Here is a 288358-nt window from a genome sequence, read left to right on the forward strand (position 1 = left end):
GAGGTACCATCACTACCAATCTCATAGACACTAAAAGGATAATAGAGGAATATTATAAACAACTCTTATTTCCACAAATTTGATAACTTAGATGAAATGGACCAATTCCTTGTAAGACACAATCTACTAAAACTCACACAAGGAGAAATAATCTGAATAGGTCATCTATTTAGGAAATTGAATCAATAATTAATAATCTTCCAAAATAGAAAGCACCAGGCCCAAACGGTTTCACTGGTGAACTTTACCAAGCATTTAAGGAACAAAAGATACCAGTTCTCTATAATCTGTTACAAAAAAAATAGAAGCAGAGGGAACACTTCCTAGCTTACTCGATGAGGGTAGCGTTACCCTAATACCCAACCAGAAAGGAAAACTACAGACCAACATCTCTCAAGAACATGGTTTCTGTGGGTCAGGAATTCAGGAGCATCTTAGTTAGGTGGAGTCCCTATGAAATTGCAGCCAAAATTTTGGCCAGGCTGAAGGCTTGAAGAGTACTGGAGGATTTACTTCACATGGTGCTGGTTGTTGACAAGAGCTCTCAATTTCTCTCCATGTGGGCTTCTCCACTGCTTGCTTAAGTGTTTTTGTGACAGGAAGGCTGGCTTTCCCCAGAAATGAGTGATCCAAAAGAAAGCAAGGTAGAAGCTGTGATGTCTTTTATGAACTAGCCTCAGAAGTCACATACTATCATTTCTTCCATATCCTATTGATAATACAGGCCAACTCTATTCAATATGAAAGGGGACTAAACCAGGGGCCATCTTAGAGGTTGTTTATGACATCATACAATGGAATGCTTTTTAGCGACGAGAAGAAATTACCTATACGTAACCATATAGATAAACCTCAGAACTTATAATGAAAAAAAAAAAAAGCCAGACACAAGAGTACACACTGTATGCAATTTGTATGATGTTCTAGAACAGGCAAAACTACTTTATGGTTATTACCCCTGGGAAGAGGAAGAATTGACAGGAAACGACACAAGGGGATTTCTGGGGTGATGGAAATGTTCTATATCTTGAAAGGGTGTGCTTCACATGGGTGTATCATTTGTCAAAGTTATACAGTTAAAAATATTTGTGTTCCAATGTAGAAAGACTTACTTCAAAAAATAGAACCATAAGAAAAAAATCAGGTGAAGACTGGGAGTGAGTGGCAGTATAGATGAAACAGGAATGGTAGAATGTCAATAATTGTTGAAGCTGGGAGCTGGATATACCAGGGCTCATTATATTATTCTGTTTACTTTGTACGTGTTTGAAAATCCCAAACTTAGAAGTCGAAAAACTAATACCAAACTGTTTTGTGTAATAAGCTTCCAATTCCTTTGTGTAAAAGTGTATCGCTTCTTTTGTTTTACAGTGCTAATTATAAGAGCATTTGTGTCGTGTGAAGGCTGCATTATGAATTGCACACTAAGTCATCTTAGCAACCCTGATTATAACTGGGAACACAAAAATGTGGTGGTGGGAGGTGGGCAGTGAGAAAAATCTTACAGGAGCACATTTTAACCTGTCATTATGTAAAAATTGGTGAGAGCCATCCAGTTCTTAAGGAAAGTGGGACAGCAAGTATGACACAAAGATGGCTCAAAGACATTTCCTCTCAAGCGAGTTGATGTTTCTCTTCTTCTACCAGATGGAAGCCCAGCAGGGACCATGGTGATCTGGATATTTAGACAGCACCTCCTACTTTTTGTAATAGCTCTTGTCTCTTCCCTCAAAGGCTCTAAAGGTAGGAATGTGGGGGTGGGATATGAGGTGGAAATTAAGTAAAAGAGTAAAGGAATTTGGAAAGTGGACACAGAGGTTATTTTCCATAATCCTATCACTCAAGAATCTAATTTATCATGTGGAAGTACATATGTCTTCTCACAGATGCCAGTGAAATTCCTGCCAGAACAGAAGCTAGAACCCTCTAGTAAGAATGTGTGGTATAACATGGAGATATCGAAAAGCATAGGATATATTCTGGGACTATTAATAGTCCAGATGGCCCAGATGCATGAAGCATGAGTAGGGAAATAACCTTAATAAGTCTAAACAGCATAGGGAGACTTGTACTTACTATTAGGCACCCATTATCTCATTAGGAGAAAAATCATCCCAAAAGTTTAAGAATGAGGTTTTGGTTAATATATTTTAATGTAAAAAAATATACTTTTCTTCTCTCTTGCAAAATGAATTACATGAACCCAGTTCATTCATATAATATTGGGAGTTATCTTTTTCATAGAATAATAACAATAATACCAAATATAAAAGTAGAAGCAACTTGCATTTGCATGGCACTTTAGATGTGTCAACTAGTAATGATAACATTTACAGACCGCATATTATATGCTAGAGACTGTGCTAGGTATGTCAGAAGACTGAACTCATTTGATCCTCACAGCAACAATAGCCCCATTTTATGGATGAAGAATCTGAGACACAGAGAGGTTAAGTAAACAGGGTCATGGAGCTAGTGAGTGGCAGAGCTAGGATTTGAACCCAGACAGTCTAGCTCCAAGCCTGTGCTGCATTATGCTGTCTTTCAAAGCTGACATGGTCTATTAGTTCTGTGGCTGCTGAAAAAATTACCACAAACTTAGTGACTTAAAACAACACAGATTTATTACCTTACGGTTCCGAAGGTCAGAAGTCGTAAAATCAAGGTGTCAGCAGGGCCACCTTCCTTTCTGGAGGCTCTAGGGAAGAACACGTTTCCTTGCCTTTTCCAGCTTCTAGAGGCTGCCCACATTCCTTGGCTTGTGGCCTCCTTCATCCATCTTCAAAACCGGCATCTCTCTGACCCTCCTTCTGTTGTCACATCTCTTTCTCTGATCACAGCCAGGAAAGGTTTTCCACTTTTGAGGAAGCATGTGAGGAGACTGGATCCACCAGGATAATCCAGGATAATCTCCCGACCTCAAGGTTCTTAAGCTTAATCACGTCTGCAAGCCTCCTTTGCCAGGTATGGTTGCCACAAGCTCCAAAGATTGGGACATGGACATCTTCTGGGGACCATTATTCTGCCTACAACACATGATTTCTTCAAAGGCTTTTCACTCACATGACTGATTTGATATCAACAATATGTGAAAATGAAGTATGCCTATTAACCCCATTTTCCATACAGAAAGACTATGTTTTGCCCCAAGGTCATATAGCTAGTATTAGGGCCCTCTACAAATGGATCTCAAACTACCTCTCTAGTCTCATTTCATACAACTTCCCTCTACCTAATCTCTAGTCACAGAGAACTTTTTTTTCCCCTCAAAAATATCACACCCTTTGCAATTCAGTATTTGGATGTGTTGTCATACCCTCTGGGAGGGAGTCCCCACCATCTTGACTTGGCAAACTTTTACTCATCTTGTAATGTCCCACTTAATGTTCTCTGCCAGGTGTTCCCACATCACCCAAGCAGCTAGTGGCAGGGTTCTCACTGCCTTTGTCATACTCTTGCTATACACTAGCCACACATCGTAACATATGTGAACACATGGTGTTAGGATGCAAATGATTCTAACTGCCTGGTTTTGATGGAGATGCTACTATGATTGACATCAGGAGACTAAAGTAAGGATAACACACACACCCTTCCATAGAGAACCTGACAACCTGTTGCATAACTCCTAGACTCCTCAGCCAGACCCAAGTTATAAAATGGGGCCAGAGAAGAGAAAGCTTCTGTGAGGAGAGTAGTGAACAGTTTCTTTAGAGAGAGTGGTAGCCGGGCTGTGAGTCCCCAACCTGGGGACGAAACTTCAAGTGCACCTTTGGAGAGTGTTTCGTTTAGTTGAGAGAGAGAGAGATGGCCCGTGCCTGACTCATGCCTGAGAAAGTTAAAGCCAACATTCATCCTGGGGGCTGACTCCTACCTGTGACTCCAGGGGGCAAGAAAGTGCCTGACTCCTCTTTGATGGTAAAGCCAGAGATTGCACTGAGATTGGCTAGCACTTTCAGAGGTTGTCAAAGCAAGGGATTTTCCCCATGGAGCACATGAAGTTCACCTGGTGAAACCTTATCATGAGGTTGTCTTGAATCCTATCCAATACAGTTACCTGAGAGGTGAGAACACCACAGCGGAAAGAGGCTAGATGTCCAGGAGCTGAGAAGTAACAGTGGTAGTTTGTTAGAATAATGGCCCCCAGTGCATCACATCTGTCACCTTTCTCCTTTACAGTGTGACTCTACTACTCTTTCCACGATGAGGTGGAGTACATTTCCCCACCCCTTGAATCTAAGTAGCCTTTTAACATTTTGGGCCAATAATTGCCGCAGAAATGATATCATGAGACTTCTAAGGCTAGGCCTTGAGAGAACTTGCAGCCCCTACTTTATCCTTCTTGGAACGCCTGTGTCATCAAGAAGCCTACTGGAGGATGACAGATGGGTCACATAAGCCCAGCCAAGAGTCAGCATCAAGGTGTCAGTCGTACACATGAGGCCATCAAAACTAGCCCCCCAGCGGACCTGTCAACTGACTGCAAACATGGGTGAGTGAGCCCAGCTGACATCACGTAAAATCGAATTGCCCAGCTGAGCCCAACCCAAACAGCCAGCCACAAACTGAGAAAATAGTTTTTGCTGTAAGCCACTAAGTTTTGGGGTGGTCTGCGTTAATAGATAACTGATGCAAGCAACCATTTGAACTAGAGATGCATCTGCTGGTGTAAGAACTGTAAAAGAGGGGCTCAGCAGGAAACCTCCAAATAGCCCACAAAAGCACCCCCAAGCCAATACCAATTTTAACCTTCTATACCAGACTCATCCAATATCACCAGCTTTTGCCATCTGCCATGCCTGGAGAGGCAAAAGTATCATTACAGATTTATCTTCTTCCTGCCTCTATCTCCCTTCCCACTTCTACAGCAGTGTCTTAGTCTGTTCCGACTGCTATAACAAAAATACCAGAGACTGGGTGACTTATAAGCAACAGACATTTATTTCTCACAGTTCTGGAGGCTAGAAGTCCAAGATCAGGGTGCTAGCAAGGTCAGATTCTGTGAGGGCCCTCTTCTGGGTTGCAGATGGCCATTTTCTCAAGTGTCCTCACGTGGTGGAGAGGACAAGCGAGCTCTCTGGGGTTTCTTTTATAAAACACTGATCCCATTCATGAGGGCTCCACCTCATGACCTAATCACCTCCCAAAGGCCCCCATCTCCTAACACCATCACGTTGGGGGGTTAGGATTTCAACATATGAATTTGGGGGGCAAACAGTCAACCAGCATCAGCAAAATTTTAGTTTATTGAAAGTCTCAATTCAGCATTTAGAATAGCCAAACCTGGGTTAAAAAACAAAAGCCAACAAAACCCAAATCCCAACCCTCACCCTGGACCTGCTTTAGCTGGAAGCCTGCAGTGGGAAAGGGGAACACGGTTCTTTGCTCTTTCACAGTTCACCTGTTCTCCTACCTGTTTCTAAGAATAAGAAGAAATGTTCATGGCTTGCTGGAGTTTTTATATAAGGTTATGGGAAGTTTAAAGGGCCAGTAGAAGATAAAAATAAAGTCACTTTGAAAAAAATAAAGTCACTTTGAAAAATCACAGACCACATGTCATATTTGTTCAACATGCTAGTTACATACATTTGTCTTCCCCTCTCATCGCACATGGATGGCACAGTCCTTGTTTCATTCATCTTTTTTTTTTTTTTTTTTTGGCGGTACGCGGGCCTCTCACTGTTGTGGCCTCTCCCGTTGCGGAGCACAGGCTCCGGACGTGCAGGCTCAGCGGCCATGGCTCACGGGCCCAGCCGCCCCAACTCCACACTTTTTACAATAATAAATGGCAAGTAATGGGAGAAGTCCAGGATACTACACTTATTCAGGCTTCCACACACATCGGTTTAAATACTTAAAACAGATACAACATTTGGATAATTGGCATGGTGACATTTCTCTGCCACAACTGAGCCATTTAAAACTTTTATTATTTTTAGTCCCTTTACTGATTTAAACAAACAAAATAAAATTTATATCTACCATGCAGGAACTTTCAGTTCAATATATAGGGACATTATAGTTTCACGGCTCAAGTTCCATTCAGCAGAAGAAAAATATGCATAAATTCTATGAGCCTTGTCTTTCACCAAAAAGATATTAGTTGTTACAATGGAGTTCAGAGAGAGGAAAAACGTGGAGTTCCATTGTAATGGAATACAGGAGAAGCTGGCCTTTCTGCTTTGTCATTACAATTACTCTTCTTGGGATGAGACTTGGAATTGCAAATTTAGCTGAATTTACCGAAGTTTTAACTTTAGTAAATGAAATAAAATTCACTGTCTGGGCCAAAAACCCCAAGCAGCTGCTGTTGGGAGCAAGAGGGCGACAAGGACAGAAGAAAACAGATTCACGGCATTGTTATCAAGAATGGGTTTCCCTGCTATGTACTTCACCTCATTCGCTGGGCTGCTGACCACCATGCCAGTGCTTTCATCCAAACCTGCAATGAAAAAGAAGCAAGTGAGGTGGAAAATCCAAATGACTTGAAAAAAAAATTAGCTTTCTCCTCCAAAGGAGATAATCTTTCAAAGATTCTCAGCCATTCGTAAAATGACTTTAGAGGATAATGTATATGATGAGTGATACAGAACCCATGATTACAAAAGGTCTCTTTGAATAAATGGGTTTCAATACACCTCAATGCTGCTCTCTCAGCAATGCTGGAATTCTTTCCAAAGTAGAAGGGAGAAACTGAAAAGCAGAGATGGCATGAAACTGGCAGACAGGGCTTGCCTTCCCAGTGGCTCCCCTCCTAGAACCAACCTGTGAGACTCCTGAGAAGAGGAGCCTCTACAATGGATACCCAGGAGTAGCAAGGTGCCTACACAAAGAAGGCACACAAAGATGAATCTAATCTGCTCCCCAGCCCACATTTTTTTCCCCAACCCACTCAATATGATCAGAAACTTCCCAGTTAGAGCCCAGTTTAGAATAAAACCTAGGCTCTTTACAAAAACGTATAATGGGTGTGTGTGTGTGTGTGTGTGTGCACGTGCGTGTGCATATATGGTTACTAACCCTTTAGTATAAATTAAAATCAGATTGCTTCCTCCTCAGCATCTAGATAAGACTAATGAACCTGAGAGAACAAATGTTCTGATGGTGGAAAGGGGAGTGGAAGGACAAGTCGATTATCTTGGGACATGAAGAGAATTGGGAGCACTGTATTCAGCGAACCATTCTCCAGATGTCTAGCCTCTTCACTGGATGAATCAAAGGAGAAAACGTGGTTGGTTAGAGGGTGGAGCAAATACACACCTAACAGAACATGTCAGTACACTGACATGACAGGAGAGCCTTAGATGCAAAGCACAGAAAATTCTGGAGAAAACGGGCTCTCTCATATATCTTGAGTGGGACTAAAAACTCAGTGGGGAGGATAGCAAACATGATGTCACAGTAGAAAAGTACATCATATGTGTAGAGTCAGATTATTAGAATAATTATTTCTCAAATGGACTCGGAAAATAAATGGAAGGAGGGACATTATAATGATCTGACTCCAAAATTCTGCGCCCGTGGGATTAGGTAAAGTCCCATAAGCAAAAGCATCTATCTCCTGCACTATCCTATCTTCCCTGCATAGCTTCTACTCACTGCTCTGTAGGAGTAATTCTCTTTCAATCAATTTGACACAAAAGAATGAGAAATTCAAAATGGTAGAGACTTTGCTCTTTCATTCTGGGTCCCCCAACAACCTGTGTCTTGGCAATTGTTTTTATTATCACATCTCTTTTTTTTCCTTTTCCATATTTCTTCCCCATTTCTTTCTTTTTTTAAAGATTTATTTATTTATTTATTTTTGGCTGCGTAGGGACTTAGTTGCAGCACGCAGGCTTTTCGTTGTGGTGCGCGGGCTTCTCTCTAGCTGTGGCGTGTGGGTTTTCTCTTCTCTAGTCGTGGCGTGCAGGCTCCAGGGCACTAGAGCTCTGTAGTTTGTGGCACGCACGCGTGCGAGCTCAGCAGTCATGGCACGTGGGCTTAGTTGCCCCACGGCATGTGAGATCTTAGTTCCCTGACCAGGGATTGAACCTGCATCCCCTGCACTGTAAGGCGGATTCTTTACCACTGGACCACCAGGGAAGTCCCTCCATTTTTTTTAAGGACACATTTATTCAGTGTCATGATCAGACTACTGCATTTAACAGTCAACAGCATGGGTGAAAAAAACAACCCTACATTAAAAATCCTTGTTGTAATGCTCTACACTTTCCACAGAAAAGAAACTAAAATAACTTATTATACAATTAGTCAAAAATACAGTCCTCGAATTTTTTGCCCATAAACATGAGTGTTGTCTAAAACATACCTTCTTTGTAGCAGCTAGGCCCTGCCACCAGTGTGCATGGCTGAGTTCCCATTCCTTTAATACACCAATAAGTTACAACAATAAGGTAATGTTCTTACCACTAAATTGCATGGTAGCTCCTAAATACGAATCCACAATTGATCCTAGTAATCCAGCCAGACCCCCAAATGCAATAATTGGCCACTGAGGAGCAGAAATGTCTAAATCATTAACAAAAACCAACTGCGTGAGGAAGTATGCAATGCCCACAAAGGTCCCTCCAAGGAGACTGGAGGCAAGGCCCACCATCGTAACTCCTCCGTTGGTCCCTAAAGAAGAACATGGATAAAATCATCTGGTTAACAATCAGCAAACACATAAAGTCAAAAAAAGCAAAATATTTTGGTACCTATCTAATCAAGACTAATTTAAAGAAAGGGTTCACTTTGATGCAATCCAAAGACCATCCTACTTAGAAAACAGGCTTTTCTCCTCAGTAACTCCTGACATTCTAAGCAGTGATGTGGAATAGTTTAGTAGAGCTAGACTGCCTGGTTTCAATCTTAGTCCTGTCATTTCCAAGTCTGGTTACTGTGGTGAAGTAACTAAGTTACTTAACTAAGTTACCTAACTTCTCTATGCCTTAGTTTACTCATTTGTAAGATGTAAATAATAAAAGGACCAATTCACATGGTTATTAAGAGTAAACAGTAATCCATGGAGAGCAGTTAGAACACTGCTTTGCACATAGTAGGTACTCAAATATGTTAACTGTTATGATGATGATGATGATGATGATGATGAAGGGGAAAAGAAGGAAAATGAGAGGAAGGAGGAGGAGACAATGATAAAGTACTAGTAGCAGTACTAGTAGTAGTAGTAGTTGATAATGATAATGGGGAAATGAGATATACATTGAAGCACTAACCACCTAACAGGCTCCCAAGAAATACTGTATCATTTCCTTCCTTTCCCTTTCCCACTGATAAGCCTGTGGGCCAATCTCTATGTTTCTATATCATTTATCTAGGAATTACTAACACTTCCTGCAAATATTATTTATTATCACCGATTTAATATCCTATAGCGATTTTCCAATTAAGGAGACAAACTGAAATTCTTAAAAGGCTTTTAAATAAGAAACACAATAAATCAAGAGGCTTTTTGTTCATTTTTTTTAACATCCTTATTGTAGTATAATTGCTTTACAATGGTGTGTTAGTTTCTGCTTTATAACAAAGTGAATCAGTTATACATATACATATGTTCCCATATCTCTTCCCTCTTGCGTCTCCCCATTTTTGTTTTTTAAAGAAACTTAAATAAAGACTCACCTACTGGAACTTTCTCCCAGGTTGTTATCAGCCTCGGTGGGCTTTTACTCAGAACAGTGCCAACTTCTGAAGCCCATGTGTCTCCAGCAGAGCAGGCCAGTGCAGCCAAGAGAGACAAACACATCCAAGAAGCAGTGTGCTGCTTGGAAAAATCTATTGGGATTTCCCCAGGGCCATTTTCTATCATGTATAGCAGGGCCAGCTCTGTGGGCACAGCTCCATTACAGAATACCTGAATCCAATTCCTCTGCCCACCTAGGAACAAAACAAGGGAATGAAAAGGACAAAAAATGTTTTCTCCTCAGGAGGAAAATCATGCATTTTTAGGAACTTACATTTCAAAACTTAAAAGAAAAATGACTAAAATTTCAAAAATGACTAAAAGTGGGATGGTAACTTTGCCCACATTCTATATTGTTTTAGAATAATGAATGATAGACTTCAGTATTTCTACAATTCTGCTGTTATTTGCTATTGTGGTAAAGTAATAATAAACTATATCAGGCTACTACTATAGTAATTCTCATAAAATTTACGTTTCAATAGTCTAAACATGTTCTGATTAAAAGCTTATGATATGTTAAGATGAAATAAAAGTTCCTATTTTAAGTAACGTTAAACATAATTCATTCTACCTTCCTTGTATTCTGAATCTAGACGTTTCTTTGTTTCTCCCCTCCATTTAGTGAGTCTTGAGGAAGAAAGAAAAAACATCAGCAAAGAGGTGAAAAAGCTGAAATTTGCAACGGTTAGGATAAATCCAACCACGAGCCCTGAAAGAAACACATATATACACAAAATTACACTTAGTCCATACATTAATGCTGTGAAAAAAAGAATGATTTTTTTCAGTTATTTTCATATTATAACTGGAAATGTTCATTTCCCATACCTTTACATTTTTACCAACTAAGATATTACCAAACAGTATAGGGTCTTTCAAGTTTCTATTTTTTACATTTTCCCCCCATAGCCTGGGATGTTTTTCTACTTTACAAGGAAAATTCAATAAATAGAGCATCCAAGAGTAAATCTGGGAGAGAAAGGTATATAGAAAACAAATTCCGACATGACAGAAGTAAGTCTCCCCTTATTAGTAATTATTTTAAATGTAAATGGGTTAAATGATCCAATCAAAAGATGGAGATTGGCAAAATGTATAAAAATATGTGGTCCAACTATATGCTGTCTACAAGAGACTCACTTTATATCCAAAGACACAAATAGTCTGAAAGTAAAAGGATTGAAAAAGATAATCCATGCAAATAAGTGACCAAAAGAGAGCAGCAGTGGCTATACTAATATCAGACAAGATAGATGAGCTCAAGACAGCATTCTTGTGACATGATCTCCCTCTCTCCCTCTTTTTTTTTTTTTTTAGCATTTCTTTTCTTTTGGGCATAACAAAATGCTCAAGGCTCATCTTAGACCTACCTTGCCCCAGCCCTGGAAGCAGCCGTTTCTCTGAGGAGCTCTGGTTCATTACAGTGGGGAATGGAGGGCAGAGGTCAAAATCTAGGCTTATGGTGTGTTCTAGTATATTTGCTTTTTGTGGACAAAGCAAGTGAATACACACACATACAAATATACACACATGCATATATATGCATGCTTATATATGGGAACATACATATGTATATACACATACACATAAATATTTGGGGAATCACAAGATCACACCCGTAACTCCAGTTCCAATCTATCTCCACAGGTTCTCTCTTGCTTTTCCCCATTCCATATTTGTATGCCTTTTTCTTTAGTTAGAACTCTGGCCTCAAACAACAATGACAATTTCACTCATCTGCTCAATCTCTATTACATCTAAAAAACTGTTTTAGAATTGCTTCACCCATACTACAACAGAAACAAACCTACTAAAAATAGTAATTTGTAATTCTCCCCTTCCTGTAACCCCAGACTGAAGGAATAAAGAATATAGTTAAATACTGGGTCCATAAGTTACTCTTTTTCTTTTTCTCCCTTCAGTGAGCTTATAGTATTCATTTAAAATACAGTTGGGTTCATCTGTTTTAGTTTGCTTTCAGTTTTAGATCCCCCCCCTTCCCAACTTCACTGATATTCTTAAACATGCTTTTAAAAGTCACACTTATACAAAAAGGTATATTTAGAGAGGTGTCACTTCCTCCCATGTCCCTTCTGCCCCTCCCTCTATATTTTGCTCTCTTTCCATTCTTTGTATGTATTCAACATCATTGTTCTCCAGTTTATCATTCCTGTGTTTTCTTTTATGAAGATAAGCAGATATATGCATGTTTTCTTATTTTTCCTTCTTCCTTACACAAAAGGTAGCATTCTCTATATGTGATTTTGAACTTTCAAGCACACTTTTGACAATTTTATCTTCCTTCTTTCAGGGAGAGAATGTGCTAGTCTGCCACTGAGTACTCAGATCAGTGGCACCCAAGAGTGGCAACCATGGGGTTCATGGTTGACAATTTCTGCTCTCTGGAACTCTTAAGATAAATAGATTGAGTTTTGCTATATTAAGATTTATTTTTATTAAATAACACAATAAGCAAAGTTCTACTAAGTAACAGAATAGATATTAAATAATTATTAAATAAGTTACCATGTATTTAATAAATAAGTATTAAATAATAGAACAAGGGACCAGGTTCCTATTTCTGTAGCAATAGGAAATTTTCTATTGGTTAGCTCCATCCTGACTGATTGATCCATCCAGAGATACTCGGTTATTGGCATTTTACTTATGTTTAGTACTTTTTTATTGAGAGTGCAAGAAATCGCTATAATGCTGTATAAAGTAAAATAAAGTGCTTCAGCTCTGGAGCTGAACAGTCTCGAGTTAAAATCTTGACTCTTCCACTTACTTCTGCATGACTAGATGTTACCTAACTTTAAGCCTCAATTTCTCATTGGTGTATTAAGAAGAAGAAGAATTCCTACCTCACTGGCTTGATGTGAAAAGTTAAATGAGATAATTTTTATAATATGCTTATTATAAACCCAGCATGTAAGAGGCCCGTAATAAATGTTATCTAATATCATTGGCAATAATGGCAGTTACAGTGGCAAAACCTCAACAAGAACATCATTATTATTGCAATTGTGTTATTATTATAATAACAAAGATGAATGTTATTATGTTACCCAACCTTTAAGTTTTTTCAATTGTTTTTAAACTTATTACAAAATTACTACATGGGTATTGGAGGGGAAAGCCAAAACATACAGAAGTCAAAGTGCCTCCTTCCCTCACCACCGCCACTCCCATCCCTTCTCTATGGTCAGTCACTGTTAACAATTTGTTCCACAGTCTTAAGCACACCCAAAGTGAGATGGCCCTAAAAAAACCTACACTGATATGCTACAAAAAGGAATCTACATCCTTTTTACTTCAAACACCTCAAAATATCACATGAAGTGATCAGTGTTCAAGTTGATGACAGGTTCGGAATGAGGAAATAAATTGAAGCTAATGTGCTTTGAAGGAATGATTTCTTTTATGTAGTCTAAAAAATATCGTAGAACTTTTTGCATCTCCCAGTTACGACAACTTTTAGATTAGTAACTGCTAACTCCACTTGGTGTCTTTTCCACCTCTTCAACCCACCTCTATCATCTTTAATCGTCCGTGCTAAGGAGTTAATTTGCATAACAATCGGATGCTCCCAAAGACTGTGAAGACTCAAGAATTATGGCTGCCTTCTGAGCTTAAAACAGGTAAATTCTATAACTGGCAGATGCCATCTAGGGAAGTAAAACAACACTGTCTACAAATGTCTTTGATAGTGGGAGTAGAGTTACCCAAAATTCCAACCAAGGGGACCTGGGAATAATATCTGGGAGACAGGAAAGGGAAAGGTAGGACTGGAATTTTATAACTTAATAAACTCAAACCTAATCAATTATATTATAAGTAATTTGCCTAGAGAAAGACTATGGGAATCAAAGGAAGGCTGGTTAGCCCAAAATACTGAATATAAAGGCCAAGAGAACCAGAGGTTGGCAGACGTAAATACTATATAAGGGACAGGACTGTTTGACCTGTGGATTTGCATTACTGACTGTTTCTCAGACTCTGTACTCTGCCAAAGCAACCTTCTCATTACAATCTGACTTCTCAAGTGGTCTGACTGCAAGAACTGGACATGTCTGAACAGTGATGTTTGTATTCCAGTTGGCCCAGCAGTTCTATATTTTATCAGATTAATAAAGTAGCATTCTGGCTCATATATTAGTCTCTTATAACAATGGCAACATAAACCAGTTTTCTTGGCTCTAATCAACTCTGGGTACCTGATAGAATGAGGTTTCTATTTCAAAAGACTGAACGCCAGACCCGAATTATGATAACCAAAGAGGTAAGGCCATCCTTGTGAGAACACACAGAGCACAACCACCGGCCCTTCCTGACAACACCTCATTGGCTGTGCACTTCCATTACACTTACAGCATCTCCTTCTGGGGATTAAATGCCTCAAACCCATCTTACTTATCATCTGTCTCCTCTGACAGTGGGATTTTTATCTATTTTGTTCATTACTAAGTCTTCAGTGCCCAGAACAATGTCTGGCATACAGGGGACCCTTACTAAATATTTGTTGAATGAATGAATAAAAAAAAAATGGGAAACCATTAAGCCTAAGCGTCTTGGCAAGTGAAATTAAATTTAAACTTGTCAAGCCAAGAGACTGATGACAAACTGTCCACACAGACATGTTCAAAGGAACACACTGAAAAACTAGACTAGACAACACTTTCTTGGAGCAAATCACCTGCACAGTGCTTTACAGTTTACAAGTACATTCTCACATAACCCCTCATGTGATCCTCTCCTTATTCTAGAAGCATTCTTTCTCTCAAGGAGACAAGAGCCCTTCACTTCAGTGTCCACCCTAAGCAATGCCTCAACCCCTCCCCTCTTCCTTCAACACTGAGGTATATGTTCCTGTGTCACAGAGGACTCTAAATACCCAGATCCTGAGGAAGTTCTGAAACTCTTCTCAATCCCAAGCACACTAAAGACATGGTATGGCAAACCTTAGTAAAATTCCTATGACTGTAATAGTAGTTGTGGAAGGAAAACAATACTAACATTTATAAAATACATGTTGCTATTTTATGAGTGCCAGGTCCTGTGCTAAGCATTTTACACGTATGACTCCTCATGATAAGTCAATGCTATAGATAATATTATTCCCTCTAATTTGATGGGTGGGAAAATTATAACACAAAGTTTAAGTGACTTGCAGTTATACTTCAGGACAGTATTCCCAAGTACTATGATATACCTTGAATCAACATTACAGTTTTTTGTCCTTAAGGAAAAAAAAAAGCTCCAAACAAAAAAGATACCAAAATTTCACAGAATGCAATGACTAGGAAAAGGGTAGTGGTTTTAAAATCAATCTACATATATTTCCTAAGCACTATTGTAAGAGCATGTAGCGCTATTCAAAAATGCTTAGGACACAGAAGAATATGATACACTCTGTGTCTTTGGGGAGTTTATTGTATAATACTTTATAGTTTAAAAAGATATGTTGTCCCACACGTTATCTTGTTTGAGCCTCACCAATAAGCCCATAAGGACCTATTTCATAGGAGATGAAGAAAGTGAGTCTCTGAGGAGTTACGTGACATGGACAAGTTCACAAAGATGGCAGATGGCAATGCTACAATTCAAATATATATCTTTTAATTCTTTTTTTAAAAGTCTTTACTGAATTTGTTATAATATTGCTTCTGTTTTATGTTTTGGTTTTTTGGCCACAAGGCATGTGGGATCTTAGCTCCCCGACCAGGGATCCAACCTGCTCCCCCTGCACTGGAAGGCGAAGTCTTAACCACGGGAACACCAGGGAAGTCCCTACATCTTCTAATTCTAAATCAAGCCAGGTAGGAGAGGAGTAGAGGCCAAAGGGCCAGGAGGCAGAAAAGGAAATGGTAGTAGGAAAGAAAAAAAAGTGGAGATCAGAAAAGTAAGAGGAGAAACAGGATCATATACAGCATGGAAGCCAAAGGAAGACAGTACTTCAAGAAGAACTTGACGCTTCTTCCCACAGGTCAAGAACAATGAAAACCAAGGCAAGGCTACCTGAGAAAGGACATTTTTAGCAAAGCATAACTCTATATTGTTATATTCAAATAGAGATTGCTCAAATTATTTGTTATAAATGAGTAATTACTTTCAAAGTGCTAACAACAGATTTCTCAATTTCTCAACAGAACTTGAACAATGTATCTCAATTATGAAGAAGGAAAATGAGCATGATTCTGAAGAACTGTGCCTAATAATAAAAAGCACCCTATACATGTTGGCTATGTGCTAGGCTCTGAGCTAAAAACTTTATAGTAATTATCTCACTTAATTCTTACTGCAATCCTAAGAATGAAATCAGGGGTGGATCAAGATTTTGTGGGTCCTGATGCTTATAAATTGGGGGCCCTCTTTTTAAAAAAAAAGCACAAAAATATCTTTTACCTCTGTAAAATTTACAAAACAAGAAGACCATGAGAGCACACTGCTAGGGCTCTTCCTAGAACCTTGAAAGGTACCATCGTAAATGAAATGCCATGAAGTTTAAGCTTTATTACTTTCATGATTTGTCCTTCTCTAGGTTAAATTTTTTTTATGCACAGGAAGCATTTATTTATTTTTTGAAATTTTAAAAAATTGAAGTATAGTTGATTTACAATGTTGTGTTAATTTCTAGGTTAGATATTAAAAACCCATTTCTCTGAAAACTGAGGTACAGAGAGGTTACGTGACTTTTCCAAAGCCATAACTATTACTCAAACTCATCCTGCCTGATTCTAGTGCTTGTTCTTTTACTTATCAGGCTATATTGCCTCCGTGAAGGCCTGCTCTAGTTTATAAAACTTCATGAAACATCTGCTGTATGTGAACACAGAGGGGATAGGGTGTCTCTACAGTGCATTAGGGCTAATGATTATCAGCATTTTGAAGGCTAAGTAGGCAGCTTCAAGACCTGCCAGTTCTAAATAATCCTTATCCTGTAGTGATCTCAGCCTACAGGAAGTATTTGGTGGTGGTGGTGGGGGGGAATCCTCATGTCTTGGGGCTTATAACACTGGTAGGATATGAAAATCCCAAAGTCAGATCAGATCCCATCAATCCCCTCGTTCAAGGCAGGGGGGATTCTAGTTTGGGATAAAATCTTTACTGTGTCCTGATAAGCCCTGTATTATCTGGCCCTTACCCACTTCTTCAACTTTATCTTACTCTACTTTTCCTTTTCTTCCTATTTTCCAGTCAAATGAGCCTTATTCTCACACCTGAACAAGCCAGGCTTGAACATATCAGGGCCTTTCTACTTGTCTGTCAGCGGAACATGCTTCTCTCAGATCTTCTCATTTCTGACTTCTTCAGGTCCCAGTTCAAAGCAACCTCTTTAGAAGAAAGGTTAATCCAGACCCTATCCACAGAAGAATGCCCCACATTCCCCAATATACACACTTTATTATCTTTAATATTTTTCTCATAAACTTTATCGTTATAAAAGTTTTATGTATTTTATTTGTTTATTATCTATCTGTACTAAAGAATAAAAGTTCCATAAAATCTGAAATCAGCTATATCCCCAGTTTCTAGAAGAGTGGCACACAGTAACTGCTCAACAAATATTTGCTAGAAGAATAAATAAATGGCCTGTCCCCATCTCAACTCTGAAGAATGAATCAAGAATACTCAGTTGGGACTACTCTGCTTCAGGCTATTAACAGCAATTTCCAAGTGCTATTCTTCTCAGTGGCTCCTCTATTTTACCTTGAGGAAAAATGTTCCAATGTTTCCGCTAGCAGAAAATTTAAACCAACTCAGGAGCAGTATAACCAAGGTCCTCAAAAGTCTATCCTACTAATCTAGTTGTTATCAATTACAAGGTTCAATTTGTACATCACACTAAAAGGGTATGTTAGTATCTGAAATTTTGACAGAATAGTAAAGTTGAGTAATGCATAACTTTATCATTGTCTAAAATATGCAACATTGTGATTCATAGGCTCATATATTCAGAATTTAGAAAACATGAGTTTAAATTATATAAGCAAGCACTTATTATATGGTTAAACATTCAGAAGAAAAACATACCTCCTAAAGCCCCACTATGATTTAGACTTTTCTTTTTAAAGCCATTAGAGACGATCAAAACGGGAACAAAAACTGAAAACAGCCAACGCCAAGGAGAAATAGGCTGTAAGTTACCTGAAAAATTATAAAGGTAGAGCACAAATTGTATGAAGTCTGCACAGGTTACCTTTGGCTGCAAGTTTTTTTGTTTTTTTTTCGGTACGCGGGCCTCTCACTGTCTTGGCCTCTCCCGTTGCGGAGCACAGGCTCCGGACGCGCAAGCTCAGCGGCTATGGCTCACGGGCCCAGCCACTCCGCGGCATGTGGGATCTTCCCGGACCGGGGCACGAACCAGCGTCCCCTGCATCGGCAGGCGGACTCTCAACCACTACACCACCAGGGAAGCCCAGCTGCAAGTTTTGATAACTGCATTCTGGATTAAAATACTGTGGTAAGTAGAGAAACTGAGATAAAGCCACCAAAGTAAAATATTCATGTTGAGAATTATATATTTTCAGAGAAACAATCTTAGTGCGGAATGACCAAATAAGTCCTGTCCAAGTTTAGAGAACCATTTACAACTATTTATAATAATGGGTATTTGACAGATATTTGGAGATCTGAAATGAAGCTCTGGTTCTTTATTTTTTTGGAAAGGAGGCATGTATTCATTCTCAAGAACTGTATAGAACAAATACCTTTCTTAACAGGATCCAATTATTCCTCTCTCTACCTTTCACAGAGATTTTTTTAAATCCTCCCACAGGCTACACAACTCAGGACGCAAAGGTTAGCAACTGATTTTTCCAAAGGTTGCATCCAGCTCACAGATGTTTTGTTTAGCTAGCATAATTTTTTTCAGTTTGAATCAATATTTAAAGTTTAGGAAATTTCGTATAAAAATCCAGATTCTTGCTTTCTGTTTTTAAAAACTGGAAGTTCAGGCCCACGTGGCAGAATTGACTACAGGTAGAGAAGTCACCTCCTTTAGACAGGTCATGGCTTTCCCATTTAAAGTCCCCGCCATTCCTGACAGACTCTTAAACACCAAGGCTGAGTGATTATAGTAAAGAAAAGTGTGAACTATTGCTTGTGCCCAGGTTTCTATCAAAAATTGGAAAATGCAACACAAAGAGGGTGAAATGTTAAAAAAAAAATTGGGAAAATCCTATTTCTAGAAGTGTAAACTGTTCCCATGTGCTTAATATGCACAGTAAAGCCTTGGAGAGCTTCACTTATCTGCATCAGGTGCCTGGCCCCAAGGGGTCACTTCAATTTACAAATCCTGATTTATTCTATGTAGTTCAAGTCATAGTTAATACTGGCATTAAGGAGAATCTTCTCACATACCTCTCCTACCCGAGCCCTCATCCCCTACTGGGAATCATTATGAACGAACAGCCTTGAAAGCACGTGTAACCTGGAGAACACGCACTCGATTATTCACATGTTTTTTTGCAAAAGGACTAAGGTCTAAAAAGGTAATCATTTATGATAAAACCATTTATAAGCGTTTACTTTCTCACTCTGTTTTTCACTTTTCCTTTGAACTGAACGGTATTGTTTTTATAAAGGGGTACCAATGAAGTTTGTACAAAGGCATACTTATGCTCTAAGGCAGTTTCAAAATCTTAAAGATTTGGGGGCTTCCCTGGTGGCGCAGTGGTTGAGAGTCCACCTGCTGATGCAGGGGATACGGGTTCATGCCCCGGTCCGGGAAGATCCCCCATGCCGCGGAGCAGCTGGGCCCGTGAGCCATGGCCGCTGAGCCTGCGCGTCCGGAGCCTGTGCTCCGCAACGGGAGGGGCCACAACAGTGAGAGGCCCGCGTACCGCAAAAAAGATTTGAGTTCAGAGTACCTCATATTTATGCAAATTGGCTTCAGCCTTTAAAACAAGTCTGTTCTTTTGCAGTGACCAAACAGCAGACAAATCTTCCAAATCTAAACATTGTATCATCATTTTACTTTTTATTTTTTACAGGACACATGAAACTGATAAACTTCCTTACTAATATTCTTATTAAAAGCATCACTAAAATTGCTTTGCAAAATTATGTTTAACCTCACTTATTTTTCACCAAGCTAGATGTAATAATTACATGAAATAAAAGACATTTTGGAACCGGTATAACTAGTATTATGACAAGCAGCATTTACTAAAAGCTTTAAAACGTTCAAGGCACTGCATATTTCCATGTTAGTAAATGCAAATCAGGCCGTGGAAATTAAGTAAACACAACAGTTTATAACCATTCAGAAGATATGAGTTTTGGCGTTCACAATGGTACTTTCTAAATTTCACCGATTAGGTTATAGAAAGACAATTTAGAACATTTATACTCACCATAATAGGTGCTTGCAGTCATAGACATAATCCAGAAAGCTAAAGAAATGCAAATGATCAGACTCAATATAACTATATTAGTTATCATCTCTATGTATTTTTTGTATGTATTGTGGTCAAGATCTGTCATGAAAAATAACAGTATGAACACCTGGGGGGGGGAAATATCTCGCGTTTCTGAGAAAAATAGTCATTTAAGTTGCCAGCAAAACATTCGTGTAGAGGCGAACATAAATGCCAACATCTTCCACCGTCCGAGAAAATAATATAAACCCAAACTATTTCTGGAAACTGGGCTGGTGGGGCGCTGCCGCAGAAGCCTGAGCGAGATTAACGCCTCCCTGCGAGAGCAAACCGCAACCTCTCAGACAGCGGCGGGCTCGCAGACCGCGGACCCTTCACACCTGAACTTCGCAACCCGGAAGGTGAAAGGGAAGAGGAAGCAGCCAATCAGCGGCCCGGGAGGGCGAGCTCCGCCCCCACCGCCCGCCCACGCGCTGACGCTGGGGGTCGGCAAATGCAGAGAGGCGAGGCGCGGTACCGGAATTTGGGGTGTCCCGGTGGCGAGCCCCGAGTGACGGAGTGCGGTCACTCTCGACGGCCGCCCGCGCAGCCCTAGAGGCCGGGTCCAGGCGGCCAGGGCCGAGGACCCTGGAGCTCAGCTCGCTCCTCGCCGCTTGTCAGCGTCCCGTGGCTCGCCTCCTGCGCGCCTGCGCCGCGGCCACCCGTGGGCGTCGCCTCGCTTACGTGAGCGTTTAAAGGGCGGCTCCAAGGTCCAGAGGACCAAGCGAGGACTGCCGTCGGCAGGGCCCTGGTACGTTTGTAATGCTCTTTAGAGTCTGGACCCTTGGAACACCTATAAAAGTCTTGTGTTTGAGGACATACCCAAACGCTGAAAAGTGAAACCACCACCAAGGCAGTAACAGCATAGAGGAATGAAAGCAAGTGAACTTAGACCCAGTAGACCATGTCAAGCATCAGATTCGAATGCTTTTTCGTCTGTGAACAGTTCATGGCATACAATATTATGGACTTCTTTGAGGTGGGGGATATATTGGGCTGTGGAAAGGGAATTTTATGACTGAGAAGATCACTTAAAAACAGCACCTGTAAGGTGCTGGACACTGTTAGCCGCTGGAAATGTAAAGATAGCTCGACATAGTTCCTGCTATTGAATTCTCAAGTAATTATTATGTGGAACATTGTGGAAATTGTTCCCGCACCTCTCCTATTTAAAGTCTGTGCATTCAGTCAATTCACTTAGAAAGCAGAACGGCTTGTCACCTTAAACAAATGAATCTTGTGGCTTATTTCACGTTTTAATTAATTTTTGTTTGCTGGGTTAACAGTAACTAATTGATAATTACATTACATTCTGAACTTTTTCAGTTAATTGCTGACAGTGTAAAAAGAGGAAGCAACTCACTTTCAGACATAGTACCCAAACGTGTTTTAACCTGCTGAAAGTAATTACTTTTTGAAAACTCACACTGTATTATATGCCAAGACTATTTGAAGCCCTTTCCTTTGGTAAGGCATACAATTAATTACCTGAGAACCAAATTTGTGAAGTAGGACTAAACAGTAGTGGACTTCTCTTACTATATGCATATGTAGTCTTTATGCAGAAATTATGTGCCCACTTAAGTTTTATCTGGTTCTGTTCAGCACAGGTAAGTAATTGGATTACCTTAGAAAGCTGACTGGCCCATATTAGTGATACTAGACAATTAGGCATAGTTATTATTAATAAAACCTAATATTTTTGTGGTTTGCATAGTGACCTTGTTTTTGTCTTTGCTTAGACAAAATTATGAACTGGTATTGCTTTTTCCCCCCCCCCTTCACTTTAGTACAGTTACAGGGTTATCTTGCCTGATTTTGGTGTTCTATGAGATTTTTGTGTCTAATAGGAAACCATGGGCTGTGCAGGCCATCTTCTAACAACAATGAAGGCTAGCTTTGTCTGGCTAGTTCCTGAATGTCACGGATGATTTTCTCTCTCATGAATACGTAGCTAAAATTGCATATTAAATAGTAACAGTGTTGGTGACTGACTCTTCAAATGAATATTTCTCTTCCATTTTTTCCCGGTGTCCAATTATTGCTGTCGTTCTTCATAAAACAAGTTATTTGAGCTTAAGGCTGAAACAATTTGGGGGAATTAATGTAGTTAAAATATTCTTTAAAAAGAAACAATGATTTTACAATCTGATAATGTTTAGAGACTTAATCTGAAAACATTTCAACAAAGTCTTTTTCTATTTGCTTTAAAAGCCACTTTCTAGCAACAGAGAATTTTATGGTTAAGCATTTTCTAAACTATATTCCTCAAGATATTGGTAGGTACGCTACCCTCCACCACCACCTCCCCTCCAAAATACCTCTGATCAAATTTAAGGTTCAGAAATTTTGTTTCCTCATAGGACTGTGAGAGTGCACTAAAGGCTCTGAGAAGTTAAGAAACTTTGAACACTTCTGTTAAATCTTTCCAACAGAGTTAATTGTTTTACCACAGATTACTTTCCCTCAGAAAACATTACAGTTTGAGAATTGTTATTGTAATCAGAGCAACAGACTGAAAATTCATTGTTGGAGTAATAATCTTTAAATTTCACAATATAAATACCTATTTATGTTTAAGTGTTCTTTGACATAAACATTTTCTGGGATAGACATTTGATACATAATATCAATTGTACAAATCATCCCAATGGCAAAAAGCACTTACTGATGCTAGGAAAATATCAGTGGGTTCTATGTACAGTCACTTTGAATCTAAGCCAAAGGAGTGATTTAGATTTTGTGAAATCTAAAGAGAAATGTGCTAATATTAGAATGGCTAATATATACATGCCAGACCCCTGAGTCCCAAAAAGAAAAAAACATACATACAAACACACACTGCCTTGAAGGAACACAGAAAATGAAGACAGATGTGTAGACAATAACATTATAATGAGATGATGACTTTATCCAAGTTATGTATAAAACAGGACTCAAGAAGAGAAGCACTTATGTCACTTTGGTACGTTAAGGAAAAGTGTCAGAGAGAGAGAGGGAGCATCAGGGCTAATACTTAAAAGATGACAGGGAGATTGCTAAATGACCAAGCTAAAGTAAGGGCAATATGTAAAGATGTGGTGGTTAAGAGAGTGAAAATAGAAATTCATGAGAATGGAGGATTTAGACATAAAAATGTCTGAAATACTAGCTAAATAATTAAACTGAAAATTCATCTGAGAGATAGGCACTATCTGCTTTCTTGGCATTGAACCCAAAGTTTTTATTTTTTTAAGCTTTTGGAGCACAAATTTTAAAAGCCTAGGCAGCAATTTGAAGACTGGTATGTTGTTTTAGATTCAACTTATTCTGAAAGGGCATTAGGAAGATGGTAGGGGACAGAGAGGGCAGGAATAAACAAATGGAATTTGTTTTTTCCCCCCGTAGACTTGAGGACAGGAACCATTTCCATCTGGTTCATTCTAGTTTGCTTAGTGTCTCTTAGTGAATGTTAAAAGTGTTTTTTAAATTAAAGTACTAAATAATATTTTAATACTTAGAAAAAATTAATAAGAAAAAATCATATCTTATTTCCTTACTATTAAAATAATGCTTTGGTAAGCATATCTACAAATAAATCTCTGTGTGAGCCTCAAATTATTGTCAGGGTAGACAGAACATTTTTATAGCCCTTCATATATCTGGTGTAGATTGTATAACCAGTATTTAAAACAGTGCAAATAAACTATAATGTATGTTTAGATTTAATTTGAGCCATAAAATGAAAATGATAATTCCTCTTCTAGGCTTTACATATCTTTATTTTGCTTACAGTTTGCTTCAATTTAAGGAGGCAGACTTCTACAGAAGTATTTTAGGGGATCAATTTAGGGGATGGATTTCCACATAAATGTTTATGTACATATTTTAGAAATAATAGGCATGACAGTAATTTCCTTGGAAAAGTTTTTAATATCAACATACTCAGAATACATTTTTTGTGAAAACAATATGCAATTGTTTAATATACATTATAAAATCATTAATTTTATGAAGTTTCCAACTGTCTAAATACTAAAACAATCCCATATTCTGACATAAAGAGGAACCACTTTCTATATTATACCAAAATTAAAATTTACCCGTATTCTAACATTGAGAAATGAGATTAGAAAAACCCAACATTATAAAGTCTACCTCGAAGAGATCAACAATGACTTCACAGACTGTCTTTACTGTATATATACACACAATATTTTTTATTTTAGTTTTTTGAGACACATAACCTGTCCTATTTTAATGATTCATATATTTAACAGAAGGTTATAATGTAGAGGTCAGAGAAGAGGATTTGGAGGCTGAAGACCAGTGTTCAATCTAGAACTTCCTAGATTACTGCATTTCTATCCCTTGTGCCAGCTGACACATTATAAATGTCTGAATGAATAAATAAATTACATTAACAAGGATTTCTTCATCTATAAATTGAGATAATACCACCTACCACACAGAATATGTGTGTAGAGCAAGTAAGAGAACTAACTGGTGCCATAGTGCTTTGTTCACCTTAAGACTCTGAGTTAAAATTATTTTTAAAGATTCGTGATAGTAGGGTTTGTTGTTTAGTAAAAACATCAAATGTCAAACTTCAGTCTTGGCTTTGATATAATATTTTACTTACTTATGTTTTCCTTTTAACAAGGTATCATTAACAACAAATTTGTTCAGTGTTCATTTTAATGGGGAAAAAAAGTCTTACAATTCATTAAATAAACACTGTATGTGATTCAGGTCAACACCCATGTCCTTCTAGAAAATCTCCTTTGGTAAGTCATTATAAGAAGAAAATCTGTTTGTTTCAAAAGAAAACTGGTTCATTGTAAAAAGGTCTAAAGTTTACACGTTCTCATTAAATTCCAATTCAAAGCGCTTCACACATACATCTTTCATAGCATTTATCACATTGTATTATGAATAATATTTGTTTCTCGCAAGAGACTTTGAGCAACTTAAGGGCAGAAAATCATGTCATATTCATCTTTATATCAAATCCTAGCCTTTGGCTGGTCCTTTGTAGGGGTTAGTGCCTGGTAGACATAGAATGAATGACAGGCATAAAACAGAGGATATGTGTTGTGTCAAAGCAGAGGACAAGGAACTGTTATAATTTTGATTAGTTTTATGGTCTATGAGCTAAGTGATAAGTTTATCAACAGACTGAAAACAGGATTTTTAAAAGATTCCTTTTACGTTTTTCTCTATGAATAAAAGTAGTTTTAAGGTAGACAGATGTATGTTAAAATAATTTGATGCAGGGAGAGTTTGGAGCATGTTATTGGAACAGTAACATGAAAATGACATGGAAAAACCAGCAAAAATTTTTATTTTAGAATTACTGAGTGGTAGTTTATTCAGTGCTCTCAAATATTAATAAATGAAGTCTAAGTAACTTTGCCAAAAGCTTGTATTTTATAATGCTTTATTTTTGTGATTTAAAAATGTTATATTAAGATATCAGAGTATTATTGTAGATGGGAATCAGCCTGCATTAGTGTTTTGTTTTGTATTGGGGAGGGGCGGTGAACCACGTGAGAGTTTATACTTGGGAAATATAGTTTATGTTTAAATGATTACTTCCCCAACTTATTTTGAGGTATAAAATAGAAATGGTCAGTAAGTGTTTGCTGATGTGTATGTTTGAAACCATATAAAGATAGTTGAAAACATGTAATGACAATTCCAAGGAGCTACATCCAATATTAAAGATAACATGACTTAAAAAAAAAAAAGATAACATGACTAACAAGGTTTACATTATACACAAAAGAATTTTCATAAATATTTATTTTAAGTGCCTGATGATAACTAAAAGAGACGTTTCCTGCCTTTGTGCATCTAGTTGCTTGGGAGGCATTCCTTATTAAAAGAAAGGGTGCTAATAATATAAAAAGACTTTTTGCTAGGATCTCAGCAAATGTTATAAAAAAATTTTTATCACCAAGTAGCCATTACCTTATGGGAAGGATTTACAGTAATATGTGATTATGTATATGCTACTTTCATATGGCGGTGTCAGAAGCTCAAATCAGGCCTGGGTAACCTGATTGTACATTAATAAATTTTTACATGATTTGACCAAAGCTGTTTGAAGGAAAGGGTTCTTATTAAACATTTATCTGGTAAAATAAGGCAAACCCTTTAATTGTTCAAATGGAAACTATAAGAATAGTTCTGGTATTCTATTTTGTAAAATAATTAGCACTTGCATAGCTTTATCAGAGACACATGTATTTTTAAAAAGATCTACATTCTATTTGTTATGCAGTATGGTTGCTCTATTTGACTCTCACTAAAAGAGGAGACAAAAATCAAGCTGATGTGTAAGATAAATTGACTTCATTTTAGGTTATAAGTTGTAAAGATATAATATGGTAAGTACTTTTCTATAATTCAATTCTATTGTGGGTTTATGGAAAAAAAAGAAAGCTTAAGAATTTTGGTATCAACACACATGGGGACAGAGGGAGTATTCCTAACATGGAACTGTGTAGCATGTTTGCCTATTAACATATCAGTTTTGACATAGAATATGTAATATTTTTATTATGAGAATAAATGTGGTATACATTTATCGTTTTGTTTAAAGTAAAAGCTAGATCTCAATCTCTGTTATTTCATAACATACTTTCTTAGAAGGTGAATATAATCAGCTACCTGTTTTTAGTAGTCTGAGTTACTTGGATGATGCAAAGGTACTTCACATTTGAAAATACTATTTTCAAAATATTTTATACAAGCTATTGCAAAAGCTAATTTTGTTATGAGGGAGGCCATGATTAGCTCAGTTTTACTGATAAAAAGATATGAAAAGTTTAAATAAAAGAACTTGCCCTGTACTTCAGGTTTTTTCCTAAAATTTTTCCCAATCACAGTGCCAAAAATAATAATTTAATTAATACAAAATCCAGCAGTTTTAAAGTTTTATTTCATGTTGGTTAACTCCTACTAGGCAAATTACTTAGAATGTAATATCCCAACTTTGGTACAGGAAAAAATTTTTTTATAATATAATTTAAAAACATTACTTGTCATAGACTGTTCTTTAAAAGAAGTTTAAAAAGACAAAAACACAAAACACTTTACAAACATACAATTTCCTAGAAAAAATTTTAAGTACATGATTCTCACATAAGGCACTTCCATTCTCGTTCAAATAAGTTTCATAAGAAGTTCTCCATTTTTTTTGCAACCAAGTCTTCATAAATAAATTATGCAGTAATGTTGTTACTTCAGGTAAAACTTTATTAAATACCCAATTTTGGAATAATTTCCTTAAATATCTTTACCTTTGAACAGAATGAAGTTCAAGCATCAAATCCTAATTGAAGGTACTTTTAGTCTGTTTGCAGTTAGAGAATTGGTAACGTTTTACCTTGTTGATCTTGTTCAAGAATCTTGAAATCTTCCAAAGGAAGACTGTTTAAGGCAGTTGGTAAAATGTGTTCTGATGTGCCCTTAAGTAATATATTATTTGCTTCTAGATTCTTCACCAAGCACGTGGCTTTGATCCATCTTCGAGTTGCTCTGCGTTCCTTCTGTAGGCAAGTTTTCATTTTCCTTCTTAAACTTGCTATTTCCTTTTCCAGTTTAATTATCCTCTTTTTTGCTTCCATAGGGTTCCTAAAGGCATAACTGTGTTCAAGTAGTACTTGCTGACTACTCATGTTTGATTTTAAATTAGGTGGTCCGTTTGGAGTACAACTGTTGTTTTTCTTCAGAAGATTCCTTGACTTGAGTTTCTGAGCAGAATAAAATTAGAGGGTTGAACATAAATTATGGAATATCACAAATAAGTAAATTTTGTTTTGGATAACAGTATTTAAACTGCTCTTTTAAAAACTGATTTTAAAAATTTGATAGGAAACATTAGCAGCCTATCTCATGTAGTCATGGATTCAAGTTTCTCAACTGGTTGAATTAACTCCAGCCACCTATTTCTTTTTGTCTTTTCTCTCCAGAGAGATAAAAGCATTGGTCTGGAAATAGAGAATGGACTTCCTAGGTCTCTTCCAAATTATTGAATATGATTCTGTAGAGACTTAAAAAGATTCTTTGCAATATTCTAAGGCCAGTATAGAATGCATTTAGATATTTGGTTTATTTGTGATACTGATTTGATCTCTTTTTTAGGTAAATACTATCTTCTCAATTTGATTAATATTTCAGACCTGTGGTCCTACTTAATACAAACATATTCCAAAGTATCAAGCTCCTGAATAGATTTACCTATTAATTATGCACAGTTATATCTTATTGATACATTCAAGGTTTTAAAATCTGGCTAGAAACTTTCTTTCCAAATCAGAAACCTGAGGACCCTTTTTTCCCTTTATCTCTTTCATTCAATTAGTCATCAAGTCCTATTAATTCTATCTCCTAAATATCTGTATCACAAATCCTCGCCTCTTCATCATTCTTTTTTTTCACTCTCTTCATTTCTTTTTTTTTTATTTTTTTATTTTTATTTATTTATTTTGCAACACTGTGCAGCATGTGGGATCTTCCCCGACCTGGGATCAAATCCACGCCCCTTGCAGTGGAATCGCAGTGTCTTAACCACTGAACCACCAGGGAAGTCCCTCCTCTCCATCATTCTTAATGCTACTACCCGTATCAAGCCCATATCATTCATGTCTGGCTTGAATATATTAAAAACTTCTTTATTGATCTCTGGCTCATTTTGATCCTCACTAGTCTATTTTCTGCCACACAATAATTTTCTAACAGATTTGATGATTTAATACTGGCTAAATTCTTCTTTGCCTCCCTATTATTTAAAGAAAAAAATATCTTTTTTATATGCCAAAATATCTACATGGCATACTGTACCATTTAGGAACTCACCCCATTCTGCCATTCACCATCTTTTTAAAAAGTAATTAATTAACTTTTGGCTGAGTTGGGTCTTCATTGCTGTGTATGGGCTTTCTCTAGTTGCGGCGAGCGGGGGCTACTCTTTGTTGCGGTGCTCGGGCTTCTCATTGCGGTGGCTTCTCTCGTTGTGGAGCACAGGCTCAAGGCGTGCAGGCTTCAGTAATTGTGGCGCGTGGGCTCTAGAGCGCAGGCTCGGTAGCTGTGGCACATGGGCTTAGTTGCTCCACAGCATGTGGATTCTTCCCAGACCAGGGCTCGACCCGTGTCCCCTGCATTGGCAGGCAGGCGGATTCTTAACCGCTGCACCACCAGGGAAGTGCTGCCATCCACCATCTTAATTTTTACTCCAATAATATTAAACCACTTATAGTTCCCAGATTATTTGATTAATTTCATAGCTTTGTTTTTCATTCAACATTTATTGAAACACAGGAATTCATTTATGAATTCCTGGGGACACAACAGTGAACAAGTAAGATAAATATGGTTCCTGTCTTCATGAAACCTACAACTGGCATTCCTTCTGTCTAGGGGAATTGGCAGGGACTCTTTTTTGATCTGTATATTCCCAGCATCTAACTTGGATTTTGACATAATGTAAAGTTTAGTAAACATCTGTTGAATGAATAAATGATCAAAATGTCAAAAACAAGGTATACTTCAAATTCAATAAATATATGAGTTTGTACTATGTATCAGGCACTATTTGAGGTTCTGAGGATTCAGAAATGAAATGCTTGCCCTCCTGGAGCTTTTCTGATAATTGGTTTACCACAATCTCCTCTCCCTTCTCTTCCATTCAGATAGTAACTCATGTAGATTTACAAATTTAACTGTCAAAAATAACTCAAGAAAAGCAGTGATTTTTCCTCTCTGAGAGGAAAAGATGTCTATCTTCCTTTTCAAAGCTAAACTCTTTATTTTGTTGACATTTCTTTGAGGATTCTTACATGAGGGAAAGGCACTTTTCAATTTCCACTCTGACAACCTCCCTTCTGAACCTTTCAGTGACGCTGTCTTTCTCAGCTAGCTTTTTCCCCTCTGATCAGATCTTCCCTAACTAGATAAAACATTGTTTTAATACATTCATACTATACCTTAAATTTCTCCTTCCTTTTAAATATCACTTGCTAACACTTATTTTCCATTCACTCCTCAACTCATTATCTTTTGTTCTTATCATGCTATTGCAGCTGCGCTGTGCAAAGTCAAGAACCCTCTCCTACGTTCCAAACTCCAAGCTCAAGCCCAGCCGAAATGTCTGAGTTCTATGAGGTTTTCTGTTATGCCTCCCTCTGAACTTACATTCTTTGGTGTAACTCTGGTATTCTTTGGGTGTGCTGCCCTGAAAGCACTTAACACACACTATTTGCATATCATCTTAAAATCAGAGCAGAGCGATGCTGGAGATTTCATTACCATTTCTCAGTTTTACCAATGGGTCAATTATTGATAATAATAAACAATGATGTAAAATTCCAATATAATAAAACAGTTTAGGTTGGGGAAAGAATATTGGAGTCAGGAGTGCTGAGCACTAATTCTAGCCTGCATCTTTACTTCAGTTTTGCAGTTTTCTTGAGGCACAGTATTATATATGAATTTCAATATGTTCTTTTTTTTTTTTTTTTTTGCGGTACGCAGGCCTCTTCTCACTGTTGCGGCCTCTCCCGTTGCGGAGCACAGGCTCCGGACGCGCAGGCTCAGCGGCCATGGCTCACGGGCCTAGCCACTCCGCGGCATGTGGGATCTTCCCAGACCGGGGCACGAACCCGCGTCCCCTGCATCGGCAGGCAGTCTCTCAACCACTGCGCCACCAGGGAAGCCCTCAATATATTCTTAATTGTTCCATGTTACAAACAAAAAGGGATGGATTCTAAAAATGGTTAAAATGGCATAAAAGTAGTATTACTTACCATGGACTTTATGTGGGTACAAAAATCAAAAATGGTTGGAACAGCATCCATTTTAAGTCGTCTAGTTTGTCCTGTTAGGTCAAAACAGGAGGCTTCAAAGTGCTTTGAACAAAGAAAAGTATGTTTTCCTGGCACAAAATTTTTGCGCCTAACCAGGCGAACCCATTCTTTTCTTCTTTTAGGATCCAAAGGAAACCTTTAAAAAAAAAAAAAAAAAGGCAACTCAAATTCCAACTATCACAATTCTGGTTGTACCTCAATGGTTAAAAGAAAATTTGAAAGGTAACAATTTAAAGTGTCTTACATTTACATATAAATTTAACAATTTCCGGTATCCAGATACTGGAACAGAAACCAATTCATGCTCATTTTTATAAGTTGTAAAAAAGTTAACAAAAAACTAACTTAAGTGGTTTAATTTTTCAGGGTTTTAAAAAGAGACCTTTCTTCCCAAACTAGTCCTTAACAAGGGCAGTAAAATAAATAAGACTAAACTGATCTAGATCAAATTTATGTAGATCCATTATAAGCAGGAATAATTTTACAGTGCTTTGATCTGCTGCTCATGTACGTGGTCAAGACAAATCAGATCATCTACAGATTAAATTTTATCAAGACAGATTCTGGTATTCCTTCCTCTGTGTTCATTATGATACTTACTACATTGCTTTGTAATTTTCCATTTTAATAAATTTTCAGTGAAATCAAAGAAGATTATAAGTTTCTCGAGGACATGGATCATTTTATCTTTTTTTTTTTTTTTTTGCAGTACGCGGGCCTCTCACTGTCGTGGTCTCTCCCGTTGCGGAGCACAGGCTCCGGATGCGCAGGCTCAGCGGCCATGGCTCACGGGCCCAGCCGCTCCGCGGCATGTGGGATCTTCCCGGACCGGAGCACGAACCCATGTTCCCTGCATCGGCAGGTGGACTCTCAACCACTGCGCCACCAGGAAAGCCCTCATTTTATCTTTTTATCTAACTTTAACACTTACGTAGTGCCTTGCAAACAGTTGGGACTCAACAAAAATTTGCTTAATTAATATAAATACAGAATATATGAATTTATAATTCACTATATTACTTGCATGAAGTTAAACTGCATATGTTTTTAAAAAATGACCTCTTAAGCTATGTTGTACAGTAGAAGGCATAATTAATTACTACAAAAAGTAAAATGCTGATGACAAGCCCAGCAGGAATGTTTTTCCTTTTATATTTATTTCAGATATAAAATATACTGATATGCACCCAGTGTACACCTGTTAAGGAAGAGAAAAATACAAGGGACTGTCTAAAAATTCGAATGGTAACTGTGTTGACTGACTTGCAAATAGAGGAATCAACATTCACATGTAATAAGTTTGAACTCTTCTTTAGTTTGACTACCTTATCCTTGAAGTATTAATTATGAACTCACTAGTACCTAAAAAGAACCATTAAATTTATGTTAGAAGATCATGTGGCTCAAAAACCCCCAACTGAAGCTTCATTAGGTAACAGCTTTGGCTGTGTCAGATATACTAGTCTTGCTCAAATTACCAGCAGGGAGGGCCACAGAGGTGAAGGCCCAGACTTACTTACTTAGACACCCTGCCATCTCATGTCCCCACCCCCACTGCCCCAAACACACCCTCACCTGGGGATAACATTCGTGTGTCACTCTGCAGTTCACATGTTTTCATATATGTACGTTGTTTTGCATTTCACTAGAAATACAAGTCTCTCTAATGGAGACTTTATCTACTCGGCCTAGCCCTCACCTCTTAATAGTAATGTATTCTCATCTCAAAGCTTTCTGATCACTTTCTCATCTAAGTGATCTGAAAATGTTTCCTGAGGATTAAGCTAAAAATTAAGCTTTAGTTTATAAGCACACTTCTTCTTCTTGGGACTTCAAGCACAAATAAGTACTATCAGCACTATTGTATTAGCATTTGTGTAAGACTCTTCAGATATATGAAGACTTTCTTTCAAATATTACCTTTCACCCCCTCACCTTTTAGCTCGTTTTTAAACTAAAAAAAAGTTTTAAATTATGAAACCAACGTCTCCAATTGGACCTTAACGTGATCAAATTCTACTTCTTTCTTTTAAGACTCAGTTTAGGAATCCTATGTTCCTAACAAGTTTTTTTATGATCAGAAGACTTGGTCAGATGTTCCTATATCATATAGCACTAATATAACTGTATTCTAATAGTTTACTTTTCTATCTCCACCACTAGATCACAGGTTTCTCCTGGTTAGGAGCTGTTTTTTCACTACTTTTTCCTGTTAGTAAGCATTCAATGAACTTTTTGAGTGAATCAATGAATATACAAAGTAATGGAGTTAGTTTGGCATTACTAAATAATCTTGAGATTACCTGTGTTGAAATAAAATAAGAATAATCAACAATTTTATATTTGATTTTAGATAATGTTTTATACAGTATTAACCTTAATCATGTTTTTGCACGTGTTGTTTGGATTTTTCTCAGCAAATTCAAAGGGTGGGAGAAGCAGCCCATAAACTGAATTTAAGTAATAATAAATCATGTAAATATTAATTTTAAAAAATTAACGTGGTGTTAATAGATGGATATATTCTTGTTTACACAATAATAGAACCAGGCTTTCAGAAACATTAGTAGTTTTGGAAAATCACTCAGTATTTTAACAATGCTATTTTGCTTGGGTCTTTAACAGCTGAATGCCTCTTACATTCCAAGCACTGTCCTAGGCACTGAAGACATAGTAGTAAACAAAACTGATCTACCTTTATGATGTCTACCTTCTATGTGGGTATACTGTAATGGGGAAGGTAGAGAATCAAATAGCTTGCTTGATGTAGTAGAAAAGAGTGGCTGAAAATAGTCTCTGTAATCAAACCAGGTATCAATCCCAGCTCCTTCATGTAATAGCTGGGTGACTTTAAGAATGTTGTTTAATCTTTTTAGGCCTCAGTTTCATCATCCATAAAGTGGAGTAATAACGGTACCTAGTGTGGTTCTAGGGATTAAATGAGACATTGTGAGTAAATGCTCAGCCCAATGCATAGTATGTGGTAAATACTAAATAAATGCTGTTTATTATTATTATAAAAGTAATTACAAGTGTCATGAGTTTATAAAAGGGTAAGTACCGGATTGCACGGAACCATAAAACAGGAAGAGCTAATCTCGTCAAGAAGCCTTAAGACAGTACGAATTAGCTAGGGAAATTAGGATGGTAGTAGTGAAGAGTGTTAAAGAGTACCTTGGGGACAGGAAGAGTGTTATGATATGAAACGAAGATGGAGGACTTTCCAAGTTAAAGAGTAATTTTGAACTTTATCCAAAATGGCATTGGTAAGCCATTAAGAGGCCTAATTTAGAGCTGTCAACAGAAAATGTTTTAGCTGGTTGTTAAACACAGCCATTATTAAAAATTAAATTATGTAAGTTTGCATTTAAATAAATTAAAAACAAAGGTAATAAATACTAAAAACCCATCACTTCCTAATTATTTTACTGTTGTCTATACTCTTCAGGTTACTTATGTCTGTTACACCTGTATGGAATAAATGCTATAGAATAGGGTAGTATTGCACGTTTCTTCCCAACTCCATGATCAGTGATGTCATATTGGTAGCTTATAACCAGTTATGGTGGGAGTATTTATATCATGGAAATTGGACAAACATTACAAATCAGGGCTTTCCCCCTTTCCTGGAAATCCTGTTGTTAAAAATTTAGCAACACACTATTGATTATAGACGAGCGGTTAGGAGTGCATGAATGGAAGCAGTGAACCAGTTAAAAGGTTGTTGTAATAATCCAACTGAGAGGGAATGGTGAGAAGTCAAGGGAGGATGACCTCCTAGTTTCTGGGTGGATGGTGTTTCCATTTACTGAGAAAGGGAATATGGGAAGTGGTGTAGGTTAGGGAGAAGGGCAAGTTCAGTAGTACAGTTTTAGTACGCTGAATGTGAGGAACTGAAGAGACCAGGGAAATAACTGAGACACTTTACCGATAGGTCTAAAACTCATTAGAGAGAGTCGGACCAGAGGTATTGATTTGGGAGGCATTAACAGGTAAATGTTAACCAAGACCACAGGAACCATTGCAATCCTTTTGATACGAGTGGGAAGACCTTGGTCAGGGGGTGGAGTGGCAGAGGAGACTGAAGTTAGGCCAAAAAAGTAAGATGAAAATCACAAAATTAGTGTCAAATAATTCAAAGTAGAGAGTATTTCAAGGAGGAAATGATCACATGCCATGAAAAAAGGACGCTGGAGTGACAATTTATGTTAGCAAGAACAGTTTCAAAAGATTATTATTGGCAACACTTAGACTGGAATGGGCTGAGTAAAAGAAAAATGGTGACAGTAAGTTTGGGCAATATAAGCTGTACATGGGGATAAAGAAGTCTACCAATGTCCTAGGAAAGGAGTGAATAGTGTTAATTATGAAATAGGGATTAATTTTATTATAAATAATGTTATTTTAACACCTAAACTTATGGGGTTACACATGAAAATGTTAATTTCATAGCAAACAGTCAAACATGGAGAGGAGGTATGTATGTTAGGGTACCACTGTGCATCTCCTAAACATTCATTATTGGTCCCTTGAATCCTCCTTCCCCCTCATCTTCCAAATCAAATGACCATATATGGTAGTTTCTCCTCAAACATTTCTCAAGCCTGTCCACTTTCCATCTCTACTGTCAGTACCACTGTAGTCTAGGCCACTGGGTGGACTCTCCATTGTTTTACTACAGGTTCCCAACTTTTTTCTGTATCAACGCTCACTTCTCCTAATCTAGTGCTGATTGTGCCAGCAACAGAAGTACATTTAGTTCAGTTGATGCTGTAGCAGGATATCCTTGTGAAACAGCAGGTGCATTAACATTCTGTAATAAGCTCCTTTCTGTCAAATTCATCTCTTGATGATGCTTGACCAGCTCTTTAAGTAACACTGTAATTCTCTGCACTGCAGCCTGAGGGCTTTTTAATATACAAATCTAATCACGCCATTCTTTTTAAGCCCTCCATAGCTTCTCAAGTACTCATTGGATAAAACAGAAAATCCTTTAAGTATCGTACAGGACCAAATCTATGTCATCTTTTGGTCTCGTTTGAAATTTCACATCCTTTGAGAAGTGTTCTTTGACTTTCCAAGGCTAAGTTAGAGACCCTGAAGGTCTCTTCTTTGGCACTTGACCACGATTATTTATGTTGGTCTTTCTCATTCCAACTCCAGGAAGGTTAAGAATTCTCTGGATCACTAGCACCATGTCGGGGAAATAAGAGCTTGGTACACATTTGATGGATGAATGAATAAAGCACTACATTTGCATGAAGTAGATGAAAAACAGAAACACCACAAGGATTTTTTTTTTAAGTGGTAACTTTTAATAAGTGGGTACACTTTGTCATAAGTAGGGAGAAAGGTCAAGGATATCATTTTCTACATTCTAAGATCTTAAGTTGTGAGGTATATAAAATCAGAACTGTTTGTACTTAACTTTTTGAATGCTTCTTTTCTTCAGGCATATGGCAGGCACTTGCAGAGAAGGTAAACATTTACCAAGTACTTATTATGTTTCATGTAGGGTTCAAAGCGCTTTCCAGAGTTCTGATTTGACAGAAATAAAGAATTTTGATTGCTCTTCCAGCAAACGAAGGCAAAACATAACCTGGGTTCTTTTTATAATACTCTGTTCTAGTAAGAATAGAAAGCTTATTTTTTCCACTTTCATTAACATCGCTTAATTCCACGGCTACTTACGATGATGACTCAATTTTTCCGCAGAGTTACTGTGCGTGACTATTTGAAATTTAAATGCTTCCCATGTCAATCCAGCTAGTGAGAATTGACTAATTATACGGGAACACAGCAGGCTTTTTAGGTGATTGCTGACTTGAAAAGGCAGATCTTGCTTCCTCTTATGGCGTCATTAATATCAAAACTTGGTCTAACACATAGGGAGTAAAAGAATAGAAAATTAAGGTATCCTCCTGTCACTTTCTAGAGAAGGAGTAATTACGGAGAGAACTTGGCTCTGTTTTACAAAGTGAGTAAACCTTCCCCGAAGGGAGCGAAAAATTGGACAGATTTGAGAAACACACACAAAGGGCAAAAATGATGCGTCCCTGCTACTAGCTAGCTAGCTAGCGAACTTATAAGAATTAGTAGAATCCTGTTCTTTCCACACAATTGATACCCAGCCTAGGAACTCCCGTTTCCGTCACCCCCACTCCCTGCCCAGGTTACCTGTGGAAGCTGATGTTAATGTGCTTGTTGTAGGTAGTAGCACAACCCGCCGCGGCGCAATTGGTCGGCATTTCCCTTTCGCCCTCATTCGGCGCTGTCTTAAGCCTAATCTGAGGCGCGGGCTGCTACGCTTTCTTCGGGAAGAGACTGGGCAAGCGAGGCTGGGGAAGGGCCCACCCAGCTAAGCTGAGGGAGCTAGGTGGGAAGAAAGGGTGTACGTATGTGTGCGGGGAGGGGGGGGTGTCAGCCTTCCCTTTCTCTTTATTAATATGGCGGACTTGAGCCACAGGAGCCGACAGTCCTGGAGCTCTAATTCCCTTCGTTTGCCTTCACCAACATGGCGGACGCGCCCCGTCCTCTCTCAGGCTCCCAAAAGGGAGTAGGACTACTGCTTCTCTTCAGCAGTTGTCCTCCGAGCAATTAAAAAAAAGACGTGTGTCCCTCCCATCCCCCTGAAACTCTCACGGCCGAGATTAAGAACGGGCCCGCCTACCCCGCCACGCACCCAGAAACCCCAAAGCAGCGTCTGGAGTGGGGACGGGCCTCAGACTGGAAGGACAAACTCTAAGCGAGAGCCAAAAAAAAAGACTACAACTCCCAGTGAGAATCGCGTTGTCCTAATTATTATCGCGTGAACTGGGAGCCTTGTTTCCTGCGTGCGGTAGGAAGTGACGTCACGAGCAGAGCCACTTCCAGAGCTCTCTTCTCGCGAGGAGGAAGAGCCCAGATCGCGGAGGAGCAAGGGGGCGCTAGGGCAGGGAAGTGGGTTGCGACGGTCCGGCGAGAAAGAGCTGGGGTGCGGGGAAGTTGGGGAGCAGAGCCCGCTAGGTGAGCAAGTAGGGTAAGGCCGCACCGACCGGGTCCGTTGAGAAAGAAGGAAACTGAGCAGGAAGGCAGCTGACGGGCGGATCCCCGGACAGAGCGCTAAGGTTGTGTGGAACGCGCTGCTCCCGGGATGGCGACTGCAGATACTCCGGCCCCGGCCTCCAGTGGCCTCTCGCCCAAGGAAGAAGGGGAGCTTGAAGATGGGGAGATCAGCGACGACGATAATAACAGCCAGGTACGGAGCCGGAGCAGCAGCACCAGCAGTGGCGGCGGGCTGTTACCGTACCCGCGGCGAAGGCCTCCTCACCCGGCCCGGGGCGGTGGATCCGGCGGAGGCGGTGGCTCCTCCTCGTCATCGTCCTCTTCTCAGCAGCAGCTGAGGAATTTTTCACGCTCGCGGCACGCGTCGGAGCGGGGCCACCTCAGGGGACACAGCAGCTACCGACCCAAAGAGCCGTTCCGGTCTCACCCGCCCTCCGTGCGGATGCCTTCGAGCTCACTGTCCGAAAGCAGCCCCCGGCCGTCCTTTTGGGAACGGAGCCACATCGCCTTGGACCGTTTCCGTTTTCGAGGCAGGCCTTACCGGGGTGGGAGTCGCTGGAGTCGGGGGCGAGGAGGGGGTGAGCGAGGAGGCAAGCCGGGGGGCAGACCTCCTCTGGGAGGAGGAGCTGGATCCGGATTCGGCAGCAGTCAGAGCTGGCGAGAGCCCTCTCCACCTCGGAAGAGTTGTATCCTTAACGTGGCGGTCTGCCCTGGGTGTGTCACTGAAGTTCCCTTTAGCGTCTTCTCAGATCTGTGAGATGAGTAACTTTTCGGAACCGTCAGAACCGCTTGTTTTCACTGTGTCAGTATACTTAACGTAGGCGGTTCTTTGGTAATCCCCACCCATGTGTCAAACTGTAGCGTTATTTCTTAAAATTGCTTTATTGGGGGTATTGCTTTTTAACATGAACGTGTTATGGATGGGGGCCAAACTGGTGGAATCTGAGACAGTGTAAAATCAGATTTGCAGTATTACATCAGAAGCCCAAGTTTCATTAGCCTTTGTTTTTGCTAGTACAGGAACTTTGTTACGTGAAGTTGCCTTAGATTGTTAGAGGGAGAAAAAAGATACTGGCCATAAAAAGTTTGGGGAATACTGTTGCTTATTTCATATTGCAGTGTCACATTGAAAATTGTGAGGTTTCATCGTTCATAATCCTACTGGTTTTGTTTGTGATTCTGTTTCTACCTTTCTTGATTTACTCTTACACACTGCCGCTTTTTTGAAGTTAAAAAAAAAAAAAAGAACTGGTATCTTTTTCGCCAACTCAAATTCAGAGGTTTGAAATTCACATATCTTTGGGGGAAACTTTACCTTCTTAACTTTTCTATTATGTTCACATTTTGGACATTTTATAACTCTTACTGCTGACAAATGTGGGCTAGATAGAAAATGAAACTTAACAGCATTTTTATTTTAATATATTGGAAACTATGGGGTTTATGGGAAGGTGGAATCTATGGAGAGGTTAAGAAGGAAAATAGCAAAATAATCTGTTTTTTGTCCCCTCTAATCTTATTCATAGTTATCGTAAACATTCCTGAGTTTACTCATCTGAGGGTTTGCCATTTTAAGACGTGTTTGTAGAACTATGTATTAAAAAACTTTTTTTTAATTGAAATATAGTTAATTTACAACGTGTGTTTCAAGTGTACAGAAAAGTGATTCAGTTATATATATATTATAATTTATTGTAGTAATGTAATATATACTTTTTCAGATTTTTTGTAGAACTGTGTCTTGACATATTCCATGATAACTGCATAAAAATAGTTTACTTAGAACATTTATTACTGGTTGTAATTTCCATGGTGTAATGATTTTTTAATATATTCATTATATATGAAACTTACATATAAAGACATTTGTTTGGGAGACACTCAACATTTTTTTCACGGAATACTTAGGACCAAACTGTCTTTCCCAGATGTCGGGATCGGAAGGGGACCAGAAATGTAGGTTTAGGTAAGAAGTAGGAGCTTCTGGTGCTACTGCTCTGAAAAAACTTCTACAATCAAAAGTTGGGTTAGGAGCACTCCAGGATTGTTTCAGAAAAAAAATCATGTAGGTATTTAACTTTTAAAAAGAGGAATGCTCTTTCAATAAAGTTAGAAAACCTCTGCCCAAGATATTTTTTTAACCAGGTATTTGTTAGTTGTCAATTCTGAGCCTAAAAATGGAAAGGCTATTTAAGTACAAATATGTAAATTTTTTAAGAATACGAAGATGTAACTTCTAATTTGTGTTGGAGAGGCAAATGTAAATAATTATAGTTCAGTGTAAAAGGTTCAAATTCAGGTATGTAAAAAGTACTATGGGAGCTTAAAGTTTTTTCTTAGTTTATTTTATATTAGAGAAGGAAGTGGTACGTGGACTTGCCTACCTCCTGCCTTTGCCTTCTTTCTGTCCATTCATTCAATACCTCTACCACATACCTTTATTAATTGTTAATCTTATATGTTCTTTTTAATGAACAGGCACATGATGTTGTGAAACAAGTATGGGAAAATATCCAGTTTGATCTCTGTAGTAACTTATCAGAAATGAGCTCTCTTGCTGTTTTTCTTTTCACAGATGCTGCACTTAAGGATGATTGTTTTGATCTTCTGCTCATTGTTTTCCTTGTGAAGTATCACTAATCCATCCTAGAGGTGGTATTCTTTATAAGAATTTGTGAAGGAAAACATAGCTCCCAGCCACTGTTGTGTAATGTGAGCAAACAAAATTTGTAATACAAAATTTTGTTAATTCAAATTCCTTTAATACCATGATTGTACTAAGTTTAATTCATATTTCCACTGTATGATTGTAATAATGACATTTTACAAATATTGCATTAAGAAAGAAGGATTATTCTGTGACTCACTTCCATAATCTAGAAGTGAGGTAGCATGAATGCAGGTGGGTTTTTGTTTTTTAAAACTTTTTTTGTCTGTAATAATTAAGGTATGCTGGATGCAGCTTTAAAGAAATAGAATAACCATTATTCTATTTAGATTCTATTTAGATTCTATTTTACTTAGATCCATATTCTATTTAGATATTAGATTCTATCAGAATCTAATACACCAAATAGATTCTATTGCAGTAGTTATTTTCATTCTCATTCATTTTTAATTTTCCTTAGTGAGAGACACTTTGTCAATCAATCTTAGCATATATCTCCTTTGGATGGCTGCTGATTTAAACTTTCAAATCTGATCAGAGCTAACATAATGAGTCCAGTGTCTCATCAGTAGAAAGTCATTCCATTTTCACCTGCAATTGTAAAGGTTGAATGGCAGTTCTTTTTTTAAACCAGGTTTCAGTTAGAAATTGCATCTTGACCAATTTCAAATCTTTTAAGTGCTGGTATCATCGTAGCTGTTCTGCATAGACAGAAGTAGGAGATTTCATTTAGCCTTGAAGGAGATTAATTAGTCATAGCTCAGTTGCTTCTCATTTTTCTGTCCTTTAGTTATTTTATTTTTTTGTTAGCGTATTGAATCTTTTCCCTTTGTGAATGTTTCCAAGGACTCTAGTCATATTTTTTTTTTAAGTGACTGTAGCTACATTGGAAAAGTGAGATGTAAATGTAGATAATTACATAGTTTATGTACAGAGAGTATGTAATGGTGGGGTGGGGGAGCAAGTAATTGCCCGACTTCACATAGTGGGTGATATTTGAATTGGGGTCAATTTGAAGAACAGAAGAACCTAGACACAAAGCTATGCATAAATTGTGATAAACATGGAAGAGGTGAGATTGGAAAGGAATCATGAAAGCATTATATGCCATTTTAAGGATTTTGGACTCTATTCTTAGATTAAAACAAGGGATGAGATCTGATCAGATTTGTGTTCTAGAAAGATTAGTCTACCAATAGGATGGAGAATGGCTTGTGGGAGATAGAACCCTAAATGGCTATCACCAGCCAAAACTATGGGAGTGCATTAGAACGCTCAAAATTGACAGAGAGAGACTAAGTAGAGCTCACTGGCGAGCACCATTTTTGCAGTAGTTGGAAGAGAAAGGAGTCCTGAAAACTTACAGGCAAAAAAAAAATAAGGAAACAAAGGGAGAGTAGAGTTATGGAAGCTAAGAGAGAAGTAGTTTACAGTGTTTAGTGCTGCAGAGAAGTCAGGGTGGATAAACTCAGCCAGCAGAAGCCAGATTCCATTTGGTGGAGGAGTAAGACAGGTAATGAGAAACTAGTATTGTTTCAAGAAACTGAGCTCTGAAGAGATCAGAAAAACAGATTTACTAGAACAGTTTTGCTGCAGAACTGTTAAAGATTTTCAGTTGTAGTGCTCATTTAGTTTCTAAAATATTTGGTGGTAATTCCCATTCTTAAATTGGTCATTAGGGAAGTTTAAAAATTTTGGGGGCTTCCCTGGTGGCACAGTGGTTGGGAGTCCGCCTGCCGATGCAGGGGACGCGGGATCGTGCCCCGGTCCGGGAGAATCCAACATGCCGCGGAGCGGCTGGGCCCGTGAGCCGTGGCCGCGGAGCCTGTGCTCCGCGGCGGGAGAGGCCACGACAGTGAGAGGCCTGCGTACCGCAAAAAAAAAAAAAAAAACTTTGTAGATTGCTTTTCCGTTAAGTTGTTACACAGAGAAGAAACAATTTAGGGAACTGTAATGTTATATCGTAGCGAATTTAATGATCTATAAATGACATATTAAAACCACTACTTGTCTTTTGTTAATTTCTAGGCTGGAGAAGTGAGGTGGAACAGTTCTCATATGTATGAATTAATTTGAATAAAAATTGTAGTTTGGAACCTTGTAGCCATTTCCAACCAAGAAGTTAAGTTTTATGTATCACTATGTTAGAGAAGAAAAAAAACCAAAAGTAATTGGTTTTAGATATCCTTTTCTTCAGGGGAAAATTAGAAGATACATTTTGAATACAACTTAAGGTTTTTTTTTATTATTTAACTGCCTTCATTGTCTTAGTTATATATATGTTGGATGTTAGTATACTTGATGAGCTCTGTACTTGTTATCTGTTAGGTTTTTAATACAGTGTTTCTTATTCATAACTTAGTCTTAACTATTGTCAGTGTTAATTTTTTATCTCTTTTTAAAAATTTGAGACATGACAAGAAACTAATTAAAAAGAAGAAACGTTTTCTTCTGATTATCTGAAGTGTAAATTATCCACATCTGTGACAAACCATTCAGTTTCTCCCCTCTTCCTTCAGAAAGGAATCTCTAACATCCAGCTCATTATGGGCTTTCCTGATAACCTGCAGAAGGAAGGATGCTATAACCTAACTAGGTGTAATACCTGTGGATACAACAGGTAATAAGTGACACGAGTGATTTTGTAAGTGGACTATTTATATGCATACTTGTTAATTTTAAAGTATGGGCACATAATGAAAGTGGGCATTAGCAGCACATGTGTTAAATGGCATTTAGTAATTTTAAAATATCAGTTCATCTTCCTTGAAAAACATGAAAAAGGGAGACAATTCATCTATAGTCTAATGTGTTTTTGTTACATTAACTGGAAAATTTTTGGAAACTGGTTTCCTTAATATGCTGTTCAGCTAAAAGTTTTGGAAGATCTCCATCAAGAAAACAGAATTATTCATCAAAAAGTGAAAACTGTGGGGAAGAAACTTTTGAAGATTTACTTTTGAAGTATAAGCAAATACAGTTGGAACTAGAGTGCATCAATAAGGATGAAAAACTAGCTTTGAGTAGCAAAGAGGAGAATGTGCAAGAAGATCCTAAAACACTGAACTTTGAGGACCAAACAAGCACTGATAATGTCAGTATTATAAAGGACTCAAGTAAAGAAGTAGCTCCTGAGGAGAAAACACAGGTCAAAACTTTTCAGGCATTTGAATTAAAACCACTCAGGCAAAAATTGACTTTACCAGGAGATAAGAACCGGTTGAAAAAAGTTAAAGATGGAACAAAACAGCTTTCCCTGAAATCTGACACTACTGAATCTAGTCAAGGTAATGGAATTTAAAATTTCAATTAGTGATGATATGCTTCTTCCTCTAAAGGGGTAACTTGTTATTTTGGTAGTGTACTTCATTGAAATGATTCTGGTGTTTTATCTGTGAATTCTTTTTGCAGATAGTAGATAGTCGTATTGTTGGGTGATGACAAGTTTTGTTTCATTCTGATCTTTCACCACTTTTGGCCTTAAGTGCTGATCAGGACTAATAATACAGTTTTTAACATAAGTGGTAGTGGGCACCTTTGTTCCCTAACTTACAGGGGATACTTTTGCCATTTACTTTTAGATATGATGTTGGCTAAGTTTATTGTAGGAGTCCTTTATTGGGTAAAGGAAGTGTTCACCCCCACCCCAGCCCCCATTCCTTGTTTGAAATTTTCAGCATGAATGGATTTTGAAGTTTATCAAATCTTTTTTCTTCATTTATGGAGAAGAGCATCTAATTTTTCTCCTTTAATTTATTAGTGTAATGGATTATATTAATTGATTTTTGTAGTGTTAAACCACCCTTGTATGATTGGAATAAATCCAGTTAGTTCATGATATATCATTTTTATACATCATGGATTTGGTTTGTTAATTTTTTCTTTTCCTCTTTTTTATGAATGTATGATTTATATACAGTAAAAATTTACCCATTTAACTGTATAGTTCTTTGAGTTTTGACAAATGCAAGCAGTTGGGTAACCATTGCCAGCCATCACTATCATAGAACAGTTTCATTAACTCCCACCGATTCCCTCATGCCACCAACCCTACTTGGTAACCTCTGGTCTGTTTTCTGACCCTATACTTTTGCCTTTTCCAGAATGTCATATAAATGGAGTCTTGTAGAACATTGCCTTTTAACCCTAGCTGCTTTCCCTTAGCATAGTGTATTTGAGATTGATCCATGTGGTTGCTTATGTCAGTAGTTCATTTCTGTTTTATTGCTGAATGCCCCATATGGCTATGCTACAGTTTATCCATTTCCCACTTCAGGGACATTTGGTTCTTCCAGTTTGGGGCAGTTACAAAACCTTCATAGATAAAGGTTTGCTAATGTTTTGTTTAGGATTTTTCACGTAGGTTCATAGTCTGTAGTTTTGTTCCTTCTTTTTCCTTACAAGTTTTAGTATAAGGTTATGATGCTCAGAATGAGTTGGGGAGTGGTTTCCTCTTTGTTCCCTGGGATAGTTTTAAGGTTGGAATCATTCCTGGGATATTTGGTAGATCTTGCTGATAAAATTATCTGGGCCAGGATGGCTTTTTTTCTGGGAAGGTTTTAAACTACTGACTGTTTATGTTTTCTATTTCTGGTTAAGGCAGTTTAGGTAAACTATTTTTCTTGTAATGTGCTCGTTTCCTGTAAGTTGTACAGTTTATACTAAGTTATTCTGAAGAATCTTACATTTTTATTATCCACAGCAGTTATTAATTGTGTCTCCCATCATCTTTTAAAAATTTCCCCAGAAATAAGTCCACAGCTTTTAAAACTCATTAATTTTTAGCCTCTCTACTATTAACATCATTTGGGGCTATGAAACTTCTACTTTAGCTGCATCTCAGTTTGTCATTTGTAAATTTTTTTCATTCAGTTCTAAGTGTTTTCTAATTTTTGTTATTCTTTGGCCTATAGGCTGTTTAGAAGTGTGTTCCAAAACACGTAGGTTTTTTAGGTGTATATTTTGTCATTGAATTCTAAGTCAATCACATTGTCAGAGAATGAGATCTATATAGTAGCAATCTTTTGAAATATTTGTAGAGACTTGCTTTATTGTCTAGTATGTGATTGATTTTCGTAACTGTTGTGTGTTTGAAAGGAATGTTTGGATTGTTAGATCAAGCTTTTTTTTTTTTTTTTTGAGGTATGCGGGCCTCTCACTGTTGTGGCCTCTCCCATTGCGGAGCACAGGCTCCGGACTCGCAGGCTCAGCGGCCATGGCTCACGGGCCCAGCCGTTCCGCGGCATGTGGGATCTTCCCAGACCGGGGCACGAACCTGTGTCCCCTGCATTGGCAGGTGGACTCTCAACCACTGCACCGCCAGGGAAGCCCCTAGATCAAGCTTTTATGTTCACATCTTCCTTCTAAGATATGAACATTTTTTGATCTGCTTGATCTGTCAATTGCTGAGAGGCTTGCTAAAATCTGCCAGTATGGTAGTAGATTTCTAGTTTTCAGTTTTTGCTTTAAATACTTTGAGGCTGGGGAATTGACTTATTATTCTCATTATTATGTAGTGATCTCTATCTCTAGTAATGTTTTTGCCTAAAAGACTATTTTGTCTCATGTTAATAAACACACCATCTTTCTCTTGTTAAGTATATATGCTTTGTATATCACTTTCCATCCTTTCAGTCTTTCTGTATCTTCATGTCCCAAATGTTACTTGTACATTGTATGGAGCTGGATTTCATTTGTAGTTTAACCTGACGATCTTTGTCTTTTAACAAGAACATATAGTTCACATTTTTTCATGATTACTGATATTTGTATTTATTTCCTTTTCTTTTTTTTCTGTCTTGCCTCTTTTGACTTTTTTTTTTAATACAACTTTTTTTTTTTCTTTTACTCGTTTGGAAGTTAGATACAAAGTTTTTGGTCTCATTGATTCCTTTAGGAATTGTAACATGAATTCTTATCAGTGTTTAAAGTTAATCAAGTTATTTACCCTTTCCCTGATATACAAGGACCAGTATTTGCCTACCTTTGCCCATGTATTTAACACTTTCTTGGCTCACTCTTCCTTCTGTGTCTAGAATCACTTATGCTTAAAATACATTTTTAAGAATTTCCTTTAGTTTGTGTCTGCTATATGAAAACCTTATTTCTGTTTATCCTATTTTAAAGACAATTTTCTTAGGTTTAGAATTCTAGATTAGTTAATTATATTCTCAGTATATTGAAGATATTTTCTGGCTTCCATTGTTGATTTTGAAAAGTCAGCTATCAATCTTTTTTTTTTAATAAAACATTTTTAAAAATTTATTTATTTATTTTTGGCTGCATTGGGTCTTCGTTGCTGTGCGCAGGCTTTCTCTAGTTGGCGAGAGGGGGCTACTCTTCGTTGCAGTGCGCGGGCTTCTCCTTGCGGTGGCTTCTCTTGTTGCAGGACACAGGCTCTAGGCGCGCGGGCTTAAGTAGTTGTAGCACGCGGGCTCAGTAGTTGTGGCTTGTGGGCTCTAGAGCGCAGGCTCAGTAGTTGTGGCGCACGGGCTTAGTTGCTCTGTGGCATGTGGGATCTTCCCAGACCAGGGATCGAACCCGTGTCCCCTGCATTGGCAGGGGATTCTTAACCACTCTGCCACCAGGGAAGCCCAACTTCTGTCTTTTCAACTAGACTTCCGGAAAGGCTAATCTACGCTGACTCCTTTCAGTTCACCTGTCATTCCTTCTTAACTCAATGTAGTTTGCTTTTCTGACCCTACCAGAATACTGAAACTACTCATGGCACAGTTACTTTGACCTAATTGCAAAATTCATTTTTCATTTTCATTCCTTTTTTATTTCATTCTTCCATTTATTCAAAATTTAGTTGAGCACTTTATTCCAGCCTCTTGGAAGTACATCAGTGGAAAATAGACAGTCATTTATGCCTTCATGGGCTTGCATTTTAAGAAGAGGAGACAGTAAATATGATGAGTAAATAACAGTTGTAGAGAGAGAAAAAGCATAGCAGTAAGTAAGTTAGGATGGAGATAGTGGGTATAGGCTGCAGTATTAATGGGTGATCAGGAGAGGCCTGAATTTGAAGGTGAGATTTAAACAAAGGCTTTGAAGACGGTGGGGGAATAGCCAAATGGGGGAAATAGGTTTCTAGGCAAAGAGAATAAATAGCTAGAGCATTGATTTTCTAACTGTGGTCCTTGGACCTTCTTTACCTGGGAACTTGATAGAAATGCAAATTCTTAGGCCCTACCCCAGATCTACTAAATTGGAAACTCTGGAAATGGGGCCCAGCAATCTGTATTTAAGAAGCCCTCTTGTTGATTCTGATACTTGATAAAGTTTGAGAATCACTGAACTAGAGTAATGACCCTTAGGCAGAAGGGTACTGGCATATTTGTGGAATAACAGGGAAACCAGTGCCACTAAAGAAGAGAGTGATGGGGAATGAGTAGTGGGAGAGAAGAGGTCAGAGATAACGAGTTGCGACAGATCATGTATTTTGTAAGATGGTTTTTATTGTGAGTGAAATAGGAGCTGTTGCAGGGTTTTGAGCAAAGGATTGGCATAATTTGTTTTAAATTCTCAAAGGATCACTGCTGCTATGTTGAGAGTATCCTGTAGGGAGTAGACACATCTGTTATATTCAGTGATGTTTTTCTCACTAATCCTGAAATTTGGGGATTTCTATGCTACTGTACACATCACTAGTTTCTTGCAACTTTCTGATTTTCCTTTTTTTAAAAAAAAATACTTTTCCTATGTAACTTCTTAACTGTTGATGTCCTCACCGTTCTCTTCTCCTTGGATGTTCTCAGTTATTATGGTTTTAGCTACCACCTATATCCTGACTGTCTCTAGCTCGGGTTAGAATTTCAGGTAATAATTTTAAAAATACTGCATGACTGCACAAGACCAATTTTCATTTCGGAAGTATTGAGTAAGAATTGAAATAGAAATATTTTTATAGAGATCCATGATAGTGGTACGACAGAATGACCAAACTACATGTTTGGTCAATTAAATCATAACCTGCTTTTATTAATCTTTGTGTAAAGTTAGATTTATGGTCTGAAATTTACGGTTTGTGCTTGTTTTTCAGGTGACATTGTGCTCATTAGGTAGCTGCCAGCTTAGTGCATAGTTGCCTCTATGCTCCCTTAAAGGGAGGTGCTGCCATCTTTTATAGATGAAAGAGAGCCTCATCAACTAATAAACTCTCATGACTAATGACTCATAGTATAGGAGAAAAGTTCTTTGTACATTTATTGTGGAAAGTCTGTCTTTATTTTTTTTCCTTGTTCATTTTTGTCTAATAGATATTACTATTCTCTTATTCTTTGAAGTATGGTCAGTTTTGTTATAAGGTGACATGCATTCCTGGAAATCACTACACTGCAGAATTGCACAATAAAAGGCACAGGGCTAGGGGCAAATGGTGTTAGGGAAAACAACACTCAAAAACCTTGTCAGTGGCACATGAAAAAAGATTGGAATCTAATAAAAACGGTAATGCAGGTTTACACATTAAATGGGTAAAAATGCTTGAAATACTACAATAAATATGTCACTTTACCTTGGAAAAGACCTAAAATGTGCTTGTGGAAGTAGATCTGCAGCTTATGAGTTACTGTGAAGTAGAACAAGGAAGGTTATTTGAAATTGGACAGTAAGTTGCAACACCAGATGGGGATGGGTGTGCATATACAGTGAACTGAAGTAGCTGGTAAATTGATCACCATGCGTGGGATTTGTATATTCCTACATGGATCACCTGGGTGCAGCTTTCTGCATTCTCTTAGTGTTTCTTGGACGCAAATTGTACGTAAGCAAATGTGAAATTTGTGTTGTCCTCAGATTATTTTCTAATATATCAATCATGTTGCAACAAATTCATATTTCCAAAACAAGCCTTATGGCAGAACTGACCTAACTCAAAGTTTGGTGATTGCCTTCCATTTACTTTTTCTAGGTACTTGATATAATAATTTTTCTATGTATTGAATAAGTTGCCTATTCTTTTATCAGTAGGTCTTGAGCAATCAAATTAGGATATTTGGAATACTGGTAGTGGTATTATGGAAAAAAAAACTAGGCTTGGAGTTTAGACTTAGTTGAATCCTAGCTTTGCAAATTTATTTGTGTCATCTTAAGAAAAGATTTTCTTAGTTTTTAACTTAATCTGTTTTAGCTATGAAAGTGCCTCTCTCAGTACTATTATATATGTACTGTAACTTTACTGTGTAATTTGTAGAGCTGTCATAGATTAGATAATATATAAATAAGATTTTGTAATAGCTTAATCAGAAATCTGGGCCCAAGGCTAGAATTCTGGAAAATGTGTGGAAGGACTTAATTTGGTTGATACTTAACCTACTTCTGTTGATGCTTTTCTGCATAAATAGAGAACATTTCTTTTTTTTTCTACTTTTTGGCCAAGTCCCGAAGACATTTCTTTAATGAATAAATCCAATACAATCTCTAAATGTTGAATTCATTTCAACTTTTGAGGTCTGAATTAATCATCACATATTCTTTTCTGTGTATTATCTATTCAGTAATGAAGCTTTGTTTCTTGTCTGTCTGCTTTGTAAATTCTGTTCTTATTTGAAATAATTATTTTTAGTTCAGAAGTCATTCTTACCATAGTGCAGTTTTAATTTATAATTTAATATTTTGAATTGTTTTTGCATTATAACTTTCAGAAATGAGACTGATGTGGAAAGTTTGTTCAGATTTTCATTCTCTCTAACAACATTCTTTCCTTTTGGTTGAGAGATTGAGAAAATGAGACCCTTTAATGAGACCGTTTAAAATAAATACTAGTAAATATCATATAGCATTTTAAATTGATTGTGGCAACCTTTTAAAGCATTCAGAATATGCTGTTTTATTTTAAAGGATTAGAAGATAAGGAACAAAATTTAACGAGAAGAATTAGTGCCTCAGATATTCTATCTGAAAAGGTAAGATACTGCTTTGTGAGATTGGATATCTCTGTAAGACTGATTCTTGCACTGCTTTACTCTGTTCTTTTGAAAGGGAAATTCTGTCTTGTTTTTCACTCATTTTTTGTTTTTCAGCATTGCTATACCTTCATTTGGATATAAGCCTTAAAGATAAGAAAATCTGGAGAGACATCTTGGAGTATCTCCACTGGGTTCAATTAGATTACATTTAATTTAATTGAAATGTTATATGTATCTATAGATAATGTTTTTGCTTTTTTGGTTTTTTTTTTTGGTGGTATGCGGGCCTTTCACTGTTGTGGCCCCTCCTGTTGCAGAGCACAGGCTCCGGACGCAGGCTCAGCGGCCATGGCTCACGGGCCCGGGCGCTCTGCGGCATGTGGGATCTTCCCGGACCAGGGCACGAACCCGTGTCCCCTGCATCGGCAGGCAGACTCTCAACCATTGCGCCACCAGGGAAGCCCTGCTTTTTTGGATTTTGAAACTTCTCATTTTCCTCCACAGATTTTCTTTTCCTAATTTTGGGGGATTATGCTGTGTGAGAAAGCTTTGGAGTTAGACAAACCTTGACCTGGTATCCAATTCTAGCTCCTCTTATTAGCTGAGTGATCCTTGTGTATGCTGTTTAGCCTTTGCTTGCCTCTGTTTTCTTTTCTACAAAATGAGTTTAATGTCATCTGTTCTCTGGGTTGTTGTGAGGTTCAGCAGGATAAAGTACAAGAGCATCAGGCACTGTGTTCGACGTGTAATAGGTATTCACTGGCCCAAGCCTTTTGTTTGTTGAATTAGAGATCTGAAATATCTGCAGTTTCTTCTATTAAGATTTCAGTTTTTTATGCTTTTTATGGGTAAACTGAAATGATGCAAAGAGCCTAGAAGCTTTAGGAAAGAGAGGGCCCTGAATTTAAGGATGATAATATAATAGATACACACGCATGTGCACATACACGTGCGTGCATTTATATGTGTATGGTTTTGAATAACTCTGTAAGGTAGGTTGACATCTCTTTTACAGATGAACTAAGATTCATGTGCATAGATTAAGTGACTTGCCTAAAGTTACATAGGACTTAGGCGTCAGAACAAGGAGTTTGAATGAGGCTCAGTGCTCTTGCTGATCAAGTAGCTGCTTTAAGTAGCATATAGTTGAATGACAGAATCAGTGGTCTCTTTCATTCCAGAAGGGTTAGTAGCAAAAGATAATCAAAGACTTTTAAGTCTCAGTGGAACAGTAATGATAGCTTTATTTTACTTAAGCTCTGGATCAGCACTGTCCAATAGAATTTTCTACAATAATGGAAATGTTCTATACCTGCACTCTCCAATATGGTAGCTGTTAGCTACATGTGGCTGTTAAGCGCTTGGAATGTGACTAGTGTGGCTGAGGAAATAAAGTTGTTATTCAATTTTAGCTAAATTTAAATAGCCATACATGGCTTGTTGGTCCCATTTTTGGATAGCATGGCTGTAGGTCTTCAGTACCAAGCAGTAGAATTTGATATGTTTAAGTGACTTGGAGTAAAAAAGACTCATGATAGGGCTTCCCTGGTGGCGCAGTGGTTGAGAGTCCGCCTGCCGATGCAGGGGACACGGGTTCGTGCCCCGGTCCGGGAAGGTCCCACATGCTGCGGAGCCTGCGCGTCCAGAGCCTGTGCTCCGCAACGGGAGAGGCCACAACAGTGAAAGGCCCGTGTACCGCAAAAAAAAAAAAAAAAAAGTGATCTGTTTAAAAAAAAAAAAAAAAAAAAAAAAAGACTCATGATAATTTTTAAGCTCATTTGTTACATATATTTCCCAAAAAAGGAAAGAGTAACTGTATCCTGGCTTGGTTAAACTGAAGTACTGAAATATGTGTTGGTAGTTTAATTAGAGATTTATAATAGTCTATATAAGGTTAAACTACTAGGTAGGATCCACTGGGGTTTTTTTTATGTTTAAGAATTAAATAATTTATTGGATTTTAAAAATGTAATTACAATTCACCTATAAGGGAAAGTTACTAGGTAAGCGGGCCTTAACCTTCTTGAGTCTTAGCCTCTTTTGAGTCGCCCCTCCTTTTCCATATATACACATAAAGGAAAAACACATACAGCTTTGTATTTAACTTCAAGGAATGGGGATGCCAAAGGACTCCTTATCTCTCTCCCACTAAAGTCTCATGGACTCCAATTTAGAACCTCTGCTTAGGTTGCCTGACATTTTCAGTTATATTTTAGCTAAAATGTACAGAATAGAATAATTTTAAAAGTTAACTCAAAAAAAGTGGAGTGAAAAAATTAAGAAGTTGCTTCAATTGAAAAAAAGTTCTCATACATTTGTTCCTAAACTGTTTTCCTGTTTTAGCTTCCCTGAAGAAGTCTTGGGTGTTCAAAATATTTTCAATATTCCGATAAATATCTGTAGCTTTAGAACATGGAATGCTCTAATATAAGCAAATCTTTACATATTTTTTCCTTTAAAACTGATTTAAAGGGGGCTTCCCTGGTGGTGCAGTGGTTGCGAATCTGCCTGCTAATGCAGGGGACACGGGTTCGCGCCCTGGTCTGGGAGGATCCCACATGCTGTGGAGCAACTAGGCCCGTGAGCCACAACTACTGAGCCTGCGAGTCTGGAGCCTGTGCTCCGCAAGAGAGGCTGCGATAGTGAGAGGCCCACGCACCGTGATGAAGAGTGGCCCCTGCTTGCTACAGCTAGAGAAAGCCCTCGCACAGAAACGAAGACCCAACACAGCAAAAATTAATTAATTAATTGATAAACTCCTACCCCCAACATCTTAAAAAAAAAAACACCATGCTTCATCAATGTCTTCTTAAAAAAAAAACTGATTTAAAAATTTATAAAAGATTTATAAAATATATATTTTAAAAAGTTTGCAAATTTGTATCTTGACATTCACTGTGCCTGTTCTGTGTAGTACTTGTAAGGCTAGTACAAGTACACATGATTATGGGACCACTTCGTTCTTCATTCCTTACCTCCCCTGGGTTGATTTCTTCTTGCATTCACTGCCATCAGATTTCTACTCCTGTTTGGGAGGCAGTTAAATGCCAATCTCTAACCCTTAACTTTTTTTTTTCATTATCAGTTGTACTCTCCCCTTCTAACCCTTCACACTTACATATAAACACATACCCTCTACAGATTGATCTTCTGTTTGTATTACAGGGACTGAATTAGAGTATAGGGCTATGGTAAGTTATTCAGTTTCCTTATTTTATTTGTATTAATATTTACCATTTAAGTATTTGCCTTAAAACTAACTAACTGATCTTATAAAAGATTTGACTTGGTAATATGTTTAAAGTCAAATAATAGAATCTTTAAATGGCAACTGTTTCTTTTTTTAAAGAAGCTTGGTGAAGATGAAGAGGAGCTATCTGAATTGCAGCTTCGTCTTTTGGCTCTTCAGTCAGCCAGTAAAAAATGGCAACAAAAAGAACAGCAGGTGATGAAAGAAAGCAAAGAAAAGCTGACTAAGATGAAAACTGTACAGCAGAAAGTTAAAACCAGTACAAAAACACATTCGGCCAAAAAAGTTAGCACTACAGGTGATCATTTCTGTTAAATTCTTTTAATTGATTTCCTATATCAGTATGGTTTTTAGATTTTAATTCAGAAAGTTTTGAGCTGAGAATTATATTCTGACTAAAGTATAATCGTATATAAATGAACTTAGAGGAGCAGCTGTATATATGACTTAATAATGAAAAAAAATGTTAAAGCTCTTATTTTCTTTTATCTTCTAGAAAATTCTAACTCTAATAGATACTGATGTTTCTATATTTTTTATTTAAAGCTAAACAAGCATTGAGGAAGCAGCAAACAAAGGCATGGAAGAAACTACAACAACAAAAAGAACAGGAAAGACAGAAAGAAGAGGATCAACGGAAACAAGCTGAAGAAGAAGAGAGAAGGAAAAGAGAAGAAGAAATCAGAAAAATTCGAGATCTCTCAAATCAGGAAGAGCAATACAATCGATTCATGAAATTGGTTGGTGGAAAGAGGCGATCAAGGAGTAAAGTAAGGAGTTCAAAAATACAAAATCAAAATATTACTCAAATTTAACTGTCCTTATAGTCTTATTTCATAAATTCAGTCAACTAAGAAAAAGTATTACATTCTTTTGTTTGATAGAGCTCATTATATAAATAACTCTTGGGAAGAAGGGAAGGTAGGTTATAATTGAGAATGAGTCGTTTTTATAGTTATAGATATTAGAAATAAAAGAAATGAAAGGCTAATATAATATTATGGTTAGAAAAGCTTCCTTTTGACTTTTTTGTCATTTTCTGTTTAGAAGAAAGTAGCATTACTGAGTTGTAGTGAGGACTTATTCTTAAAATGACTGTTCCCTATTAGTTTTCCATTTTTTAGTAATGTAGAATTAGAAATGTGTCATGATTAATTGATATGGACTTTTTTTTTTTTTTTTTGGCGGTACGCAGGCCTCTCCTGTCGCGGAGCACAGGCTCCGGACGTGCAGGCTCAGTGGCCATGGCTCACGGGCCCAGCCACTCCGTGGCATGTGGGATCTTCCCGGACCAGGGCTTGAACCCGTGTCCCCTGCATCGGCAGGCGGACTCCCAACCACTGCGCCACCAGGGAAGCCCGATATGGACTATTTTAAAGAAAGTTAAATCGTCATATAGTCATAGCGTTAGTGCATGTGACTTTAGTTATCAAGTATTTGTGAGCCTTTATTATGTATAAGTCATTGATAATGACTAAGTCATTTTCTTTTATGGATGGTGTTAGGAAGTAAACTGGAGATTTAATACTGATCTACTGCTATTAGCAGTGACAAATTTCAGAATTCTGAGCTTTAATAATACACTCACGAGTGTAGTCTCATACACTCGTGGGTGTATTATTAAAGAATAGAGGGATATTTAAGAATAAGAGCTATTTAATTGTAGCAAGTCAAGAGTTAGGTTTGCTTAAGTAAGGAATATATAAGTATTCATACTTTGAACTTCCAGAAAGCACTTTGATAGAATCTTTTTTTAGAGAAGTATTGTATTAATAGTTGTATGTTACTCTTATATCCATCTGGATAGTTTTTTTTTAATTTTGCGGTACGCGGGCCTCTCACTGTTGTGGCCTCTCCCGTTGCAGAGCACAGGCTCTGGACGCGCAGGCTCAGCGGTCATGGCTCACGGCCCCAGCTGCTCTGCGGCATGTGGGATCCTCCTGGACCGGGGCACGAACCAGTGTCCCCTGCATCGGCAGGCAGACTGTCAACCACTGCACCACCAGGGAAGCCCCAGATAGTTTTTGCTAGTTTTCAATTTGTTATAAACTGTCTCCGAGTGGAACATTTTAAGAAGTAAAAAAAAAAAAGAAAACGTACGAGCATATGACAAGAGTTTTTAGTCTTCGGTTATCATTAGTTTATTCATAACTAAAATGTTAAGGATTATTTGGGCAATATTCTAAATATAGTTTTGATTACATAAAACTTGAATTCATTTATCTGATTTCTTAGCTTACAGAGAGAGGCTATTAGTATTTATGAGCTTAGGGTCATCTTATTTTCTAGAGGAATAGCTGATTATTTAGTGGCTCAGCTCACTCTGGGAGATTTCATTTGTATATATAGTACTTGCTAGTTTCATTTTCTGACAGTTGTAAAATGTCAACCACAGTGTACCTGTCATGTGTGTTGAATTTCCCCAATCAGATGTGATAGGCAGTTCTAACTGGATCATCATGATTATTGATACTGTTCTACATAAAATATAACTATTAATTGTTTTGCAATTTCTAGCCTAAGAATAGATTAAGACAGAAAATATTGTGAAACTAAAAAAAAATCTTGTGTAATTAGTCCTCAGACCCTGACCTGAGACGATCCTTAGATAAGCAACCTACTGATAGTGGAGGAGGCATTTATCAATATGATAACTATGAAGAAGTTGCTATGGATACTGATAGTGAAACCAATTCTCCAGGTATGAGCTAAACCTTAAAACATATGCATGTTCACAATTATTAAGTAGAAAATCGTCACAAAGCTACCCAAAACCTTGCAAGAAATGTGTAATGAAAGTGAGATTTGCTGGTGGGCTGTACAACCATAGACATTATTTGGTGTTATAAATAATTCAAGAGCAAACCTCAAATGTGTAATATTAACCTTTATTTCTAAGTATTTCTTTCTATATAGCATTTTAGTAAGAAGGCAGTGTTTTACTGTTAACTATGTGATCTAAAAAGTGAATATTGTGGGAAAGGTGAGAACACTGTTTTAAAAAACAAATAAACAAACCTTTGCTTTCTTAAGTATCTTTGTATCTAAGGCATTCTTCGCTTTAGTTAAAAAAAGGGGGGGGGATCTTTCTTGATTTTAGGCTTCCTTCCTCCTTCCACTGATGATACTCTGTAGGAATAGGGAGATGGAAAGTGATACTAGTGGTGTCTTAGGATCAGCTGGTTAGAACTGTTAGGGCTGTACCTCAGTTAGATTGCACATTTTAGGGTATGACCATCCTTGCGTGCTAGAGGCTCGCTTTAGTTGATATTCAGTGGTGATCAGCTGTGAGAGACCTGTTCTCTTACTAATTAACACACATAAGACTGAGGCAGACAACCAAATGCAGTTGGTGTTCTAGGAACTAGAATACTTACCTGCAAGGCCACATGATCAGTGTTTTTCTTCCAGTGGTCATATTGTGAGACCAAATTAAACTAGAATTCTACTTTAGTGTGCCTAGAGAGAAGGCAAAATCTGTATGATTTGGTAATGTTAATAAAAGTGCTCATTTTCAGGTTACTATGTTTCGGTTCATATTTAGTAATCTTGTATTTTGATTTCATAGGTTAATTCTCTTTGGTCAATCTTTAATTTTCATATTTCCAGGTTCTTGGAGATGATTCATTGTAGTTCCCAAGTATTGACAATATTATTATTACTCTTTCTATAAAATAATTTTATGATCTACCCTCTTAAAAGAATTTTGTAAAAAATTATTATACAGAGAATGTACTCTACTCAGTTTTGTAAATTTTAACTTTTTGCCGTATTCATTACAAATATTTATGTTTTTAAGAAGTAAAGTGTTCTAAAGGTCAGTGTATAGTCAAATGGCATCATTTGGGCCACAGGTCAACCCCATATAAGGCATGTGGTTAATATCCATATTGACTTGAGAGACAACGGGGACAAAGAAGAAATTTTAGTTTTCCCTAAGGTTGTATGGTTATTGAGTAGCAAGAGTAGTCTTTGAATCTGCCAGATTTCAGTGAGTCTAAAGAAACCACTGACAGTAAAAAGTGCAATTATCAATACTTTTAGCTGCTGCCAAGGAAGAAATGCTAACAATTTAACTGAGATGCATCAGTAACTATTTCAGAATTATTAATGTTTATTTATTTATTTATTTGGCTGCGTCAGGGTCTTAGTTGCAGCATGTGGGATCTTCTTGTTGCAGCATGCAAACTCTTAGTTGTGGCATGTGGGATCTAGTTCCCTCACCAGGGACCAAACCTGGGCCCCCTGCATTGGGAGTCTTAGCCGCTGGACCACCAGGGAATTCCCCAGAATTATTAAAATGTGAAAAAGTGTACACTTTAATAATTAAATACAGTGGGTAATTCTTTTCATTCCTAGTCCTGTTTGCTTTCTATCCAATTTAAATAGTCCATTTCTTCACTTTTCTCCACATGAAGGGAGGAATGGAGTCACCACATCACTGTTTTCCTTTGGTTAGGACACTTTGGCAGATTCAGGGGAATTTTTTTTTTACTATTTCTTAAAAAGTATGTTTATTTCCAAAAAAAAAAAAGTGTGTTTCTAGCCTTTCCTGCTCTATTCCCTGTTACCACCACTAGGTGAAAAGTAGAGCAAAGTACAGAGTTTTGAGGGACTAAATATCAGCGTAAGTGGATGGCTGATTTTGTAATGATATAAGGACAATAAGGAGGTGGTCTCATGGAAGTCAAATATTTTATTGGAGATTAATAAAATCTCACTTGTACTCTACTTAGATGCAATTTTATTTCTTCAAAAATACCATAAATTTAATTTATTCCTATTGAAATACATCTATTATTAAACTCTTACAAAAATTTTTTTTACAGCTCCTTCACCAGTGCAACCACCATTCTTCTCTGAATGTTCATTGGGGTATTTTTCTCCGGCACCATCTGTTTCTTTGCCTCCACCACCTCAGGTTTCTGTAAGTGAGAATTGATATGATTTCTACGAAAATTTTGTAGCCTTATGTCTTTTCTAATTTGTTTTGAAAAGCTGGCCTGTAATTAATTGTTAGGTTTGAAGAGAGCGTAAAATCAAAATTGCTTATCAGAATTAATAGCTATGAAATCTATGGAATAAACAGTTGATTAGTTATTGGCAGACTATCCATTTGGTAGATTTTTTTCGTAGCTAATTTTTTTTTTTAACATCTTTATTGGGGTATAATTGCTTTACAATGGTGTGTTAGTTTCTGCTTTATAACAAAGTGAATCAGTTATACATATACATATGTTCCCATATCTCTTCCCTCTTGCGTCTCCCTCCCTCCCACCCCTCCAGGCGGTCATAGCTAATTTTTAATCTCATGTTGACTTTCTTTCAGTACTTAGTATGTTTCCTTCTTTCTTCTCTTTGTTCCTCAGAAAATGTATTCCGAAGCAGAGTAAGAATTATCTATTGTTTTGGATTTTTTTAGGGGGAATTGGGATTTAAGTGCATTAAGGTGCTTCTAGAAACTTTTTTCCTTTCTCCTCTTTTGATTAAATAGTTACTTTTAATTTGAAAATTCAGTAAAAGAAAAGCATTGTCTATGCAAGTTAATTTCTTTTCCCTACCTTTTGAAAGAACTGCCAGTCCCCTGTTAAAAAAAAAAAAAAGAAAGAAGAAAAAAGGAAGTGGGGGATCACAAAGTAAAATTTCTGAAGTTATTTCAGATGAGAGAACCTAGAGGTCACACTGGATCTCTCTTAATAGGTTAGTGGGGACCTTGCCATTTCACAGTTCCTAGGTAGATATCTGGTGTCCTCCTAGGAAGTTGAAGATGAGGGGAATATTAGAGCAGAGAGTGAGAGAGAAACATTTTTATTTTTTCTTTCTTCCTTGAATTGTTTTATATGCCAAGGGAAATACTGGAAAGTCTTTGAAGCAAAAATATGTGCAAATTCAAGGATTTGGGTAAAATTGTCTTTATAGATAATCTCGAAGAAGCCATTTCACAAGGATTTTATGAGGGTAGTGGTGACTCTTCTTTACAATTAATTCTTGAGATACTCTAGACTACGCCCACCCAGAATCCCTTTGGTTCCTAAGTTTTGATTTTTACTTAAGTGTTGTATCTGATTTTTTGTTATCTGTTTGTTTTCAGGTAGTCATCTAGGCAGATAGACACTGTAAAGTTTGATTTCTCTATTTTTAAGTTTATAAATTAAATGTTTCAAATATTGTTGATTTTTTGTAAAAATTATACTTTTTCATGGCTGAATATTGGATTTGGTTAGTTTTGAGATTTCCAGTATTCTTAGTTCACTTATGCTTACAGTAAAGTAATAACCTGTATACCTTTTTCTAATTTAATGTTACTCTAATGATAAACACTTGGAATGGGTAAAATTTGCATAGTAATTATTATTTCTTCTTTTTTAAAAACAACTAGTCAATACCACCTTTGAGCCAGCCTTATGTGGAAGGCTTGTGTGTTTCTCTTGAACCTCTACCTCCTCTACCACCTTTACCACCTCTTCCACCTGAAGATCCAGAACAGCCTCCAAAACCACCTTTTGCAGATGAGGAAGAAGAGGAAGAAATGCTGCTCCGAGAAGAGCTACTTAAATCTCTAGCGAATAAAAGAGCTTTCAAGCCAGAGGTAATTTAGGTACCTGAACCTCTAGGTGGTGCTATTGAGCTTAGATTTAGGTAGCCCTACTTTTCTCTGCTAGTTTGGGGTTCATTGGGCTTTTCAGTAAAGTGGGGATAAGTCTGATAGTAGTTTGCTCAAGACCTTTAAAGGGACAGAAATTTCTTTTCATTTAAAATTGCTTCATATCTGTCTCTTTCTTCTTTAGGAAACATCCAGTAATAGTGACCCACCTTCACCTCCAGTTCTGAACAATTCACAGCCTGTGCCAAGAAGCAATCTGTCGATAGTCAGTATTAATACAGTATCTCAGCCTAGGATACAGAACCCAAAGTTTCACAGAGGACCTCGTCTTCCACGAACTGTGATCTCGGTAAAAACAAACAAAATAATTAGTCTTATTGTTATTTAAACAGCTTGTGAGAAATTTGTCTGCAGTTTTGCTGTCCTATTCCCTAACTCCTAGTTTATTATATACAAACATATATGTATTATTTTTTATTTATTAATAGTGAAATGGGAGCAGCTTCTTCACTTGTAAACTGGTAGAGTTCATGATAATATTTTTTGGGAAGCATTATTTTCCTCAGAGAGGTATTTTTTGCCATTTCCTCAGTTTTTGTTCCATATAACTTGGTCCATTTAGATTTTCTGTCTAGTCAGTTTTAGCAAATTATATATATTTTTTATTTCTCCCATCTTGGCTCATAATTTTTCAATTAATGACTGTACTATAATGGAAGAACTTATGATGTTTTTCAATGTTTATTAAGGAGATTGAAATGACAATTTATTTCTACCTTGTTTTCTTTTTTTTTTTTTTTTTTTTTTTTTTTTTTTTTTTAAACATCTTTATTGGAGCATAATTGCTTTACAATGGTATGTTAGTTTCAGCTTCACAACAAAATGAATCAGTTATATATATACATATGTTCCCATATCTCTTCCCGCTTGCGTCACCCTCCCTCCCACCCTCCCTATCCCACCCCTCCAGGCGGTCACACAGCACCGAGCTGATCTCCCTGTGCTATGCGGCTGCTTCCCACTAGCTATCTACCTTACGTTTGGTAGTGTATACATGTCCATGCCTCTTTATTGCTTTGTCACCGTTTACCCTTCCCCCTCCCCATAGCCTCAAGTCCATTCTCTAGTAAGTCTGTGTCTTTATTCCTGTTTCACCCCTAGGTTTTTCATGACATTTTTTTTTTCTTAAATTCCATATATATGTGTTAGCATACGGTATTTGTCTCTCTCTTTCTGACTTACTTCACTCTGTATGACAGACTCTAGGTCTATCCACCTCATTACAAACAGCTCAATTTCGTCTCTTTTTATGGCTGAGTAATACTCCATTGTATATATGTGCCACATCTTCTTTATCCATTCATCCGATGATGGACACTTAGGTTGTTTCCATCTCTGGGCTATTGTAAATAGAGCTGCAATGAACATTTTGGTACATGACTCTTTTTGAATTATGGTTTTCTCAGGGTATATGCCCAGTAGTGGGATTGCTGGGTCATATGGTAGTTCTATTTGTAGCTTTTTAAGGAACCTCCATACTGTTCTCCACAGTGGCTGTATCAATTTACATTCCCACCAACAGTGTAAGAGGGTTCCCTTTTCTCCACACCCTCTCCAGCATTTATTGTTTCTAGATTTTTTGATGATGGCCATTCTGACTGGTGTGAGATGATATCTCATTGTAGTTTTGATTTGCATTTCTCTAATGATTAGTGATGTTGAGCATTCTTTCATGTGTTTGTTGGCACTCTGTATATCTTCTTTGGAGAAATGTCTATTTAGGTCTTCTGCCCATTTTTGGATTGGGTTGTTTGTTCTTTTGTTATTAAGCTGCATGAGCTGCTTATAAATTTTGGAGATTAATCCTTTGTCAGTTGCTTCATTTGCAAATATTTTCTCCCATTCTGAGGGTTGTCTTTTGGTCTTCTTTATGGTTTCCTTTGCTGTGCAAAAGCTTTTAAGTTTCATTAGGTCCCATTTGTTTACTTTTGTTTTTATTTCCATTTCTCTAGGAGGTGGGTCAAAAAGGATCTTGCTGTGATTTATGTCATAGAGTGTTCTGCCTATGTTTTCCTCTAAGAGTTTGACAGTTTCTGGCCTTACATTTAGGTCTTTAATCCATTTTGAGCTTATTTTTGTGTATGGTGTTAGGGAGTGATCTAATCTCATACTTTTACATGTAGCTGTCCAGTTTTCCCAGCACCACTTATTGAATAGGCTGTCCTTTCTCCACTGTACATTTCTGCCTCCTTTGTCAAAGATAAGGTGACCATATGTGCGTGGGTTTATCTCTGGGCTTTCTATCCTGTTCCATTGATCTATATTTCTGTTTTTGTGCCAGTACCATACTGTCTTGATTACTGTAGCTTTGTAGTATAGTCTGAAGTCAGGAAGCCTGATTCCTCCAGCTCCATTTTTCATTCTCAAAATTGCTTTGGCTATTCGGGGTCTTTTGTGTTTCCATACAAATTGTGAGATTTTTTGTTCTAGTTCTGTGAAAAATGCCAGTGGTTCTACCTTGTTTTCTAATGGGTTTAAAGTAAAATAAATGGAGCAAAGCCAAGTTGAAATCTTGCCTCTGTTCGGTAAACTTATTCTCCATATATAAGCACAAAAGCCAAAAAGATTTATTAATAATAATGTAGAATTATTAATTTTTTCTTTGGCTTTAAAAGGTTAATTTAGATTGCATTATGGTTCTTTATAGAAAGTTGGAGAAAATAAAACTTAATGAAGAAAGTGATGATAGTAGTATCTAGAGAGACTGAGAATATAATCAATAGAATATTTTTATGTTTTTGGATATAACCAGTATCTGTGGAGTGGGACAAAGTAAGTCAATTAATACAATATAAACAGGAGGAACCATAGACTGTCTGCTTGAAACCCATTATTTTTATGAATTTAAATTCATACAGATAAAGTGACTTGTTCAAGGTCATGAAGCTAATTGTGGTAGAGCCAAGAAAAGGATAGAGATACTTCTGTCATCAAGAGTAACAAATATACTGTCTTTGCAGCTTCCAAAGCATAAATCAGTGGTTGTAACCCTAAATGATTCCGATGATAGTGAATCTGATGGAGAGGCATCCAAGTCAACCAATAGTGTTTTTGGTGGATTGGAGTCCATGATTAAAGAAGCAAGACGAACTGCTGAGGTAAGTGCAGTAATGAAAGATGCAAAGATTTATTGACAATCATTAAAGTTTGTTTGTTTTTCCTGGAAATTAGACCTTAGAGGTTTAGATTTTTAATATATCGAATTATGGAAATATAAATAAGAATTATGGAAATTATAAATAATACAAATAAGTATTTGTATTATTAGGAGTTTATATAATGAAGTGTGTGTAAATTTAGATAGGTTTAACTATTAAAAAACTCCCTTTTTTTTGTTTCCAGTTGACTGTCACTTTTTTCAAAATAGTAAAATTGTGTGGATAATTGTCCTCTGTACTAAGGAAATTTATTGTTTTGGAATTTTGTTATATTACCAGAAAATAGTGTTTTTATCAAAGTGTATCACCTAAATACAACTTTTATCCCTATTCCTAATTGCAACAGTTGCTTAGATATGAAATAGTTCAATTATTTTCAAACCATAAGTCTTGACTACTTACTGGGATTGTACAATTAATTTGGTGGTTAATGGCCAGCACTGTGTTTTTTTAAACGGAATAGAAAATAATGATGAAGATGTTTATTTCTAAATATATAAATGTGCACTGGATAATGTAAAATATAGATCTTAGTGTGGGATTATAAAAGCTTTTGATCTGGTTGACTTCAAACGTTTTCTAGCAAGCTTCAAAACCGAAAGTACCTCCAAAATCTGAAAAAGAAAATGATCCCATGCGAACACCTGAAGCTTTGCCTGAAGAAAAGAAGATTGAATATAGATTGTTAAAGGAAGAGATTGCCAAGTAAGTGGCATTTTATGTAATTAGCTTTAAAGGTGTGTACTATTTTCGGTGCTTAATCTGTATACAGTTTATTGGCATTGGGAAATGAAGATGATGATTTTTATCCAAGATGAAGAGTTAATGTTTTTAGAACTTGCACAGGAGGGGGAGCCAGATGATCACCTATAAGCTTGAAGGCAGTGATGCACCGAGGTATAAACAGCTTAGAAAAAGATAAAAGCTGTTACAAAGGAGAACTACACTATCATCTCTGAATGCCAATTTGGGTCATGCATATTGGTCATCATTGTTATTAGTCAATATGTTAGTCACTTAGTTAATATTTTTACTTTATTTTATGAAATAGAATACATCTTAAAAAATAATTTCAGTTTATTTTTTGGTATAATTTATTAATCTTTATTGATTATTTTAGTCGTGAGAAACAGCGTTTGATTAAATCAGATCAGCTGAAGACAAGTTCATCATCCCCAGCAAACTCTGATGTAGAAATTGATGGGATTGGCAGGATAGCAATGGTTACTAAGCAGGTTACAGATGCAGAAGCAAAACTTAAAAAACATAGGTGAGTCTCATTATCTGATTAAATACTGCATGTATCTAAGTGTTCCTATATTAGAGGAATATATTTTTGTGGTGTATGTCAGTAATAAGTATACTGTGTGATTACCAATTCTTTCATACTTGATAGGCCTAGAGAAGGCTATCATTTTGTTGAATTATACATTTACGTGAAGTAATAGTATTAATGTTTAAATAAAAATATCAAGACTTCAAAAGAAAGTTTTCCCCTTCAGATTTATGTATGGCTTTAAAACCTCTGGCATGTTTTTTAAAGACCTTTATTGGAAGCATATTTTTATTGTTAAAATTGGTAGACTTGATTGTTGGAAATAGTCATTACTTAGTCTGTTAAGTAAGACACATGGTCAAATATTGTGTTATTACAAAAACTATGATATGCAGTAACATTAAGATGTACCCTGATATTAGAGATCTGAAAAATGTTACTCATAGATGAAATATTGTGGTGACCATAAATCTCCAAAATTATCAACGAGAAATGGTACTGTGTATGTTTTAAAAGAAATTAAAATAAATTCATTTAGATTCCATTTCTTTAATAACTTTTATAACAAATGAAAAGATTTTTAAAAATTCTTTGTCTTTCTATTCCCCATTCTCTTTATCACATATTCTCTGTTTTTATGATTCATTCTAGATGTCATGTGTTGTGACTGTTTGAAATATGGTATCTTTCTGGGAAAGATGCTTCATTTTTTTTTTTTTATCATAATGTTCAGTAGTTGAAAAGATGAAAATCTGTAAATTTGTCTTTTTGTCCTGATTTTTACTTCTCAGTTCCAGTCTTTACATCTGTCTATTGTTTAAAAATTAGATTTCTTTTTCTCTCCTTTGCTTTGCTTTAGATAAAATGAGTTAGAGGTTTGTAAATTAATTAAATGTGCTTGATTATGTTTATTAGATGTTTATTTGTGTGTTTATTATTAGGAGCGTTATAAATGAAACTAAACATAGTGATTTTCTGTCTTAAGTCTTCATTTTTCTTTTTTTATTTGAGGTTTTTTTATGTTTTTAATTTTTTGCGGGGGGGGTGTTGGGTCTTCGTTGCTGCATGCGAGCTTTCTTTAGTTGCGGTGAGCGGGGCTTCTCTTCATTGTGGCGCGTGGGCTTCAGTAGTTGCGGCACATGGGCTTCAGTAGTTGTGGCTCATGGGCTCTATTGTGCAGGCTCAGTAGTTGTGGTGCACGGGCTTGGTTGCTCCACGGCCTTTGGGATCTTCCTGGACCAGAGCTTGAACCTGTGACCCCTGCATTGGCAGGCGGATTCTTAACCACTGTGCCACCAGGGAAGCCCTCTTAAGTCCTCATTTTTCAGGAGTTATTTAGGGCTACATTGAAGGTTACTATTAATAGCTTTTCAACTGTAATTCACATTACTCAGACGCATGTTTTGTTTTGTTTTTTTAAAGATCCGACCCAGGGAATTCTCTGGTGGTCCAGTGGTTAGGACTCTGCACTTTCATTGCTGAGGGCCTGGGTTCAGTATCTGGTCGGGGAACTAAGATCCCGCAAGCCGCGTGGTGCTGCCAAAAAAAAAAAACGGCCAACCCATATTTGCTTTCATAAAATTTAACAGTGTCTATCTGAATACTTATTTTATTCTTCTAAATATTCACCTCTGTGTATCATAAACATATTTTTAAAAATGAGCTATTACTTCGTAAGTTTTTTATTCTGATGGTGTCAGTCCACTAGTTTAGAAAAACGTTCATAAGACTTTTGTTATTTCCCAATTAGGATTCTCTTGATGAAAGATGAATCTGTTTTAAAGAATCTAGTACAGCAAGAAGCTAAGAAGAAAGAATCTGTTCGAAATGCTGAAACAAAAATTACAAAACTTACAGAGCAGCTTCAGGCAACAGAGAAAATTCTCAGTGTCAACAGAATGTTTTTGAAGAAGCTTCAGGAACAAGTAATGTTCTTTTCTTAAATTCAAATATTTTAGTCCCATGTTTACTACACGTTTTTATGGGCCAAATTTTTAATAAAACCATAAACCAAAGCCATCAAAATGTGTAACCTACACATTGTTCTCCACTGAGATGTAATATTAGCATATTTTTAATTTTCATTTGAATACCGTAAAGAAATTATGTTTAAGAAGGTATTTCCTCTCTTAAGATTTACATACTCAGAATTACCCTATATTTCAGATTCACAGAGTTCAACAACGTGTTACAGTTAAGAAAGCTTTGACTCTGAAGTATGGAGAAGAACTTGCTCGTGCAAAAGCAGTGGCTAGTAAAGAAATAGGAAAACGTAAACTGGAACAAGATCACCTTGGAGTAAGTTGTTTGTAGAAATATTTAATGTTTGAAAAGGAGAAGGTTTTAATTATTCTTTTGAGGGTAAGAGATGCATAAAAAGTTCAAGCTTTTCCCTGCAGATTTAAAGAGAATAAGATTAAAGGTTTTTTTTGTTTTGTTTTTTTTGTTTTGTTTTGTTTTTGTTTTTGTTTTTGTTTTTTGCGGTATGTGGGCCTCTCACTGTTGTGGCCTCTCCCGTTGCGGAGCACAGGCTCTGGACGCGCAGGCCCCGCGGCCATGGCTCACGGGCCCAGCTGCTCTGCGGCACGTGGGATCTTCCTGGACCGGGGCACGAACCCGTGTCCCCTGCATTGGCAGGCGGACTCTCAACCACTGCGCCACCAGGGAAGCCCAAGATTAAAGTTTTGTTTTTAAATGGCATCCACATATTTGGAAACTTTTTTTTGTTTGTTTATTTTGACTTGTTTTGTTTGTTTTTGGTACCTCATAGATTAACTAGCAAATCTGTTGGAGGCTTTTGTAAAACTGTTTTAGTCTCATTATTGACTTAGTTTTATAATGTTGGCATTGTATTGTAGGGATAGCACAATTATCTTACCAAAAATTGTTTATAAAGTCATAGCAGTATAAAATATTGATATCATTTTTCCCCCCAGCCTAACAAAATGATGAGACTGGACAATTCTCCAATATCAAGTCCAAGAAAGCATTCAGCAGAACTAATTGCTATGGAAAAAAGACGATTGCAAAAGCTAGAATATGAATATGCCCTGAAAATTCAGAAACTAAAAGAAGCCAGGGCCCTTAAAGCAAAGGAACAGCAAAATATTGGTCCACTTGTGGAAGAGGAACCTGAATTTTCTTTGCCTCAACCCTCACTTCACGATCTGACTCAAGATAAATTAAGTCTGGACACTGAGGAAAATGATGTTGATGATGAGATTTTGTCTGGGTCAAACAGAGAAAGAAGAAGATCCTTCTTAGAATCCAATTCTTTTACTAAACCTAACCTTAAGCACACTGATACACCTAACAAAGAATGTATAAACAAACCTACTAAGAATGCAGTAGAAAAACCAGAACTTTTTCTAGGGTTAAAAATTGGTGAATTGCAGAAATTATATTCAAAAGCTGATAGCTTAAAACAACTGATTTTAAAAACTACCACAGGCATTACAGACAAGGTTTTGCATGGTCAGGTAACTGAACATTTCATATTCTTTATAAAATCTAGAATTCACCCTAGCCTTTATTTTATGAAATTTCTCTTTTCTTTTGCAGGAGATTTCTGTGGATGTGGATTTCGTGACAGGACAGAGTAAAACAACAGAAGTGAAGCCATATCCGTTTAGACCCTACCATAGTCCCCTTTTAGTTTTTAAGTCTTACAGGTATAGAAGAAAGATTCAGTAAACTTGAGGTTCAGGATTGCTCCTTGTTCTTAATGATATCTTAATCTGGAATGTGTGATGACCATGAAAAAAAATTGAATCATGGCTGCTCAGAAATGAACTTGTCCTTTTAGGGAATATAAAAATTTAAGTGCCTTGTTGTCAAACTTGAACCAAATAGGAATTAAGATTTAACTCACACTTGGGTTTACTAATTCTTATCAAATCCTAATTTCTGGCTACTGGTGAAATTGTGGAGAATTCTGAATTACTATATCTATTAAGGATTTTAGGAAAAATAACTGGAGTCTTATGAGAATTTAAAATTTTTGCTTTTTAATTTTATTGTTATTCTAAGGAATGCATTGGCTAGCTTTCATAAAATTGATTTGACACTTTCCAATGATTAACTTTGGGAGGTTGTCTCTTTTTTTTTTTAAAGACTCTTTAGAAGCTGTGAGACTATTAAATTGGTATGATTTAATCGTAAAATCGTACAACACCTACCAGGTAGTATAGACTTTTTCTCTAGTTTTTTGGTTGGCTGGTTATGTGTGGAAGAAATACCAGTGTTATACACCACTTTATTATGTGGTAGGAAAACACTACGTTTAGAATACAGGATATTGTTGTTCTTTGTTTTCTATTTCAGATATTTTATGTATGGGTATAAAAGTAGTTTGTCCCTATGACTTGATATTCTGGTTGTTTTCTAGAGTTAATTTTGGCATTAAGTAATTAGATAAATAGTAAGCTCAAAGTATAGAAACTTTAATTGAGAAAGAAAAAATGAAAAAATTTCTGAGGAATGTTTATGGAGCATCGTAATGTGCCTCTCTACCTCTCTTCTTAGATTTAGTCCATACTATCGAACCAAGGAAAAACTTCCCCTAAGCTCAGTATCATATAGTAATATGATCGAACCAGATCAGTGTTTCTGCCGTTTTGATTTAACAGGAACATGTAATGATGATGATTGTCAGTGGTGAGTAGTTTTTATTTGTTAACATTTTATAATTTAAAAGGCAGTCTTGGTTATGTAGCTTTGATATATACATGATTATCTTTTCTGTGTTGTTATTTTATTTTAGGCAGCATACACAAGACTATACGCTTAGCCGAAAACAGCTATTCCAGGACATTCTGTCATATAATCTGTCTTTGATTGGTTGTTCAGAGACAAGCACTGATGAAGAAATTGCTGCTGCAGCAGGTTTTAAAGACCTCTTGTTTCCCAAGTGAAAATTGAATTTAGGCAATTTAAAAGTTTTATATTCAGTTGTTGACATCTTTAAATAGCCATAATAATTCAATACATTCATCTATGACACTTTATCTAGATCTGCTCTGTCCAGTACAGTAGTCACTAGCCATGTGTTGCTATTTAAATCTAAGTTAATTAAAATAAAAATTTGGCTTCCTCAGTCACACTAGCCACATTTCAGGTGCTCAGTAGGCACTATTGAGCTCAGTATTGGTAAGTGCTTACCGGTAAGACAGTGCAGATGTAAGACATTTCCATTACTGCAGACAGTTCTTTTGACGGAGCTTATCTAAATATTTCACTTTATTTAGAAGAATATGTTAACATAGTATAGAAATATTACCAGTGATTTAAAAATAGACCCTATTTAATTTACTATTTTCAAAAATAGAGGGGGATTAGAAGTTGAGGTGACTATAGTTTCAGATTCTACAATGAAATAAAAAAGGACTTTATACACTTTGACACTGTAGAAAGCATAGATTACTGCCAGACATTGTGAATAAATGTTGTTAAGCTTTTCCCCAGATTGAGTGCCAAATATTAAACCTTAAACTACAAGTCTTTTCGAAGTAGGGGAATTAGTGTTTGTTAAATTCAGTATTATCACAACTCAGAGTGATTGTGACATCACTGAATCTATTTAGTCATTCCTAATTAGGGACTTTAATTTTCACTTGCTTAGGTTGTTTTAGGAAATACTTTTTTTCAGTCCACATTGGGGTGCATGATATGGTAGGATTTGCTGTAGTAGTTAAGATAATGTAGACCCTGCCCTTTAGAAGGCCATAGGTGTTTTTGACTAGTACCTTTAATTTTTAAAGTATTCTTTACTTCATACTCTTTAATTAGCCTCATCTCTGTAATCCATATTTTTTATACTTTTTATGAAGATAGCATTGCTCTAATTTCAGAAAAATATGTTGAGAAACTTTTTGGAGTAAACAAAGATCGAATGTCAATGGACCAGATGGCTGTTCTCCTTGTGAGCAATGTCAATGAAAGTAAAGGCCATAGTGAGTATATGTATCTTTCTCTCGCACAAAAGGACCTTAGAGTTTATGAGAACAATTTTTTTGGCATTATGTAGAAATATATATATACCATGTCTGAGTAACATGATAGAATAAATTCAGCTCTTTTTGAGTACTATTTGGGTATCCTTCAAAACTATAAAAGACTAGTTCTGTTAACCAGCAGTCTTCTCCTGTCTACTTTAGCACCTCCATTTACAACCTACAAAGATAAAAGAAAGTGGAAGCCAAAGTTTTGGAGAAAACCTGTTTCAGAGAATAATTTCAGTAGTGATGAGGAACAGTCTACAGGACCTATTAAGTATGGTAAGAAGTAATTTAAGATCCAGAATCATTAAATTGTCGTGTTACACTTTGCTAACACTTTGCTAATCTTTTGGTGTAATCTACTAGCCTTTTAAAAGTTTCTGTTTTCAAAAAAGTGATGCTGCTTGGCGTTTAAGGCAATTAGTTCTTCCTTGGGCAAGACTGTGCCTTATATTGCAGGATGTTTTGTTTTCATGACCCCTGCCCAGTAAATGCATGGATCACCCTTTAGTAAATGTGACAGCTTTAAATATTACTTGAGTGGGGAGAGGGGAGCAGTGCTGCTTCCATTTGAGAACTACTGCCTGGCCTGTGTCCTTCTTGAGAGCAGGAGTTCTGTTTTGTTTTATCTTTGAGTCTTTGTTTTCTGACATGCAGTAGGCTCACAGAATGAATGAATTAAATGAGTGAACAAAGAAATGTATAAATGAGTGCCTTATTGTCGAGTACATCTTACATTATATTCTCAAGTTTGCATAATTTAATTGCCTACTATTTGTGGATTAGCAAATATGCTCTCCTGTACTTATTTACATTAACACTTTTTCTCTAATTTAGATATAGTGGAATATGGAATAAATCATTTTCATAAATTATTATAACTTTCTCTTAAAACTTAATGAATGTGAATTATCAGTTGATGTCATTTACGCTTAGAGTAGAGAGATCATACTTCTGGTTTGCCCAGCAGAGTCCTAGTTTATACCTGTCATCCTGGTGTAATTTGTATTAACATCCCTTTTTACTCTTAGAAGTGTCCTGGTTTGGAGAATAAACTATATGATTGCTCTACCTTAAAGCTATGAGCTTTAAATTTTTATATTATTTTAAAGATAAGGCCAATCGTTTTTTCTTGGGTTTGTGGATTTAGAGAAATTGTGAAGCTAATAGTGCTTTTTCTTATAGTCTTCCAGCCAGAGAACCGAATAAATGTTCCAGCTTTGGATACAGTTGTCACTCCAGATGATGTCAGATACTTTACAAATGAGACTGATGACATTGCTAATTTAGAAGCAAGTGTGCTTGAAAATCCTTCTCATGTACAACTTTGGCTCAAGCTTGCATACAAGTACTTGAATCAAAATGAGGGGTACGTCCCCTTCTATCTTTGTGTAAACTGGTGCACATTTATATTTTTATGTTTGAAGTTTATTTCATCTCTGGTAATCAGGTTTCCTTGCTACTATCAATGGAGTCTTTGTTTTTTTGACAAAGCCAAAAGCACTTAATTGTTTTAAAGCTATTAGAAAAAGTTTAAGATTAGATCTTGAGTTATGTGCTTGGCTTAGTGTATGGGTAATTAATTAGCTACAGTTTTTAACTTAAGTAAGCTCTTATTTCAAAGTAGTGTCAGTTAAAACAGTAAATTCTGAGTGGTCCAAGAATTAATCATTGGATTTTTTAATACGTCAGGTAGTCATGGTCTCAATAAAATTGTGATAAAGACACAGTGGAACAGGTTAAATTTTATGTTAATTTTAATTTGGAGATTTAAAGCTTGTCTAAGAAACTCTAAATTCTGGTGAATTGACTTTTTTCTGTGTGTGGTGTTATATTATGTGTATTCAAATAAGATAAATAGTAATTTATCTCAAAAATGACAGCTCCTATTAAATAATTGTGTTTTTTGACTCCTACTTGTTGATAGGATTGCCAGGAATAATCTCTTATTACCAGGAGTAATATTTATTACTGTAATTTTAGAATTACAATAGTAAGGTGTTTTTGTTTTTTTTTTAAACAGACTGCTCTGTCTTAAAACTTGGTATAAAAACTTTTTTAAGGTAGCACTGCAGAATGCTAATACATCACACATACCTGAATATGGTGCTTATTTAACTTACCTTGTGTGTCATTTTCATGTTGATAGGATAAGTTACAATGTTTTCTTTTCTGACTCATTTACTGAGTGAAGGCCAAAAAACTGTACATTATTTTATGAATAGGATCATGAGAGACAGTTTTCTCCTCCAAGAGATAGTGAGCCCTTGACTATTGAAAAGAACTATTATATTGAAAGCTTTGATTATTTTGTGCTAGTAGTAGCTGGCCTTGAGGGAGAATTGTTTAACTTTTCCCATTCCCAGACCAGTGGAAATCATAAAAGGTATTGCTGAATATGGACATAAAGCACATTTGAAGTTGATAATCTAGTGGTTTTATAACACTGTGTTTTTATCTGGTAAATGCGCATTGAACATCCACTTAAAAGGGAATTGTTGGGTCAGTGGGAAATCGGGACCTGTTTTGGATGGATGTGATTTAAAATCTTAATCTACCTCCCTTTGTCATTGGTGATTCTAACTTCTTGGTAGGTTCTAATAGAAAATGGAATTAAAAAGTTGACTTATTAGAACTAGACTGATTTAAAAAGTATCTTCAAGTGTTAAAAAAAATGGTCCTGCTTTTTCTTTCAAACATGTAGGCTATGTTCCGAGTCCTTGGATTCTGCTTTAAATGTTCTGGCTCGAGCTTTGGAAAACAACAAAGACAATCCAGAAATTTGGTGTCATTACCTCAGATTGTTCTCAAAAAGAGGAACCAAGGAGGAGGTGCAGGAAATGTGTGAAACAGCTGTTGAATATGCTCCTGATTATCAAAGTTTTTGGACTGTGAGTAGAAAAGATAAAGTTGTGTGTGTGTTTGTTATCAATAATTCTTTAGGTTATCTTAAATATTGATGTGTAGGTTAATAGATCATATGTTTTGTCTGCATATAGATATAATAATAACCTTACTTTCACTGTCCAGTAACCTCAAAGCCACTTCTCTGGGTCAGGATTAACTTAGACTAAACAAGACAGTATTTAGTGAAGAGGTGATTTTTGTTGTTGTTTACTTTATTGGTAATGAGGAAACAAACATTTTAAAACATTTTACACTAACCTATTCTTAAGCAGTTTTGGTTTGGGCAAAGTTAAATGAATTTTTTGCTGAGCACCTGAAAATAATTTAATAATATTCTTTTTATGCTTATATAACATTTTCATGAAAGCTAGGAAATAATTTGGTTTTTTTATTATATGCCCTTGTTACTTATGGAAAAAACTTTATCTGTAAATCATACTAATATCGAACCTTGCTAAGTTTAAAAGATTTGGTGAAAAAGTGGGTTTTTCCTCATTCTCTGAGAAAATGGGGTGTTTCTTACCCAGGCTTAAACTTAAAATTATGATTAATTCACTTATAAAATAAATATTCATTAATATGTGAACTTTTACCAGCTGAACTCAGGAATTATTAGATTCAGATAAACTTTCATATAAACTGTTACTATCAGATCTGTCATTTACTTGCTAACTGAAATTCAGAACAGACAGATTTGGATAACATAGTATCCCTTAATGAATGAACTTGCCACTTTGTTACTCTCCTAACTCACTGAATAGATTTAGACAATGAAAAATGCTTGGCTTTTAACCTGCAGCCTTGTACCAAAGTTAATGCTATTGATCACCACAAATTATAGGGTGTGATGTTTTTCCTTAAGTTGTTTGGTCTTTAAAGGACCTTTTAATTTCTTTAAAAGATTAAATCTTTTAATTATTTTGTCACATATTTCTTATATGAATGCTATTCTCAAAATTTTTATACAGTCACACACCTGAGCAATTCAGATTGTATGTGATCATAAACGTGAGCTTTTGGAGATCCATCATGGTCTTGCTGCCATTTATTGATTCAAGGAAAGGAGACGTGAAATTGCTTTAGTGATAATTCTGAGAGTGTATCTGTATTGTTTTAGTTTTCATCTGATTCCACTTTCCAACTTGTGGTAGAAGGGGAAATCTAGGTTATAGTACTGTACAATGGGTTTATACATATTTGTAATTATCCTTTTTATAGAAATTGAATTTTTAATATGTGATAGTTTCTTAATGAAATGTGAAAAATCTGTAGTTTTAGATATTCTTATGAAGCAGGAGTAATCATATGAAATCCATTTGGGCAGTTTCTGCACCTAGAAAGCACCTTTGAAGAAAAGGATTACGTATGTGAGAGAATGGTGGAGTTCCTGATGGGAGCAGCCAAGCGGGAAGCATCAGATATTCTGTCCTTTCAGCTTTTAGAGGCTCTTTTGTTTAGAGTTCAGCTACACATATTTACTGGAAGATGCCAAAGTGCACTTGCAGTTTTACAGGTAAACATTTATTATAGCATTTAATGACATTCTGTAGAGAATTTTTTAAAGGTTTAAAACAGTACAGGTAGCATTGTTGAAAGATAAGGACACAGGCTTTAGATTTGAATCTTTGCCACTTACTGGTAAGTTGTGTGAATTTGGGTAAGTTTACAGCTGTTTCCTCCTTTGCTTATTTAGTAGGGGTAATATCTTATTTAGAGTGTTTATGAGGTTTAAATGAAAATAATATTTGCTGAGTACCCACCAGAATAAACTTCAATATTCAAACCATAAAGGGAAAAAATTAGTCCATAGTGGAAATCTTCTATATGGGTGTGGTGAGGTTTTTTGTTTATTTTTACTCTTTTCTCTTTATCTTATTAGATTTTGAATCTCAAAATACTTAAAATATACAAATAAATTTAACCTTTTCATTAATTATGTCATAAACCGTAGCATAGTAAAAATTATGTTAATCTGGTATTGATATCTCTAAAAAGTTTCTCCATTCAAAAAATTGGTGAGTATCAGAATTTTGACTTAGGTATTTAAGAACCATGCCAAAGAAATAAAACACTTTTAATCTTCTTTGCCTTCACAGTTGAATCTTATTAGGAATATTTTTAAAAACACCTTCAGATTATTTTTCCATTTTACCTAGAATGCATTGAAATTGGCTAATGATGGAATAGTAGCTGAATACCTTAAAACAAGTGATCGATGTTTGGCATGGCTGGCCTACATACATCTTATTGAATTCAACGTTCTCCCTTCAAAATTTTATGATCCGTCTAATGCCAATCCTTCAAGAATTGTTAATATAGAACCATTTCTAATGCCGTGGCAAGCAGTTCAAGATGTAAAGACTAATCCTGACATGTTGTTAGCAGTATTTGAAGGTAAGTATAAATGTTTATAAATTATTTAGAACATCAACTTATTGCTTATTATGATTCTTCAAAATTAAATGAAACAAATTTATGTATTGCAAGTTTTACACTTTATTATATAAATGCTTAAAAAATTAAGGATTGAATCAGATAAGATGGGCATTGGCATCTATGAAAGCTACGTTTTTCTGATTATGGCAAAGGATATCAGCTAAATATGTACATAATATAGCATATTTACATAGGTTTAATGAGTTGATTGAATCATAGAACCAGGTAAATTTTGTAAAGCAATCTATCAAGGTGAAAGTTAAAAGATAATATCTTATTTTTTCAAGTAATTAATCTTTTTTCCATCAGTCAGTGAGTTTGATTCCTCTATGTACTAACCGAGGTATCTGCTTTGGAACATATATAAGATATAAAGCCTGTTCCCTTCTAATAAGTATATAGCCTAGTCAGAAGATAAAATCTATACATCTGACATAATTAATAAACATATGAGGCCACATAACTATTAGTATATAGTCTAAATTCTGTGCTTAGAGAAGAGACTGGGATCTGTGATTTGGAGAATTACATGGTACAGGCCATAAACCTGAAGGAAAGAGATTATTGCAGGTTGGCATGATCAAGTATGTCTTCACAGACAAATTAGGACTTAGAGCTAGACTTTGAAGCTTGCCTATAATGTGACTGACATGGTGGACCTCCTCCTCAAAGATGGGACTCTTGTCTTATTTTTATATTTCTCAAGGGCCTATAATGTCTGGCAGTGTACTGAGCGCTTAGTAAATGTTCATTGAATAAACTAGGGAAGAAAGGAAGTAAAAGGACATTCCTATTAGGGGAGCTAAGTAAACAAAAAGCAACAAGTAGATAGGAATTGGTGCAATGGATTTAAAGGGAGCTTAGAAGAAGGGAGAGTCCTTATCAAAGTGAGACTTTTTGTGCTGGAGAACAGTAGGAATTAAGCTTGATAAGTGGAAATGATACCAGATTTTCAAGAACTTTTAAGTATGGTAGGCTTGATGACAATAGAAATTCTTTAAGAAAGAAAGAATATGCTGGAGAGAAATGATACCAAAGGTAGGAAAACCAACCAGAAGCTGACAGCCATAACTGAGGCATTAAAAAAAGTAACCTGGGAAAGAGAGAGTATTTATTGGAGACATTTTAAGTTACCATATAGAGATTAGGGACAGATTAAATGTCAAGGAAGAAGAGAAAAAATAGTCAAAGATGATTTCAGGGTTTTGAGACCAGGAAAAGGTAAGGGTACTAATAGAAAACTGGTGAATTGGGAAGACTGATTTTGGTAGTAGGAGTGGTATTTATGAATGATAATTGGTCACCCAAGTGGAAATGCTTGTTGGCAGAAGGAAATAAGGAAGTGCACCTTAAATGGACAATTATGGATAGAGAAATGGATTTGAAAGTTATCAACATAGAAATTATTGTATTATATAGTGCTTTACAGTTTTTAATGTGCACTCCCAGTAAGTTATTCACCAGCTGAAGCTATGAGATACTTTCTTTGAGGAAATGGAGATTTTAAAGTGTAGCTGTAAGGGGTAAAAGGGAGATTGAGTCAGTGAATGAGACCAAGAGAAAATATAAACAATCTCTTGGAAGCAGAGGCAAGAAGAAATTAAAAAGAAGAGGAAGAACATTATCAAATGCTAATCAGATAAAATGAATGTAGAGATAGATTTGTTTAGATAGGATCCTTATAAGTGAACTTCAAAAGTGCTGTTTCAGAATGACATTCATTTTTAAACTCAGCAGTTCTGGGAAGTCATACCACCTTGGGCAAGGAGGAAATGGTGACAGTTGGGCAAAGTGAAACAGTGGAGGACTTTTCTCTAAGAAGTAGCAAGATCGAGTAAAGGACTCTTTACAAAGGGAAAAGTGTTTTGAAGGAGTAAGGAAAAGATCAAGTTTAGGGGGAGACGTTTAAATGGCTGTAGATCAGCAGAGCAAGGCCTCTTGAAGTGGGTCGGAGAAAGATGAAAAGATAATTCATTCTTTAATTTCTTTGACATAATTTTTCAGGAATTTAGTATAAATGCAAAGATGCAAGAGCTCATACTGGGTGTTTTATTCTTAACAGGAAAGTGAGGGTGAAAGATTTAATTTTAGGAGTTTGGAGATACCTGAAATACCTCCTTTGGGTGAAAACCAGGAGTTTAGTAAAGGTGAATAAGATGTAGTCGAACAAAAGAATAGGCTACCTTAGAGTTTAAATAACACAGTCAGATAATTCATTTTATGTTTGATTCATGTTATTGTGGTGTTTTTGGATAGATGCGGTGAAAGCTTGCACAGATGAGAGCCTTACTGTTGAGGAAAGAGTAGAGGCTTGTGTTCCACTTTACACAAACATGATTGTTCTGCACCAGCTTCTTGAGAGGTAAAACTTAATTGACAAGCAGTTAACCTCATATTAAAAATTGATTTTTTCATGTGTTTAAATGTGTGTTTTTCTTGTGAAGGTATGAGGCTGCAGTGAAGCTTTGTAAATATTTATTGGAATCATGTCCCATGAACTGCCAGTTGTTGGAATCCCTTGTTGCTTTATATTTGGAAACAAATCAGCACGACAAAGCTAGGGCAGTGTGGCTTACTGCATTTGAAAAAAATCTTCAGAATGCAGAGGTTTTTTATCATACATGCAAATTCTTCATCTCGCAGGTAAAAAAAAAAGTCATAATTCTTAAATATGATATTTTTATGTTTCACGTTTATTCATCCTTTAAGATGTTTCAGGCATCAGCCTCTCTGGGATGCTTTTACTGATCCTTTTGCCCTTTGCAATACTGTTAGGTATTCCTTCTCTTTCTGCCATAATACCTCATGCATAGTTCTACCATTGCACGTAATTACATTACATTGTAATTTTGCTTATAACTACTTTGTATACTACTCTAAGAACTCCCAGAGGGCAGGGACCATGTCTTATTCTGATTTAGAGCTCCCCTACTCCCAACACCTAGCACAGTGCCAAACATGTAAATAGAGCTTAATGGCTAATTGGTGAAATTGGTGAGTGAAACTTGAGCTTGTGGTATATTGGGTGTTAAACTGTTTAATGTTTAGTTCAATTTGGAGGTCAGAATACAAAAGTCATCTCTACCTCCACCTACTCAAAAAACCTAATCTAATCAGTGGTTGGGGGGGCGGGGGAGGGCTTTTCCTCCCTTGAAAGATTTTAATTAAGCATTGTAAGCCTAATGTGTATCCCTCCTCTTTCTTTTAAAAATAGAATCGAGGAGATAATCTTCTTCCATTTTTGCGGAAATTTATCGCATCCTTCTTTAAACCTGGGTTTGAGAAGTATAGTAACTTGGATCTGTTTCGGTAAGTTTGTAGAACTCTTGATTTGTAGAGGAATGAGAAATAGTGTAGCTCAGTGGAAAGATTACCAGTTTCTTGGTGGATTGATTATACTTTAGACTGATTTTTTTTTTTTAGGACACTTGAATACCCTCTTACAGAATTGTTATAAGGGCAGTAGAATTTAATAAAAATAGACACAAGATGTAAAATGTTTTGCATTCTTTGGATTAAGAACACTAAATTTATGTTAACACCATGGTGATTCATGCTTCTTTTAATTACTGTCATTGTTAATTTTAGCAATTAATACTGTAGCAACAAATTATCCTGAGACAATCTCAGTGATTTTCGAAAAAATGAGTTTTAATTTATTGGATTGGTGATTTTAAAGTGAATGTAAATAATATGCCTTTTTAAAAAAAAAATTCTAAAGAGAACCGCTTTAACTTCTGAAAGTTGTTGAGTAAGAAACTTGGGAGAATTCTTTCTCAACCATCACTTTCTCAGTAGCTTATATAGAGTTCTGTATTTACTACCTTTATTTGCTTCCCTGTGAGTTCTTGTTCAGATCCTAAAGAGTGGGGTTTTTTTGGAGGCTTTTAACGTTCTCTTTCCTTCTTCCTCATCTCTCTGTAGGGATCAGCGAACTTTTTTCCTTAAGGGCCAGATAGTAAATATTTTAGGCTTGCAAGCCATATGGCCTGTCACTACTAGTCAACCTTGCTTTTGTAGGAAGAAAGCAGCCATAGACAGTATATAAATGAATAGGCATAGCTGTGTTCCAATAAAAGTTTATTTATGAAGGTAGGTGTAGTTTGCTGATCCTAAGTAAAACAAAATCAAAAGGAAGATATTTGTCATGACATACTTTTTTATTGTATGTTAGGAAGAACTGAGAGAAGATAGGTCTAAGCTGGATATCTCCTAAAAAAATATTCTTGTGGAAAATACTAAGTGAAGATAGAGTCTTAGATTTATATATGCAAGTCTAATGTTTGCATATATTTTTCTTTTCTTAGGTGCTCCCTCCCTGCACCCACCCACAGTATAGCAGTGTTATATAAAAAAATATTTTCAAAAATAACCCACATTTTGTTAAGTCAGTGGTCTATCCACCCTAGAATATTTTGTGAACATGGCAGTTTTATTTGAGATATGGCAAAAAGTTTGGGGTCACCATTCTTTACCAGACTTGAGTCTTTACATCTGTCCTCTTACGGTAGATAGCCAGTTTATTGACATAGTGATGTTAGTACTCTTCCTGAAAGTCTTTCTGCTTTGCTACATATAGATTAACATCTTATAATTAATTACAAAAGAATAATTTGAAATGCAAATTAATAGAGAAAAATTAAACTATTGTATGAGAAATTTAGAGATTGTTTAGCTTCCCCATGCTGACTTTCTCCCTGTTTAAATTAGATTGCTTTAACATCTCAGACTTAAGCACAGGATAAATTCAAGGCTGAACCAGACTTTTAAAGACTTGCTGGTTCTGATCTTCCCTTCAGCATGGAGGTAATTGCTTTAGCTTTGAAGAAGATGCTGCCAGTTTGTGCCATGGTCAAAGATCTTCAGATCTTCTTGATGTCAGCTTAATGAAGCAGAATAAATAAGTGACAATAAAAATGTGAAAGTGGGCTACTCCAAATAATCTTCTCATTATTTGCTAAGTCATCTTGCTTTATTATTTTTTGTGTGTAAAGTTATAATTCATAATTCACCAAGAATTATGAGGAAAAGGTATCCTGTGCTTATTTAGACAATTTGAAGTCCTTATTTTGGGTAGATGTGGTGAAAGCTTGCACAGATGAGAGCCTATCTATTTTTTAGATATTTATACAAAAGTCAAATATTAAGAGAATGGCAGTAAGTGAGAGAGTTTTCAGCATTGCCACACTTAACTTGGTATTGATAGAAATTTTTAAAATTTATAAAAGAGCCGAAGCTTATTAATAGGAGAAGTCAATGCTCTTCATAAGTTCAAAATACTTTTTTATTTCTTGAGTAGAAATTGTAAAGCAAAGTACGTAGAACTGTAATATTTATTTAGAATTAGAGTCTGTCATTTTTCTTTCTATATAACATTTAGTATAAATTTTATACTGGAAAATTTTATGTGTAAAATTTAGTATAAGGACAGACAGAAAGATTGAGATGGAGTAATTTTCGTGTGTTTCAAATCAATTTGAAGACTAGTAGATAACCATAAAAGTTAACTTGGGGATTTCATTCACCTTACTGAAGTTGGCATAGGGATAGTCTTATATAGATTAGATTTAAAGTTATCTCTTCTTACTTATTGCAGTTTTCAGTTGAGAAAAGTCAATATTCTTAGAAGTTAAGTGATTAACTCATGGTAATACAGCTAGTTACGGCCAAGTCAGGATGATAATCTGCCTTCTAGAAGTACCATTTCTTCCCTTTCTTACGGCCCCCAGCACACAACCTCCCCCACCCCAGCCGCCATACAGCCTCTCTAATCCATTAAAACTTAGTTCCTTGAAATAATTGCTAAATTCACTGTGAACAGTTAATACTAGGTTGTCATTGTCGAAATCAACGTATTGCCTTTAAAAACATTGTTCCTGAAGATGCTAGTAATGTTATACACACAGATTCAAATATATTGGGGGGAAACCTGAATTACCAAAGTAAAATAGATTTTTTTACTGATTGGCTTCTTAGAGCCTTTAATATCCTAATATGTTTTGTGGCTTTTTAAGAGGGGGCTTTAATTTGCAGTATTTCTCAATCTTATTTGATCATAGACCTCTTTTTGACAAGTGCCTTATGGGCCAATATGTTATAGAATACGCTTTTATATCATGTCTAAAATTAAATGTAGAGTGGTATTTGTGTGTATGTGAGAGAGAAATTATTTTCAGATATCAAGTTTTATAACTCAAAGATTTTTTTTTCCAAGAAAGTACAGATTTTTTGGGAAAATTTTAGATACTTGGTAGTCTCATTTGTTATTCTCTGTTTTTAATTAGGTTTCATTAGATGATTATGGTGGTTTGTTTAATTTGGGCTATAAAATTTTTAAAAATCATTATAGAAGAAGAATTATTCAAGTAAGTATAAGATAATAAATATATGATGCTAGAGATGTGACCAAAGCGGTATGGTATACACATGAAAATAAAGTCTCATTACTGTATAAACAAGGAAGTTTTAGTTGAAACAGAATTTTTTTTTAAAAAAAAGCAATAGTAATCCATGTGTACATAGGCATAATTTTAAACATGATATTTTTCCTCAGGTATCTCTTAAATATCCCAGGACCACTTGACATTCCAGCCCGTTTATGTAAAGGAAATTTTGATGATGAAATGTTTAACCACCAAGTTCCTTATTTGTGGCTGATATACTGGTGAGACATTATCTACTGTGGAGAGAAATGTTGCATACTAGGCTTGCATCTGTTATTTATTACTGAATTACACTGTGTTAAAATTAACCTGTTGCTAAAGTCATTGAAGCAAAATTTAAGGGATGCTAAGGTTTATATGTTATTAAAAAAAGAAAGCTCAAAAGAAGGATTCTATTGTAATAATATCTGTAATGTTTATACTTTGTCATTCCTTTACCTGATCGAATTGAGGTGTAGACATACAATGTTTTCCTTCATTTTTTAAACAGCCTTTGTCATCCTCTTCAATCAAGTATTAAAGAGACAGTGGAGGCATATGAGGCAGCGTTAGGGGTGGCCATGAAGTCTGATATAGTGCAGAAGATTTGGCTGGAGTAAGTTTAATTCCTCTTAATAAGAATGGGATTTGAAATAAGGGGATATGGTTGGGGAAGGGTTGATGAGCTTTCTTGTTAGAGAATTACTGGCTTAATTATTCTAAATTATGATGTTTTTCTTTTGGCAGTTATCTTGTCTTTGCCAATAATAGAGCTGCTGGATCCAGAAACAAAGTCCAGGAATTCAGATTTTTTACTGATTTAGTGAATAGATGTTTGGTTACAGTCCCTGCCCGATACCCCATTCCTTTTAGCAGTGCTGATTACTGGTCCAACTATGAATTTCATAATAGGGTAAGAATTTAAAACTTATTTTCTTTAGATATTTATACAAAAGTAGGGGACTTAAATGATAGCAAAACTCCTGTTTAATATCGAGAGATTTTCCTAGGACCACTTTACTAGCATTTACTATTGTTCTTGACCACGTTTTCTATTTATCTCTTCAAAATCTAGGCACAGAGCCCTTTAAAGTTCAGTTAAGATAAAATGTGCATATTGATTATCTTCTATTTAAGAAAATTTAGCATTGAAGCAAAAGTGAAGAGATGTTAAGGTTTAATACGTATTAAAGAAGAGAGATCAAAAGAAGTAATTGTAATAATGTCAGTAATGTTTTGCTTGAGTAATTGGAAATTTTACTGAATGAAAAATTCTATAACTTCAAAATAAGTAAGAATGTGCTTACATGTTATAGCTGCTCTTTTTATCAGTATTTTGTCAAGCAGATATAGCTATACATAGGACATAAGAAAGCTGAAATCAGATGCTGTTTGGAATTTTAAGAGTAGAGTCTGGATATTGATATATTTATAAGGTCATCTTCTTGTAGGCAGTGAAGCAAAGGGTTTTTTAAAAATTGATTTATTTTCAGAGACCCCTTTTATTCAGTGCGTGTAAGCTAAAAGCTACTAAAGCTCAGTATAGACTAAAACATCTCTGTGTTTTATTTATTTATTTTTTTGGTGGGGTGGTTTTGTTGTTACCGGGATAACCAATTATTATGCTTTGTACTTCTATGCCATTCTTTATCCCAGGATCTCAAACTACTTTATGGACATTAAGTCATTTACACACGGGCATTCCATGAGCAAGATGTGGCAGGTATTATTAGCCCTATGACTTGCCCAGCTATACAGCAAGTAAAGGTAGACTCAGGAATGAAAACCCGGACTCCTGGCTTCTTGTCAGTGTTCTCAGTCCATGGCTCTCATCACTAGACCATATTTCCTAATTCATATTTGGAAAGTCACTAATATAATTAATGGTAGGAACTGTAACTCACAGCATCATACATTGTTATAATTTATACATTCATGTCTTAAAGACCATTTTGGTTTTCTCATTAAAACACATAGGTAACTGGATTTCACATTTTGTTGTATTCCTTTCCCCACCTCCCCAACCTTCACAGGTTATTTTCTTTTATTTGAGCTGTATTCCAAAGATCCAGCATTCCAAAACCTTGGAACGGTTTTGCTCAATTATGCCAACTAATTCTGGACTTGCACTGAGGTAAGAAAAAATAAAATTCTTAGCTCAATTGTATAGGCTCTTCATATAAAATTATTCTTGAAAACTTGCTAATAGTCTGCTCTTTGGCTATTGCCTCATTTCCACTTTAATTTCAAAGTTGTTAAGCAATATGTAACTATTCGTGTAAAAGTCAATGTGGAGAACTAGTTACTTCAGAAAACTGCAGATTATAAGGGGGCATATAATTCAAGTAAAGTTCACCTGTGTCCCCTAAGCACATACCATCTGTCCATGGTACATGCATTATAAGCACAAAGCATGTTTTATGCAGCAAAGGAGTATTACTTAAGAGGTTTTTAAGTGTTAAAGAGATAAGCTGCACGCGGGCTTTCCCTAGTTGCGGCGAGTGGGGGCTACTCTTAATTTCGGTGCGCGGGCTTCTCATTGCGGTGACTTCTCTTGTTGCGGAGTACAGGCTCTAGGCGCGTGGGCTTCAGTAGTTGCGGCACGCGGGCTCAGTAGTTGTGGCTTGCGGGCTCTTGAGTGCAGGCTCAACAGTTGTGGCGCATGGGCTTAGTTGCTCCGCCGCATGTGGGATCTTCACGGACCAGGGCTCGAACCCACGTCCCCTACATTGGCAGGTGGATTCTTAACCACTGTGCCACCAGGGAAGTCTCGACTTATTTTTTTTAATTAATTTATTTTATTTTTTATTTATTCTTGGCTGCATTGGGTCATCATTGCTGTGCGTGGGGTTTCTCTAGTTGCGGCGATCGGGGGCTACTCTTCCTTGTGGTGTGTGGGCTTCTCATTGCGGTGGCTTCTCCTGTTGCGGAGCACGGGCTCTAGGTGCGCAGGCTTCAGTAGTTGTGGCACGTGGGCTCAGTAGTTGTGCCTCGCGGGCTCTAGAGTGCAGGCTCAGTAGCTGTGGCGCACGGGCTTTGTTGCTCTGTGGCATGTGGGATCTTCCCGGACCAGGGCTCGAACCCGTTTCCCCTGCATTGGCAGGCGCCACCAGGGAAGTCCTACTATGACTTCTTTTCATATACGTCAGTCATTCTCAAATATTAGCATGTATCAGAATCTCCTGGGATGGTTATTTAAAATGCAGATTCCTGAGCTAGAGCCCTCAAACCACATTTGAGAAACACTTATCCAGGGATTTCATACATTCAATTACAAGATTTTTTTTAGAGCATTTCTTTGTAGTTTTTCTGCTCTGATAGAGTAAAACCCATTTCAACCCTCAGGAATTGTGCTTTTTGATTCAAAAAGGTACACTGCATACTGAAGCTTTGGCTTCTACTTGTGCTGTCATTTCCACTGCATCAGTTGTGTCTTATGTTTCTAAGCTTGTTTTATGGATTATAAGGTGCCTAAAATAGTTATCAAATATCCCTTTGTGTTCTAGAGCATTTACATTCCACTTAGCATGTATGTAGGAAAATGATATAAGAGATTGAAAAAAATTCAAAGGCTTAGGACTGTGATAAGAGTAACAAAATAACACCATAGCGTTTTATAATAAAGATTCTTAGTAATAAGCATGCTAATCTGCGAAAGTTAATTATAGAAATTTGTATTATAAAACATCACCTTTGATAAAACATGTGAAATAGAAAATGTGCTGATGTTTTGAGTAGTTTCTATAATGATAGGCATTTTGGAATATAGGTAGTTTAATTGTTGGTTTTGTTGGTAAAGTTCTACTTTTGATACTTCTTATTTCCTTAAGGTCATCCTTGTCCTTTTTTTTTCAGAATAGAGAACTTAATAATTAGTCACTGTACTTATTACATTTTAGCTCAAGAAACATTCACAATTAAGTATACTGTGTTTAATAAAGAAAGAAAAATACCAAGAAATTGCACTAATATATCAATTCATTATTTTAGAAAATTTACGGGGAGGGAGAATGTGGAGTGTAATTTGGAGAGAATGCTTTAGTATCCTATAGGAATACATCAGCCTTATTTTAGTTTGTTGAAGATGGTATGGGTCTTGACTAGACCTTTTGCTAGTTTGCATGTTTCTTTCCCAGGGTAAGTTTTGTAAGAGGCATTCTACAAATACTTGCTGAATAGCCTCGATAGAATTTAACTGACCAAAAATTATGCTTCATCAAACATTCTGCTCATAGAGCTCAAGTTCCCTATACTTGCAATGCTTTTGTTCATTTTCCTGAATGTACTTTACAGGCTACTTCAACATGAATGGGAAGAAAGCAATGTTCAGATTCTGAAACTTCAAGCCAAGATGTTTACATATAATATCCCAACATGCCTGGCCACCTGGAAAATGTAATGCAACAATCATGTACATGTTTTTATAGCTATTGCTTTTATTTATAAGGTTTGCTCCAGACAGGTAAATCTGAAATGACATCTATTTTCCCCCCGGAGAGATCTCTCTTCTAATTTAGATTTGTTTTTGGCACTTGCTGAGGTTTTATACCAAGAGTGAAGGCGTGCTCATTAACAATTGCCTCTAGAAGCAAAATGGATAGTTTTAATTTTCCTTGAAGGAGAACATATAGATAACAATACTGTTACCAAACAAACAGATCTGCTATACACATATTAAGACTATCGCTTTTGAAATGCGGGGTTTCCCCCTATTATAATCTGATGTCTTCTTTCTTTTAAAGGTGTTAGTGCCAAGTATTTTTTTTTATTAGTAATTATGAGTATTTTTCATGAACGTTATTTATGTTCAAAACACTGATCTGCTTTATTATTGTAAAGTTGATAAAAATTGTTGAATTTTTCTTTTCACTATAGGTTACCCTCCTTGGAAATTTAGCCTGTTACTTTCAGGAAGTTTTGTACTCAGATTCCCACAGTCAGTATTCTGCCAGTGGTAGTATCTCATTTTGTTCAAAGATATATAAATTTTTCTTTTCCCTTTTCTATATTCCTTTCTTTTTCTTAGAGCCATTGCTGCTGAGATTGTTCTAAAGGGACAAAGAGAGGTAAGCCGTGATTGACTATCAGATGGGTTGCTTTTTTTTTTTTTTAAAATAGCTATTCTGCCCTTTTTGTTGACTTCTCAATTTAAAAGGATTAAAGCATAGAAGTTAACATCCTAAGAACTCTAAATGTTTGGAAACTCCAAAATCCAGCATAACCATGTTGTCTTGAATGTTGTTATATTATGAAGTACCATTCAAATAGTTAGGATTATGAAGGTGTTTTCCACCACATTTCCTGATGGAATTGTATATATATCTATCTTATAGGTCCACCGTTTATATCAGAGAGCCTTACAGAAGTTACCTCTTTGTGCATCACTGTGGAAAGATGTAATGCTTTTTATCTTTTATTTCATCTTGAAGTTTTCCTATAAATTTTCTGCATGTGCCATATCCATTGATGTGGTAATGCTCAAAATCTAGCTAAGTCTTACTTCTATGCTTCCCTGTCTTTTACAGCAACTCTTGTTTGAAGCGTCAGAAGGAGGTAAAACTGATAACCTGAGAAAACTAGTTTCCAAGTGCCAAGAGATTGGAGTCAGCCTAAATGAGCTCTTAAATTTAAACAGTTACAAAACAGAAAGCAAGAATCACTGAACACTGGGTGCAGTCAGTTCTAAGTCCTTATAATAATTGCCAAAAATTATTTGAATGATCCTTCAAGATTAGGCTGATCCCTGGCTAAGGTCTGTGTAAGGCAGACAAGCATTACTGATCATATCAAGTCCCCTACAATATCCTATCCTCAAAACCGGAAGCAATGAACATGACCCTCTTCGCTTGGATAAATGAACTTCCTGTTTGGCCTGCTTCTAGGCCCTGCCAGATTCTCATAACATCATGTACGTAAGTATAGTTCCTCAAAGTGACTGACATTTATTTTCATTTTGCTTTGTTTTTGTTTTTATTTTTTACTTTTCCCCCTTCCTTTATGTTGTGCTATTCCTGATTCACTTGACACTCTCTGATGCCTGAGAGATTCTTGTTTGGGATTTAATTTCCAGGGCTGTGTTTACAGTAAAAAGCCGGCAGTCCCTTTTAGTTTTTCCTCTTTAAACCTTTTGAGATTCTTCATTTCAGGATTTAAAACTTAAGCAGTCCATCTTAAGGAAAGTGTAACTGCCATGGCCACAAGTCTGCTAGTTGCACTTGAATGCTCTAACAGGGTTGTTTATTGCCCTTTCTACGTTCTGGACTCCTTGCCGAGACTGTTTAACTTGAAGATTAAAGAAACTATTGCAAATGCCAGTGCATCAGAACCTAAGAGTGGTCAAATATTATGTGCAATTTTTTTTGTAAAGAAATTTTAATTTATAATAAAGTTTAACAGTTTAAAGAACAGTTAATATTTGAACTGCTTTGTATTGCAATACTACTTTGTAGTATTAAAATTGTTTATAAAAATATTTTTAATATAAGTTAACTTTTTGAAAAATGTTGCTGTCTTTATTCACTTTTCACATTCCGGTGGGAAAGGGTTGAAGTAGGAGATATGGATATTCACTATAACTATATCAGTACTTCTTATTTTGAACTGCTTTCCCATAAAAACATTCCAGTGTCTTTTTAAATTCACGAGAAGATGGGTCCTGTTCTATTTTGAGGACAGTGAACAGATAGGCTTGCACTATCATTCAATTTCTTGTTCTTACGACCACGGGGTTTAGAAAGTATCTCCCAACTATAGTTTGAATGATTTGCTTAGTGACATGCGGTCTTACGTTGAATATCAATATGACCAAATGTAAAGGTGACTTTGTTTTTGTTTTGCTTTGTTTTGTTTTGTTTTCAGTCTGTAGTGGGTTATTTGCGCTTGGTAGAAAAATTGTTAATGACACACACTGCCACAAATCTGGTCTTACAGCTACAATGCAATCTAATTGTTGAAGACAGAGCAACAGCCCCATGAAATACTAGGCAAATTTGTACATCTGTACATTTTTATAATGCTTAGTTAAAATAAAGCCATGTTTTGATGCTCTACTAATGTGCCTACCAGACGGTGCATATTTAGCTAGTAAGTGCTGTTTCGTGAGGTCAAGAACAGAACCCATTTGTCTAGCGTCTTTCATTAAACCAAAAAGAGGCTATATGGTTTCTATCTAAAACCAAAGAAACTTGGGTGGAAGATAGTAATCCCAGAGGGGTATTCCCCCATTGTATGCATTTAACTATTCAACCTTGAAAGTTTTTCCTTCCCTGATTATTTGAAAACCACTGTTAGGTGCTTGGAAAAATATTTCCAGTCTGTCTCCCCATAGTGTAATATTTTTGGTATTAATTGAAATGTCTCATAGTTTTTTGGAGACTGCTGAATTTTTGTAAATTCTAACTAAAACCTACCATTTGTTGCATTAACAATTCCATCAGCAGTAATGTTTGTCTCTTTTTTTAAAAAAAGAATGCAACTGCAAGATCCAGCCACGCAGGCTGTACATTGTGACAACTCCAGAGGTCCCAGTTCACATGCTCACAGTCATGCAGGCAGAGGCCTTAGCATATGTTAAGCAGCTGTTTCCTTTTTGATCAGTTGTCGTATTGCTACTTAAAATCATGAAGCTATCTTATAGAAATTATATTGCCTTAAAGATAATGTCACCTTTTCTTCCTGTCATTTTACAGACTCACTTTAACCTCCACAAAAGAATAGCAAGCACTGCTTATGAGTGAGGTATATGTTCCTGTCATCCTTCCATATTCACTTTTACTTTCTTTTTAACGAAGTGCTTTGAACAAGTAATAATTAGAATATTAAACAAAACTTGGGGTGAAAGTTGATAGTTATTATAGTAACATGAATATAATATTTAACATTATGACTAAAGTCTTTCTTTGGGCAAAGAAATGTTATACAGTGAGAAAAGATTAGTCATTGAGAACTGTAGTTCCTTACACTCTCCCACTCCTGTCAGGGGGGGAAAAACACAAAAGAGGCATTTTAGGCCATGGGGTTTTATCTCCAATAAAGGAAGTGGTGTGGCAGATTGCAGTGTATTTTTACGTGTTTTTCTTCATTTTAGAGAACAGCCTAATATTTCTATTTGCCTTTTAACGGAAAGTGGACCTTGTAACATTGTTGTCACTGGCTTATCTAAGGCGGTTTGCTTTCAATTAAAGGGCATATAAACCTACATCATAAAGCAAGCAAGAATCTCCAGGTGCAACATCTAAGAACTAAAGGCACTAAGCAGACAAGCAAAAGCTGACAACAAATGTAGAGGGACTTTATTGAAGATTGGAGTTTAAATATTTATTTTTCAAGGTTGTTGAAAAAGTAGGAACATGTGGCTATAATACAAAGCAGGACCAATATTCTTGCTGAAAGCTGTCATGTTTTCACAGATAGGTCATAATTTCCTTAAGTCTGCTTTCATATCTCTCTGTTAACATTAGTGCGAGGGAAGAATGGGGAAATATGATTTTAGTGACCTTGCAGGTTTGGGGATTATGCCTGCAAATGTATCATTGCCCCTCAGTACAAATTAACAGCCATCATACAGAGCATTTTGGAACAAGAGCTTTTCAAGAAAAGGTAGGCTTCTAAGGAACATTTTTTATATTCTTTTTTGTCCCTCACAATTTCACAATTGGGTCTCTATCTTTCCAAGTCATGGTACTTTTTAGTGTAGGTCATAGAGCTGAGCTGAAAAAGAGTTTGTTTTTTTTAATTAAAAGAAATTTTTTCAGGGCTCTATTCCATATACCACCAAAAAATGTCCTCACTTTCTGCAGGTGTTCTTCAGTTGTGTGCTCACTGTTTCAGGGGCCAGTGAACAGCCACCTAAGGGTGTGTGGCCCCACCCTACTCTCATTCCCATCTTCCACCACCACTCACATAGCCTTCCTCAGTAATCGTTAGGTGATACTTTTTGAGTACTACTTGATTGAGATATCTGCATTAAATGTGAAAAGAGCTTTTCATTTTTTTCTCTCTGACATCTTTGAGGTAGATATTAGGAAGCTGTTCTGTCTTTCATAGATGGTGAAACGGCTATTGAATTTGTCTCCACTTTTCATTCAGTGACCTTGACGAGGGACCCAAAAACATGTTTTCAGAGGCCCCATAGTAGAGAGTCAGGCATTTTTTCATTCCAGAATCAATTTGAGCACTGTGCTAAGACACTCTCAACACAAGGATGAATAGAGGTCCCTTAGTCTAACAGAACAGAAGAGTATATGCCAAGGAAGCATTTCCAAGGGGGCTCCAAATTTGGGGTTGGAGGTTGGGAAAGTCTTCCCAGATAGAAGTGGATTATTGGCTAAGTCATAAAATAGAAGGATGAAAACTTGAGGCAGGTAATACTATTTTCAAAAATTATGTGGCACTGACACCTAAATGTTGTAGGATGATTTGCACTGTTTAAAAACCTGTGGATTTTTAAAAACCTAATGTATTTGTGGGGAGGAAGGTGATCTTGATGTCTTACTCTTCTGCCATCTTGAAGCTCCTCTCCTAAAAACCTTTTCTGGCTTTGTGCTAATTATGCACAACTGACAATTTGTTAGACATGATGACACTGTAAGACATGTGAAACTCCATAGCAGTCACACAGGTCCAGAAGAGAGACCTCTTGAGGCATATTGTGCTTCTAAATCCATATGAGCATGATTGAGTAGGAGTCAGTCTTATGAGGCCCAATTTAAAAAGCCTTGACAAAGAAAGTCAAATTGGAGTTACAACTGCTGCTACTAGTGTTTTCCTTTCTTTTTTCCCTAACTTTGGGTAACGTATGAATAAAATGCTACTTTGAACATTTACTAGTATCTGCAACTTGCAGAGCCCTGTTTCATTCCCAGCCAAGGCTATAAGGTATATTCTGTGGCTCTGTTATGAATCATGGTTATTATTCTATTTATATAGAAGAACTACCTGGAGATGGCCCAGTCTTCAGTGCTTTAAACTGATTTTTCCAAATGACATATTTTAGCCCAGTTCCAAAAATGTTTCAATTGACGTGGAACTCAGTAATGCCAGGAATAAAATAATGCACTTGGGGAGGAAAAAATTTTGCATGAACTTAGAAGGAATATATGCTTCCTGTTTTCAACAAGAAAGCAGAAGATCTGAAATATTCAAGGCCAATTTGATTGGTCTTAAGTGATGTGACTTTATGGCGAGTGCTGGTGGGTCTGAATTTTTTCCTCCAGTTTAAAGACACAACTGCATAGAAGACAGTGAATAGACTGTTAAGAATATAAGTCTGTTGTATCACAGCTACCACATAGAATTATGAATATTTTGCTTTTATGCAAAGTTTTTAGTAAGTTTTGGAGCCCACCCAAAACAGAAACAAATACGATTCTTCAAGGGCATCTTCAATGTATGAAGTAAAAGCCCAAATCCAAACATGAAAGCTATTTGCGCAGCTGTTCTAAAAGAGAATTAAAGCTTCAAGATGGAATATCAATTCAGCCAAAATCAAAGGTGGGTTTACAATGTTGTTTGGTCTGTCAAGCAAATTAAGTCTTGCAATGTTCTTACCTAGTGATGTAAGACTTATGAAAGAGAATAGCCAGCAGCCTAAGGGAGCTGAACCAATTAGGAAGGGTGATAGAGGAGTTGGTGAGCTGTTTGCATTAATAGAGGTAATCAGGACATCTCCTGCCAAGACCAAAACCAACACTCAGCTTGGCACATCCTACAGTCAAAGTTATGAGACTGCCTGTGGATATATTTGGCACTTTATGCTGTTTGAAATGGAGCTACAAAGAAATAGAGGAGTGTGAACCATTGTAATGAAAAAAGCATATCTAAAAGATCTGGATATTAGATTTAGCTCCCACTAGCTGTGTAATCATGACAGGACATTTCATTGCTTCTTGTCTGTTACTACATATACAAAATATGGAAATATGAGTACTTACCTCAGGGGTGTTGAGAGATCATATAATAGAAGTTATCTTTAAAAAAATAATATTTTGAGTTTGGGATCATTTTCCAAAATTTTGAGGGCAAAGAGATGCTATAAAATAACAATTTGCTTTTTTTGGACATAATTTCATTGCCATCAGTTGGAGCATATGACTACCAATAGTCAAGCATGAGTTAATTGCTGTCTAATTAAAAAACACAACGGCGATCACTGCCATCTAAATTCAGTGGTTCATTCCTGGTGTTATTGCCTAAAATAACAGGTAAGACAATCCATTAGCAGATGGTCTTAACTTTTAAGTCTAAAGGGTCGATATGAAGACTATTTTTCAGTTCTGAGGATTCTCAGCATGTTGGGTGGGCTCTTTTTATGGTGTAATGGAGGATAAAGACCACTCCTTAATTCGGGACTCAGTGTTCACTTGTTGATGGGTCTAGAAAGAGCATTCGTTGCTCGTTTAAGTGCAAAGAGTAGCCAGTAATCCAAGCCACTTTCCATACTTTTTTATTGGAATTGCTTATAAAGGGCATGGCAGTATTGACCAATTTAAGCTTACTTATGCTTCCAGGCAGAAGTAATAAAATGACCTAATCAGGCAAGAGAAATTGCATAAAGTTTGCATGATCCCCAAGCTGGAAGACAGCCCTCCAGGAACATAATCTTAAGAGTAGAGAATTGCCTTATTTTTAACTATGATTTTACTTTTTATTGTAATGAGGCCAAATCTGGTGGGAGCTCTGGTCCCAGTGGTGGAAAGAGATAAAAATCACAGAACGTAAAGCAGGAAGTAATTGGCAGCATTGACTTTTGGTGACTGATTAATGCAGTACTGAATAAAAGCAATGTGATCTAGTGGGGGGTGGGAGAGGAGAGTCTGAGTAGAAATAGCCAAGAGTAAAATCCAGGGCTTCCAATATATTGTAAATGAGCCTCCTATGTTAGGACTGGCAAATGAAAATAGCAGTGGCTTAGATAACCAACAAGGACCTACTTACTGTATAATATAGGGAACTGTACTCAATATTTTGTAATAACCTATAAGGGAAAAGAATCTAAAAAAGAATATGTATATGTATAGATATTTAACTGAATCACTGTGCTATACACCTGAAACTAACACAACATTGTAAATCAACTATTAAAAAATCATAAAATTATGCAGAAAAATAAAAAAATGTAAAATTGGCTATAAATACAAAAAAGAAAAAAGGAAAGAAAAAGAGGAAGGAAGAAAGAAATGAGGAAAGAAAGGAAGGGAGGAAGGAAGAGAAAAGGAAGGAAGAAAATTTCTCAAGTAAAAATCTAGGCGATGTGGCAGGAAGGAAGGGAGGGAGGAAGGAAGGAAGGAAGAAAAGTTTCTTAAGTAAAAATCCAGGCAGTGTGGCACTCCCTGGTGATAGAGGGCCTAGGCACCTTCTGTCTTGTGTGATCACTATTCCCAAGAGAGCTGCCACATATGGTTCTGCTTGTCATGTCCTGCACATGGTCAAAGCCCATGATCAGCTAGCTTATCAGGCATCCTAGGGCACTGGTTGAGTCGGTCTGGAGGAAGGAGGGTCTTTTTCTAATTCACGAAAGGGGACCACCTGGACCCCAAGTTCTATGGGGAGGGTGGGGCTTTTTGTGAATCGCACAGAGCAGTGTCATGGTCCTGATGGTTCAAGATGGCTTTTCCAGTCCCAGGCCTTCTGTTCACATTCTGTTTAGCAGGAAGGAAAAACAAGGAGAAAGACAAACCTCCTCTCTTAAGAGTACTTCATAGAAGTTAAATATAACCATATCCACTTTTGTCCCGTTCTTCTGACATTTGGCACTGCAAGGGGGGCTGGGGAATGTAGTCTTTATTTAGGTGGCTATATGGACAGCAAAAATTCAAGGATGAAGCATAGAAAACCTATTTGGGGACAGCTAAACATCTCTCCCACACCATGAAATGAAACAGACTATAGAATGAGGTTAGTGGCTTGAACCTAGTTCTGATCTCTAAATAAAACTAATGGTGAACCACTAAAATCCCTTCCAGTTTTATAATCCTACTCTATAAATCTTAAGTTTGGAATAGGAAAACAGAAAGCACATTTCCCAGACTTAGCTGATTAAAGTAGGTTCAGGGATGGGCATTTAATAACTAATGCTTAGTTGAGGCCTTAGTCTATATCAGACACTGTTCTAAGTGCTTGAGGTTGATTAACATTTAAATTCTTATATCAGCCCTATGAGATATTGTTAAAAATCCCCATTTTATAGATGATAAACTGAGTCACAAGAGGTTTAGTAACTCAACTGAGGCACAGTAAATGACAAACCCGGGAAGTTGACTTCTGAGTGCATGCCCTTAGTTGGAAACCTACGACCTCTAAAGTGACAAGTTGGTTCACTGAGAAGCAATCCTGGGGCCTTTGGGGGAATTATTGAGAAGGAGGCTCTTTTTTGTTGTTGTTACTAAACTAGTAGAACATAAGCCTGGAACTGTGGCAGCCTGGAACTACTTCAGAAGCAATGTGAAAGCCCATTGAGAATGAGGTCCAGGAGGAACACGGAACTGAGATGGGGAAAGAGATATTCTGGTGCTAGCAGGATTCACTGTGTCTGAAATCAGATACCCCTAGATTTTTCAGGTATTTAAATTTTTTTATTCTCATCACTACCTCCACCTGCCCCACATACCTTTTTTTAAATTGAGCTTCTGAGATTCAGTAAAGTTGTCTTCTGACAACACAGTAAGTTAACCAAATTCATGGACCTATGTCTGAAGATCATTAAGTTGCATCACTGATTAAGACACTAAAGACAGAAGATGGAGTATGTTCTTAGAGCCACATGAATTAAGCAACTTAAGTAGTAACTTGTTGAGAAGTATGGAAGAATGGAAAGCAAGAAAGTTGCATATTTAGATATGTAGGGGGTGGGGCTGAGAAGAGAAGACTGAAAATTCAGAGACAACTATCACAATAATGCTTAAGGTCTCTTTAATTTGCGTTCAACGCCTGGCTACATAACCTTGGGAAAGTTCACTCCTCTAAGCCAACATTTCTTGTGTAAGAGGAGATTAAAGCTAGCATTTATATATCTTATTTGAGGTTGTGAGGATAATATGATCATACAGGTTAAGGGCTTAGGCCAGTGCCTGGAGCACTAAATACTCAATAACATTAGCCTTCCTTAGCAGATGTGAGATTATAGAAGCAGTTTGAGGGAAGAAGCTTCAGAAATGTGGGTTAGGGCAGCATTTCAGTGTAACTAGAGAAGGCTTGTGGTTGGGGGGGGGTCTAATTACTTTCAATTCCCGAGAGTAATTAAGACCTGAAGAACAAGTTGGGACAAAGAAAGTGGAGTAATGCTCCATTATATATATATATATATATAAAAAATATGAAGCTAGTTTGGACCTATATTTATTTGGCAAATAAAGTTCCATTGAAGGTTTGGAAACAAAACGGTGCTGACGGATGGGGATAGCACTTGCAAAGAGATGAAAGGAAACTGTGGCTTTTAAAAAGTTGGAAATTCCCTACTGTGGGAAATGTACTAAAGAGATTACAGTGATCTAGGCCTTTTCTCCTCAGAGTGATTCTAGATCTACAGCATCAGGAACATCTGGAAGCTTGTTAGACATGCAGAATCTCAGGCCCCACTCCAGACCTACTGAACTGGAGACTACATTTTGATAAGATCCCTGTATGATTTTACGCACATTAAAATTTGGGAAGCACTGGTCAAGGCTAGAGAAAAACGCATGGATTTCATTGTTTGAAATACAAAAGAATGCAGGAATGTGGTCCCAAATCACTGGAACATCTAAATGTTGGGAATACAGTGGCTACACGTAGCATAGTTTTCTTCAGGCTCTGTCTCATTTGAGGTGTGTGCCTACCAAGTACAGAAACGTAGCACTAACCATTGATCTACATCCTATCAGTGTTCTTCACACTAAGACTGATTCTAAGGAGTAATTCTGGCTCCCCAAGTTTTAAATCTTTTAAGTGGTCTTGAAATTTTAGTGAATGATAACTCTTTGTTTATTGTGAATAAAGGAGAGTTGGATTCGTTATGTATTGCTGTATAACACATGACCCCAAAGCTAAGCAGCTTAAAGCAACAAACTGTTCTATCACTGTCTCTGTGGATCAGGAACCCAGGAGTGGCTCAGCTGGGTGGTTTGGCTCAGAATTTCTTATGAAGCTGTATCAAGCTGTTGACAGGGGCTGCAGTCAGTCATCTGAGGCTTAACTAGGGCTGAAGGATCTACTTTCAAGCTTGCTCACATAGTTGTTTGCAGGCCTCAGTTTCTCACCACATGTATGTATCCATAGACTGCATGAGTGGCTTCATGGAATGGCAGCTGGTTTTCCCAGAGCTAGTGAGCCAGGGGAGAGAGACAGAGACAGGCGGAAAGAGACAGGGGGCGCTAAAAGTGGAAGTTGCAGCCTTTCATAATCTAACGATGGAAATGACACACCATCACCTTTGCCATATGTTGGTCTCACAGACCAACCTTGGTACAATATGGTAGGGGATTACACAAGGGTGTGAATATCAGCAGGTGGAGGTCATTGATAGGCCATCTTGGACCCTGGCTACTCCAGGTGCAGCTTGTATAGCTGGGAGTGTCTTCAGTCTCTATGGAGAGGAGGGTACTGAAACGATGTTTGGCTTGCAGATCTCATACCCATATTTAAACTTCAAGAGCTACTGATCCAAGCAGAAATGGATTTTAGTCCTAATTGGTGGGGGAAAGAGGGGAATATGGAAGCAAAGAACACCTATTCACTTGAGATTGCCTTTATATTCCAAAAAATTGGATGCAGAACACTCTCAGCAGTTCTTTAATTCATAATTGCCTCAAAAGTGGGGAAGGGATGTTTTACTTGAAAATAGTCAAACCGACTCCTCTAAACAGGCCATACTTGCCCGCGTACTAACCTTCCTACATCAAAGGTTGGCCACAATGAATGATGAATGTAACCAAATGTTGGGAAAACTTTTGCAACTCCTCTTATCAACAGGCCTGCAGATTCTGCTTCAGGTGATGCCATATGCTTCTTGGTCAGCTCTGTGCATCTTTATGCAATCTCTCACACTGAACCGGGCATATAACGAACCCAACCCACTTTACCTCCCATTGTCTATATAAACTATTAAAACTGAAAAAAGATTGTGTAGAAGAGCTATTGTTGCCCATCTCCATGGAATTTTGGCTGGGATAGATACCTCCAGTTCCTATATAAAAAGTATTTAGGGACTTCCCTGGCAGTCCAGTGGTTAAGACTTTGCGCTTCTACTGCAAGGGGCTTGGGTTCGACCAGGGATCTAAGATCTGCATACCATGTGGCATGGCCAAAAAAAAAAATTTTTTTTCTTTTAAATTTTTCTTCTTCATTACAGAGATATTCAGAGGAAAAACTCTGAATACATCACTAATCATCAACATCACTAATCATCAGGGAAATGCAAATTAAAACCACAATGAGATATCACATCACACCTTTAGAATAAACAAGAAATAAGTGTTGGAGAGGATGTGGACAAAAGGGAACACTCATGCGCTGTTGGTGGGAATGTAAATTGGTGCAGCCACTGTGAAAGTTCCTCAAAATGTTAAAAATAGAACTACTATATAATCCAGCAATTCCACTTCTGGGTATTTATTCAAAGAAAACAAAAACACTAATTTGAAAAGATATATACACCCTTATGTTCATTGCAGCATTAATTACAATAGCCAAGATATGAAGACAATCTAAGAGCCCATCAACAGATGAATGGATAAAGAAGATGTGGTACATATGCAAGTTGTTACCTGTGCTTCTGACAAATTGGCTATGGGTGGAATGTTCCAAAGACCCCCTCCTGGAGTTCAATACATTTGCTAGAGTGACTAACAGAACCCAGAGAAACATTTTACTTACTAGATGACTGGTTTACTATAAAAGTTTATAACTCAGAAACAGCCAGGTGAAAGAGATGCATAGGGCAAGGTATGTGGAAAGGGCTCTGAGCTTGCATGCCCTCTCCAGACCCTCTCCCCAGATCTGCACATGTTCACCAACCTGGAAGCTCTCTGAACCCCAACCTTTTGGATTTTTATGGAAGCTTCATTACACAGACTGATTGATTAAATCACTGGCCATTGGTGATTGAACTCAATCTCTAGCCTCTCTCCCTTCCCAGGAGGTTGGGGACAGGGTAAGGGGGTGACTGGGGGTGAGGTGGGAGTGGGACTGAAAGTTCCAACTCTCTAATCTCAGGGTTGGTTCCCACAGCAACTGGCCCCCATCCTTAGATCAGTAGGGACTTCCCCAAAGTCACCTCATTAACGTAACAAAAGACACCTTCAGGGCTCTCCTCAGGAAATTCCAAGAGTTTTAGAAGCTATGTGCCAGGAATGGGTAACAAGACCAACTATATATTTCTTATTATAAATCACAATATCACACCTTCTAAGAAGACTAACACAAGAATTCAGCTAAAACATTGAGAATTGAAAAGTTAGCCATTATTTGATCTAACGTCTCCTTCAATATAATGGATTTTCTTTGGTATCCAAGACTTCTGATAAATGAATCGTACTTAGATTAAACCCAACTCTGTCTCCCTGAATTACTCACCAATTGGTTCTTGTTCTCTGAAAGAGTAGTTCAGCTTACTCTATGACTGCCTTTCAAGTGCTATTAAATAAAAATGCAAGTTTTAATACTAGGTCCTCATCTTTGACCTTAGGGAGTCACTTAAATACTTTGACTCACTGTTTCTTCAACTGCAAAATGGCAAGTCCTACTTTGTTCATGTCATAGGGTTGTTGGGAAAGTAACAGTAACCATTTCTTAAATATTTACTATGTTCTAGGTATTAATGAGAACTTTATACACTGAGTTATTAATACTTCTAATCCTATGAGGCTGATGGTATTATTCCCATTTTACTGAGGAGAAAGTTGAGGCTGAGAAAAATTAAATAACTTGGCCAACTACTACAGAGTCATAGGACTAGGATTTGAACACAGTTCTGTCTGGCAGCAAATTCCTGGACTTAATCATTTTACTCTTTGGCCTGCTATGAAAGAAAGTACTTCATAAATTTCAATTATTCAAATATTTCAAATGATTTCCTTTAGCCTTTTCTCCAGGTGAAACATTCTCATTTTTTTTCAGTTATTCCTTGAAGAACTATCATTTCCCCAGCCCATATCATTAGATTCACTGTCCTCATGGAGTAGCATGTTTTTAAGGTTCCCACTTAATATATCCCAGCTAGAATGGTAAGTGATGTCCTAATGTGGCTAGAGTTAGGAACAATATTCCACAATGCTTCTCCAGCTCATAACATGTATGTTCTACCTGTTTCTGAACCCAGACAAGCTAAAGCTTTGTTATCATCCTCCTCAATAGGCTGCAAGGGTCAAACATGCTGGAACTTGCGTCTGAAATGAATGAATCAGTGTAGAATCTGAGTTCAACATCTTTTTTTTTTTTTTTTTTTTTTTGCGGTACGTGGGCCTCTCATTGCTGTGGCCTTTCCCGCTGCGGAGCGCAGTCTCCGGACGCACAGGCTCAGCGGCTATGGCTCACGGGCCCAGCCGCTCCGCGGCATGTGGGATCTTCCCGGACCGGGGCACGAACCTGTGTACCCTGCATTGGCAGGCGTCCTCTCAACCACTGCGCCACTAGGGAAGCCAGAGTTTGTGGATTTTTAAAGAAATAAGTCAGAGTGGATTTTTTTTTCCTTTAAAAAAGTCACACCACTGACTTGCATTTTCTTGAGTGGGAGAGAAAGGGAGGGGTGGGCTGCCGGGACGTTCCTAACTTTGGGTACCCAAAAGCAAGTATGTGGAGAAGAGAGACTGAGATCCACTGCTTCTGAGGCAACTTTCGTATCAGCTGCCTGGGCTAAGAGGTATGAGATTAAGAGCAGTGAGATTATGTTATGGCCCTTGTTTCAGCTGAAGACAAAGTGTAGGCTGCATAGTAGGATCCCACTGGATGCCTGTTAAGTAGGTTAGGTTGAAGCACGTGATTATATCTGATGGATGGGTGGGAAACTCAGTGCCAGGTACCCTGGAGGTGCTCAGTCAATATGGGTTCATCTTAGCAATAATGCTGAGGCTTCAACTACTACTTGATGGTTTCATTTTACAATTTGTACAGGCAGAGCAGGAATCATCATTGAAGCTGGGAGGGTCTAGCACTAGGTGTTTAGAAAAATCATTTCATTCCTTATGTTTTGGGGGATGAGAACTAAAGGGGACTAGTGTATTTCTTTGTGCCCCGAGAATCGCGTGTATTTATCTTTTGGCCTTGACATGGTCATAAAATATGTTTTCTTTAAAGGAAAAATTTACGGAAAACTCATATTCATGTTGAATGATTTTAGGGTTGATTTGTTATTTATGCATTTCTTTCTAATTGTGTTTCTTTCTTTTTACATTGCAAAAGAAGTAGACTCTGGCTATGAAGTCCAAACTATCACTGGGGAAAATGAACTTCACCAAGTCATTTGTCATGACAAAAATGGCTTATCAGTCATAGTTAAAACAATCTAGGAGTTGGTAAAGATATTTTGATTTGTTCTTGTGAAAGATTTACTTCTTAAGACAAGTCCAGAATACTTAAAATACTGAAGTGCAAATACTTAGATAGCAAATGTATTTAAACCTCAAAACTCAAAAACATTTAGGAGACCATGTATTTGCCTATGGGATCAATAAAGCACTTGAAAATATTTTGTTTTATAGTCACACATTTTATTACAAATTTCTTTTATTTTGTACCTAATAGAAAAGCAAGTTTGGAGTCTATTTACAAGTACTATATACATTTACATATATTACATACAGTTAATGAATTTAAAGAAAATGGGCAGAGAAACACAATATATATGGAAGAATATGCCACTGTACATGGTTTATTATCATGGTCCTTAGTATTACTGAATCTTTACTATAGTAATAAATACAGTTCTATATTTACACATCTTATAAAACATCTCATAAATGTATTTTTTTCAATTCCAAGTTAAAACATCTGATCAAAATAAACATGCTTATATAAAAATAAATCTACCTAACAGTCTTTTGGTTTGGATGTAGTGAAGCTAATGTAGTATAATAGAAATTATTAATTCATCCTTTGACCTTTAGTATTTAATAATTTTGCCTTGTACAATACCTAACACATGTATTAAATATGGAATAAGCAGAGAAGTCATGTTCTTGACATCAGGTAGGTTGATCCAAAGACAACATAGCTAAAACCAAGCTAAATAAACAGGATAATATATTACCAAGTTCCTGTTGAGTCAAAAGTGGTTTCAGACATTGTTGCTAAAGCTACTAGAGGTACCTGTGAGAAGTTATGTCAGTGGATTTAGTTTATGCTGTGTCTGCATTTGATTGTTACCTTATGATGCACATCAGTTTGAATCAAGTGATAAAACCTCCTGTGAAAAACGTGCACTCACCCAGCGGGAAAATAATCCCAGGTTGCTTACCGTCTTTTCTGCGAATGTCCATTGCCGGCAATGGAGTTTTCTTCGAACCTCTGGGCACCAAGGAGTTAAAAATGAATTAGACAAGACCTCATCTGTACATCATTGCCTTCATGGCAATTTATGAATTTAAGTTCATTTTCCTTTCAAAGTATTTGTAAGCAGTTTTATTCCACTGAGGGTGGAACCATCTAGTGCTGATACCTAAAATCTAGCATCTCTAAAAATGATGTGACTATGAATGAATTAATAGTGCCTTATGTTATCCATTCACAGCGGTATTGGTGACCTGGAAGGATCCTTTCTGAGGAAAGGTGATGCAGTACTAAAACATCTCCACATGGTCATTAAAATGAAATCCTACTGGTCACAACCATTACTTAGTAATGTAGGCCATTTAAAAACTTTTATTTTCCTAATACCTCCAACCATATATGAAGGGGTTTTCTGGTTTAAAACCCCTTTCGTAAGCAAGTGAGTTGAAAAAGAATTAAATTGAAATCATGGAGAATTTTTTGAACATTTCAATCTGTTTTTAAAATATTTATATATATTTTAGGCTTACCTGAAGAGTGTGACTGAGTTATATAGCTTGAACGAGTTATATAAGCAGCATTTAGACTTATTTTTCACTCTCTTGTATCAATAATTATCAGCTTTTTGACACTGAGAGGTTTTTTTTTTTTTTTTAAATCAAGTTTCCACTCAGCTCTTTTTAGTTACTGCTCTGATATACTCAACCTCACATTTTTGGGTTTTCAATTTTTGAAAACTTTCTCTCACATATTAATTAGAGACATGGGACAAATGCCACAGATGAAAGATGACAGCTTTCGGTCATCGGATAAGCTGGTGGTGACCCAGAATTGGAAGGCAGGTCATAGGGTCTGCTGGCACTGGTGAAGGTTACCAAGGCCTGGGTTGAGTCACAGGACTGTTTCTCAACATCATCAGAGTTAATAGACATCAGGCTTGTGTGTTTCGATCTTGTCCAGAAGTGGGTTTGCTTTCCCAGGCTCCCCAGATCCTCCTTAAAATGAGGATTGAAGAGGATGTAGAGAAGGGGATTGAGACATGCAGGAAGGGGGACAATCACCAGAAGGATAAACTTAATTACTTCAGGGCTGATGAATGTGAGGTTCAGTAAAGAGGAGAAGGACAAGAAAGCCACCGGGCAGTAAAGGATACAGTTGGTGAAGAGCAACAGAGCAATGTGCTTCACCATAGAACAGTCCCAAATATTCTCCAGGTCTCCCTTTTCCAAATTGCAGTAGAGCTTGGTGTAGGCAATGGTCATCACGAGGAAGCAAAGGGAATTGAGCAAGACGAGGGCCACCATGTAGCCTGTGGCGCTGGGCTCCCCAAAGGGCAGCGGCAGGCAGAGCGGGGAGGCGCTGTACTCGCTGCCGCCCAGCAGAGGAACCGCGGCGATGGTCGCCGCCAGCATGGCGCAGAGCGCAACGATTGCTTTCAGACTGGAAAAAGGAGTTTTCGTTTCGAATTTTGCAGAGCATTTCACAGAGAACCCACGCTCCAGGGCTGCCAGGGTAAGCAGGAAAACCGAGGATTCCGAAGCAAAAATGGACAAAAACCCGACGACCTGGCAGCCGACCCCCTGCTCCCACCACGCACCGTGCTGCGCAAAGCTGCCAAAAGTAAAGGCATCCACGCCAGCCAGCACAGCACTGGAGACCCCCGTGAGCATGTTCACCACGGCTATTAACCCAATTAACAGTTTTACGGAGGAAATGTACAGAGGGGCTCTGAACACGGTTGAAGTCACCAGGGCATTACACGTCAGGGCCAAAACTGCTATGGTCCACACTCCAATGCGGATCAGCCAGCTACCGAACAGGTATTCGCAGAGTTTGAAAGGGCCTAGAGGTCCAAGGAAGAAAAAGACTGGGTATCAAATTAGGGTTCACAACTTTTGCCAAATTACTTCTTTGTTTCTCTTGTTAGGACACCAAGAGATAGAGACCAGTAACAGCCATGGTAACACACAGTTCCCTTATGGCATACTCCACTTTATTAAACCACTATTTAACATAAAGGTGAATATACCGGGTGCCCAGATTTTCAAGCTATGCCCAGAGAAATGGAGCCGGGGAGTTTAAATCACTGCATTCAGGTCCCCCAAATACAGCAGTGTGAGGGCCAGGTAACAAGTCAGATCTCTGGTTTTTGTTTTTTTTTTAATAAAGTTTTTTTTTTGTTTGTTTGTTTGATGTGGACCATATTTAAAGTCTTTTTTGAGTTTGTTACAATATTGCTTCTGTTTTTTTTTGTTTTGTTGTTTTGGTCTGGAGGCATGTGGGATCTTTTCTCCCCGACCAGGGATCGAAGCCGCACCCCCTGCATTGGAAGGCGAAGTCTTAACCACTGGACCACCAGGGAAGTCCCTCCTGGGCGTTTTATGATATTTGTCCAGAATGCTTCAAGAAAGGTTCTGTAAACAGGGAAGGAGAATCCTAGGGAAATACTCAGTGATGTTAGAAGAGGAAGTATGAAGGTGCATTTCATGAGAATGTCATCTTAGGTTTACATTGACGTTTGACGTTTAGGTGCAAGGAACCATCAAATTGTTGAAAATGAAATATCAACCCTCCCCAGCTGTCTTTTTTTTTTTTTTTTTTCAACTGGCCTATCCTATTTCAGGGAATGGGACAAACAATTAAGTGAATAATATATATAGTTTTTACTTATCTCTAAAACTATTATTTGCTTTAACCAAATAGCTATTTAGAGAAGACTTACAAGAAATCACTGTCAAAAATCAGTGATTACATGAAGCAAGACTGTTGCATACCAGACTAAATAGCTAATATTATTTTAAAAATTACATATACTTCTAACTATAAGATTGTTTCTTTCATTTCCATTAATCTGAATCAAAAGTCTCCTACAAAGATCCTATTTATGAATGGAGACCAACTCCAGGGAACGAACATTTGTATTTTAAAGGTCCCCATGGGGTGGGATATTGATGAGCTGCAAAGATGGCACAGATTTTGCCTTGAAGTGTAGCCAAATGTCCCTGATGGCCTCAGAATTAAGGGTGGGTACTGCTGTTGAGCAGTTCTGATGCCTTTCTCACCTGGGGAAGGTGAGCATTGCACCGAATGAAGGGCTTTCAGGTCTTCCTCAAAATCAAGCAGGAAATCTTCAAGATCACGCTCATCTGCAGGAATGAGAAGTTCTGGAATGATTAGTTCTGTCTCTCTTTTCAGGGGCCAACTTCCAGGGAGGAGAGTCCTGGATTGCCCTAGAGACATGAAATGTCACAAAGGGAACTGAGGGTCAGACATCCCACTTTTCCCTGGGCTTTCTTGCAAGTCTATTATAAAATTGCTTTGGGATGTTCTACTCAAGCTACTATATGACAGAATTTCAGCAGAACTGGGGGCAAGGGACAGTAACCCTGGACTCCCTGTCATAACGTCGAAGCTCTCTCATTCTGTTCTTGTTCCCTGGAGCTCACGATGGCCCCAAATTGCACTGACCTAAATTAGAGAGAGAGCGTGGGCCTCTCCATTCAGTGGAAGAACCACTTTATCCAATTTTCTAACACTTAGATAGCTATAGTGCAAATGTTCTGAGCTGTGTTTTCTGAGTACAAGAGGGAGAATTAGTAAGTTTCAATCTTTCTGGGGAATTCTGCTTAACAGAGGACAAATCAAGTAACTGGTGCTTGGATTAGCTATCCATGAAACAGGAGTTTTGTGATCTAACACACTTACTGATTTAATTGGTCTGGGGTGAGGTTTGGGCACCAGTGTTTTTTAAAAGCTTCTGTGTGATTACAATATATGGACCAGGGTTTTAAATCGTTGTCCTTGAAAATAAACTCCACGAAGAACCTTGTCTCTCTCGTTCATTGTGTGCCTCTAGGGCATAGAACAGTGCCTGGCACACAGTAGACACTCTAATTGTTTATTTTTTTGGGGGGAGGGTTGAATAAATATAGTAGAAATTAGGGTGGGTGAGGCAGAAAAAGCAAAAATGAAAGCAAGAACAAGAGCAAGACATGTGCTGTAGCCTAAAATAAAAAAGCCAAGGGCTATAATATCAGCTCCTTAATCAGGTCTGTGTGCAGGAAGAAAAGTTAAGATAATGTGCAGACAGACTGAATCGTACTTGCTTGGGAATCAACAAATCATTAAGACCCAAAGGAAGAAAAGCCAGTCTATTTAGACTCTGTGCAAACTTGCAAGGTTGGCAGGGAAAGGAAATTGGGGGCTGCTCAGAGCACTGCCTCATTACCACAGGTGTGGTTTGAGGTACATTGTTGTCTATTTAAGTCAGGTCTTGCTTCAAGGAAAGCCAAGTGCTTTACAGACATTATTTCATTTCACTTTCCTGACAGCTAGCCTTTGTGGGGTGTAGGTGGGGAAGAATGTTTTAGGATTAGTTGGATAAGAAGTTGGATTCTTAAGCCCTTCTGCTGAAATATGGAGGCATCTAAAATGTCTATATCCTCCATTCCCCACTGGGGTTTAAGAATAAAAATAGATTGTATTTTCTGGAGAAAAAAGCGCAGAAGCATGTTTGAAAAAGTTATCCACAGGGATAAGGCCCTCAAAAAAGTTTATGAAAATATTGATAATCAGTTTTAATATTTACCCCTGAGGACAATATGTGCTAAAAGGGATCTAATTGTAAATATAAGTATTAAGAAATCCCTTAGAGAAAAGATGACTTTTTAGAATGAATCCTAAAGGAGTTTTCTCTTTCTCTAAGAATCTTTAAAAAGTGGGATTGATCCTCAACTTGCTGGACTTGGGACTTGTTTGGAGTTCAGATGATCTGCTCGATGACTTTTCAAGCCCCGTTCAGACACAATTTCATCACAGTGACATAGCAGCTCTTACCTTGAACTTGAAACATTCCAGCATCTTTCTTATGAAGGTCATCTGCACTGCTGTTGTCGCCTTTATTCCATTGATTAGAAATTTTATAGACATTTTCACATACTCCAAATGCACAGCACTGATATGCATAAGGCATTTCTATAACCCTTTGAATGAACAAAACCAAACAAAAACACACACTTAAAGAAATAGATTGTTAAATACAGTGCTCATCTTTCACTTAATAATTCTGCCTGTGGATCTTAGCTTTAATAAGTAATCTAAAATATTAACTATGTGCATAAAGATGTTGATTACAGTGCTATTCATAACAACGGAGTTATTAAAAATTATTGCCATGAAATGTTGACAGTTGCTGAGGCCGAGTGATGGATATATTATTTTCTCTACTTTTGAGTTTGAAGATTTCCATAATAAAAACACTAAAAAATGACTGTTAGGAAAATTGTAACACCATTAAAAAGTGCTTATGCTATGACATAACGTAAAGTGACAAAAAGGTGATATAAGTTTGTATACGTACTGTGATTCTAACAATTAAAAATACATTGGAAACAAAATCTGGAAGGAAATAACATAAAACTTTGTTTAAGGGTATTTGTAGACATTTTTTCCTCTCTTTCATTTTCTAAACTCTCTTTTGGGGTTATGGTTTTAAAGTATGTAAAAAGTACTGTGGTTTAATATATATACAGAATATATATATGTGTATATACATATATATATGTGTATATACATATATATATATAATCTTTCAAGGGACTTTATCGCTAATAAGTGTAACAGGTTTTAAAGAGCATTACTTAAACAAATATTAATTTAGTACATTTTATTAGAACATATACATAAGCAAGACGAATTTAAACATGTCAACAGGAGTACAATTATGTTATAATGTTATTTAATTACATGTCCTAGTTTGTATCTCACGGATCAATGGTTTTCAAACTCTTTCCATGAACTCTGTGGTTCCAGGAGGCATCTTTGAAGAAGGAAGGAAGTGTGGTCAGGAAGACACGTTCTTCCACTCCAGGGCTTGTCCTAACAATGCCCCAGGGGTGGGGGACTTGAAGGCATGAAATGCAATTCAAAAGAGTCCCATAAATTTTGAAAACCACTATAACACGTCTATTGTTTCACATGACCACAAATGTATCTTATTAGTTTTAATGACAAACTCACTTGAGTTCTGGAAAGTTTTCAGATGATATCAAGCTCTGTAAGGCATGATTTCCTGTTAATTTTAAGTGAGTTAAACCATGTAACCCAGTTACAGGAAAAGACGACAGGCGGTTGGATGATAGGTCCCTGCAAAACATCAAACAACAATTGGCTTTTAGTCTGTGTTAGCATAAAATGATTATGTTAAAAAAGCAACCTAAAGATGATTAAACTGCTCCATAAAAACTTCTAAGCAGGGTCCTTCCTCTTAATGGTAAAAGGAACCATTTTGGTTTTAGCTCCTGAACAACTCTTCTATTTACCATCAGAATTGCAGGAGAAAAATGTTTTAATCACATCCAAATTGTAATTTCTACATTCAGCTTAATTCTGCCAGATGGGGACATCGAAAATCAAGTGGAGGGTGCTACACATAATTTGAAAAGTGGTGCTGACTAGATCAAGTTAGGGGTGAGGGGGAAAACATTGTTGGGGGTTTATTTTCTTCCTTCTCGCCATAACTTCTGTCTGACCAGTTCCTTCTTTGTCTCTGAGACACAGGAGAGAGGGAGAGGAAAGAGCAAGAGATGGAAAGGGAGGGAAAAAATGGACAGGAAGATTTTCTGTTAGTCAGGATGGCAAACTGTAAAATGAAAGACCTTTAGAACTGAACTGATTACTTAGTCCATTCCACCTGATGGCTCAGCAAAATTGGAAAATTTCACCTCAATCACCAGAACCAGCTGTCACCCAGATGGTCATTTATCCACATAAGGACGCACATGGCCTTGGAGGGGTGGGGGGTGGGAAGTGGGGTGTTCCTTTCTGGTGTGATCCAGCTCCAGTGCAGGAGACACTGAGGGCTGGGCGTTCTGTGCACTCGGGCTTTTTCAGCAAAACCAACATTTTTGATTAATCAGATGGGGCCCAATTATTAAAAGACATGCCATAAACAAGTCATGAAATACTCACAGCTTTCTTAGAGATGGCAAAGTGGAAAATGCATTGGGGTGAATAATGGCAATTTTGTTCCAAGCTAAATTCCTATTAAAAAAAAAAAAAAAAGGCAAGTGAGAGGATTATGTGAAAGAAGACTGTGTGAAGTTTTACCATATATATTCATTCTTCTAACAAAATGTAATTTCCATTCAGGACAGGAGCAATTAACTTATCAAATCATCTTTCAGAGGCAGATATTAATAGTATAAAATGATGAAAGAGAATTTTAAAGCAACCTTGTTTAAATCAATCCAGGAAAATCCTTCAGGTGGATACTTCAGATTTTACTCTCTTCTTGCTAAAAAGTTGACTTTAACATGGTTGTAAAATTTTATTAGGGCATTTCTAACATGAGTAGGGGTCAGGGAATTGGAAGAGACAGGAACTTCTGAGGCTCTTCCTCTGACAGGCAAGTAAATTTTAAGTTATAAAATGTCCCCGGATATGTAATGAAACTCAACAAAAATTTGTGTACATTGTCCATGTATGTCAGGCCTTAAGAGAAACACAGAGATACTTTAAAAAAAAATTCCCAATAAAGAGAATGGACATTTAATTCTTTTTTTTTTTTTTTTTTTGTGGTACGTGGGCCTCTCACTGTTGTGGCCTCTCCCGTTGCGGAGCACAGGCTCCGGACGCGCAGGCGCGGCGGCCATGGCTCACAGGCCCAGCCGCTCCGCGGCATGTGGGATCTTCCCGGACCGGGGCACGATCTCGTGTCTCCTGCATCGGCAGGTGGACTCTCAACCATTGCGCCACCAGGGAAGCCCCTGGACATTTATTTCTTAACTGGGAAATGAAGAAGAGAGGGGCTAGCATATGTTAGAAATAAAAGCCTTTGATAACAAAATCTACAATTTATTGAGAAATAAAATTCACTCACCCCTTCCCTCCACAGACATATATGTAATGAAATGTAGATAATTTTACAGGAATAAGAAATTTCACATTTTAGAAAAAGAGCAATGAACTTAAAATTCGTATTTTTAAAATTCATAACTCAGAAGGGAACTAAAGTGTAGACATTTGAGGAAACTGAAAGTGATCACTGTCAACTTTTCTCTAGCACAGAAAAGTAATTTATTCATGGTGTTGGGCCCTCTGAGTTACTTAGGATAAATGGTATTCACAGAACATTTACATTCTCATTTGAAAGGCCCCTGAACTGGGGAAAACTGGAAGCCTTTTTAGTTTTCTCCTTTCATCGATGGCAGAACAAAAGAAAATTCCAGCTAACGAGGGGAAAGAATGGCATGGAAGGAGTGGGAAAGCTACAAATGGGAATTGGGCAGGAGACTGTCTTCTGTTGAGCTGCTCATCAAATACGTGTCCAGTGAGGGTTGCAAGCCCTGCCATCTGCACTAGATGCTGGGGATAAGAAGATGAAAAAATTCTTGTCGTTTTCAGGTAGGGCGTGGTGTACCTGATGGCGGTGCTGAGTGCTGAGTCCTGTAGCAGAGAATGTGCAAAGCACATCAGAGTGGAGAGGGCTCAGAGACAGGAGATGTTGTTCTTATGGGATGGACAGGGGCAAGTTAAGAGTGGGGAGGAATCCAATGGGCGACAGGACCAGGAGAAACAATGGTCCATGTGTCAAGGGACTGGGAACTGGTGGGTGAGAGATAAAGGTGTTCCAGGGGGTTGGAATCAGATTCTGAAGGATGGTGCTTGGAAGTTTGGTTTTGGTATTGAAGACAATAGGGGAATAACAGAAGATTTTTGAAGCAGGGAAGTAACATGATTCAATTTCTACTTAAGAAAAATTCTCTTTGGAGAATGAGATGAATGGGTAAAGACTGATGGTGGAAAGTCCAGTAAGGAGGGTGATGACAGTGATCTAGGAGAGTGATTCATGGGTCTTTGGTGAAGAATATTTAAGTTCTACTCTCTTAGCAAATTTCAATTGTACAACACAGTATTATCAAATATATCAATCTTTGATATATTTGAAAAAGAACTAACTTTTGGAAAGAGCCAGAACTCCAACCTGGTGAACAAGGCAGGTAATAAAAGTAGGTAATGTACAATATCTTTGTTTCACATTTATTTTAAAAAGTTAAAGAACTTCACAAGCCGATTTTAGACCAAAAGTAAGGAAAGGGCAACACAATTAAATTCAGAGCAAGATGATTTTCAAAGTGAATTTCTGGGAGAAACTGATTCTCCAAGGTGAATTTAAAATGTTTTGAGGAATGGTATTATTTTATGAAGGTATAGTCTCTTAAATGTTAAGAAAAACTTTAGGAAAGAAAGGGTTTTTAACAACATCCTGCAGTTTAAACATTACATATTGTCATCGTTCACCAAAATTACACTGAAATCCAGTTTCGGGATGGAAAAAATCTGTCATGCACAAAAAACCTGTTACCGTTTTTTTTAAACTTATGGTTAATATATGGTATTTTCAGGTAGTGTGTGGTCTACCTGATGTCAGTGCTGAGTGTTGAGTCCTGTAGCACAGAATGTGCAAAGCACATCAGAGTGGAGCAGTAGTTATGGTATTTTCAATATATATTAATATATATAATAATCTATTATAGTATATATTAAAATATATTATACATTTACATAATATATTAATATCTATAATATATGTCAAATATATGGTATTTTCAATCATAAAATGGAATTTAATATTTACAAATCTTAGTCATCTGAGCAACAGAAGCATTTTCCAGGACAGTTGTGCTTAAACCTTAGTGTACTTGTTAAAATACCGATTCTCAGGCCCTACTCCAGAGGGTCTAACTCATGAGGCAAGTGAGAACCTGAACTCTGCATTTTTTTACAGTCACCTCCAGGTGATTCTTAAGCACTTAGAGAGACTCACATTGAAAAACTGTTTGACCAGGAGAGAAAAACAGGCAGGAAGAACTGTGTGGTCACCCCGGTTTTGCAGGCAGAACAATCTCCGCCAATTCCCAGCTAGGAACAGAAACACATTTTGTAGGCAGTTCAATAGCTTGGCCTCCTTCCCCTTTATCAGAGTTTCACGTCTGCTGACTGGCAGAGGGCAGATTGCAAATTTACTGCTTTTGAACCTGTTCCTGGAAATGATCATGAGCAAAATATTTGCCTTCTCCTAGCAGATACATGCACAAAGGCCCAACAGTACAAGTATAGAGTGAAAAGAAAATATTAGGGGAAGACCCAAAAGAGATAAAAAGTGCTCGATGTTGGGGAAGCTGCCGAGAGGAAGTACTCACAGAGAGCGGAGGCTAAACAACTGCTGGAAGGTGTTGGCTCGAATTTCACACATTTCATTATGTCGCAGGTCTCTGAAATGACAGGTTCCAAAGATTCATTTCAGAGCCACAGGTTTCAAAGATTAGTCTTCAGAGAACTTTTACAGAGGGGTCACCTGCCCTCAGTCACAGGAACACATGAACTACGACTACCGAGTGACACTGAGAAAAATTTCTTTTTGTTTAAAAAAGAACACTGCAATGTATCCACATAAAAAAGTATTGCCTCTCTTTCAAAGCCGCTCTTCCCTTTGGGTGAATCTGAAGCTATATTCTAAATGCCAACATCATTCAAACACCTTGAGGATGCCTCTCTCTGCCCTCTGAGTCTTTCTTATATCCTTGGAGGGTCTTCAGGAGTGTCAAGTCGTTACCTTTCAAGGTGGATTTTTTTTCCCCTCCCTTCCTCGCCCAAAGGCATTCGGAGAAAAATTAAGCAGAAAAGGATAGATGGTTAGTATTGTTTTGACCAAAACCAAAGCATGACTATAAAGCAACAACGCTGATGTTTTATGGAGGATGCAATTTTCAGAGAGGAATTCTAAAATGTTTCATGCATAAGTAGCATCAATGGCACCTGAAATACGACTAATACGGCACCTCTTCTGAAGCTTACTATCGTGATTTAGAATAGAAATTTTTTTTTTTTTTTTTGGCCGCACGCACGGCTTGCTGGATCTTAGTTCCCAGACCAGGGATCAAACCTGGGCCCCCGCAGTGAAAGTGCCAAGTCCTAACCACTGGACCGCCAGGGAACTCCCATGAAGGTTACTATTGTGAAGCAAACATACCAACAAAAGTACCCCCATATTAAAACGTAATGCCATGCATATGAGCCTCACTTGTGTTCAGGAAAAAAAACAAAACAAAACAAAAATAATGCCACTCATTGGAGGTGTAAGTTCAAAAAAGTTCCAAAGCTCAAATAAACCCAGTTCATTACTATACCAGGTTAGGAAAAAAAAAAAACCCACAACATACTAAATGCCTTACTTATAGTATAATGCATGGTAAAATAATATCGTCTATGTCTCCCAACTTTACAGACATCCTATACAGTCACAGCTCCTGTGTGTAAGAAGGGAAAGCATCACATGTCTCCCCAGTGAACCACAGGGTAAGCAAACCAATGACCCCTGGAAATGTGAGTTTTGGCTCTTGGTTTGCGCTTGGTGACTTAGAGACTCTTACAGACATACATTTTCTGAAGCTTTCGGCAGACTGAAAAACTGGGTAAATCTTCTAGCAGGTTATAAGATAGATCTCTGAAAAACAGAAGGTACAAAAGGGAAAAATCTGTTACATATTAATTGTAAGGAAACATGCTTTGCTCTCTTTTCCCCTCCACCATGATCTAGCTCCCAAAGGCAGACTATGAACTTTTCCCCAGCCCTGATGTGCAGCAGGTAGTCATAGGCATTATTAGATTAAGCAGTAGATTCAGATGTCAACTGAAATGTAACTGTTATACTTCTTTAATTGATTTAAATAATTTACTTAATGAATTTATTTATGTTTTGTTAGTGATGATCTACAATGTTCTAGCTATTATCTTACAGAAATGAGTACAAATTAAATTAAATAATTGTGCCTCTGTTTCTAAGAGCTGCTGTATCTGTGCAGTTGAGAGAATCATTGTTGGTTCTTTTCTAATCAACAGAAAAAGAATCCCAACAACAATTCAAAACATAGCACTAACTTTGAAATCAATCATTACAAGGGGGGAAAAAGAATCTAAGAAAGTCTTCAGCCCAAACTCAACAAATTACAGAATAACAAAAACATCTGGACATATTTATAGTATAATATAACTAATCTGAAACAAGCCATGGTAATTTGCAGAAAGCTTAAAAAAAGAAAGCTGGTAGATAAAGTAACAGATATATATATATATACATATATATATATATATATAAAAATCTTGCCTCATGTTTTAAAAGTTATCAGTTAATCAACTAACTCACTTTCATGCCTGATTCTAATTCTTAAAACCAGATCACCACTATGCAACTGAAAAATCCATATTGTTTTCTGAGAGGGTTTTAAATTACTTTATTTTTGAAATTGATCACTTTATCTTACATTTATTGAATAAATAGAACTTAAGTAGAAATACAGTTCAATTTACTACACATGAATAATTCAGATAAAGCTGTGTGCAAACACAAATTTGTAGTTTACACTAGAGATTTGAAAGACCAAACCAAACCAAACCAAACCAAAACAAAAATGCCCCACACCTATGCACAAATACAGCCGATTAACAATATGGTGTGTATTTTTGGAAAGTAGTGAATGTGATAAAATGGACACACATATTATCAAAGCTGATAATAATCTGGTTCACTCATTTCCACAGACAGCAAGGGGAACAATCCTTCCTGTGTAATTCTTAGTAGAGGGTACATGAAACCTTCTTCTACATAAAGACACAGTGTCACCACCTTCCTACCTATTACCTAATGATTTTCATGGCTAGCATTGATCAAGCACTTCTTATATATAGACACTGTGTTTACAGCTTGACCTGAATTATTTCATTTAATCTTTGTGGTCACCTTATGAAGGAAACATCTGTGTTGATTCCCATACAAAGCAAAGACTAAGATCACCAGCTAGTAAGTGGGGAAAGCCACACACAGTCAAGTCATTCCCATGGAGAAGAAGCAACTTGGAGGCAAAATCAGTCATGTACAGTGACATTGCCTCATGTAACAGCTACTCAGTGGATGACGCAGCCAAAGGAAGAGAGCTCTCAGACCTGTACTTCCAGAACAGAAAGCAGAGTGGAGTAAATGTCATGACCCCGGGTTCTACTATCAACTTTAATTCTACTTCGTTGATATGCTGGATGAAGCACTGATGTCTTTTTCAATTCTCTTCTTTAATGAGAAGATACTTGCTTTGCTGATCTTGCAGGGTTGTTGTGAAGAGCAAATCAACGCTACAGGTTGATGTGCTTTGAAAATGGCCGGATACTGCCATTAATGCAGTTGCTGTCTTTCAGGCCTTTCTAGGTTTCCACTCCAGGAAAGAATAATGGTGTAAAGGAAGCGAGAAAGACGATGATAAGAGCTAACATGGTCGAAGAGTTTGCAGTGCTCCAGGTGCTGGTCTAAGTGTTGGACGTGTAGTAACTTATTGCGTCCTCATGACGATCCCCTGAAGGAAGTGGCTACATCTCTTATTTTATAGGCTGGGAAATGGAGCCCCGGAAGGGATAAATAACTCGCTCAAGATACTGTGATAGCATAGAGGCCGGATTTGAACCAGAAAAATAGACCCCAGAGCTTCTGCTCTTAATCAGTTCGCCAGTCAGCCTCGGTGTATGCAGCTTTAGACCCGGGTGGTTTACCGTTCGCTGTGTGACATACTGGAGACAGATGCGATATAAATACTGGCTCCCTGTTTATTAGTTACAGTATGTGAAATCCTGGTCATGTTACTGAGCCAGCTTCCTGAAGAAAGGAGGATAATTATGCTTATTCTTGGTGTGGTGGGCAGAATTCGAAGACGGCTACTGAGATTTCCACCACCTGGTGTCTATACTTGTTCTCCCAGTTATTCAATCAAACCATCTGCATTTGAATTCGAACTCTGCTACTTTCTTGCAGTGTGATTTTGACAGATGTACTTTACTTCCCTAATTCTCTCTTTCCTCACCTGTATCTATACCTTCTAGGGAGATACGAGGTGAGGAAGAGGAGACTTGTTCTTAATCCCCTTCCTTTATACATGAACGACTCACTTTAAGGCTGTTATGTGGTTTATTGCAACTCCTATCACTGAGCAACTGCGGCCTGAAAGTGACGTAGTGGGCTGGGGAGAGGGGAAGGCAGAATCACTGAAGAACGTTCCCATTCTTCCACTTGACATTTGTAGAGCTGCTTGTAGTTCTGTTACTCCGGAAAGCTTGTGCTGGAATCACAGGCGTTCGACTGCCGCAGAAGTCTGCCATGTGAGAACAGAGCCATGCGAGAGACTAAGGGTGCTTTCACTACATCCCAGCAGTGCTTGAGAAGGAGATCACAGGGCGTTGAGGGGGGAGGCTGAACATGGAAGGTCAGAACAAGGCTCTCCCAATTCCTATAAACTACTTTTTGTAAGATGTGGGAAGGGCAGAGGAAAAAAGCCCCAAGTCAACAGAAATAACATATGCAAGCTGTTTAGCCATTAGATGAAACATTAGAACATGGCACCAGCAACTATACCGGAAGAATGTTTGCTTGCCTTTATCAAGGTCTGTGTGGGTCTGATAATTTTATTTTGGCATCCATATTGGGTTTTCGATCCATGATTTTCTTTTTTTTTTTTTCCTGCCCTGCAGAGGATTTGGGGCTGGGGGCAATGAAGTTATTTTGGCTTGTTCACATCCATTTTCTGAAGGGAAATGTGTGCTAGTTGAAACTCTAATGGGAGACTGTTTGGGACTTGGAAACAAGGGGTACGTCATTGCCATTATTACCAGGGTCACATCTGAGAGCCACCTCCCTGGCCCCGAGTAGGCAAAGGAGGCCTGACCTCCTGAAAACCTGCGAGGAAAGAACTTTCTCCTCTTTTAAAGGATTATTGAAATAATGTTGGTCATTTCACCCCCGTTTACACAACATTATTGCTTTACTGACACGCACAGCACTTGGAGATTCGGTAACTGATCGCAGACAGTTTGAGGAAGAGATGAGATCTGTGCTCCAGTTAAAGTCCTGTGGAAACACAAACCAGACATCATTCTTGTATTTAGGCATCACACAGTGACATATTTTGATTCACTGATGTTAAGACTGGTCAGGCTTGAAGGGTAGTGCAAGTTCTGGGCAAAGTCAAGAGCCTACTCAAGTACTTACAGACTCTCCAGGCTCGCGGTACCAGTTAGATCAGGAAATTCAGTTATTTGTGAGGCACCATTCAAAGTCCTAGAAGGAGGAGTACATGAGTATTACTGGGAGAAGATTCTAGGAAGGGGTCATTTTTATGGCCATTTCAAAGCACTTGAAATGTTCATTTGGTCTTCACAGCAACCTTGCAAAGGGAAAATGTTCTGTAAGAGAAATAAACACTTACAGTATTCTTAGTTCAGGTAAATGTTGAAAAGCAGATCTCCCAACAACCTGGATAGGGTTGTCATAGAAATGTCTGAAAAAATCCAAAGACCAACGTCTTAGTATAAAACTTGAATGACAAATGAACACCTGTTCAGAATTTCAACAAATGCCTTCAATGTACTTGTGTAATTTTGATTACTTGGTTTCAGGTAAACCTCAAAAGTATTTTCATTCGTATTATGAGACTTTTGCTGAGAAATCCATACTACATAAAATTGAAAATCTCTGACAGCAAGGCAGATATGAATGTCAGCTCCTATGGAGAAAAGCAAGTGAACTGACTACAGTTATACTTAAAGCTCTTCCTCTGCCTCCAATATCTGTGGCCTATCCATTGAGTGGCAAAAGGTAGTTCAAGGTGCTGGCGGTTATATCATTAGCTAAAGAAAGATGAAGTTCTATATAGTCACATGAGGGTCATATCCTCTGGTCAAATCTTATGACACACACACAAAGGATCCTTCAAATTATTTGAGAGGAAATTTGCTACTCTGGGTTTTTGTAACATTAGATTTTAAAAAATCAATGATTGCTCTAAAAGGTAAGATATTATTAGAACTTCAGAAATATTTTGTTTTACAGATGTTTTCAATGTAAAGGTATTTGAACCGCCTGGTCAATGGAGTCCCACAAACAGTTCTTAGCTGAGACATCCTTCCAGTTCAATTAAATTCAACAAATATTTATTGGTGTCTCTTATGCTCAAAGCATGAGGGTAGGTACTGCTTGCCGTTAAAGACTGATTTATTAAGGAGGCTGTCATTAGCTATCTACTATGTGCCTGGCATTATGCTAGATGCTGGGGATGTGAATAAGAATGATAAGGTGTTCCTGCCCTAAAGAAGCTTGGAATCAGTTGGGATAAAACAAACAAATAAGGGGATATGACTCTCTGGTTGACAAAGCATTTTCACATCTAGAGCTCAATTAATCCACCTGCCAACTTTATAAGATCCACGGCATAGACACTTAGGTACTATTTCCCTCATTTTTGGAGGAAGAAGCTGAGGCTCAGATATTTTGGTAAGCTCATTATCTCCCAGAGCTTCAACTTTCTAATCTGTTACACTAAGGTAATAATACTTAGTAGTAGGGTGTGTGTACACATTAAAAGAGCTAACGCACATGTAACATCTGGCACAGGGCCTGGGATATAGTTGTCACTCAACATGCCAAACCCCCGTCCGCACTCCCACCCTCTGACTTCTTCTTTTCCCTTCGATTAGACAACTGGTAAGAGAAAGGGCTAGAGCTGGACTATAGGTCTTTTTTGTTTGTTTTCTCTTGTACATCTTTTTATTATAAATCTTTTTCTAAAATATTTTTATTGAAATATAGTTGATTTACAACGTCGTGTTAGTTTCAGGTGTACAGCAAAGTGGTTCAGGAATATATATATATACACATATATTCTTTTTTTTCATTCTCTTCGATTATAGGAGGACTATACATCTTACAATTTAGAAATGGAGCTGTCCTCAGAATATTACATTATCCCTTATCTACACTATGTGCTTGTTTATATGTAATTAGGTTCATATACCTGCGTGCATGTAAGTACAATGGGCAGCTATGAATACACATGCTTATGTACATAAGGCATAAGTATCACAAACACAAGGCGGAGCTATAGGGTTCTCAGGAGGGAGTTCTCTCATGAGGTCAAGAAAAACTTCATGAAAATGCCATTTGAAATAGACCCTGGAAAACAGAATTTCGACAAGCATAGTTAGGGGACGGAATCATAGGAGCAAAGGAAATAAAGGAGGGGATCTGTCCTATGAATGTAGCTTAGTTGGTCTGGGTTATGGCGTAAGGTAACTGAGGAATGGGTCAGGAGGGTTGGCTGGGGCCATGTGGAAAGCTGAGACTGTCAGGGAAAGGAGTTGGCGTTTAATGTAAACAGACAACACTGACTGTATGTTTCACAGCAAGAGAATGACAACATGGATGCTGTGCTTCCAGGGTGAGCACTGTGCTGGTGGTAGAGGCAGGGGGGTGAGCCTTAGACTGGTAGAAATCTAGAGGTAATGGCTAGCAGAGGGGCTGGTGGCAGAGGGGATGGAAAGAAGTTATGGATAGGATGGGGACCACAGAGGAAGAAATGAGGCCTGGGTAGCCAATGGACAAGGAAAGCAAAGAAATCTGGGTTGGGGGGAGTATGGGCGGGGACGGTAGTGACAGAGATAGACATGGAGGCAGAAGCAAGGACAGAAGAGCTTCCGGGAGAAAACAGTCAAGGCCAGCAAAGAGTGGAGAGAAGTGCTAATAAGTATTGGGGGGCTGTTAGTCCTCTTCAAGGGGTATTAACATATCAAAAGGGTCATTAAGAAAACCAGTCCTGTGGCTTCAAGGAAAGAAGGGGCAAAGAAAGGCAATGCAATCTGCCAACTTCTCAGTACGTAAATACTCTCTAATGAGAACTAATGTTTACTGGCAACAAACTTTAACCCCCTTAGTTTGCCAACATACTGTCAGAACGTTTCAGAAATGATGAATGGTATTTTTTTTTCTCAGTTGTCAGGGCTAATTGGGATTCCAGAGCATTTGTGACAAATGCTACACGGCTCCAGAAAGCCTCTCTATCAAGTTGGCACAGGATGCCGGATATCTGCCAGGAAGTGCTCTAGAGTCCTTTTCAGAAGTCGTCCTTACTCTCCTCCATATTTCAGACCCCCCACCCATGACCTTGGGCCAATACTATGTCCCAAACCTGCCAGTTGTCTTTTAATTAAGAGCCAGCCTATTACTTACGTATTTTCACCTTCCTATATGTACCTACACAGGATCAATTTTCTGTTTGTGCTAACTATGAAACATAGAATTAATCCTACTTTGAAGTTGTAACTCTATCTTATGCCATTATGGCATACAGATCCTCATATACACCTTCCTAGAACATATGCACCTTTCCAGAATTACATCCTAGTTTGTATAAATGTAACTCAGTGTTTGGACTCGAGAATGAATGGGTATCGAATGGCTACTTAGCGTAAAGCAGTAGTCTCCTCATCTCCCCCTCCTTGCGGTAAAGGACCTCTATCATATATAATAATGTATGTATGTATGTATTTCTATTTCAGCTTTATTGAGGTATAATTGACATATAAAATTGTACATTTAAAGCTTACAGTGTGTTGGTTGGATATATGTATACATGGTGAATGGATTCCCCCAACCTAGATAATTAACTATTTATCATATATTTATCTTTTTGGGGGTGAGAACATAATAATTTATGTTTCTACTATACTTGGGTTCAAGTTCTGAATGACTAGGTGACCTTGACATGGATGCTGTAAAAATCAGTTTTATTCCTTAGGAAATAGAGATAAGCAAAAAAGCATTTCGTAAGATTATTGTGCAGTGACACAAGGCATTTGAAGATACCAAACATAAGGCAATGCACATTGTAGGTCCTAAGAAAAAGAATCTCTAATATTGCTTCAGCATTTGGCTAAAACTTAGCAAAACATCTCCATATACACTACAGTGACCGAGACAAAACTTGGGCAAATATAGTATGCTTAAAAGTGCAATTCATGCTATATCGCAGGATAGAAAAATCGAAAAGAACTATGGCTACTTACATTGTAATAAGAGAAGGGTTGCCTACAAAGGCTTTCTCAGGTATCAACTTGATATTGTTGCTATGAAATCCTCTAGAAAGAGAGGAAAAGATAATTTATAGAAAATAACCTGTGGGGTAAAATCATTTAATAGTCCCCTCACCAAACCCGTGGCAATAATCAGCAATTTTAGTAACTAGAGGATAAGGTTAAATTCCTCTATGCATTTTGAAATGTTTGTGCCCTCACGTACTCTCTAGGAGAAAAAGATATCACAAGCTGTCATCTGGAAAGAGGAATAAAGAATCTGAAAATAATAACTGTGCTTTATGGAAACTTACAACCTAATGCTATAAAAAGAAAATCCATCTGTTAATATCCAATAGAGCATCATGGTATAACAACTTGAGACCGAGGAAACCATCTTTGGAGAGAGGATTATGATCGCTCCTCTTTACCCCATTTAAAGCCAGGAGAAGAGAAAATTGACTTAAGCTGCAGTGAAGTAGAGAGTTAAGTAATCTCCTTATGAGGACAAAATTTCCTGAGCTGAAGAAAGGTGCCCCAGCTCAGTGAGTCTGTAATAACAAATTGATTCTCATCTGTCAGTGCTAATGTTGTCTGACTGGCAGAGGGGTAGAGTCAATGGTCTTTGGTCTATGTGGGCCTGTGGCTGAATGAGGTGAATGGCAGTCTTGGGGCTGCCTGACCCGGACAATGATGACTTCCCAGCTAAGCCCCGTGTGGGGTTTCCTGAGGCAGAACCACATAGAGGTTTTTTCTTATAAACAAGCCCTGCTGTCTACCTCCTTTAGCTGTGTGTCTTATTTCTCTCTGCCAAGAGAATAGGCTCTGTGTTTATTTTCCTTTCCAAGTGTTAGAACATTACATAGGTTATTCACATTTTTAGGTACAAAGAAAAGTAATTATAATATATAAAAGACAATATATGCAACCTAATAGCTGAAAGTTCGCTTTACTGTAGTAAAATGGTGAGTTTCTTTAAGAATTAGATAAGATTTATGAAACATTAAAAAATATGAAATAATGTATATGAAGGCATCTAGCATTACACTAGGCACATATATTGTGTTCCTCCAGTCCTATGCAACCTAGGAAAGTTTGTCTTTTTGAAATGCTCAGCAAATCACTGAATTCCGATAGAGTTCTCTACAAACCTATAACGTATATGAATGTTGGGAAAATGTGGCTTAGAAAAACAGTATGGCTTAAAGAAATATGTATCCTTTTTTCTAATATATATATATTAGAGAAATCCATTATAAATTAAAAAATGATTATCTGCCGTTTGTTGGTGATAGAAGCAAATTAAATATATTTTGGATGTAGTTAATCATTATTTACACGACCTTTTAAATTTTTCTAGTAAGTCGTATTAGGTGCAATCGTCAAACATACTTTAATATAAATTCACAAAGAATAGTTCTCCCACTAAATTTGTCCTACTTACAGTTCTTTAAGGTTGGACAGTGTCCTGATTGCAGTGGGGAATTCATCAAGATTATTATAATTTAAATCTCTGAAAATAAGTAAATAATATGTTCAGTTTTTCACTTAAAAATTCATATATATTACATTTACAAGGAACGTTAACATGCTCTTCCCATGGACCAGTATCATCGATAACAATTCTCATTCCTTTTCTTAATGAAGAGAGATTGTGTTGGTTGTCTGACCACCATCATTCCACAAGTATCTGCATTAAAATGGTCATTAGACTGGTCATGAGAAATTTCAAAAAGTCACGGCTCAATGGCACTGGGCATTAAAAGAAGGGAGGGGACATACAGCAGCGTGAATGTCCAAGCGGGAGGGACGCTTGGCCAGGTGTTGGCGGCTGGCCGCTGTAGCTCTTCACCCGAACCCCGCTCACCAAGCTGCCAGCTAGTCTGTACCCTCCTCGGGGCTCCTGAACCACATTCGCTTTCCAGTCCCCTCCTCCATTCTCTGACTTTGTCCCACTGCTTTTCAGATGTCCTAGAGGACATCTAGGAGAGTGGCTTTGTTCCTGACTCTGGTACAGTTCCTGTCTTTCTCCCAGCCTGAGGTCCAGGATGGTAGCCTACTTTTGGAGAGGCTTATGTGGTACAGGGTACTCTCAGGAAGAACCTCAGGTCTAGAATTTCCACATGGTCACAAATAAAGATTCAGATCCGAAGGGTGACGTCTGTGAGGCAAAGCTCTCTATCATCCTTCCTGCATAGAGACGGAATGGCCAAACAATCTCAAATCATTCGTTTCTCTGTTATGACACAAATGGCTTTTCAGTTCCATTACTCACAAGCGCTTTCTAGACTTAACTCCACCGTTTATCTACATCTCCATATGAAAAAGTAATTTCCTCCTTGTCTCTGGGAACGGCAGATTTCCCAGATGACGCAGAAAAACCTTTCGGTCAGGCAATCAGATGTGGTTAGATCTTCCTCTGTGGGGAAGAATTCCTATTTAACTTTAAGAGAGAGATAATTTGACCAAGTTAAACATGAATCAAGATTCCTACTTGTCTGGCACAAACCATCCTTAAGCTATACAGCAGGCAGGAAACTTGTGTCTTTTGTGGACATAAATTTTCTTCCTGTTTGTAAATCTCTCCAGATGCTCTGTTTTGATTAAACGAGGATTGGGTCCTTATAAATTACTTAGATTTCTAGTGAGGGAAAGGAAGAGGTTGGGAATAACCAATCTACTGAGCCTCTGTAGCCCTGGGCAAGGTGAGGGAAGAGGGGACATTGAGACTCACATGAATTTGCCCTGAATGCATGTACTGCATGAATTTGCAATCCTGGGTCCTTACCTCAAGCGCCCTGTGGTGGTGGTGGGGGGGCGGTGAGGAAGACTATTTATGGAAATACCTATCAAAGCCCATCTTGTTTTTCTGTTCCTGTTGTGTTGAAAAGGACTGGAAGGTGCTATCCATTGCTAATATTCCCCAGGCCAGCCTTTGTGTAAATAAGGGAGATGTTCTAATTTTTCCAAGCCGCTGATGGGAACAGCTTGCCTGTGCCTTTAAGTCGACTTCAAAGTCCTGCCTGGACAAGTTCACCTTTGGCATCTCCTTATGAGGATGATTCCTCCTTTCTAAGAGGAAGCACAGAGTGACTTAAGTAACCCTGGAAGGACAGCTGTTAGGTCCCGCAGGAAATGAGTGGACCCAGATCTGGTTAGAAGCTAAATTGACCAGGTACAAAGTGCTGAGCTCTGTATGCAAATGAACAAGGGCTCCAAAGCCATACGAGATGTGGTCTTTGGTCATGTCCTTCCGCAGTCCTGGTCAGAGCCAGTGTTGCAGATTCAGCGGCGCTGTGTGGCTTATTACACTGGAGTGTTAGAAACATGGACGTGAGGAGGGCGCAGCTGGAACCACTTCCTCTCCCATCACGCAAGGTGATCTCACTGCCTGTGAGCACCCACATTAGGCCTCTTACTCAACAGGGCGATGAAGAGCAGCCCCCTCCCCTAGGAAACGGCTCAGCCCTGGGGAGGCCCGTAAGAACTGTTCTCGCTGTGGCTCTGGGTGGTCAGCTGGCTGGACTCTATGTATTTTTATTACAGACCAACTCAGAACTGAGGTTTTGACCCACTCTTTGGAAGTAGGGTATAGTGGTAAGCATGGATTTTGGAGTCAAACCAGGGAAGGAAGCAAATCCCAGTTATGCACTGACTGGCTATGTCGTGTTGATAAAGTAACTTAACCTTACTGGAGCCTAAAATGGTATGGTAGCACCTGCTCTCATGGGATGTTTGTAGGAGTGACTGAAACAATGTATGCTGAGTGCTCAGTACAATATTGGTTAGAGATACACTCAATAAATGTACTACTGTTACTACTTTGTAGACTTCCGAGTTGCTTCAGCAGGAAGCTTCACCATTTGCTAATGAGACGCCTGTTCCTTCTGGATTGGACAGAGTTTGGCATTTGCTACTCCGCATCCTCTCATTCGGGGGGGTTGGACCAGACTCATGAATAGTGAGCCTGAGTGACAATATGGAACTGATCCTTGACAGAACACATTCCTAAGCAAACAGTCACTGCTCAGTAGAGGACATCTCATTTAGCTTATAAGGATTCTAACTAATTTATCACTCTTGATAGATTAAAACAAAATCTGTTTTATTGTTCAGCTCTGTAGGGTGTGTGTGGGTGGGTAAGATGAAGCCACTGTAAATATCTGTTTAAAGCTCAGGCAATTAACCAAACCAAATAGCAAGTCTGACTTGAAGGCTATTTCGATTCCTTCAGAATAGTGCTGAAAACACTGAAAAAAGGGAAACAAATAAAAGGTCAACTCACAGAGTCTCCAGGCTATGGAGCCCATCAAAGCATTTCTTTCCCAGGGAGTGGATTCTATTGTTATGGAGATGCCTGCAGGAGAACATTACTGACGGTCAGGAAGGCACACTGCACATGGAAACTTACGCACAACATTCTGATTGCTGAAATCCAAAGAAACTTATGCTAAAGAATGCACTGATTATATATAAGAAATGCTTTGTTTAACGTTTTTGTTTGTTTGTTTTAAAGGCTATCCGCCCCGTTCACTCTTACCACAGATGATTCTATACCCCAGAATTTAATAGGCAGTCACAGTTTTACCTTTTGGGTTTGAGATAGCATGGAGTGTATAATAATCATGGAGTGAGCAACGAGACTGATAAAAGTAAATTCAGGTTGTTCAGTGTGGCTTTGGGATGTAGGATACTAACTAGAGATTCTGACCAACACTGACAAATGGAGGATGGAAGGAAGGTCCTAGGTGTACTAAGCACATTTTCTATTAAAGCTGATGGCTTATCATGGCTACATTCCCAGGGTGGGGCTACAGGTTAAGAGGAAACAACAATGTCAGCCACAGAGAATGGCGATCAGATGTTTTGGCTGCCCAAGGAGAGTAGTTATCTTGACATAGTATAAATGGCTCTAATTATCATCTTTGGCTCAATGGTTAAATTGGTTAGGTCAGGGCGGGCCAGTGAGAACAGCTGTGTGCATAACTGAAAACCGGACCAAGTCCCAAAGGGGTTTTTGGAAAATGGGCTTAAGGACAGGGGGAAAAAGAATAGCTGGATCTCTGTAAATCCATTCGCTCTAGTGGAGGGAAAAATTAAAGCACCTACCCAGCTTCTGGTGGGATAGAAGCGTCACCTTTGTATGTGAAATTCAGTATAGAAATTCGTTACTATCACCCCACATGTCCTATCCTTTCAGACTAAGGTTTTCATTCTAATAAATATATGTTGGTTTCATGTGACATCTTTGTGACATTTATTGAGGATTTTTTACATGCAACACATGAGGAAAGAGGGTTGAGGGGAGCCTAAAAAGATGGATGAGATGCTGGCCAGCCGTCAGAGGAGTATATACTGCAGTGCAAGAGACTGACGTGTCATCAGGAAAAGTGGAGTGATTGAAGACAGCGATGGGCTGGTGGGGGGCATGGAGCAAAGCCAGAAATAGTGCAGAAGACGCCTTCCACGAAGTCTCCATGCAAACTGCTCTTAGAGGCTGTCAAGCAGCTACTGTTGTCCTATATCAGGATTGATCGACATAGTTATACACGTGGGACATCCTTCTACACTCTTGAACTGATTAGTTTTCAAACTATTACTTGAGAATCTTTTTGATCTACTTGAAATAGTGAAATCTGGACCTCAAAGGAAAAAAGCCATACAAATGCATAGCTCGCTGTCAAGGGTTCATTCCTCGCTTCTGTTCCCTTGGAAGGGGGTCAAGAAGTTCTTATTAAATAATAAGAAGGGCATATTTCAATTTGACCTGCATTATAAATTATTATCAGAAATAAGGGATTTTTTTTATTAACTTCGGTCGCAGGACTAACCATACGGCGTGGTGATTACCTGTACAATACACAATGGCTTCCCTAAGACAGAGGTCATACTTTGTTATCTTTGAATGCCTAGCAGTGCTTGGCCCTTGGCAGGTGCTCGATAAATGCTGTTTAATTCTTTTACACAATTAGAACATTTATGAGTCATTTTGGGGGGTTTCCCCTCCCTTAAAATGTCCCTATTCAAAGTCTGAAGGGCTATCTGTTTAAGGTCAAGGCCTTACAGTGAATTACAAGGTGTTACAGTGAATTTAGAAACTGTGAAAAGAGAGAGGAAAAAAATCAATAAAACTTACAGAACCACCAAGCTGGAGAGGTTTCCAAAGGCGTAGTCTGGTATGTGGTGTATTTTGTTCAGGGCCAAGGTCACGGCCTGCAGCGCTGATAAACTTCTGAAAGCCTGGACAGGGATTTCTGTCAGAGAGTTGTCATCCAGCCACAGGTGCCTCAGAGAATACAGGCCACTGAAACAGCTGGGGGGCACGGAGCTGATGTGGTTGGCATCCAGACGCCTGGGGAAGAGAGCAAAGCAAGAGCAGAAGAAGAGAGCGGAGCCCAGGCACAGGACGCGCCTTTGCAGGAAAACCTCAATCTGCTGATTCATAGGAGAGAAACAGGGCTCGGGGTCCTCAGGACCCCCTGACACCTGGAGCATTCTGCTCTCCTGGTAGCCTCTTCTCACTCACGAGTAGAACCATTGCTGTAAAATTCCACAGTGCCGTGATTCTCTTCCAGCCTTGTGGATAACACGCTTTCCGGCAAGGGAGTGGCCTTCCCTGGGGTATAACGTTTCAGCGTGATCTTTTAGCTTCCCTTTCTGACACCGGGAGAAAGACACCTTCTCTCCTCCTTCCCACCCCAAGACAAACAAATGCTGTTACTTTCCTGGACTGTTTTGAACATACAAAACATACTTATTGACTAGCCCTGGGAAAAGATTATTTCAGTATTTGAAAGGGACCAAGTAATTTTTACAAGGCTGTCAGAGGCATGCCTCAGGGAGAAGGGAGGTGCCCCCCCCCTTTTTCTTACTATTGTGCTGAAAAGCCTAAACCTGCAGGCTTTCTTGCTCATCCCAACCAAAGACATTGAGCAGATGTTTGTTTTTCCTGACATTTTAAATGAAGGATAAAATTAACAGCTTTCCCAGTTTTTGCTTGCTTTTTCTACACACTGCTTTTTTTTAAAAAATGGGGAAATACATCTAAAAATAGGTCTAGTTAATAAGCTGTTACAGCTTCAGAGCCAGCAGAGGGAGTGCAATACATTTATTTCACCCTAATCCAACATAAACAATGGCTGGAATGACAATGCCTTAACTTTTCATATTGAAGTGACCAGGCAGACACAAATTGAAATTTTCTGTAAGGTGCATGAACAGAACCATCAACATTCAGCTATACATCCAACAGCCCTCATTCATTTTTTCCAGTCTGTTCTCAAGGCCCACACATTGGTTTGCATTTTCAAAGCTAGGATTAAAGAAAGAGAAGAGTTGCGTTTTAAGCAGCGCATGTATTAGGAAGGATTAGAAAATCACGAGTGGATTTTGAAAAATGTTTTAGGAAGCACTTAAGACTAAACAGATGCAGGAAGCACACAAGGATCACAAAATAATCCCCTGCAGACCAAGTTTAAACAGTTTAGAAATCGAGTTCTCTGTGGTAGGGAGCTAATCTCAATGGGAAGCAGCTCCTCACTTTTGTTCACACATTTCACTCCACCCATGCCCTCGCTCCTGCTTCTCCTGACTGAATGGGGAGGGATGCCCTCAAGGTCCTGGGCCAAGTTTTTTTTTTTTTTTTTGCGGTACGCGGGCCTCTCACTGCTGTGGCTTCTCCCGTCGTGGAGCACAGGCTCCGGACGCGCAGGCTCAGCAGCCATGGCTCACGGGCCCAGCCGCTCCGCGGCATGTGGGATCCTCCCAGACCGGGGCACGAACCCGTGTCCCCTGCATCGGCAGGCGGACTCTCAACCACTGCGCCACCAGGGAAGCCCTGGGCCAAGTTTTGATACTGAGATAAGGTCACTTGGAACAAACAAGTCCGGTATCACAGCCCACTCACAATTACATCTCCAGTAGAACAACTATCATTGCAGGCAGCAGAAACTCAGTTTCCAAATATCTCAAGGTTCTGTCTACACATGGAACTGGAAAGGTTTAGACGAACTCAACACCATCTCTTCCCCGTATTCCAGCAACAACATGCTCGGCCCGTGTTCAAATAAGATATAATGTCATCGGGGCATGAGGAGGTGCTTGATTTTGTTTGACTAAGAGTAAAGCACATATGTAACTCTCCTTAATGACTGCACTGATTAAAGCATGATGATTTTATTTAAATAATATGAAGTTCCGAGTTTTAGTTGACGTACTGATGATTGCTAGTTGCTTATGCGTTGAAACTACAAGTGCTTCTAAGTCCTGAAAAGGACTGACATTCAGGTTCAGTGTAGCCATCAGGTTACATGTACGGAAAAGGCTTTCTCTGCATTGAGTCACAGGCTTGTCTTTTTCGCTATTCAAGTTACTACCAAAGTTTCTGCTGGATCTTAAAGTGACCCTGGTATCAGTTTCCACTGTTAAAAAGTCCATTTCTCTGGATAGGTGTCTTTTATGAATCATCTCCCACCTCCAGTAAAAAGGATGTAATCTGGCTTCTACACCGTGATCTTAGAGCAATGTGCTATCTAAAATGAGTAGGACAGGGCAATTCTTCACAGTCTTAATACTCCAAATACTAATACACCCTGACCCAGTACTCAGGTATCCTGAGTGCAGCATTAAGCTTTTCTCTTTCTCAACAGTTTCTTCATCCAAGAAGCTCCCCATAAATGGTATTCCTTCTCAATGCGGTGTTTTTGAAGTCCACGTCCACCTGGCTGCAGTGGTCCAAACCTATTTCAGAAAGTGGTATATTGTTCACGCTCAGAGGTATTATCTGAGTCAATCTTAACAGAAGATCCCAAGGCAAACCAGAGTATAGAATTCATCATCCAGCCACTCATACAGGTGGTTCTTACAGAGCAAGGTTAAGACTGTGGACAAAGCAGCTGGCAGGGCACGAGTTGTGCCTATTCAGTGAGTAAACAGAAAGCTCATATTATGTCAACCTGTTCTGGTGGGGCAGCTGGGCGTTTTCTATTCATATGCTTGAAAATGCAATTGTTAAGCACTGGAGTGTAAGTAAAACGCGAGAACACAGTACATGAAAACACACGTAGAAATGTGGTTCTATAATATTATCAGGAGCAACAAGAATAACTACATTATACGGCTGCACTTTATAAGGGTTTTTTGGTTTTCATTTCTATTTCCTGCAAGTCACAAAGGTGTGTGTGCGCGCGCAGTCAGCTCAGAATCTGTGAATCAGTGCAGAGGTTTGGGATGAGAAATTTGGGGTCCAAATCAGATAACAGCTGTATGACGATGGCCAAGTCAACAGACTTCAGCGTTCACATCTGTAAATTGGGGGTAACTCTATCTTACTAAAGAAAAGAACACAACAAGACTTTGAAAACTATAAAGCACCTTAACGATTTTTAAATCATTACTGCTTGAAGTGGGTTAACAGTTTGCATTTTTGTCTTTTGACCATAAAACCAGTCAGAAAAAAAGAAGTCAATTAAAATTTTCCCTTAGTCAAAAGTTGGTTAACATGAGTGCCAGCTTGTCAGTGAATTTCAGTTCTGAGACATGCAGACTACTTCTTTCATCCCTCATAACAGAAATGATGAAGAGGTGTCTGCGATCAGACACCCTTACTTTTCAGCCTTCAGTATTATCATTATACGTACGTGTGTGTGTGTATCTATATCTATCTACCTATCTATCTATCTATCTATCTGTATCTCAGTATCACAAAGGGCAAATAGTTGTGTTCCTGATACATTACTGAAGAGCACATCTTCACTCTGAAGGCAAAGAAGAAGTGGTGACATGGGATAGATGGCATATTCTCAGAGAAAGTTCCTAGCAGTGATCTTGGCATTTAAGTATCCATCAGTAATGGGGCAGAGGCAGCATAAAGCCTGCAGTGCAGTTAGGTGTAGCAAAATGAAACACTTTAACAAAGGGAGTGGCCTCACCTTCTTCTGAACAAACCTCTTAACTATGATCTTGAAATGCAATCTGAAAAGTAATCACTATGTAGGAAATGGCACCCATCTTATGCTCTGTATGTTACTTATAAGTTACAGAAAATGATAGATAAAATAAAACGTTACCCTACTTCCTATGTCACATGCAACCACCTACATAATGAGCATATGGTAGACTGGAAAGTGCACTGAGTTAGGAGAATTAAGACACAAATTTAAGTCAAGACTCTGTCACTTATTAAATTCTGAGATTAGGGGCATTCTGATTAATTTCTCTGAGGGTCAATTTTCATATGTGTAAAGCAGAATCACAACATGTCACACAATTGCTATGGGAATTAAATGAGAAAAATATATGCAGAAGGGTTTTGCAAACAGTAAAGCACTCTACAAATGATAGGCTTATTACTGGAGAAAAATCTTCACATTTAGGAAGTAGTATCATTCCCCCTGCCCTGAAGTTTCTTTTGTTTGCTCTGAAGCATCTTAATCCTTTGTAATTTCAAATCTCTCTATCGGAGATTGCCATTTTTTTTTTTTTTTTGGTCATATGGACTGGCCAAAATCAGGATGGCTGATTTTCTACTCACTGTACATCCTTAACACCTATGTCCAGCACTGCATGTTTTGATTGGTGTTATAGGAAGGCTTCCTTCACAGAGAAAAGGAGATGCACACATCTTTTGTGTTTCTCCAGCAAAGGTCCAAAAAGTCCCCAAAGGCGAAAATGGCTGAGGAAAAATATGATATCATCTAGTGCAAGAACAGAATTTTTATTAACTATGAGCCTCTGCAGTGCCACTTAGAGGACCACAAGTGATGAGAAATGGATTCGTCATGCCTTTTGGGCATACGTTGAAACTCCTTCTCTGGAGGGAAGCCTGGAGGTCGGAGGGCTCTACCATTGCCAAAAGGGATTCTACTGCACAAACTGCTGGGCCAAGGCGGCTGTTTCTCAGGGACTCTGGGTTGTCTCTCCTCACCACTGGCACCTGGTCAGGACCATCCATTTCACCCTGACAGGCTTCAACAACTTTGCGTATCCAAGGTAAGCGTTTGGAGTCTGAATAACTTCACTCCCAGAAAGTTTCTGGATTACTAAACCTATGAGAAACGTCTCACCTTCCCCCAAGTGATCTTCAAGATCTGCATAAAACTATTTCTCTGGGATGGGGGTGTCGTGTTGTCTCCAGAGTGAACACCCTAATAATGGATGTGCTGTGGAAAGGTCAGTCTGATAGCTGTGTGCAAGAGGGGCTGGGGGGACAGGAAGTGATCAAGGCAGTTGCAGTCATCAGGGTGAGAAAGGAGGAGTGCTTTAAAGAAGTACGGGAATGTGGAGGAAGGCCTGGTATGAAGGATGCTAAATAAGTTGGTCTGACCAAACATGGTGATTTGCTAGATGTGACCAGAAGGGAAGACAAAGAAGCTATGGTGGTTTAGTGTTCTGGGCAACTGGGTGGAGGGAACCATGCAGGGATGAACGTTACCCAGTATTATACAAAATAAAGATAAAACAGAACTGCATGTTCACTGTGAATACAGTTCTGTAATATCAGTGTATCTTATGTGAGGAGGAGCTGGAACGTAACAGGCAAAAAAAAAAAAAAAAAAGTGCTTATTTTCTTAACTTCTCTCTCTGAAGTTTTTCCCTAATGTTTTCATGCATAAAAGCTTAATTTTACAAATTTTCTCTTTTAAAAGAAACATTTTGCCTACCTGCTCCACGCTCCTGAAAGGAATTTTTGCTTTATAGATGGCATTATAGTAGGGATTAGAGAATCTATGAGGTCACTCTTGCTATTGTTTCTCCAGAAAATAGCCCTTTACATATATCTTGTATATGCTACCTTGCCAATGTATCACACAAACTTATACCTTTGTTTGAGAATGTCTTTGATGAGCCATTAACTACAAAGAAGAAAGCGTTAGTCAAAAGATAACCCATTGATATTGGCTAATTCCCATCTCTGATGACTGTAATATTGTCAATTATTAACATGGATGACTGGAGGAAAAAAAGGCAAAGGTGTGAAGAATGCTGCAGCTGCAGGTATAATACAGCTTATGGGGACTCTTACAATAAACAGAGCTATGAAGCACAGCATTTGACACAGCTATTTTACATTTGGATGAGCATTTTTCTTCATAAGTTTTAAACGATCAACTCTCTTGTACACACATTTGTACATTTTATGAGACCATTTTGAACAATTCCTGAAGAGTCAAATGAACACAGTGATTTAGTTCATTTATAAAATTTTAAGAAATGAAAACTGTTTCCATTATTATCTAACTTTTACTATGAAATGAAAAGCATGTAGTTCCAAGCTTGTATATAACACAATTTGACCAATTCCCTAAAGTCTTTGCTATGGTGAAATTTTACTGAATTTTATTGCACTGAAACCACTGGATCATTGGAATTGAATTTGTCAGATCACTATAATAATACTATCTGGATAGAATTTTATCTATATGAACTCTTACGGATTGAATTCGTATTGATTTATATGAATTCTTCCTAATAATATGAGTCATTTTTATTGTTAGTATTGTTTTTTAATATTTATGAAATCATGACAATGTGGAATTCCACCTTCTAATGAAATTTCCCATCTATAACCTAGGAAGATACTAAGCATATAAACACCATGATTGCTTATATGGGAATTTTTTCTTTCATCTTTCTATTCTCCATCTTATTTACTGGTAAACTTAATGTAAAACCAGGAAGAAAAATTATTGCTTTAGACTTGTCTCTGAAAAGATAAAAAAGTTTTTTCCATCTTTGCAGCTTTGGGAGAGGGAAACTCTAGAGGTTCATTGAAGTGTAGTAACTTAGAGACTAGTCCCAACTCTAGTTTCTGTAATTACCTACAGATGGACAAATCCACTAATGGTGATTGAGGTCAACTTCTTTCACCAAAAAACAAACCCTGGAGTTCTAATTATAACTTTTCTTGGGAAGGGGCAGATATGCTCCTGTCAGAACTAATAGTCATATCATTTATTCTTTCTCTCGGATGATTACCAGGAGTTTTTGCAGGATTAAAAAATATATTTAGTTACAAAAAAAAAAAATAATGTAGAGACTAGTCAGCTGGCTCGACTAGTAGCCGGATGAAGTGTCTAATAGAACCAAACCTCTGCCTCTCTGGCATCACTGGGAAGTACAAGACTCCAATGAGAAATATATTTTAAAGTCAATTTACATGGAGTTGCTCAGTTTCTCCGAGGTCACCATGGCTGTGAATTTTTTAACAGGGAGATGATCTACAGCCAAAGTAACATGAGCGTTGACTTTTTTAGCTTCATTTTTCTCCATAGAAAACAAAGACCTCCTTTTTGTCAGGAGCACCGTTAGTCTCCCAGCTACCACCAGGGTTTGAAATCCGGGGGTCATTTTTGCATCTTCCATTGCTGTCCAGACTAACATTCACCAAGGTCTCTCCATTTATCTTCATCTCCAAGAGTGTCGACTTCCACTGCCTATTAAGTCTCTTATCTCTTCACACCTGCGTCACTGCAACAGCCTCTAGCTGGTCCTTTTGCTTTTGATCTCTTATCTCTTCAATTAATCCTGCAGGCTGCTGCCAGACGAGTCTCCCTACAACTGGGCTCTATGTCGCCCCGTTAGGAATCCACAGTTCTCCCATGTTACCATTCCTTTTAAACCCAAATTTTCCATTCTTATATTCAAAGCTCATTCACCTTATCTAGCTAAACTTTTCTCTTATTTCTGTGACCAAGTCAAGTCCCTTTTGTAGCTTCTTCCCACTGTATCTCTGAGCCTTGTGTTCAGGAACATCCTCTCATTCCTGCCTAATCTGAATCTCATCAACCTGAGACAATATTAGGGTTCCTCTCTCAACCCTACTCTTGAAGTGGGGAGTCCTCAGCTAAGCCAATGGGAAAGCTAAATCTTGTAGACGGATCAACTTCAAAATCCCTCAAGGAAACACTGGGACCCAACTCTTAGCTCAGGGAGGGCAGGGAGGAAAAACCAGGGTACAGAGATAAGAGTTGGGAGCCAGGGAGATCAGTGAACGCAGGCTACAGTCAAAGCGGGGGAGATTAGCTGATCTTGAGCAGCTGTTTAGAACATCATTTAGAGTTTGATGCTTTGGTTCAGTTCAACAAGTATTTCTTGGGTGCTTTCTTTGCAGGTACAGTACCTGGTGCTGGAGATCTAGCAGTAAACCAGGCAGACATGGTTTATAGAGCATGTTTGCTAAAGGGTAGTCAGTCAAATCATTACAATGAAGTGTTAGGTAACAGGAGATGCATGGTAGAAGGACCTAACCTAAGTTTCAGTTTTCTTTGAGATCTAGATCTGGATTTCAAACTGCCTATGTGACATCTCTACTGAGTTGTTCTTCCTTAAACAAGACATTTGGTTTTGAAAATGTTCAAGACCAAACTCATTATCTCCCCAAATGTCATGCTCTACCAGCATTTCTTATCTCAGTGATGGGTCTCAGTAAATATGTGATTATATAAACCAGGAACTTAGGAATCATCCTCCACACCTCTTTCTCCTTCATTCTTTGTAGCCAATTCATTACCAAATACTGCTAATTTCATCTAAAAATTTCTCAAATCCATTTCCCATTCTCCATCTCCACTGCCCCCATCCTGACAAAGGTCTCCTTTCTCTCCTAGACTATTTCAGTAACACAGATCCAATCACGCCCTTTCCTATTCAAAATCTTCCAGTGGATTCTCACTGCTTTTACAATAAAGACTAAAATTCGTGACATGTCCGAAAGAGCTTTCAAGGGGTCTGGACCCCACCCGCCTCACTAGGCTCTTCTTGCACTTTTCCCGCCACACGCTACCTGCTTTGGCCACACTGATCTTGTTTCTGATCCTTGATGTACCAGCTCCCCTCTCCCCGCACCATCACTGCAAGGTTTTGCACATGTAGTTCCCTTTGTCTGGAAAGTTCTTCCCTCTTCTCTTTGTCTAATCAACTCTTACCTTTGCAATATGAACAAGATACCCTTTTCTCACCTATAGTTTCCTCATCAGGAAAGTGGAGACAAGTTCCATCTCCCAGGTAACGAGGGAATAGACAACCAAATGCATAGGGAAACACTAAAAAAGTTTGACTGGTCAACACATGAATAAATATTGCTCTCGTCCCTTCCTCAATTTCTTTATTTCTGTTCTGAAGCATTACTAGTTTTCCTCCTTTTTGTAAACCTCCATAACCATATACCTAGAGGTACTATTCATTTCTGTCAAGTTCCTTCCCCTCACATTAGTGCATTCTGTTGCGTGCCCATTCTCTGTAGTGGATTCGCTCAGGGAAGCACGATAGCGTAGTACTAAAATTGACAGGTTTTGGAGCCAGAAAGACCAGAATTTTTATCCCAGACTTACCTCTAGCCTGACTCTATTAAAGCCAAATGACCTTGAGAAGATCAATTAAGCTTTCTGAGTTTTCTCCTTCCTCATCACTAAGGAAGGGATAATCTTGGCTCCCACCTCATGAGGTTTCTTCGAGGGTGAAGTGAGATGATGCAGGTAAGAGTTTTAATAAATATCGACGGCTCCTGCTTTTATAACCGTGGGTGTTTTTGATTTTGTCCTTGTCCTGTTCCTATACTTTGCTTCTTCTTTTTTTTTTTTTTTGCGGTACATGGGCCTCTCACTGCTGTGGCCTCTCCCGTTGTGGAGCACAGGCTCCGGACGCGCAGGCTCAGCGGCCATGGCTAACGGGCCCAGCCGCTCCGCGGCATGTGGGATCCTCCCAGACCGGGGCACGAACCCGTATGCCCTGAATCGGCAGGCGGACTCTCAACCACTGCGCCACCAGGGAAGCCCCCCTTTTGATCTTTTAATCTTATCCTCTCGGTTACCTCCCGTTGCTTTCTTTTCTTCTGCTCCTTGTCTTCTGTTACTTCCTTCCCACTGTTTAGCCTGGGTCTGAAACCCAATAGGCTCCTGGACATTAGCAGTGGAGAACTGCTGCTGGTTCCAGGCTTGCCTTACTTTCTGCTCGGCACTGCGAGCCCTGCCTCTTCCTCCTCACCTCCTCTTCCTGCTTATTCTCTTTCTGGATTATTAGTAGCAAAACCCTACTATGAAGAGTTGAGGTGAAGTTATTGACATTTCACAGGGTCTAAGGAGGGGGGTGTCTGTAGCCCTTAAGCTGACGTCACAATAAGATGCTCAGGCAGATCTTGTTCCAGGCAGGAGTTATATATTCTTCTCGGCTTTTAAAATAATGTCTTGTACTCTAAAGAAGATTATTAGCTAATTGGAGAATAGAGAGAATGCTAAAGACATGTCTAATTCTCCCTTCATTTTCTACTTACCAACTCATTATTTTTGTGATTGTGCATTTTCCACAGTTAGTTTTGCTAGTGCAGACTTGGCATGAAAATCAACATGTATTAAGTAATATCCTGGTTAACTGGACAAACATGAATGTGTCATTCTCTTTGATCACCTTGAACTTCCACTAATGACAGTGAGGTGCTTGAACATCATTAATGACAATCAATAAGTGAAGCAACGATTTTTTTTCATAGATAGATTTCTTAACTATTATTATTATTATTTTTTTTCGGTATGCGGGCCTCTCACTGCTGTGGCCTCTCCGTTGTGGAGCACAGGCTCCGGATGCGCAGGCCCAGCGGCCATGGCTCACGGGCCCAGCCGCTCCCCGGCATGTGGGATCTTCCCGGACCGGGGCACGAACCCGTGTCCCCTGCATCGGCAGGCGGACTCTCAACCACTGCACCACCAGGGAAGCCCGATTTCTTAACTATTAATACAAAGGTGTGAGGTTATGGGAGGGTTAAGTTTTGAGTTTCCATCAAATCACTGTAATCTGATCCCAGTCCGTAAATGACTATAATGCCCAGAGTTTTTTGGTGAAATCCAATTCACTGTGAATTCTGATTACATTTCCTATTCCTTTCCAAAAAACAGAAAGGAAATTAAGTTATATTTGATTACATTACAAAAGGCCAACTGGTGTCTGGGCTGTCATTGCCTTGTCAGAAGCCTAACGTACATATTGTACAGGGGCAGGCTCTGGGCTACCGGGCTCTGGCACATGGACAAGCCCTCTTATTCTTTAGCTGAGCAGTTTGTAAGCAACAGCAGAGAGTTCAAAGAACACAAATGTACCTATGTGTTTTCATTATGAACAAAGCCAAATATTTGCTGTTTACATGGAATCAATGAAAATTACATCCCTTGAAATATAAGTATAATTTGTTTCTTACTCAGAGCAAGGTTACCAAGTTCAATATAAATCAAGTTTCTTAAAGTTTATTCAATGAAGCCAAGTCTGTATGGGTGGGGCAAAGTATACCCATGATCTATTTCAGTAGTTCTCAACCATTTCTGGTTTGTAGACTGCTTTGTTCATGTCATAGATGCTAAAAATTTTAATTCTCAAATGCACCATGTATAGAAATCCCCTGAGGATTTTGTTAAAATGAAGCTTTTGATCAAGCTAGACAGAGATGGGGCCCAAGGTTCTGCATGTCTTGGGAGGTGTTGATGTTGTCGGTCCATGGACACATTCGAATAGCAGAATAATACCGCATGTGGCCTCCTAACTTTATCTGCCCCAGACTGTCAGTAGAACTAATAGGTAGATGTGAGCTATTTCAATTAAGCACAAACAAGGCGACTTTTTGAATAAAAGGCCCATTACTTTTATTTCATATTAGTTTATACTGGAATGCAAAATATGGACTTTGTTATTATATCAAGTTTGAAGAGTTCAGGAGGATATTTGCAAATCATCTTAGGACACTCATTTTCCCAATCTTCATTTAGGAAGCACTTACCTATATCATTAAACCAGTTAGAAAACACTGATGTTTGGGTCTCCTACTCAGAGGTTCTGATTTTCATTGGTCTGGGGTGCAGCCTAGGCTTCCGGACTCTCCAGATGATTCTTCTTTGCAGCAGGAATTGAGAAGCCCCCCTTTAGAAGTTGCAAAGCCAGGAAGGCATATGGGTGATGCACTCCCAGCCCCTGGGGAATGCAGAGTGCTTCTTAGAGAGTGAATGAATAATACAAGGAAAAGAATAAAGTGGAGAAAAATAGAGTGAATTCAAGAAAGAGAAAAGAGGAACCATTAAAAAAAGGGCTAAGTGAAGGTCTAAGGGTTGACTGTAGTCCAAGAAGAGCTGGATAGGTAGCTGAACGGAAGCCTCCCAGGTGTCATGGATGAGACGGGTTTCACCCTCTTTGTTATTCGTATTGATATGAAAGTAGCACGGAGGCTGAAGTACGCATGCAAAATGAATGCACAATGGATAAGGAATGCACGTTTGCAATGACCATTAGACTCAAAGCTGTTTTTATTTTTGGAACTGCTTGAAGGAAGTGGGAGAAGTACTATTAAACACCTTGCATCTGGGACAACAGTAAAACTTTAAAAGGGCTCACAGTAGCCCAAACCTCCAGAGTGGGTAGGGGACTCCTTTGGTTGGTACAATGCAGTTTCTGTGGGGTTGGTGGTTAAGTGTATGTTTTTTTGAGTCATATCTTCATGCTTGTACCAAAGTAGCACAAAAAATGTAAGTGAGACAAAGTGTCATAGCTGCACACACTGCCAACATTCAGCACCTCACATGGTCTGCCGTGCTCTGGGCGAAGGGACCCCGGGCAAACATTACGTAACTGGCCGATACAATCCGGTGTGCACTGGGGGCTGAAGATCTATCTCGATGCCTCAGTTTGGATGTGATAAGTATCCTGCTAGAAAGTTAACCCTTGGCTTTTTCACAGGGAACACATATTTATAAGGTTTCAAAAGTCATTGTTTTTGTGAACCAGACACCAAATGCAAGAGACACCTGGTGAACAATAAATATCTAGACGGTAAGAAACTAAATCTGAACACCTTGATCAGAGAGGCACCACCCAGTTCGAGCGAACAAAAGATTCATGGTTTTCGCTTTCTCAAAGGGTTCACTTCTGTGGGTGTTCTGTTTGTGATCTTCTTTCAGCTGATAGTGGCTTTTGGTTACCAACTCTTATCCTTCTATCTTCTGCCTGCCTCACAGCTGTTTAAAGATCTTATTGGCCACTGCTATTATCTCGTTTTTCAATTCAGCCATTAGACCCCGTGCCCTGACACAGATAACCCACCTCCAGGGTGTTTTGCTGTTCTGGCTGGTTTTTTCCTTCAGGAAAAGGCTTGTGCCACAAAGGGGGAGTGATACTGTGATGTCATTACAGAGTTCCTGAAAATGCAGCAGACCTACCCCCTGCCACAAAGGGGCTCTTGTGGGCTTGTTTATCTCTAGGCTGGTGAGAACCTAGGAAGTCACTTTGTTCGACTGGAATAAAAAGCTTAAAATGGTCTCAAGTACAGATTTGCTTTCATTAAAAAGAAGAAAAAAGATCAAAGGAAGAAAGTAGCATCTCCAGATCTCACGTTCCTCCTTCTCTTGTATCACTTCAGTAAAAGACATTAAGCAAACTATGTGTAATTGTTAACCGATGTATTCTTTACAATGATGTTCAACGAGTCTGCAATATTTATTTGCCTTTTTTATGCATTTATCTCCCTCATCATTCTAGACCAGAAACCACTATTTTGTTTGACAGATGAGGACCTCCAGTGTAAGTAAGATGAAAACATACATCACACATGTGGATACTGGAAATCATGCAACATTTCCAATATACTTATACATTCTGATGAGATGCAGATACTGATCAAGAACTCATGGCATAGTGTTGCCAAATAATCACTGTGAACCACTGCTTACAACCCAAGCTCCAAAACATCTAGCTGGTGAGAAAGTTCTTTGTGTGAGGAATAACTACTTTTTATTCATTCAGAGGTTTTAAATCAGAGGAGGGTGGAAACTCCTGATGGAAAAGTAGTGGATTCAGAGTAAAGGAACACCAACACCATTGCTGTGTGTGTTTGTGTGTCTGTGTGTGGTGTGTGAATCTGAGGTATGTGTGCGTATATCTGTGGGACTGTTTGTGAATATGTTTGTACGTCTGTGTGTGGCGGTGAGGAAGCTCCTGGTTAGTAGACTTGCCCAGTATGACTTTAAGAGATACCATTAGATCTTAGCTTCCTGAATTGAGGACCCCTGGTATACATACAGAACTCAAAAAATTAAGCCTTTATTTGACTCAGCAAAATTGCATTACAGGGCAGCTCAGATAATCTAAAAACAGAAGAAACTGAAGATGCCAAGAGGTCTAGATTTTGACTCTCATTTTTCTAGATAAAAGGAGAAAGTATTATTCCTGATTTGAATTCAGGAGCTAAAATACTGTATAGGGGAGTATAGGACAAGATCCTGGATTTTTATCCTGTGATACCAACATATACAAGAGGCTTTTCATTGCATGTTTTCTGATTAAGTCTCTGCCCTGAAACCTCAAACCCCAACACTGGTCTCTCTCATACATATTGTTTAATGAGGATGCAAAGAATTGTTGCTCTAATAGAAACTCTCACTGGCAACTTATTTAGGTATGGTCCCCACCCAAGGAACTTACTAAAATGGTCATTTGGACATTTCAATGCTCCTTCCCAAACTGAGAACATGTTGGAATTTCAGCTGTACTTACAGTGATTGAAGGCTTCGCAAATTCTGTAGAGCTTCTGTGGGTACCTGTCTTAGATGATTATTCTGCAGCATGCTGCACATTGAAACAAATGAAAAAAAAAACCATTAAAGACAGCAATAATGAACAATAACTGGCATAGCAGTGTCAGGCACTGTTCTAGGTGTCAGGGAAACAGCTGAGCATCAGGCACAGCCTTGGCCTGTGAGGAGTGACAGATAATTTAAAATTAACAAATGAGTATATAACTTGAGACAAGTGATAGGTACTATGAACAGAAAACAAAACATGGATTTGGGATAGGTGGTAACAAGGGGTGAGAATTTTATTCTAAAGGTGGTCACAGAAGCTCTCTCTTAGGAGGTGATATTTGAGTAGAGACCAGAATGGCGTCATAGAACAAAACATGGGAACATCTGGAAAGTTACTGAGGAAGAGGGAAGAACAAGTGCAAAGGCCCTGAGGCCGGAGCTTGCTTGACTTGCTAAAGGAGGAGCAAAGGGTCATTGTGACTGAGGAGGAGTAACTGAGAGCAAGAGATTGGGAGACAACCTAAGGACAGCTCATGAAGGACTTGCAGGCTTTATTTTAAATGTGGTGATAAACTCTTGTTGAAGGGTTTAAGTGGGGGGGAATGATGTGATCTTATTTATGTTTTAAAAGGATCACTGTGATGACAATTAGATTAGACAAAATGGAAATAAGGATAAGAGTAGGAGGATATTAAAGATCTTCTCCCTCCTTGTGCATGATCATATTTTGATATAAATTAATGCTTCTTGTGAACAATTACACTTTTGCTCACCTAGGTTCAACAGTTCTGATCAGAACATGGGGACTACAGAATGGAGACACCTGGCAACAGTGAAATAAAATATATCATTGCTGGTGGGAAATAGTATGGAAAAATTCCCACTAGATTTCTTATACTTTGCTACCTCATTCATAAATGTTTATAGCGCAATAATTTCGCAGCCACTCCGCCCAACCCCCAGCCAGTATTCCATGGTCTATGTAAGCCAGAGGCAGGAAAGTATTTTTAAAAGACATTTTAAATAAATATTTCTACTTATTAGGTCACAAATTTATACTTGGATTTTCAGAAATAATTTGCCTGGTTCTCTCATCTCCACAATTGAAGTCTCTTTTCATCAGATGACTACCTGGGATTCAACGCCAGGTATGTCTGACTCCAAAGCTTGCTGTACTTTTTCCACTGTCCCTTGCAGCATTCTCTTGAGGAATAATCGTACAAATTCTCAGGTTGTACGCCTTTCACAGTATGATTAAGAGCATGGGTTCTCGGATCTGACTACCTCTTCCCTGCCAGTAGCCCCGTGGCCTCAGGGAAATCATTCAATCTCTCCAGGTCTCAGTGATCAGTAATAATATACACCCCCAGGGCTTATTGTGATGATCTAATGAGCGAAAGTACATAGAACAATACCTGCTGCCTGGTAAGCATTCAATAAAGGTTGGCCCTTTCTGTATAAATTGATAAATATTCTTCTCAAAACTAATGATATAGTGACATTTTAATTAATGAGAAAATAAAATTGGCCAAAAAAAAAAAATCTCTATGCCAGTGGTTCTCAAACTTTAGGGGTCATCAGAATTCACTGGAAGGCTTGTTAGAACACTGTTTTCTGTGTTCCACCCTCAAAGTTCCTGGTTCAGTAGATCTGGGTATGGGCCAGAGAATTTGCATTTTTAACAAACTCTCAGGTGATCTTGGTGCTGCTGGGCAAGGCACCACACACTGAGAACCACCCTATTCTGCTAAGTATTTCTAAGAATATTTTCACCTGAACTTGAGGCTACATTGAGATTGGAGATAAGGTCTAAGTTTTGAGTCTTGGCAAGCAAACCATTTACCCTTCTTGACCGTTGGACTTTTATCTGTGTGATGGGAATAGAATAATACCATCTGATTGATAAGTTGTTTGCGGATTACAATATGAAGGCATTTATTATACTTTAATATATGCAAATATGAGCTCATATCAAATAAGACGTGTAAAATATTTGGAGATCATAAAATTTATGCTCTTCTCACCATGGCTGAGATTCTGTTTTCTAAGGATCATAATTCTGTCACTTGTAATCCAACAGTTTTTTTTTTTTGCGGTACGCGGGCCTCTCACTGCTGTGGCCCCTCCCGTTGCAGAGCACAGGCTCCGGACGCGCAGGCTCAGTGGCCATGGCTCACGGGCCCAGCCGCTCCGCGGCATGTGGGATCCTCCCGGACCGGGGCACGAACCTGTGTCCCCTGCATCGGCAGGCGGACTCTCAACCACTGCGCCACTAGGGAAGCCCAATCCAACAGTTTTAAACAGGTAATTTCATTATTTTAAACTTGGATTCAATTAACATTTCATAAATCAAAAGTCTCAAAATATGTTGGTTCCTTATGAACAAAGTCAAGATTTAGAGAGACTTCACACTTCAATTACCGGTTAAGGAATTGGGAAAATTGTAGCTTGAATGCTGTATTTTGCATAATTTACCTAAATATTAAAAGTTTACGTTTATATGTTATTTTATACCTTTCCAAGCAGTTTGAATATATGATATAATTTTAACTTGACAGAAATGTTTTCAAAGTCACTCACTAATTGTGTGATAAATTTAAGTGATAAGATACAGATAATAGACTTAATTGATGTGTAAACTTTGTAGGTAATATATTACTGGCTCAAAGTGTGTACCGAACTGTCCTCCTATGCTTTGCTAACCAGACAGTGAAACTCTTATAATGTGGTCTTTCTAGAATATTGGAAAACTGGAGTAGAGGATAAGAGATATTTAAATGGCTTTTCTTCATTGAATAGTTGCAAGGTTTCTCAGTAGCTCTATATATCTACCTTCAGAAAATGGAACTTAAACAAGCTTTACTAATGATACCTTTTAAAGCTACCCCTGAGCTACCTCCCAGCAATTTAATTTTCAACCACTTCTACCAGTTAAATACCAAAAATATAATTACAGAAAATCACTTAAGTCCTGATCGCTCCTTGAATAAAGAACTTTTGTTTAATTACTTTCAAATGACAAAACAAGAGCAAATTATCTCCATTATAACCTTATAGGTCTTCAGTGAGTTAATTAGAAAATCCTGTTTTTGTTTAAGATATTCCAGTGGGAAACAAAACAATTAAAGGATTCATAGCACTATGGAGTGCAATTAGAACAGAGCATTCACAACATGGTTGCAGAATTCTTTTATAAATAATCCTTTATTCAATGCAGCAAGGTACAAGCAGAATGTACCACGAACTGAATATGGGTTTAGGCACTTACAACTTCATTTTTATCATTCACATATGGGTGAGAAAAGAAAATGAAACATTATCTCTAGGGGCAAAGGATGACTTCATATTTTCTTAATCTCCTTCCCTGAGGAGCTTTAAAACTGTAAAATATTCTCAATTACATACAGTGTCCCCAAGCTACTTTAACAATAAATTTTTTGTTTTTTTGTTTTTTTTCTTTTTTGGCCAACAGGACTAAATAAGGTCAAGTACAGGTACTGTGAAGCAGGTGAGAGGAAATTATACGTTGAAAGAGGACTCTGTAACAATGGCTTGATCCTTAGGTATTTCTTCTGCCTACTTGTCCTATGTTTAGATATCAAGTAGCTATCCAGGCTCTTTTCTGGGAAGGAGAGAATTTTAGTTGTGACTTTCCTATGGTTAGTTTTATCCATCACCTCCATGTGGCTTTGGTTCTGGTGCTGGTGGCAAGAGGATAAGCCATTCCTCGACTGAATGGCCTACACAAGAAAATGAACCTTTGTTGAGGATAGCCTGGTTCAGAATTCCATGGGACTGGGTATTTTGCAATACTAAGCCAGTAACCTTTTATGAGGCCAATATTTATAGGGATAATCATCTTAAATTTTAGTGATCTTCCAGAGCTCACAGTAGCAAAATTTCTGATATAAAACAGTCCTCACCAAGGAGGGCTGTTGTTATCTTCATTTCCTATCTTCTAGGATTGGATTACTCTTATCTTTCTCTTCTTTTCCAGATCCTTTCTTACTCTCCTTATATGATCAGGGCCCCAGATGAATACTACTTGTATATTATCTTTCTCACCATGCTACAATATAATCAGTTATTTCTCTCTTCCAATGACTTTTGGACTTTATAAAACATTTGAGTCACTTTCCACAATGGTAGGACCAGGCCTGTCTTGTTCAGCATTTTACCTCTAGCACTGCGGTTCTCAACCCTATTGGACCTAATTCTCCCTTTAATACCAAATATTTTGTAATGCTTCATCCATTATATTAAGACAAAATTCATAAAGATATAGCCATTTACACACATCATTTTAAAGAAAAAATATCAACATAATGTACTGCCTTAACTGTATGATAAAGGAGAAATAAAAGTAATTTATAATAAAGGGATTATATGTATTATTATATATGTGATGCTCAGATATGAATATCCTAGGAGGTATTTCTATGAAAGAGTCAGATGTTTGCCTCCACTTTTAATGAATAAGGTTGGGTATGAGAAAAGTAACATGATCAGAAGTTACTCTGTGCAAGAACAGGGAGATGAGAGTAGAGGTCTAAATGGATACTAGAATAAGATCTACAGTTAAGACATATAACAGATTATACTTATTTTATGTAATGCTTTATAGGAAAGAAGGAAATAACTTTTATTAAAACAAAGATAACATACCAAGACATATTATAGATGTTGCAGTGGAGAAAATAAGAAAGTGTTACATTCTCACAAATGAGTGTTCCTTATAGATAAGAGTGATATCAAAATAATTCTCTCTCTTTTACGAGATAGGACTGAAATACCACAGAGAACATCCATCCTATCTCAAATCCATTGCACGCTGAGGTGAGCATCTGTTCTCCAGTACTTCAAGAGGCCCTTGGGAGCACACCCCGCCATAGGTAAGAAGGAATTGAGGCTAAACTGGAAAAAGAAATAGTCATGATACCACCTGCATAGAAGTTGGTTGGTAGACCCTGCCGGATAGTGGAAGAGTAATATTAAAAATGCAACAGGCTACCCCCAAATAAATAAATCATTATATAGTTATCTCCGCACAGAGTTTGTATGATTGTGCTCCCAACATTTTAAAAGGCCATATGCGAAATATTTATAAAGCAGACTTTGTTAATGAGATTCAACGAGAGCCCTGTGTTTCATGTTTCTCTGCTAATTTAATGATAGTTATTTTTAAGAAGACGTTTTACAACTTCACAGTTACATAGCTTTAATTTGTTTTGTGGTTTCTGAGGTAATTCTTCTATGCACTAATATCATTTTCAAATAAATATGTGGGTAGAAATCACAGGATGCACGATCTGTGTTAACTAGTCAATGATTTTGAGAGATTATATTTATACCATTTAATTTTTCCTGTACAGATTATTAGGCTTATGCAGAACTTCATGTAAAACCTTTCAGTATGATTACGTATGAAAGTATTATTGATTGAAGTTTGGTGTGGAGGTAGAGTCAGAAGTCAAGAGGGATGCAGGGGGATTCTTTATGCTGGGCTGAGCAGCTCATCACAGGACAAGTTACTACATGCCTATCACCTGGAAAACCAAAGATGCTTCCACAAATTTCCAGAACTTCCTGTGGCAGGGGTGATGACCATGATTGAGAAGCATTGCTCTAACACTAAATACTTTCCAAATATTTGACAATTCATTTGCTCATTGAATACTAGTCTTTAAGTCAGCAAAATAAAGAGAAGAGTGAATACTATTCCTGGCAGGGGTCTTGCTCCTTTTGAATCCCCCTCACACTGATCATGATCCAGCTGAAGTGCAAAGTCTGAAAGTGTCATTTTCTTGCTCACATCTTTTTCTTGGCTTCTCATCATGCTTAGGACATAATAATGTCTATGCTTTTTTGACATGACATACAGGATCCCGGTGACCAGGACCTTTTCTCTCTCTCCAGGCTCTTCTCCAGATACCTTCTCCTGAATGCTTAAGTACCACCTGCGTAGGGCTGTCTGTTCCTCCCAGGTTCCTCCTGCCTCTGTGTCTCTATGTATAGTGTCCCCTCAGTCGGCTACCTTATGTGGATGGTTGGTTCAAGGTTTGGCTTCTAGGTCAACTCTTTGGAGAAACATCTCTCCTAGGAAGTCGAATTTGAACCATCAGACTGGACAGAGTCCTTCCCAACCTCTGTAGTTCCACAGAATCAGAGTGATCTGTTCATCTGTCTTGGTCACAGTATCTTGATCCCACAATCTACCACTAGATTATAAACTCTTCAAGGGCATGGCCATACTTATTGATCTTTGTCTTTCCAGCAATAATTTGTTCAATGCCACTTTGAGCGGTGTGTGTGCATACATGCACACGTGCACACACACACACACACAATCTAGTTCGGTACATCCAATATACATTTTGTCAATGAATTAAAATAATTCATTCCAATATAATTTATTTAACAAGTTTCCAAAATACTTAGTGGTACCTATTTCGACACAGGGAAAACATCTTAGGTGTCTCATCTAAACTTGATTTATGTGATGCATTTTGAATGGTTCCAAATATTTTGCTGGATTTGTGGAAATATAGGCACATTAGAATTGGTGTTACAGCCTAGAATTTCACCACATAATGCATTAACCTTAGGATTTGGAAGTATGACAACTTAAAAATATTGCTACCTAATAGTAAAAATAACTCAAGGGTAGGGAGATCAAACCCAATCACCTAAGTAGACCAAGACCAAATAACAGTTCTGCTTTTGAATTTACCTTTTAACAAAATATTAAATTTAAATAAAATTGCTTTTTCAAATAGCCTATGTATCCCTCAGGTCAATGAAATGCAATTTCTATTAAGCAGAAATACATCAAATGCCTTTTTAGAGTTTATAACTTTTATCTCAAAGGAGATAAAATCAGGTTGTTTTCCCTGAGATAAAACTTTCCTGGTATGAATTTCAACTTGTGTTATCTATTTTCTCTACCAAGGTCCCTTTCTTTTCTACAAAGAATAAACTGAAAGAAAATTAAACAATGGGTACTAGAAGAAGGAGGTATCAGTGATAATGAGTTTTCTGATAGAAAATTAGGAAGTTGGACATTAAATAGTAAGAAAGCCCATTTTTTACAAGTCTCAAGGGATTAACATTTCTCAATTAAACAACTACTCATTGTATCTACTATGCACTAGGCTTTTCAACATCTATTCATAAGTGGAACATAAACTTGATTTTTTTTTTTTTTACCTGAGCCTTATTCAGCGCATCACAAGGAAACAAATTCTGCAAATGGTTTGAGGCTGTGATCTCATTATGTCAGCATAATAGTGATTTATTCACTTGAATCAAAATGACTCAAAAAACTCCCCCCAACTTCATAGCACAAAAGGAAAGGGAAATACGCTTTCACAAGTTTGAGTTGATAAGTTGGTTAATTAGGGGCAAAGTTTTGACATTAAGGTTAGAAAAGGAGAGATGAAGTTTTTTCACACACAAATCTAGCCAGGTATCACATGTTTCTATGGTATCAAGGAAGGCAGACTGGAATTTAGACGAATTATCTCATGACTCTAAATAGTTTATTGGAGGAACTCAATCTTTACAAGTTAATTAGCATCCACTTGACACTAAAATCAGAATTATAACAAGCAATACTCGGTTTACTTACAGAACTTTAAGACTGTAAAGGCCAGCAAATGCTCCCTTGGGAATGTATGTCAAAGCGTTTCCGGCAAGACGTCTGCGGGTTTCAAGGGAGAGGAGGGAGAGTAAGCATAGCTCTCTTCATGTGGAATTCATTTAGTTGTTAAAAATGCAATACAATTATGTGCAGACCACGAATGCCAAAAGCAACTCTAAAGAACCTTGTTTTGTTATATTTTGCAAAAAGTTTCTTTAAATCTCTAATCAAAAAGCTGGCAAAAGAAGGGCCTAAGAAGAAATATAATAAATTACCTATTTTACAATAAATCACTTAATAGCTTACACTATGTATATAAAACTCTCTATCCGTTCATCTGTTGATGGACATTTAGGTTGCTTTCATGTCTTGGCTATTGTATATAGTGCTGTAATGAACACTGGGGTGCATGTATCTTTTCGAATTATGGTTTTCTCCGGATATATGCCAAGGAGTAGAATTGCTGGATCATGTGGTAGTTCTATTTTCAGTTTTTTAAGGAAACTCCATACTGTTCAAAACAGAAACAGACTCACAGACATAGAAAACAAACTTATGGTTACCAAAAGGGAAAGGTGGGGGGGAGGGATAAATGAGGAATTTGGGATTAACACATACACACTACTATATATGAAATAGATAACCAACACGGATCTACTATATAGCACAGGGAACTCTACTCAATATTCTGTAATAACCTATAGGGGAAAAGAATCTGAAAAAGAATGGATATACGTATATGTATAACTGAATCATTTTGCTATACACCTGAAACTAACACAACATTGTAAATCAGCTATACTCCAATATTAAATTAAAAAAATAAAACTCTCCTTTAAAAATTTTTTTTATACAAAAAGTAGGCAAGGGAATAGAGAGGGAGCCATGGGTGGTGATTGTGAGGGCAATGGGCTATTATTTACAGGTACGACGGTTGATGGTCGGGGAAACCCCTCTTCTGAGAGGGTGTTTGAGCAGAGGACTGAGCCATGCAGGGACCTATGTGAAAGGAACAGTGGTACAAAAGGCCTGAGGAGGGAGTGTGCCTGGCGTGGTCCAGAAACTGCAAGAAGACCAGCATGGCTGGAGTGGAATGACCAAGGGTAGAGTGACAGCAGGTGAGGTTGGAGCAGTGTCCAGAGTCACTCCACACAGGGCTCTGGAGGCCACAGTAGGGACTTTGAGCAGGGGAGTGATGTGATCAGTTCTGTGTTTTAAAAGGGTCCTTCTGACAGGACCCTTTTCTTTTTTTTAAATAAATTTATTTATTTATCTATTCATTTATTTATTTTTGGCTGCGTTGGGTCTTCATTGCTGTGCGTGGGCTTTCTTTAGTTGCGGTGAGGAGGGGCTACTCTTCGTTGTGGTGCGCGGGCTTCTCATTGTGGTGGCTTCTCTTGTGGAGCACGGGCTCTAGGCGCACGGGCTTCAGTAGTTGTGGCGTGCGGGCTGAGTAGTTGTGGTGCACAAGCTTCATTGCTCCGCGGCATGTGGGATCTTCCTGGACCAGGGCTCAAACCTGTGTCCCCTGAGTTGGCAGGCGGATTCTTAACCACTGTGCCACCAGGGAAGTCCATGACAGGACCCTTTTAAAGGGGGAATAGACTTTGGGGGCAAAAGTGGAAGCACAGGAGGCGACTAGAGCAGTTCAAACAGGAGCTGCTCGTGTAACACAGCTGTGGTGGAGGAGGTAAGTGGTGGAATACGGTGGAGAAGAAAGAAAAATCCCACCTGGCAAACCATTTGTGTCAAGGTGAAACGTAGGTAGCCAACATTTCATATTTATGGTTATATTCTATATAACCTACATGCATTTGATTAGTTATCCAAAGTACTATACGTAAACTGAAGGACATGGTTTGCATAGGACCGTGCTACAAAAGAGTTGCTTATTGAATTAAGACAGACTCAGACTTGGTTGATGATCACAGGTGGCTTAACTGATCAGACTAAACTGACCAGGAACTGTTATTTCAGCCAAAATGTCCTTAACTATCCTGTTCATAGTCATGATTTCAACAGTACATTTTTTGATTTCTAAAACCTAGCCTGAAAATGGGGGCTTATCGACTCTTACTGCTGCTATGTGATCGAGTAGCTTGATGGTTTCTGGGTCACTGACTTTGGAAATGAAAAGGAGAAAGTAAAAACATTCTATTTATTTATTTTATTAGTTTAAATTATTGTTAGGGTAAAAACCTTTCTGTTACATTTCCTGAATCATAGCTCACTTCACATGAATTGTTTTTCTTTTCTGCGCAAGGACTTTGAGAGCTGCAGACTATATTCAGAACTAATCTGTATAACCACTGACCTGTGTTATCAGGGGAATTTGTCTTAAAACAAAGGAATTTATGATGGGCTATTAGTTATTCGTTGTGCTGGTGGAAGATATACCTCATTGTCCAAAAGCACAATTTAAGGAAATCATTGCATCCTTCCCCTCATTTCTTTACCACGTGGGATGGTTTTAGCAGTTAAAAAATTAAATACGTATAAACTATAGGGAAAAAAAGACTTCTATATAAATGAGTACACAAATAGTGAGAACTGCACACAAATCTTTCCTGTGAAGATTTGAACTAACAAATCTCTGGGCAACTACGTTCCAACCCTTGAGACCCACACACCATTTGGCTGGAAGGTTTTGTTTTTCTCTCTGTTTCTAAAATTATTTCACAGAAATGTCTCTTTCATCATCTTCATTTCTATAATAAGATACAACTTAATAGGAAAAACTTTTATATCTTTTTATATCACATAAAATTTTTTTATCCTTAAAGATACCTCTCCATATAGAAGACTCAAATCGTCCTATCATTGTTAGTTTTGCTAACTTAACTGCCATAAAAAGTAAAAAAAAAAAAAAAAAATCAGTAAGTTACAGTAGACACATTCCTCTTCAGATAAATCAAATAAGCAGAGGTTTGGCTGTTGTCACAACCAACTAAAATATTTTTGAGAATGTATGTTTCTTTGAATCTCTACAGTAATTTGAATCTCTAAAGGAATCCAAGGGTTTTTTTGTTTGTTTTTGGTAGCTTTGTTTTGTAAAATGGTGGGATGAGAGCAAAGCACTCAAGTGTGGGCCCTGATTTCTCTTCTCTGGATATTGGTCTGGAGGGAGAGAGGTGAGTGAACAAAATAGGATGAGCACTGAGAGTGGAAGAGGTACTTGACCCTGTTCTCTGATTGGGACCCTCGGGAAGATTACTGTGCGGGGAACCACAGTCCAACATCGGTCCCCTTGACTGAATCGTATTTTCAGAGGTAAGTGAAAGGGCCTGGTGAGTTTTAATAGGCTTTCCAGGTCATGTCTTCCAAGAACCCATTTGTCTTTTAACACTCAGTTTTTTTTTTCTTTCCCCTTTTGGCTTACTTTTTTCTCACTATTAACTTGCTGCAAGACTTCACACAAGTCATTTAACTTCTCTGGACCTTATTTCACTTATTATTATTATTTTTGGCCACGCTGTGCAGCTTGCGGGATCTTAGTTCCCCAACCAGGGATTGAACCCCGGGCCACCACAGTGAAGGTGCTGAGTCCTAACCACTGGACTGCCAGGGAATTCCCTTATTTCACTTACTTTTAAAAAATGATAGGGTTCTTCCACTAAAGTCTTTTTCTGCCCTACAATTATTTTTGTCACACATGGATTTCCTCCTTACCTTCATTCTTTTCTCCCTTATCCTCCCTCCACCCATCTTTTTCTTCTTGTTTATTAAGATTTCTTTATTACACGTCACCAACATTTTTTATAACTTTCTTTTTTTTTTTTTTAGATGTTGGGGGTAGGAGTTTATTAATTAATTTATTTATTTTTGCTGTGTTGGATCTTCATTTCTGTGCGTAGGGCTTTCTCTAGTTGTAGCAAGCGGGGGCCACTCTTCATCACGGTGCGCAGGCCTCTCACTATCGCGGCCTCTCTTGTTGCGGAGCACAGGCTCCAGATGCGCAGGCTCAGTAGTTGTGGCTCACGGGCCCAGTTGCTCCGCGGCATGTGGGATCCTCCCAGACCAGGGCTCGAACCCGTGTCCCCTGCATTAGCAGGCAGATTCTCAACCACTGCGCCACCAGGGAAGCCCATCACCAACATTTTAAAATCACTTTCTCATACTTTATATCAGGAGGTAGATCAGAGGTTATTATGCCCATATTTTGAAGATACAGACACCAAAGTTCAGAAAAGCTTTATGTAAAATGAAAAACATCATCTCTTTCCTGATTTCGTGTAAGTGTAATCTAGTCCTTCCTTATGGAGCACGGAAGCTATCTAACAGTGGTGCTACTTAAATAATCAGAGCAAAATGAACTTGAATATGACAGCCCCTATGATTTAAAAGAAGACATTTCAGACTACTTAGCAATTTCATGCTGGCTCCTAGTAATTACTGCTTTATTTTCCAACTCTTACAAAGTACATGAGATCTAGAGGGCACACATTCTATACATGCTAAATTAATTTGTATCAGAAATTTGGTAAGGGCTTACGTCAGGCTTAACGGTAGTAGTTTTTCCCCTTTTCCCATTCTTAAGATCTGCCTGTTTCCAGTTTTCTGGTACTATTTTCTGTCTCGTGGTTTCCAATATTAACTTCAGTGGCTCTGTTCCTATTTCTGAATTTCTTTTTACTCTTCTGATTTCTAATTACCTGAATAATTGTAGTTAAACTATCACTTAAACATAAAATTTCTGAAATGTCAAAATGTTCCCACTTGAAGAAAAATTCTCCTAAAATAAAGTTAGCATAAACCATACTAATATTGTAATTAGTGACTTTCAAAAGACAAAGTGATGCGAGCAAATACACTAGTCCATTCAGATTGACTATTCATAATTCAATTCGATTGACTAAAGCTGGGCTCTGGGTTACTGCATACAGGAGCCAAGAGTCTGGGTCAGTGAAGTGTTAGACACAAATAGGATGAAACTCGTAGTCTGATGTAATCTCTTAATCTTGCCTCCACTGGCAGTAATGCATCATCACTGTAACCGACTAAGTTCACCATGGTTAGGTTTGCTTTCATAAGATGCCTGTGCTAGTTGGAAGGGCGCAGATACTTAGCATTTAACCCTCTGACATTCATCTTTGGTAAGGTTTGCTGAAGCCTATTCAGCAGGCTTGAATACAAGGATTATGACAAACCACGGATCTTCTCAGGGTAGAAAAAAGTGTCTTTCTTAATACGCAAGAAATTGAGATTTTAAAAAACCCTTTCTCCCCCAATAAGTTAAGCATATCTAATTGGTCAGGTCCAGCCCCAAATCATTCCTCTTAAACTGTGTATTTATGAACTGTCCATTTTGTTTTCCTTATTACATAAGATCAAAAACATCAGATTTCAATGTTTAAGGGCTAAGACCACTGGCCTGAATAAGTGAACTCTTCAGGTCAACAGGGAGATCCTTTAGTGGTTATACGGCCCTATGGTTTCTTTAACCACAGACTAATGAAGTTCAATTTTCAACTCCTTTGTGAAGTATTCCTAATTACCTCAGTCCACAGTCAACTTTCCTGTAGGTTATATTCTATACAATGCTGTCTATAAAGGTTCATTTTCTACCATTTTATATGTAGTCTACTTGATTTGATTATAGGCTCCTAAGGTCAAGAACCTTATTGCCTGCCTAGAGCAGGGAGCTGAATTAATATGTACTGATGGATCATTTGATCTTGTTTCCAAAGACAGTTGGCCATAGTGCTAGAGTTACTTCAGGTCTGGCCTAACTATTGCAAGATCGCTGGCTAGCCACTACATAAACAGATCAGAAACAGCTGAAGAATATTCCTTCTTCCTTATGCATCAAATTTAAACTCAGCAATTTATTTGAGCACTTTCAATATGCCACGTACAGTCCTTTGGGTCACAAAAATAGTATGTACTTTTTGTAAAACAACTTACAAGTTCTAGGCACAATGTAAAGTACTTTATATACATTGTGTTATCTAGTGATTTTAAAAATCACATTAAACAAGGGACATGATTATTCATTCCCCTTTTACAAGGAAACTGGGCCTATTTGCTCATGCTTACGTAGAAAAGTTTACACAAGAGAATTTGGTTCAGCCATAGCATTTGGGCTCCAATATTTGAGGTTTTAAACATAACTTTGGTCAAAAGTAGGTTGGTCTGGAGCTTGGGTTGATCAGGAGCAACCAATCTGAAACAGGAAAAACCCAAGGATGCAAGTGACTGCATCACTTGAGGTACTGGCCATAAGAAAACCGTTGTTCACTGCCTCTTTTTTTTTTAAATATTATTTTACAATCTACTTTTTATTTTTATTTATTTATTTATTTATATTTTTGGCCGCATTGGGTCTTTGTTGCTGCATGTGGGCTTTCTCTAGTTGCAGCGAGCGGGGGCTACTCTTCGTTGCAGTGCGCAGGCTCTAGGTGCGCAGGCTTCAGTAGTTGTGGCACGTGGGCTCAGTAGTGTGGCTTGCGGGCCCTAGAGCGTAGGCTCAGTAGTTGCGGTGCAGGGCTTAGTTGCTCCGCGGCATGTGGGATCTTCCCGGACCAGGGCTTGAACCTGTGTCCCCTGCATTGGCAGGTGGATCCTTAACCACTGTGCCATCAGGGAAGCCCTGCTCCCTGTCTCTTATTCAAAGTCCTCCCATTGCCTTCCGGATCCTGTACAATCTTTCTGCTCTCATGACTATGGCTGGTTGTTTCCCTCTCTTCTTTCTAGCCCCTCATTTTTTTTTTTGAGTATAGTTGATTTACAATATTGTGTTAGTTTCAGATGTACAGCAAAGTGATTCAGTTATACGTATACATGCATATATATCATATATACATTCTTTTCAGGTTCTTTTCCCTTATAGGTTATTACAAAATATTGACTATAGTTCCCTGTGCTATACAGTAGGTCCTTATTGGTTATCTATTTTATATATAGTAATGTGTATCTGTTAATCCCAAACTCCTAATTTATCCCTCTCCCCACTTTCCCCTGTGGTAACCATAAGTTTGTTTTCTTGTCTGTGAGTCTATTTCTGTTTTGTATATAAGTTCATTTGTATCGTTTTTTTAAGGTTCCACATATAAGTGATACTATATGATATCTGTCTTTCTCTGTGTTCACCCCTCTTTTAATGCTCATCCTCCAAACATAGATGTTCTTCAAGTTTCTGTCCTCACACCTGTCTTTCTTCCTTTTATCTAGTGGCACTCAAAGTTTAGTGTGCATTGCCATTGTCTTAGGAGTCATCAAAAATTCAGATCCCCAGGCAGGCCCCAACTCAGGTTTAGTGACTTAGAGTTTCTGGGGGAAATGACTCAGGAATCTGCATTTTAATAAGCAGCCCAGGTGAGTTTAATATGGATAGAGACCCATACTGGGAAACAGAGCCTCTACCCTCTCTCAAAGTCCTCATCTGCTCCGGCACCTTCCGCAATCACCTCTTTGTAAACAACTTTCCAATCATTCTCTCTAGAACAGAATCATCACACTGCAGACTCACATTCCAACTTTGTTAGTGACATTCCCATTTGGATGTCCTGCTGGCACCTTGCGCTTAGTAAACCCAGAACCAGACATCCTCTTGCCTCCAAATTATCAGTTATTCCCCTTGAATGCCCTGTTTCTATTGACAGTGCCTCACCTGTCTCCTAGCACCTAATGTTATAACCTTACTCAGAGTCATCTTGCACCTTCAGACTTCCTTTCAGTCCCTAGGTCCAGTCAACGATGAGTGCCTGACTCTCTTCCTCTGCTGTAAAGCTTCCATATATCCCAGTGGGTCCCAGCCCCCAGTAGAGCTTTAAAAGAATGATGTCTGGGTCTCCACTGAGACCCATTAAATCAGAATCTCTGGAAATGGGCCGTGGTAATTAGTAGTTTTAAAAATTCTCTGGGTGATTCTAATGCCTCTGCAAGGTGGGAAACTCTGAAGCAGTCCTCACGGTTTCATACTGATAAGATCACCTAGAGACCTTCATGGTCTCCATCCCCGGAGACAATGATTCAATTGTTAATTATTGGGAGAATCAGGAGAGGTGATTAGTCAACAAATTTGAACAGTTATCCAGAGGAGACAGTAAGAACCTGAACTAGGTGATGATGAAATAGAGTGAACAAATGGGAAAGACAATGCGGAATTATGAGCTTTAAGACTTGGAAACTGGCTGATACAGGAGGTGAGAAAGAATGACAGATGCAAAGGCAGTGACAGACACAGTGACCATAAGTTTGGATAATAAGAATGCTGATGGTGAGAAGCAAAGGCAGGAGTAAAATCTTGTTGCGGAGGATGGTTTGTGTGTTCATGAATGGATCTGGTTCTGCACTTGCTGAGTTTTAAAGTATTGGTGGGGTAGGTGGAGGTGTCACTTGGGTAGTGGAGGATTCTCAAAGTGTGGTCCCTAGATTTGCAGTATTGGTATCACCAGAGAATTTGTTATAAGTGCAAATTCTTGACATCCTCCCCTTCCACCTTCAACCTGCTGAAGAAACTCTGTGGCAGGGTCCAGCAATGTGCGGTTTCACAAGCACTGTAGGTGATTCTGATGTCACTAAAATTCGAGAACAACTGGCCTAGAGTAGCAGTCCTTAAACTTCATCATGCATCAGAATCACCAGGAGAGCTTGTTAAAGGCAGTGTCCTGAGTTCAGGGTTTCTGATTCATTAGGTTGGGGTGGGGCACATGGGTTGGGGTTTGCGTTTCTCACAAGCTCACGTGTGGTGCCGATGCTGCTGGTCCAGGGACCACACTTTGAGAACCACTGGTCTAGCAGTCAAAGACAAAAGAGATCTCAGCTAGAAATATGGATTTGGGGGTCATCTACATAACAGAGGTCGTTCAAATCTTGACTCTCTTTCCCAGACAACGGTTGTTGTCTCCTAATGAGTTTGTAGCCTCCTAACAGGTCTCTCTGCTTCCGTAATACCCCAAGCTATTTTGCATACAAAAATCAGAGAAATCTTTATAAATCATAATCCTATTTATTGCACTAGCTGCATACAATCCTCCACGGCTTCCCATTGCTCTTATTTGAATTCTATACATAGCCTGATCGTTCCTGCATGATTTGGCCCCTACCTTTCTCTCCAGCCCCATCCCCTGTCACCTCCCCTCCCTCTCACTCTGCTCTGGCCACCCTGATCTTCTTTCAGATCCACAAACATATCACTTTCTTTCCTACCTACCTGAGGGCCTCTGCTCACACTATTCTCCTACTAGATACGCTCTACCCTAGCTCTGCAGACCACCAACTCCCCTCATCCTCCTGAGCTCAGTTCAGATGTCACCTTCTTGGAGACACTTTCCCTCCTTGTCATCCCTTGTTATTTATTCTCTACTTAACCATGTTTGTGTTCTTTATCACTCTTGTCATAATCAGCAAATATCATCCGTGTTTGTTTCCTTGCTTATCATCTGTCTCCCCGTCTAGATTGTAAGTTTCCCTGGAGTGGGGACTTCTTGACTGAACGAATGAAACGTAGAAAGTCATATTCATTCTTATGTCCCCACTGGCTAAATAAATACATGCTGAATGAATGAACTGAAGAGAAGTGAGAAAGGAGGCAATCTAGGGAATGTCTGTATGTTAGGGGTAGAGGAGAAAAGAAGGCTAAGGAGAAAAAGAGGAGGCAGAAAGGTAGGGCCCTTTAAGAACAGTGCCCTAATCGCCATTACAATTGTATATATTATATGTATATATATATATATAATATATACACACACATACACACACATGCACACACACATATACATACACACACATATACACACACATATATGTAGATACACACACATATATATACATACACACATATATGTAGATACACATACATACACAAGGGCAGATATCTAAATCTCTATATCCAGCTGTATGAATAGACATTTGGAAGAGAACATAAAATAACACTAGAGAAAAAAAAGTTTCAAAGAGGCAGCATTTTTTCTTTTCTTATATTTTAAATTAATTCTTTAAAAAATTTTAATACAAATTTTAAAGGTAAAGAGGCAGCATTTTTTTTTTTTTTTTTTTTGCGGTACGTGGGCCTCTCACTGTTGTGGCCTCTCCCGTTGCGGAGCACAGGCTCCGGACGCGCAGGCTCAGCGGCCATGGCTCACGGGCCCAGCCGCTCCGCGGCATGTGGGATCTTCCCGGACCGAGGCACGAACCCGTGTTCCCTGCATCGGCAGGCGGACTCTCAACCACCGCGCCACCAGGGAAGCCCAGAGGCAGCATTTATAATCAATTACCAGTTCTATGAAAAGGAGAGACTGAGCACTCTGACAAGGCCAAGGGTCAGGAAGATTATTTATGGGCAAGAAGGTGTTTTCATTTCACTAACACAATCCAATAGGTGAATTAGAGTTTACCAAAGTTCTTTCATCATCAATTCATTTGATCTTCAGACAAAAATCTCAAAAGACAGGCAGGACAGCTCTCACTATTTTTAGCAACATGATGAGGAAGTAGAAGTAACAAGCATAGACTGTACTTTCAGGAAGTTTGGTGGTATTTCTCATTACTAATTTCATCTGAAATAATAGATATCTACTATTTATACAGAGATTCTTTAAGGCCAACCATAATATGAGCAAACAGTTCCAGGGAACAATAGTAACTTAAAAACAAACCTCCCTAGAGCATCTCAGGTTTCCTTCCTAAATCGAGTATTTGATTCCAATAGCATTAGAATCTGGGAAGATTTTAAAATAGTGCTGGGAAACAAAGGCCTTTAGCTTAGACTGTTTAAAATGGTAACAATTCATTTTTCCCTCTGGTTTAATCAAGCTACCAATCTAAGTTTAAAGGAACTTGTACATGTCAGCATTAGGCACGATCTTTTAGTTCCTAACATCTGAACCACACTCTGATGGACCAAATGTGGGATTTATTATTTGTCCAAATAGCAAACATCAACATGAAGTCCTTAGTAGAACTGAAGAAATAGAACTGGGAGAGATACTGTTGGAGAGAAATGCAATTATTGCTCAGGATGTTCAAACTTGGTAAAAACTATCTGCACTGGTTGCCTATATCCGTTAAACCTCATGGTTGGAAACAGTTTTTCCTTCACAAATCCTGGATCCCTGGGATTACTCCAAAATCAAGCTCATGAAATAGGAAAGAAGGAAGTGAGAATCCTCTTGAAAGTGTTTTCATTTCGCTAACACAACTCAATATGTAAATTATAGTTTACCGAAGTTCTTTCATCATCATTTCATTTGATCCTCAGAATCTCAAAACAGGCAAGGGCGGCTTTCACCATCATGCCCTGAGGCCCAGCGAGGTCAAGTGGATTATCCCCTAGTAAGTGGCAGAGTCAGGACAGGAGTCCTGGGCTTGCTTCTGCTTCTACGTACTGTGTTCTCCTCTCTACACAGCACACAGCCTAACCACACTCAGATTTTTTTTTTTTTTTTTTTTTTTTTTAGGAAAAAGGCTCTCTCTCTTCCTTGTGATATCACATTGCACCAGCAGGGCGTTTGGCCTGTGCATGCCTGGTCACCTTGCAGAGTCATAAAACAAAAATAACAAATAACAAACAAGACTTGAATGTACCGAGACATGTAGCACAGGTAGTAAGTGTTCCAGAAGGTCAGGAGGAAGAGAAGAAGACCATTAATCGTGATGGCTTTAATTCTTCTTAAATATTTGCTCCACATAGCCACTTTCTCCAGGGTTACAATATATTTAAAAAATACGTTAGGGATACCTCTAGGACTTCATTGATTCTTAGAGGATTTTGAAATACGGGACCAGTGATGGATGAGAGATGAATCATGACTGTCTACACAGCTTATGACATAGATGGATTAAACTAGGGAGATGATAATTGGGCAATTAGAGCTAAGGGGAAGAGTGGTAACTTGGCTTTATTAATAGTGTTTTTTAAAAATTGAGTTTTGTGGTGGGAATTTTATTAATATCATTGAGAATATCAGTACCAGTTTCTGAATGGATAAACAATAAAGCATAGAGATGAGCTGAGTAAACTGAACAAAAGAATACTTTCAGAACAGTTTAACATTTGAACAGTTTGTCATAACAAAAGATACACACACACAATAACAGATACAACAACAGATGTAACACATACAATAACAGATATCTAAATGTCTGTTTCTAGCTGTATGGATGGTCATCTATTAGTTCATTTATTATTAGGTCATTTATTTACTATAATATCTTATGGAAAAACCTGGACGAATTTTTTGGCCAACCCAATAGAATACTATATAAAACATGCTGCTTAAGTATATTTATGCACATGTAAAAATAATAACTAAGGTTTTGTTCCTGTTGAGTAATGTGAAATTCTGCACCTGAAAATTATGATGATACTTTTCTCAGAGCCAATATATGAGGGTAGTGAACAAATAACCTGCATATCCAATCTCTCCCTGCTGGGTAGACAGCTCTTTCTTGCTTTCTGTCTCACTCTTTTTCATTCCCTCACATATACCCAGACACAGACAGATGAACACACCTATCATTACGAAGCTCAGTTTAACAAGAGTTTAAAGTGTTCAGCTGTGCAGACCACTATACTAGGTACTATCGGGGAAAAGAAAAGCACAGATGAATGAAGAACAATTCCAAAGCCTCCTTCTGCTTTCTGAGTATGGCTTTGAAAGTGAATTTGAATCTTAGTTCTGACACTTATGTACTCCATTATCTTGGGTAAGTTCCTTGTTTTCTCTGTACTTGTTTTTTTTTTTTTTTTTTTTATAATCTTGAAGTGAGAATAATAATATCTACTTTTATGGGGTTGTTAAGAGGATTCAGTGGGATAATGTGTGCAAAACATTTTGAACAGTGCCGTCACAGAGTAAGCTATTACTGTTGTCAGTATAATTATATTATTATTTCGAAGATCTTACACTCCAGAAGAGAATACAGACTTAAACATAGCTGAGTCTAACGGAAACAATCAGCACATAACAAAGGCATGATCAAAATGCTCTGCTAAGTGGATGTGTGTGTTTAAACCCACAACACCCTAAATTTAGCCTTGGGAAGAAAGGAATAGACCAAGCAGAGTTGATCATTTTTCCAGGTTCTATAAATATTATCCCCTTTTGCCACTAAATGAATAATGATGTCTTCAAAACATCAGTTAGATGCAGCACAGAATTATATATGGGAAAGTGGTCTTGCTTTTAAATTCAGCAAGTTGGCCAGCTCAGCAGAGGGAATTTCAGAACAGAAGGAGGAAATGGAACGAATAGTCTTTAAAGGGTCCCATCTACTTCTGAAATTCTATGATTCCATGGTCAAGATACTTGATGGAGTTTCCAGAGACATAAAAATAACGTAATTTGTAAAAATAGGCTTTTCAAATGGTAGTTCCCTCACCTTCTTTCCCCTATTTTTTCTCTCGATTATCTTTTGAAGAACTGGTCTTGGATGAAAATTAACATTCACCTCATGAAGAAAGAGGAGTTATTCTGAATGAATTGGGTCACCAAAGGAGGAACTCTATTAAACAAAGTCCTTGCGGAAGTGAATTATTTATTGATTTGGTTTGTGGTCGAAAGCTGAGGTGTATGTTGAAGGAGAATGGAAGCCTTTTGCCATTGCATATTATAAGGAAATTAAAGAGAAAGGCAGTGGGAATGCATATTTTAGAAATATGGGGGTAAACAGGACTAAGTATTGTATATTAATTATGGTGAGAGAGGGCAGATGAGAAGAATGTAAACAAGAAAAAAATGCTGATGTTTGAAATTTACTAAAAATAATCTAAAAATATTGGCTCATGTCAACTAAATCTGTTACTTTTTTCTAAGGCGGTGAACAAGTATAAGAAGCTCCTTTTACATGTTTTGCTTTCTCATTAGTTCATTCATTCATTCATCAAAAATGTATTGATTATTCATTACACACCAGCCAAGACCAGGACAGACATGGTCCCAGTCCTGATGAGGGTTAAATTTTTAGCAACAGAAATGGCCAGAGAGAAAAGAGAAGAGGAGCCTGGACAACCCAAAGTGAAAATCCATTTTTTGAATAATAAAAACTTGCTGTATAATCTAGTAATCTAAGCTTTTTTACCATACTCCTCGATAACAATCTGGGCATGTTCAGCTGATTTCAGTAGTAAAATAATAACATTTGTGAGAAAGCTAACGCCATCAAAAATAAATATAGATCCAACTCGAAAGGGGAGAAATTTGAGAATATTATCCTCTTGAAAAAAAATGATCAGTGTAGTGTAATTTGGTTGTGATGGATGGTTCTTTCCACCTCCCAAGGTGGATCGTGTGGTGCATCAACAATTTAAATTACTCCCCAGATTGGACCCGGACTCTAGGAATTACAAAAGGGGTATTTTCAAAAGAGGTCATTGCCTAAACAATTCCTTTAATCAACAGTCAGAGGATTTATTTAGCTGATGGTGCCAAACCTTCTTCATGAAGCCTATGACGACGGTGCATCCCTCCCCTAAGTCCCCGTCCCTCAAAAGACTAAGAGGATCAAATGAATTTTTAAATGCAGATTTTGGTTTATAGAGTTCTTTTTCATCTTCTGGAAAGTGATTACCAGACTTAATCAAGATTCCTCTGTGTATCATTAGCTAATTTTAGCTTCCTCCTTTTTAAAAAAATTGAATTTTATTTTTTTACAGTGAGTTTGGGGGAGACCAGTTTTAAGTCCTCTGTGGATTTCATGGTTTTCAGTTCAAGCCTTCAGGGAAGCTCAATTGAAAAGTAGGAAAACAGTAATTAAAAATGATTAGGACAAGGAGTTTTGGTGCTATGAAATGAGGATGCAATTCTCCCCGTCATAAGCCAAACCGAGAGGCAATTTTTGGTTTTGATTATGGCTTTACTTGCAATTTTAATAAACATGAACCAGTATTCAAACTTCTAATATCCTGCTGCTTAACTATTTCCAAAGAGCTCTCCAGCTCTTTTAAACAGCTTTTGTTTTAAACTTTTAATTTGTTTGGCTCAGCCTCACCTTAGAAAGTTGTAGCTTCATGGTAAACCCTTTTATAAGTTGATTTCCAGAATCCTAAGCGATTCTTTCTTTCCCCCTCCCAGCTAAGTGTTTCCTCATGTGCCCAGATCGCTGGTGCTGACAGCTTTCCTGCCTTGTTTTATCTGGTTCTCACAGTAAGGACGAGAGACAAATACAAGAACGTGTCCAGTGTTGACTAGATGCGGCACGACTCCGCTGATACTTACAGCTCCTCCAGGAAGCGGAGACCGTGCAGAGGATTCGGGGGAAGCTGACTGATGTTGTTCATACTCAGGTCTCTGGAGAGGAAGAGAGGCAGTGTGTGAGGAGCGGCGTCTGCCACCACAAGGCAGTCCAGCTGTTCAGTTCACACATTTGCAAGCAATACAGCCAAAGGAACTCGTTGTGTTGCTTGACAAATGAATCGCTCTTTTGCACGTTAAATATATTCCTTTCCTCCCATGTCCCCCCCAACATCATGGGCTCTCAGTCAAATCAGAGACCCTAGGAGGAGCTGATACGGAATTCAAAATGATAGACCATTCATGGGCATGGTTGTAATTCTTCATGTTTAAAATGACCTGAGTAGACCAGCAAAGGGAACAGACATAACTCAACCACCCTAGACATAACTCAGCGTCGGGTCCTGCTTTAAATTTTGTGGCAAAGAGAAATGTCTTCACCATGCAATTCTGGAAGTCCTCTTTCTCTGGGACTATAAGCACCTTGTAAAAACAAATGTTTTGATTCAAAGAAACTTAAAAAAACAAAACAAAACAAGACAAAAAGCCTATTCCCTCCTCCGAACATGTTCCTTTTGCAGGTTCTCGGATTGCATTAAATAAGTGAAATGAACCATAAAACAAGGGTGTAATGCGATCCTGCTCTGTAGCACACTTCCTGCTGGGCCTGCACAGTAGTTCCTGGCACAGGAAACAACAAGCCACTTTGGGCAGAACTCAATCAATTTTTGTTTTAAGCGAAACTCCGTGTAATTAGATTTTATTGTTTTTAATTTTCTATTTCTTTACTGTCTCCCACATAATCCTACAGCATCACTGGTATATGCTGTCTGTATCTCAGAGGCCAAAAGACCAAATGATAGGCAGAGTCTACTCAAGACCAACTAAGACCGCATAACAGTCAGCTGAAGGTTGACTTGAAAAATGACATGCTCAAACGCCAAGACTCAGAGCTAATGCCATTATAATCTCAGAGCGGGTCTACATACTTAAAATTTATCTTGAGATAAGATAAGGAGCTTATTTTTATTTATTATTTTTAAAAAATGATTCAGTTGACATATAACATGGTATTAGTTTTAGGTGTACAACATAATGATATATGTACATATTGTGAAATGATTACCACAGTAAGTTTAGTTGACATTCATCACCACAGAGTTACAAAATTTGTTTTCTTGTGATGAGAATTTTTAATATTTACTCTCTTTAGCAACTTTCAAATTTACAATATTGTATTATAACTGCAGTCACTATGCTGTACATTACATCCCCAAGACTTATTTCTTGCATAACTGGAAATTTGTGTCTTTTGACCACCTATGCCAATTTCACCCAGGAGCTTTTATTTTATTTTTTTAACATCTTTATTGCAGTATAATTGCTTTACATTCTTGTGTTAGTTTCTGCTGTATAACAAAGTGAATCAGCCATACATATACATATACCCTTATCCCCTCCCTCTTGCATCTCCCTATCCCACCCTCCCTATCCCACCCCTCTAGGTGGTCACAAAGCACCGAGCTGATCTCCCTGTGCTATGCAGCTGCTTCCCACTAGCTATCGGTTTTACATTTGGTAGTGTATATATGTCCATGCCACTCTCTCACTTCGTCACAGCTTACCCTTCCCCCTCCCCGTGTCCTCAAGTCCATTCTCTATGTCTGCGTCTTTATTCCTGTCCTGCCCCTAGGTTCATCAGAACCATTTTCTTTCTTTCTTTCTTTTTTTTAGATTCCATATATATGTGTTAGCATACGGTATTTGTTTTTCTCTTTCTGACTTACTTCACTCTGTATCACAGACTCTAGGTCCGTCCACCTCACTACAAATAGCTCAATTTCATTTCTTTTTATGGCTGAATAATATTCCATTGTATGTATGTGCCACATCTTCTTTATCCATTCGTCTGTTGATGGACACTTAGGTTGCTTCCCTGTCCTGGCTATTGTAAATAGAGCTGCAGTGAACATTGTGGTGCATGACTCTTTTTGAATTATGGTTTTCTCAGTGTATATGCCAAGTAGTGTCACCCAGGAGCTTTAAAAAAAATCCGGATTATTCTTGTTATTGAAGTGGCCACAACCATTGCACCTAACCAGCAGATTTCAGTGTTGATAGCTTGATACCTTTATCAAATATTAACTTTTAATCAGTGGTGCCAAGAACTAAGGGATCATTCACTCTGTGCCTTTAAAAAGTCACGAGCATGTACAGGGAAGATAAAATATTTTGCTAAATGTTTTAGAGTATGGCAAACCCCCAGAGTTATTAATTTTAATATTTATTAATTTTAATTATTAATTTTAATATCATTGTTGGTAAACAATGATGTAGCTGAATAAAATGCTATGTTCTCAAGCTAAAACTAAACAATGCTAAAAATATAGACTAAAAAAATGTGTATTGTCCATATATTCAAAATCTGATTTTTTTTTCCTGGCACTGTTTAGATAAGAGAGCCAGATAATTGATTCACAATTTTAGTTCCCTGTGCAGATGTTTCTCTGAAGTAGCAAGGTTGTTTAGTTCACTGAACAGGCATATATTAAACTAAACAATACAGTCTCTGGATTCCTTACAGTGTCTATATAATCTCTGCAAAGACCTGATATTTCTAAAGCATATTCACTTACTTTTAACTGATATCCCACTTATTTCCTAAAAGGACCGGGTGGTTTGCTTCTAGAGCATGTTTATTAGTAACTTAGATCTAACCAGTCTCAAGACAGCTGGTGTGGATAGCACTGACATTCCTCTCCTCTCGTATTTCCCTGTGTGATGTGCAAATCAGTCTGGGACAAACACTGATCTTGTCTATTGCAGAAAGCTCTAAATAGAACAAGGAAATTTATGTTTAAGGAGATTCATAAGCACTCCACATTATTTTACTATTTATTACCCGATTTCAGGCACCTGGAAGTGAAGCTTACATCAGCATTCACTCTCAGGGTTCCCCCTGGAGCATTTTTATGGTGGAGCAGCAGAAAGAATACAGGCATTGTTAGTGTACAGTGTCTTGGGTTTGAATTCTGACCTCTCCATGTGCTAGCTGCACGATCTTGGGAAAATGAACCTCCCTGTTCAGGCTTCCTCGTATTTAAACAAGGGTGGTCCTACATTAATAGTTTCATACCCTATGATAGCCGTTTCCAGTCAGGAGGGAGAGACTTAATTTGCTTCTTGAAAAGGAGAGTACCTCCCTTTCCCAACAGGAAATTAATCACTTCTCCCTGTTACCTGACATTGTGGTTCCTCCCAGAAAATGAGCTCGTACATTCGGCCCTCCATATCCGTGGGTTTCGCATCCCAGATTCAGAGAGCTGATTGTATTCGTTGAACTACACCATTTTACATAAGGGACTTGGGCATCCTCAGACTTTGGTATGCGCGGGGGCTCCTGGGACCAATCCCCCAGTCACACCGAGGGACGGCTGTATTGCTAAACCGACCCTTTACGACTTGTTTTCTAATATAGACTGTTTACTTTCTTTTTCTTTTCTTTTTTTTTTTATTGAAGTATTGTTAATTTACAATGTTGTGAAGGCGGTTTTCTTTTAAAGAGCTGCTAACAATGCAGATAAACCTATGGCACAAAATAACTTAATAATAACAATCTAAAGTAAAATGAAATAGACTTTTAAAACATGAATCCAAAGTGGGTAAGGTAAAAATTAGCCGCATTCACCTTTTCTCTTCTGTGTGCACCTTTTGCATTGATGTTCAAATGTAACACTGGTCTAGCTTAGCGCTTCCCAAGCTGTCCATGGTAAAAGACCAATGAAAAACAAGTTCTACTTTGCTGTGGACTTATATTTTTATAAAATTAATTAATAGAAAAGTGAAATAACACAAAGATATGCAAAATACAAGCCTCAATATTTTGTTATGTGACTTGACAGATTATTCAATTTCTATGAAAGTTTCTAAACCTTTACTCTCAAATCCTTATCTGTTGTGGATTAGTAAAAAATAACCCTGGCCTGGGAGGGGTCCTCAGACCTTGCCTTTTGGTGAGCAATGCTGTTCTTGCCTTCGTGTCAAGAAGGGCAAGACTTAAATTACTTTTAGCCAGTTCAACTTTGAGTAAAACATGATAGAATGAGAATGTTTGGCTGCTAGAGAGGACTGGCACTCAGCAGGGTGAGGTCGCCCACTTAAAAGGGAAGAAAATGAGATTCACGGAGTTGAGAGGTCTCCAAGTCACAGTGCAGAATTTAATGGGAAAGCCCCTGGGCTGCAGCCTAGAGCTCTACTTGCCCTTGGTTTTTTGCTTTTCCTTTTTTCCAACAAATTTTCCACTCTGTATGAAAACATCCTCATTCTCACTCTTAAATTATTTTTTAAACTTTTCTGTTTTTTCTTCTGTAGTATTTGGTCTTTCTGACCCCTGGAACACATATAACTTTAGCAGAATAAAGGGATCTTAAAATAGTTTCCAAATCTGTGCATTACTTACTTTTTAAACTATCATTTAAAAAAAGTCCCTATTTTGCACCACATTTGACCCATGGTTCAGTTTCCTAAAATCAGTGAAGCAATGTAATGCACTTCTTTAAGTTTTTTCATCTTTTGCCAAGATGTTGAAATTAATTTTGAAGAACTGGTCACTAGGTAAAAGGATTTCATCAGAAATGGAGGATTCATTGTGACAAGATGGTCAAATATGTTCAACCATTCTTCCCTGTCTCTGACCCAGCTCTTGTCTACACTGTGTTAATGACCACATCTAGAAATCTGGAATAGGATTTGCAAAGTTCCATGGGAGCAGCTGACTATCTACTGGAACCATTGCCAGAGCTTTAAAAAATATAGATGCCTGGGTCCCATCCCCAGAGTTTCTGAGTCAGTTGGTCCGGTATAGGCATTGGGATTTTTAAAAACTTCTCAGGTTATTTGAATGTTCAGCCAAGGCTGTGAACAGTGCTTAGGAAGAACTCTTTCTAAATTTCTAGATGGGTGCTCTGAGTTCTACAACTCACTCAAAATTTAGGAGGCTAACTAAAGATATTGTTTCTCTGGGTAGAGAGTTCCACCCAAGCAGACAGTATCTTTCTCTTGAAAGTGTCTTTGTTGCTTGCAACTCTATTATTTATTTTTCTTCATGTGACAAAATATTAATTGAGCATTAATTGTGGTCAGGTCTAGGAAGACAGTGGAGGAGAAATCTGAGTCATCTTCAACTTTTCCCTTTCCTGCTGTGCCTATGTCCCTAAGGCACCCAGTGTTAATTCTGCTACAAAGCTTGCTCCTGCATCTGGCCTCACTTCTTCCTTCCTGGCTGCTGCTTTTGGTCAGGTCCCTGCTCTGTTGATAACTGTTCTACTCTCCTGTTTACCGTGCCTCCTCATTCTAGGTCATCTTCTACACCATGGCCAGAGAGGTCACCCTGAAAAGTCCATCCGATCATGTCACTCCACTCAAGAGACATTGCTGGCCCATGAGAAAGGCATCCCCTCGCATGATTTGGAGAAGCGCTTCCCCTCTGGGAGGGGAGGGTGGTAAATTAAAGAAAAGGTCATTTGCCTCCTGCAGAAGCAGCCAGGGAGCAGAGTGAGTGGGGTGGCAAAGAGAGCTTGGCTTGGAGTTCAGCCCCCCATGGAGAGCTCCGGTACCAGGCACAGCCTGCACAACCACACCCAGCTGGGACTCCCCTGCCTGAGAACTTGGGTGGACTTCAGGCCTCTTAGAGGAACCAATGTCCCTACCTTCGTAGGCTCTTCACAACCTGGCCTAAAGCATGTTTCCACCTTGATCTTACGCCACCTTCCTCTCTGCAACATGTGTTCCAGTTACACTGAAATTCTTTCTGTTCCTCTTTGCATCTGTCTTTACCCATGTGATTCTCTTTCCCTAGAGTGCATTATCCTCTCTATTTCCAAATGACTACTCCAGTGCTTAACAGACCCCCATGTTTCAGACACAAACTCTTCTCTTTCCAGCTTAGTTGTTCTCTATTTCCACCTCTAGTCCTTGGATACTTCCAGGATCAAAGACTTGTCTTAGCCTAAGATCATACATGGATCTCCTGGATCACCATCTCACCAGCACCCTGAACTGTCTTTTGTTTCCCACTACTGGCAAAACCCCAGCTCTGGGAGAAAACCTAATTCATCTTCTCTTTTACTATCTCAGTGGACTGAGTGCCACTAGAAAAGAAAAACTCACAAATGTGCAGATTAGTTACTATAAATTCATGGTCTTTGTGGGCTCTCTACACCGCTGCACAGTCCTGTTATTTGTTATGGCTCAGTTTACTCCTGCAGGGACTGCTGCCAACCTTCACCGCTTGCCTCAGACCCCTTAATGGACAGCCACTCCCATCATGGTCACCTTCCCTCTGACTTCGTGGAATTAACTGGGACTCTTTAGATCAAACACGACATAGGCCAAATTTTTGTTCTCTTTTGTCCCTTGCTCAAGATACCCACAGTTTTCTCTTGCTCATGGGTCCTATCTCCCCACCCCCAGGATGCTACAGCACATGATTTCATGAACAATTCCTTCTGTTTCCTGCATTTTCAATTTCTTTCTCTTCCCTTTCAATGTATAAATGTAGTCAAGTCTTTTCCATGAGTAAAACAAACAAAAAACCAGATCTTACGATCTCATGTCTTCCTCTACCTGCTACCTAATCTTTCTCATTCCCTTTGGGGTTGTTTCTAAGTCTCCAGTTGTAGTCTCCACCTCCTATTCCCTTCTCAGCCCATAACACACAGGCTTCCAGACCTACACGCCAATGAAACTGCTCTTGCCATAGAAACAATGACCTCCATGTTGTCAAATCTAATGAACACATGACTTACTGGACCTCTCTCCTACACCAGACTCTCTCTTTCTGGAAGCACTATACTTTATAGTTTCCAAGGCATCATTCTCTCAGGATTCTTTCCCAACTTTCTATAGACTCTTTGTGGGATCGTCTTCTATCTACCCCTTATACGGCAGTATTCTCTGGAGCTCTACCCTTGGCCTAGTGTTCTGCAACCTCTGCCCTTTCTTCTTGGTGACTGTTACTTACTCTCACGGGTTTAAGTATCACTTAGATGCCCATTACCCCCCAAAGCCATATTCCTAGTCTTAATGTTTCTCCTTCAGAATCATTTATCTAATTTCCTTCTGGATATGTCCGTTTACCAATATTGCAGGAATGCACTGTGTCTAAAATGGAAATAATTATTTTCTATTCCGAACTCATTTCTTTTTCTGTGGGGCCAGTTTCTAGTTAATGCCACCACCATCTTCCTGTCAAAAAGCTCAAATCTTAGATACTATTCAACTCTTCCTATTTTTTTTTTATCCTCTCTGTCTATCCCCTTTTCTCTCTCCTAACTCTGCTCTCACTCTCTCTGACCCAATCATCTGAAACTGCCTCCCAACTCTGTGGCTGCCTGCTTCCAGAAGCTTCCTGCTTCTTATCCTTTGAGGCCCACCCTCTGAATGGCAACTAGAGTGATCTATCCAAAAATGCAGAATTAGCCACCCTACTTAAAACTTTTCAATTGCTATCACCTCCCAGATGAAATCCCCATTTGTTAGTATTGCATACAAGCTCCACTGGGGAGCACACCAACCCTTTGTCACTCTGGCATATTGATTCTAATTCATCCTTCAAGACTCGGGTTGGGTGGGTGTCATCTCCTCCAGGAAGCCTTATCACATTTGTGTAAGTGATTTGCTCTCCGTCCTCCTGTATCACCCCATACCTTTAATGACATCATATTGAAATGATGTGTTCATGTGTCTGTCTCCTGCAGTAGGGTGTATTCCTCATGATCAGTGGCCATTTTTTCATCACAGTACTCCTAGTATCTAAACGCATGTTTGCATACAGAAGATACTCAATGAATGTTGAATTGAACCCTCTTCTACTGCCTCTGTCCTATGAGTGAGCAGATGATCTTACCCAATCCATTAAAAAAAATCAGGTTTCTCATCAAATGGCTACATAATCCTAACTGTGAGGCATGTAATCCTTTTGGTATAAAACACTTTTGGGAACAAAACACACTTTGTGTTGTGCCCACCTTCCACAATGGCTTTTGCTCACAATTAGCGTTGTGGTTTCTCTTTTCAGTCAATCTTATTTGTTTTCTGTCCTAGGGATTCCTCAGAGATTCTCATCCATTGAAAGTCCCCTTCTACCCCCATTGCCCAAGTACATTTATGCTTATGTTTCTCCTCCCCTCCCCCACTCCTTCTACGCTTCTGCTCCTGCCTATATCCCCCCTCCTGTTCTTCCTCCTTCTTTTTATTCCTGTTCCTCCTTCCCCCTTCTTCTTCTTTTTTTAAAAAATTTTTACTGGAGTGTAGTTGATTTACAATGTTGTGTTAGTTTCAGGTGTACAGTAAAGTGAATCCGTTATACATATAAATATATCCACTCTTTTTAAGACTCTTTTCCCATATAGGTCATTACAGAGTAGTGAGTAGAGTTCCCTGTGCTACACAGTAGGGCCTTATTAGTTATCTATTTTATATATAGTAGTGCGTATATGTCAATCCCAAGCTCCCAATTTTCCCTCTTCTTCTTTCCTTCTACTTTCCCTTTTCTCCTCCTCTCCTGCAAAAATATCTACCCTTCTTATCATTTCTATGGATTTGTTGTGGGAGAGGCCTGACTGCAGTAAGTATTTAGTCCACCATCTTAAAATCCGGCTATACTGTCTGTATTTGAGACTTGATATGTGAGTCAGTGAACAGAGAGGCCATTCCTTATAGTGTGCTTATTAAACAAAGAAGGCAACAACAACAAAGGTTCTTTAATCTCTGCCACAGTTGAAGACAAATATTTTCTTCTTTAGCAGCCCCACGCAATTCCTATTTCTTCTAAGTATAATCATGTTAAATTTGTCTTGGGAGATCCAATAGCATTTAGCTTTTTGCCAGACACCTTTGTTAACAATGAATGGATCCAGGATGGAGACATTCCAGCACTTTTTAATTGATCACTTTTTAAATACATTTCTAGAGATAAGCCCTCCTGTGAACTTCAAAAGGAAAGGTGCAGGCTTGAGTAGCATTTTATGACAGTATGAACAATGCATGTCCGGATACTTTTCTCATGTTATTGTTTTTAACTCCAAAACAATGTATCTTTGAAAAATACTTTTTACTGAAGTATAACATATATGGGAAAAGGAATAAATCCTAACTAATAAATCCACTGAATTTTCACAATGTGAACTCACCCTTGTAAACCAGCACAGATCACTGCTACCACCTCAGAAGCTTCCTAACTCACTGCTCCCCCCAAAAGGAACCAGTCTGCTGACTTCTAACATTTTTATTAATTTTGCTTGATTTTGATCTTTCTATAAATGGAATCATAAAGTGCATGTTTTTTTTTTAAAGACTATTTTTAAGAGCATTTTTAGGTTCACAGCAAAATTGAAAGTACAGATATTCCCTATATACCCCTTCCCCCTCCCCACATGTATAGTCTCCTGCCTTATCATCATTCCCCACCAGAGTGGTACATTTGTTACAACTGATGAACCTACTGATACATCATAATCACCCAAAGTCTGTAGTTTACATTAGGGTTCACTCTTGGTGTTGTACATTCTATAGGTTTGGACAAATGTATAATGACATGTATCCAGCATTATAGTATCATACAGAGTATTTTCACAGCCCCCCAAAATCCTCTGCGCCCTGTCTATTCTTCCCTCCACCCCTGGCCCGCACAATCACTGATCTTTTTGCTGTCTCCATAGTTTTGCATTTTCCAGAATGTCATATAGTTAGACTCATACAGTATGTAGCCTTTTCAGATTGGCTTCTTTCACTTAGTAGTACAGAGAATAGCCTTTTGTGTTTTTCTAGCTTCTTTCCCTCATTTATGAGATTTATCCATGTGTTGCACGTAGCAATAGTTAATTCCTTCTCAATGCAATATGTGTCTCATTTTGTTGTTATACTACAATTTATTTATCTGCTGAACTATTGATGAACATTTGAGTTCTTTTCAGTTTGGGGCTATTATGAATGATGCTGCTATCAACATTCTTAAATATGCCCTTCCTTGAACATATATATAAGTGCATATCTGTTGAGTATATATCTAGGAGTGGAATGGCTGGGTCTAGGTATATATGTATCATATGTTCAGCTTTAATAAACCCTGCCAAATAATTTGCTAAAGTGGCTATATTGATTCATACTCCCACCAGTAGTATATTAGCATTCCACTGGTTTCCATTTGTTATAGCCAAAATTGATATTATTCTTCTTTAAATCTTAGTTGTTTTGGCTAAATGTATGCCCAATGGTATCTCACTATGGTTTTAATTTGCATTTCTCTCATGTCTAGGAGAGTTGAGTGCCTTTTCATATGACTTTGACCAGCAGGATACCCTTTTTCTTGAAGTGCCAGAAGAATATTTTATTTGATGACCTTCAAATTAAAACTTACTTGTTGTAAAAAGTGAAGCTATACATTGATATGTAAAGAAAAAGCTAATAATCTCCTTACTCCTCTTCTAATAGTATTTTCTTTCTGAGGTTTCAAAGTTGTTTTTTGAGATAGTTGAGGTGTAATAGTTAGGAGCATGTATTCTGGAGCTATTTTGCCTTAGTTCAAGTCCTGGCTTTGCTATTTCTAAACTGAGTAACCTTGAGCAAGTTATTTAATAGCTCTGTGCCTCAGTTGCCTAATCGGTGAAATGGACTTAATAATAGTATCTGCTTTATAGAATTGTTGTGAGAAATAATTGAGCTAATGTATGTAAAGTACTTAAAACAGTATCTGGCACGTTATAAGCACTACATATTTGCTATCATTATTATTATAAAATAGAATCTCTTTTATGTTTTTACAAATTAAAACTCTTACCTATACAGATGTATCAAGAGCAGAGAAATGTTAGCTTACTGATATTTATGGTTATCCTGAAAAAAATCTCTTTAAAGTTACAGGATAACTTTAAAAATGTTTAGAGACAGTAGGCTTATGTTCTACTGGTCCCTTTGTTTTATTAATATTAATTTTTAATGGAAGCTTTGAAAAGACAGAGCCTCAAAGCTCTGTCAATAACAGGAGAAGAGATAGATACAGTTTTTGTGAGATCATTTATCTAAAAACCTCATGTACTCAGAACACACCCCAAAATAGAAAACGAAGCAAGCAGACAACAAAACAAAACAAAACAAATGACCAAAGGAAAAAATAACAATAGCAAACCAAACCTTCTTTGAACAGTCAGAATAAGAAGCCCACAGAGCCAGTCGTGAATGTTTATGTACTTTTCTCAGAGGAAAACGTCCCAATCAGAAAGGAAGTATTCTTTATTTGGGCAATCTTGTTGTTTGTTTGGTTTGGTTTTGAAATCCATGGTGGCAAATTACTCATGGGAGGCAGACTCAACAAAGTTGGCAATGATGTGGGAAAGCAGATTTAAGAACTAAAATCATCATCATCATTATCATCAAACACATAGATCTTTATCCATCTAGTGTAATAGTTCTAGATATACCAAAAGCTTCCCACCCAATTTGGAACCAATTTCTCTGCACCTCCCACAAGATAGTATAGATCTTTATATGTTCTAAAGGATGGAATAATCATCAAAAATCATCAGAAAAGTTTAAGAATCTAAGAATACACTAAGGTTCTATCTTTTCTACTTCTCTCTATTCTCTGTGAACAATTTCCAGACTTGAACTTGCACCTGCACTACAGATCTTTCTTTCTTTCTTTCTTTTTTTTTTTTGCAGTACGCAGGCCTCTCACTGTTGTGGCCTCTCCCGTTGCGGAGCACAGGCTCCGGAGGTGCAGGCTCAGCAGTCATGGCTCACGGGCCTAGCCACTCTGCGGCATGTGGGATCTTCCCGGACCGGGGCACGAACCCGTGTCACCTGCATCGGCAGGCGGACCCTCAACCACTGCGCCACCAGGGAAGCCCCAGATATTTATTTCTAACAGTTTTATATTTGGCCTTCTCCATGTGGTTAATTGACCAGTCACCTACAGCCCAACACATTTCAAATTGGACTCACTGTTTTCTCTCTTTTTCCCAGACCAGCTTTTCTCCTTGTGTTTCCTCATCTTGAGTAATGCATCACTGTTCTCTCAAGCAACCAAGCTGGAAACCTCAGGTTTATTGTTTTTTTTTTTACGTCATCCTATCATTCATCGTCCAAATGGCCATTAACCCTATTGATTATATCTCTGAAATGTTTCTGGAATAATAACTAACATTTAGCTGACACATACACACACACAGTCTAATGAATCTTCAGATAACAACCCATTTTATAGATGAAGAAACAGGGACACACAGAACTTTAGCTTTCCCAAGATGACACTGGCAGTAAGTGGCAGAGCCACGGTCTGAACCTGATCTGTCTGACTCCAAAGCTTTTGGGATCAGCCCTTTTCAGCTACACTATATACTAGAATCCAAGTTCTCATTTCAATTTTTGGCTGCCATAGCTTAAGTTCTGGTCCTAATATTGCATCACCTTTCTCACTCTTAAGAATTACCACGCATGTAAGGAGATAGCTCAGGGAAAGTTTGCTCCGCACTTTTCTGAACCTGGTCACAGGTTGGTGGAATTTCTGGCTGCTTTTACCTCTTGGCCAGCACTTTTGGAGTGACTATTCAGACCTCTCTGTACTACCGACTCTGCTTCCACTTAGCCTTTATACACCCTCTTTTGGGTCTTTCTTGGCTTCCTGGTCTGTAGCCCCTGGTCCATCTCTCTTCCATCCCCAGATCCCAGAATTCCAGTCATAACTCTGGGTTTCACACTCATCTGCGGGGGTGGGGGGGAGTTCAAGCAATTTCAATGGGATCTTAATGGTCCTCTCTACCTTCATTCTTCCCTCCTTCCCAGTCCATCTGGAATTATCTGAATTTTTTCCCTGAAGGATAAAGGAGCTAATATTTTATACTGTGTTTCATTTTTTTCTTTTAACAATAACTCCATTTATTTGTCTAGAACTGTACAGTTTACAAAGCTCTTTCATGCCCACAAATTTGTCTTTGTATGAGGTATTTGAACATGAGTATTTGCAGAGTCCAAACTAAGACTGTACTATAATTCACAATACTAATGTTCACTTGAGGAATATATTGATTTTCTTTATGCTTGAAAAAAAAATCAAGCAACTGGCTTTGGAACTAGAACAGGGTTTCTCAGTCTTGACTCTATTGACCTTTGGGGCTTGATAATACTTTGTAGTGGGGGGCTGTCCTGTGCATTGGAGGGTGTTGAGTAGCATCCCTGGCTGTACCCGCTAGATACCAGGAGCACCCCTCCCCCAGTGGTGACAACCAAGAACTTGACTGTTATGGGCTAAATTCTATTCTCCCTTCCCCCCAAATTCTTATGTTGAAGTCCTAACCCTCAGTAACTCAGAATGTGATTGCATTTAGAAATAGGGATTTTAAAGAGGTCACTGAGTTAAAATGAGGTCATTAGGGTGGACCCTATTCTGATATGATTGGTGTTACTATCAGAAGAGGAAATTTGGACGTAGACAGATACAGAGGGAAGACCACGTGAAGACACAGAGAGAAGATGGCCATCAACAAGCCAAGGAGAGAGGCCTCAGAAGAAACCAGCCCTGCTGACACCTGGGTCTTGGGACTTCCAGTCTCCAGAACCATGAGAAAATAAATTGCTGTTTTTTAAGCCACAGCCTGTGGTACTTTGTTACGGCAGCCCTAAGAAACGAATGCACAGACATTGCCAAATAAATGTCCCCTAAGGTCAAATTGCCCCTGGTTGAGAATCAGTTAACCAGTACACACGAATTACACACAAGAAAAAACTATTAATTTTGCCTTTTGTGATGACAGAAAAAGTAAGTTTCCAATGACCTTTTTTCTTTGAAAGAGGGAATTTAGAAAAACCTTCCCTCCCTACTCCTCTTTCACATCATAAATTCCTTATAGCAGAAAATTTCGTTACTTTATTATTGAACAATGAAAATATAAAACAAAGAGCAGAGCCAAAGACTATAAGATATGGTTCATGTATAACCCAAGGAGTGACTCTGAGGCTGTGTCATTGGGTCTTTTAAACAATTCTGGAGCTGTGGCTGCACTGAATGTTTCCATAATAATTACCCAGAAAAGACTCCCAAGGCAATATTTCAAAGAAAATCTTCCAAAAGCTTTCATGAAAGGAGCTAGATCTATTTTATTTCACCCAGGCAGAAATGCCCATTGTTTTCCCTGCCCTGTGCAATAAGTAAGACACTGAAATATCTTGCAGTTAACATGGTGTGACCATGGGACCCTTCCATGCCAACAGGACGAAATCTTTCTCTCCCATCCACATTCCTTCTAATATCCTGAAGCACACACAAAGGCTCTGAGTTATTATTAAAAAAGGCAGATCTGACCCATCATCCTACCTCATCCCATGGGTTCAAAAGGCCTTTACTGGTTGCCCATCATCTGCAAAATGGATCCCATGTTGTTCTCTAGCTGTGGTATGAGGATAGCAAAATGGGTTACAGTTTTGAAAAAGAGGTCAGGGTCTCAAAAGATGGTTCCACCACCAACTTGCTTATTGTCAGTTTTATGCTTTTCTGGTCTTAACTTCCTAGTAGGTATTTCATGCTGCCATGGTGAGGATTAAATGAGATACTGTAGGTGCATGCCCTTAGCTCAGCATCTGGCACTTGAAAGGGCTTTACTGGTTGTTGGCTGAATTCTCCATGGTCCAGTCCTGATCTACTAGATTAGGTTTACCTCCATCTAAACTCTTCCAAACAGTCTATATTCCAGTCGCACCAGATTGCCTTTTATTCTCCCAAGGTGTCCTGAGGTTTTACCCTTTAGATGGACACAAGATATATTTCCTGTGAAGCTTGTGTTCAAGGGAAGGGATTTGGAGCATCTTATCCTGTGGCTTTCTGTGCCCAGGCTCTGTTGGAGTCACACAGACTAGAGAAGCTGCATGTCAAGCGCCTGGCACAAGGCTCCATCCTGAGGGAGCAGCCGTCATCTCCTGTGGTCACATCTGCCCACCTGTGTCCCACTCAGTCTTCGTTCCGAAGCGCTCTTGCACTTCCTGCTTCTACTCCTGGCTCCTCTGCAGATGCCCCACGTGGCGGCCAAAGGTAGCCCTCCAAAACCGAATTAGCTCATTCCCTGGCATGGCCTGAAATTCCCCCAGTGGATTCCTGTTTGCTCTTAGGTTAAATCCAAATGCCTTAGCATGGCATTTTGTGTGTGTGTGTGAACAATAAAGTGTGTTTATTTAAAAAGACGACGACAAAATTTGACATTGAGAGAGATATAAAAGACCCACAGGATTTAGAATTATTAAATACAAAAATGATTGGCTATAAACAACGTAAAAATAATTTCCCAGTCCCCAAAAAGAAGTATGGCAATTATAAAATTTTTGTACTGTATGTGCATTTCCCTTATAATTTTTAAGAACCATTCTAACAGTCTATTTGTGTACAATATAAATTTACCATAACTGTTAATAAAAAATTATTTTACATTTGAGTTTACTGAGTGTGCCTTTTTCTGTAAGTAACAGTATCTTTGGTTTCAAGTTCACCTTGAAATTTTTATTTACCACAAAGATCTTTTTACCCCTAACTCCTTCTACAATAGAAGACAGAGGCTAATCAGTCATGGGTCCTGTAAAAAACAATGTGAAGAAAGGTTCTAGAGTGACCCAAAATACCAACGCAGATATTACCTTTCGGTGGCCAGCTAAGAGGTCCATTCTGCGCCAATGAAACAAATGGAAGTGAAACCTCAGAACAAGCAGAGTTTAAGTTCCACGCCAACATACTGTGGATGTGAGGCCAGCAGAGGACATTCCATCAAACTCAACTGAGCCCAGTGCATGAGTGGGGACCCTGAGGAAGCCCAGATGGTCTGCTGTGAATCCCAGCTGGGTGCAGATGATACTTAAAAGGACAACGGTATAGCTGGATGTGAAATTTGAGAACCTGCCTACCATAAGCTGCTTATCTTTGAACCCAAGACCTTAGACCCAAGACCCACGCTATTTCTCCTCTCTGAGACAGCACACCTAGTAAAAATAGCATCCAAGATTGGTTTCATTATCTCCTAAGCAGGTAGTGGTGACATCACCACTAGTACTATAGCATCCAAGCTCTGATACAAATGGATAAGCTTCTGAGTCAGTAAGAGCAGAAGCTGTGTCCGGCCATCTGCGTCTGAAAACCATCCACAACGCACAATTGGCAGATGAGAAATTAAAAAAGGATGAGGTCATTAAACTGTCTCACTGGAAACATGATTCCACTCTTTCAGACAGAAAACCTACTAGCCTGGGAGACTTTCACCAAAGTACTGAAGGATCTGATGCATGGGCTCATTGCCTGAGACCTACAGTCTTAAGTCAAAAAAAATCTACCAGGAGGACAAGAAAGGTCTAGTCTGTGATCCACTTGGTCAGAAAGGTCCTGTTTAAAAAAAAAAAAAAAGGACCCACTTTAACAAAGGTCTCGTTCAAAGTGCCCTGGCTGGTTGGCTCTAAGGCAGCCTGCCAGCAACAGACAGTTCTTCCAAATTATCAGAACTGGTTATGAGGTGTCTTCTGAGAATAGTTTGACTACTCCCTTGCACCATCAACAGTATTAAACTGGGCAGGAATCTCTGGATATTCACTTCCTTGAGAAGGTCTCCTCATCCTCATACAGACTCACCGTCCCTTCACTCACCCACTCAGGTTATACCTGCCCCTGGGTGGTTCCTCCTAGATCCCGAGTGCTTTCCCTTCTCAGGTCTTCTCCCATGACACTCATCTGCACCTCACCCTCCCTTCCAAAGGCTGTTCCTCTTTGTTCTTAAATATCGCTTTTTCAGATAAGTCTTCCTGACCTTCTAATCTAGAATAGGTCCTTTCCCTTATCGCCTTGCTCTTCTTCCTGCCTCCCTCTATTCCCCTCCCACCCACCCCGCCACCTCCCACCATCATTCTTTTCCCTTAAGAATAGTTTTTGGTCACATCTTTGTTTTTTATTTTTTTAACATCTTATTGGAGTATAATTGCTTTACAATGGTGTGTTAGTTTCTGCTGGATAACAAGGTGAATCAGCTATACATATACATATATCCCCATATCTCTCCCCTCTTGTGTCTCCCTCCCACCCTCCCAATCCCACCCCTCTAGGTGGTCACAAAGCACCGAGCTGATCTCCCTGTGCTATGTGGCTGCTTCCCACTAGCTATCTATTTTACATTTGGTAGTGTATTTACTTTCCTGTCCTCCTTTCTTGAATGCCATGAGGGCAGGGGGCTGCTAAATCACCAGCTTTTAGCGCAGTGTCTGGCACATGGTTGACAATCAATAAACACGCTTGTTGAGCGACTGATGAGCTGAATGCATGTCACATTCTCTGGCTTTATTCCCTTCCTTTCTTATTTCTAGGAGGATTATTTTTACTAAGGATGTTTTGAGTCTCAGAGGATAGCATAGCATGCAGATTAAAGAATACCTTGTTTTTCCTTTAGACAGCTGGCTAAAGTGTACTTTAAAAAAATAACTCTACTATAAGTGCTAATCTATTTATCAAAAACGTATTGATGAAAAATAGATTAAAAAAGAAAAAGAAACCCTATAAATCTCACTAAGTTTTGAGATAGCTTCTGGTTGAATATGAAAGATGTAGAAACATGATTTTATTTCAAAATCAAATCGGGCATACATTCTATACCTATTTTGCTTTTGAACATTTTATGAGCCTGCATAGACACATACACTTTTCTCTAAAATAAATTTTTTTCTCCCATTAAACGGAACAGTCTTTACTGTTCTTACCTCAGTGGTATGGAGAATGTGAATTCAATGTTTATAAAATGTATTCTGAGATCCTTTGAAGCCTATCATATATTTAATGAACTCTTGTTATTTCTGCAATGCTTTAAGGCATTTAAAACTCAAAACAAATTAGTAAAAACAGAAATGTAATTCCCAAAAAAGCCAAAATGCTACAATATTTGAATTAAATTAAACTACCCAAGAGTTTGATTTACGCATTCCTTTTCTAAGGTGTTCCTAAATACTGACTTGCATTAGAAAGATGAGAGACAAAAGTTTCTCCGTGTTGCAGTGGAACTTTTCAATTATGCTATGGGAGTAATATCCTAGCTTAATGTTAGTCTTCATTTCAATCTGGGGCTGATAGACCAACTCTAAAGAGATACTATTCACTTTCAGATAAACTGTTTTTCCATTTAACTTAACCAAGATTCCAGTAGAGGGAGCAGAGTCAACAATTAGAGAAGAGAGACTTTCAGAGTTCAGACACTCAACAAGGAAAAGACCAAGGGCTGAATTAATTTGAGAAATACATAAGACAATTTTAGCTACCAATAACTTGGCTTATCTATCTACCTTCCGAAGTACTGTGGTCATGAAAAGCAATTGTCTGCCTTTCCTTAACTACTGCCATGGAACATTCATTTATATGCTTCTAAGTGCCGGAAGAGCCAATAAGTCACTGATGAACTTTTGAAATCAACCAAAGGTGTAATCATTCATTGTTATTGGTTAATGAGTTGCAAAGCTCGAGAAAATGTAAAAATAAGTGTAACATTTAGAGCCTTTTAGACCAAGTCTGACTACGTATACAATCAGAAATTCAAAATGTCAGTGTAAGCTATATCAAATGTACAGTTATTAACTGAGAAAAAAATGGAAGAGAAAAAAACCAGGGAAACCTTAAAAAGGTAAAACCTGTGCTTGTATTTTTACAATGAACCTTGTTAAGGGAACTGAGTCAGATGTGGGAACTCAATGACTGCGTATTGATGATGAAGCTAAAAGAGCAACACAGGTAAGGAATTGTACTAAGCACGAGGAAGTGAGTTTACAAATCTCACTACAAATTAAACAGTAAGAAGTAGAGTTCTAACACTGATGGAAACTTACCATTAGTTGTCACACTGCCAATTCCAGTTGCCCTGGAGTTGGGGCATACACAGCTTGTGTGACGGTGTGTGGCAAGCCTACTTACTAGGTCCCTGGCGGTTCAGTGTCATGAAAGGAGGCCATTATTAAAAAGAAGAATCCCCAGGGCTGTTGGTGGAATAAATGATCAGTAACAAGATAAGGATTTTAAGAATTAATACAATAGTGTGTAGTTTTAAATGTGTTCTCATGAATATGATACTTTTTATTCTTTTATTTTACTTCTTTAAATTATAATTAAATTTAAATTTTATTTTAGGTCAAAGTGATTATACACACACACACACACACACACACACACACATTTGTACCTACCTACATACATATATGTATATCAAACAACTACAAGCCTTATAATGAAAAAACAAACACAAAAACAAAGTCACCAGGCCCCTGTGACCCTTTCCATCCCTGATTCCCACTTCTCAGAGGCAACCATTTGCACCTCATACTCCAGAATGTCTCAAGGGTCACTCTCTTCAGACTGTAACTTTCCAGTCTTCTATCAGGGTTATTGTTTGTGGTGGGAGTTTGGATGGTGAGGAGACAGTTGTCTGACTGTGTGAGCTAAGGAGATATTTACCTGCTTATCATTAAACTTTTCAGTGAATCTCCCTATTTTCAATAATCCTTGACCTTCAAAAGAATCCTCTTCTAGGATTTTACCCAAGAATTGGCTTGCTTCTTGACTTAGCCCATGCCATTTCTCTGCTAAGTCATTTCACGAATTTGTTAACACATCCTGCCTCTTATAATTTTCTCTCCTGTTCTCTTAGTTTTTATAGGTTTATGCTTTTTAAATTACTTTTCTGCCACTGAGATAAACATCTGTTTAATCTGCTTTGTGTTTCTGACATTTTTCTTAAGCTGAAACCACATGTCAATTATTCAAATATTACTTGTTTCAGGTATAATGTTTTACTTTTCCAATCCATAACAGCCTGATTAAAAATAGTCATGATATACATGGCTTTTCTCCTAGTCATACTAAGGAACTTTAGTCCCCAACACATTTTCTTCCCAAATCGTTCTGGAAGTTCCAGCCTTGGCTGCGATGACAAGAACTAGTTCTTTTGACCACAGCGTGGTATCTATGTTTACCCCTTCTTCTGCCCTGGCTTGCTATGGTGATGTGTGAAAATGCTGTCAATGATCAGTCAGCTGGGCTCCAGATGCATTTTCTACCTGAGACTAAAAAGTATGTGGGGCGCTATTGGTACCATCATCACCAATGCCACCACCACCGCTGATGCCACCGCTCTTGACTTTTGCAGGTGGGCACAACTCCTTTTACATCCTTCCTACAAGGGTCTTGGGTCCTCCATGTAAATAAACCCTTCCTCAGTTATTCTTGAATCCCAGAATAGATACAGCTTGAGCGCAAGTTAAGTAACCTTCCCAGGGTGATCCCACTTAAAAGTCTGTATGCCTCTAAAGAACATGTCTTTACTTACTGCCTGTCCAGAAAGCTGTCAACACATTTTCCATTAGTTGGGAGGGCTTCTTGAAGGAGATGAAGTTTCAGTAGCTTTTTTTTAGTGTTAGAAGAATAGTAAGGTAAGGTGGGCATTCAGAGGGAGTGGTTGGAGTTCCAATGGGTGGGTCTGTGTAACTTTGCAGTCCACCTACTGATCTGGGTGGCTGGACGGTGTCCTATTCTTCCCTCATTAATATGTGAGTCCCATCTGACTGCTCAAAGAAAACAACCTTCCTAAATAGAGGAATCCTATGTTTCAATCATCGACATATTGGTGATTTTTTTCTATCCTATAAGCATCGCCAAGCTAACTCTCAAAGTCCCAAGGTAGGAGTAAAATGACCAAGGGGGACATGAGATGTACAGAATAAAAGTCTTTTTTTTTTTTAAGTAAAATAAAAATGGTAAAAGTTTCATAGTCCTATGGATCTAAGACCAATCTCCTCATAAAATCCCTCCCAGATCTTAACTGGTTGGGAATTAATCTCTTCCTTCACCAAACTCTCAAAGGACTTTCTTTTTACTTACTTTAAACAAGTAATTATGTTTCTACTATCACAATCCTAAGAGGTGTCCTACACTTAAACTGAGTCTTAGAGAGATGTATTGGCTGAGATAAAGGGAAGTGTGAGAGGGAAGAGGGTTCTCAGGGAGGACAGCATGCACGCAAACACCAGGGCATAAGAGAGCAGGCTGCTCTCCAGAAATTACAAATAGGCTGGCATAGTTGAGTGGAAGTGCTTGTGTTGCAACATGACTCAACATAAGACCTGAAAAGCGTTAAGGGCCAGAACCAGACCAAGCCGGCCGCCTATGTCATGTTGAGAAGCTCAGAGTATCCTGGAGGCTCTGAGAGCCACTGCAGGATTTTAAGCAGAGGAATGACATCATCTTTGGATTTAGTAATTCTCTTGGGTGGTAGTTCTTTTTCTTTTATTTAAAGACTTTAAAAGGGGAGTCATGTTTTGTTTTCAGAGATTGTGTAGTATATTTTCTCTGTTTCTTGATAGCGAGCATTGAATATTTTGTCATTTTTTGTGCATATTCCATATTAATTTCGAATTAGACACACTAACAGGCTTCAATTAGAACAATTCTTCACACGTTCTTTCTTTTGTGGTCAAGAAATCTTCCTAGATGCATTTTTAAAAGCCTTACATGTCTGCTAGCCTCAGACAGGCTGTAAGAATCTTCTTGAACCTTAATTGCAATTCCAATTAGTCATAGATCAAAACATTAACGTGGACAGATTAAAGCAGAAGCCCTCATGCTTTATTTCCTAATATCATCTGTCTTTGCTTTGAAAATCACACCAACGGAATCTTCTGCATCTGCACACCCCAAAGGCAATTTAATCTCCCTTGGCCAACATTAAAGCTTTAAAGTAACTCTATGCTATGATGTATTTTTCCTCCTTTTCCAAGTTCAAGTATTATATAATTCACTTTTTATCAGCCTTATTCTTGTAGATGGTCAGTTGCTACATTGTTTATAGTTTTAACATCATCTAAAAGAAAAGCTTAAAGTTAAGTAAATTGATTTTTCCACATATTGTCATGTAGAACTGAGCATAGTCAAGGACATAATCTAGAGTGTATTAACATGTTGCTTTGTAATATTTCTATTAATTCACTATTTTTTTTTTTTTTTTTTGCGGTACGCGGGCCTCTCACTGTTGTGGCCTCTCCCGTTGCGGAGCACAGGCTCCGGATGCGCAGGCTCAGCGGCCATGGCTCACTGGCCCAGCCGCTCCGCGGCATGTGGGATCTTCCCAGACCGGGGCATGAACCCGTGTCCCCTGCATCGGCAGGCGGACTCTCAACCACTGCGCCACCAGGGAAGCCCTAATTCACTATTTTAAAGGATCTTGGAAGTAAACCACTCATTTATAAGCCTTCAATGCAAACACGAGCAATTTCTCCCCACTTACTGGATGTGTTCTAGAATATATATTTCATAGATGTGAGTTTCCCACCTAAATTGAATCTTACCCTTTAAAATGCCTAACTTTTTTAAACGTTAAAATTTCACATATAAATCTTGAATTTTTAAAATTCTATAATGCCTTCTTAAGAAGAATTAAAATGTTTCTTGATATTCATGGTTGCCACCTTAATGGCAGTACCTGTGCTGGAATATCTTTTGACTATCGAGTGAGGTCTGTAGGATTCCTTGTCTGGATAGCAAATGATGGCAGATAGGTTGGTTTTATTTTGGGGGTCTAATCTGGGCCTAATTTGGGGGTCTACTTTCTGCTATTGATTGGATTATCAGTTGATAAGTCTTGCAGTTACCAGTGAAAAGCGGAAAATGTCTTGGTGTTTAGCTTTTATGTAATTGTAATTTATACTCAGCATGCATTCAGGAGCTAAATAATCAAGCTTATCAAGATTATATGTAAAAGAAAACAAACAGGATATGAAAGAGAGTCAAAGGCTCCTTTTTAAAAGAGGCTTTAGTGTATGGGATTTATACAGTAATATTTGACACTCAGAGTCCAGTTACATTTCTTGGCTCTGTTTTAAGAGGCTGAAGTTGCTAGAAGGCTGACCTCTGGGAAAGGGAGGCCTTATTCCTCCGGCTGGTATGACTCCGATTTCTTTAATGGGTGCAGATGAACACAAAGTGTATCACTTTGGGGTCTGAAGACATACATAACTATTTTATAATTCATTTGTTGCATACAATAACACCAGTAATCTGATAAAGTGAATAATCATCATACTCTGAAAATTAAGGGTGACGTAGGTTATTATCCTAAATTTACTCTTCTTTTTAATCATATATTAAAAACATTTCAAAGTGAATTAGACAGGACAGTGGAAATTAATGGAAACATTATTGACTTTTCTGAAAACTCAGCTTGTCATATTAATTCATTTGAAGTTCATTCATTTATCATTCAACAAATTAATAACGAACATTTAAAAAAAGTGTTGAATAAACGTTAATTTATAAACACATTATGTAATTTCCCCCCAAGTCATAATTCATTCACTCATGCATTCATTTATTGACTCAACCAACATTTATTGAGAACCTTTTATGTGCCAGGCCCATGAAAAGTGCTGGGAATGCAGTAAGACATGGACACTGTTAAAATTTTCCCACCTGGATTGTTAATCTCTTTGAAAGCAGCGATTCAGTGAGAATTAAATACTAAAATATGATTATGCTCACATATGAATTATTTATAATATAGTATATTTGGGCTGAAGCCTCGACCAATGGATTCGTTGAATACTCAGTGAGAGAGAGAATTTAACCCGAAGTCATAAAGTTGAATTCTGCTATCCACTTAAGATTAGTTTTGCATTATCCTTTTTGATCATAGGATGTGCTTCATACAATCAACTCATGCTGCGGTATGCATATGCCATGTGTAACACATTTTTTGCTACTGACTACAATGATTGAAGTCAGATGTTATAAGCACTCGTTTAGCCAGTATTCTTAATAGTGTCATAATGCTGGTGTTGAGAGACAAGGATCTCGCCTGTGTGGTACAGACCCCCCAGGCCTATCCTTTCTCAGGTTATATTTGTTTAGCAGCATTCTTGAGACAAAAGCTCTGCCTATTTTCCATTTCAAAAGAATATTTCTTATTGTAAAATCTCAGACAAGACAGGAGGGCTTGTTGTGGCAGTTTGATGTGGGAGATGTGTTTAAATAAGGAAAGCATTGTGGAGCCTGTCATATCCATTCAGGCAGTTCTCTCTATGGCCCATTACCCTACTTGTGGGGTATGTATATGTGGGCACACTTGCAGGAGAGCCTGGCGTACCAGAAAGGGCACTGACCTGGGGGTCAGATGCCTCCCATTCTGCCACTAATAAGCAAGTTATCCTCAGCCATAAAAAAGAACAAAATAATGCCATTTGCAGCAACATGGATGGACCTAGAGATTGTCATACTGAACGAAGTAAGTCAGACAGAGAAAGACAAATATCATATGATATCGCTTATATGTGGAATCTACAAAAAGGGTACAAATGAACTTATCTACAAAACAGAGAGTCACAGATGTAGAAAACAAACTTATGGCTACCAGGGGATAAGGGGGGAGAGGTAAATTGGAAGATTGGGATTGACGTATACACACTACTATATATAAAATAGATAACTAATAAGGACCTACTGTATAGCACAGGGAACTCTACTCAATACTCTGTAATGAACTAAATGGGAAAAGAATCTAAGAGTGGATATATGTATATGTATAACTGATTCACTTTGCTGTACACCTGAAACCAACAAACATTGTAGATCAACTATACTCTAATAAAAATTAAAAAAAAAAAAAGCAACTTACCCTCTCTCTGTATCCCTTTCTTTGTCTATAAAATGGGGATAATAACGGTTATCTCATAGGGTTGTTCTGTGGATTAAACTGCAACATAATGTGTGTATATGCATGCATTTTATTATGAATTGTTCATAATATACATAGGATGGCTTATCAACCAAGAATATTATATATGTTATAGGCATATCACCATTTGTGAAAGAACTAAGACAGTTAATATTACAAGTACATTAACATATGTCATATTTTCCCCCCGATTCAGAATCCACTAAGTAATCCTTTAGCAATAATGGTAGCTATGGACTTCCCTGGTGGTCCAGTAGTTAAGACTCTGCACTTCCACTGCAGGGGGCACGGGTTCAATCCCTGGTCAGGGAACTAAGATCCCGCATGTGGCGTGGCCAATAAATAAATACATAAATTTCCTTTAAAAAAATAATAGTAGCTAATATTTATTGAGTGCTACTATTTCACAGACGCTGGGCTAGGCATATGCAGTCTTCACAATGATCTTTTGTGGTACGCACTGTTGATAGAAAAGAGACTGAGTTACAGAGAAACTAAATACCTTGCCCGTGATCACTAGCTGGTAAATTGTGAAGGATTCAAAGCTAGGCAATCTGATTTAGAGCTCTCACTTAAAAAACCCCACAACTGTGTTGAGATATAATACCATACAATTCTCCCATCTAAAATTCAGTGAGTTTTATTATATCCAGAGAGTTGTGCAATCATCACCAAAATCTAATTTTAGAACAATTTCCTCACCTAGAAAAGAAATTCTGTATCCATTAGCAGTCACTAACCATTCTATTTTCTGTCTCTATAGATCTGCCTATTCTGGACATTTCCTATAAATGGAATCATACACAAGGTTTATTCATGCTATGTCATTTATCACTACTTCATTCCTGTTTATTGTTGAATACTGTTTCATTGTATGGATATACCACAGTGTATTTATCCATCCCGCAGTTGATGGACATTTGGGTTGTTCCTAATTTTTAGTAAAGCCCACATTCTTACCAGGTAAGGTAGGCTCCATTATTTTGAAATTGTTTACTATTATTAAAGTTTTGGTTATTAGATATTCTGTTTGTTTGCCTTCCAGGTAAAAAGAATTTGTTAATTCATAAAACATTTATTAAACAAATATTTTATTCCAGATGGGTATGTCAGGGACTGAAACAAAATTGCTGTCCTCATGGGGTTTATAGAATAAGAGGAGAGAGAAATAATTAAAGAGTTACAGAAGTGATAAGTGTTTTAATGAAGATGTAACCAAGACGCTGTGGGACTCAGTGGAAGGGACCTGTTCAGCCAAGGGGAGCACAGGCAGGGTGGGTGAGATCATGGTGCAGGAAGCCTTCCTGGAGGGCGGCCTAGTGCTGAGTCTTGAGGGGTGAGTAGCGATTATCTAGGTGGAGAAGAGCGTGGAAGACCATCTAGGCAACAGGGACAGCATATGCTCTACAGGAAGCCCAGCGCATACTACACATGCTTATTATGGTTGTTACTAGGTGCACATAAGGCTGCGGAGGGAGCTAAGCCCGCCTGGAAACAGGGGTGAGAGTAAGACTGTATTGGGACTTATAGGTCATACAAGGGGTTTGGGCTTTATTTCATAACTCTGTGTTTCTCCCAAACTACGCAGGCGTTATTTTGCCATATAAGGGCAGTAACTGAACTATTATTTTATTTTTTCGAATCTTCTTTTATATATCTATATGTTGTGTATATATATGTATATAGAGATGTACCTATAGATGTATAGATATATATTGACTCAGATTACCTAGGTAAATTTAATAAAAATGAAAAATTTCTCTTACTACCTATAAATAGAAAACCAGTATCACCTGTCATAAATAGAAGGCCATTGTTAAAGTATACACAGTGAAAACAAAATAATGTTATTAAATCCTAGATAGATTCTTAGTTAGATTTGCCAAGTCAAGCTAAGCCTGAAGCCTGTCTTCCCTGTGATAAGATGGGAGTTTAGTGGGTGTAAGAGAGGAGTTGAAGACAAACTAGCCCTCATTGAGACTTTCTTGTTGATGAAGCCAGAAGGGTTGAAAGGGAATGAAAAGGGAGTAACTCTCCCACTATATGATGAGACCAAGTACCACTACTCAGGTACTGCTGGTGGTATGGATACCCCTGGGAAGTCACTGAAGGATTTTTGGCAGAAACACTTACGGTATTAAGATGACACTTCTGGAAAGATTGCTCTGGTGGTGGCCTACAGAATGAATTGGAGGACGGTCAGGTCAGAGGGGGCCATTCCAAGAGTCCAGGTAAGAAAAGCTGGTATGTGTGTCCTGCGATGCTACCCTGGTTATGCGTGAGCCTTTTTTAGGTTCTAGCTTTTAAACGAAAGAGCAGGAAGCTGACTACTAGGCTTTCTAGCTATTGCAGGGAGGGATTTGAGGCTCATGTGTCCAAACCCATCCTTCACGGCACTCGGCCTTTAATTGTTGCCAAGGCAGTTAAGTGGCAGCGTTTCTCCCTGGGCTGGGGGCGGGCGGGGCCCACTGAAGTGAGCCGACAAACCGCTCTAAGCCTTCATGTGTTTATCCTTTCAGCTTCTACTTCACTGGATTTTCTGTTTCTCCGCTTTGACCTCACCCCCATCTCCTGCCCCTCTCAGCTTCTTTGTGTCAGTGTCGCTTTCTGTCAGATCACTGTCAGCGACCTGGGGAAATGGGCAAACAAGGCCAGAGCGTGCTGCCCCTGAACCCGCTGGCGCCCGGGGAGGCCCCAGAGCGAGCGGCCGCACCCCGCCGTAAAGTGACTCATCCAGCTCTCTGGGGACTCGTCAAAAGATAGGAGGAGCCTTCCTGCCTGTGAAATCGCCTCGAGATCTCACTGAAGTGAGTACAAGAAGGACGACAAAGTATAAAGTGGGGCCAGTTCTCATCCACATTGTGACTGGCTCATACTTTAAAATTGCACGCAGGATTTTACCCTATAGACGAACGTTTTGAATATAATCTCCTCGGCAATGGGTTACTCTTTCGGCTCCATAAATTTTACCTGGGCCATAAAACCAATGGCTAGATGTACAGAAGAATGAAGGTGGAAAAAACAATGATGCCCATATTCGTTAAAATCTGATTTGTAATGTGTATGTGTCTGTGACATTCTAGAAGTCTAAAGTAATCTATATATCGACATAAAAACTAAAAAAAAAAAAAATCTAAACACCTTTCAAAACCTTTAATTGTGTATTTGAACAATGTTGCACTAAACTTTCAATACTGGGGTGCTATTCACGGCCCTATATTAATAGAAAGGTAACTGAGAAAGATACTCTATATGAACAATGGCCTGGTAAGAGTTTGTCTAATACTCACTGGCAAAAAATATATATATAGGTATCTTCTGAGCACAGGAATATATTAGAGGAAGGCTTACTGTCTTCTTTTTCTGGGCCACATGTAGGAATTCAGCAAAGATGTAGAAAAAAAAAAGGCAGGAAAGAGAAAACTCAACGGCGTGTCCACACACCTAAAAACCAGAGGCTACCACAGAGATCCTTCAAAGTCGTCTTCTATAGTGGGAGGATTTCCTTTAAATCCTTTTCAAAAGCATATGGCTGGCTTTGAAAGCTTAAATGGCATTTGTCAACCATCAGTAAATCTTTAAAATTGTTTCTGCAAATAGGCCAACTCAGTTTCGGCTTTTCCCATTAATCTTTAGGTGGGACCACTGAAGACTTTTTCAGAGCCTAGATAATGCCTTGATTAAAAGGTTCATTCAGGACGGAAGGCTTCAGCATTCACCTTGGGTACATAGTCATTTCTCCAGGGTATTCATGCGTTGTTATTGCAACTCTGCAATTGTGCCCCAAACAAGACATTTTTGCCACAAAGCTTTGAGTAGAGACATTCTTTAGTGAATTACTGAAATCTTGCCCTTCTGTTTATCACAGCTTGTTATTTTTTATCAAGTGCAATGAGTTCAAATAGGAGCCTCAGACTGACAACTTTACAATTGTTACTATTTAAAACAGACAACGTTTTGTTCTTTTTTCCACGTGCACCCGTGGTCCTGCTCAAACTTCATGTACCTGTCTCGGTACTGCCTTACTTACGAGTTCATCATTTATAGCACAGCTTCTGGCAAGCAAACATGGAAACAAATTAAAATAGATGAAGGCTAAAGCATGAACAATATTTGATTATCATTTTAAAAAATTAATAATGTCTAGTGAAAATTAATATACTTATCACACATTACTATTACATAATGTCCCTTAGTCTATATAATATTTTTACAAGTATCTCAGTTTTATAGAAATACTGTGAGAATTAATAAGAATTCAGATAAGGCTCTGGGAGATGTTTGGATGCAGTGGTGCTATACAAGTTTAAACAATAAAATACTTCTTTGGATTTTCATGAGGTTAAAGTACACCTAATTAGGGATTTCACCTGAGGTTCATCTCTAGAACTTACAGCATTGTCGTGGAAATGGCATGAACAGAATAAGTAGTTTATAGGCACAATATTCAGAATTAGGGCAATTACAATTTCTGTCCACATCATTTTCACGCAACCTGCCAAATTAGTGTCAATTATTCTATTCTTTCAGGTCCAACAGAAAAATCAGCTCTGATCTCTATCGTCATTCCAAATATTTTTTGATATTACTAATTACACTGAAGTTACATGCAGATGACACTCTCCTTAGGAAACAGCACCATTAACTGGCAAACAAACAAACAAAACCACTTTGATTACCTCAGGAAAGATCACGATAATTGGAGACACATGTGAAATGACAACTAGCCATTCCTGATGTAGATGTTAAAAATGACAGCAAATGGGGAGTGTACAGTATCTTCCGTACTGAGTCCCCTGGCATTTATTGTGCCACCATTTCCTCAGGCCAAACTCACTCCAAAGGTACTGTCACACCAGTGAAACCTTGAACAGTTCCCTCTCAAATATACAATTACGTTCACCACCTTTTAAAGTAACTTTTGTTACTTAAAACTTCAGCCTTCTGAAAGCAAGTTAAAATCTTCATCACAGATGATCTTACTAAGGCAAAATTCATATTTGGAAATTCTTCTTGGAGTCCTGGGGAAAGCATAAGCTTTGGAATCATACAGCCTTCTTTTCAAGTTCCCTCTCTCCACTATTTATTAGGCTTGTGACCTCAGAAAATTCTTTAACTATTTTGATTTCTTTACTTATGGAATAGAAATAACAAATCTCACTGGTTTAATATCACGAGTAATTAAGATAACATATGGGCAGTCTGGCATATCATAAATGGTGGCTATTTTTGTTAAAAAAAAATCTGGTCTACATTATTTTCCTTTTCTCTTTCCTCATCCTCCAAGTATTCAGACCCTGACTCAAATAACTATTTTGGTAACTCTCATTATCACTCAAGATTCACTGCAATGTTAAACTCAGTTGCATTCTCCTTAATTCCAAGGAGGACAGATTTCCAATTTCACTAAATAATAGCTCCCCAAAGAGCCATAGTTATGTTCCTAACTCCTCAGTTTCCTTAAATTTGGAAAATCTGAAAATGACAACCAGATCTTAGATACCCAAGAAAGTCTTTTAATTTTTCAATTCCTTATCATTTGCCAAATCTTCCTCAGATACTACCCATAAAAGGCCAGGGCAGAGAGAGGAAACTATTAATCATATGTAGAATCTATTTTGTTTTTTCTTGGCAGGTAACCCAAATGCAAAATAGTATCATGATGAAGAATCATAGATGCAGAACATCTTTTGTATTACTTTCTTTTTATCCCCAAAACAAATGATGATTTAAAATTTTAATCTGCTACATTTACTTTCCATGTCTTCATCATCTTCCCTTTTTATTTTTAAATTTTAATTTAATTAATTTATTTTTTTATACAGCAAGTTCTACATCTTCCCTTTTACTTTAAAGGTGTCAGTGCAAGATGCTTTTTCTTTGCATGATACCCTCAATTCCACACCATCTAATACTTTACCAAGCAAGAAGTCCTGAATTACTGCAAGCTTAGTAAGAACACTTAAACTTTTTAAAATTCTATTTCATAAAAGAAAAACGTGGCTAAAATGAAATAAATGAAGTTAAGCCCTTTCAGGGTTGATGATACAGAAGTAACATAATTTCATAATCCTCCTTGCTCCTTCAATTCTCCCCTTGATTCATAAAGAAGGATTATACCAGTATATTTTGTTCTCATTAAAAAAATACAAACAAAAAACTGTTCTGTTCAATGGATAATCCTTATAGCAGTCTGTCTAGGTACTGTAATTCATGACTTTCTTCTTCTACATAAAGGCGTAGGAATGACTCAAGTACACCAGCCATCTAGTTGGTGGCAGCCTGCCAGCGTTCCCAGGTGCAGTGTTGGATAAAAAATTATCTCATTCTATTGAGTTCTAACAGTGTGCTAGACATTGTGCGATGAAAAGGAGCACGGAACAGGTGTAATTACTGCCTTTCAAGAGTTCAGAGTTGAAGACCAACAAAACGTCTTTGCTGCTGTTGTTTCACTGAATTATTTTTATTTAGATTTTTCTGAGAGGTTAGGAAGTGGCCATTTGATAACCTCTGTGCTGTGGATAATGAGAGACTGCTTGTTTTCTCATTTCCAGTTAATCAGTTTATGTTACCTGAAAAGGGGGTTCCGAGGTAAGTTTCTAATAGAGGAACTGAGAAACATACTTTTGTCAGGTGTTAAGTGGCAGGAGGCTTACCCAATGGACCAGGAGAATAGAAATGTAGGAAGAGAGGAAGTTTATGCAGCTGGTTGGGAGATGAAGTTGGGCTAGTCTGGTAGTATTTTGAGACTCTTTTGTAACTCTCCGAGGAATCCTAGGAGACAGAGTTTTGTTTAAAAGACAGGTGGAACAAAGCCAAAGAGCATAAACATTCTTTGGGACAGGAGAAACTCACAAACATATATACACATGATTAAGGCAGGAAAGGAACTCGCTAGAAAGTTAAAGGAATCTGTGGAAGAGAAGAGAAAGAAAATGGAGAAGGAGGAGGAGAATTAAAGTCTGAAATAATTTCCAAGATCCTGTTGAGGTCTGGTCACTCTCAGAGTGGCACTGCCTCACTGTGGTAAGTCAACTCTGATTACTTTCCCAAGAAACATGGCACTCTGGCCGGTTCCCTCCCTCTTCCAGACTAAATCTTTCTTGACCAGTTGTAGCGGATGTTATGGTATGCCTCTCAGATGGCCCCCTTCAGGACTGAGCTGCTCCTCCAGCCAGCTAGAGCTCCAGCTGAGTCGCCCTACTGAGAAATTAAAGTGAGCCTCCTTGCTCAAGGTCACAGTCTGGATGGGGGGATGAGGGGGCGGGGAGGGTGTGGAAGGGAGAAACCTACATCTGATAACTGGTCAGTGTGAGGTATGAAGGGACACTTCAGAAGGGCCACCCCAATGGTAGAGCTCCCTGGAGGCTTGGCTGAGGACTTTGCTGCAACCTCATCCCAGTTCAGCTTCTTCCTCTGCCCAATCCTGCCTCCTTCACTTCCCTCTCTCCCTGCAGGTGTGATCCTAAGGGCATGCCCCAGGAAACTTTCTGTACTCAAATCTCCAACTCTGAGCCTGCTTCCCAGGAAGTCTTTTGTTTTCTAACCTACACTCCTGTTTTCTGAACATGAAAGTCTCATGCCGGGCTTCCCTGGTGGTGCAGTTGTTAAGAATCTGCCTGCCAATGCAGGGGGACACGCGTTCGAGCCCGGGGAGATCCGGGAAGATCCCTCATGCCGCGGAGCAACTAAGCCCGTGCGCCACAACTACTGAGCCTGCGCTCTAGAGCCCACAAGCCACAACTACTGAAGCCCATGAGCCACACGACTGAAGCCCGTGAGCCACAACTACTGAAGCCCGAGCACCACATCTCCTGAAGCCCATGCCCTTAGAGCCCGTGCTCTGCAACAAGAGAAGCCATTGCAATGAGAAACCCGCATACCACAATGAAGAGTAGCCCTCGCTCGCCACAACTAGAGAAAGCCTGCGTGCAATAAAGAAGACACAATGCAGCCAAAAAAAACCAAACAAAAAAGAAACCAAAACTCATGCCAATTTTTCATGCTCAGAGAATTTCAAATTAAATATCACTACTAGACTAAACCAAAACAATTATGATATTGAATGTACTTAAACAACATACATATCCTCACGCTGTCTAGCCTGTTGAAACTCACTTTAATAGGACTTAGGACAATTTTCTGCCCATCTACTTGAGGGCTATAATTGTAGCTTATGTGATATAATTCTGATTTTTCTTAATTTGGTTGTTCATTTTTCTGTCTCTTTCACTCCGGAGTCCTATCTCTCCTCTATTTATGTTAACCCTTCTGGACATTCATCATCTTCTTCCTAAAACATTTATTAAGAGTACTGGATGGTACATATTTCTGAATATGTCAGATGCCCCTAGCTAGACTGTAAACTTTGGTGGGCTGAGGTTGTCTTAGTCTTTTTTTGTACTTCACAAGCAGTTCAAAGTTTATTCCGTGCACTGCTCCTGGTTCTGTAATAAGCACTCTATGCGGGAGTATATAGATTCACCTCTCCCTTTCTCCCATCTTCCTTCCTTCCTCTCACTCAACAAGACCGTACTGGCACTTTCTATGTGGCAGGTACTGTACTAGGCTCACAGGATTCTACAGTAAACAACGCAGACAGAGTTCCTGTCTTTCTAGAGTCTGACATTGAGATATTTGTCATGGAAACAGACATTAAACTAATCATAATGCAAATAATATTTAATCACAATTGTAAATGTGAAGCAAAATAAGATATTTTGACACAAAAGCATGATACGAATAATCTTTTTAAAACTAGTATTTAAGTCCGCTATATAGTACTATATCCTGGCAGAGGCTTCTCTATCACTTTGGCCAAAGATTCACACATCAAAGGGCCATCAAGTAACCTCTGACACAGCGCTTTGTTTTTACCTATGCCAACAAAGGCCTCCAAACGCCTTTGGCTTAAAAGCCAGACAAGGCCCCACATTTTATATGGTTACATGATATACTGGAGATTACATACACACACACACATACACATGCACACACACACGCGTGTATATTACATACACAAAATACAATTCATATATGCTAAAATGTATTCTAATAACCTACAGAGAAATAATAAGAAATGCAAGAAAGATAGTAATCTTTTCAAGTTGAATAATCAATTAACTTGTGTTAATAGTTCCTTCAGTACGATGTGAATTAGTCTTGAAGCTACCCAGCCAATTAGAGATTTGAAGACAGAGACTTAAAAATCATCATTGTCATCATCACAGTTGACATTTATTGACTGCTGTCCATAAGTTAGGTGCTGTCCTGAGTGCTTTGTTGACTCAGTCTATTTTTTATCTTCCTCTAGAGTGACAACCAGCATTGTATACAGATGTAGAAACTGAGGTTTTGAGATAAAGTAATTTGCTCAGGCACACATCTAAGTGACAAAGCTAAGATCTTAACCGAAAATTTTTTCTCTCTTTCTTTTAGTTGAAGTATAGTTGATTTACAATGGTGTGTGTGTGTGTGTCTGTGTGTGTGTGTGTGTGTGTGTGTGCAATATATATGTATATTCTTTTTCAGATTCTTTTCCATTATAGGTTATTACAAGATATTGAATACGGTTCCCTGTGCTATACAGTAGGTCCTTGTTGTTTATCTATTTTATATATAGTAGTGTGTATCTGTTAATCCCAAACTCCTAATTTATCCCTAACCTAAATGTTTTTGATGTTAAAGTCTGGATAAAACTCTTGACTGAGGCTAAGAGAATATGCAGTCAGAACTACTCTAGGTTGCTGCCTAGCGCTGTGCAGCCGTGCACTGCACAATTCCCGGAGTTGTGTGATCCAGTGATTTTGATCACCTGTGGCAGTGTTCAAAAAAGATGCCCAGGTTCATTTCCAGATCTACCAAATCACAGTCTCTGGGGTGGTACCAGGAATGTGGACTTAAAAAAATCTCCATGACTGATTCTAATTTTTGCCCCAGATGTGAACTATTGAACTACAGTATAAACGCATTCAAATATTTATGGAATTTTATCTCATCTGTTGTTAAGTGGCTAAATTAAGTGCACTACCACTATAATACTGTGACCAGATTTTTAATAGAATATCACCACAGTTGATGTCTTTTTAAGTACAGTTTTATTTGCTTATTTTATACTGATGTGTAAATGCATAATCCTAGTCCATGACACAATTAACATTAAAAATTCAAGCCCCTTACAGCACGTTGGCCCCCACATACGACCTCAGCTACATTGGCTTAAGTTTGCCCTGAAGAGTGGTTGACAGATGAGAGAATTAAAGTTATCTGGGACATTTTAGTGAAGTGTTTTGAAGCCTCGGATAAAGATGTTAGGTTTGAGGCACTGGACAATGTTAAGACAAGGTGGATCTTTAAAGTAAGGAGTGGCACAGCCAAAGCTGGCAAGAGGAAGACAGGATTACCCGAAGTGCAAAGGTGAGCCGGTGGGGCAGGGGAAAGTGTGAGGAGGCAACTGCAGCGGTCCAAATGGGACTTAACACGAATGCATCATAAAAGAGAATGACTGGACTGGCATCCATAGGGCGGGACAATTACTCCTGGCCGTGGAACTGGACGTGGCGCTTAAGAAGAGCCTGAAGGAAGGATTTTCACACATGGAGATGGAAAAACAGCCAGTCCAGCCAGAGAGAGTGTATGAACAGAAGTACAGAGGCAGGAAAGCAAAGGAGCAAGTTAGGAAAACGGGGTCTGGTCCAATTTGCCTGGAAATGATGGGAAGGTGTGGAAAATCAAGGCCGAAAAGGTAAAATCATAGAATGACAGCGCTAAGAGGAGCTTTAGCTTTCAATTAATCTAATATCTCAATTTGCTAATGAAGACACCAGCGACAAAGAAATATTAAATGACAAGTAGAAGGAGGCCAATGTGACACCAGGGACCCCTCTCCAGTGAGTCTCGGTCCTGCAGTGTGCCTGCTGTTGTTGGAGCACAGCTGGGCATGATCTGAGCTGGTCGCGGAGACCTTGCGTGGGGGGCGATGGAACGGGAGCTTCCCAGTCTCTGGGTGTGGCTGGAGCTTTTCTGAACCGGGAAGTTTAGGAAGATGCATTTGGCAGCAGTTGCATGTGTGAGATGCGGGGAAGTAAGGAGAACAATTAGGAGGCTGTCCGTGTGTGGGCCAGACATAGATAATAGGCGTTATTAGCCCCATTTCACAGATAAGGAAACTGAGCTTTGGACTGTGGCCAAACCCAGGCCTGGCGGGTTCCAGAACGTGTGTGCATTCGGAGGCTGGAACTGTGGAGGACTTACTCCGCTGAGGGAGGGAGCAGGGGATGGTTGGCAGAGTCCACTCCAGCTGAGTGGTTGGGAAGACGGAGGGCTGAGAGAAGACCATTTGGATTTGGCAGTAGGAAGTCCGTGGTGGTGTCTAAGAGGGTGATTTCAAAAGGAATGAAAGGGTGAGTGGGTGGTAATGAAATGGTGGCAGTGAATATAGCCTCCTCATTCAAGAATTCTGGCAGTGAGAGGAAGCAGAAAGAAGGGAAAATAATTTGAGGAAATAGCAGAACAGAGGGAGGAGCCCCTCATTCCACCCATAGAAAATATTTATAGAACACGTATAGGTGCCAGGCACTGTGCTAGGCCGTGGGGAACACGATGATAAATATCCTATAGAGGGAGCAATAGAGGACGTTATCATAATAACTACCTTTAAGTGGAAATCCTATGGGGTAACATGCCAGGTTACCAAATTTAATATAGTATGGAATATAAGACCAATCTTTTCTTTTTTTTTTTTTTAACATCTTTATTGGAGTATAATTGCTTTACAATGGTGCGTTAGTTTCTGCTTTGTAACAAAGTGAATCAGCTATACATATACATATGTCCCCATATCTCTTCCCTCTTGCGTCTCCCTCCCTCCCACCCTCCCTATCCCACCCCTCCAGGCGAAGACCAACCTTTTTGATTTCAAGCTTCCAGAAGAAAAGGACCTGGTATTGTCTTTATCTTTGTGTCCTCCCAAAGCACCTTGCATGGCACACTCTCAATAAATGTCTGCTCAGTAAATAACCCATGGGTCCCAGGAGATAAGAGGGAAATCCAAGTTGGGGGTAGCTTTGGAAAAGAGACAGGACATGTTCCTTCTGAGACATGAGGGAGAGGGAGGTGGGGTGCAGAGGACTCGTAGGTCACCAGAAGCCTGGAGGTCTAGATAAAGCTAAACTGTGGATTCCAGCTGCAGTGCTCAGGGCCAGAAAAGCTGCATGAGTTGAGATTACAGCCCCCCAAATGAGAATTGATAAGGGGCACTTCCTGGGGCAGATCTGTCATCATCCTGTTTTCAGCAGAGGCAACAATGGCCTCAGAAGTGGGTGGGATTGAGTTTCAAGATACAGCAGAGTTGAGAGCGCCATCCAGAAATCATTCATTCCTCTATTCTTATTTCAGAGGGTGGGAAAAGATGTGGAGAAGGACGAAAATTAACCTTCTTTTACAGTTGGAAATGGAAGTGGAGTCTACGGCAGCTTGGAATGAAAGCCACTATGTAAGCAAGGAGGATGACTCCTGAGAAAAGAAGCTGCTGTGGAGAAAGCCCCCAGTCTTATTTCACTTCTACTTTTCCACGGGTCTGTGGACTTGCAATGCCTGTGCATGGATGGGGGCATTAATTTGCAAGTCAAGTATTCCAGGCTCTACATAAAGTTAATCCAGGGTAATATTTGCACTAAAATGGACACTGGATGGATTCTCTCATTTAGCAGATGGCACACAGATCAGAAAGGGTAAAGGGTAGCCCTCAGTCATATGATTAATCAATTGTAGGGCGAGATTACAACCCCAGGCCTTAGAGGTCTGGTCTCCTGTGGAGGGCCCAGTCATGTGTAGACCCAAGACCTTACTTGGCAGGCATCAGTCATGATTAGAACTGTACTTTACCAAGTTTCTCTATGCTAAACGCAGTCTCTTCTTGCGACTTCTTGGGGCCACTCAGATACTTTCTGTACTCGCTCTCTCTCTTCAAAGCTCTTCTCAATCCCAGATGCTGTTGCCTCACATCCAGCAAACCGGAAAATGTCCTTCCGTGTGCTTTCCCGCTCCTGTGCCTCTGCTGATGGGGCTCCCACATTCTGCAGGACATGCCCCATCCATGTGGGAAAATCCTCTCCATCCTTTAAGGGCAGGGCAAACATGACCCTCTCTGTGAAGTATTTTCAACTCCTGGTGGAATGAGGGGTTTCCTTCTCTATGTTTCCATGGGACTTTATACTGACTTCTGTAATATTTATTGATAATGAACCTTACCTTGTATTTACTACCTACCAGGCACTGTTCTCAGTGCTCTGCAAATAATAACCCTCATGAACAACCCTAGGAGAAATGTTCTGTTTCACAGATGAGGAAACTGAAGCCGCAGGAATTGAATGATTTGCTCAAGGTCATACGTGATAGTGCCAGGATTCCAACAAAGAGCCTCTGACCCCAGAATGAGGCTCTTAGCGACTCTACTGCTTTGGTTTACTTGTCTGTCGTCCTCAAGCAAATTGTAAACTCTAGCGAGCAGAGGCTGCTCCCTAATTCATCTGTTTCTTAGGCTTAGTCTAGAACTGCCTGACAGGAAGTGCCCCGTAAATGTTAGATGAATAATTGAAAGAACGAATAAATGTGCACGCTTAGGTCTGACCAGTTCCCCCTTGTGAACAAAAGTTGGAAGAGTTTACTGCGAATGAGAGAAGGACAGAGGGCAAATCTTGCCTTCTACTTCTTGGCTTCCCATTGAATCCAGGAAAAACATACAGGTTACCACCTGCATACAACACATATATGGTAACATTCAACGCGTTACCACCTCTTCTCTTCAGGTTGTTATTAGGGGTGCAAATAAATGAGTTCATAATTGTGTTTCAGCAGGACTGAAAATGAATTTGTATGCCCAGTAAACTAAATGCTAGTAAAGCAGAAAGTATACTTATGAAACCAGAGGACAACTATAGAGCCCCTTGCCATACAGCTGTTTGTAATATATTCCTAGGAGAGGGTTCCTAGTAATGATAGGTCAGATCTCACAGGAGGACCCTGTTCCCTAGGAGTGAAGACCTCCCGAAGTACAAGGTACTTACTGGTCCTTGGCATCATACTTTATGTTGCAGTTGCACAAAGCATAGAGAAGAACTCAGCCAGTGCTCAGACTTAAACAGGAAAGTCTGTCTAGAATGGTCTTTCCCTCTCTTTCTTCTGGCCAACTCCAAGTCGTCCTCCAAGTCTCAGATTAAATGTCACTTCCTAATGGAAATCTTCCCTGACCACCAAGACCGGCAGGTTCTCTTTTCGTGCACTCGCATTCTCCATCACAGCTATTTCATAATCTTAATAATATTCATTTAAATAAGCCTTTTCTTAATGTCTGTTTCCTCTGCAAAGGCAGGGATTGTGTCCATCTTGGGCACTGCAGTACTCTTATCATCTAGCACAAAATAGGCAATCGATGAATATAAATTTTGTGAATGGATGTGGAGAACGTGAAGCTGAACACTGTTAAGATCTCCTCCACGGCCACAGATTGGCTTCTTGGTCCTTATAGCTGGCACCTTTTCTAGACCTTATGATACTTAGCCACAAAGTGAAAACAGACTTATTTGCATTTTTAAACACTTCTATTACTAAGAACTTTTAAGAGTTAAAATGTTTGTTGACTGTAGTTGTCCAAACTAAGGGGAAGATATGAGAAAAAGTAAATCAAATGATTTTGAGGAATTTTAAAAACAAGGTAGAAGAGCGCTCTTATTTTCTAGTTTCCTTTGGAATTACGGTATTCTGCAACAATAGTTTCTATATAACTTGGAAACTTGGTGAGCTCCAACCTCACGGAGAGATCCTTTTAAAAGATCTACTTATTTTATAAGACACAATGAGTCTGACATGAAATGCACACTTTGGTAACTAAGAACCCTAGCAAAGGAGATTAGTAGTCAAAAAAGCAATTAAGTTTACAGTAGGGTTACAGATACCATATCTAGTACAACAGCTTGGAAAAGGAAGTAATGCGAAGGTCATATCAACAAGAAAAAAAGGTACACTAAATAGTGGATTTTTTAAAGAAACAAAATCCTATATTTCAAAATCTTTCCTTCTCATCTAATAACTACATGTGTTTGGGTGTTTAGAAAAAAAAACAGGAGAGGAGGATGTGGCATTCGTGAAGTTGGTAACTGGCACAAAAACCGGTGAACCAGCCTGTGAAATTTAAGCATCTGGGGAGTCAGGTTCCTGATTAGCCTTTTCAGTTTGATCTCAGATCTCACTCTAGTATATCTAAGATTGTAGAATCCCAAGCTGGCTGTGCCTGTGTGCTTTAGAGGAGTCGTGCTTCAGGATTCAAAAAAACACATCCAACTACTCCAACCACTTAAACAACTTAAATGCAGAGCTTTTGGAAAAACCAACAGTGTTTCTAGGACGAGGCAATAATCATACCTTTTCACATGAAGGTAAAGGTCTCCCCACAAAAGGACAGGGCTATATGACAGATACCAATTATAAATCACCCTTTGTAATTCTATTTAGTTACATAGCATTGTAGGTCCCAGGATTTACAATGGCTGTGCAGCCCAGGAAACTATCTTTAGCTGGAGCTCCTCTTCTGTGTCAGTATTCTATTTTGAACTAACAATGCTCTCAGATGAGCCGAAAAGATGTATTTAGCTCCCACCATTACAATTTCTGATCCTCTTTACTTTAGCTCTTTTGAAATAACATGAAAGCTTTGGCTTGCTAATTACTTTTATCCAGCCCATAGAAAAATTAGTTTATCTTCCTGATCAAAGCAAATTAGGCAGATCATGGCTGATTAGAATGCAACAGTAAAATCGCCATACTTTCTCTCCCATCCCCTTTCTCTCAGAAATAAGGCCTGTGTCAAATATGTAGGTATTTCCCACGGCCAGGCCGGACTCTGTTTCCAACAGGGACTGCAGCTTGGACAATGGTTCTTACACACACACTAAAGTTCTTTAGTTCAGTCATTGTGTTCGAAAAGAACTAGTCACCCCTTAGCTAGCATTTGATGAAACATCTAGATTTACATATTTCCTTAATTGCATTTTTGAATGTGAGTGAGATTTATCTGACCAGAGTTAAATGCCTTCTTTATTCCCCTACTCAAGGCAAAATTCAACTCCATGCTCTTAAAAAAAGTGAGGTGGGGCTGTGTGTGTAGGGAATCTTACTCAATTCTGATCTGAATGAATTTTAGGGTTTCAATAAAGTGGGATGAGGGAGTTATATTACCAAAGACAGGAAAGATAGACCTTTACCTCTCAAAGTGGAAATGTCAACTTCTAAAGCTTTGGCTTACTCAGCTCTTTCCAAAAGCCTATTTTGACTTTAATACTGAATGTGATTCCTTGCTGCCAAATTCCTCCAATCAGTAGCTAAAGGGCTCCCAAATTATTGTCCTTCATAATTTCTCACTAAAATTTCTACGTGACCGTAAAAACTTGAAAGTTAGGTTTTATTTTCTTTGTTTATTTACTATAAATTAACAGTAAATCTTGTATTTAGCTCCATTTAAACCTCCCTCTGCAGCTGCCCATTTGAAAATTAAAATGGTTGCCTTCTTTCACTTCAGTGGGCACAATACAAAACATCCATTGAGCTTTCTCTTTATTGCAGCTGCCAATGCCCAGCCGACTTTTAGCAAACCAACCAAGCGGAATCACAATGCAGCTGCAACATTTTATGGTATTTCTGTTGGTTCTCTTTTGAGACTGAAGGTGTTAATTAGGAATCAAAGAACACAACCCTGCCAGCTTTCTTTCACAAACCATACCCTGGTCACTGCAGTTTTCAGAAGAAAATAAATGTAATAAAGGGATAAAAATGTTGTTTGTCACACCAGTAAAGTGTACTTAAGACCCTTTGATCAAAAGGTTTTTATTCAGTCTTGTCAGATGGGCTGGAAATATTGTATTTTTCCCTTTTCTCTCTCTTCTTCATGCAGACTCCTCTGAATTTTGAATTTAATTTAAGACTGTCTGGAAGAAAAAAGGGCTAGCATGGTCATATGGGGGATTCTTTATAGGTGCTAACTGGTCTCAGAGAGTAGAATCATTTTGCTTCTTAGAAAATTATTCATATTCAACAGTTCATCATGTTACAGCTTCCCGCAACACTGGGCCTCCTATTAGCGTGTTTACAATATTCAGACTATAGGTTCTCATGCTTACACTTTACATACGCATCTGCCAATACCATATCTAGTGTAATGATTACTTATTAGGTGAATCTCAGTGTTTTAGAGGATCCATTTTTTCCATCACAAAATTGAGTATTTTCATAAGCATATAAACCACATATTTATACATATACACACACATGCAAACATATATAATGTTAATTTATCAAATAGTTTGTCATTTTGTATCGTTTCTTTAATGCATCTTGAGTATCATGCATTCAAATGTAACAGCGTGAAGTCATTACCTTTCATCTTCAGTCAAAGTTAAAAGCCTAAAGTAAGTTTATGAAGTTAGCACTGCTGGGAATTAGTCAAGCCTGCTAGCTTTCTCAGCACGAGGTTTTGCTGCTAGATGCACAAATCATGCCAAAATCCATTAATCCTGCTTGAGAGAGGCAGAAAGAAGGTCTGCTTGTTGATTTAATGTTAATGAAATGAATGGGCTCCAGAGGCTACCTACAGAGGCCCTCTAAACTGTAAAACAAATAAAGTCATTTTAAGTGACGCTCACTGCAGGAGGGTAAACAATGCTCCCAGAACTGCCGCACAAAATGGGTTTGACTGTGGGTGTGTGGAAACCTCCCATTTTCTACAATCCTGCCACACCTGCCCTAGGCCAATACCCACACATGTCAAGCTGATGGACTCATAGAATGATCGATTTAGGAGCTATCTCGGAGCATGTGCTCACTTCTCTCACTTTACAGATGTGAAATTCAGGCAGGGAGGCTCTGCATCGGCTGATATCAGTGGGGTAGCTAGACCTAGTTCAGGGGTTCTCAAAACTTGACTGCACATTGCATTTGCCTTGGGGAGTGAAAAATCATTCTGATGCCTAGCTTCTTCCCCCAGAGGTTCTGATTTAGTTGGTTTGGTGTGTGATCTGGTCCTGGAGATGGTTCACATTAGGTCTCACATGGAGCTGAGATGCTGACAAGCTTGAGAACCGTGGATCTGGACTTCTAATCTAGAGCACTGCTCCTTTGCATGTTTTGGTGTTCTTTGGTTTTGCTGCACCATAATAGTAATGATTTCCCAACTCTTAGCAGTGTGCCAGTTGCCTTGTGGATAGAGTAGATACATGTATTTCGGGATGTTGAGGTTGTTTCCAAAAGGAGTTTCCATTGTGTAAATGCAGAGATGTGCCTGTGTGTGTGCCTGTGTGTGTGTGTGTGTGTGTGTGTGTGTGTGTAGATCTTTGAAGGACTGAACTCCATCCTTTGGGTGAGCCAACCCCACAGCAGAGACAGTAGCCAGGGTCTGTGCCACACTTGACAGCTTGTCCTATAGCCTCACTCTTCTTCTGATCCTTCAGTTCACCTCACCTTTGAGTCTCTTGACACTTTTGAAATCCCTTCCTTATATGTCACAGTCTCCTCGGGAGAGTCACTTTCCTCTTACTCCCCTTCCACCTAAAGAACTTTGCTTTGCCTGAGAGACAGACCCTTCTGACTCTTCATTTGAAGTTGTTCAACTTTTGCTGCCTTTGATCCCCCTTGGTTTAGTGATTATTTAGACTGCTTTCTAAAGCCAGGCTGATAGATCCCATTTCTCCAATCTGTGGTGCTGGATAACACATAATGTCTGTCTGAAAGTTTCTTTTAATTCTGGCTTTAGGGCTTCAAAATAGATCAGCTTCCTACTTTAGTAATTCAGTAGGCACTTGAGAATTCCAGAATCATCTTTTCACATTTAGTAAGAGAGAAAAGTGTTCCTATGGGGGAGATTTCCCTTGTCCTTTGCAGACCTGCTCTCTTGATTCTGTTGGTCATGGGTAAAGTGGCTTGCTTCTCCTGCAGAGGGGTGCCGAGAATCTGTAGAGATGGTGACATGGGCTTATCCAGCAGAGTTAAAAGACTGTCCAGTCCAATAACCACCCATGCATCTCCCCTCTCTGCTGGGGGTCCACTGGACCTAATTCCAGAGGCCTCGTGCTTAAATATAAGCAGAGTGGTACTCTGATCTCCTATTTAACTTTGAATCCCGCCCCCAATCCCAGATTCAAGTCACTGGTATCTATGATTCCCCAGGAAATAATTTTAGCCTCGTTGTCATCACTGACTGCAAACATCCTTCCAGTAATTGCATAGAACTGCTTATTTACTGAAAACAGCTACTGAAATTCCTCATGAAAGTTCAACTCTTTTGAATGTATTTTCAGATAGACATAAGCCTATTCCTTAAATCAGTTTTTTTCCTTAGAGTATAATTATTTTTTCAGTTGTTAATATAAAAAGAAAACACATTTTTTGTGTGTGTGTGTGGTACGCGGGCCTCTCAGTGTTGTGGCCTCTCCCACAGGCTCCGGATGCGCAGGCTCAGCGGCCATGGCTCACGGGCCCAGCCGCTCCGCGGCATGTGGGATCCTCCTGGACCGGGGCACGGACCCGTGTCCCCTGCATCGGCAGGCGGACTCCCAACCACTGCGCCACCAGGGAAGCCCCACATTTTTATTTTGCTGAAATTTTGTTTTTTTTCCCTGAGTGCATCTTTGGCTCTGAGGAAAGGTTGGGTTCCCTATCTCCCTCTTAGTCCCCCTAAATCCATCATTTCTCGCCTGCTGCTATAGCAAGTCAACTGCTGGGACGGAAGCTTCTAAGAGCCCAAGAGGTTACCAAGCTGAATTTACCCCACATACTCAGGAAAAATCGTGGGGATGGTTAAGGTGAAAAATGAGAGGATAAAAGCAATTCAAGCCCAGGACCACAAATTGTGGGCCATTCATGAAATCACGTCTGAGGACTGTACTCCTAACATTGGGCCACCAGCCCACAATCTGTGACAAAGGCTTCACTCAGTGTCAGCCACCCTGGAGATTCGTGCAGTGTCTACCCAACGCTATACACACACCTGAAAATGTGGAACTTCATTCAATACACAGAATCTTTTATCTGTTTGGTACCGAGGATCAGAGATGAAGGCTAAATTTTACTTTCCTTGAACAGGTACTGGGTGATGCCTTACGCACTTCAAACTTCCCCTTCTTCCTTCCCCTACTCTTGTACCCAGTAGGCATCTTGTTCTCCTCTCATTTTTAACATTAAAAAATCTTGTTTAATGAAAATTGCATTTACACTTGTAAAACTTTAGGGCAATTGATTTAACTATTTTGGGGGGATAACAACAAGAGGCAACACTGTGTATTTGAAAAACATGGGTTTAGTGTTATAACGACTGTAACACCGTGGCCGACAAAACCAATAACATTTAACATTTCATGCATGCTCCACATATGAGGTACTACGCAAAGTTCTTTACATACGTTATCTTACCAATCTTCACAACAATCCAGCGAGGTAAATGTCATTATTATGGCCATTTTACTGATGAGAAAACCGAGATGCAGAATAACCTGCTAAGGTTATTCAAGACAGGGCTGTGAGCTTTGTGAAAAGAAAGTAGGGGTACTCATAACTACTTTATGAGACTCAAATGAGAAATTAGGGATAAAACTGTTAAAAAGCACTTTTTGATTTTTTTTTTTTTCTGTTTTGGGAGTTTACAAAGAATGCAGTCCGCCAAGTTCAGAGGGAAGGGCCTCTTGGTCACCACATTATAAGATTATCCCGGAGAGTCAATCAGCTTATCTCACTCTCTGTTATACGTTTGGCGGCACCTTGTATCTTAGGCGTGGATGATGTGCGAGCCTTACGTAGAGTTTAGGGGAACAGAGAGTGTCCCCTAGAGAGGGAAAATGGTGTTGACTGTCCCTTAGGTGTGCCCCGGCCGTAACGGCTTTTGAAGTTGCCCAGGCCCAGGCATGCAGGGGCAAAGGGTGTTTGAAGATGTAGGTGTTAAAGTTATTCAGGTAGAGTATTGCCTATAGAGCACAAGATGACTGCTACTGAAAAGGCGGTTTGTCATTCACAGTTGCCAAGAGCAGGGGGGCACATCGGCCATGCAGGACCACACGGTGGGTAGAAGAAGGAGAGGGAAGAAAGCAGGGGCAGGAGCCTTTACTGTGGTTTCCGTGGGAAGGAATGGGTGGGACAGGCAGATTTAGAATTGGCTAGTTTGAATAATGTCATCAGGCTCAGGGTGTAGGTGTTGCCCTGAGTTATCTGGTACCTGGCCCTGGGGTGATTAGGGCAGGAAATATTGACCTAGTGTGTAAGAGTCCTGCAAGAGCCTGATAAAGAAGGAGGTTGGGGGTGTGGGCTTTGGGTTGCTTGGTTTGCACATGAAAGGCGCACTTGCAGGGGGAGTCGCTGCTATCTCCAGGGATAGCCCTGGGCGAGGCAGTCCCTCCTGGGTAAGCAAGGCCCCAAGATAGCAAAGCATCATAAAGTACAGAAAATGAAAACCATGATTGGTACCTAGGGATTCTGTGTTCTAATCCAGTGAGACTCCTTTCTTCTTTGGTTCAAGAAAATCTACAATTCAAGGGGAGTATAGAGTCCAGTAGTGAAAACAGACAAGCAGATCAAGTATGGTGATCACAGGTGGTGAGTGCTGGGACAGCCTGAGCTCAGGACGATGTGGGAGCATCAGACAGGTTTCGAAAATGGTGGGTCACAGAAAGCTTTCTGGAGGAGGTGATGTTTGAACTGAGTATGGAAAGACTCATAGAAGTTGGAAAGATGAAAAAGAAGAAAGGCATTCCAAGCAGAGACCAACACATGTGAACACCTGGGGAGGCCTGAGACATGGAAACTGCAGGATGTGGTTTGATATGGCTGGAGAGGAGAGAACGTGGGGGGTTGGGGGGGGGACTGGCAACAGGGTTTGTGAGTGGGGGATGAGGCAAGACAAGTTGATTTTGTGGGTTAAACTAAGGAGTTAAACTCTACCGTGAAAGCCACAGGAAACCACTGAAGGATTGAATGTATGGGAGACGTGAGCAGAATTTCATCTTGGACAAACTCGTGGGGTGGCAGGGAGTGTGTGTGTCTTGGGGGTCTATGCAAACCAAGATAGGAGACTGCCACAGTTATCCAGGCAAAAAGGGAGGAGAGCCAGAATTAATGCAATTTCAGTGCTAGGGGAGAAAGGGAACAGATACAAGAGACAAGAAGGCTACCTGAATTTGGTCAAATTAAAGTCCCAAGTGAAGTTTAAGTTACAGTAAAGACATGTTTAAAGACTATGAACTGAAATTTGGGGAGTTATTTATTCCTCAAACGAAATCTGATTGCTTCTTTCTGCCTTACGGATTTTTTAGGTGATAACAGAGACACTTTATCTGTATCTACAGTGGGCCAAAATCTTATCAGGTTGAGATTCAGGCACATACCTAGATATGAACATATAATATGCATAAGCAACAGGATACTTGGTAACATCTAGAAAAGTAACTGGGAGTTTTAGAATTCACTTGAGTATCTGGCATTGGAGCGAAAAGGTGGAAAGAAGGAGCATTCAACCGGGGGTTTTGGGAGACTTGGGTTCCAATTCCATCCTTGTCAGTTATGTGATTTTTGGGTATGTTGTTTACCTCTTATTAAGCATGAATTTCATCATCTGTGAAAATGAAGGTGTTGGATTAGGTCATCTCCAAGGTTTTTTCTATTCTAAAGCCTATGGGTAGACATAGCTTTTGACTCATCAAAAACCTCTGCAACCCATCTAAGTGATTTTAATTCCACTTATTTGCACAATTAGGGTAATGCTCTAGCAATCATGATTAAATTTCAGTTTTGCACTGTGTAACGTGACCTTAGGTATACAGCTTAGTCATTCTGGTAATTTGTGGATAAAAGATTATCCTTTTAGTTCTTTACAGTAGAGCTTACTCTAAATGTAGTTAGCTATTAGTGCAAGCTCTGAATTGGTTTTACTGTAATTAACATAAATCTACCAAAATTAGCCTTTCTCTTCCCATTATACAATTAACTATGTTCTGAGGAGTTTCTACAGCTAAGGCAAAGGGGGCTTCAAATTACTCGGTAATAGTCATTCAGGACCAGACCATATCCACCTAACACTTCTCAGGATTACAAGACCCTGGGGCAGTGGACTTTATGCTCAAGCCAGCAGCTGTAAGTTGGAAGGTGGATCCTTGCTCTCAGTTAATCATGCTGCTAAAACTTCTGAGATCTTCAAATGAGATAGGCTTACACCCTGGGAGAATCTGGTTTAACTAGGATTTCCTTTTGCTAGCCGAGCTTGAAGACTCAATGAAAAAAGATCTTGAACTTCCTCCTGTACTCCGCTGCACTGAGCCCCGGAGAATAACAGCTGCTGGGGGATGGGGGCTTCAGTGAGTTCAGGTCTCCCACCACAGGGATGGTGGCTTCCCCAAGTTAAAATCAAAGACCCCGATTTCAGTGCGTTTAAGAGTTGATAACTTTAATCCCCAAGACTCTTCTTTCTAAACTTCCCTTCGTCTTGTAGATTGAAGCCCTGGGAGGTAGAGTGTCTGAGATAAGGAAAATGCATCCTTCCAGTCCTCCTCTGATACTCTCTGGAAGAGAGGGATGGAGAAGGATAAGGACAGACTCAGGAGAAATGTACCAACCGGGGCTGAATGCCTAGCGGAGGTCTCACTGTCTCTCTGTTCTGCCTGTGCTATTTCTTGGGTGGCAGATTTCCACATACCCTTTCCATCTCTCATGCCATATTTTTCTAGGCTTTACTCTATTGGGCAGACAACACTACTAATTATAGAGTACATCTATGGCTAAATGCAAGCAGGTCTGCTAAGGGTCCCTTCAGGACAAGAAGTATGAAGAGAAAATAAAGAGGAAGATTTCTTATTTCAGTCTTTACTAGAAGACTCCAAACTCATTCTGTAGATTCATTCAACAAACATTGTGAAATAAATGTTTATTGTGAACATCTTAATATATACACATAATAGACGATTAAGGAATGTAGCTCCTTCCATGGAAATTTTTATAATCAAATAATCTTCACCGTATATGTATACAAAAAGTGAAAGGTTATTTTTGTGCTGATAGATTTAAAGACCAATTGATTATGTAACAGAGTTCCTTCAAATAAGTGCCTCACAAGAAAATTTATAACCTAAAAACTTCAAGCGCCATGTGGTATTTTGTGTGTCGAACCAATAAACTCATTAAAATAACATTGGGTAAACCCAAACACAACACAATGAAAGTTCTAACACAGCCCACATTAACCAACCAACTTTAAAATAATATCTTTGTTACGTGCTAAGGTTAAAAAATCAGCAAATTCTTTATATTTTTTCCACTTGAGATCATGTGTGGTTTTCTACTTTCCCGAGAAGTACACTTTTGTGGCTTTTTTGATCAAAGGAAGGTTATTTTTGCAAAGAGACATCTTTTGTAGAGGTCCCTGTTCTACTTAATCAAGGTTTCAAGAAAAAAAGGAGCACAAGAGTGTTTACTAGTTTTTTTAGCAAAACATAAAAATTCTTAGATTCTCTTCTTAGTGTGGACTTTGGAAAGGAAGGCGTGCATGTAAGGTTCGTCATCACTGTGTGTGTGTGTGTGTGTGTGTGTGTGAGAGAGAGAGAGAGAGACAGACAGACAGACAGACAGAGAGACAGAGAGAGAGAGGCAGAAAAGGAGGTGGAAGGAGGAAATAAAGGAATTTGGCTGCCAAATTGAGTAACAGTTTGAAACACTTGGCTTCCAGTTGTGAAAGATGAGCAACAATGGGGAAAAGTTTGGGCTAACAAGGGACCACTTGAGGAAAGCTTAATCTCAGCTGGCAGGCTGACGAGGAAGGTCAGCTCGGTGCACGCGTTCCCAGCTGGAGTTGGGCTCCCATTGCCAGAGCAATTGTCTTCTGCATTGCAGCTTCTGAAGCTAACTGAAGGTGCCTTCACAGCCAGTTCCTCGGTGTCTCCCCTTAAAAGGGTTGGCTCTCCACTGCCATGCCATGTCAATGTTATGTATCATTTCCACCGAGCAAGTGGCACAAAGGAAACTGTTTCTTATTGGTGTGTTGCTGTGTGTGTGTTAATGTGTGCATGAGAGATGGCTTTCTTTCCCCTTGACCATCACAGTCTTCGTTAGGAGATGAAATCAAACTCCTTCTGAAGCCAAGAAGGGCAAAATGAACATGGAAAAAATGTGCATATGTTAAAAATGAGACACTGAAAGTTAGGGATTGCTGAATAATTTTTTTACATATATATTCCTTTTCATATTCTTTTCCATTATGGTTTATTACAAGATACTGAATATAATTCCCTGTGCTATACAGTAGGACCTTGTTGTTTATCTATTTTATATATAGTACTGAATAGTTTGTATCTGCTATAATTTTAAGTGATTAATGTTCACAGAAAACTACAGTTGAGTGTACTGTTGCAAGAGCTTTTAGAGATTATATCCCAATGTAACCTAAATTTTCTAAACATCAGTTCTTCCTTGAGGAGGTGTTCTTTACATTGAATATGCTTTATAATTAATTGGTCGGCTATTGATTTTTCATGTTGACTTTGTAATACAATAAATGATTAACACATAGGTTTACAGCAGCAAATGAACTGAAGGACTGAAGAAACTAAATGGATAGTTCAGGAAAAGTTCTTCTTTGTTTGAAGGAAGGGACTTTTCTCTGACTTATCCAGATTTCTTATTTACACAGACGTCTGTATCACTGGCTTAATTGTTAAACTGTGCAGAGCTTACAGAGTGATCGATAAGTAGATAAAACTTTGAAATAATTCTCCATTCTCAATCAAATAAATGATGTGTCACTTCATCTTATCTCATCAGTTTTAAAGGTAAATACAAACTTAAATAAAATTGGCCTATTAAGAAGGTTCATGTCTCTCTGAATTGACAAATAGTCCCAAAGAATTCAGCTACTTTATTTGACACATAGATCTGGTCATAGAAGAAAAAAGAAGTTTCATTTTTAACTTGGAAGTTATTAGTCAGCTGATCACTCTTTATAATACTTGGGCACTACCACAATTTATCTTCGACTTGGAGACAAGAGAAATCGTTTTTGTGGTAGTAAGAAAATGGATATATGAAAAGGTAAACTTAAACTTAACTCTACTAAACTTAACAGATTGGCCCTAAGCTATATAATATTATTCTCATTTTACTGAAAACTAAAAACTGCATTTCCCAGGATTCCTTGAAGAAATATTTGTGGTATTAGAGCTTCATAAACTGTGTTCCTAAGAAGAAGTATTTCAGCACCAATTACAATTACTATGAGGCATAGCTAAACATTAGAAGGCTGGTTTTCTTGTGTTTCTGGTAAACTGGCCCTGAAGATAATTTCAAAGAGGCCCCCCAAACATTTTGAGCAATGGAAATAGCCTTGCAATAAGCTAACGGGCCCCCCAAGATAGGGATGATAATAGTACCTGTGTCAAAAGGTTGTTGTGGGATGTGGGATTGAGTAAAGTAGCAGCATAATGCCTGGCACTCAGGAAGAACAGTATAAACGTCAGCTGTTATAATTAGTGTCATTACAATAATAAAGTAATTTAGACATGTAAATTCTGGTGTGTTTGTTAAACAAGTCACGGCATCATTTAAGCAAAATACAATTTAATTGTATTTCCAATGGGGCTGAGCCATAATTGTGGGATACCAGTAGCCTTGTGTTGTTCTCTTACTTGCAGACGAGTAGTTCTCATCTGTCTTTCTCTGGGCTCTTTTAGCCACTGGGATTTCAGCAGCTGGTTCAGCCAATTCTATTCAATTCAACATTACAAGTATTTACTGAACATCTCTTCTGTGCCAGGCACTGGTGTGGGCACTTGGGAAATAAAGTAGAAAATTTCCTAGCCTGGCGGAGCTCACAGTCTAGTGAGGAAGATAAACCCTGAAGGAAAGACAGCCCATCATTACCTCCCGGAGAATTATTCCATCTAATTTTAAGGAATATGGTTTCATGGACAATGGTTGGTTCTTTTGCATACTTTTAAAGTAAATTCCAGCTTTTCCAATCCCAGATTTAAACACTGAGAATGAGGGTATGAGGAAGTACTCCTGCTTACGAAGCATTTTAAAAATAGTTAACCCAATGTGTGGTTAATGGATGTTAACTAGACTTATCGTGGCTATCATTTTCGATACAAATATTGTATCTTTATGTGTACACCTGACACTAATGTTATACATCAATTATATCTCAATTAAAAGTAAAGATTTTTTAATTAAAAAAAGGAAAAAAAAAGTTAACCTACTAATTTGAACACCCTGTTAACAGTCTTTTAGCATTACTACTAGATAACATTATTCCATATTGTGAAATCAAATGATCAACGTTCTTCTACCTACCACTTTCAAATAAGGCATTTCCACTGGGCTCAATCAGTGTAAAAAAAAAAAAAATTAACTTGAAGAGGTGGGAGAAAATGCCAGAGATTTCAAGAATGAGCCTGTTTCCTACCATGTCACCTATGGAGAACCAAATTAATTTTGAATTATGAAAATTTTTATAAAAAATTCCACCACACAGCCTATGCAATGTCTCCTTTTCCCAGAGCTAAGGAGTTCCATGGGTGAAACTGAGCATGTAGTTGGCGTCTATAATGACTGAATAAAACTGTATATCGAAGCTGACAGATCTGGGAATAAAAGAGTTGTAGTAGGTTGGAACTCATGGGTAGTTTAACAAATGAAATCCTACAGTACATCAAAAATGGCAATAGGACTAAATTATCAGCTTGGTAAGTAATATATCAGTGGTGGCTCTAACGCCAGTCTGATTCATTTTTCTACTACAAAATGAGACTGTATAAAGGAAAACACTGCCCCAGGAGTGAGGAGGTTGAATCTCATAGGAAGGAATTTGCCTTCTCATGAAGAATTCAATTTACCAGAAATATCCACTTGTGGGTGTTTACAAGGAAATGTGCCATTTAGCATTATTCTAAATTTATATAAATAACTGAACAAAACCAAAAGAATTACTTCACAAAATTGCTCAGTGCAGCACTCACTACTGTTTTTCATTTCTATGTTATGGCATATGATTTGGTTTAATTGGAAACATACTTAAATTTATAGCTAAAATGACTTAAATGTATACATTCAATAGAAGAAATATATAAAATGCTTTATTAAGGTAAGTAGATATTAGGTATCAGTTGTAAAACTATAAATATTCCGCAATGTCTCTAATTTTATGATAGTTAATTGTTTACTTGGTTATTATGTCTATGCTTTTGACAGTTACATGTTTTGGAAATTAAAAACAAACAGTTCAGTTAAAAACTTTGAGAAATTATAGACTAGTTTTGTGTTTCTGAAACTTTTAAAGCACATCCAAGTGGGAATGGTTTCATTATTAAAGTATAATTTTATTTAATTACAAAGGTTATTTTTTTATTCCAATCTTCTAACTCATTTGTGACTGCCACCTTTCGTTGCAGATCAGAACTCTGCCTTTACTTCGAAGCAAATGTGTAACGGGAAAAAAGATCGAAGATCTGGTTGAGGATCATGCTTACTGTATGTAAAAATTCATTATTGTCACAAAAACTCTGCCATGCACATGTTGAACATATTCAGTAAAATATTTATTCTAAATCTACACCACAAAATTGTTTGAATCAGAGCCACTACTTAAAAAAGAAATCACTCAGACTAACTCAGTCACTTAGTTTCAATAATTGCCCCCATAACAAAAACACTACTAAGAAAACCCGGGCATCCTGAAGAAAAAGAAAGAACTTCATTAAAACGCAGAAAAGTCACTGATATTATTATGTTTTTAACGAATTTTGCACGTAGGTTGTAGAGCAAACTATGAATTTTGCAACTGACCTAAACTGTTGTAACAATTAAGGCTTTTGTAACCATCTCTAAAGTACAAAATTTTCCTTCATTTAAAATAATTTTCTTTGCTTGAAGAGAAGTAGAAATATATTAAATAATTTTCAAGGAAGAGTCTGAAAAGTTTCTTTAATTTTGAAACCGTATCTTAAGTGCTTAGAACACATGTATGACACCAGGGCATCCTTAATTAGTTATAATTGAGATTTTTGATTGGTTTTTTTAAATTAAAACTAGTTTTACCAATTACGTGTAAAATTAAATTTTGTTACAAAGTTACATATGGAAAAGTAACCAAACTACATAAAAAAAAATCTTTCTCTTGGTTCCTTTAGTTTATGTGACATAAATTTGCCTGTGGATGAAATGTTCATGTCTTTAAGCAATAGCAGGGAAAAACTCAGTTTTCGTTTAAAAATAAAATGGCTGTTCTAGATCAATAAAGAAAAGTATATTTACTATAGTAAGATATTCATTAGGATTTAGTTTTCTATTTGGATGCCACAGTAACTGGATGAAAGATACATCAAAGTAGTATAGGGAGCTTACTTTTAAGACCTTATTAGCAAAAATGTCCACATTTGATGCATTAAAATAACTTACCTATAGTAAGATTAGATGCTAGCACTACTTTCTTTCTGACAGATCACTACTGCTAGGTTGAGATGCACTAAACGTTGGAAATAATTATTGTCTGCTTTTATGTCTTAACCTTGGTGTGTTCCTTGTTTTCTGCTGAGTGAGCTTTATTAGCCCCTGTTGTAAAATCAGAGCCCATAATCACTGGAAGACAGAAACAGAGAGAGAGAGAGAGAGAGAGAGAGAGAGATTAAGATTGAAAATTTCCAGTGTTTATACCACGCATGTTCAGTGGTCCAATTACAGATCCACTGGAGAATGCAGTTCAGTAAGAAAAGAGAGTTAATGTTTGGACTGGCTTAAGACTTAGCTTTTCTGGGGAAGAAAGATTCTAAAGCTGTACATAAACAGCTCTAACCTTCTATGAAGAGACTGAAGAAACTTTCTTTACCTACGAGTTGGACTAGCCCGTTACCAGATTGTGGCAGATGTATTTGCCAAACGTGTACAGCTGGAAGTTGCTACCATCAGTCTGAAGAAAATGAAATGCTTGTTCTTTTCTGGGGAGAGGAGGAAGATTAAGAGATAACATTTTCACTCAAAGAAATGGTGGTAACTTATTACAAACAATAAAAGGTAGTAGTCTGGTCTTTCACCCACATCAGTCTTCGCACACTGCAACTTTCTCATCAAAGCTTAATTACCACTGGGCCCCAGCGGAGCGGGTCTATAACTTCGTGTTCCCATTTAAGAGCAAAATGAAGTTATCTCTTAAAATAATACAACCAGTAAAGCACATGCTTATTTATTTGAATATGAGTAAATAAAGATTTCTCTTTCAGGTTGTGAGTGCACAAGTGAAGGAGAAATGGTCACTTAATTCTAGGTGTAACCAAAAGAGGGCACCATCTACCCTTAATGTCGGCACAGAGTTCCTGAGGTTGTCAAAACAAACCCCCCAACCTCAAACCCTTCAACCCACCAAGGCAGGGCATCCGATGGCCTCTGGCATTTTGTACTCTATAAGGAGACCAATTCTGAAATTGCCCATCACGAAGAACATCAGTTTGGTTATTTACTTCAGGACTGATTTCTACACTTAGCACTCATATTCCCTGAAATGTTAACCATTAGATGCAAGTATTTGACATTTCACTGTGACACTTTCCACAGACACTCTGAGTTTAATATTTTATATGACAATGAGAACATTTCCCCTTAGGCCAGGATACAGGCTGTCATCAAATAGCACGAGAAAAAGCTGACAATTAACTTCCTAATGGTATCTTAACTCCAAGGGGTTATCCATAATGATAGATAGGGAACAGTGGCAGTCAGATCTCCCCAGCACATGGAGGATGCAGTTAACTGCATTTGAGGTATGTGGGAAATGATTTGAAGCAGTATTTTCTTACACCAACTTTTAGTAACAGAAGCCTAACAAATGAGTGAGAGAAAAAAAGTCATGACATTTATTTTCTGTATCCTTAAACAAGTTTTCTAACAAGTGTATTATTTAAATAGGTAAATGATTGGGGGGAATGCACAACTCCCTCGTGTATGGCCAGTTTCTTCAGGGTGATAGGGAAGAATAGTTCTAGGCTCTTCAGTGCAACTGCCATCTGCTCTCAGAAATTCACGATACAGGAGAATATGTGATTCTTGAAACACTGAGTTTAGCAGTTAAACCCAGAGACTGGAGATGAATAGTACAGACATTTCATAGTACAGATAGTTGTTTAGGAGGAGGAAATGTGAATTCTTAGAGAATGATCACTTAGGCGAGCAGATTTCCATCACTGTAAAAATATCACTACACCATGCAATTAAGTGCCACTGAAGGGAAACCTGGTGGGGAAATAGAGTAAGTTTATAAACTTTTCAGATAGGGAAAGCAGCCAAAATAGTTTTATGGTAGGTGAGGAAGGGACTGCCGTCTACTAACACTAAAATCTAGCAGGATAATCCCTCCCTTTCAACGCAAAATCAAAGCAAGTAAAAAAGAATGTTTTTTTTTCCTTCCTCACTCTGTCTCTAGAAAAAGAATCACTATCTAGTGTAAAGCGTTGTGCAAGCCTCTTCATGTTTCTTCCCTCCAGAAAACAACTAAACAGAGGAAAGACCGAGTTCACAAACATCCCAACTCACTCCTGCCAAGGTACATCAGAGAAGCCGAAACTGGGATTGCCAGGGTTTGGGGTGGGCTCACCGCAGTGCCTCGAGTTCAAACCTAAACGTGTAACCTTGTGGCCACGAGTGCCCCTTTTCCCGAGTGGTCCCGACCCCTGGTCTCTCTGCGCGAAGGAAGCGAGCCCCAAACTCTCCACAGGGCGATGGAGAGTTGTCGCCTTGGTTCCCAAGAATCGGGTTCCTCCTGGGTCACCACATCCACCCGACCACCTGTTACCCTCCGGGCCTGGATTTTCCAGAGACCAGATTATGAAATGAGCCGCTGCCTCGTCTCCGTAGTTGGGGTTTGGAGTCTGTGGCGGGGGGACGACGGGCTGGGAGGATCCCCGAGGGATGACAGAGAGCTTCAGGTCTCCACTTGGGTGTCTGCGCCGCTGTTTACCCGCCCCGCCGCCTTCAGCCCACTTCCCTTTCCTCCCCCGGAGGAGGAGATGGTTAAAGATTACACCGTGGCCGCGGGCACTTCAAAGGGCGGCTCGGGCAGCCAAAGGTAAAGATAACGTTCTGGCAGCTCTTATCGGGTTTGTGGTTGCCACATTATAATCACTTCATTTAAAAAAAAGGGGGGGGCGGTGGGAGAGAAAGAAAAAGAAAAGAAAAGAAAAGAAAAAGGTTACATCACGCGACTGTGCAAGAGATGCAGAGTAAATTCCTTTGGAGCTGGACGAGTTGGAGTTCTCCTTTGGGGAAATTTTTACAGCCCATCTCTTCGTGGAACGCGACAGGACAAGGAGGGGAGGTTGGGGCAGGGACCAACTGGGAAGCCTGCCCTTGGGTTCCAGGCTCAGGGGCACAAATGCCCACACTGCAGGCAAATGCCTCCAGTCGGAGGAATTCGCGCGGCGACCTGCCTAGAGCTGGACCGCAAAGCTGCAGCGCACTAGCGCTTTCCCGGGTTGCACTTGAAGACGCTTCTCTGCGGGCCCAGAAAGTGCGGGCGTGCTAGCCCGAGACACGTGCATTTCCCAGGGGCCCAAACACGCCTGGCCAAGACGCCCTTTGCAAACTCGCCCGCCCCCTCCAGAGCAGGCGGGAGCCGAGGAGCCCCCAGCCTGGCCTAGGGCCCGCCTCCTTTCCTCCCTCTGTCCCCTTTCCGGAGCGGAGTGGAGGCGCACTTACAGGTAGGAGGTGAAGACACTGAGGTTGGAGGGCAGCTCCGAAAGCCCCAGGTCGGAGCAGTCCACCCTGAGTAGCATCCTGCCGTCCGGCTCGCACTGACAGTGCGCGGGGCACCCCCGCAGCAGAGCGCCCGGCCTCGGCGAGCCGCCCCCGGCCGCCAGCTGGAGCAGGACGGGCAAGGCCAGGAGCAAGCCGACCGAGGAGGTGTCCATGGTGCCCGGGCAGGGGGCCGCGAGCGGAGCGCGGCGGGAGGGCAGCGTCGGGCTTGCGGCGGACGGTGGCGCGCCAGGCGCAGCTCGGCGGGCTTCTGCGGCTCCGCGGGCGCCTACAGCGCGGGGCGCAGCGCTCCTGGCCCCCGGCGGGGGCGCCGAGGAGAAGCGCTGCGGGGCCCAGCCGTGCCCCTGCCGCCACGCGGGCCTCGGGAGCGCCCTGGCTGCAGCCGCTGCGGGGGCCGTGCGCGCTGCTGCTGCAGGCGGCCTGCTCGGTGTGGAGCAGCATCTCCGCTCGCACGCTCGTTTTTTAAAGCGCTCCAGCCCGAATCGCGCGCCCAGTGACGTCAGCGCAGCCCGGCTTCCCAGGCACCCCCCGCCTGGCTCCACTTTCCCTCCTCCGACCCCCTCCCTCTTTTCCCGACTCCGCGGCTTGGAGGCGGCTGGCGGCGCGAGGTGCAGGCGAGTTCTCAGCGCTCGAGCTTTGCCTCCGGGGCGCGGATTCCGGCGCTCAGCACCTCAGGAGGGGCAGGGGACCCCCATCCCCACCCCCACTCCCTCCCGCGTCCTGGCGACCCAGATCAGAGAGCCGAAAGGGACCTGCTTCAGACGGACGCAGACAGACGCGCAGGGGCCGAGGGATGCGGCACGCTTCCTCTAAGAACACTTCAAATAATGGAGGGACTACATGGAGTGCTTAAAAAAAAAAAAAAAGACTACAATTCAATCCAGAAAAACAGTTACACTAACAGGGTAAGGAGGCAGGCGTCCCCAGGCGAAGGATGGGTGGCCTTTTTGATCCTTACCTCAAGCCGCCCTGTCTGGCTCGCTTTTGCCCTAAAATCGAAACGCTGGGCTAATCGCTAAGTAAATACAGCTTGTGAGCAAGCACTCCAATTCTGTCTAATCCACGGGGTAAGAAGTCGAAGGGACTGTTTTTTTTTAAGTGATTTAGGATCCTCTGGAAGTCAGTCACCTTTAGTAAAGCAATGCGGGACAGACAGATAGATAGGTGTTTGCTTTTGTTCGGCGGCCTTTTCATCCTAAGTGTCCCAGGGTTTTCTAAGTAAGTGCAGTCCCACCCAGGTGTGAGAACCATTGCCAGTGCAAAATGCGTGTTCTCACACTCTTCAAAAGTGTCCTGCAGGGAACCCGCAGGGGAAAGGAGGAAAAGGACTCAGGGCTTTCTTGGAGAAAAGGCCTCGGTGAGGAGCCAGTCGACGTCTGCAGACCTGAGTGAGTGGCTGAAAGAAGTTAAGGCCCAAGCCTGCCACTTCAACTCACAAAAATGTACAGTTTTCACTCCAGGCACAATGTCTCCTTGCTTCATGAAGGTGGAGAACCCTTATGGCTTTTAAGGCCTCTCTTAATCTTCTTCCATCCTGCTGAGTTTCCCATATAAATTTCTGAAGTTTACAGTTGGGAAGATTTTTTTCTTCGCGTGTATTTACTTTCCTTCATTTAAGAAGTGATCCCCAAAGCTGGCTAACCACCTGTGGAACTTGAAAAAATATATAGATTCCTGGACCTAAATCAGTATTCTGAACATGCTCCTTTCTATGGTGAATCCCATCATTAGCAAGCTTGTGATTCTTTGGACTGGATGGAAGGAGAAAGTGGCTAAGCTTTATATACTCCATTCTCTTCATTTTGCAAATAAAGATCCTGCAGCCCAGAGATTTTGGAAAATTTGACAGTGGCTGCTGAAAACTGTGAGTTAACCCTGATTTCTGGATATCAGTGCAGTGCCTAATTCTGTCCTGGTCCTTCACTTGCCCCTTTGCACATCGCGTCCGCTACCATCCCTTTGCTTATTCTCACGTTATTCTTGCTTCTCCCAGCCATTCCTTCCACATTTATAGAATGCCTACTGATTACCTATTTTCCTACCCTTTTTTTAAAAAACCTATCCCCAGATTACTTATTTTGTAAGTAAGCAGTTCAAGACTTACTCTTTCTGTAAAACCTCCTGTAACTATAGTCTAATTAATCATCAAGCAACAAATCTTTGTAGAATAGCTACAATCATGATACAGCAATGACCTAGGGAGGCAAGTTACCTCTCTTCATGGAGCTTGCAATCTAAGAGGAGCAGACTCTGCACAGGAATCCCAGGAATCTCAATGAAAGTGTATGTTATAAATACCACATAATTGAGCCCTAAAGTTTTCTTGAATGCTGATCTGTTTTGTTTTCCCAACTTTATTGTGATAGCTTTGGAGACAGGGAGTAGGCCACTTGTCTTTACCTGTAGGACTCATACAATGGACTCATGGTAGTGGACACTTAACAAATATTTATTGACTGACTGATTTATCAACACAGGCATCCAGATATGGTTGTGTCCATCATCTTACTGAGGGCTTTTGTCAACAGTTTCTATGATTTCAGGGTTCCAGAAAGAGCAAGGCACTTTGGTTGTGGAATGAATCAGGCAGAACTGGATTTGAATCTAGGTTCTGACAGTTTTAGGCATTTGATCAGAAGCACAGAATGAGCCTGTCTAAGTCTCTGTAAAGGAGGATTATTATTTACCTAGGTAGTTCTAAATGTGAAAATCTCTGGAACTTGCCTTAGAGCAGAGTAAATTTTCAACCTGTGTTAGTGCCTTTCCTCTTCTGTTCAGGAATTGAAGCTTGTTCACAAATTCATGTAAAGCAGAGGGATTTCTGATTCAATTACAAGGAAGAAAGACAGCTATGCTGGATGAAGCCAGGTGTAATGAACATCTGTTACTTATTTATTTGTTTATTTTTCACATGCCCAACATTTCTCCTCTTTCTTTTTGGTAAGAGCACTCCACACTTTTCCTTTGGGAAACTACCTCCCAAACCTTAGGTGATTCTGGTAGAGCTGTCAATCATGTAGCCCCACTTTCCTGCCCCTGGGGTAAGTATATAACCGAAGCAGAGCGATCGGAATCCATCTGGGGGATTGTCATTTACTCTGGGGTGAGAGGCTGTTTTCTGGCTTCATGAGTTCTAAGGACAAGGAAGCCTGGAGCTCAAGGGAGCTGTCATTCTCCCTTGTGGAGAGAGCTCACCAGGAACTGAACATAAGCATTAGTGAGGAGAAAAGCAAAATCCTAAGGTCCTCTTTTAAACATCTGGATCTAAAGCTGTTTCTACTCCATCACTTCCCAACTGGGTGAACCAATCAATTTTGTTTTGTCTTGTTGCTTCAGGTAATGAGGAAGGATTTATCTGTGATCACTTGCAATCAAAGATGCTCAGGAAAAACCTGCAAGTCCAGGAAGCATGAATACGTGAGTGAGACCTGATGAAATTCAAGGTCGTGTAGACCTTAAAACATAGAAAATCATATGGGTTGAAAATAAGAATGGTTCTTCTAATAGTGATTTTATTGTCTGAATGCATATATGTTAATTACTTTATCTTAGCTAATAAAGAAGAAAATACAGCAAACCAGATTCCTTGTGTACTACAAAGAAAAAAAGAAAAGAAAAGAAAGCAAGCTCTAGTAAGGGCTCTGAGTAGTGGTCTCTCTGTTTTATGGCAAATAACATTTAATTTATAAGATCAAGTTATCAAATTGCATGATAAGGACCATAAGCATTGACTCAGCTCTTTATACATTTACATGTTCCCACTCAGTCCTCACCTCATACCAACCTTATGAAGTCAGCATTATTCTTACCCCAAATTTAAGGATAAGAAATGGAAGTCATTTTCCTAATGGTGACTAACAAGTCAGTGATGCAACCAAATTCTAACCTGAGTCTTTTGACTTTAAGTTCTTTACCCTTTCCCAAATCCCTTGGGAATTCTAGACATACAGAGGGTTAAACTGAATAGTGTCTTGGGTTTGCTATTGTTTTATTGAGAAAGAAATTCACATATTTTGGTAAAGAAAAATAAAAGTGTAGTCTTTCTGGACTGCAGTGGAACCATTTGGAGCAGAGAATGGTGGTTTTTTCCTGTGACAGAAAGGACAAGTATATATTCAACATTTTCCCCCTTAAATATATATATTTCTAGTTTCTTTCGACAACCAGTTACCCACAGGAATACATAGCAGTGAGATGTCAGAGAAAAACGACTCCACCCCTTACATGTGATAGTAAGGTTAGTAGGCTAAAGTAGATTCATTTGGTATTATGTCTGGGTGAGATGTTCATATTATTTATGGTTTTGGAAGGTATCTGCCTGTTAATGAGCTGACTGTTAATGGGAATATCTCACGCCAGGACTGAAATCCCTTTTTACTTCTTAGACTCTTTGCAAGTTCCTAAAATCAGTTCTGGTAAAGAACAGTTTGTATAGTTTGTGTTTCTGGGCTTGCTAAACGGATGCTTTCCTAATTCTTTAATCTTTGCTAAAAGTCCACAACTAAAAACATTTGTGTACACCGCATGAATTACTAATAAGCTTAGTTGAAGCATGCCAGGATAATTTAAGTTAACAGGTAAGTCAATAGTTCTTTTACAAGTATAGTGAAATAGTGTTTACACAACTGGTGGGCTATTACGGACTTATTTAACTTGTTTGAAAGAGTATAGAGCCCATTATTTGCCCTGCTCATTTTACATTCATGATATAATCAGGCTTATGCTGAATTTCTTAACTTCCTTTTACCAACAAAGTCTAATTAATTGAGAAAGGAGGAGGATTTAAGAATAAAGATCTATTTTCTTTCAGAATTATTTTTTTAGCAAGAAAGCATTAGTTCAGCTAATTCATTACTTTGAAATAGCTTATTATGTAATATCAATCGGATCTGTCTTTGATATTATCCAACACAAAGGAAACCTTTAAATATATCCACATGTTCACAACACGCTAAAAGAAAGGACAGTGGTACATGATATTATTAATTCTTTAGCTCATTTTGATCTCCTTGTTTTATTTCATGTATGATAATGAACATGATTCTACTGGTAGGCAGCCTGCTTCCTGGGAACATGTGTCCAGTCAAATTCACATGTAAAGCAGGGAGAGGTTTTCTTTTCAAACTAAGAATACGATTAATGAGAAGAAAAATAATAAAACACTTAAAATTAAATGATCTTCCTGCTCATTCCCATGTTTTTTAAATTCTGCCAAATATCACCTTAGTATCCAGACAAACTGTTCCATGTGCCCATTGTGGTGGATCTTCTTATGGTTTCTTTAGAACTACGCTTTTAGGATTTTTAACCATCTCTCGTGTCCACATGCTCATATTTAAATGTCAGGGTTCAGACAGACCACACACCTTGCTCCAAAATGATGAGAGGCTAACAGGTTCCCATTGGCAGAGATGCTTCTCCCAAGGCCCATTGCTAGAGTATATTCAGATCTACAATCTCTCAACTGCAATTCTGAAATCGTAAGAGCTCTGAAAAAGGAAAGGTTTCTGAAACAAACTTGGTGGCATGATGTGAACTGAACGGACATGAATCTGCTTATAGTCTTTTTCTCGTTTCGTGTTAATATTCGCTCAGTTTGCCAGAGAAATGTTGATGTGTTTGATTGCAGGGTGCTTCCTCAGACTCCACTGGGGGTTTTATGTAATATATGGGATATCATTTCCAATGTAGTCTATCTTTCAAATCCTCCAAAATTCTGCCTTTGCAGCATCTGTGACCTTGACATTTTTGACAAAGGGATTATGAACCTATAAACATTAGCAAACTTTGGAATATTCATCTCATAAACAATTTTCAGAAGAAAGACAGAAAAAAGGAGCATTAGAACTTGTTGGATGAGGAAAGAGAGGGAAGTACCTTCGAAAGCACAACCCAGAGAGAGGAGAAAGGAAGTGGTTAGCTCAGGTGAGTGAGCGGCCATCACTGGACACATTCTCCTTTGCAGAGTACAGGGCAGAACTTCCTGTCTCTTCTTCTGGGGACATATCTGTAGAGTAGCTAGTAGAAACCATTCTATATGTTAGGAACGAGCTCTATCTCAAACACTAGAGAATAAATAACCATTGATAAGCATATTTCATGAAAGAAAAACAAGAGGTGTTGAGCAGATAGTAATAGTAAAAGTAAGGGGAAGGAATTGTACAGCTCACTTAGAAGAACAAATTTATGGATTTTATTCCATGGACATGCAGGATTTATAAAGGAAAGTAAACAAATACAGAGCACGCTATTTCCCCAAATGCTTTATTTTGATAAGTCTGGTGTATTTTAATTGAGTATGCATAGTAGCATTTCACTGCAAGTACAGTCTCATAATGCAGGGCAAAATATATTGCGCAAACATTGTGGCTCAAGTCAGTGAGTCATAATAAAACATTGTCCAGATTGCTGCAATTAAAATTTACAGAAGCTTTTTGTTGAGTGTTGTTAGGTTTGTGGATTAATAAAGTGAGCCTGTTTGTTTTAATGCTTCTTTAACAAGGACTAACATTTTGATTTTAAGTTTCATAGATTTTTCTTCTTTTGCATAGATTTTAGATTGTATTTTGTAGGAAGAAATCTCATTGCAGCTTTAAAAATATATAGATATTCTAAATACATTTTCTAAGAGGCGATCCCTCTCCTTTTCTTCTCATCCTTCAGTCTCCTTTGTTCACATTCTCTCTGTTTTTCCCCCTCCCATTTTCCTCCTAACTTCCCATGGAGATGGCTGGGAGAGGGTGGAATGGTGTGAGGGTCATTGGCTTGGTCACCCAGGAGAAGGGCAGCATAACATGGCAGCACAGTACAGGTTTTGGGTTCTCACAGACCAGGGTTCAAATCTCTGCTCCGTCATTTACAAGTTGTGGGACTTGGAGGAACTTCATCTGTGAGGCCCAATTTCCTCATGTGCACGATGAGGACAATTGTGCCAACTTTGTAGAGCCATTAGCAGAACAAGACTTAATGTGTTACAGGGACTTCCATGCAGTTAGCGCTTAATATATGGTAGTAATAAAGGACCTTCCATTCTTTTCTTGAACTTTTTCCTTGAGAAAGTCTATTGAACTCTATAGAGCCTTTCACTTTTTTCTTTCGCTAATGACATGGCACTTTGAACATTTACTGTGGTTTCCCATGAAAGTAGAGTGTTTCACAAAATTTTGAGATCACCTTGGTCGGGAACATTTGCCAGTGAAACAGTCTGAGTTACATTTATCAGGCCTCGGTTTCCAGTTTTAGTAAAGCCTCAATTCCCAGTTTTAATTAAAATGTATCTATCCAAAGACATATATTGCACATTCAATAGATACCAAGCACTGGAAACGTGGGGATAAATACATATGGCGCCTGCTTTCAAGTAATTCACCACTGAGTTGAGAAGACAGACATGAAAAACAGAAAATTAAAATGCAGGATAATAACAGGGATAAAAAAAATGCTGCTAGGGTAAAAAGGAGGGAGGAACTAACTCTGCCTCAGAGAAAGGCTTCACAGAAAAGGTGATATGTGGAGCAAGTTCTTCAAGGCTCAGCATGAGTTTGTTAAATGAAGAGAAGTGGAAGGTCATCCCTGCGAGTGTGATGAGGACAAAGGTAATTTTTTAGACGATGATTAGCATGGTGCTAGCTCAGGGTGAACATGTGTGAATCTTGGGAAACTGGCATAAGGAGAAGCTGGAGAGATACATTAAGGCAGAGGGATTGTGAAAAGGGTGTTATATGCCATCTTATTAAGCTTGGGCTTGATCCTGGGTGCAATAGGGGGTCAGGGCATCTTTAAGCAGGGGAATGATGTCACATTTTATCTTTGGGAAAAGAGAACTTTAGTGTCAGCATGGGGCACTGTGAGAGCAGGAGTCAGGAGTTATCACTGATTTCAGTATATGCATATTTGGGCAAGAGGTGAGAAATACCACAATCAGTATGTAGCACTGGACATGGCGAGGTAGTAGGTGTTAGATTCCTGAGATATTTCAGGGGTGGAATTGGCACAACTTCGTGCCTATGATACCTACAAGGGACAGAATGGTTGTAATGTCTTTGTTGCCTTTAGCCTGGGAGGCTGGGTAGATGATGATTATTTCCTGAAAAATGTTGTTACCATTTTTGAGTCCTTATTTGTGCCAGGTGCTGTGCTAGGTGACTTAAATGCATCTTTTAAAAAATTTATCCCTGTCAACAACTTGTAGGGGAAATATAATTATCCTCTTTTAAACAAATAAGGAAAGTGAGGCTCAGAGAAATTAAATAACTTTCCAAAGTTTCTTTTCCGTTAAGTGGCGAAGTTGACATTGAATCTGTGGTCCAATAGGACTCCAAAACCACACTTTTAAGCCCCGGAAGAGGATCAGGCTTTGAAAAAAAGATAGTAAATTTAACTTTGGATACGTCAAGTTTGCAGTTGAAAAAAGTTTTCAAAAATCACTTAGGGTGCTGACTATAACATGGAATTTTACAGCTTCAAATCTTTCTTGTGGACTCTTTGATTTAAGCCAGACATAAATTCTTGATCTCAGGCTTGATGCAATGGTCTCTGTGTTTGTGTTGCTCTCTCCCAATGGTAGATCACATGCAGGGCTCAGAAAACCCAAAATTCAGGAGCTGTGACAATGTCCTAACCAATTACGGTGGCAAATATTTTTGGCAGGTGATTTCTAAGGTTCTTTATTCTACTTGAGCTTTTTCCAGTCACATAATGGCTGAAATTTAATGCATTTTGAAGACATAAAAGACTTTTCCCCCTTTTATGAATGATATTACCCAAGTAATTAAAACTTTTTTCCCCTTATAAACTGTCATTTTTCTTCATCTTTCTGTTTCATCAGGCCATAATGTAGTTTCTGAAGGCATTTTATAAATGTTTCTTTGATAAGTTAGTTACAAGAGGAACGAATACAAGCTAGTTGTAGAAATATTGAACATAAACAATTATAGAACACAATTCAAATCATGTGCAACCCCTCCACTTGAACATAAGAGCTGTTAACATTTTACCTATTTCATTTCAGTGTTCTTAGTACATATATATATATATTTTACCCAATTGTGGTAGTTTTCCACTTATAATGGGAAAATATTATCCCTCATTAATAATATTCGTAAATACCAGTTTTTTTTAATGTCTTCATGATGGTTTATTCTCCCTATCCCACAGATGAGGGAATTGGTGCTCAAAGAACTTGAAAAACTTCCCTAAGTATGAAGCAGATTTGACCCCGTTCTATATACTATGTGACCTCTCAATTTAGCAAGGAGGATTCACGATTGAGAGAAATGACCAGACTAGAATGGAGGGTATGGGAAGTTCGTTAGGTTACAGGAGTTTGGAGGCAGAAGGGAGTATGTCCTGCTGGTAGAATTAGGGAAGGCTTTATGGAGCAGCCTGCGTCTGAGATGCGTCTTAAGGCAAAGGCAGTGATTTGACATTGGAGAAAGATATTTAAGAGCAGGGAACAGTATGAACAAAGGGATGATGGCAGGAAAGCTTGGAACCTATTTGGGAAATTGTGTTTAATTCAAACTTGGTTGACTTTTGGGCTTTTAAAAAGTTTTTGCGTGCAAAGCTATAAAATTGAAAGTTAGGAGAAGATTGAATTAATTTCAGATAGATGGATGGGTAGGAAAGGAATTATGTCTTAGGAGCCTAACTTTGGCATTGGGGCCTGGGGCTGATTGAAGGGAGAAGGTGGCAGAAAGACTACTGATTCAGTGTATACTTATTGGGCACTATTATATTCTGGGTATACCAGCTAGAACAATACAACAGACAAAGTTTCCAAGCTGGCTGGTTGAGAGAAAGGTGGTGCTATTAAAAAATGAGCAGATGAGGGAAAGAAAAGTCCAGATTTGGGTACGTTGAGTTTGGGTGGCCCAGGACTCAACTGGATATTCAGGCTGGTTCTTCAGAGAGAGGGGAGGGATAGACGTCCATATGTTTGGGAATTCTAGCTGATGAGGTGGTCATGGTTGATACTGATATTGAGAGGTGATGGATGTAAGTGTGGGAACTGGTGGAGTTGTGGAGGAAGGGATTGTAGATAAATATCTTACATTTACTGACTATTCATCAGGCACTGTTCTAAGCATTTTGCAGGTATTATCTCATTTAATCCTCAAAACAACCCTATGAGGTAGTTACTATTTACTTCCCCACTTTTTAGATACCCCCATTTTACCTAGCGATATGGGTTTGCTTCCAGACGACTGCAATATAGCAAGCCACACAAATTTTTTGGTTTCCCACTATGTAAAAATTATGTTTATACTATGCTGTAGTCTGTTAAGTGTGCAATAGCTGTATGTCTAAGAAGCCGATGTACATATCTTAAAAAATACTTTGTTGCTAAAAATGGTACCCATCATTTGAAACTTCAGTGATTCATAATCTTTTTGCAAGTGGAGGGTCTTGCCCTGATGCTGATGGCTGCTGACTTTTCAGGGTGGTGGTTGCTAAAGGTTGGAGTGGCTGTGGACGTTTTTTAAATTAAGACAACAATGAAGTTTGCTGCATTGATTGACTCTTCCTGTCATGAACAATTTCTCTGTAGCATGTAATGCTGTTTGAGAGCATTTACCTACAAGCAGAACTTCTTTCAAAATTGGAGTCAGTCTTCTCAAATCCTGCTGCTGCTTCGACACCTAGATTTATGTAATATTCTAAATCCTTTGTTAACAATCGATTAAATTCACCTTCTCATATGGGTACAGTTCATGCACCCAAAACAATTAGAGTAGTAACATCAAAGGTCTCTAGTTAAAGGTCGCCGTAACAAATATAATAATAATGAGAAAGTTTGAAATGTTGCAAGAATTACCAAAATGTGACACAGAGACACAAAGTGAGCAAATGCCGTTGGAAAAATGGCGCTGATAGACTTGCTTGACACAGGGTTGCCACAAACCTTCAGTTGTAAAAAATGCAGTATCTGCAAAGTGCAATACAAGATATGACTGTATAGACGAGGAGACTGAGGCCCAGGATCACACAGCTGGAGAATGTTAGATCTGGGATTTGACCTCAAGCGGGCTGACTCTAAACCTATGTTGTCAGGCTCTCCTTTCTGCTTCCCAAGGAGAAGAGAGAGAGAAGACAAATCTGAGAAATCTCAACACTTCGAGGAGAAATCAGGAAGAGGAGTCAGCAGAGACCAGAAAGGAACAGTTACAAAAGGGCATTAGAAGGAAGCCCAGAGAGGCTGTCACCAGGAGGATGGGTAGGCACGGTGTCAAACACTATAGGCGCATCTGTTGAAAGGCACATCATTGTGGGTATGAAGCAGGTGTCAGTGAAACACTAAGGCTGCATCTTTGTGGTTTGAAACAAGGTTTTTGTTCAGTTACTTAGCCAGGAAGAATATTCAGAAGAAGTATGGTTATTAAGCAACTGGTACCTGGTTGGTTGATCATGGTCTCTATCTACATTTACATATTCTTAGTTTTCAATACCAGGACTAATCACTTATTAATGGAAATCTGACATAACCTCACCCACTAATAATTTTGAATAGCTGGGGGAATAACTCATTTGAGGGAGAGAAAAGTCTGACTCATATGCTTTTTGCTGAAAAGAAATATGTTTACTAATTTAGAGTACGAACAAAAGAGAAAACTACTCCTGGAATTGGGTTTAACAAAATTGTGTCAAATTAAACACATGCCTGAAGGAAAGTTACAAGTGACTTACAATTATTATTTCAGTGGTTTTATGAGTACATGTGTAGTTCCAGAACCACCTTCCTTAAGGCTATCCTCTTAATTTAATTCAATAAGAATTTATTGCCCACTCTTACAGAGTTAAGCTGTGCCAGGCACAAAGAGTGCCCTAAAAGGGATATTTACTTACTTATGGAATAAATATTTACTGAGAACTTACTTGGTTTGGCATTGTGTTTGGTACTGAGGCTAGAATGGTGAGTAAAATGGAAATGGTCCCTGATCTCCTGGAGCTTCTGGTCTAGTGGGAGTGATAGACATTGATTAAAACCAGACACACCACAAATAAGTACTCGTTTACAAACTGATCTGAGTGCCATGAATGATCTTTTTGGGAAACAAGATTTACCAATGAGAGAATAAAATAAAATGACATGCAAAAATGAGTGGCATTGCCTAGAATGATGTTTATACCATTAATTTGTTTAGTAATCTCTCTTTTAATAGATAGATGAAGTAAACACTATTCCGAACACTCATAAAATTATTATCCTTCTCAATTAGTATGAGTAATTGAGTTTTACTCAGTTGAGTTTTACAGTTTTACTTTCATTCACCCTTTTCCTGTAGGCATTGTTTCTCTCTCTCTCTTTTTCCTTTGCTTGTAAAACTGTATAATTGTGGTGGCAGCTCATTGGTCTGTAGGTTCATGCTAGTGGCAGGCAAACGAGGACGATGGAGGAGGAATCATATTAATGAGAGTTTTAACACTTCAATTTTGAGGCTGTTTTGAGTGTTGTAAAGGTGTGTGTGTCGTCTCCAGCAAGGGGACAGGTGGCTATATTAAGTAGCTGAACTTCCTCAGATACATACTTGGTTGAAATCTCTTAAAAAGAGAGATCAATGTTTTCTACGGTGTTAAAAAATTTCTTGCGTGACCACTTCAGTGCCAAGTCACTGTGGACAGTCAATTGTTGATCGACATTAATGTTGACTTCCAATGTTGGCTTGAGCCGTTGGTTTGTCTGTATATGAAATGTCAGAAGAGGTGTTGTTTTTCCAGGAAATTCAAAACCTTTGAGAATGTGCTTTTCATTTCATTTCCAAATGCTTTTCAACCTTCACACTGAGCTTGTACTCATAGCCCAGGACAGAACATGTGGCAAAAATCTGGCAAATCTTTTTCAGAGGAAGAGATGTATTAGTTACAAAGAAAGAAAAAGTGAATATCACAGACTTTGGAAATGGAGAAAAGCTAAAAGAAGAGGCCATCTTGAAAATAAAATACAGCTTATTCTGAGGTATAAATGGAAAATATAATATGATTTCTAAAATTAACTTGTCTTTCTTTAGAAATTGTCAAGATAGGCAACTCTTTTTCACTAAAAGTCCTTTAAAAGTAGAGTGTTTGTTTATTTTACATAATGTGGGTAAGACAAAGGGAATTTTAAAAAGTTATAAAAAGTCTATGATGGAAGAGTATTAAAAAGAGTAATTCCTTAGATGGTAAAGTTAGAATAGTAAAGGAAAACATTTGTTCTAATAATAATATTTAGTTACTATCTCTGGCTGGTAGAACTTCAGTTCTTATGTCAATTTACTGGCCATAGCTCTAGGATGGCTTTTTATAAGAATCAGGATTTCTTGACATACTAGAGGATAGTAAAAACAAAAACCAAACACTAAAACCCCAAAAATGTGGTTAACAAAAATTTGTGATGGAATTTCACATGTCCTGTGATTTCTTCCCCTGTTGGATGTTTCACTTAAGGTTCCAGGTTCTAGGATGAAGAAATGGATTCTTTTCATGTTATTGAAATCTCTTAGGAAAAAGGGGAACTGCTTCCTGACTTCTAATTTAAATTCTTACGTATATTAACTATAATTCCCCCAAAGTGCTGTTTTGCAAAACACATATTAGGTAGTTACCCCCAAAGAGAAACAAGAATGGAAATCCTTAGAGGGAAAAGAGCAGCATATGACTGAGGTTTAAGTTCTGGTTTGATGTATAAACTAAACTTAGTGTGGTGCTATAAAAGGAATGTGTTTGCCTGTAGTTTATATTTATCTATGAGTAAATATACATACATACATATATATATATATATACACAGAGTATATACACAAACAGAGGATGTTAAGGGACCAACTATTTTACATGCTATATAATAGAATTTGTTTCATAAGCAAGTTAAAATTTAAAATTGATTAACTTAAATGCCAAAATGCTTTAATTATATTTAGGAGGTTAATTAACATTCTATTCTTGGCCTAGGAAAACTAGCCCGTCATCATTTTCACTTGTTCAACAAGTATTTATTGAGTACTTGCTATGGCAAGATGGCGTTCTTGGTTCTGGAGACACAGCCACCAAACAAAATAGACACAAATTCTTGCCCTTTACATTCCAGAGCGAGTGTACATTCTAGACAGGCACACAATGAACCAACTGATAATTAAAATACATAGAACGTCAGGTGGTAATTAGCAAAAGTAAAGCAGGAATGGGGAGGTAGGGAGGGCGAATTGCAGTTTTAAGTAGAATGACCAGAGTAGGGTTCAAAGAGAGGTGACATCTGGATAAGACCTGAAGGAAGTAAGAGAGTGGGTCGTGCAGGTGTCGGTGGAGAGGACCTTTCTGTGAAGAAGAAATAGCAAATGCAAGGCCTCTGAGTGGCTGGGGCAGGACTGCCATGTTTGAAGGACAGAGAGGAGACCAGTGCAGCTTGAGTGCCCTGAAGACAGAAGGCAGGGCTACTGTAATCCGGGTAATGGTTTGGGCCAGGGTAGTAGCAGTGGAAGTGATGACAAGTGGCTGGTTTAGGGGTTAGAGTCTGGAGATGTTCTGAAAATAGAGCTGACAGAATTTACTGATGGATTGGATGTGGGGTTTGTGAGAGGGAGGGAGGAATCAAGGAAGAATTCAAAGTTTTTGACCTGAGCAACTGGAAGGATTGAAGTTGCCATTAATTGAGATGGGAAGACTGCAGGAAGGAAAGGTCTGGGGGAAAGAAAAGAAGGTTGGAATTGGACATGTTCATTTTGAGAGCATATTGTATGTCTGAATGGAAACACTGAGTTTGTAGTTGAATATGTATGTCTGGCATTCAGAGGAGAACACCAGGCTGGCAATTTAAAGTTGATAATTGTCGGAACACAGGAGGCATTAAAAATGAGCTTTTCTTCTTTTAACAATAAGATCCTTTCAGAAATTTCTAACTACTTTGTAACTGCATGACTTAACCTGGTGACAAAAGCAGTTATTAAAAAGACCACCTTTTCCAAAAAAAGAATAAATAAATAAATAAAATAGAATAAAAGCAACAAGACTTTCTGAGATCATTAAGGGAGTGAGTGCAGATAGAAAAGAGAAGAGATCTGAAGACCAAGCCTGAAATACTCTGAAACTACCCTATAAAAAGTCTACAGTAGAGGTTGAGGCACTGAAGCATTACCAGCAAAGGTTAGGAAGGAGAATGGCCAGTGTGGGAGGAGGAAAATCAGGAGAAAACGGTGTTCTGGAGGCCATGGGAAGGAAATACTTCAAGTGGGAATGAGTGATCAACAGTGAAATATGCTCCTAACAGATTTAAGATGAAAAGGGAGAATTGTCTATTGGGTTTAGCGTAGTGCAGGTCATTAATAAATCTTAGCAAGAGCAATTCTGATGGAGTGATGGGAACAGTCAGTCTACTTGGAGTACATTCATTTAACCTGTTTGAAACAGAAATAGAAGTTATCTAATCTATTTGAGAATGTCTGAGATAAATAAAACAGTCGAAAATATTCTATGTTCAAAAGACCTGAAACAGGCTTTCAGATATTGAAACAAAAAATAACAACGGACATTTATTCAGCACCTACTTGTGCCAGGTACTATGCAAAAGTGCTGTAGAGGCACGATTTTATCTTTCACAATAAATCTATGAATTAGGTGCTATTATCTTCATTTTATAATTGAGGAAATTCAAGTTTGCCAAGTTTAAGGGGCTTTGCTAAAGTCATGTAACGAGTAAGTGATAGAGCTGAGGTGTTGGAAATATTTTCATAATACCCTTAAACTGACCAATGATTTTGTTTCTAAGTTATATCTATTGATTTTGGAAACTAACAACCTCATTCTTTAGAAACTATTATTCTTTCATTTTGTTCATTCCATTTATTTCATGTATCTTTATTTTCCCAATATCTAGCACTTCTGCAATATTGAAAATTTATAACCAGTTTCTTTGATAGTTTGATTTTTTTTTGATGCAGAGAATTGAACGTCAAAATGTTTCAATGTATAGAATTTGATTGAGGTGGCCAATCATGTTAAAATGTTATCAAAGACCTATATGGGAAAAGAATCTAAAAAAAGAGTGGATATGTGTATAAGTATAAATGATTCACTTTGCTGTACACCTGAAATTAACACAACATGGTAAATAACTATACTCCAATAAAAAACTTAAAAAAAATAAGTAAAACAAGCCAAAAAAATGTTATTGAAGAGAATGTAATTTTCTATTTTTCGTACAGAAGTTTTATTTTGAGGAACTTGATTAAATTTTTGGAAGTACATTCTTTTTTTTTGATTGAAGGATAGTTGATATACAATATTATATAAGCTACAGGTGTACAATATAAAGATTCACAATTTTAAAGGTTATATTCCATTTACAGTTATTATAAAATATTTCCTATATTACCTGTGTTGTACAATATATCCTTGTAGCTTATTTTACACCGAATAGTTTATACATTCTTAAAGTAATGATATGGAAAGCCACTGAGCATTGAACATGCTCATTTCATGTTCACGACCTCTCTGTGAGGTGGACATTATTATTATCTACATTTTACACTCATGGAACCAGATGTTTGGGGAAGTCAAGTAAATTGCCCAAAGATACGACTTGTAAGTGGTGGAGTAAGGATTGACCCCACGTCCTCTGAAATTATAGTCCATGCTCTTTCCACTACAACATGCATGTAAATTTAGTTAATTCTAAAGCTTGGCTTGAAATATTATATCTTTCCTCATCTGTGTAAAATTGATTACCCTCATTTGATGCACCATTGTAATTCTAACAGCTGGTGCAACGAGGGGTCACAATTTTAGGAAGCATGTATACTTTTTAAAATTAAACATGTTTTCTCTGGGAAATGTGTGTACATTGATTTTTTTCCCCTGTATTAAGAATGGCTCTACATAACTTCAGAGAGGGAAAAGCAGCGTTACTGTTTGCTTGGGTATGCTTTTCATAGTTGCTGATTCTTTTTGAAGATGTGGCTAGGATTGGTGTTGGTAGAGAACTAGGGTAAACACAGATTATGCCATGGATTCTGGAGCCTGCCATGAAATGGGCCTGGGAGTATGTCATTGTCTTTCTAGAATGACTCTTATAACTTCCCACCGCCCCTGAACCTCACATTTCATTCACAACAAAATGGATGGTTTCTTTCAACTGGCATGCCCTTCCCACTTCTGCTTTGAGACTCTTTTTTTTTTTTTTTTGCTTTGAGACTCTTTAATCAAGTTTCCACTTTATGACCAGATTGGTCTAATAAAAATGCAACTCTGACAACCCACTTGCATGCTTACAATTCTTCAGTGGCTCCCCGTTACATTTAAAGTAAAATACAACCCCCTTCCTAGAGCCCACAGGGCCTTACATGACCTGGCACTTACCCTACCCTCTAACCTCTTCTAGCACCGTGTTCCCTCTCCTCATTAGGCTCCAGCCCAAGCCTTCTTGAAGTCTTTTCCTGACTCAAGATGCACACAGTAGTATTTCCTCCACCTAGAACGTTCTGCCTTCCATTGTCAGTGTAATTGCTAACTCCTCAGAGACTTTCCCTGACCGCCCAATCTAAATTAGATACTCCTGTTATCATTTCTCTAATTACCTTGTGCTTTTCCTTCAATGTACTTATTATAATTTAGGATTACATCTTATTTATGTTTGTTTAATATCATCTTTCCCCCACCTGAGTACAAGCCATGAGGACAGTTTCTATACCTGTTTTTTCCCCACCACTGACTAGCTTATAGTAGATATTCAATAAACTTTCTTGAATAAATAAATGCCCTTTCAAAAGCTGTTTCTCAGCCTGGAATGCAACAAAAATAGCTAACATTTATTTTGCACTAAAATCCTAAGCACTGTGATAATATTACAAATCAGTTGATCCCAGAGCTGGAGCAAAGGTGGGAGGTGCAACTAGGTAGCGTGTAATGATAAAGACATTCTATACATAGGATGCTAACTTTTTGTTCTTCTGCTGGATTTCACTGACTCTTTTAAAAGCAATTTATAGGGAAAGAGCACAGAAGTATTCGGTCAAACATCATAGTCTATCCTATTATAATCTAGATATTCTTGTGTTATGGAGAATACAATGTAATTGAAAAGCTGAGATGTGTAAGAGGATCGATGTGGGTTTGTTTTAAAGAGATGAATGCTCATATCAACTTTTCAATCCTTTTGGTGGGGATAAGTAAGGATAAAACTCAACTATCTTTCATTTTCTCTAAATTTGAAAATAGTCTTTCTGCCCTCACAGCTGTTTGTGATTGGGAGCAGAGAACGGATAAAGCTATCGTTTGAGCTCCCCCTGCTGGTCGTGAGTGATGCTTTTACCGGAAGACAGATGAAGAGAGTGCAAGCAGTATGGCTGAAAGGTGGGGATGAAACAACTTTACCGTTGCTGTTACACTCCCCATGGTAAAGGTAGGAAGCACACATGCTAATTTTAAAACAATTTTTAACAGCCATGTTGAGATATAATTTACATGCCATAAAGTTCACCCTCTTAAAATTTACAGTTCAATAGTTTTTTTGTTTGTTTGCTTTTGCGGTACGCGGGCCTCTCACTGTTGCGGCGTCTCCCCTTGTGGAGCACAGGCTCCGGACGCGCAGGCTCAGCGGCCGTGGCTCATGGGCGTAACCGCTCCATGGCTCACGGGCCTAACCGCTCCGCGGCATGTGGGACTTTCCTGGACTGGGGCACGAACCCGCATCTCCTGCATAGGGGGGCCGACTCTCAACCCCTGCGCCACCAGGGAAGCCCTACAGTTCAATAGTTTTTAGTATATTTACAGAGCTGTGCAACCATCACCATAATCTAATTATAGAACATTTTCATCACCCTACAAATAAAACTTCTATCCATTAGCTATAATTCCTTATTTCTCACTCCATTCTCCCCTGCCCTTAGCGCCTGACAACCACTAACTAATCTTTCTGTCTCTTGTCACTTACCTATTTTGGACATTTTGTGTAAATGGGATCATACAATATGTGGTCTTTTGTGATTGCCTTACTTCACTGAGCATAATGTTTTTGAGGTTCACCCATATTGTAGCACATACCAAAGTTTCATTGCTTTTTGTTGGCAGTTAGTCTCCCACCGTATAGATACACCACACTTAATTTATCTATTTATTAATTGCTGGACATTTGGATTATTGTTTCTATTTTTTTGGCATATGAACAATGCTGCTATGAACATTAGACATTAGTGTACACGTTTTTATGTGGACATGTGTTTTCAATTCTCTTGGGTGTATACTTCAATAGAATTGTTGGGTCATATCTGTTTAACATTTTGAGGGACTGTCAAATTGTTTTCCAAAATGGGTGTACCTTTTTACCTTCTTACACAATGCTCTCTTGGATAGATTTTAAAAGTAGTACTTCAGGGCTTCCCTGGTGGCGCAGTGATTGAGAGTCTGCCTGCCGATGCAGGGGACACGGGTTCGTACCCCGGCCAAGAAAGATCCCACATGCCGCGAAGCGGCTGGGCCCGTGGGCCCGTGGGCCCGTGGGCCCGTGGGCCGTGGCCGCTGAGGCTGCGCGTCCGAAGCCTGTGCTCCGCAACGAGAGAAGCCGCGACAGTGAGAGGCCCGCGTACCGCTAAAAAAAAGTAGTACTTCAGATAAAGATAACTTCCATTTTAAAAAAGTAGTACTTCAGATAAAGATAACTTCCATTTAATAAATGTGCTTTATCAATTACACTTTCTTCTATTATACGTGTGTATTTTTGCATTGTCCCCATTTGCTTTTTTATTGCTGCTCCATCTATCTCTTCTTCATTATACTGTGAAATCTCTCTGGTTTTCTCCCCTGTAAAGATGGGTGATGAGATGATGTCCAAATTCTTGCTCAGCTCAGAAATATTAGGTCAGGATGAAAAACGGAAGTGCTGTCTCGATTGCCTGCTTCCTCAATGATATTCCTGGAAAACTTCTGGAGAAGCATATCACAATGGCTTAGATTGTTGATTCTGGAGTCAGACCATCTGGGTTTAGATTTTTGGTCTTACCACTTTCTCATTGCATAATCTTGGGCAAAGACTTAATTTTCTAACTCTCATGCGTGAAATGGGAATACTAACAGTAGTAATCTAATGGGATTGTTATGGAGACCGAGTGAGAAAAAATGCTTCACAGAGTGCCTGGTACATAGATCAGGAGCTCTCAGTAAATACTGGCTATTATTGAGTCTATCTTACTCTCAGCTCTCTGAACCTGGCACTGGAACTACAAATAGGTCTGTAGGTGTAGAGATTGCTCCTGGAATGGGTATTTCATTAACTTGGGGCTCCTGTAGAAAGCAGGAAGAGAACAGGATAAACAATCAAGACGGCTGCTATTTTATCAATGTCTTCAATCAGCGGAATCTTCAATCTATAGCTCTGTCTTCAGATGCAAAGTGCTCAACCATGGCAAAAATTTTGTGGCATTGAAGGACTGAAAGATAGTATGAAATAGAAAATTTGCACTTCTTGTTAATTTAACTCCTCTAAAACTTGTTTTGGGGGGCCATCTACCATATTTAAAATTTTATAAAAGCAATGAGCCCCGTCTACATAAAATACTAAAATGTGTATGCACCCTAAATTTGCATAAACTTTCCGGGTAGTTGTGTATTGAAACATTGAAGGCCATAGGAGTCCATGTTAATAAGCACTGCATTAGACATAAAAGATTATTTATTTATGTAGCTTCCTGAAATTCTTTTTTCTTTGAAAACATTTTATTCCCATTCTTCTCAGAAAACCTGGAAAAATGCATGTAAATCCCATGCTTACACCATTAAAATGGTCAATCCGTTTCCCACCCATACTTTAAAAAATTATACTCATGGGATTTAGGGAAAGATACTATGAATCTTAAGTTCTTGGTACAATAGAGACAAAAATGATACTCAGAGAAAAATGCATGGCTTCCATGTATGTAAAGATTTTTGAGCTCAACTCTGGGATACTAAGGCTGTGTTATGAGAGCCTTGAGCATTTTGCACATGAAGGCAAGAGAGTAGAATGGAGAATGTGATGTCTTTTCTCCACATTGGGATGGACGGGAAGGCAGCACTGAGTGGGACTCTGTGGTCCCTTCTGAGGTTTCCAGAGGCCTGGAGATCTGGGAATAGTCCAAAATCATCTCCCAGATCTTGGAGCTCTGTCAGCTTCTCAGAGACAGAGGGGGTGGACAGTGCCTAGTGCTTTGGGATTCGTCCCTTGATGGCTGAGAAGTTCCCACTTTATCTCTAGAACTTGCAATATAGGGTTGAGATTAGATATGGAACGAAACACTTTTTTCATCTTTACATAGATGCTGGTAGATGAAGATGGTACCTCAAGATTTCTCCTCTGTTCTACCCTCCTCTTCGACTGCCATTCTATTACCTCCTCAATTCTTCTCTGCTTGCTTTTGTCCTGCCCAGTTCCCAGCCCTGTGTGCACAATGCAGGACTTACCCTTCCTATACCCAGGAGCTCTCGTTGGATCCACTGTCTAGTGTCCGGAGATGTGGCCAAGTTTTCACTCTTCACTCTTTTACCCATAAATTTAAAATAAAACTCTGAATTCTAAATCAAGAAGCTGAATCTCCAGTATGGGAGCTGATAGAAAAAGTTGTATGATCACTTATAAATTGGAGTATTTTTGGCTAAATATCTTACATTTGCTCTCAGGAAATTGAAAGTTATAAACTGCAGCTCCAATCTGCTACTGTGAATAAGTTGATAACCAAAGGTTTTATTTTATTTTTTCATGAGGGCTCTTTGGACCTGTAATGCAAGAGGCATTTCAAAGTTTGGATCGCCCTTAAAAAAGAAAATGCCAAGTATGTTAAATTGTGCACTTAGCTTTCAGTGTGGAGGAACAAATCCCAGATTCAATGAACTAACACAAGTTTTCAGAGCTTGAAAGAGCATTTTCAATTAAGACACTGTACTTGCTGTGCACTGGCCGATTCTTTCTCCTGGAAAGCTTTGTTTCTCTGTGAAACTGAAAATCCTGCCATTGATCTGTACTCACAAAACCCTGTTGATTTAAACAGGACTCCCAGAGGTGGAACAACAGCAAAACCAAGAGACTCAATTTACTGAGCTTGGGTTACAGGAAACATATTTAATAGCAGACAGTTCCTGTTTTCATTGTTTTCCATCTAAGTTCCTACAAAATCAGATTGTCTTTAAATAGATGCTGCTGCCATTGGGACAAGGTTCAGTTTCACATCCCTAAAGAAATAAAGAGTTTTGTAAAAATTCACTCTAGCTTGGCCTCACATATAATGGGCTTAGGTCAAGCCAAAAGGATCAAGATGGATATCACGCTAAAACAGTGATAGAATAACGACACCAAAGATGTGAAACACATACTTTTTTAGACTCTTTAATGTAACCCTCAATAACCAAGGAATGAGTGCTGGTGGAAGGATGTGAAAAGGGATTTCATTTGAGAGCAACCTCTTTTTGTCTTTTTTAGAAGCATAATACAGGTTGGTTTTAAAGACTTCTAAGGAAGAAAAGCAGGGGAAGTAGTTTGAGAAAACCATCACTTAATGATTGATCTCATTGTTTGGAAAGATCCTGGGTTTGGCAGGATTCCTGGAGTTTTGCGTTGAAAGAGATGAACTTTGACCAAACAGTGATAAAGCTAATGCTAATAATGATTATGATGGCGATGATGATGGCTCATATTTATTGAGCACATAGTATATGTCACAGGTCCTATGCTAAGCATTTTCTCTCTCTACAATCTTGTTTAATATAATAACAATTCATAATGCTTGGATTAAGGCTCTACCCTGGGTGGCCTCATAGTAAGGGAAGGTACAGGGTTTTAGTTCTTCTCCCACCATGAAATAAGTGACCTCAAGTAAGTTATCTCTGAGTCTTTGTTTCTTAATCTGTACAATGGCACAGTAAGGCCTACCTCATTGGTTTTCAGAAGGATTAAATAACACAGGCCAGCCGTGGAGACAAACAAACTGCCTTACAATTTGAATACAGTGAGATCCATGGGATATGGATTAAAGCACTGGGAGCAGCTTGCGGGAGGATTTTCTGCTCTCCCAAGACTTTGGGGATGCAGGACTCCTGGAGAAGCTGCCCTCTAAGTGGACCCCTGGGCTATGGATGGAAATAAGTCAGGAGAAGCTGAGGGAAGGGTGTGCTAGCTTGAAGGATTAGCATGTTTGTGGGGAATTGTCTGTTGCTGAGCAGCCTTGATGCAGGGAGGGGAAAGGCTGAGAGACAAGCCAGAGAAATAAGCTGACCCAGGTCCTGAAGGCTTTGGATGGCGTGCTAGGGAGTTCGAACTTTCTCCTGAGGTCAGAGGGTAGCCGTTGAAGAGTTTGAAATAGGAGATTGACATAATTAGATTTGCTTTTCTGTGAAGTTCATTCTCTTTGAGATTAAAGATACTGTCTGTCAGGACTTCCCTGGAGGTCCAGTGGTTAGGACTCCACGCTTCCAATGCAGGAGGCATGGGTTTGATCCCTGGTTGGGGAACTAAGATCCTACGTGTGGCGCAGTGCGGTCAAAAAAAAAAAAAAAAAAAAAAGATACTGTCTGTGAACAGAGACCCTTTCTTGACCTCATGTTTGAGCAAATTCATAACCTTGACCTCTGGTTTGGGGACTGTCATCAAGTGAGCTAGCAGGTGTTTGACTCGCGCTGCTCTGGCTGCTGTTATAGCATTTTATTGCTTTGACTTGTTTCTTATCTGAGATAAGTGTGGTGGTTCAGAAGATGGAAGGCTGCATCTCTGCTCGTAGGCATGGCTGTGGTCCATGGGGTGGACCGCCCGAATACATTTTTTGTCTTTTTTTTTTTTTTTTTGACTGTGCCGCATGTGGGATCTTAGTTCCCCGACCAGGGATTGAACCCCGGGCCCCTGGCAGTGAGAGCGCAGAGTCCTGACCACTGGACTGCCAGGGAGTTCCCCTTTTTTTCTTGAGTTGCCTTGTTTGTGGATTATATACTTACTATATTATATGCAGCTAAAATTTAATCTCAGATTGACTTTCAACTGCTTTCTTCTGGATTGCAACCATTTCTGAGAGGTGGTTAGGCAAAGAGAATCATTTTCTAATGTTAATCTAAGTAAAACAATAGTAAAGAACATTTGTAGACATCCTGTCTCTTCTTACCCTCAACCTGGCTGCTTGTTATTTGAGTAAAACACACAATAAAATCCAATTGCCTGAGTAATTTCTTTTGGAGTGGGGAGGGTTATCTGTGCTTCTGCTCGCCTTGAATAGAAAATTGACTCCATTTTATGACAATATTATATTCCCTGAAAAGTCCAAGAAAATCATATTTAAAAAAAATTAGGTAGTAATGTCTTTCTAGGTCATATTTTGTTAAATGATTTGCAATTACTATTTTGTAAAATATTTGTCAAAATATCAACTCCTGCATAGTTACAAGGTTAAAGTTAGATATGACAAGAATAAAAAGGCACGTTAGACTGTTGGATTTCTGGTGAAGCAAGCATTTAAATATTGAAATCAGGTGACTGCTTATTTAGAACTCCATATGTTCTATACTTGTGGTAAAATTAGAAAGTTGTTAATATATCCACAAATAATCTGTGCATAGTGTCCAAAGGGTAAATAATTATAATTTAATTTTAAGAGAAATTAAGTGTCAGAGGACTATGATAAAACTTTTATTGGAAAATTTTAGAATTTCTTAAGAAAGAAAAGTATGTATAATGGAAATTAAATATATTTGCTTTGAGTTGTTCGTGAAGTGACTTAGCACTCTTGGAGCATTTTATGTTTTACTAATGCTGTTAAATCCCATCTGGTGTTTGTAAAGTCTTTTACTATCCCCTGCTGGGACAGGCAGACATTGGTTTGCATGACTGTGTGTTCCCAAAATATTTTTAAAAAGTATCTAGTGGATTTATACCAACTGTAGCAGGATGATAGAAGACCACATTTCCATTATAATGCCTTCAGAAATGGAGACAAATGTCATCAGGTCACAAAAGATCCATCAGTTTTACACCGTGTGACATTTGGGGAAGAATGTGAATGATTAGTGGTTTTCAAAAGTTGTTTGGAATTCAATATTCTGTGTAGATATTACTTGAAAAATATTTATAGGTTCTGAGTCAGTGAGATGCAATTTATTCCTCCATGGAATTCATTCTAGAATGTGTGGAATATTGCCTTGAACATTGGTTGTTCCGATATATTCCCTGGAAATATCATTATTGTCAACAAACAGGTTGTTCTGCCTCCTTGAGTGCTTTTTATTGTATCTTGACCACCCAACATCTCTGGAAATCAACAAGATCTTTGTGTAGAGAAAATAATTTAATTCAGCAAGAATTTATTGAATAACTTCTATATTTAAGACAGTCTGATAGGCATAGGGAGAAATGAAAAAGAATTAGACACCATCACTATCTTCAGACAATTTATAGTCTAGATAAAAAAGAAGATAAGCTAAGAGTCAGGAGAGCCAGATGAAAAACAAGGTAAGTTAAGTTTCCAAAATGAAATATAATAAAGATGTTATACTAACACTGAGAAAGGATTGATTAAATTTGATTGTGTGATTTAAAAAAAAAGCACCATGGTGAAAATAAAATAGGCCTTAAAAGGTAAGTATACTTTTAATTTAAAGGAGGTGGTAGGTAGAGGTCAATATAGGTAAAGTAAGTAGCACATGTTAAAATTTATTATATTCGGTGGGAATGTAAATTGATACAGCCACTATGGAGAACAGTATGGAGGTTCCTTAAAATACTACAAATAGGACTACCATATGACCCAGCAGTCCCACTCCTGGGCATATACCCTGAGAAAACCATAATTCAAAAAGAGTCATGTACCACAATGTTCATTGCAGCTCTATTTACAATAGCCAGGACAGGGAAACAGCCTAAGTGTCCATCAACAGATGAATGGATAAAGAAGATGTGGCACATATATACAATGGAATATTACTCAGCCATTAAAAGAAATGAAATTGAGTTATTTGTAATGAGGTGGATGGACCTAGAGTCTGTCATACAGAGTGAAGTAAGTCAGAAAGAGAAAAACAAATACCGTATGCTAACACATATATATGGAAGCTAAAAAAAAAAAGGCTATGAAGAACCTAGGGGCAGGACAGGAATAATGATGCAGATGTAGAGAATGGACTTGAGGACACGGCGGGGGGAAGGGTAAGCTGGGACGAAGTGAGAGAGTGGCATGGACATATATACACTACCAAATGTAAAATAGATAGCTAGTGGGAAGCAGCCGCATAGCACAGGGAGATCAGCTCAGTGCTTTGTGACCACCTAGAGGGGTGGGATAGGGAGGGTGGGAGGGAGACGCAAGAGGGAGGGGATATGGGGATATATGTATATGTATAGCTGATTCACTTTGTTATAAAGCAGAAACTAATACAGCATTGTAAAGCAATTATACTCCAATAAAGATGTTTAAAAAAATTTATTATGTTCCAAGATAAAGTCATGTAGAAGTCAGAATGCAGTGAAAAGAATTGGTGGCTAGACATCTGAATTTTAATCTTGGCTCTGGAACTAACAGTGTAAACTTAGGCAATGCTCAGCTAACATTTATTGAGTACTTATTCTCAGTCACTGCTTTACCTCCTGGAGTTACAATGCTGCTGACAGTCAGGGTATCTAATAGTACGCATTTTAGCTGGAGGAAATGAGAAGAAATAAATACAAAAATTAATGGAAAAAAAGAAAACAGCAGGTAGTAACTAGTACTGTGATAAAATAAAACTGGGTAATGTGATAAGGAGATAAGAGTGGGCTGCTTTAGGCTATCATGAGAAAGGACCCATCTGAGGAGGAGGTGACATTTCAGCTGAGACCTGAATGACAGTGAACTTTCCATGTGAAGGTCTGTGTAAAGATAGTTCCAGAGCAGTAGCAAATGTAAATATCATCTTTCTATTCCTCACTCCCCCAGACTCAAGAAGAAGAGATAGCAGGATGTAAACTGGAGGGAAGGCAGAATGATAGCCAGGTTCTAATTAAAGAACTAGTAATAGGGCTAGTGAGTTTAACCACAGGGCTGGACCAAGGGCAGGGAAGCAGGTAGAGGCAGTATCATGGGTTGGTTGTAAGTAAGCACATTAAAATGGTTCCTCCATTTGTTTATATTTTTCTGTATATCAAGGTCTGATCAGTGATATTTCAAACATTATTGAGCTGACTGATCTTTTGCTTTCACAGTAGTTCTTCCGATATCTTTTCATTATAATATCATGTTAATCCATTATCTGCCTTTAAAAAGTGGTTAGTTGTTGTCACATCTTGTGTTGCAGAAATAGTTGCTTCCTCTGCTGCCTCTGATTTGGAGTGTGATTTGTGTTGACTTTTATGGATGGAGAAGAGGAATGAAATGAATTATGTGATAAAAGGGCACTGGACTGGGAGCCAGGCATATTGAGTTTTAGACAGTCCCAGCTCTGGCAGCTGTGTGACCTGGGATAAGACACTTAATATCTTTGGGCCTTGGTTTTCTCATCTGTATAACTAGTGAGTTAGATGATCTATATAATTGAACAGTCTGTAGTGCGCTAAAATCCAGCCCACGGGAAGACTATAGAATGTAATTTGAAATACTCATTTACAATAGTCAGTGTTATCAGTGGGTTGGCAATAGCTGCAAATAATAGTGGAAAGCACACACTGAAAGTAGCTTTAAGAATAGGGGAAATTTACTATAACATAAGAAAAAGATTCTGAGGTAGGTTGGCTCCAGGTTTGGTTAATAATATTTATTACCTCCTAGGATTATTATGGTTATTCTATGAGGTGATAATGTTATTATCCCTACTTTACAGATGTGTCAGCTGAAAGCAAGAAAATTAATTCATTCATCCATGGTCACAAAGCCAGCAAGTGACAGTGCAAGGTTTTACCCTCCCAGGCCGTCAGACTCCAGACCATATTCTTAGATGCTCTGTCGCCTCCTTTTGGCCGTTAAATCAGGATGCTTTAAATTACATTGTTTGCTTTGTTGACTGATTATCAAGATTAAGTGGAAAACCATGTGGAACCTTGAAAAATAGTCACCAGATTGACTACCAAGTAGCAGGCTGTGGGCAGGGAGAGCGATCCTTGATCTTGTGACTGGAGAAAGGTTTCTATTTTTACATGCAGTGAGCACTTTTGGACACTAGAGGACACTTTGCAGACTATGAGCTTAAGTCTTCAGGCAGCACCATGTTTTATGGCCTCAGAAAAGACGCTACTTTTACATCTGGCTACCGCTCCAGTTCTGTGCCGTAAACTCCTAGAGGCCATGTTGGGGTCTTATCTTTGTTTCAGGGCAGCCCGCATGTCGGAGTTGTCTTCCAAATCTCAGTATGGGCTCCCTCAGCCCTTTATGGCCTTCCCCTTTTCACCCAAGGTACCTATTCTGCAGGTAATGCTCCAATATTGTACTTTCTAGTTAGGCTAAATGTCCCCGTCTTCCCATTGGCACATCTGCTTCAGGTAACCACTGCCTGTGTTCTACATTTAGTTAAAATGAATTATGGTTTTCACTCATTCCTCTGCTCTTGAGTAATCATAATAACAACTATTAGAAAAAAAATTCTAGCATCGGCTAGTGTTTGTTTTATTGTTCTTTTTTTTTAATAAGTGAGTTTAGGTTTGTTCATATCGATATTAGTATAATTTGTAAAAAATCCTTTTTTTTTTAAAACAAAGTCTTCAACACATATGGGTGCTTAAAATGCCATTAAATGATGAAGTTGATGAATTATTCATAGTTAAAATTCAACAGGACAAATTTAAACCAGAAATACAAAGTTCTTCTGGATAATAGACAATTTAATTTACAGGTTCTTAAATATGCTTGCCACACAGTCATAGGGTAGAGAGGACAGCGTGACAATAGAAGTCCTGCTGTGTCACTTCAGTTGGGTGAAGATGTGAGGAGACCCGGGGGCAGGTTGGAGAGCAGCCGTGCTCTTCTAGCCTTGCAGCTGGGTCAGCCTGGAGGAAGGAAATTCTCAGCTATTGATGTCAGTACTGAGCTAGGTTTTTAAAATGAACTACCTTCCCTTTGTTAAAAATTGTAGCATAGATTTATACTTAGAGTGCTTGAAGATATGGTGTCTATGAAATTATTAATTGGGATACTTTGTGGAGATAAAAGTATAAATTTTTAATATATTTATAATTTATGAAATATATAGGAACCTATTACAATAGATCTTATATATTTTTCTTTTAAATTCAGGCATGAAGTGGGACATTATTATACCTTAATTCTTAATTCCATTTGTTTTTAAAGGCCTAGGTCTTCTGTTACACCTATTTACCACCACTTATTACATGGCTTTGCAAGTCACCTTGTCTCTTTCCTCCACCAGACTCTTTCCTTAACTGTTGTTGTCTTTAGTAGACAAGAGGGTTTGGAGAAGCTTCCTGTTACAAACACCTCACTAGTTGTTTGGTAGGAGAGTTAACTTGCTGCTGGTATAATGGCACATCCAAGCACAACAGAGGGTAATGGATCGTCTCCCAAGGTGAGGGGCAGGTACCATGAAGAAGTACACGTACAGGACTCCTCAGTCTGTTTTATATGATCATCAGCTATAATGAACTTAAAAACAGATAGTTAGTAAATCATCCCTTTTGAGTTTTCTTTCGATTCTTCTAATTAGTTCAAAAGAAAGGCTTAGTTTGGCATTAATCACACTTACAACATCTGACACTTTGAATCTCTTATTTGAAGAGGGGGACTAGGTCTCACACTCAGTCTTTGCAGGTATTTATGTAGCACTAAAGACTTCTTTTTGTTCTTTTTTAAACCTTTAAAAATAAAGGTTTTTTTTTTAAGAGTTGATTTTAAAGAAAAATATAAGTAAATAATAATACAGAAATACAGATTGTCTACAAATATTTCAACCACGTGAAACTCATATCTGACTGATAAAAGCTTGTGAAACATTGATGTAATTGTGTAAGGGCGCAGCCTTTAGACTTGAATACTGTCTCTTCCATTTCATCCGTGGGGTATGTGGGCATGAAATTCTCTCTGAGGCCTGGTTTCCTCAACTCTAGAATGGGTTGATAACAGTACCTATATCATAGGGTTATTTTGAGGATTAAATGACATTTAATATTAAGTTCTTAGCACATTGTAAGTCAAAGGGTGTCAGCTTCCTCTACTTCTACTACTATTTCTGTTACCACCATTACTTTTATCTGTATTTTTGGTCAAATCATATACAGATTTTAAAAATTACAAATAATAGGGATCTACTTTCATCACTATAGCTTTATTTTTATGAGCACAATAAGGCCCTCTACTTCCCTTTAGATAACTTAGTGACTAAAACATATTGAATTATGATTGATAAGGTTAGTGAGATCTCTGAGGATAGTAAGGGTAAAGTATGGGGGTGGATGGTAGAGCAAGGAAAATTTAAGAAGGAAAACACAAAATCAGGATAACTCTTCGGCTGACCTTGAGGAAATGAGTCTAACTCCTCTAGGAATCCAGACAACTGATTTGTAATACTTTTTATTCTCCCTATTTTAGGTAGATTTTATTTCTCCTTATGAAACTTAAGGACATTTCTTTAAACATTTGTTCTATTTTATTATAATATTCAAAATTTTTCTATATTAATTGAGTATAGGTGATCTATAACAAAGTGCATTGTGCCTTTTAGAGTCGAATAATTAGAAAAGTAAATCCATGAAGCAGCATAGTATAATGATTTTCTGCTCTGTTGATAGAAGTGGGTATGGCCTGTATCCACTCAAAAGAAGAAGTGAATTTATTATTCCAGGTAATAGACTGCAGTTTTATTATTCAATAATTATAATAGAATTTATTACGAGGTGAGTTAATTAAAATGACATAAATAGCATGCTAAGGCCATCCAATGGGAAAAGGACAGTCTTTTCATCAAATGATGTTGGGAAAACTGTATATTCACATGTGAAATAATAAAATTGAACCCTTACCTTACACCGTATATAAAAATAACTTGAAATGGATCAAGTGGACCTAAATGTGATCAATGGACCTAAATGTGAGAGCTAAAACTCTAAAATTCTTAGAAGAAAACATAGGGCAAAACCTCATGACATTGGATTTGGCAATAATTTCTTGGATATGACATCAAAGCCATAGGAGATGAAAGAAAAAGTAATAAGTTGGACTTCATCAAAATGAAAAAGTTTTGTGCATCCAAGGAAATTATCAACAGAGTGAAAAGGCAATGCTTGGAATGGGAGAAATTTTTGCAAATCATATATCTGATGAGGGATTAATATCCTGAATATGTGAAGATCTTCTACAGTTCAACAACAGCAAAATAACCCAATTAAAAAATGGTCAAAGTGAGGATGATTATAATTTTTGTGACTTTCTGTTTGAATAATAAAAAAAAATGGTCAAAGGACTTGAATAGACATCTCTCCAAGGAAGATATACAAATGGCCAATAGCACATGAAAAGATGTTCAACATCACTAATCACTAGGGAAATGCAAATCAAAACCACAGTGAAATGCCACTTTACACACATTAAGATGACTATTATTGAAAGAACCAACCAAACAGAAATAATAAGTGTTGACAAGGGTATGGAGAAATTAGAACCTTTGTGTGTTATGGGTGAGAATATAAAATGGTATAGCTGCTGTAGAAAACAGTACGGAAATTCCTCAAAAAATTAAACATAGAATTACTATATGATCTAGAATTCCATGGAGATGTTGAGTAAGCAGTTGGGTGTATGAGTCTGGAGTTTAGAACTAGTGTTATAAATTTCGGCATCCCTGGCTTTTTGATGGTCTTTGAAGTCCTGAAAGTTGAAGTGATCTATGTATAGAGAGATGACTGAAGAACAAGTGCTTCAATATTCCAGTTAAGTGTTAAGAGATCAGGAAGTTGAGGAGGAACCTGCAAAGGTAATGGCGAAGGAGGAATCTATGAAGTAAGAGGAAAAGCAGTAGCATTGCTACCCTGAAAGCCATGTTAGAGTCCGATGAGGCATTATAACAATGCTAAATATTTATTTTGTGTTTAATTTATTTTAACATAAAATCACTTTTAAGTTTCTTAAAAAGTTTATAAACAACTGCATTAATACTGTTTTTCCAGGACTACAACTAGGGAACTGGTGGCTATTACAAAAGTGGTCAACAAATTCTATCACTAATAATTTTGAAATGACTAAGGATCTATTAATCAATATTCTTTTATGGTGACTGCTTACTTTGGACCTCAATTTGATACTTGGGCTTTGTTAGTCCCTGAAACTGAGCTTCTCTCATGAGAAAATTGGCCGTGGTAAGCTTCTCAGGAAACAGATTATAGAACTAGAGACCCAAGAAAAATATCTGAAATCCATACAGCATCAAATAGAGGTTTTAAAAAAGTCTTGTAATTCCACACGAATGAACAGGCCGTGTGTTTAGACATCCCTCAACTTTTAGAGAGAGTAGGGAGTTTCTCTTTAAATCTCACCCTAAAAGTTAGGATTTAGCTGGAATAAACTTAAACGATGCACCTGGATAAGCTAAGTCTGGGCTAATTTCCACCCCAATATCCACTAACAGTCAGCCAAATGACATCCCAATTGTTCTGAGTTTCTCCCAAGCAGTGATTGTCAGCTCTGCTTATATCATTGCTGGCTTTGGTTTTCTAATGAGAATAAATGACTCCCGGAACTAGGTAGCTACCATTAAATTTTGTTTTTGATGTGATTGTAAGCAAATCACAACCATAGAGCCTTATATTACTTACGATACGTTTATGAAACTTTTGATGCTAGTGATGAGAATACCATGTGTGCTAGTCTGATAGCATAAAACTGTAAGTGGGAAATTATACACCAAGTCATATTCTCCATCCTAAACATTTTTCAGATCTCCCAGAGCTGTTTAACACAATGGTGCTATGTGACCTTCATGCCTTCAGAGAGGAAATGATATAGAAAATGACTCTCAGCAGATTGACTGATGACTTGCTAATGATGGCAGTGTAACCTGTCCTAATGGAAGAGTTGTCAGCAGCATGTCAGATGTCTGACCACATGGTGCTGTGGTCTCTGTTACAGTTCCTGGTTGGCTTGGTTGGCAAATGCCTGCTTTTTTAAACTGGCTTTTGGAGGTAGGTGAAAAGGGCATTAAATTCCCTGGAAGAGCTTTCCCTCCTGTTTTAAATACGATTGGAAACTATTTTTTTTTTATTGAGAGTGAAGTCATGGCCAGATAAACAAAGATCTGAGCAGTGAACTAATCAGCATCAAATTTAGGTATGATTGACCAATAGATGCCTTTTTGTATTGTTATCTTTTTGCTTAGTTTTCTGTGTGTGTGTGTGTGTGTATGTGTGTATGTGTGTGTGAGAGAGAGAGAGACAGAGAGACAGAGAGACAGAGAGAGACAGAGAGAGAGAGGGATGTGTGTTCTGAAGATGTGGAAAGTTGCTTTCTTTTATGCAAATATTGAATATCAAATATGGAATTGACAAGCATGTTTTTCCACTCCAAAGATGTGGGGACTCAAAATGTATTAAAAAAAAAAACCCATAGTCAATGCTGATTAGATTATTTGGTTTTACACTGTAGGTCTTGTATTTTTATAAGGTTTAACTGCCTGGCTCAGAGCAGTTGATCAGTAAATACTCATTGAATTTAACTGGGGAATTAAGTTGGGCTGGGCTAGAAATCTCATCATCATTAATCAGTTTCTTTTGCTAGTTTATTAATTAATTCACCTATGCACTTATTTTTATAGTTGATACCTGACATCAACTATAAAATATACTGTATTTTATAGTATAGTTGAGTGTGCTAGGTCTTGTGAGGAAATATAAGGAATTTGACATGGACCTTGATTTCTAAGGGTTTATAATTTCAAGTGGGAGATGATATATATGCAAGGAACCAGAAAAATAAAGCAGAAAATTATTACAACTGGAAGAGATATTCTGAGTTCCAGGTTTATAAGTTCCAAGCTCACAGATTTTTGAACCCCAAATGGTAAGCTCAGGGCCACCTGTGAACATTTATTTATCTTTATTTACCTGTTAAAAACTCTTTAAAAATGATGTATACAGAATTTTTATTTATTTATTTTAATTAATTTATTTAATTTATTTATTTTTGGCTGTGTTGGGTCTTCGTTGCTGCGCGTGGGCTTTCTCTAGTTGCGGTGAGCGGGGGCTACTCTTTGTTGTGGTGCACGGGCTTCTCATTGCAGTGGCTTCTCGTTGCGGAGCACAGGCTCTAGGCACACGGGCTTCAGTAGTTGTGGCTCGTGGGATCAGTCGTTGTGGATCTTCCTTGAAAATATGAATGTGAAAACTTAATATATGATAGTAAAAACCAGTTCCACTAGTTACACACCTCGTATACAGTGGTATAGAACTTGTGTATCTATAGTTCAAAGCATAAATTATTTTAGCCCTTTTTCAGATGACTATAATACTGTTTCTCTATCCCCATGGTCAAAATTTGGCCAAGGGAAATGAGAAAACCCAGGAGGTAAAAGCACAATTAAAACCATTTTAAGTTGGAAAATGTGTTCAAATTTTTAGTTTAGTTTGGAGCTTAGTGTTATATTGGCAAGAAATTCTATCTCCCAAAATAAAGTTTTCGATTTCTTTATTAATAAAAGCACCATTAGACATTGTGTTGCCTAAGTAGCAGATCTGGTAGAAATGTTCAAACATCACACTTAACAGAGAAACCTTAGAAGCCTTCCCTTTAAGGTCAGTAACAAACAAGGACGCCTGCTATGACCCTTTCTGTTCAACAAAGGACTGCATGTCCTGGCCAATGAAAGATGAGAAGTAAGAGAAATAAGGGTTAAGACTAGAAAGGAAGAGACAAAACTGTCAATATGTGTAGATGATTTAATTATTTATATAGAAAACTCAAGAGAATCAACAGACAAGCTATTAACGCTAAAAAGAGAGTTCAGCATGGTTGCTTGAGCACAAATCAATAAGCAAAAACCAATAGAATCCTTTTACACCAATAGCCGATTAGCAAAAGTGGTAGACCATAGTATGATATTTACAATTGTCAAAATGAAATAAATAAAATATATAGGAACTGACTTAAAGATGCAAAAGTTGTTATGGATAATATTTAAAAACTTTTTTAAAGGACACAAAAGTAGACTGGAGTAGGAAAAACTAATGTTGTATGTCAATTGTATCTCAATGAAACAAAAACAAAAACAAAAAAACGCATAAAAATAAAAAACCCCATCAGCAGTGAATTGGGCACATACAAATCCACACATAGCCAAACTAATTCTTAGAAAGAAGAACAATGTGGAGAATATCTTACCAGATATTAATACATGTTATCAAGCTATGGTAATTCAGTGTGATACTGGTTCTAGAAATGCCAAATAGACAAAGAATAGGATATGATCTAAGACAAATCCATGTGTGTATGGGAACTTGATAAGTTGTTGGTAGATCATTGAGGAAATGGGAGAAACAGGATTTTGAAAACTGACAAAATATTTGGAGAAAAAACAGCCCCAAAACTCACACCACAACATCATACAAAAATAATCTCCCATTGGAATAAAGATCGAATGGTAAAAGACAAAACTATAAAGCTATTATAAGGTAATGTTGGAGAAAGTCTTTGTAAAAACAGTGGGAAAGGATTTCTTAAATGAGGTGAAAAAAAAAAGCACAGACCATAAAAAAAATGGTGTAATTGATGACATGAAAATTAACGATTTCATGTTTTGTGTAAGAAACTATCAACACAATGGTAGAAGATGTTTGGGATGTGAACAACCAATAAAGGATTAAAACATAATATAAAGTGACAATTCACAGAAGGGGAAAACTAAAATACCTAAAAAGCAAATGAAAAGAAGCTCGATTGGATAACTGCAAATTAAAACTTTGCACACGAGAATGGCAATGATAAAGAGAGTTGGATAATATCAAGTACTGCCAAGGCTGTGGGAATCAAGAACCCTTCATCACTGCTGGATGGGTATACGTTTGTGCAGCCATTCTGAAGATTTAGGGACAGAAGGAGGATTTAGGGACATGGCATGTGCACAAACCCACTGCCATAACACTTCTGTGACTGGATATACCCCCCAGAGGAAATCTTGCACAGGGGAACAAGGAGACATGGATGAGAATAATCTTATCAGTATTGTTTGTGATAGAATTTTCTAAACTTATTGAATACCTACTTCTTTTACTCTTAGAACATCTAATTGGACTGGAATTCTGTAGCAAACACTAGGGAAACAGTGATTTTAGTGAATAGTTCTTTTTTTTTTAAATTTTTAAAAACTTTTTATTGGAGTATAGCTGCTTTACAATATTATGTTAGTTTATACTGTACAGCAAAGTGAATCAGCTATATGTATACATATATCCCCTCTTTTTTGGATTTCCTTCTCATTTAGGTCACCACAGAGCACTGAGTAGAGCTCCCTGTGCTATACAGTAGGTTCTCATTAGTTATCTATTTTATAGTACCAATAGTGTATATATGTCAATCCCAATCTCCCAATTCATCCCACCCCCCCCTTTCCTCCTTGGTATTCCATACATTTGTTCTCTGTGTCTGTGTCTCTATTTCTGCTTTGTAAATAAGATCATCTATACCAATTTTTTCAGATTCCACATATATGCATTAATTTGTTTTTCTCTTTCTGACTTCACTCTGTATGACAGTCTCTAGGTCCATCCATGTCTCTACAAATGACCCAATTTTGTTCCTTTTTATGGCTGAGTAATAGACCATTGTATATATGTAACACATCTCTTTTATCCATTCCTCTGTTGATGGACATTTAGGTTGCTTCCATGTCCTGGCTGTTGTAAATAGTGCTGCAATGAACATTGGGGTGCATGTGTCTTTTTGAATTATGGTTTTCTCTGGATATATGCCCAGTAGTGGGATTGCTGGGTCATATGATAGTTCTATTTTTAGTTTTTTAAGGAATCTCCATATGGTTCTAGTGAGTAGTTCTTAAATTTAAGGTCGTGCCCAATTAGAATGTCAGTGAGGGTAAATACATTTCTACATCACTATCAAACAAGATCAGCTTGTCTGGCATAAAATGATCTATTTAGTACAAAATAGAATTGTACTCAGTAAAAGTGCTCTAGACTTGTGCCGCATTTAAACCATACCAAATGTAATTTATCATAGTTTGAGAGTTTGCTAAACTCTCAAACATAGTAACAGAGTTTGCCATCTCTCTCTCCGATTATCTAAGGTGGAGAGTGAAGAGACCATTTAGTTCTGAGAGCTGTAGCAATTATGGGGATGCTTATGCTTTAGAAAGATACTACCAAGTTGAGAATTTCTTTAAATAGAAATGGAGTATTTGTGGAGCCATTTTTAAATATACCATCTAACATGTTAAACAGGATCTTAGCTAATATATGTATACAAATTAAGATTATGGACCAAATGGATATGGCTTGTATCTCTGGAAAATGAGATTGCTAATGTTTATTTTTTTCTTTATACTTTTCTGTATCAAGTAAATCTTTTATAACTAGTATTTACTGATTTTTAATCAGAAACACAATAAACCTTTTTCCTTTTGAAAATAAATTGCGTATTAATTTCTCTAACAATGTAAAGAATGAAATAGTAACTATTTTCATCCTCCATATAAGTTGAGGAATGTATTACACTTTCAATTCCTTCTCCTATCTCATCCCACTTTTGAGTTTCATCAAAAGAATCTGGGATTTTTAGATCCAGAATATTATTACTAATGTTTTTTAGCATCCTGTATCGTATCTTTTAAGATATATACTTTTTACTTTTGAACAGTTTTATGGCAATATTAACAACAATTAGGTAATACATTATGTTCCATTTCAGGATCTATTGTTATGTAACAAACCACTCCAAAAGTTAGTGTCTTAAAAAACGGCAATTTGTCATTACCTCTCAGAGTTTTCTGGGCTGATGGGGCTTATTTGGGTGGTTCTCGCTTGAAGTCTCTCATGTGTTTACAGTTAGATAGAGGCTGAGATTGGAGTCATTTGAAGGCTCAACTGGCTAGATGTCTGGGGCGCTTCATGGCCCTCTATGCGGCCTCTCTCTCTAGCAGAACTGCTGGTCCTTCCTACAGGGAGCTCAGAGCTCCGAGAAGAAGGAAGCAGAAGCTGCCAGGTCAGTTAAGGGCTTTGTCTGGACCGAGCATAGTGTCGTGTTTATAGCTTTCTACTAGCCACAACAGTCACAGGTCTAACCCAGAGGCATGATCGTGGAGAAATAGATTCTACCTCATCGCCGGGGAGCAGCAAGCCACAACACTGAAGAGTTTGTGGGAAGGGAGATAATGTTGCAGCTGTCTTTCAAAACTTATCACAGTTGTTCATTTATTTTTTTGTTATGCTTTTTCCATCCTTAAAATACTTTTGATTCAAGTCTCGGTTAGAATACTTCTTAGTGTAATTATTTCACAGAACTGATATACTTCCTGAATCTTTATAAAACTTTTAGTCCTTAGATGTGAATGAATTCAGAATCCTTGGATCACAGTTTTTGTCTTTAAAAGCATCCAAAGCATGTAGTGTTGTAGAGGAGATGTCTGTTTCTAAACGTTTTTCTCTTCATGCAGTTTCTCTTCTCACCTCCCATTCCCTGTCTGGTCTGGGTATATGTAGTTTTCTTTTCCTAAAGACCTCAAATTCATTAATTTTATCAGTAAATATCTAGGTTTATTTCTTTCTACGTAAATTTGACCTGTCATTCATTAATCCATTTGGGCTGAAGAAACAAACCTTCTCATAAGGAAAAGTTGTTCCATAATTTCTAATTTCTATGATAAAGTAATGATTTACTTTATATGTTCTACTTCTACACAGAGTTCCTATTATAAGCAAATTCTGCTTTGTGGATTTGTTCTCCATATCTCTTATTTTTGCATCGTTAAAGAAAACAAATTTACAGATTCAATTTTCTATAGTAACCTCATAAAAATTGATATCTTGTGGTAATAATGATTTTGAATAAAACAATATTTATATACTTTAGGTTATTCCTTTTTCATAGATACAGTGTATTTTCAACTCTTGCTTGGAATACAGGTAAAACATTTGTAATGCTGTCTCCCATTTCTTTCAGAAAAGGCTGTTTAGAGGGAATTGTTTACCTAGTGCTTCAGATCCCTAACCCTCTTTCAAACTACTAAATAATGTCTTAAGTTGAGTGGTCTTTCTCTTTTTTGAAAATTCCCACACTGGGGATGCAGGGGTTGATGTTTCCCCACCATTTGGAGTTATGAATTTTGTAGATTATGTGGATTGCCATTCAAATCCTTTAGATGCTAACAAAAGAATAAAACACTTGTTTGTTGTCGTTACTAGTTCAGAGGCTGGTGAGTGGAGGAAAGGAGGTTTGGCGCCTTTTCCCTTTCAGGTTTCAATTGTAATGCCACCTCTTCAGAGAGACCATCATTGACCCTTTTATCAAAAATGATCTATCGCAATTTTTCTCCCTCTCAAGGGTTGGCAGACTACAGTCCACAGGCTAACTCTGGCACACTGCCTGGTTTTGTAAATGACATTTTATTGGAACAGAGTCACACCCATTCATGTATGTTTCGCCTGTAGCTCCTTTTGTGCTGCGACAGTAGAGTTGAGTCGTTGCAACAGAGGCCATTTGGTCTGCAAAGCCTAAAACATTTACTGTATGGCCCTTCAACAGAAAAAATTCTCTTACACCTGCTCTATCTCATCATCCTGTTTGTCTCCTTTATGCTGTGTATCACACTTGTAATTGTCTTATGTATTTCTTCGGTTATTTATTATCCATCCCCACAAGGATGAAACCTCCGTGAGGTCAGATACTTAGTTTGCCTCTTCATCTATCTCTGTATCTCCCATCCTTGCACAGTGTTTGAAACGTGATATTTGCTGAATACATAAATGAAATAGATTTTTAAAATGTTATATTGATCTACTCATTTCACTGGGAATTTGGGAGCAGGATGGGGGGAATTAAATGTATCTTGGCTCAGTTAACATATTAAATTGGAAGTAGGTAACAGGAATATTTAGGGTATGAAACAAAGAAAATTTAGAAGGGAAGGTTCAGATAGAGGAGGCTAAGAGCTATGAAGAAACCCATAGACAGTGGTGCCCAAAAGTCAAGAGCAGGATTTCAATGGCAGGGAGTAAAAAATTTTGCCAAATGCTATAGCGAGACATCAAACTTAAAAAGTCTTAAAAATTGCCCCCTGGATTACAAAGAGCCCATTATGACATTGTTTCAGTGCAGTGGCTGGGAGCTGTATTAATTTGCTAGGGCTGCCATCACAAAGTACCACAAACTCAGTGACTTAAATAAAGTGACTTAAATAAAGGGAACTTCATTCTCTCACTGTAAAGAATAAATCAGAAGTCTGGAAGCTAGAGGTCTGAAATCAGAGTGTCAGCAGGGCCATGCAGACTGGAGCAGAGGATCCTTCCTTGCCTCTTCCTAGCTGTTGGTGGTTGCCAGCAATCCTTGGTGTTCCTTGGCTTGTTGATATATCACTCCAATCCCTGCTTCCATTCTCACATGGTGTTCTTTAGGTGTGCCTCAGTGTTGCTATGCTTCCATATGGCCTTCTTATAAGGACACCAGTTATTGGATTTAGGGCCCACTCTAATCCAGTATGACCACATCTTAACTTAATCTCATCTGCAAAAACCCTATGTCCAAATGAGGTCATATTTACAGGTACTGGGGGGTTAGGATTTCGACATATCTTTTTTGGGGGACACAATTAACCCACAATGGGGGCCAAAGTCAGGTTGCAGGGGGCTGAGGAGTGAATGCTGCAAGTAAGTAAAGACAATAAAATCTTCAAAAATCTTGGTAGTGAAGAGAAGGAGAGAAGTAGAGCGGTAGTTAGAGAGAGAGACAGGGTTTAGAGAGATGTGTGAAGGGCTAAGAGGAAGATGCAGTAGAGGGAAAATGAAAAGATCCAGGAGAGAGAAAACATAAATATACTGAAGAACACGAGAAGGCAGGAGAGGACTGTGGTTGGCACTGTTACTTCTCCCTCAGTATCCATTCTTCCTGTCTCTGCTTCCCTTGAGTTTTAGCTATGTTCACTTAATTGTTCATATTAAGAATAAATTTCCTAGCTTCTTTTGCCACTATGTGGGCCTTATGATTAAGTTCTGGCCAACAAGAGGGAAGCCGATGCATTGTTTGTTGACTGGAATGCATACACATTGGCTGGAGCTCAGTAGTTATCTTGGACCATGAGGGGGAAGCCGTGTGTTGAGAATAATGGAGACACATGTCAAAAGGAACCCTATCTCTGATGATTGTGGAGATATTATATTAGCCCTGATTTGCTTATGTAAGGTCTTAATTTTTACAAAAGGGAAATACATTTTGTGTATTTCCTTCCCTTGTAGTTGAACTTAATTGTGATTGAACATAGATAGATCTAGAGCATGGTGTGAAGATTAGGTTCAGTTCAAGCAGAAGATAACCTAATTCACTGAAATGGGAGGGAAGGATGGAATAATGGTTGTGAATATAGATGCACTGCTAAGTAGATGGTAGGAAGTTTAGGAGTTCCTATCTCAAGGCACTGATTTTCTCTGTAAGTTAAATGTAGAAATTAGTTGTTGAGAACAGCAGAAGAGAGATTTTAGTAGAGCAGGTTTGAGGTTTAAGGTAGATAGTGAAGATTTAACAAAAAGTTGTGAGGCATGAGAGAGAGATAATAAGTAAGGGTTTGGGAGTGGCATTGAGATTAGAGACTACATAATTATAATGGTCAAGTGAATTCCTCTTGTAGTGTTCTGTGGGATGGAAGAAGTTTCGCAGTAAAGGATCAACGACTAGACTTATGCTTTATGGGAATAAATAAGGGACCAGGGGACTTAGCTACTGTCAATTCGACATTTTCTATATGGTAGGTGGACTACACAAACATGCCAAAATGCAACAATTCAGACTTTTCTCCAACTGTGAAAGGAACCAGCTTGGAAGATTTGGCCCTTGAAGAAAGCTCTTGGACACAACGGCAGAGTGTGTGGGGAAATGGGTGGGTACCACTTCTGAACATGTTGAGAAGTGAAGAAATGCCCTAACATTTCATAGTTTATACCATTATTACCATCTTTAAGACAAAGGGAAATAAATCTACCAGGGCAGGTAACTCACTGCTGCTCCATGCTTAATTCTATTCAGAGTTATTAGGACTTTTGTACAAGTAACACAACGTATGGAGAATGCAGCAAGCCCTACTTCAAACTTTTTTTTAATGTAAAGAAGTCTTTTCAAAAAATTTATTTATTTTTGTCTGCGCTGGGTCTTCATTGCTGTGCACGGGCTTTCTCTAGTTGCGGCGAGTGGGGGCTACTTTTTGTTGTGCTGCACGGGCTTTTCATTGCGGTGGCTTCTCTTGCTGTGGAGCACGGGCTCTAGGCACGCGGGCTTCAGTAGTTGTGGCACATGGGCTCAGTAGTTGTGACTCGCAGGAGGTAGAGCACAGGCTCGGTAGTTGTGGCACACGGGCTTAGTTGCTCCGCGGCATATGGGATCTTCCCGGACCAGGGCTTGAACCCGTGTTCCCTGCAATGGCAGGCAGATTCTTAACCACTGTGCCACCAGGGAAGCCCTGTAAAGAAGTCTTTATCAGACTACTATTTTGTTTCGGTTTTATCACTGTGGTGAAAAAAGTATTATCATTTAGAGACAAAAGGAAGCATCTGAACAAATAGTGATAAAATCATGATGAAATTTGTGTTACAGATTTAGTACCTGGCAGTTTTCAAGATATATTCCAAATATATGTTCCCTCGTTTAATCTATAAGCATCACTGTAAGGCAGGTTTTATTATGACTACTTAATTTACAAATAAGGACATTGAGACTCAGAGGTTAATGATTTTTCCAGATCATATAACTAGCAAATACTAGAATCCAGTTTTGCCTCCAAAGTCCAATGGGTGCATTTTACCATGTTCATCCTCAATATGATGATTACTCACAGTAAGTAATTAGTCTGGACAGCTCCACCATGAAGTAGGCAAGGTTTTCATTTTCCATGAAGGGTCTCCAAAAGTCTGAGGCTTTTTCAAATTATTATTTAAAACTTCAATTTGTGATTTGTGGTTGTTAGTTCAAGGCAATATATCCACCTAAAATGGAACCTCTCTTCTCTTGAATTTGCTCTATTTTCTAAAGCCTATAAATCTTAAAGTCTTGCAGATTGTACTTTGAGGCACTGTTGAATGAATAAAATATATCACATTCATGTTGGCCTCTAGAGGTCACAAATGCAACAGAATCTTGTTTCCTTCTCTTCTCTTCAAGAGTGATTTTGACAGCCCACAAACCACAATGGTTTTGATGCATGTGTGTGGTCACTGTAATTCTTGTGATTCTAATGATTGCATTACAAGGATAAGTTTGCTTACAAATATGTTCAGAACCTTACTTTTAAAACCAGCATTTTCTAAATATTAATAGCCTTGGAGAACAGGAGAAAGCAATAGAAAGATGTCTTTGGAATCTCTGCAAATGTTTTTTCAAAATGCAGAAAGTGAGGATATATTATTCTGAAGAAGACCAGTTGGAATTTTTTGCTATCACTTTTGTGTACCAATAACAAATAGAAAACATTTATTTTATATATTCAATAAAAATATTTGAAAAATATGTATTTGTGTATAAATGGAAAAGTACTGTTGGTGTGCTATTTACATAAAGTAGTTAAAACATAATTTAAATTGGTTAAAATATTATGAAAACATTTTAAGAAGCAATAAATCTGGTGGTCAGTAGAGCTCTGAATTTTTTAATATTTTAATTTTGTGGTGTTTTCTAATAAAAATCTCTACCACTTATTGGTCATTTACAACCCATGAGGCATCACCTAAATGCTCTTTAAACATATTATTCCATTTACTTTCACAACAACCCTATGCAGACCTTTTGCTAAATTTAAAAATTGATGCTTTTTATTTGCTTGTTTTTTCTTAGGAAGTGTTTCCAACAAAGAGTTGGAAAGACCCATTTATATTAATCTGGAGAAAATAAGCATAGGTATTTCAAATTTTAAGTAACTATTTGAAATGAAAATATCGGTCAAACAAGTACATAGATTCATTTAATTGAGAGACAATTAAAAAAAAGAATGCCAGGTCAATATAGGCAGTTAATAAAACATGACTATTATTGCTATATCACTATCCTAATTTTTGCTTACTTTATGTTCCCTAGAGATTACTTCATAAAGCCACTTCTCAATATTTTGCAAGCTATGAATTGCAATAATGCATACTAAGTACTTAGTAGTAATACTGAAACGGAGCAGGACCCTATGGTCCTTGCCCCCCATGTCCTCAGTCTGCCTTTTTTCTGTGGAAAAACTTTAGCCAAAGAATAAGTTTAATCAGAGAAGTGAGAAAATGCAGAAGCAAACAAAAGCAGTCAAACAGGACAAAACAATAATAGTTTGGTCAGTAAGCATAATCGAGGACCTTTAGTTCCTTCTCAAGGGCTATAGGTAATATTCTGAGCCATATCCTATGAGCTGTCTTATAGACACTGAAATCCCCACCAGGGGGAAGAAGTTAATTAAGTGATGACCAGACTGTCATAAGATGCCACAATTCTGAGAACTGGCCTCAAGGAAATGGGAAAAAACCGACCCGGAGCTGAAGATTAACTGTCCTTAAAATAATCAAGATGACGCTGGTCAGACCACCGATGACCAATTTCAAGATGACTGTCAGAGACTATCGTTTCTTCACGTAGCCCCTCCCTCCATCTATAACAGCTCTTACCCACTGACTGTCAGTGGGGGGGAGTCGGCCTCTGGACAGACGTCCCCCCTCCGCCCCGCACCGGTTGCTGGCATACAAAATGAAGCGAACTTTCCTTTCCACTAACCTTGCCTCTATATTGGCTTTTGAGCGGCGAGCCGCCGGACCCCACTTTCGGTTACAATACCAACCCAGGAACCAATGTTGAAAATTACTCAATCTGTCATTTTTATAGAAGAAATGTTAAGACCCAGTGAAATGTACAGATATCATCAGGGGAATTGTCCTCTCCCGTCTGAGCTTGCTTCTTCACAGTGTGGAAGGAACATGCCTGGGCTTTGGAGTTAGAGCTGGGTTTAAATTCTGACTCCTTTATCGTGGGCAAGTTATTTATCCACTCTGAGCCAGATTTCTCTCTGTGAAAGGTGATAATTATATATTCTTAGCATGAAGCTGCCAGCATGGTGACTGCCCAGCCTTCCTCTCCTCTTTACCTTGCTCTGACAGGCAGTCATTAACTCCTTAGCGCTACAGGAAAGAAGGAAGGAAACAGCTGTGAGGTGGAGTCTTCCCTGCTCTCCATTATCTTCCACACTTCCTCCCCAGCAGAGTTCTATTAACTCTCGGCAGTCACTCTCTTTTAATTAGATGATTGGAAAAGGAAAGGGATCATGGAGACTACTGGCTGGCATCTGGATTAGTTGGCAAGGGCAGTTTGGATGAACAAACAACGTGAATAAAGGGTTTTGTACCTACGCCCCAGGGGTCTCAGAGCAAATCTTCAAATACAAGAGATGGTAAAAGAGAAATACTATTTGTAAAGTGGACAGACAATACAGCAGAGGAGTTGTGAGAAGGGGTTGCAAAGCCAGACCGCCGGGCTTTAAATTCCACCTCTGCCACTTGCCTGCTGTGGAACGCTTTGCAAATTACTTAACCTTTCTGTGCCTCAGTTTCTTCATCTTTAACCTGGTGATTATTAGAGTCCTCACCTCAGGGGCTGTTGTGAAGTTTCCATGAGTTAATATGTGTGAAGCGTTAGAACAGTGCCCAACATTGTAAGCTCCACATGGGTGATTATTGCTGTTATGAATGATTACAAAATAAACGAATGCAAACGTGACTGCCTACGTTAAGAAAAGTTTAAATTATGCTCTTTAAAAAAATGTCATTAATATAGGCTACTTCCTTCCCCACCTTGAATTTTGATCCTGGTATATGGGTTTGAATAACTGAAAACAATGCACAGTTGAAGTCAGAGTGAAAATTCCAGGAGATGAAATATAGCAGAACCCCTGCATTACAGTTTTCATACCAAAGCTAAAATGAATCCAGGTTTGCTTTAAGCTGGCACCTTTGTTTTGTTTGGTTTGGTTTTAAAGAGTAGGTTGTTCCTAAAAGACAGTATGGCTTTTGGTAAGTGTTTCAAAATGTCTGATGAAGCTTCAAAGTTTGAACTAAGACCAGGCCAGGTGATTTTGTCATTAAAAAAATTGTGTTGATTTGCAAAATGCAGTTAAGACCTCTGAAAAGGAGACCTAAATCGTGCCAAATCTAATATCATAAAGACACAATGATATTATCTACCTTTGTTTGTCTTTTCTTTTTCCCTTTTCTTTCTTTTCTTTTTTTCCCCTGCACACTAATTTAAGAAAACTCAAAAAATAGAGTAAGACCTGAATTTAGACTGCATTTACTTGCTTGTGCATGGATAACTTCCCTCACATCCAGATGAATTTTTACATAGATATCTACAGTTATTTCAAACTCAACACACTCTAATGAAACTTATATTCTCTTTTAAAACTCTGTCATTTGTGGGGCTCCTCTAGTTCCATTAAGAGCACCGTCACCCACCCAGTTTTCCATCTTGATACCTTTGAGTCATCATTTTGATCATAGAATCTTGTTAAATCTACATCTGGAATGACTGTGAAGTCTGCCTTTTTCTTTCCCAGGGCCAGCCTCACCCTCTGCCCCTCTTTGTCCCACAGCTTTTGCTTGTCCATGTTGGATAGTCTAAGTAATTTCCTGGTTTGGGGCCTCAAATCTAAAAATTTGCAACAGGTTTTTAAAAATATATTGTTTTAGTTACTCCCTAGAATCTCAGTTTAATTACAGTATTCAGCTTCTCTCTCTAGCCATCCTGGAGATCTTCTCCTGTCTTTGTTTCCTGAGTATTGTGTGTCCTAGAACATGGTAGATGTTCCATGAATGTTTGTTGAATGAATGAATAAGCCCCCCAAAGAGTGTCAATTTATTCATGTGCCAAAATGGTTTCACACAAGGAGGTGTCAACTATGAAGTAGTTCTAAGAAACAAAATGTAAACATAAATTATTTGAATTGATGGCTTGAAGAGATTCTAGTTTCAAAAGCATACACATTTTGGTAGGAAATCTAAGATTTGAAGAGAAGTATTTGTGAAGACCAAGTTTATTTAACACTCAGAATCATAGATGAGATCCGCAATCAGATATTTTTTAAATGTGGTAGGAAAAAAAAAGCCAGTTCCCCTCCCATAAATGAAATCTATGGCAGGAATGGCCAGGTGTCCACCAGAGATTTATGCTCCACCCTCTCTAGTGTTGAGTTGTTGCTGGGAAGCAGCTGCCTAGCCAGCCCTCCAGGTGTCGGTGGGGCTATGTCATTGTTCCCACCAGTGGGTAATAGGGAAGGTGAGTTATTTCACTTCTGGACTAAGGAGGTTAAGAAGTGGCGTACCTTCTTTATTCTATCTTTCCCCATCTGCCAGCTAGCATCAGAGGACTACAAGACTTCCAGCAAGTGACAGAGAAACAAGGTGGAAAGAGCCTGTATCACTGCATCGTTGTTGTTGTGATTTTTAAGAATTAACCTTTGTTACATAGAGTCTGGGGTGTTGGATGATGAGCTCTGATTCAACAAAAGGCCACAAGGGAATTGAAATAGAGAAGCTTGTGACTCAGAGGTCCTGGAGGAGGTACATGGTATGCCTCAAGGACCTTGTGGGGAGGCCAAGAAAGAGTACAGGAAGAGAGACAGCAGAACTTGGGACTCATGCCTTTATTAGGGTCTCTGAGTAGAGTAGTTTGGCATTCCTTGGCTAAGACCAGATTGGTCAGTTCAAACCAAGAGTGGGTGAGAACGCTTATCACAAGTTGGCTGGGGGAACATATCAGGAACTTACATCTACTTGCAACTCTATGGGCTGTTATCTAATGCATGTGCTTGAGGGAGGGGCAAGTGGCAGTTTAATGCCCCCCACAGGCTACTTAGCCACACAAAACATATGCCAATACAGCGATATTATATAATCATCAAATGGAGGGAAGCCACTTTCAAACAAGGAACATGCACAATAGACTCTTACATGAATACGAAATAGACTTTTATTGGGTTAGGCCAGCAGAATTTTGGGGTATATTCATTATAGTATTGCTGGTATTTGTGTGTATTATATATGCTAGTATTCCTCTAACTAATACACTGTCTGATTCCCATGTATTCATATACTGACTCTATAATAATATTGCATGTCCTTCACAGGCTGGCAATGTGTCTCATAAATTTCTGTACCTACCATAACACTTAATCTAGGGCTGATCACATTCTTTTCAATTCATAAGCATATATGTTCATAAAATTGTGTATATCAGATAAGATGATTGAACGTTGTTTTGAGGGAAACCATCTTCTACAAAATATCTCTTGCTGTCTTCTTAATACATAGGGCAGTTATTTGAATGGTAAAGTCATTAAACTTGGTTGCTAGTTTTTTTTTTTTTAATAACTTGAAATTTATTGAAGAATTTTCAGCTCAAGTTTGACTTTACAGAGCATTTCCTGACAACCTTACCTCATATGCCCCAAGGTAGAAATAATTATCCCTCTTTTAAACTTGTAAAGACATTTCTATGGTAACTACAACCCTGTATTGCTTAGTTGCTTGTGTATCTGTCCGTCTCTACTCTACTATAAGCTCTTTGAAATCAGGCACCATGTCATATGCATCTTTTTATCTCAATAGGCTAGAAATTCACTAATGACAAGACTTGGCCTGTGGTGCTCACTGGCTTTTACTTACTAGTAAGTAAGGAATAGATGTTTCAATTTTTACTTTCTGTATTACTTTCTCTTCCTAAACTAAGATCACTGAAGAAAATTGTAATTTGTTATCAAGAGCAGAAATATCTGAAATGAGATCAAGATAATAATAAAAATTTAAAATATATCAAAAGTCTTACCCATATGCAAACCTGAAAATGTGAGAATGTTTTAAGATAAAACAGTTACTACTCTTTCTAGAGATGAACTCATAAATGAGAGATGAACAAGACAAATCACATATTTGAAAAACATGGTACTACACTATGTGTTAAATCTCAGCATTTTAATTTATTAAGTTTTTTAGTATTTTTAGAGAGGTAAAATGATAAAATAGAGGATGGCTATATTGTGAGTCTTGATTCTAAAGTGGACTGGCTATATATTATTGGATAAATCAGTCACTTAACCTTTCTGGGCATGAATCAAGTTCTTATCTGTGAGATGGGATTGTTAGACTGTGCATTCTAATTTTATGGTTTCAAGACTCATTATGAATGCAGGATGATTAAAAAATATGATATTCATTTAAAATGTTTTGTCTAGTATTTATTCTCATATATATTATCTTCAAAAGGTTGCATTTTAAATATTTGCAATCACTTTAATCTTGTGGCCTAGTTTCTTTTCTTGTTTATCAATTACTAACCTTTTAAATAATGTAATTTTTTAATTATTTTGATTTGATTTAAAAATACATAAAAGTATAAAGAAAAAAGTATAAATCACTTAGAGTGTTTTCACCAAAAGGAAGAAAGCACTTCATATTTTGTTATAGGTCTTTTCAGTATTTTTATTGTACATATTTTAAAAATTGGAATTGTGTTCTATGTAAAACATTTTCTCTCTCTCTTTCTTTCTTTTTGATTGTAACATTATCTTTAAAGCATTTTCACTTGTCACTGATTTGATTTTTTTTTTGGTATGGAAGATCCAGAATTTATTTAACCATTTCCCTGAATTTACTGTTTAATTATTTAGTCATTTTCACATTTTTAGTTTAAAATAAGCTACTCTAAACGTATTTCATTCACATCAAGCCCTGTTTATCAAAGCTGATTTTGAAATATAGTAAAGTGTACTTCAAATAGAAAAGACTAAAATTCTATATTCTTAAGTTAGTTTTCTATGCACGAGAAGTCAGCCATCTATCAACTTACATTTTACTCTTAACTAAGAATTCCTTAATTACTAGTAAAGGAAAAAAACCTGGAAAAACCAAATAGCATGAGAATACCTTTTATGGATCAGGAAGTGTTTCGAGAAACCTTAAATAAGTGATTAGCATGGTTTATGTTCTACTCTTTTAAGAAATTATTAATTCAAGTGGCACAGAGTCAAACTTATAAATCACAATAAACCCATTTATATAATTTTCTTTCAATAGTATTTAGGCATTGTATTTAATCACTATTATATTTCTTAATGATGGATAATGGAGTCATTTGTACAAAGTTGCTTTGTGTTCATAATATTTTCTGCAAATGAAGATTTTCACTGTTTGTATTAAAACACTACACATTTCCAAATATTGTTCTGAAAAAAAAAGTGCATCCTGATGAAAAATTTCTACTACGACATTATTTAAAGAGTCTGAACACTCCAGGGAACTAAGGGCATGGTGCGATGGAAGGGCACAGATCCAGCAAGTCTATCTTTTTATCTTGGCTTTGTAACTCTTTAGCTATTTGATTATAAGTGAGCAAACCTCCTTGTGCTTCCACATAGAGTAAATGAAAGGATTTGAGAGCGTAATCACTCAATTCCCTTTCAGCTCTAAAATTCTATACACCTCTGATTCTCCTTTCCTAAGGTGAGGAAACAGATTTATCAGAAAAATCTGATTCTGATCTATGATACATTGATTGCAGAAATGGCCCCAATTTTCCACCCCTCCCTGATTTGTACCCATTGCCATGTGACTTTGAATTTCTTCCTGTTTGAAGGTAGAGTCTATATCTCTACTCCTCGAATCTGAGTTGGCCTTTGACTTGCTCTGGCTGGTAGAATGTGCAGAGGTGAAGCTGTGCCCAGTTCCGAGCCAGGCCTCAATAGGCCTTGTGAAAGCTTTCATGCTCCCTGGCTGAACCTTGCCACTGTCTTGAGAATGAGCCTGTTGGAGGATGAGAGATTATGCTGGGCAGTGCTGAGTCAGCCCAGTTGTCACAGCCAAAACTTTAAACCCAGCCAAGACAGCTGGTACCTGACTACAAAAGCATGACTGAGTCTAGCTGGGACCAGAAGAACCATTCAATCACCAGCAGAATCTAGAACTAAATCATTGCTTATTATTTAAAGCCATTGAATTATGTAGTTGTTTGTTATGTTGTGCAGCATCCTTGTGGCAAATAGATAGCTGGTACATAATCCTTTAGAGCATTGTGCATACCTTGTTTGGCCCTTACTCTTGAGAATTCAGCTAGGGGTGTTATTTTCTTCTACCAATCCAATAGCTTACCTGAAAGTACTTGGTCCTGTGGGCATTGCACATGCAATGTATTTATGATTGATGTCATCATTTCTCCCCCTCTGCATCACACCAGAGCTGCTCCTTATGTATCTCCCATCTTAGTAGATATAGTATCACAATTCTTCCAGGTTGCCAACTAGAAACAGTCCTGGAGACACACTTAATACTCTTTCTTTTCTCCCCTGCCTCGCTGCTCCTTTTACTGCTGCTGTCTTAGTTTCAGCCTTAACTTTGCTTCAGAAAAGTTGCATTAAGTTTCTAACTGAGCTCTCTTAATATATAAATTCTCCCATAAGCTAAGCCTGGAGGCTCTGAAAGACAAGAGCCCATGCTAAACTTTCCATAGAGAAAAGAAATGTATCATTTTTGGACACTTGATCAAACCATCAAAAGAATATAAGATCAGCTATATACACTATGAACCCAAGTCAACAGTTTTGTTGAATCTGCCAAAAAAAATAATCTTTAAAATCTCAGCAATACAGGAAAGAAAAACCAATTGTTACCACATCTAAATAATTTTCTTTGCTGAAACATCATTTCTTTGGGGAAACTTAAATACTTGCTGGGAAATATTAATGAAGGAATTCATCAATCATGGCACTGAAATCACTAAAACGCTATTTTTTTTAATGAAAGTTTTTGTTTATCTGTCCATTGCCTGACACATATAGACACTCGGCAAATATTTGTTGTTGTTGTTTTTCTTTATTTTAATCATTGGTGCCGTGTGTCTGAATTTCACAAGTGTGATGGGTGGAATTTCACATTGTTGCATTGAATTCCATACTTAGGTTCTGTAAATATTTTCACACACTGACGTGTGTAATCAGGGCAGAAGATATTTAAACTGACACATGGTTTTTCTTCAGTCAGAACTAGAAACAGTCACTTTATTTTGTGGCTTTATGAAAAGTACACTTCTGTGTGTGAACATCAGCCTCTGTTTTCAAAGATTGGAATAGCTACAAAATGAAAGAGGGTCTGTGGTTGTTAAGACAGATGCTGGGCTTACAGTAAGAGTAAATAGGATTTTGTGGCTGGCACCTAATTTTTGGTGAAGATCAAAAGGGTGAAAATAAAATGTACTCACTGCTGAGAAAAGGAATCTGGGGCCTCTTGAATCATCATTAAAGTGTGGACTAGATGCAGCAGTCTTGCTGGGAGAGTCTTCTGGTGCAGGGGTTCCCGAATCTGAAATGCCATGAGGACCATCTGAAGAGTACCCCAATCAAAACTAACAGAGTCCTCAGCCAGACCCTTTAGTGGGGCCCAGTCCTCTGTATGCTTTATAGACTGACCAGATAATTTCAATAACCCGGCATATATGGGCTCCAGTATAGGATAAGGTAGCTACAAACTTTTTATTTTTTTTTAGGGCAGTGCTAGTTTTCCCAGTGCTAATTTTCTGAAGCCTCTAGATACAATTTTTTGGAGAAAAGAAAGACATTATAGTAAGACTTTTTTGAAAAAATAGATCAGAAAAAGGAATGGAAGTCAGGTAGATTTTTTTTCTATCCTGAATATTGAGATTTTTTTTTTGGTTGAGAAACTATATAGGCCTCTGCCAGTGGAACCTAAAAATGTTGAACTCATAGACACAGCAGAATAGTGGTTACCAGGAGCTGGGGGTAGAGGAAATGGGGAGATGTTGGTCAAGTGTTCAAACTTCCAGTTATAAGATGAATAAGTTCTCCAGAAATAGACTCACAGACTTAGAGAAGGAACTTACGGTTACCAGTGGGGAAGAGTGGGGCGGGGGAGGGATAGATTGGGAGTTTGGGATTGACACGTACACACTACTACAATATATTTAAAATAAAATGCCTTTCCGTGAAAAAAAAAAGAATAAGTTCTGGAGCTCTAATGTACAGCGTGGTGGCTATAGTAAATAATAATGTATTATATACATGAATTTTGCTGAGAGTAAGCCTTAAGGGTCCTCACCACACACAAAAATAGGGCAACTATGTGAGTTGATGGATATGTTAATTAGCTTGATAGTGGTAGTCATTTCACAGTGTATACGTATATCAAATTATCATGTTGTAGACCTTAAATATATGCAATTTTTATTTGTCAACCCTAACTCAATAGAGCTTGAAGAAAAACATTAAAAAAAAAAGCTAAGCAGAAAAAAAAGAAACTATACAGGTCTCTTCTTATGATGAATTTTTGTTACAAACCTTAATACTGACATTTCTCTATTTAACCAGAGGACAAATCATTTATTTTGGGTGATTATAATTCTAATTTCCTTTATTTTGCCACCTGAGCATCTTATGATAGGGGGTATTGTGCAAATGCCTTAAAAAATAGTATGCTTATTGATTCATAAGGCGTATTTGCAATGTCACCTTGTTTATTTTGTACTGAAAGTTAAAAACTCTTTTTATAGCCAGTAAGCTATCAGCTGTGACAGTTGACTACAAAAAGAGAGAATTCCTGAAAGAGAAGGAAGATACGAAGCCTTTCTGGGAAAAGTTGGTCTGAAAACAAGTTTTAAAAACTGAATAATTTCTCTAGGGACAGAGGGTTGAATTTTGTCAAAACATTGGCTGCCTTCATTACAAAAAAAAAAAAAAATCAACTGCCAAAGTTTTAGCTAAAACCACTGAGAACTGTCAAGAATCAACCCGATGGCAGCCTACCTGCCTGATGAAGCTGAAAAATTAAAACAACATGTGAATGGGAACACACGAGAAAGAAGCAGCTCTTCAATTTGTCTGTTTCTACTTGGAGCACTTTTTTTTTTTTTTTTTTTGCGGTAGGCGGGCCTCTCACTGTTGTGGCCTCTCCTGTTGCGGAGCATCCGGACACGTGGGCTCAGCGGCCATGGCTCATGGGCCCAGCCGCTCCGCAGCATGTGGGATCTTCCCAGACCGGGGCACCAACCCGCATCCTCTGCATCGGCAGGCAGACTCTCAACAACTGTGCCACCAGGGAAACCTACCTGGAGCACTTTTTAAAGGAGCAAATATATGCAAGGCCACAGACCACGTTTAATGCATCTTTTTTTAAAAAATTAATTTATTATTTTTATTTATTTTTGGCTGCATTGGGTCTTAGTTGCTGTGCACAGGCTTTCTCTAGTTCTGGCAAGCAGGTGCTACTCTTCGTTGTGGTGCGTGGGCTTCTCATTGCGTTGGCTTCTCTTGTTGTGGAGCTCGGGCTCTAGGCGCATGGGCTCAGTAGTTGTGGCGCACAGGCTTAGTTGCTCTGTGGCACGTGGGATCTTCCCAGACCAGGGCTCGAACCCGTGTCCGCTGCACTGGCAGGCAGACTCTTAACTACTGTGCCACCAGGGAAGCCCTAATGCATCTTTTAATGATGTTTTGAACCAAGAATAAATTCCCAAAAGATAATCCAGTGCATAAGTCAAGAATAAAAGACAGGGCTTCCCTGGTGGCGCAATGGTTGAGAGTCCACCTACTGATGCAGGGGACGCAGGTTCGTGCTCCGGTCCAGGAAGATCCCACATGCCGTGGAGTGGCTGGGCCCGTGATCCATGGCCGCTGAGCCTGTGCGTCCGGAGCCTGTGCTCCGCAACAGGAGAGGCCACAACAGTGAGAGGCCCGCGTACCGCAAAAAAAAAAAAAAAAAAAAAGAATAAAAGAGATTAATCATGGGTGCGAAATAAAATGGAGTTTCAGTTATTCAGCAAATGTTTCTCTACTGACAGGTTACTTTGTTCCACACTGACAGGTGTGAAACACTATACATTTGCTATTAATATTGATCTAGGATAGTTTCTTGGTCCTTTAAAATTTGTTTTTATTCATTTAGTTAACAGATTTGAATATCCACAGTGTGCTAGGTGCTAGGGACACAAGAAAAGATCATTTCTTGCCCTCATCAACCTTTTGGTTTAGATCATGATCATCAAACTATGGCTACATCTGGCCTGTCACCTGTTTTGGTAAATAAAGTTTTATTGAGACACAGACACATTCATTTGTTTACATATTGATCAGGACTGCTTTCACGTTACAATGGCAGAGTGAGTAGTGGTGACAGAGGGACTGTATGGTCCTTTCCTAAAATACTTACTATCTGACTTTCTCAGAAAATGTTTGCTGACCCAGGACTAGGTTCTTTCTAAAGCAGTAAATCTAGGATGGGGAAAGTAAAGACAAGACACAAAAACACCAGGGCTATATATTTTTTAAAAATCACTGTGCCATACATATAGTACATAGGTACTAAAAAAGTCTTTAATTGGATAAGAAATATCTTTTCCTGGCTAGCTCAAATAGTTATAACAGCATGTTAACAAGTCCAAGACCATATTATTGATCCTAATAAGGGACAGTTATCTTCCCTCTAGGTATTACCATCTAGACTATGAACACAGACTTAACTATCAATGCCAGTGAACTGTGCTGCACGTTAATGGTGCTGTTTATAAGGGTGAGAGGTTGAAAGCGTGTGACTTAATCAATGCAAAATTTCCAACATGGCAGAACAAATAACTTAAAGCATATCCCTTTCCAGTGAAGGGCTTATAGTGTCTTTGCAGGTTAAACTGAGAAGGAAGTGTTGAGGAAGAGTAATGGCAGATAGAAAAGAGACCGCAACCAGTCTTAGCACTTCTAAGATAGCCTTTCTGCTCAATGGGAGTGGCTGATGTCACAGTCAGACCACTATCCCCTTGGAAGATATTTTAGTTGGGAAAAATCAAGATTCCCATTTTGTAAGACAAAATTAAGGGACAGGGGCATAGTGCTGCCTGTGTATCACTAAACTGCTAGTTTAAGAATCTCCAGTATTGCCCCTGTAACCTTGAACCACATGGAGAAAGCCTGCTTCTAATTTTGGGCTGTAAAGTAGAAGGGTCACCAGGGAGAATGCGGACATTACTGAATTTCTTGTCTGCCTATGAAGGTGAATCCACCACCAACTCCATGCTGCCATGACTGCATCTATTGAAGCCTGACAACCCTGCAAGGGTACAGAGGAAGCGACTAGCTTTTCGCTGCATTGCTCTACTAGAGGAGGAACACTGGGCTTCTCCCAGCTCTGGGAAATTCGGGCTAAAGATATTCCTGACTTCCTTATGTCACAGATAGAGGCTAAGCTTACTGTATATGCAGAATGCCTGGGGTGGGATAGGGAGGGTGGGAGGGAGGGAGACGCAAGAGGGAAGAGATATGGGGATATATGTGTATGTATAGCTGATTCACTTTGTTATAAAGCAGAAACTAACACACCATTGTAAAGCAATTATACTCCAATAAAGATGTTAAAAAAAAGCCTAACAATTGATTTTAAAGTGGCTTGGATAAATGACCTCAATGCGATGCTTTGGGTTGGGAGAGAAAGTGAGATAATGAACAACTCAACTTCACTGAATCATGCAAATCTTGCAATCTTGCAATCAAAGAATGCAAGATCTCATTTTCTTCAATTAAAGTAGCTTTACTTGTTCATAATTTGACTTAAGATATCAAACTTGGTGAAACATATAAATTGTCTGATTTTTAGTAAATAGGGGTGACAAATTCAAGCAAATGACTTCACTTGATCCAGGAAAAATCTAGTCAATACTCAGTAGAAGCCCTAGAGAGAGAAAGGAATAACATCCCAGCAGAGTAAATTTATTTAAAAAGATCAAGCTTGGTGAATTAGGCAGACTATCAGGTTTCAGCACTTTTGCCTTTAATCTTGGCCTAGTGAATTCCTTGCTGTGTCCCTTTAAGTTAGCTTCCTGCCTCTGCTTTGTCTTCAGAGGTTTTTTGTTTTGTTTTTGTTTTTAACAAGATCAAACATCCCGATTGACTAAATGTATAGCTCTCTCCATTTTCTTCTTCTGCTTAAAAACGGAACTGGAATTTGGGGAAACTCAGTTACTTTCCTAGAAAGTATCTCCATAGTAAAATCAATGCTGCTTAATAGGTAGTTGGAAAGTGCAAATATAAGCTGATGAATATAAGCACTGTTGAACCATAATCAATATAGAGGCTGCAAAGAACAAACAGCTTTATTTGGGGTCTTAAGAATTGCGATTTGGGAGACACAGATTTGGATAAAACTGAAAGAGTGTTCCGGGGAAGAGAAAGAGTCAGGAGCTTATAAAGGCAAAGGCCACAAGGCTGTACCCTGACACAAGAAAGGAAATACTTCTCCTTAAGGGATAGGCTGTTATGAGTTGTTTTAGGTAAAGGGTCTGATAATAGATAGGCTATCACAAGTTATTTTAGGGTGAGGGTCTGATAAGTATCTTGGGTTTCTGGCTGATGTTCTGGATGTCTTCGTTAGGACGATAAGTGCTCAAAAATTCAGATTCCATCCAGGCTGAGATGTGCATACGTCACACTTCCTCTATGGCCTCCGGGTTCCTTTTTAGAGAGCTCTCTTAGTAATACCAGCTCCATTTGGATTTTCCTTTCACAATATGAAAAGGTTTTTTTTTTCTCCTTCCTCTTCTTATAAGCTTATTCTTATTGGTGGTTCTCTCTAGTTCTTATGTCCTTCAGCTCCCTGTTCAGTCTGGTTGAGCTGATAACTAGGGTGGCCCCAGCTTTCCATTCCTCCTAGAATCAGGGGCAAGGATACTTTCTTTGACACTGTTTTCCTTCTTTTATAAAATTGGGATGATTATAATAACTAACTAGGTTTCTCATGAGGCTTAATAACACAATGCAGAAAAACACTTAGCAGAGTGTCTGGCACATAGTAAGTGTTAAATAGATATTAATTATTGTATTTCAAAGTCCAAAATAAAATGTGGCAAACATTTCCCTACCCAAACAGTGATTGTGATTGAGGGGGTGTGTCCCTTGCTGGAAATCAGAGTTTGTGGGTTTAAGTCTCAATATGGGATTCTAAATATTTAATTCAGGAGAATCCAGCCTATTTTTCTGAGCAGGAATAATTTCTGTTCCTCGGAAGACCCAGATCCTTTGGGTGTGATGGGATGCTTTGTCCTGAGCATCAGGGCTGAACAAAGGGGAAGTGAGGAGCCCTCATCTTCCCAGGAAAAGAGAGTGTGACTTAGATGTTCTAACCATTCAAGATGGGTTTTACGTTATGTCTAGGACCCGGGTAAGAGGCATGATGATAAAGACCTAGAGAGGCTAGATATCGCTTCTGGAATGTGTATGTGTATTGTGAGTCAGAATAGGTATATTGTAAAGGAGATGTGACACAGTCTGGGAAGGCAAATTATTCACTTCCTGACTGTGCAGAAGCATCAGGGAGTTTTTTAGAAAAGAGTGAGATTGTTGGGTTGAGGATATATAGAATGCCCACTGTGCTATGTGCTTAATGTGGGTTATCTCATGGGAACCGCACAACAACCATATGAGATGGCTATTATTACTCCCGTACACAGATGATAAAAAACGAGGCTACAAGAGGTGAATCCATTCTTCTGAGATGCATAGCGAGTAAATAACAGAGCTGGGATTAAAATTCAGTTCTCAGACTCTAAAGTGCATGTTCTTTTATTTTAACTTTTAATTATAGGTTAAAGGATGTTAAAATAGGATGTTCCTTTAAAATAGGATGTTTGGACAAAAAGACGGAAACACACACAGAAAATTCATATACTAAATATCTGGCGTTTTGGGGTTGAGAAACAGCCTTGAAGGAAAACCCAAAACCTCAGGGCACAAGAAATTGAAAACAGAGGCTGAGCCGTGTTAACAAAAGTTGGGATTTGTGAATGGGAAATTGATCTGAACCACTGTGCCTTCAACCCTTCTTACTGCATCTCACACACCTCTCATTTAGAGTGATGTGGCTGGAGAAAAGGGAACCCTCCTGCGCTGTTGGTGGGAATGTAAACGGATACAGCCACTATGGAGAACAGTATGGAGGTCCTTAAAAAACTAAAAATAGAACTACCATATGACCCAGCAATCCCACTACTGGGCATATACCCTGAGAAAACCATAGTTCAAAAAGATACATGCACCCCAATGTTCATTGCAGCCCTATTTACAATAGCCAGGACATGGAAGCAACCTAAGTGTCCATCGACAGACGAATGGATAAAGAAGATGTGGCACATATATATAGTGGCATATTATTCAGCCACAAAAAGGAACAAAATTGAGTTATTTGTAATGAGGTGTATGGACCTAGAGTCTGTCATACAGAGTGAAGTAAGTCAGAAAGAGAAAACCAAATACCGTATGCTAACGCACATATATGGAATCTTAAAAAACGGTACTGATGAAACTAGTGGTAGGGCAGGAATAAAGATGCAGATGTAGAGACTGGACTTGAGGACATGGTGGGGGAAAGGGGAAGCTGGGACGAAGTGAGAGAGTGGCATGGACATATATACACTACCAAATGTAAAATAGATAGCTAGTGGAAGCAGCCGCATAGCACAGGGAGATCAGCTCAGTGCTTTGTGACCACCTAGAGGGGTGGGATAGGGAGGGTGGGAGGGAGACGCAAGAGGGAAGAGATATGGGGATATACGTATACTTATAGCTGATGCACTTTGTTGTACAGCAGAAACTAACACAACATTGTAAAGCAATTATACTCCAACAAAGATATTAAAAAAATAAATAAATAAAGTGATGTGGTTGGGGGACAGCATGATGCAGTAGAAAGAGTCCAGACTTCAGTGATGGATAAACTTGGGCTGAAAGTTTTTCAATTAATTGGTGGCTCTGTGATATTAGGCAAATCACTTAACCTCTCTTAATCTGTCGAATGGGGATAATCACACATGTAGTTGAAGAGAAAAACTATGTGAATGATCTAGCATAGTTATAATATTAATCATTCATAATCCCAGAAAATCCCTGCTTCTTCACGTTGAACTAATCCACCCTCTCCTCCACTTATATTACCTTTTATCCTAGGGAGATAGACTCTGAGATGGAAATTTGCAGGCGGGAGATTTATTTGGGAGTGTTCGCAGGAATAGCACCTGTAAAGGGAGGAGGGAAGCTGTACTGGGCAGTGGGAGAAGTTGATCTGTGCTGCATTTGCAGCAGAAGTCCCAGTGGATCCCATCCGGCACTCTGAAGCTGGGACGGCACTTTATGGATGTCCTGAGTTGAGCCTTTGGATGCCTTTTCCTCCAGCCATTGAATGCAGCTGCCTGCGGGACGGGGTATGGCTTTGGGAGAGACACCTCTATTCAGGCCATTCCCTGAAAGGGACTCTGCTGTGACCTGTCAGCAGGCAACCCTGTTGGTGGCCGTAGGATGTGGGGCTCCGGCAGCACACCACAGCATCTCTGTTGTCCCAGGTTAGCTCATCATCCACTTGCATCCTTCACTGTCCCTTCACTGCTTCCTTCTCCTACCTCACTCCTTCAGTGTAGGGGACAGAGCATTCATGTTTACTATCTTTTGTGTACCTGGTACTGTGGTGGTATGTAGCACATATATAGTTATATATGTTATGTAAGGCATATAACATATGCAATCTTATTTAACCCTGTGAGGGAGCAAAATTTGTCACCCCAAAATGTGTCTCTTTGGCCTGAGGTTTCAATTAAGTTGACTTTTTTTTTTTTTTTTTTTTTTAGCAGTACACGGGCTTCTCACTGTTGTGGCCTCTACCGTTGCGGAGCACAGGCTCCAGACGCGCAGGCTCAGTGGCCATGGTTCACGGGCCCAGCCGTTCCGCGGCATGTGGGATCCTCCCGGACCGGGGCACGAACCCGTGTCCCCTGCATCGGCAGGCGGACTCCCAACCACTGCGCCACCAGGGAAGCCCTAAGTTGATTATTTTTAAGGAACAGAAGAGTGAGGAAGTCTTTCTTTTTACTTCCCCCTTAGTTGCCTAAGGAATTTAAATGGAGGACCATTCCAGAAAGGGAGGTATCACCATAGTTCACTATAGTATGAGCTAGGTATAGTAGACAAGGAGGAGTATAGCAAAGTCTGCTTGTTAAAATTCCTCTCTGTGTCCCACTGTCTCTGCAGGGCCCAGCAAACATTTATTTACCAAACATTTGCTTTTCTATCTTCATGTCAATTGCTTTCCTCCCCTTCGAAGTTCCAAATCACTACTCCCAACATCCTCTGTTGTCTTTAGCTGAAGGTGATATTTAAAGTGAAGGTTTCAGCCATTTTGGTGAGTTATTCAGTTTTCCTGGGTCTCTTCCATGTATATGTGTTATTAAACTTTCGTTTAATTTTCTCCTGTTAATCTGTCTCATGTCAATTTAATTCTTAGACCAGCCAGCAGAGCCTAGAAGGGTAGAGGAAAATTTCCTCCTCCCCCACAATCCTCAAAACAGTTCTAAGAAGTAGGAAGAAACTGAAGTTTATAGAGTAACTTGCTAAAGGTAGCCAGAGCCAGGGCCATGTTTCAAATGCCAAGCAGTTTATGGCCAAAGGCCATGGCCCTCCCCCAACACTGCTATATCTCCTCTTTGCCCCCATCATCTCCATTCCATTTACAGTTTCCAATATGACTATTTCTCGGGTTCCCTCTGCAGATATCTCTAAAATACACCTTACCACGTAGCTTTTTGAAAATGTGTTTATTTTATTTAAAAATACCTACATCATCCCTTTTAATATACTGTATTTAATTTACAGGGAGTTATACAAGTTAAAGTCTGGTAATCATCAAGGATCTATAAATATTAAGGTGAAGACAAAATAATTTCATTATGTTTGTTGGAAGCTCACTAATTTAATTTAAAATTTTTCCATCAAAAATCCTTACAGTACGATAAAGATTTATCTTTAGGTTGGGATCAGTTTTTGGACCTCACGTACTGAGTCATTAAATTCTGTCTTCCCCTAACTTTCAGTAATGGAGTTAAGAGAATCACCTTGGAGAATCACCTCTTGAAAGTAATAACAATCAAAGAAGTTCATCTGACTATAATAAATTGTGAATTTTTTCAAAAAATGAGGATAGTAAACTAATGTCAGCTTAGTAACAGATAAAAGGTAATTTTCTCTCCTTGATTTTTTTTCTCTGTGAATTTTCATAGTACTTCCTAACCCCAAACAGATCATCGTTGTTGTTTTAAAGAGGTGTCCAAGGGAGAAAAATGTTTCTTGGTCAAATTCTTTCCTTTCATAACTGTTGACAGTTTAATAAATCTTATAACAATTTCCGGTTCTTTCCTTTCCTCCAAAGAAATCTTTAAGATATCTTTGAAAAACTTTTGTGTGTTAGTCCCACAGATTATCTCTAAAATATATAGCTGTGAATCAGACTTTCAAATCAGTACCTTCTTTTCCCTACTGTAAATGGTAATGTAATTCTTTAATAGTCTTTGGACACTAAATTTCCAAGTCCCAGATGCTACTGGTTTTTTATACCCACCTATCAAATCAACAAATCCTGCTTATTACAGAGATGCCTCTAGAGAATGCTGAAAAAAATCTTATTGCTTCTTTGCTCCGTGGAAGGAGCTACCTTCTGTTTTGTGCAATTCCCTACAAAGAGTAGATTTAAGAAACAAAACTCACCTTTCAAAGTCAAAATCATGGTGCTTACCAGAGAAATGTGGCAAAGTCCATGGCCAACATGCCACTTTTTCTTCCATTCTAGGAGCAATGGCAGAAGTGAATTTTAGTTTCTGACCTAATAGTTGATTTGCTTTTTCAGGTAGTTCACTTTTTTTTTTAAATTTTTTATTTTATATTGGAGTATAGTTGATTTGCAAAGTTGTGTCAGTTTCAGGTGTACAGCAAAGTGATTCAGTTATACACATACATATATCTATTCTTTTTCAGGTTGTTTTCCCATATAGGTTATTACAGAGTATTAAATAGAATTCCCTGTGCTATACAGTAGGTCCTTGTTGATTATCTATTTTATATATAGTAGTATGTATATGTTAATCCCAACCTCCTAATTTATCCCTACTCCCTTCCCCTTTGTTCTTTTTTTTTTTTTAAACATCTTTATTGGAGTATAATTGCTTTACAATGGTGTGTTAGTTTCTGCTGTATAACAAAGTGAATCAGCTATACATATACCTATATCCCCATATCTCCTCCCTCTTGTGTCTCCCTCCCACCCTCCCTATCCCACCCCTCTAGGTCCTCATACTTGCAGCTAGACTCCTGGGCAGTCTGTCCCCAGGAGCCTTCTCTGCTAGAGTTTCCTAAAGGTTTACTTGGTGCAGACTGGCCGCCCAGTATTATAGCAATATAACTTTTGGAAGGCTCTCTGTTTCTTTCATGCCATGTCCTTCTCCATTCTTTTATTTCATTTAAAACCAATAGTACTTTTTTTTTTTAAGTACCCTACTGGTTAAGCATTTTCCATCAGCATCTCAAAAAAGAGAAAGTGTTTTGAGTTTTGACCACCCTGATTAGTAAAAACATTGAAGCACAAAATGATTTAAAGTTTGTATGCTTTAAAGATCAAGTAATTAAAAAATACCCTTTGTTCTTAGTTTTATGTGTAGGAGAATGTTGAGGTTAATTCACTGACCGTGTGGGATAATTTGACTCTCAATCAGTAAATTTAAAAGATCTTTCATAACATAAAAAAGATCTAGCCCTGCCAAGGACAAATGACTGGCACTGAAATTCCTTTGTTAGCTTAAGTCATTGATATGTAAAACAAAAGAAAATTATTTGGCAGAAAACAGAACAATGTCCAGATGGTTTCTATTTTCTCATTGATTGTATAATTAAAATCCCCTTTAATCATCAGAAAAATTGAGATAGAATGCTTGTAATAGAACAGTACTGTGTTTTAAAGAAATACTTCTTTTGTGGTAGGTTCACTAGTAATGAAGTAAGAAAAGTTAAGGTAGAATATTTGTAATAGAACAGTACTGTGTTTTAAAGAAATACTTCTTCTGTAGTAGGTTCACTAGTAATGAAGTACTGGCAGCAATATTTTGTGAATTAGCCCTGTGCAGAAAAGATATCCAGATAGTTCACCAGGGGATGTGACTGTCTACTTATAGCATTATGTTGGTGTGTCAGATAAGATCAAACACTGATCCATTAAAATGGATATGAATTAGCAATGATCACCTGATTTTCACGTAATATTTTTCCTTACCTGAAGCAGGATTCACACCTTAGATTAATTAAGAGGTGGATTAGTTTCTTTGTGAGGTTAGTTACTAATAAAAGCACTAATAAACTAGTTAGTAAACTACTTATGATGACTTATGTCATCAACAATTACGAGATGGAATTTATTTACTCAGGGAAATGATCTAATCTTGCTACACTATATTCTGTGAAATGATGTTTCTGCTGATCAACATGGATGATATTGGTCAACAGAACTACATTCCCTTGTGTTCCTTCTTCATTCTACATCATTAGGTTGTATATTATTACTCTATACATATAGAATGTGCATGTATATGCATGATTTTAGTTGTTGGATGACTTTATCTTTTTAGGTTGAGTGACTGCTTAGAACTTTGTGGTGACCTTGCATGACATCATATCTATGTCTAGATCCAGATCTAGATCTCTTTGTATCCTCCGTTTGTAAATGGTGTCAGTAATGGTTTTAAAGTGGAAAACAAACAAACAAAAGCAAAAATTATAGTGACTGATCTATAATTTCTAGGGTGTTTTTTTACTTAGTGGTTATTTTCAAGGTCTTTACTTTGGTCTGAGGAATGAGGCAATATTGTCATGATTTAGGATGCTGATGAAACGAAATACGGGAACATAGGATCTCCTTCCCAGCAGTTCTGAGAAAAGGCTATAGGGGTATAAAGTTATGGTGGACCCAGTACTACAGAGAAAGCAGTACTGTTATTCTAGTTGCTGGGTTCAGGAAGAAGGAGTGGAGAAAAATGAGGATAAGGTTTTGTTTTTTTATGGCTCCTTGCAAGCTCCTCGTGTAGTTTCTGATGGGTAATGACTCACAAAAGGCACAAGAGGGTAGGGTAAAAATCATAGGTTCAAATAACGGCTATGCTTATTAAGTACTTACTATAAGCCGTGTGCAGTGCTAAGGACTTCACACGGATGATCTCATTTAACAGCCAGAGATGTATACTGTCATTATCCCCATACCATGCATGAGGAGAGCAGAGGTTTAGGGAAGTTAGTTAATTTGGAGGATCTGCAGTTCAAATCTGAATCATTTGACGTGAGAAGCATGTCTCAGTCATTACGTTGTTCTGCCTCAAAGAAGGACTTTGAAACATCTGTA

The 288358-nt window shown here is 38.5% G+C and overlaps 4 protein-coding genes and 1 long non-coding RNA gene across 9 annotated transcripts; 2 read left to right on the forward strand and 3 right to left on the reverse strand.

Moving 5' to 3' along the window:
• Positions 1-5626: 5626 nt before the first annotated feature.
• Positions 5627-20760, reverse strand: TMEM19 (transmembrane protein 19). Of its 3 annotated transcripts, XM_060306266.1 has the most exons (7): positions 20588-20759; positions 20047-20085; positions 17723-17836; positions 10260-10397; positions 9625-9879; positions 8410-8619; positions 5627-6442 (listed from the first exon to the last, which is right to left on the reverse strand). In XM_060306266.1, the coding sequence occupies exons 2-7, from the start codon at positions 20072-20074 to the stop codon at positions 6276-6278; spliced, it is 912 nt and encodes a 303-aa protein (XP_060162249.1). In that variant the 5' UTR covers positions 20075-20085; positions 20588-20759; the 3' UTR covers positions 5627-6275. The 3 variants fall into 3 exon arrangements, with proteins under 3 accessions (XP_060162249.1, XP_030722126.1, XP_060162250.1); XM_030866266.2 differs by having other exon boundaries at positions 20047-20760; XM_060306267.2 differs by lacking the exon at positions 17723-17836 and having other exon boundaries at positions 20047-20759.
• Positions 20539-34360, forward strand: LOC138842829 (uncharacterized). Its single transcript, XR_011377764.1, has 3 exons — positions 20539-20860; positions 27591-27650; positions 31669-34360. It is a non-coding gene; the product is annotated as an uncharacterized lncRNA (long non-coding RNA).
• On the reverse strand, positions 24012-37672 carry THAP2 (THAP domain containing 2). The gene is made up of 3 exons (XM_030866274.2): positions 37137-37672; positions 30900-31095; positions 24012-27848 (listed from the first exon to the last, which is right to left on the reverse strand). The coding sequence occupies exons 1-3, from the start codon at positions 37205-37207 to the stop codon at positions 27459-27461; spliced, it is 657 nt and encodes a 218-aa protein (XP_030722134.1). The 5' UTR covers positions 37208-37672; the 3' UTR covers positions 24012-27458.
• Positions 37673-37858: 186 nt separating this feature from the next.
• ZFC3H1 (zinc finger C3H1-type containing) lies at positions 37859-89098 on the forward strand. 2 transcript variants are annotated; one of them, XM_030866268.2, is made up of 35 exons: positions 37859-38689; positions 43542-43958; positions 50515-50579; positions 53932-54130; positions 54379-54602; positions 56410-56533; positions 58662-58759; positions 60212-60421; positions 60621-60785; positions 63457-63594; positions 64238-64359; positions 64775-64924; positions 66681-66855; positions 67097-67228; positions 67867-68409; positions 68492-68601; positions 69455-69586; positions 69693-69814; positions 70780-70881; positions 71086-71205; positions 72112-72295; positions 73631-73817; positions 75158-75346; positions 75990-76227; positions 78526-78631; positions 78714-78912; positions 79484-79578; positions 82823-82933; positions 83203-83307; positions 83439-83604; positions 84725-84825; positions 86985-87086; positions 87718-87757; positions 88025-88087; positions 88217-89098. In XM_030866268.2, exons 1-35 carry the CDS (start codon positions 38092-38094, stop codon positions 88352-88354), a joined length of 5970 nt encoding a protein of 1989 aa, XP_030722128.1. In that variant the 5' UTR covers positions 37859-38091; the 3' UTR covers positions 88355-89098. The 2 variants fall into 2 exon arrangements, with proteins under 2 accessions (XP_030722128.1, XP_030722129.1); XM_030866269.2 differs by having other exon boundaries at positions 53935-54130.
• A 13271-nt stretch (positions 89099-102369) lies between these two features.
• Positions 102370-223181, reverse strand: LGR5 (leucine rich repeat containing G protein-coupled receptor 5). 2 transcript variants are annotated; one of them, XM_030866275.2, is made up of 18 exons: positions 222970-223181; positions 165434-165505; positions 150264-150335; positions 142608-142679; positions 128224-128439; positions 126373-126444; positions 123532-123600; positions 122082-122153; positions 118451-118522; positions 118234-118302; positions 118021-118092; positions 114589-114654; positions 113351-113422; positions 110118-110189; positions 109167-109292; positions 107985-108130; positions 106211-106294; positions 102370-104991 (listed from the first exon to the last, which is right to left on the reverse strand). In XM_030866275.2, exons 1-18 carry the CDS (start codon positions 223179-223181, stop codon positions 103904-103906), a joined length of 2724 nt encoding a protein of 907 aa, XP_030722135.2. In that variant the 3' UTR covers positions 102370-103903. The 2 variants fall into 2 exon arrangements, with proteins under 2 accessions (XP_030722135.2, XP_060162507.1); XM_060306524.1 differs by lacking the exon at positions 123532-123600.
• Between the last annotated feature and the right edge of the window lie 65177 nt (positions 223182-288358).

This window comes from Globicephala melas, chromosome 10 (assembly GCF_963455315.2).
Source record: "Globicephala melas chromosome 10, mGloMel1.2, whole genome shotgun sequence".
Lineage (NCBI taxonomy): Eukaryota > Metazoa > Chordata > Mammalia > Artiodactyla > Delphinidae > Globicephala > Globicephala melas.

Excerpts from the sequence above, each read along its gene's own strand:
- TMEM19 (XM_030866266.2), bottom strand. The coding sequence starts at position 20,176 with ATGACAGATCTTGACCACAATACATACAAAAAATACATAGAGATGATA. Across the intron at positions 10,398-17,722 it reads TCATAGTGGGGCTTTAGGAG|GGCTCGTGGTTGGATTTATC; the intron begins GTATGTTTTTCT and ends TGTTTCTTTCAG. Across the intron at positions 6,443-8,409 it reads AGCTACCATGCAATTTAGTG|GTTTGGATGAAAGCACTGGC; the intron begins GTAAGAACATTA and ends TTTTCATTGCAG.
- THAP2 (XM_030866274.2), bottom strand. The coding sequence starts at position 37,207 with ATGCCGACCAATTGCGCCGCGGCGGGTTGTGCTACTACCTACAACAAG. Across the intron at positions 31,096-37,136 it reads ATTAACATCAGCTTCCACAG|GTTTCCTTTGGATCCTAAAA; the intron begins GTAACCTGGGCA and ends TTTTTTTTAAAG. Across the intron at positions 27,849-30,899 it reads GTACCCACATAAAGTCCATG|AAACTCAAGTCAAGGAATCT; the intron begins GTAAGTAATACT and ends TATTCTGCTCAG.
- ZFC3H1 (XM_030866268.2), top strand. The coding sequence starts at position 38,092 with ATGGCGACTGCAGATACTCCGGCCCCGGCCTCCAGTGGCCTCTCGCCC. Across the intron at positions 67,229-67,866 it reads TGGAACAAGATCACCTTGGA|CCTAACAAAATGATGAGACT; the intron begins GTAAGTTGTTTG and ends TTTTCCCCCCAG. Across the intron at positions 76,228-78,525 it reads GTTGTTAGCAGTATTTGAAG|ATGCGGTGAAAGCTTGCACA; the intron begins GTAAGTATAAAT and ends GTTTTTGGATAG.
- LGR5 (XM_030866275.2), bottom strand. The coding sequence starts at position 223,181 with ATGGACACCTCCTCGGTCGGCTTGCTCCTGGCCTTGCCCGTCCTGCTC. Across the intron at positions 118,093-118,233 it reads ACCGCGAGCCTGGAGAGTCT|GACTTTAACTGGAGCACAGA; the intron begins GTAAGTACTTGA and ends GTGTTTCCACAG. Across the intron at positions 109,293-110,117 it reads TTGCCATCTCTAAGAAAGCT|GGACCTATCATCCAACCGCC; the intron begins GTGAGTATTTCA and ends GATGTTTTGCAG.